Raw genomic sequence first — 250,218 nt, forward strand, 5'->3', positions numbered from 1 at the left:
AGTTTCGTTTACAATAAGTTATGTGACGACATAAGATGTGACCGCGAACTCTGCTGATCTGAACTGTGCTGATAACTTCAGTCTCCTGTCAACGAAGCAGACGGTGTTTTCCCTGTCTGAATTTCCTCCACGCGTTCCAGCATGGAAAGCGGCTCAGAGTTGAACGACGATTCAGTTGTTGCCGTTTCATTTCACGCTTCCTTTAAACGAAAACCGTATGTCCCATTACGTTCTTGGTCCTCTAGCGAGCAGTGAAAATGGCATAGCACATAAGGCGCCGACTGCGTGGGGGCTTGGGGGCCTGAGCCCCCCTCCGGGAAGTCTACCCAGCTGGCACTCAAGATGAAAGTTTCGGGGGATATCTTAGGAATCGCATGTTTCATGCGAGCGACCAAGAAAATCCTGTGAAAATTTGCCTCACAACGTCACAACACTGAATTCCCGACGCCCTGCTCGACCTCTGTGTATGAAAAAAAAAAAGGGGGGTAGTACCCCGGCCCCCTCCGGCAGATTGAAAACTCCCCGCCTATGGCATAGCATATCCTATTAGTGGTCCATCACCAGCTAGGAACGAGGGAAGTCCATAGTGGGAATCGTGGACTGCTAAGTTTCGGATTCGTTCGCAAATTATACGAACACTGACTGAAAATCCAAGCAATCTAACGTAACTATGTCAACGCTAATCAAAGGCGCTACATTCTTGGTTGACGTTTATGACCTCCACTATGTCTTTTTTTAATGTGATTCCAAGAAGTCCGTCATAGATCGACTGGTTGCTAACGAAAAAAGGAGAAGGACTCCATTCTACGTCAAAGAGGTACAAACGAACATAGTGACTTCCTCCGACAGGATTTAGTGCAGCTGGCTTTCTTATCTTATCTTATATAATTGATTCTTCCAAAATTCTACGTCGAATGTTGACGAAGTTGACTTCTGCCAACTCAGTGAGATTAACATCCAAAGGCGATGCAGGCCACTTTAAAAGGTCTTTCATGTGTGTTTTTTTTTTTCTCTTCAGCTTCCTTTTTGTGGCGTAGCGCAGCCAGTGGAGGAATTGTTTTACTTGTACATAACTTTAACTTCATTCTCATCTCACATCTCATGTTTCGCGTGTAATGGGGTAGTGCACTGCTCTCCAGTGGTGAATCACTCCAGGTCATAGTCACGATTTATTTGTTGTTGTTGTTGTTCTAAAAGGTCCCTAGTGGTCCTTCATCCACCTCGTTGAGAGTTCAAAGTGTTGTATTGTTCCTATTTCTTCTGTTACTTTTGTCAGACAAGTACGATCCAAAGAATGACAGTTGATGAAAATGATGACATCCGTCTATGTTTCATTGCCTCACTTACTGCAACGTTACTTAAGCACGGTCTACTAGAGTAGTTCGAAACATTGTGTGAGCCATAATGCCCTGAGTGTTTCGAAGGAAACAGTTGGCATCGTGCCTAAGGCAAAGACGGAGAAGATCACATACACTACGAACAAACGACGAACAGGTTGCTTCTCGCCCCAAACCGCAGCGTCTCCACCTCTGAACCGGTAACTGCAGAAAACTCGCCCTAGGGGTTGAACAACTAACACTTATGTTAATGTTCAGGAAACGTCCACGGACTGCAACAGAAACCATGCTATTGGACGACGAGATCATTCGCCCAGTATAGGGGGCGTTGTGAAAACATCGAAGAAGGATTAGGCCCGGTTTCACCAACGCCGATTAACAATTGAACCCAGATCAATGGTCACTTATCTTAAATTTAGGGCTTAACACTGCTTCACTAAACGGAGTTATTGTCACAAAGTTAACCAGCGTTGGTGAAATCGGGCCTTAGTTTCTGTTATTCCGCTGATTTAATGGCTACCTGACGGGATTTCTGTGAAAGGCCCTCGATGAGGCAGTGCAGCGTTATCTTGAACCGGTGTATAAGAGTTATTTACTTCATTGCAACCCATCCTGACATCCATTTTCGACACCGCTCGGTATAGTACACCAAACGGCCTATACATTCTAAGAAAACAGGAGTAATCTTAGACATTTTGGGGATCTCATCTCATCGTCATTCATGTAGTAGTTGTTTTTGGGGGCTAGATGCATTGCTACAAGCATTAGTCTCTTTCTGGACTAACTAAACACGTGCCATCACACAGACACCGGCCTCGGTTGCTCAGTTGGTAGCGTGTTCACCTACTAATCCGAAGGTTACGGGTTCGAACCCGGCCGAGGACGCCAGTAACTTGGTGGCAGGGTACGAGTTGCTTTCACGCGCAGTCTTCCACGAGGGACGTCAAAACGGTGCGTCGTGCGCTGAGCTTTCGGCGCACGTTAGAGAACCCGCAGAAGGGAAAAATTAATCCAGAGACCGACCACTGTGGCGTCGCTAATGATCGCAGTTCTCTCGCGACGTAAAGTCACGATTATTATCGCCCAGGATAGCCGTATAAAGGGACTTGTTTTCTGCATGTGTCTTGCCGAATCCCTACTACGTGCCCATGGAGTCGTACGCACTGTGAGCTGCATACCTCTAACGACGCTGATTGTCGTGAAGCGTGGTTGCCAACATTCACTTTCGTGATGGTAATGTGATAAAGAAAAAAAAAAGGGGGATGTGAGTCGCGATTCACTTTCGTAATTTTATCCTAACGATATCTTAATGTGCTCACCAATTTCAAGTACTATTTCAAGTAAACATCTGGTTCGTTGCTTCAAAATTTGCACTGACAAAGAAAAAAAGGCACCAAGAGATGGAACATTATGTATACGTAAGGCACCCGTATGCAATGTAGATATATTCTCTCTCTGGTTGAGACATATGTGGCCTCCCGACAAAAAAAAAAAAAAAAAAGAACACCTTCAGAGGACACTTAAGATTCGAGATACGATAAACATCCTGTATTACGTCGTTTGTCAGGCCTCTTTTTGTCGGTCATTACGTCTCCGTCGGTGATTAGAAAGGAGAGGGAGAGAGTGTGGCGATCGTTAAGAAACTACTTGGAACGGCGTTGGAACAGCCTTTATTTTACTCCGGCGAAATGTACGTGAAAAAAAGTGCATTTGGGCAACATTTGGGGACGGCGGCATCGGCGTTTGTTTAGGGATTTAATGATGTTTCGAAACCACCACCTTCATTCTTTCCGCCGTCGTCTTGCCCGTTGAAATGACCGGGACCAGACGATGACGACTTCGCGAGAGGGGGCTTCGCAGAACGCCTGCGTGGGATGATTTCTGTGCTGCGTTCAAAAAAAAAAAAAAAAAAAGGAAACGTGATTGTTGTGCGTCAAGACTTGTGCAGATGATTAGAGGGCGAGCTACGTCGTCACCGGTGATGCTTTCTATCGCAACTATTTACGTCCTCCGTTTCACCTTGACCAAAGAACTGACCCTCTTGAGACCGTATTTGCGAACGACTTGCTCTTGAACTTAATTACTGGTAACGGTGAACGCGAGCGTAATTAAGGTGTGAGGCCAGTAGGGTGTTCGGCAATTACGGGGGAAGGCCAACTCTGCAACATGTAAGCTTCTAGTCCTGCCTTTGTGATGTGGTGTGATAGAAAAAGAAAACAATTGGGATTTAAGTCACGACAAAGTCAGACTGGCTACCCCAGACCAGCCTTCGTTTGCTTGCATTTCCACTCTTGTGATAAAGCTTTGACATAAAAGAAGGTTTCCTTCGGTTGAAATCTAACACAGGGCTCTGAAGCATTGTTTTCTGAACGGACGCGAACGTGGCTGGTGCAAAATCTTCAAACTTAAAGTGGCGACAGGACGCGAAAACAAATCTTGACGTCACCGAAGCACTGCACATATCTGAAAGACTGAATGAAACACTTATCACGTTAATAATGTTGATAAATTTTTGACTCGTAAAGCATTGAATGTTGCAGAGTTCACCCCCACTTTTAACGCACATCTTCTGCAATAGAAATGGTGCGGTATAGAGCTAACCACCCTAAGGTCACCCTTTGTCCACAGTCGTGCTTCTTGCGACCTAAAGACTGATGCTGTAGTTTTTAAAGATCATATGCATAACCCTCTTCTAGCCTATTACAACAAAGAAGCCATGTGCACCGCTTCTTATCACGTCGGGTGAAATAGTGTGGCGCAGTCCATCTTTGCAATCCGGAGCGAGTCAATGTATATACTCTTTATTTGAATAACAAAATGCATGGGGGCACCATCTGCGTCCGCCTCATTCCTCCTTAGATTTTGCCTTTAGGGGTTCCCCTTTCCTCTCATTCCACTGTCGATTCGGGGGATTGAGCCAAGTTGCCGGCTGCATTTCACTGCAAATTACGACTGCTTCAAAATGACTTCCGCGCCCATGTGCTCCCTCCTGAGTCCAGGTTGCCGTCAAAGCGATGAGTGATCAAGTTTTCCCACAGTGCAACACTGCGCACAGAATGCTTTGGGATGAGCGTGACATCTGAAACGCAACAAATAACACATATTAGACATATGTATATTTATTTTAGAATACCCTCAGGGCCCTATAAGTCATTAGAGAGGGTGATGGGCATTGACACAATTTTATTTCAGATGACAATGAACAATATTAACACACACTGGAAAATCACATGACGGAATTAACCCTTGTATACAATCACCAGTCATCCCTAGGATACAACCTTTACTGGTGCTATAACAACAACGAAATAAAGCTCCACAGTAAATAGACGACTTCAGAAAATCCCAGAGAGCTGGGCGCCGCTTTGAACTATGGGAACTTGCTGGCAACAAGGGAGGAGAAGGTCTCCAAGCTGTTTCGATTCCCTCTCCCTCGGCCAATTGTCCACGAGGAATCCAGAGTTTGCGAAACGTGAAGGACAGCTAATTCCAGTAATGTCCCAGGATGCAACGGGTGCGCAAGGAGCCTGAGATTTTCTGAAATCGCCTAACCGAAAACACACACACACACACAACAAACTTGTTTTCAAAGGTAGACAGCAATCGTAAATCATTTAATCATCATAAAAATAATTTTGTATGAACCAATACGGCTGTTTATGCGGTCCCAGTTGGAATCCGGTCGACTTCATGTTGGTGATTCCGTTGCCTTCTGTGTGCTGCAGTCGTATCATGCTTATGCCAGACAATCCAGCTTTAGGGTATTATAGGGAAACATCTCCGGTGCAGATGCTTCGATTCTATAGTTCTATGAGAGGATTCATTCCAAGCTTATGACTTCACGGTATTTCAGACACGTCTGCTCTGTGAGTCCGTCAGGCATTCTTTTCTTCTTTTCTCTGCGCGTTTTGTTTCGTAATTTCCGACTACGAAGTCAGAGTTCGTCAAAGATTTAAAGATTACTTCAAGGTATCGCTCGTAATGCTCGGCGGTGTGTCGCACAGTTTGTCTTTCTATGTTTTGTGCGCGCCAACTAGGTTTTTGGTTTTATCGATAGCCGTATAGGAACAGAACGGAGAGCGTAGCCATGATATAGCGCTTTGGTATTGCTAATAACACTGGTGGACGTCAACAGAGAAGGAACCGTGATCGAACCAAGCTTCGAAAATACAGATATGTTAGACTGCCTACATTCGAGACCTAATAAGACGAACGGGAATACTTCTCCAAAATCAGAAAGCTTGAATGATACGTACAGGCCCTGGGAAATAATCCCTAATAAAATGAACTATTCTTAATAGGGTGAAAATAACGAAAGACACGCAATCAGTACCCACTGCCAAAATAGTACTTAATACCTAAAAATATGATAATACAAGTTTGTTCTCAAAGTATTTCGGCGTCATATAATCGGGTCTTTCAGGGTCAGATCTGCAGGTGCAAGTCACAGAGCATTGCTTAGCAACCATCCGTGATTTCCAGAAATGTCGAAAAAACGTGCGTGCGTTCTCAACGGAGTTCTCTAGAAGAAATCTCATCTTTTACGTTCAACTGAGTGTAGCAGCAGAGTTCTTTGTCAAACCTGTGCATGGTGCGTGTTGTTCTGTTGCGCATGGAGGCCGCAGCATTAACATCGTTCAGCAGCGTTCAGGTGGTGGTGGTGCAGGTGGAACTGGTCGTCGAGGCCGGTTCGTTCAGCACGTCACGAGTCAGAAGCGCATGAACCCTGAGAAAGCCAAGTCCGCCAGTCCCAGCGTTTCTTCGTTCTTGCTTAAAGACACCGATGCTAACAACGTGACCGCTGCAGAGGCGTTCTTGGCTTTCCTCACTCTACCAAGCACAGGCTCATATCAGGAAGATTGTATATACTGTGCTCTTGTGTAAAGTAAAAAAAAAAAAAAAAAAATCACTACATCTTTTTACGAATGTACCTCTTTCCAATGTCCCTTTTTAATCCCTAATTTAGCTTTTAATTAGTGTATCTACTTAGCAAAGTCGTATTTATTGGCTAAATTAAAAGCCATCAAAGTAAAATACGCCCAAACATCACCGACCTCTCCAACGGAGAGAGTTCCGCTATTTTTTTTTTTTTTTTTTTTTGCCAAGTGATTTCTGTAGCACGCCCGTCTCTTATGTCCCGCTTTCCAGGAGCAGAAGTAAAGTTGCCCTATCGCTGGGCCTTGGTGGTGGTGGTGGTGACGGAACTGCTCGCCGTAGTAGCCAGTCCATATTATACCAGAGAACTTGCTGTCAGCGAATCTACACTCGCACGCTGCAATGGAGGAAACAGAAATAATAGAACCTTCACAGTCCCCCGAAGCAAATTTCGATGTCCTTATGTCCATCGTTTCGTAGATCGGCTTCGTCTGTTTCTGATGGAAGTCTGTACTGCAGTAATCCCGCAGAAGGGGAGGGTGTCTCCGCTAGGGAAGCGTCTGGTGTTAGATATATTTTCACAATGTGTTGTCTAGTTTCGTTTTCGTGTTCGTCTGACGTATGCTCACGTGTTTGTTCACTTTCATCTTGCGCACACTGCGTGACTCGCGTAACACGTTCTTCTTTTACTTTTTCCCTTTTCTCATCACGAGTAAAGTCGTTCCTTGTTCGACTCTTGCTGTGGCCTTTGTCTACTCATACCTGCGCAGCGCTAACAGGTTATGGGCCCAGGACGCAAATGAAGAGGACAGTCCAGGACGCAAGTGAAGACGACAGTTCAGGACGCAAGAGAAGACGACAGTTCATGACGCAAGTGAAGAGGACAGTCCAGGACGCAAGTGAAGATAGCGACCGAAGCCCGAAGCGACGTTAGCGAAGCGAGACGCCAGGAACACAGAAGTAGTGCCTGGGACAACAAAGCGATTGTGAGCGACGCATACCGAGACGGGGCGACAGTCAAACCAGAGACGATTCAGCAGTCATGCTTTCAGCGACGAATTCAAGATCACGAAACTGAATTCAGAGAACTACCATGCGTGGTCGATTAGGACGAAAGCTGCGCTCGTACAAAAAAGGTTGCTGGGAAGCAGTGGATCCTGGATACTCCGGCTCAGAAATGACAGACGAGGAGAGGAAACACAATAACAAGGCCCTCACTTTCCTGTTCCTTGTGGTAGAGGACAGTTATCTGGACGACATGGGCACTTGCACAACCGCGAAGGAAGCGTGGGAAATCCTTCGGGAAATTCACACGAAATACGGATTGCTGCACGTCCTACAACTCCTGCGAGATTTTGTGAATGTCCAGAAGAAAGACGATGAACCGATGAAGGAGTACCTGAGCCCCTTGATGGACCTACATCGCAAGTAGTAATGGTGGATCCGGATTGACTGATAAAGAGGTTGTGCTTGTCATGATGATGGGACTGTAGGAATCTTACGAAGCCCTCATCCTCAAGTTGGAGCAGGACGAAGCCACACTCACCGCTAAGGAAGTAAAGGCAAGACTCTTAGTCGAGGAAAAACGGAAGAAACGTCGAGATGAAGGGCAGACGACGGAGAGTGATGGTACAGCAAGAGCTTTGTTCACCAAACGGGAAGCTGAGATGATGTCCAACAAGTCAGTAGGCGACAACATGTACAACATGTCTGAAGGGAAACCGTCCTCTCGAGGCCGTGGAATGAAGAGTTTTTAAAAAGTAAGATACGATGTTGGAAGACGACGTGTGAGATGCTTCGCCTGCGGGAAACTGGGACACATCGCCAAACACTGTGAAGAGGTTGATGACGACGCCACACCGCAGAAATCAACAGGACGACGACAAGCGAAAAAGGTGACTCACGCATTGTTATCGGTGTCAGATACAAGATCTGGGAGTCATGCTGTTTGGTACATCGACAGCGGAGCTACAGACCATATGACATCAAACAGGACGAAATTCGTGGAGTTCCAGCCATATGAATCTACTGTACACACAGCGAATCAAAACGTAATGAAAGTCCTCGGACTTCGCGAGGTGAAATTCCAACTCCAAGAAGAGTACGGTGGGAATTTCTTAACTCTCAAGGATGTGCTGTATGTACCCGAGCTAGACATCCTATCTGTAGGGAAAATTGAGGAACTTAATTTCAAAGTAACATTCCACGATGGAAAAGCAGAAGTGCGACGGAGCAACGGTGAGACCATCTTATCGGCAACAAGGTCGAGATGATTATACACGGTAGAAGAGTTGTGCTCGTCATCGAGGCTATCGAAACGTGGTTGTACTGCAGATGCATCGTTGTGGCACCGTCGACTCGGCCATCTCCACCTGGATGCCGTATACCAGCTCTGTCCAGAAAGCTTCAGGAGCGATGAAGGAAGATGCTCGACGTGTGTGGAAGGCAAGCTCAGGAGAAGCAGTTTTCCGAGCAGTGACGTCACAGTGACAGCTACAGCGCCGTTAGAACTGATCCACTCAGACGTGGGGAGTGTGACACCAACTTCGAAAGGAGGTTCGAAGTATTTCGTAACTTTTATTGATGATTACTCCAGATACGCAGTCGTGTACCCCATGAAAAGGAAGAACGAAGCCCTTGAAACGTTTGATGAGTATAGACGGATGGTGGAAAATCTTCACAGCACTACCATCACGACCATTCGAAGCGACAGCGGTGGTGAATATGTTGGAGAAGACTTCAAACAATACCTGACGAAATACGGGATAACACGAGAGTTGACAGTGCCTGGGACACCGCAACAGAAAGGTATAGCTGAGAGATACAACCAAACGCTGATGGACATGACGAGATGTCTGTTGATTGAGTCCGGCGTGACTAAAACACTTTGGGCAGATGCGCTCGATACAGCAGCGCACATACGTAACAAGTGTCCGTCAAAAGCCGTCAACCATCAAGTGCCGGAAACACTATGGCTCAACCGAGAGGCCAAAATAGACTACCTCAGAGTCTATGGATGTCGAGCTTGGGCAGTACAGCGGAGACAACGTAGAAAGACGAAGTTGGATCCCAAAGCGGTCGAATGCGTCCTTGTAGGTTATCCTGAAGGTGTCAAAAGATACAAACTGTGAGACATGAAGAATGATGAATTCTTCTTGGGTCGTGATGTTGTTTTCGACGAAGGCGTATTTCCCTGCAAACCCAAGACTGTCTAAACAGTCATGGAGCCAGTGACTGCGGAGTCATGTAACGACGACGGAATCGTAGTCGTAAATCTTGAAGTCAACGACGAAGACGAGGCCCCAAAGGAGACTCCTATACGAGAACCCGAGGAACAAGAAGTGACATGCCAATGTGCAAACAGAGACGAAGAGCACTTGGATGAAGCAGGTCAAGTGGAGGACGAAGTAGAACCGCTACCAAGACGATCTCAACGACTAGCGAACAAACCACAGCCAAACTACTGTTACACGCTCAAACAAGCCGACGCTATCCCCGATCCTATCACTCTGTAAGAAGCACTGTCGATGCCTGATGGCAATTATTGGCAGGAGGCCATAGATGAAGAACTGGGAAATCTAGAGAGGAACGGTACGTGGGAAATTGTCCCAAGACCGCGCGATCAAGGAGTTGTCAAATGCAAGTGGATATTTCCAAAGAAATATGACGAGAACGGGAATCTACAACGGTACAAAGCACGACTTGTCGCTTGTGGCTATTCTCAAGTTCAAGGAATTGATTTCAACGGAACTTATCCACCCGTTATAAAGATGAAGTCAATACGGATACCCCTTGCGGTTGCAATTGAGAGAGATTGGAAAATACATCAGGTTGACGTTACAGCAGCATACCTGAACGGAATTCTAAAGGAAACCATATATATGGAGCAACCCACTATCTTGTGTAAAGAAGACCAGGACAACGTTTGCCTGTTAAAGAAAAGTCTTTATGGACTCCGTCAATCAGGGAGGGAGTGGAACGTAAGATTGGACGAACTCCTAAAGAACGAAGGCATGACAAGGTCAAAAGCAGATCCCTGCGTTTACTTTTGTGAAGACCTCATTATAGGTGTGTATGTGGACGACATACTCATCCTAGCGAAGACGGAAAGGAAAATTGAGGACTTTAAGCAGAAACTGCGAAGTGCATTCGAAGTAAAGGACATTGGTGAAGCGAGCCACATACTATCTATGAGAACCAGAAGAAATGAAGGCGGAAGCCTGATCCTGGACCAAACAAAGTATGCTGAGGAGCTCGTGGAAACCTTTGGCATGAAAGATGCGAGGGGTAGATCCAGGAATGAAGTACAAGAAAGCGTGTGATGACGACGAGGCAGCGAATGCATTGTCTCATCAGTACCGTCAAGCGATTGGAGGGCTACTTTATTTAGCTGGAGGGACGAGACCAGATTTGGCATTCGCAGCATCATATATGAGTCAGTTTAATGTGAAGCCTACCGAACAGCATTGGAGCGGATTGAAGCACGTGCTACGCTATCTCAAACAAACCAAAGACGTTGCGTTAACGTTTTCAAAGACTGGGAAGCAAATTCAAGCCTTCTGCGACGCAGACTGGGCGACTGATTGTGTTCACAGACGTTCTTTCAGTGGCTACGTTTTTACGCTAGCAGGTGCAGCGGTATCCTGGAGTAGCAAAAAGCAGACGTCAACCGCACTGTCAACAGTCGAAGCGGAGTATATCGCAATGTGCCACGCAACTAAAGAGGTCTTGTGGTTGCAACATTTTACGAAGGAAGTGGGAGCGAGTGAATTCATCGGTGAGCCACATACCCTCTTCGTTGACAATCAGGATGGTATCCGAACGCAACAAGCATATAGAGTTGCCACACTTCTTTCTCCGTGAGAAGATCGAGACCGGACAATTGAAACTCCAGTACATCAGAACATCGGAAAATTACGCGGACATCATGACCAAGGCTCTGAATGGGAAAAGGACACGCCGGCATTGTGAGAGTCTGGGTCTTCATGAACGTCAGACTCCGATACCATCGACAAGGATTTTTGCGACGACACATTGAGGGAGGGTGTTAGATATATTTTCACAATGTGTTGTCTAGTTTCGTTTTCGTGTTCGTCTGACGTATGCTCACGTGTTTGTTCACTTTCATCTTGCGCATACTGCGTGACTCGCGTAACACGTTCTTCTTTTACTTTTTCCCTTTTCTCTTCGCGAGTAAAGTCGTTCCTTGTCGACTCTTGCTGTGGCCTTTGTCTACTCATACCTGCGCAGCGCTAACATCTGGTCCATACCGTGCTATTACATCCAACGAGCTGTTACATCCATCGTGCCAGTACGTCCATCAATTGATGTAACGACACGATGGATGTAACAGCTCGTTGGATGAAATGGCCCCGTACCGATCAGATTGCTGGACTGCGGCTATTGTTTCATGCTACCACGGGGGTTTGTCCTTGGATACTGCGGTTCTTTAAATGATAAATCTCACCAAACCCAGCCCGGTTTTAACGTCCCTCGAGGAAGACTATGCACTTGAGACATTCGTAGCACAGAACTCTGTAATCTGCGATCAGGAGTGAAATCCGCAACCCTGAACAGTATGCTAATCTGCTAACTGCAGACCTGCCAAAGATGCATCCCTAGAGAGGGAGAGGAACAGAAGAAAAGAAAAAATGGAGTCGTTGGTCGCAGTGCAGCTATAGCCGCTCCAAAAACACTTGGTGGATGTTAAACCAGGATGCCAGGCCGCAGCAACCATGACTTTTAGAGAGCGCACTAGGGCGTGAAGTGCGGGTTGTCTTTACTGATCAGACCAGTCCCGGTACCTTCTCCACGTTCAGTAGTTGATGGTCATGGCACTCGTCAGAGACGGTTAGACGTGCTAGACGACGCAGTCGGCTAGACGTGCAGCATTTACAGTGCAGCATTTTGTGCTTCGAGTCCTCTGGTGTTCCACAAACTGGACAATTCAGCGTTCCACAAACTCCTGTCTTGTACAGGAATGCTGCTGCCAGCGGAACACTGGGCGATTCACTAAGCATGGTCCATTAAGGCACGTTTCGTAAAATTAAGAATACACTAGTTGTCACTCGTTAAAATCTTAAATTGATGATTATGAAGCTTGTTGTATCCTACATCTCAGAAAGGCATAAAAGCAAAAGAGAAAAAGAAAAAGTGAATATATAATCCACGTGACTCTCAAGCACTTATCAAGCACATGGGGGGATAAGCCTCAAATTGCGATCCGTAGATATTTCAGCTGCTTTCGGCGGATATCGGCTGGCTACCAAATTCACAATCCCCCCCCCCTTTTTTTTTTGCCTGATCCGGATCTCTTGGTTCATCTATCGTGGTTCGGCTTTTCGACTATCAGGCACGTACTTGTGAACTTATAAAAAAAAAAAAAACTCTTTTTTTCACCAGTTATGTAGTCTCTTGCTGCAGTATCATTATAAACATGTGATCTAAAACCTTGAACATTCCATGTACTATTTCTTTACTTTATCTTCCATATTGCTTCTTGTCGTAGAGTTCTTTTGTTGCTTTCTATCCCCTGGGCATCCTGTAAATGCATCATTTCGAAATACTCATGGGAAATGATTGACCAGCCGACCCCGTATTTGTGTTCATGTTAGTCGTGGACACTTTGCTACCGCGCTGTTCTACAATTGGAGTCACTCCACATTTGCAACTTGTTGAGGATATCACTTTTCCAAGGTTCCAAGGTTGACTGGCTTCACCAGGCAGCGCCACCGTTTCGGTCTACATGTAATCGATGCACGAGGCATCTGCGCGACAGCAGTGACGTTTCCTCTTAATCATACCCAAAGTGGCATACAAAGGACAAAAGTAGATCACGTATCTATGTAAACCATCGGGATAGTCGTGTTCCAACCACGCGCCTTCCCTCCCCAGATAGGAACAGTAGGGGTTTCGGCCCTGTTTTTTTTTTTTTTTTCTTTTTTTTCGTTCATGCTAGGGTTTGTGGGAGGGAGATCACCTGGGGTCGGCATTTTTCGCGGACGATTTTCTAGCCTTGACCCGTTCTGCGCCATCTGTGGGAGAACGCATTGTGGCCCACCGCCAGCCACGCTGCCGCCTTTGTAATCCCGATTTCCTCGAATACGCGCGCCTATGTCAAAATAGACTCGCGGAGGAGGTTGAAAAGCGGCGGGGAAACCGGTCGGCCGTCAAATAGGACGATCGCTTCCCTATGCTGCGAGATGGTGGCGAATATATGTCGAGAGCGCCCGGTGCCGTTGTTTGGAACGCGTTTACACTGGCGTCGGGATTGGTTGCACGACAATGTTCCATTTATTCTTTCACAACTTTTTCCCTTCTTTAGCCCAAATTCAATGGACGGCTGAAAGGGCAGTCCTCGTTAAGAGTGCCCCGTGTTTCAGCGGAACGGTTGTGCAGGAAAGAAGGGTGGTAGCCGTGGTGGAGAGGGCCTGCATCTACAGTTTATGGATTTTACGTTCACGGCATAAAAATACGTTTCTATTTTTGTTTGCTTCCTGTCGGTTGTAAGCAATGGGCTGAGCTATTGCGCGTGCCGAGAGAAACCGTAGTGATGGCAGAGGTGCCGGCAGTGGGATGTTGTGCATGCTATACTGCGCGAAAGTAAGTATGTACTGCGTGTATTCCTTCTATCTTTGACAGTGCTCTCTTAAAAATTGGTGCGCATTTGTAGCAGGGCGAACCCGCTAAAAAGTTTATTAGGAGGTGTCCCGGGAATCTCGATGATAAAAAATAGCCTGAGCGCGGGCGACAAGTAAATTAGACGACGCGGAGACAGCTGTCTTCGCGCACTCTGATTTACTTGTGGCATTTTCTTCATTACGAAGTTTCTCTGCAAGATCGGCTGCGTGGACGCTATTTTACGTGTCGTAAATAGGAGCCTGAAATTTTGAGCATGCTTACCTATCTTCTGCTTTAAATTCAGGTCATACGTTCGAGAAGTTCCTGCCTTTCGTTTCTAATATGCGTTTTGGCGAAAGTACCAATGATGTCGATCGGGGAGTAGAGGCTAGCTGGTGAACGAACTCCATAATGAAGGTGTCTGGGCAATGGGGAGAAGACAAAGAAAACACAACACGAAGCGATTTTGACCTCTTCGTGTTGTGTTTTCTCTGTCGTCTGCCCATTGCTCAGGCACCTTCATTACGGGAGAGTAGACGGTTTTACCCATACTTTCGCATACCCCATGGTTGATATTTTGTGTAAAACGAACTTGACAAATTGCCAAACAACGTGGATTGGTGACTATAGACGATGTGTGCGAATTTGTGATGATTCATAATTAAAATTAAAAGTGGTAAGAACGTTCGGTGCAATATTTAAAACCAGAAGTAGACGCAGGAATAAGTGTGTGCTCGCGCGTGCCTCTTTCTGCGTCTAATGTGCCACCATACCAGGCATGCAAACAGCTCGGAAGTAACACCACCACCACCGCCTGTGAGCAGAGCTTGAGAGAGGGTGAGAGAGAGTGAGAGAGGACTAACGTGAAGCAGTGGATCATGATGGCGATAAGGGTCCATGGAGGAGGAAGGTTCAAGGACTATTCATCAGACCTATTTGTCCCGCTTTTAAGGACGTTGAGGAAATTTCTCAGTGGTGTCCTCAGTAGCTTCGATAGTGCTTCGGGCACACACTACTATTTTCTACAGTCTACACTGTTCGTTCGCAGAGCACAGTCAACGCTACATAGGAGGGCACTGAAGAATTTCCTCAACGTTCGTGCAATCGGGCCCTTGACTACATAAGACTGGAGCCCAGGTAGAGCTGCTGGATTCCTTGCATAATTCTTCTTCGATGCGTCACGTCGTAAGCATGCATAAGAGTTGTTATGTCTGGTATGGCAGCCGACTGGGCTTTTAATTGTCGTTGTTCTTTCCTTTAACGGGGTTGTCTGTTCCCCTGCTTGTGAAAATAGGGGAACTTTAATATCAGTTTAACTATATAACCGTTACGGCATTGGTACGTTCGGTACCGAATCTTGATCTGTCCAAATGTTTACTCCCCAGTTAGGACTGCACGTCATCTGAGTGTCCTCCGTGCTTTCCGTTAAGAAATAACTGGCTCGCCCCATGTACACATGTTACATCTACAGTCAGGATGACGATGATATGACTATCCCAGTTGTGTGCGCACTCTACGACAAGTCACGTTGGAAACTTAACAAGTGTAAATTTTCCATTCTTTTCTTTTTTAACACCGACGGTTCTGAACACAAGTGTCTTGAGCATTCTTATCATTTTACCACGTGTAACGAATTTATAAGCGTCTTGACTCGTGAGGGTTTTCTGAAAAAAAAAAAATCTCGTTCGATCTTGATACACCGTTTGTCCGTATTTTCTATAATATGTCATAAATGCAGGCAAGCTGACGGAGGAACTCCATACTCAAAAGGCCTAAGTTAGGGCACAGTGAAAAACGACGACAGGACACAAAAGGACTCATGTTCGACTCACTATTTCGTCCAAGACGCGACGCTCATGACACAGTCCACTATATTTTCGCGAGTACAAGAGTTGGCAAAGGGGCGTGAGGCTTAGCAGTACAGGTGAACGATGGGGCAATTTGGCGGGATGCGGCGTAAACACTTTTTGACGTTTCAAAAAGGGGCGCACGGTAGCACGGTGCATATGAAGCACACTGCGACGTGGCAGTGATGGAAAATCCGCAGGTCTTCTCTTTGGAGATGTCGTGATGTATCGCGTTAGCACCGAGCAACCTGCAATCAATCACTATCGATCACACATCCTATTTTAGGTTCCAGTATCGGGCACCTGACCAAACAACCACATCAGCCCCCGAATATCCATATATAAAGGCTTAAACACGTTGCTGCAACGGTGCGCTATGAATTTCGATACCTTTAGGATGAAGAGGTGGTGAAGTGTTGGGGACGACACGGGCTCTATGGATGTTCTGCAATGTTTTGCGGTTATGCGGGGAGGGTGTTTCAATACAGCACCAGACGATCAATTCTCATACATATATTCCTAAAAGTATTAGCACATAATTTTCGCGCAAATTATTTTTTGTTTTACCGGATATACATGATAGATCTGTAAACATTTGTCTTTGTACCACTCTTGCTATGTACAAAGATGTCTTTCTGTGAAGAAAGTGTCGAGTTTCCGTAAAAAGCTTCGAAAGCTTCCGCTGCAAGGTACTGGTGCATCCAGTTCGGTATACAGCCAGTTTAAAGCTGTCTCCCGTAGCAGTATCGTGGAGAAAGTTACCACACTGTGTGCGCGTCTGTGTTTCTGAATGTCTCATTAAAAACACTGTCCCTATACACTGTAAATCGTTTTACACCTTAAAGGGTGTAAATCAAAATGTTCATGACGCACACTTTTTAAGGTGTATTTCAACACCCTCATGGCAATTGGGGTGTAAAGGGTATAACGCTGAATAAAACTGCTGGGTTCGTGGCAATATGCTGGTAACTGTGTGTTCACAATTACCAGCATATTGCATATAATCACATTGAGGTCCATATATGTATGCACATCAAGGTGATTAAATGTGTGTAAATGTAAACACAGCCGACAAACAGACAATCATGTATGGCATGGCAGCTGTTCATGGCAATGAAGCATGACAGCTGTCTATAGCCTTTCGTGAAATTGTAGACCTTCTCATGAGCAGGCACCTCCCCCATGTGCATGTTAATTACTTAGAACGTTGCATTTATTCGTTTCTTCAAGGATTTGCAGTGTGGTACCCACAAATATCTAACCCCTGTAAAATGCATTACATTGTTCATTAACCGCGACTCATCAGGATGTTTGGTCCTCTCCTAGCTCTATGGTGTATACGTTCCGAAGGGAAACACTAGCATTTTAAAAATGTTGCTAGAAAAACTCGAAATTTTAAGAACGTAACCCTTTCATTAGCAAGAAGACATACATTTTATCAAATGTATGTGTAGTCGCAACCCTTCATCAGAAATGCCACATCTACTGATGGTTCCAAGGCGATACTACTTGAACATGCCCCAGAAGCAATTCAGAGTTACATTCATGACCGTGGTATTCACGCAGAATCAATAGTCTATGTGAACGGTGCAGTTGGTAATGATAACGCATTTGCTGTTGGCTGTGTTGTTGCAAAAGAACCTTCCGAGGAGGGCTTACCCGTGTTCGTTGAGATTGCAGGCATATATGTTATTAACTCTCATACAAACATTAACTGCAGTTGAGTATGATGAGCACTCTCATGTATTTGTTCGGTCTTGCAATGAGGAGCAACGTGTTTTAAGAAATTTAAGCACTATATCTGAACAGATCTTCTAAATCTGCATGTATATTATCTGATGGTTGACGTGTTGTAAATCCACGTCATGCACTTTTGTAATGTAATTTCCCGTTCCCTGTTGTTGTATATATTTACTTTTGTTCGTGTGAACGAAAATAAACATACTCCCTTTATACACCCGGGCGACACACTTATGACCATATTTCACCTGAGCGGGTAGTACACCATCGTTACACCCTCAGAAACTTCCAAAACAAAGTTGTAGGGTGTGAAAGGGGTGTGATCTTTGTTAATACACCTATTTTACACCTTTAAAGGTGTGAAACGATTTAGAGTGTACCCTCAACTCGGGAGCAAGGTGATGGAAGCACTTACCATAATTCAGTAATGATGGTAAGTGCATAGTATTATTTTACCATTCAGTGCGCAAAAGAAGTGTTTGTGTAAATAAATATGCTCTTTTATTCCACAGGCTTAACTGAAATGTGTAATGACAGTGTTGAAAAAGGTGCTTACAAAACACTCAGATGAAACAATGTTTTAAATGGAATAGGCCACCTGGAAATGGTGATTTTTGTATAATAGCCCGTTCAGAAGAATGTTTTAACAAAACACCCTGATGAAATGTACTTATACCATCAAAAGGCAAGGCGGTACACTGGCTAATCTGTATTCAATGACGATTGAGACGAATCGATGACAATCCATTTACATGAACTGCTATAGTTAGGGGCTCAGTTCAGAAAATAAAGAGTAAATTTTTGCACCTGAGGTGTAAATGTCTGGTCCATTGGCACACACCTTTGTAGTGCAAATTTTACACCATACAGAAGGGTGTTCTGCAAACACCTTCTTCGACACTGTTATCACACCATTCAGAGGAGCCTGTGGAATTAAAAAGGGTGGCTATTTACAAAAATACCCCTTTTGCACGCTGGAATGTGTGGAAAAAATGTACTATGCATAGTACATTTTTTTTCACATACATGTATGTATGTGACATGTATGTATGCGGATACAGGTATGTGACGCTACATACATGTATGTAGCGTCCGAGATGCCACTGTGGCGTTCCGTCCAAGCTTTAAAGAGATGCGCTATACCAGAGCAATGGGTGGGCTGGTTGCGTTGAGCGGGGACAGTTCTGAAAGTCTAAAGCAGTTGAATGAATGACACTACGCTCTTATCTGTTAACAATGCCTCAAGTTCATCGTTATCCGCAGATCAAAGTCTCAACCTTACGTGCTGATCGGTACCCCACACAAAACCTCACTGCGAGGCCTTGCACTTGCAAGCAACCTCTAATAATGCGTTTCACTGCGTTTCATGCATAATATGGACACAATGCGTACAAATGCAGTCTTAAGTGCAGGTATAGCAACGTACATATTTTTAGGACGGTTGGGGAAACAATAACGTGCGGTGTGTTCGTTATGCAGGAATTATTTCAGTTTCTAACAAGCTACCAGAGACGACACATGTGTCTGCGTGCCTTTCCTCCAACAACAACCACCCTCCATGCTTTCTAAAAGTATATCTTGTATCTTGTATAGGCATTTCCACTGTTTTCCCTTTATACGTCGTAACTCCATATCTTGATTCTCAGAGTCTTGACAGCCAGTACTGGTGGTGAAAGGAATACATATCAAAGTGAGAAACACTCCATCAAAATAATGAAGTAAGCTCTGCAACGTTCTGCGCAGCTACTGCTCAAAAAAGGGGAAAAGAATTAACTGCTTTTGAAGCGCTGCTATCCGTAATATTTTTATTGGTCGGGATCGGAGACATAGGCACTCTGCAAGTGAAGAAGGTGTCGGTGGAGAAACCGCATATGCGCTCCCGTAAACTTGCGTCTCGAATCAATCAGTACTGTGTAAAATTTTAAACGCACCATGGGAGGAGCGAGAAAATTAGAAAGGTGAGACTGAAAGAAGGAGAGCGCCATTTGCAAAAGAGAAGAAGTCGCCGAAATTGCTTTCCATTAAAGCAGGACCAGAAGTAAAAGGATCAAAGAAAGAAAAGGGAGGAAAAAAGGCGTCGCACGTTGCTTGCTCACTGCTCCTGCGTGGATCGATAAATTTCTCGGGCGAAATTTCCCGAAGAAATGGGAAGGTAAAAAATACAAAAAAGGTGAAGTAAGGGAAGAAGCGGCCTCATTAACAGCGGGCTGTTTCGCCCGGCAGCCAATCGGGAGCCACGGCAATTTCTCTCTCGCCTTATCCTTTCCTTCCCATTATTCGATGCAAGATTAGGAATAATTGGCTCCGCCCCTGTGCCCTTTCTCCTCATCGTCTTCCCCTTCCTCAATTACCTTCGCTGGCGGGCACGGGGTGCAGTGTTGTAATTGCAGGGACTCATTACGTGGCGACAAGAAGGGCGCACACGTGGCGACGAAGCGCACCGTTGACAGCCGGAGCATTGTTGGCCACAATGACCGCACAGATGCATTGCATTCGACAAGCGAACTGCTGCATCTTATGTTGAAGGCGAAATTTAAAAAAAAGGTGGATTGAGCTGACCCTTACATTTCTTTCGACGTATCATGGTATACAAGAAAGTACGCTCAATGCTTATACATAATGTGTGTGTTTACCTATTAGCTATGTCGGTATCCCAGGTGCAGACGACAGAGTCGTCTTATTTGGGTTTCTTCAGTACATCGATACGTTTTGTCTGTTCCCCATTCATTAGTGCTGAATATGCTGCGTCCCTCTCCGTGAGCTCCAATCTCTCGGAACCTTCAGCGAGTGCCAGTAGCCGGATTCGAATTCGCACCTCCTCGATTATCAGTCGGATGCGCCGTGTAGCTCATTACCATTCGGGAACGTCGCTCGTGTGGACTTGGATCCTTACCCTCTTTTACCCTTGACACATTTCTCCCTTACATTTTTTTCGGACACTCTCTCACGAACACCAAAGAACAACCAGAGGCAGTAACGCAAATTGCAGAGGCAGATTGATAGATGAAGTTGGGCACTTTTAGGATAGCACAACACTAAGTCTCATCAACTCCCAAACAACGATTAGTTCGGAGAATCCCGTATGACTTCGAGTGCAGCTTGCGAGTATATAGGGCGTGAATTCGAGTACGATTCGGAATATGTCACTGAATGTTTCTTTGACCCCAGATACGTTTGCTTTATCCGCTGTCTCATCTTCAGTGTCGTCATCTCAATATGTCGAGGAATCCGCACAGATTCGGAATCCACACAGATCGCACATGCAGGTACGGAAGCTGTCGTTCACCGACCGGTTAACATTGCCGCCCTGCTGCAGTGGGTTTCCACCATTGACAGGCCATAGTGCTTCAGCACTGAATTTATATACAGATGCATTTTAGTGGCATCCACCAGGCACAGTGGTCTGTATACGAGGGAGCTCAAGGGTGTTGTGAAGTTTGGAACTGGTAGGTAAATTACACCATTGTACCACATGTGCTGTATGTACTGCACAACATGTACTGTGGGCTTTGTACTAAAACCTAGAACAATAAGTAAAAAGAAGTACTCTTTACATGACGAAGGTAGCCAGATACACGCTCTTGATCACACGTCACGAGAGACATCATCAAGCGAGCGCGAGCCTCACTCATCCTATTGATTCACAGGAGCATGTGAATTTTCCCAAGGTCGCAGCCCGCGGGAGATTCACCTGCGAAGCGGGCTGCTGTGATGTCACAAGAGCATGAATTTAGGTAATTTTCCAGTTTAACTTGGTGCGGCCGTCACAACATGTTTAAGTGTCCATGCAGGGTCGGTGTGAAGAGATAGGACGATAGGGTGTTTATGTGTGTGTTCTCGGTACATTAAAAAAAAAGTTCATTGGACTCTGTTGCACACTTTGGAAATGACTCCCATGTCCTACGGGCAAGCAATACACGACCATGTACCGAATCACTCATCTATTCAGGTCCAAAAGGACATATTTGATGTTCCTGAACCCCCAGTGATATGCCGTAGACTGTTTACTCTTGCATCGGATCCTCACCTGAGATATTTTACGTGGACATTGAATAGCTGCAAACTGATGTTTCCTCCCAAGAACTGATGAGAAGACACCCTTGTCGTGCTATGGCCTCAAAGTTCCTGCTGCCAAAGTTTTGATTTTGTTTTTCGACTGGGTAGGGGCAGAGACGACTTTTTGCGGCGGCCGATATGCCGATGCCCTGCCTCATTAACCAAGGGAGCGCCACGTCCAATGCATTTTCAAGACATCTGCCTTCCAAGAGTCTACGTTCACATGTCTGTCGTCAGCGTACGTACGAATGCGCATCTTGTTGGGCAACAGCTGTGCATGGTACACTCAAAACCACACACAAAAGGGATCCTTCACCTGTGACACTGTGTTTGATAGACAATAATGGTCTCAACAACAATAGCAACAAATAAATCGTGACTATGACCTGGCGTGATTCACCATTGGAGAGCAGTACACTACTCCATTACACGCGAAACATTAGATATGAGACATGAGAATGAAGTTAAAGTTACATGCAAGTACAACAATGAGCTCTCCTCCACTGGCTGCGCTACGCCACAAAAAGGAAGGCGAAGAAGAAAAAAAAAACATGAAAGAAGAACCAATTGTCATTGAGATACAGAGTATGACTCTACAGCGTCTGGAGCAAACTGGTAGACAAGAGGAACTCCAACAACATCAGAAGACATCGACGGTGTTGCACGTGGCTCAGACATGGGTCAAGAATGGCAGCCAGGTTGAACGTCTGTCGGCTAGCAGTACTCAACTGAGCACAGAGTTGCCGCCTCTCCGTTTCGTAGAGCTCACATTCTGTTAGGACGTGCTCAATGGTCGCTACGACGCCACATTTGGAGCATAGGCTGCTGCCACAGTATCCGATCCGGTACTTGAATTGGGAAGTGAAGACTAAATTGAGACGAAGCCTGTGCAGGAATAATGTTCACCGTCTCCGTCATGTCTAAGCATGTACATCGATCTTCCCCGAAAACAGTCCGCGATTAAGCGCATTCCTCCTTCTTTGATCCCTCCATGTAGCCTACCGTACCATACTCCACTTTCATATCTGAACGGGCTGCTACGGTAATCCGAGCTTTATTGGTACAATCGTCTCCCAAGAGGGACCCTAAGCCCAACACACCATCCACACTGCACGTGGCCTTCTGGAACAAAGACATTGTCTCACCTGTGTGTCTCTAAGGCCCATGCCCCTCGACTCCATTTCTACCTTTACTTTTGCATATAGATGTTCCTGCATTGAGACTGTGATCTTTCAGATGTGAAGCTTTTCGTTTTTGCTGCTCTCGGTAGACTACTTGGCCCCACTGAGCACGCTGAGGTCACAACTGCGCTGCTACGGTTCCTTCGGGACGCTGGACACTTGGGCATTTTGTGATGTCTCCCTGCAGTGCCAGCCTGAACAGCGACTAGTGCAGCAGCAGTCTTCCTTTTTTTTTTCTTTTTTGAATAGCAAGCCCCTTCTATGACTAACCTTCTCATTTTTTTCCTCTTTTTTACCATTAAAACATATCCCCCCCCACCCCCATGATCTGATGCCATTCTGAAAGCTAAGGCTCCATTTTTGTGAATGTTATGGAGGAAATCTTCTTCTCAGTTCCTGTTAAGTACATTCTTCTTTGGGAATTGTGCTGGGATTAAGGTGACGGAACAGCGGTCGGGAGTTGTGCACTGAAGACCACGTGAGTGGCTGCAGGCCGATTCCCTATTGTATGAAGCCATTTGGAATGGTGCAGAGCCATCGTCGATGTCCACCACTGTCGCTTCAGAATCCCCCAGTTGCTCGCAGTTGTTCCCTCTTTATTTCACAATTTCTCTGAACGGTACTTGGGATTTTTGTGGAGGGGACTGGACGCCTACGGCACATGAGCGTTCCTCTCGGATGTTTTTTGGTCTATTGACTCGGTCGGTGGCGTATGTCATATTCTGATATGCCACTGGCCGTTAATTGTTTTAGCAAAACAATCTCGCTTGGCCCCTAGGAGCAGGAGCTATGTCAACCCCGACCTGTGGATCTTGTCTTTCGTATCATATACTTAGCCCTATACGGACGCACTCTGGACGCAAGTCCACTTGGCGCGAGCACTTTGTTATTCCTCTAAATTTGTATTTTTGGTCATCTGTATTGGATTTATCCGTACACAAGACGTTTAGCCCACGTTATTCCCTCTTGTCTCTTGACATGATGAGGAGTACTCTGTTGAATAGTATTTGAAGTTTTCAGTTTATGGCAGTGAATATCTTTCTGATGCCCTTTCTTGATCTCGGGTAACCTGCGCCGGTACATTTTACAGGGGGGTTGTGGTCTTGCGACACCAACTAACCGCACGATTCCACTATACTCCAGTATTTGCAGTTGAAATATAAGGTACATAACGTCTTATTAGTTTTCCCTAGCACAACAAACATACCGAGCTGTAGAGAGAGATGATACTGCTTTTTTTTTTCGTTTGTGTGACAGCACATGAGGATATCAAGCATGCATGTACAGACACCCAGGCGCAGTTCTACTTACCTCATTCTCTAGTATGTAGCAGTATAATTAATCGTTCAAGGATCATTGCGCCGAAAATAATGAACACTCGAATTGATGATGTGATAACCATATATTCCAGGTATCTAGAGGATTACTCCATCGAGCGTTAGTGCGGAATTGCCGAAAGACTGAATTCTGCTTTAAGCACCTAACAAGCATTTTCAATTTGACATTACCGTGAATTCCAGTGTTGTCGTGTCGTTACCGTCAATTCCATTACATGATGTCCGTGTCATGTAACACAATGACAATTTGAAAGGTCATTGCCGTTATTACGGAGGCAGCAGCTTACGCCTTGGCAGCAGCGACGAACTCGAATTTATACGGCCACTCTAGTGCATGTGAGTATGTGTCCATTCGTGATGACGTCTTTCTGGACGTCAGCGAGTATGACAACGAACCTCTCAGTTCTGGAACGAAGCACCGTCACCGCTATTCGCGTCATCTGACGGTCGCATTACTTGGTGCGACGCCCTCCGCCCCTTATCACAGCTTTCTTTCGTAATAAATGGCTACAAGCAGATGGGTGTAAATAATATCGAAAATAATGATTTCATTATTTCTGTGAGATAGGGGTATGAAGGCAATTAGTCGCAAACGTCCCCCCCCCCCCCCCCCCAAAAAAAAAGAAAAAATCTTGCAACTGTGCCTGTAAAGGATGCTTCTTTGCAGTTTAAACCCTACGGCGGGGAAGCCCACTTCAGTTACAGAGTTTACCTTGCTCAAGCACGCACTTTTTCGGCGGGTTATATTACTCTGCAATATAAACATGCGTGCTGATGACTGTATCTGATACCATTATTCCTCATTAATAATGCTAATGATTAATCATAATATTATTACACCACTGAAAAACATAGTATCGTAAAGCTGTTGGATTATACTTTGGCCGTTTTATGATGACCTTATCACATTTGAGTATGCGTTAGATATCAGCAGAATACTATTTACTGGGGAGCTGCGGTATAGTGAGGTGCTTATCGTTCTCACCATTCTATAACCTTTTCTATACTCGTGTCCACATTGACAATGTGGGGTCACGCGTGAAGAAGTGTGACACGCTGTACGAGCCATGAAAGAGATTTGGTGCAGAGTGTGTCGGAAGTGAGTGCATTTCGTGAAATACATTGAAAAGCGCATGACCTCGTACTCAAATTAACAACACCGATGTCTAGTGGAATGACATACAGGTGTCAGCAACGGTGTATAGCGTAGGTCATTACAATACACCACGAACAGAAACACAGATAAAATGCTTGCATTCTCCATCGTAATATTATGTATGTGCAGTCTTCGTTTAGCCCCCAATGGCATGGTACGAATAAAACAACATCGTAGTAGGGATCCGCTGGAACTTACTGGCATACTTCCTCGGCGCCATAGCTAAAAGCTTGCTGTAAAGAACTACGTGGCGCAGAATCCCGCTGGTCCCCTCAGAAGAAGCCAGTATGGGAAATGCGGCACGCGCCGGCATTTGCTTGGGAAAACGCGTAAGCATCCGCGCGGGGACGCCACCGGCGTCCAGAGCGCGAGGCGCCCTCCGTGTTCGCCAAAGAAATCGACGCGTTATGGCGTCTTTCCCTTCTTAGCGCAGCTCTAGTGACGCCAAACAAAAAAACAAAAGTAAGAAGACGCCTCGTCCACCATCTTGAATCGTCGTCCAGCGCTTCTTCCTAGCAGGCACTTTGCGACGCTTTTATGAAATTACGTTTTAATTTGGGAGAGGGTGCAGTAGTGGAGGGATCCTCCGGCGATTTCGGCACGCCATCGATTTGTCTCGCCCTGCGTCCGCCATGTTCGTCGTTCCGAGAGCAAACGTAAGTCGGCGTTCATTTTCTTCGTGGCAGCGGGCTGATGAGTGGGGCGCGCTCTGGCGCCCGGGGACGTGGCGATGTTAATTGGAGAGCCTCGGCCGAGGAACCCCTTCCTCCCACGTCCTTATCTCTCCTCTCTCCGTCGGGGCTGATGATAATTTATGCGTTCCTTCTCTCATTATTATGTGACTCCGCCCCGATTTCGGGCGTGTTAAGACAAGTGCTATTTCGCGCCTTAATGAATGAATCTTCGCCAGCCGCCAGAGTTCATTGCGTATGCTCTTTCACTCTCTCTGCTAATAGTGGATAAGATCGGAGCTACATGGTGAACGAGAGCTGTGCAGAGTGGAAGTCATTTTGTTGCTTACTTGCTTTCAGCTCCCGCTTTGTTTCATTGTTTACACAGTTATTTCAGAAGGGAAAAAAAGAAAGAAAAACAGCAATAGCCCTCGCATGGTTGAACACGCAGTAGTTTTATTTCATTCAGTAGAAGTTAACATGATACTGTACGTGTACGGATGTCACTATTATCCAAATGTGTACTATACGGCACATGATATGAGTCTGTGCTTTTAAGGTTACCGCTCTTATGGACGGATTAGAAGCTTTTAAGGGCTTACATACACAGAAACTTTAGGCTCCATAGCGCGTTCCTTCGTGCGATATAGAAGTGATTTAATGAAAATGGATTCTTTGGCGTCTTTGTTTTTCGTATGTACCCCGCTTACTCATTTCAGTGTGTTGCAACCGCACTCTGTGTTTCAGGGATCTGCCAGTACTTAAGATCTTACAATCAGATTAAGACGAAATGAATCCACAGGTTTCTCCCGCTCGCTAATGCACTCTGATTCCACAGACAATAATGCACGTGCGTACTATGTCTGGCTAGTCGTTGCCCACCCGATAGGAAGTACCGTTAGATATGTACTTGGAGTGAATTAACCACAAGCAACTACAAATATCAATTGTTATTTGTGGCATATTACTTGTATTTGGACATGGAAATGCACAGGTAGCAGAAAGAAAGAAAAGGAAGACATACTCTGTAACTCCTAACTGTATAGTCGACTGGCTGTATAGTTGCGTGTCGAAACGATGCCACTGGTTCTGTACCCCGCAAAAAAATGCTTGGTCGAAACGTCGCTTTTTATGTTTCTCGATAAATGTGTAAATGGCAATACACTACACGCGTTTGAGAATGACGAGCCAACGGTGGTTGACCAGATTTTCGTTCATCTCGAGGACCATACTTTACAAGCCTTTGAGCCAAAGAATATCAATCAAAGGTGTGCCTTTTCTGTCTGGTTAGGTTAGGATAGGTTAGGTCGGGTCAGGTCAGGTCAGGTCAGGTTAGGATCTCATAGGAGTAAGTAGCTCGTGAGTCTCATTCCCCATTTCACTTGCTCGCATTTTGGAGGTTGCGGTTCACTGTGAGCGAAAGTGCTTCTTTTTTGGCTCAAGAAGGAAAAAACAAAAATGAGCCAACATCATCGGAGAAGCGAGGGGAGGGGACACAGAAAAGAAACGAGACCGACAATCCTGCACTATACAGCCAGATTTTAAGATCGGGTCGCCTTTTTCTTGGCTCAAAAGTTGGCAAAAAATGAAGTTACTGATATGGTGCCGATACGACAGTTCTTTCCACCGTTGTAACATGTATTCTCGTGGTTGAAGGTGCCAATTTGATTTGCCCATTTTCTGCCACATTATCACTCCTGTTCGCGACCCACGTAGTAATATTCACTAGCAAAGAGAACAAAGTAACAGCTGCAGCGAAAATCTATATGTTCTAGCCTTTTTCTGAAAGCCTAGCAGCAATAGCGATACCTTTCAAGAAAACAATGTGCGTCTCTTGTGGACATGAAACACAGGACGAGAGCGCCCGTGGCACCATTTGTCAACGAGGTCTCAACGCCACTGAGAAATAGCACCAGAGAATGTGTGAGCTGTATACCTATGCATCATAGCAATCACGGCGGGGTTTGTTTAATATAAACGGCATTCAGTCTCAATAAATGGCTAATTAAAGCTGGCGCTTCGGGTCCTTTCCGCTTGAACACCTGCGCTCTACATCAGGATTGCCGACACGCCGTGTATGTTCATGGCGCATGCCTCTTGCTGCCAGCCTCCATTAAACATCGCTTCGACACTCGCCAAGAGATAAATGCGAATGTAGTTTCTGGACCGGACCTGCTCATTGCGTTTTTTTTTTCTTTTGCCGTTGTGAGAAAGTGATGCTTTGGTACATCGTACTTTGCATGTAGATACGAGTACGCATATGAATAACGAAAGTGATAATAGTTCGATAGCTGACCTGCTATCACATAAGACCGGTTTGTTCGCCGATGTATTAAGCACCTCAATTACTGCTGAAACCGTGCTCCACACATTTTTCGTCCAGCAGCATATATTTGTATTTCTGCAATGCACGTATTGAACTATAGCGGGGTACTAAGACGATGCTGTATAGCTGCCGTTCGATAGTAACTTTGTAACACCTCCAGCTAAAACTTAGAAGTACGCGTCTCTATTGATTCATACGCAACATACCCGTACGGTTTATTAAGATACGCTTACTTGAACGGGAAAGGAAAATATTTGCAACCGGAAGCCGTCAGTGACAGCACAGATGTGATAATTACGGGATATGCCATTCGCATGTACATGAGCAAGTGCTACATGAGTATAGCAAGCGTTCCGTCACAACTTCCCTTACGTGTGAGTCACTAGGAAACGTATATATACAATGCAACTGCCCGGTTTTATCTACTAAAGCCTGATGCATATTAAGACCACTGTGTCACGGCAACGAAAGCCACGAAAAAGCAATTCGCTTCTCTTAATAATACGTTACAAAGAAGTTCATGAAACTAGATCCTGTAGTAAGACTCAGTTTTCAAAAGTTTTTGCCGCAAACTTAAACAATTTTTTTCCGTCGCTTTACTCATTAATTATCACTTTACTTCGTCTCGAATTGAACTGGAGCAGCCGGCCCTCTTACGTCCCTCGACTGTTCTTACGACGTCGAGAGATAATAATAGGGAAATAATAGGAACGCTAACACAACCGGTATCTCCGGTTATCGATGCATTCTCACGATGTGCAACTGAACGACTCTCAAAAACTTTACGTCGCGCACCTCGACTGGCGCGCGAAGCACTCCCTGAATCCGCTTCCTCTTGTGTATCGAAGCATTCTTCATGGTAATACGAAGTACACTAAACCGATCAACAACCACACCGTTTGGAACCAATGTGGGAAGCATTTATCAGGCGGCTCTCCGTAGCCATACTAGGGCGTCTTACAGGGAAGGGTGGATCAAAGTTTCTCCGAGTCTTCGCTTCGACGGCACTCAATATGTTCTTTTCCGTTTCGACCGACTGTAGAGAGAGCGGGTCTTCTTTTCATTATTGTTCTGTTGCAGGCGTTTTTGCTCTAGATGCGTCAAAGACTGCATTCTTGTGTTTTCTCGCAGAGGGGCATCTCAGCTTGCAATGTTGGTAAGGTCATAGTGTATTTATTGGGTTGGATTGGATTGGATTGGATGGGAGAACGAGTGTGTTGTCTTTGTTTGATGGTTATCATTAATGCATGATGGTTTCGCGTACTAGCTACGTGTGGTACACATTTTATGCCTCACGTGCATGTCTTTTTCAACTGCAGGTTCATGTTCCGAGGCCTTGGCCCGCGCTTTGAATACGGTGTATCGAGCAAAGTAAACTTCAACGAAATGTTCCCTCAAAACATTGGGCTGTACCTCAACCTGTTTCTAAAGCACGAATGCAAAAAAAAAAAAAAAAATCGTTTATTTTTCGTTTGCCTTTAGAATGTTAGTAAGTGTAGAAAGTCGGACAAATTGGTCGGAGTTCATCTTTGCAACGAGCACGCAAAACGATGACAAACAACGTTGTTGTCCAAACATGATGACGTAACCTGACGACGTGTAGCTGAATACATACATTCAACACAGAAATAACAGTGATTTGTTTTCGGTTGAACAGTAGCGACCGCTGTTTTTTCTTTCTTTCTCCACATTTATTATTTATTCTAAAAACATTCTTTGTAGGCCAGTTGCGCAGACGTAGGTATTCATTTCCATGTAAAGTGAGCTAACGGCGCATCATGTAGGAATAGTCTCCTAATATGGTCCGCATGCGAATGGGAGTTCATTTGAGCAACGGAAAGAATATGTCGCTTACACAGATGATAACTTTAAATGTAACTAGAATACTACCATGAGAGGCGCCTGAACCGGTTGAGAAGATCTCATCAGAGTAACAGCAGTCTAGGGCACCGAAACTGCCGTCGCGGTGTTGAAGACTATAAATAGCGCGCATGAGTTTCAACGAAATGCGTCGAATACCGTACCAGTGACGCTTTTTGAAACGTACATCAACAATGTAACAAATCAAAAGGCCATGTGTGTTTTATAAATAACCCTAGTGCCATTAGTCTTTCCTTACAGGCGTATTGAATGTATGCTATTTGTGTTACCGTTGTGATTATCGTTTTTCTCTAAACTCCGATTGCGAATCATTAAGAAGAGATCGTCCGAAGCAGAAACAGAGAGCTAGAAGATAGACTTTGTGCTTTTTTTTTTGTCTACGCCTTTAATAACATTGACTGTATTGATATGTTGGAAGAAGTTTCTTAAAGTGCCTCGGTACCCACATTTTGTGTTTGGCTATTGCATTTTAGCCATTTGCATGTCATTGGGAAAGTTGCCAGTCCCCAAAACTAAATTAAATTAAATGTATTTGTTCGGACGGGTGAGATAATGTCTAACATAAATTTTACGATAGAAGTTGTAGTTCGCCTTTGTCACGAAAGGAAATATTTTGGCAAATTTGCTAATACAGTGTACATTTTTTTGCCATTTGTTGGCAGGAAGACAACAAAAACGAACGAACAAACAAACGCTGGTGCTATGCGCCGTGTCTACTACCATTTTGTCAGTCAACATCAGACAAAGCAATGCCATCAACAGCCATCATCTCAACAACATTTTTCTCGCTGGATTACGAAGATGCCAAGCCAATGCCATGCCAATTTTTGCCAATCTTGTTCTTGAAACTGTTCTTGAAGAGAGTTAGAAAATACAAATTTTAACTAACAGTTTTTCTCTCTCGCCATATAGCCTATATAGTATATAAATCATTAAGGTGCCTTTTTGAAGTTGCTCAGGTCAGTGCGCTTTCTGTTTTTATATAATCTTTAGTATAATTTGTTCCGGACAATGATCATATGCATAGTTCTTATACCATACATGGTTCCACGGTCATGCAATATTCGCGCTCTCCTGCTGATTCTGACGTGCCTGCTTAGAGTTTTTTTTTTTTTTTTTTGTGATAGTGATTACAACTTCAATTTTCAACTTCAACTTCATTTATTTGAATGCATCACGCTAATAGAGCCGCGAGGCAAAACTCTGCACGAAAACACTTTATAAGCTCTGCCAACCACTCTTTCCTGGAAAATATCGTCTCATCACATTACTAACAGGTCCTTGCGAGTGTGTTGATATGAGTAATGGGGTTTGTGAGAAGCGACGATTTATGTATTGTTGTAATGTGGTTGTTTAGCAGGCTTCCTGGGTGAAAATACAACAACAACAATAAATGAAGGAGAAGTGATGATGACATGGGTGAAAATGAAATGCCAGTAAATATGGTAATGTCTGCAGCTGGCAACAAATGACAATATAATTCGTGCTGAAAGCATGAAGGGACATGCGTGTTAAACCCAAGATGGCAGGAGTAAACCCTTTCGAATGAAATAGACTTTGAAGCGCTGCCTGAGTTGAGAATTTCGCAAATCAATCAACGTTGCAATAGCCGTTTAATAGCGGTCAAGAGCGGCCCTGTTAGTGCTTAAAAATCCTTATAGCCTAAAAAGCCTAAAAATACTTATCGCACACATAGGAAAAATCTTTTCATGCTGCATGTTGTCAGAGGGCGGTCGACAGGCAACAGAACAAGAAAGAACACATGTTTTTTCAGTTCATACTGATTTCGTAACCGCTACTGCAACAAGTAAATTCATTAACCAACTCACAATGCCTATAGATGCTTTAACATGAATCGCAACACCGCGTTTGGCTCTTCTGTGACGGAATACACGATAACAGATCGCGATCGCTCGCCTCGGTGAGCGCAATGCTGTCGAGCTTTCCGTTACGTTGGCTAAAACGAATTTCTGGACTGACGAATCTAGCTCTCCCTATTTTTATTATCCAATCCAATCCTACAATACCTTGAGTTGCAAACTTTTACGAGCCCCCTATACCGTCACTCATCAGGTTTACCAGCCGTAATGTCGTTACACAGGTGATGAAAACTGCAACACAAACCAGGGAAGTCGACGGACGAGCGCACGGAAGCGGTGTCCAATGCCTTCAAACAATGAGCACGGAGCAGTGTTTTCTGCGTGCAATCTTTTCTTGCACTCTAGCATTACAGCTAGCTATAGACATTACCCAGGACTTGATTGCGTACGAGGATTAAAGGCGACATTCTGAGTTGGCTCAAGTCGGGTGGTTGAACCCTATAACGCGTTAATTTCAACTCGTCGCGGACCCCTACTTTTGATTAGCCCGTTTAAAATATAGTATATGGCTGTCGTTCGCGCAAGAGACCATTTGTCACTGCATTACAAATTTCACTCTTCGGAGCCTTTCCAGTTCACGAAGTATTTCGAACTCCGGGCTACATATTGGAATTTATATGTTCGGTGCTAAGGAGAAAATGGTACAAGCGTAATCCAAATGACACAAATAGGGTGCGTCCAGGTATGTGCACACATCAACGTCCTCATCCTAAAATTAATAAATCACCAACAAGTAGGGCTCATGAGGGGCAATCTGTAGTGGCCCACTACAGATTGCCTTTAGTTACGACATCACTACGCTGTACACATTGAGTTCGCAATGACAAAGGAAAACGCTCTTGGATTTACAGAGTCCTCCGCATCCCGTTCATGGCAACTTTATCCACAGGAATATTTAACAATTTGTATAGCATATATAATAGCACATATACGTAAAAAAATAATAGTAATATGTTACTTCATAAGCTTTAGACAACGTACGCAAAATAGAGTTTAAATAGATCGAGGAAAAAAGGTTACCTGGATTTACTTTCGCAGCCTAACGCGTGGAGGATCCGAGCCTGACTGCAGACGAACTGTACTTTTTTCAAGCCATGTGGGGCCGTCTACCTTCGGAAGGTCGTTCAGAGTACACTGACTCTCAGTGGTTCTGTATACCCGACCGGAGCACGGCGTCACGACCCCGCACTTCCGGTGCGCCCACTTCCCCAGCTCGTGCGGTCGAAGACACCCATGCTCGCGTAACGGTCGGACCCCCCGCTTGAAGATTCACTTCTTCCGCAAAAGGAATAATAAGGAACCTCCCGGACGGTTTTAATGCACAAATTCGTGCTGGCAGATTCCCAGGTAGGTTGCATCCGCACCTTGATGGGGGCTACGGTGCCGTACACAAAGGCCATGCATGGGGGGGTTACAACATAGGCACGCATGAAATACTTGAAGCAGAAGCAGTCGATGAAGCCCATATACGGCAGAGGCGTGCTTCTAAGTTGGCCAGAAATGGATGTAAAGATGTTCGGTTATGCGGAAGCGGAGTATGTTTGCTCAGAGGAGGGGAATCAACTGACGGCTGACCCAGGGGAAGAGAGAGCCGTGCCTCTTATTCATTCAGGAGAACGGGAAATATCGCATAAAGAAGAGAATAGGTAGGATTTATTCCTAACGTGCGCAAACGCAAAGTTGACTTCTCGACCCCTTGCCAGTCTGGGTTATGGCGCTTTTAATAGAGCAGGATATCCGTTTACCCAGTTCTGCTGCTTTGAACAAATTGTCGCGTAGTACACTTTCATATGACTCTATGAGATGCGACATTCAGATAATGTCATACATTGGGTTAAAAAAGTTCAAGTGAGAGCCTTATAGGGACCCTCCAACGTCGACAGCCGTGTTGGTCCAACCGTATCAGCTTTATAGGACACGTGACCAAAAATTCACCGCCGACCATGGCTGCAGCATTTCAACGTGTTCGGCACAATGCAGCCAATTTTATTTCCTTACGTCGCGACAGACAGTAACAAGTGACCCACTACGCAATTAAGGTTGCGAATATTTACTGTTCACAGGTAAATTTAGCGTATGTACGATATTGCTACAATTTCTGCCTACTTTTGCTCCCCTCGGGGAATGTACATATTTATAAGCTTCTATAGATTTGCAGTGGCATTCTGACCACCACTCACTATGTTCTCCCGCAACATAACACACCTTCAGGTCCACCTTAATATTTCTGCAGTTAGTTCCCGTTTCCTGAGAGCACATCCATCCAAAGTGCGCCTTTGTAAGCAGCAGACGCCCATCGCATTCGCGTTACGACCGTCGCTACGAGGCCCATATGCGAGCGAAGCACGTAACCTGCGTACGGTCTTCCGAAACAAAAAACTGCGTACAGAGGCTGTGTCATCAGGCGCATACAGTATCTTTGAGGAGAACAATAAAAAATAAAAGAGACCTTAGGACGCTAGTTGTAGGCCCGGAAACCTGCATGCTAAAGATGCGCTACCCCTGCATTCTATTTGCAATCGTGTTTATGGGGTGTCATTAGCCCATCGTGTTACATGCCACTCCCCTGTGAGATGCTTTGTGAACGTGCCTCAACTTCCAACGAGAGGGGTGATAATAGCCAGTCGCAAGATCACTTAAAAGGGAGGCCCTTCTGAATACCTTGCGAGCATTTGCTCTTAGCGCGGTCTTCGCATACACGACAGCCCGGAGTTGATATGCCGTGCGCCGTGTTTATTTGAAGGCTTGGTGGTCAGATAAAGAAAAGACGCTGCTTGCTTTTTTTTAACCGCGCTACTCGTATCTCCAATAAAGTGTAGCCTTTATTTCAGTTCTTCTCAAATAGGCGTATAGGCCTTTACACATTCATAGTTCCGATTCGAAAGCTACGTGGCGCTGCCTACCGTACGCCATTACTTGCCTCCTGTGCGCGACCATATACCAAGCCAATTCTTGTGCTGTCGCGGCTCGTATACACTCGATTTGCGCATGCAGTTGCGCGGCATGCATGTCTAAAGAGGGGTTCATAAGGACTGACGAAACATCTGCGGCGCTGGCAAATTGCGAAACCTCGACGGCAGCGTCACGTTGACGAAAAAAAAAAAAAAAAAAAGAAGGGAAGCAAACTTGCCTGCTTTTTGGATCAGCCACTGTTGCGCGAAGGCTTCTCCTACTTGCGGCTACCCACTGAGATACAAAGGGGAGAGAACATGGTTTTGTCGAGCTTACTGAAATGCGCAGTTAGGCCTGATCATTCGTAGCCACAAAGACACCGTGTACAATCTTAGAACAGAACATCACCGCATAGCACGCTGTGCGCCAACCATTAATGATAGGGTTATCGCTTCTGATTCGAAGATAGAGGGGGGCGTACACCTTTTTGTGGGAATTTGAATATATAATTAGAGAGCGTATTTTTTAGGCATTAACAGGTAGTGCTCTTCGTCGCATAAATCGTTCTAGGCCAACCAACCTTCAGAATCGTATAGTTTTATCTTCCAATTGGAAAGAAAGTTGATCAAATAAAAAACATGTGCGCCCCCTTTCTCAGCTTATCGGGAGAAAGAGCGATATCATCCGCGATGATGATTGGCATACTGCGTGTTTTACGATCAAGAGCGCCCCCTGTTAGTGCCTAAAAATCCGCTCTCTAATGATAATGCTTCTCGACGTATCAGAAGCGATAACCATATTATTCGTGGCAGTGGACGCGTCGCCATACTACAGGCAGACAAACCTTACGTGTAACATCACGGCACCATTATTTTTTGGCGCACAGTTCTGTTCTTAGAGTGTAACCAATAGAGCACTGCACGGGCCCGGGCTTGGCGTTTTTTAGGCGAGCCTGGGCCGGGCTCGGGCTTCAGCCACCGGGCCCGGGCCGGGTACGGGCTTGACAACGCCAGAAATGGTCGGGCATGTACGCGAACATATTTCACTTCACGAGACTGGACAGCTGAATTTTCACGTTACTTTTTTTCCCCATTGGGCATGGGATATCAGGTATTCTCATCTGAGAACTATCAATTTTTTACATGTGATCATGCTTATTTCGTGAATGGGTCTGGATTTCACGCATGCACTCACACACATTTGGGGACGATTGGTGTGGGGTCCTGCACGAGCGTCAGTTAGGTTAGGTGTTGGGTCATATTTCGTTCTCGTGAGGGTCTGGCACGAGGGTCAGTGAGGTTAAGTGTTCTGACATATTTCGTTTTTATGAGAGTCCGGCAAGAGGGTCGGTTAGGTTAGGTGTTCTGACATATATTTCGTTCGCGTGAGAGTTCGAGAAACAGGAACTAAGACCGGAGCATGTGCAATAGAGCGGCGATGAGTCTCTCTTGAACCGCAATGTACATACGCCCACGCGCCGCTGCGCGCCGCGTTCCGAAGCAAGCAACCACCAAGCACAGAGCGGCTTGCCGGCAGAGAAACATAGCCGCTGCTGCGTTCGAGTGTACCTCCTGACTCTCCACCAATTAGCTGCGTCCTTTTCCTTGCTGCGTTGTGCTCTTTAGTAAATCTAAATACGCCTCCGAACCTCGAGAACAAATAGAGCAGAGGCGGGCTTGGACCGGCCCTGAGCATGGAAACAGTCGGGTACGGGCTTGGCCCGGGCCAGTGGAGTCGGGCTCGGACCGGGCCCGGGCTGGAAATATATAGAAGACGTCGGGTACGGGCCGGGTACGGGCCGCAGCAGCCGGGCCTGGGCCGGGCACGGGCCTGAAAATTAGGCCCGTGCAGTGCTCTAGTAACCAACAACAACAACAACAATTTTATTTAATATTATGAATGGGGAGTAACCAACGAGCATCTTACAGTGGCATTCCTGTGAAACTTTCAAAGGAAACACGCGGGAATGCTATGCCAGAGTTGGCTGTGAAATGAGACCGCACTGCACTCTGAAACCAGAACTTCGCCGCACAACGCGCTCCTAACCATCATCCCAAATGATACCGTTCTATCTCTCCCCTGAACAGGAGGCCTACGCCTTTGTGTGATACTATGTGCAGTTATGTGACTTGTCGTAAGGGGGTAATTGTCATAAAAAGGCTCAGGCTCACGCCTGAGCGTGGCCGACTACGGCAAGCAGCTCCATCACCATCGCCATCTTCATTGAGGGTACAGGAAGAACTACACTATGAAAACAGAACTTCATCACATAACACGCTCAGAATCAAGCCAGAATGACATCGCTCTCGTTCCTGATTTGTTAAAAAGATGATCTGTACGCATTTTTTCTATTCATTTTGATATACAGGGTGTCCCACAAAACTTGTCATTGAATTATAATACTAAAGGAAAGAAGAAGAAAAAAAAAAAAAAACACGCCACCAAAATCATGCGGTCAACGGCATTTATTTTTACGAGGTTTTTGGCACTTTGCGAATGTCACCTAACTGTGAGTGTCATCTAAATTGAGTTTTATTATGTCAATTTTTACGAACTGAACTCGAAAATTTGCCAAGTAAAGGTCGCTCTCTTACCCCACCATGTGAAGCGCGTGCCGAATTTACTGAAGTGCAGGATAATTGACACGGATATTCAGGAGATATCCCATCAGAAAAAATGGCCGAACATCATGCTTTTCGGAGCGCTCACAGCTGGACGAGTTTTTGCGCGTCTTCGTTGTCAGCCCGACGAAAGGAGGTTGCTAAACTTAGCCCACACCGAGATAGTGGAAAGAGATAAGATAAACATGGCTTATCACATTCGGCTCCTGCTGTAATCATGCTTTCCCTCTCCCACTTTTAAGGACTCTCACTATTTCTACGATCCCTCTGTGGGCTAGGTTTAGCAACCTCCTTTAGTCTGACTGCACGAAGGCGCTCAAACAGTCGTCGAGCGGTATGCTCTGGAGGCTCCGGAAAGCATGGTGTTCGGCTATTTTTTTCGATGGGATAGCTCCTCAATATCCCTGTTAATTATCATGAATTTGAGTAAATTCAGCACGCTCTTCACATTGGTGGAGTAAAAAAGTGACATTTACTTGGCAAATCTCCGAGTTCAGTTCTCAAAAATTTACTTAATTAAACTTGCGTTACACGACATTCACATCAGGAAGTGGTTAAAAACCTAGTAAGAACAAATGCCGTTGACCGCATGATTCTAGGTGGTGTATTTTTTAATTATAATTCAATGACACGTTTTCTGGGACACCCTGTATGTGGATGTGCTGGAATTCGTTCGATTTAAATGGCATACCGTACTGGAAGATCGTTATGGAGTGCACGCCATTCTGGGATACCGTACAGCTCCCACCAGAGTTATCTTGAACGTCATTCCGAACTGAGGAACCCGGTTGTGCTTAGTAGAAATAACGGCGGAGTGTGTTTTGGTCATCTATTTACAGTTAGAGGGGTGACCCTCGTTACCAAGGCGTTGTTTTCTGCTAGGCGCTGTCAGGGTGGTTCTCCTCCCGCTTAGCAGGCTGGAGCGGTGTTCAAGGTAACATTGACGCGAGCCGTACTTGTACAGGCGCTACAGAATTTACTCTCGCTTTGAGACACGTACGAATTCTGTTTTCTTATTATTCCGTGTTAGCGCCGCGGAACAACTGTGGCTATATGAGTGGCGTACAGATGTGGACAGATGGAGAGAGGACAGCAGGAAGGAGTGGGGGAAGGGGGGTTAGTATACGTCCTCAGGGGGAACTGTGCCAACATTTGTCTGGAAAGTCTTCGGAAAACCCAGGGAAAACTTCAGACAGCACAACCGGTGGTAGGATTCGAACTCACCACCTCCCAGTCTCGAGCACGACCTTGGCTACCACCAACGAGCGGGACTCCTTAACCCGCTCGGCCATGCCGCTGGTAATATACTAACTGTAGTACATAAATAAATATATATAGCAAACCTAATAAAGCATCAGTTGAACTTACAGCACTCTTCCCGATTTGCATAGCGCGTACACGATGATGGTGTGGAGGCGACTAGCTGTTCCCTGTCCGGCACCATATATACAGATATGCTTTACCGCCTGTCTAAAAACTGGCAGTACACCAACGCTAACGGTACTTCCTTGACGTACGGCCTCAGACGGATGGCACCGAATTCTCCAGCGTACACAAACAAATATTCCCACCATACGCCTAGCTTATCTATCATTAAGTGTTATTCTAAAACATCGCTCATTCCACGTTGTCCGAAAGTTCTGTCACATGTAGAGAATTCAGAAGGCATTCAAAAGACGTCAGACAAGTTGCATTATCAATATCGTAGAACAAACAAAAGAGCCAAGTAATAAAAGGGCATTTATGCCGAGTAGTGACACAAGATTCATGAGTAAAGTATGCAATAGCTACTTGGCCTTGAGGTCGTCGATATCTTCTCGTACACACTCAACATCTGCCGCTGCTGGAAACTTGCTAATGAAGCATACCGAAGCATGGCTTACGATGCTGGTACCTGTTTTGCTTTGGTTCTCGCCCCATCGTGCCTTCGATCACCCGCCGTAATGTGAGAATGCGGAAATTACCACCAATTACGACTGTTCTCTAAATTACCTCCTTATTCTTCTGCAAATGCCCCACCTAGGAGCCCCAACTATATTACCCTCCCCCTTCACAATTTAATACTCTAAGCAGGGCTGGCACATGCGTGCTCGAGGTGCCTTGCCGGTGCGTGGTGCAAGCAAAAAGGAACGCCAGAGCACTCCCAAGAAAATGGCCGTTCGTCGGCGAATTAGAAGGGTAATTATTATTTCTCTCGCAGTCGGGAAGTTATGAATCGATTGTTTGAACCCTCAAGTTCATGGTCACCGAACAGGCTAGCTGTAATTAGTGCGGCAGAAACTCGCCTTACCAAGGCTCGATGAACGAGGTCTTTGCTGAGCAGGGTGGAATGAACAACCCGGGATTTATTCAATAAAGATGCTGCGTGAAATCAGAGATGCTTGGCAATTCATCTGGGAACTTGAGCGCGGCAGATCATTAGTCCCTGTACCTACACAGCTCGAATTTCAATAAGATACCGTCGTGTAATCCCACGTAAGAGCATTTCCCCCAAAGAGCGTACATAAAACCTGCTTCTTGTGAACTTATAAAATAATGCCGATGTATTTGATAGCCGAGCTGTGTTGCAGATTGCTTTTAATGAGGCGAAGGGCAGTGATTCTCCCAATGTAGTATTGTTAATACGTTTAAAACGTACTCAAATTCCTATTTCCTGTTCGCCCTGAATGTTTCGTCCACCCTAATGCGTGGTTGCACGCTCAATATTCCATTGTATGCAAACTATACTTTCTGCTGTGATGTGCACTGTCGCTGCTATTCTTGAAGGGGCATTAAAGTAAAAACCACGTTGTATTAAATTTTCCTCAAATGTCAGTAAAAAAAATTCTGCTCGCGGAATGAAAGGTACCGTTCCCTTCACACCAACACACAAGGAGTCTGTTATGAAAGGAGTGTGCGTTACGAAAGATCCCGTTACCTTGAGACCAACACAAAAGGAGTGCGTGTTATGAAAGATCCCAACACAAAAGTAGTGTGTGTTATGAAAGGAGTGTGTGACATTAGACAGAGACATGACGTTGTCCCGGCACGTGAAAACAATAGCCACAAAGACAAGTGGTTTTATAAATGCTCTACGCTGCATTGCTGGATCGTCGTGGAGGATCCCAACACAAAAGGAGTGTGTTATGAAAGTCCCGTTACCTTGACACCAACAAAAGGAGTGTCATGAAAGATCCCAACACAAAAGGAGTGTGTATTATCAAAGATACCGTTACCTTGGCACCAACACAAAAGGAGTGTGTGTTATGAAACATCCCACTACAAATGGAGTGTGTGTTATGAAAGATCCCAACACAAAAGTAGTGTGTCATGAAAGGAGTGTGTGTGACATTAGACAGACATGACGTGGTCCCTGCACGTGAAAACAATAGCCATCAAGACAAGCGGTTTTGTAAATGCTCTACGCTATATTGCTGGATCGTTGTGGAGCCCTTATTCTTTTGTTTATGTATTTTCAGAATAGCAAGCCGACATACCGTTTGGCTGACCTTTCCTCCTTTTTTCCCCTCTGTTCTAATAAACATATCCCCCAACACAAAAGGAGTGTGTTATAAAAGATCCAGTTACCTTGACAACAACACAAAGGGTGTATGTTATGAAAGATCCCGTTACCTTGACACCAGCACAAAATGAGTGTGGGATATGAAAGGAGTTTGTGTTATGAAAGATCCCAACACCAAACGAGCGTGCTTATGAAAGATCCCAACACAAAAGGAGCGTGTGTTGTAAAAGACCCCGTTACCTTGACACCAACTCAAAAGGAATGTGTGTTATGAAAGATCCCAACACAAAAGGAGTGTGTGTTATGAAAAATCCCGTTACCTTGACACCGACACAAAAGGAGAGTGTGTTATGAAAGATCCCGTTGCCTTGACACCAACAAAAGGAGTGTGTTATGAAAGGAGTGCGTGTTATGAAAGATCCCGTTACCTTGACACGAACACAAAAGGAATGTGTGTTATGAAAGATCCCAACACAAAAGGAGTGTGTTATGAAAGGATTGTTTGTTATGAAAGATCCCGTTACCTTGACACGAACACAAAAGGAATGTGTGTTATGAAAGGAGTGTTATGAAAGATCCCGTGACCTTGACACCAACACAAAAGGAGAGTGTGTTAGGAAAGATCCCAACACAAAAGGAATGTGTGTTATGGAAGGAGTGTGTTATGAAAGATACCGTTACCTTGACACCAACACAAAAGGAACGGGGTTCATCGGTTGCATCGTTCCTGATCTATAAGCAAAAGGAACCGCATTTTACGCTTTTCCACTTCCTCTCCTACATTCTTAAAAAAAGGGTGTACTTTAACTCCTTTTCCTTGCCACATATATCACTCTCTTTTGGAGAGAACAAGTACTCTCAAAAAGGGGTCTCCTTCCTCCCTGAAGGGATTGAAGGGAGTGAGGAGACCCTTTAACTCCCTACTGAAGACTAATTGTACACTCCAAAGGGAGTGATATATGTGGCAAGGAAAAGGAGTTAAAGTACACCCTTTTTTAAGAGTGTAGTCAAGAAGCGCGACAATGCCGAGAAGCCTTAGATTGGTCTCCTCAAACGATCTCCCGCAATGATTGGACAAATCGTTTGTAATGTAACGTAATGTGTTTGTAATGTTTGTAAGGTAATGTAATGTGAGCGTGCATGGAAGAAAATGTAATGAAAGCGGTCCTGACTGAATGCAGAGGTGTGGGGTTCATGTCCCACCACAGTCATCACTCGCTGACTTTTCCTCAACTGCCGTTTTTTAGAGCATTGCTTGGGTGGTGATGAGGCTTAAATGTTGTGTTCGTCTTAATTTCAGCCTATGCAGTTAACATTACCGTTCGTCCGCTCACCAACGTCTCTTGTATATTGATTATCTGTATAATATGACTCTACTTGTAATTAAAAAGTGGGTGTTCAGTTTCCCGGTTTAGTAGGTGGGATATTAGCCTCGTAGTTTCAGACTTCGAAGCTGGCGTGGCAGCTTCTTCGTGTTATTTTTGTGGAAGCGAATTACAATCGAATCGAAATGGAATAAAGTATCTTCAAAGTTTATACATTATTTGTCTCGTTTGCTCTTAATCGCGAGTGAGGAGCTACGTCTAAGACATAGTGGCATAATGAGTGACCAGTTTAGGCAAACAATTTTTTCTGCAGGATGAATGACACCATGAAAGGCTCACAGTGCATCAAGTGACCACTTTTGCTTCGTCTGGGACTTGTTTTCCTTTCATGCAGTTTAATGCTAAAAGCTACGGAGAACAAAGAAGATTTGTTGCTCAATTTTTCAACTATCAAAATAGCTCTCTGGGTACATTTTACCTTTTGCAAAGGTCAACTCTGACAGCTGGTTTAAATATGTTGCAACACCTAACATGCTTCGCTCCCTATCTGACAAGAATTCACGTACAATTTGTACTGTTAGAAGGTGTTGATACTGAGTATTCACGTGCTCATTTCATTCTTCTCTCCACTGTTGCTGCGCAGTTCTTTTCGAAAATTTTACTCTGGGCAATTTCTGTCGCCGTTACTCATGAAGGCGTCCCAAAAAAAGAAAAAAAAGGAAAAACTCATCTCGCGTGGTATGCTATCACCCTACATGCACTGTTTTCCTTTGGATGTCCATTACATTAAAAATATAATAAAGAACATTACCCTGTTCTGTAGCCAGGACAAAATGAATTTTCCTAAAGTTTAATTTACACGAGGCTATTAAAAGAGATGGGAGGTTCAAATAGCGTGGAAAAAAAGCCCCTTTGGTTCTCTTCTCTCGCAAAATAATATTCTGTGTTGAGCCTCGCGGCACAGGTGGTGTTTCTTTTCATTATCGTCGGGATTTTCGTGGAATATTTGTTGCAGAAAGTCTCCTTTTTTTAAGTATGATTATCTTTACTTGAGGAGATCCAGCGGGGCCTCTTGAGTGCGTCGTTAGGGGGAATGAATCCACGCCCGCCTTTATGCTAATAATAAATAATACTAACAATAAAAGTAGGGATGAGGATACTCGTAGGAGCCCTCCGCGGCCGCCAGTTTTAATTGGATATATGGCGGCAGCCTCCGAAAAAAATGTTTGTTTTAGCTGTCCTTCTCGTGTTACGTTGCGTACACATATTTCATCTATTTTGTGCTTTCGCGTCCTCATAAAAACAGACATAACGCTGACGTTTTTTACCCCTTCTTTTCTTTCCCCTTCCCTTGTCTCGGGTTTCATTATAACAAAGCTTCGTTTTAGTTTAACGTTGTTATTATTTTGTACCTATCACTCTAAGAAAAAAAGGTAGAATTTTCGACCCATGTCGGTAGAGCTCTATTGCAACCACATTTCTACTCAAACCAATTTTACCTTGTGGGTATAACCGCAGAGTAGAAAGAAACCACAGAGTAGAAACTAGCGTTCTACTAGCTTGGGTAGGAAATTCTACCCTTTTTCTCTTCGAGCGAATATGAGGGAGAGGAGCAAGGGAAAGGCACGCCGCCGCTTCTACCCGCGGAGGAGAAGGTGCGCGTGGATTGGCCCGGAATGGTAGAAGTACTGACGTTCTACCGACTTGGGTAGGAAATTCTACCTTTTCTGCTTAGAGTGTACTTTAATTCGTGCGCGGCGCAACTTTCAAGCATCTCAGACTTAGTTTCGTGAGGAAGAAGGTTTTCTCTACCTTTTGGGCTATTTCCTGTAACGGATATCGTGAAAATAGTGAGTTTTAGTGGATCGTACGCTATCACGAGTGCTCGCGATTTTCCAAAAACGGCGTCGCACGGGGAATGAAAGAGCATATATAGATGTTTCTGATTTGAATGTCTTCCTTGTACTCACTTGTACCTCTGTCGCTGTCGTGTACGGTTCATTCGTAAGATTGTTTTGTGTGTCACATCGGGTAGGTATATGCAGGATGCTTCTCCGGACCTGTAAAAAATGAGTAAGCAATAACATATTTGGCTCGTAAATATTCATTAAGCGAATTTTATTGTTAACGCAGTAGGAAGGGCCTTTCACATAATTTTGCAGAACGAAGAAACTGTGAAATTCGTGTCAAGTGCCGTCGGCAAACTAAAATAAGAAGGCACACGCTCAGAAAAAAGGGTAGAGACGTTACACCTTTTGGGGGTAACTGGCCTGCTACGTATGTTGTGCCTAAAAGGTTGTAAAGTTACACCCCCATGCAAGGGTGGAACCTTGCCACATGCATCAGGTAACTATCGAAGGGTGTAATAATAATAATAATAATTCGAGGCCTTAAGTCGCGAGACAACTGCGATCATGAGCGATGCCACAGTGGTCGGGTCTGTGGATTAATTTTGCCCGCCTGAGGGTTCTTTAAACGTGCGCCGAAAGCTAGACACACGGTACACCACATTTAACGTCCCTCGCGGAAGACGGCGTGTCTGAGCAACTTGTACCCCTCCACCAAGTTGCCACCGTCCTCGGCCGGATTTCAACCCGCGATCTTGGGATCAGCAGTTGGACACGCCACCGGACACGCCACCGAGCCACCGAGGGCGACTGAAGCGACGCAACATTTGTGTTAAATGCACACAGTCACAAGACTTGCAAGATTTTATCACCCTATACCATGAAGGTGGTAACGAGGGCAGTTACACCACTTGCGGTCTCGAGCAAAGAGGTAACGTACGCATAAAGTGGTAACTCGTGGAGTTACCTTCTTTTTACACCTTTTTTCTGAGAGTGCACCACTGAAGCTTGTATCTCAATAAATGTAAGTAGCTTCAGTAGTGTTTTCTTATTTACATAATTTTGCACAAAAAAATGAGAATTCGCGAAAACTTTTAAACAAACCCAACAACCACAACAAAATATAAATGAAATATAGATAGATAGCTTGCGCATCGATTACCCGATTCGACCGCAAGACATTTTATTTTAATGAAGTATGTGGATAAAGAGATCACGTGAAAGACATCGTTTTCACCGCTTGGTCAGATACACGCACAACAAATCTCTCGTAGAAGTATTGCACTTGTCTGAACAAAATCTCGTTCCGTCTGCAGGAAAAAGAAAGCATTCAGCCATACTCAGAGATTCTGGTGATAATGCGGGGTACTACGTCTACGGGGGTAACTATCCCCCATAGAGACGCCGTCATTCTTGTGATTGATTTTGCCCCACGTGAGATTTCCGTAAATTAGAAGACAGACAGGTTATGTTGACAGCATAGTTTAACCGCTTCTTGCTTGCAAACCCACCTATACATGCGACAAGGAAAGCGAAATATTTTGAATTCGCTAGTGAAATTGCGGTAAAACGACTCGGGGCGACGTCTGGTGGGATATAATCCCCAAGTTGTCAGGCAACAGTGATCTATGTTCCCGACTGGTTTGCTGCTCCTGACGGCTACGTAGCTGACTCTTTTAGACACAGTGTTATGTGCATGCAATGTAGTTTTTCCGCCGTACTTGACGAGCAATGCGCAGGTGGTGACCACTTCGACACAGTGTTGCCCGCAATTTTCATTTTCTGAAAAAACTATGAGCGCAATTCGGACAAAAATTGTGACGTCAGGGTACTGAGAGCTCAGGCTATCGAATAGATCAATGTTCTGAGATTGCAGCTCTACTGCTTTACAGTACCTTTAACCGGTGCTGAAATCGCAGCAAATGCTTATCTGACATTGCTGGCCGTACCTCTTGCTCTTCTCTGCATGTGATCTGCACCATTTGCTCTAGCTTTATATTTCATTGGCAGGTACGTACTGCTTTTTATGAGGCTCGCCATCCATGTATAAGAAGGTATAATTAATGTGCGTCGTAGATCACTGCACTTCAGTTTCTCTCAACTCTCGGTGACGTTTTAGGAAACCGATAGCTACCAACACGATGTTACCAGGCGTGCTATGTGTGAAATAGGCGTAGCACAATTGAGATGCCTGTATTGAGAGATAGTTTCGCACCAAACTGGATTGACTGAGTGAACAAAAAAAGAAAGAAAGGAAGAGAGAGCGAAAAAGAATTTTTTGAAAACGTTAATTGCGATCTGGTCGGCATTGCCTATACCCAGTGCTCGCACACAAAAGGGGAAAAAATATGCATACTCTACACTACAGTACCTGCAAAGAGAGAGAGGGTGGGAGAGGCGAAAGACGACGATGAGGTAAACGATAAAACAAACAGCGATTGTCTACACGCGTACCAAATAATGCAAACGACAACTGGGACTCAGCGTTTGACGCCGATGTATTGCTTTTTCTAAACTTGACGCATGTCCCACTTTTCTACGATGAAATCTGCCCGCAGTCTCTCAACGAGAAGCCCTTGCAAGGCCTTGCTCGAAACACTTGTACAAAAACCCCTGCAGAGCTTGCAACGAGCTGTCCGACGAGCTCAAGGGTTCAAAATCTCGAAACTTTATAATTTGGCTGTGTAGTTTGGACCGCACTGCTGTGTTTTACGAGAAGGGGGAAGGAGATGGCATTTTCCTAGCACAAGAGGCGCGACATATAAAAAGTGACATGGCCTTTCTTGTCCGTGATCGTCTCAGAAAAGAAGAGTGACTTCTTATCCGTCCTCCCCATCCACTTCAGCTGAGTGCGACCAATGAGGAACCAGGGAGGAGCTGCCACGTTAATGAACGAGCCACATTTCTGCTCCTCTTCCTCGTCCTCCTCCTTCTGGTGCGCCTCTTCATTTCCGTGCCTTCAAAGTGAATAAAGGCAGGCACCTTGCGAGAACAAAATTTTAGCTGAGGTGAGCAGTTTTAAAAATGTCAGCTCTCCACAGTAGACAAGAGCGCGCGCCAACCGCCCAGGAGAGAGAGAGAGAGAGAGAGAGAGAGAGGGGAAAAAAGTGCCGCGTATTTGCTTTTATAGCCTCCTTCCCGTCGATATTATTTGCAGCTTTTATTATTTTTGTGTCTGAAATGGAGTATCCATCGGTTCTTGTTAGCGTGTGCTAGCGACTGGGGAATTGCAGGAAAGACACTAGAAAGGGGAGCTTGCATCTAATGGAAATGTATGGCGGCTGCACGTCTACGCGCTGCATTTTTCACCTTTATTTCAGTCCAGAAATTATCATCACTGACTGGCGCCTAAACTACGGCGACCCCTCTTACGTGTATAGCTTCACTTATAATATGCGCCACTTCGAAATGAGTTTCTTCTCTATCGGGGCCCGCAAAAATATGCTTCGCCGAATTCAGTGCGTAATTTTCCTGTCTCCGCATTTTTTCTTAACTTGGAAAGTTTGTGACACAGACGTTCATTAAAAGTAGCAAAGTAATTTGTGCACGAGGCATAACGAGTGTACTGTTCGTAGGTATAAAATGTAAGGCGTCACCCAGGTATATTAAATATAAGGTCACCCTAGTACACCCAGTACACTACAGGGCAGGCGCGGATCTAGAGGGGGGGGGGGTTCAGGGGTCCGGACCCCCCCCTCAATTTCAGACTTGAACATAGGGTTCAGTGGACCAATCCCAGCATGCACGTGGCACTTGTCCACAGCGGACCCCCCCTCGGGAAAATCCTAGATCCGCCCCTGCTACAGGGTGACCCCTTGATAGGGCTAAAGCTATAGAAATGGGAACAAGAACACTTCAAGAATGCCAGTATTTGATGTTAACGGGATAGCTGTACGAGCAAGGAAAATAACCATCCTCCCATGGGTCCATTGGGTACAAGTTACAACGATTGCCGTATTGCTTAATTCCGTTATGCGAATTCTCCTATGAGGTGTAGGTAAGTCCACGAAGTACGATTGTCAGATGTTCCGCGAATGCTCGTTGAATCCACCTGCTCCACTTGTAGTTTTGAAACATGACCTATAGTAGCTGTGCACCGCGCAATTTGAGACCAATTTCGGTTTGACTAGCGCGAGAAAAGAACAAAGAGGGATAGCTGTTGTCATTCTTGCCGTATATATCTACGTTCCCAGCAGAGAGAAATACCAGGGTCGTTGCAGTAAAGGTGCCCGTACGTATAGCGAGGCGAAGGAACCGGCCTAATGTAGAGGCAGAAATATCCCTAACGAAGCTGAAAGAGAAGGATCTACCTCCCCCGCCATTTGTGTAATAGGTGCCCCCGAGCACATGGCAGTGAACACGCAGCTCTTAGGAGGAGGATGCTCACTTCTAAAGCCAAGGTATTCCAAAGGTGATACGTGTTGTTTAAACACCTATTGAATTATCTCTGAACTATCTTCGCCGGTAATACTTCCGCTTTGCAATGCTGTTTGTTCATTGATCGAAATAAATTAAAAGTCAATAGAAGTCATAGGAAGACTTCTACAAGAATTCAGATTTCGTCTGCCATGTTCAACTGAGGAGATGGCAATAATTAGTTGTGCATTCCTGCGCGGAGAGGTACTATACACTCTAAGAAAAAAGGGTGTGAAAAGGTGGTAACTTCGATAGTTACCACCTAGATCAACATAGCGTCTGATAAAGGGTGTAAAAGGGTGGTAAAAGCAATTACCATATATCTAAATTGCTATAAAAAGCCCCCTCGCTCACCGAATCAGAAGCGGTAATCCTATCATTCGTGGCAGAGAGTGAGGTAGAAGGTAGAACTTTGCAACCTTTTAGGTACAACATATGCGACAAACATTACCACCTGAAAGGTATAACTGCTAACCCTTTTTTCTGATGGCTAGATCTATATCAATGTCTATTGCTTATGTTTTCAATACTTGTTCAAATACTACAGCAACGTCGACAAACTACTTGCGGCTACCCATTAAAAGGCAGGAAAAATAACACGTGTACTGAATGTTCTTATGCAGATCAACCAATTTAAAAATAAATTCACAATCATGATAACAACAGTACTCACTGTAATGACAGTTTCCAAACGAGTTGTAATATAGTGAACATGACAGAAAGAGTTACAAGTTTGTTTGCAAACGTTTGGTTGCATTTGGTTGGATGACTTCGTCTGTGAATGTCACCGTTGCGATTTCGCTTAATTAAATTGGCGTAAGCAAAATAGCTTTCCATTTGTAGAAACAAATGAGTTACGTGTTGAACCTTTTCTTGATGATTCCTCACTTGGTGATTCATCTTCCAAAGAAATGATCGAAAGTGTGATCACAATCTCAAAACAGAACCTCATCATCACATAGCACGGTGAAGGACAACCATTGCACAGAATGATACTGTTATCACTCCTGATTTGTAGAAAAGCGCTTGGCGTACGCGTTTTGTGACAATTAACATAACTGCATAGGCGTCACAAGGTGGGGGTGGTGGTGATGATGAAAGGGCTCGCCGTTGTCACAAAAAGGCGTATGCCTCCCGTTTTTAACCAATCAGGGGGCAGAACGATGTCATTCGGGATGGTGGTTAGTTAAGAGCGTGCTATGCGGTGAAGTACACTCTAAAACCGGGCTCGCCGCACGGCACGCTCCTAGCCAACCATCATCCCCAATGACAGCGTTCTCTGCTTTCGTGTGATGAAAACGGGGGGCGTACGACATTTTTATGGCAAGTATGAACTGCATAATGCCACAAAGGTGGGGTACGCCACCCGTTTTCAGCTGATCAGGGGAAAGAACTACGTCACTCGAAATAACGGTTGACTAGGACCGTGCTATGTGGCGAAGTTCATTTTTAAGGGTGTAGTGCCTCCAGCGTACCTCCATTCCACAGTGCATTTGGTCTCAGCGGTTTCATTCATCCTGTACATACCTCAACTTCACGGCTTCACCTTTTGTTTTCTTTGCTATAATCGTGACGATGCCCACTCACGTGTGGTCAACAACGCCATTATTTAGGCCTATTTCGACAAGGGCCTATTTCGACATTCTCCCCCCCCCCCCCGTGCAGTTAATTAATGATGATCCGCTGATTAACTTTTCCATTAACACAGCTACTGAAAGGTGACAATAACAACTACTGAACTGATCAGTTGAAAACTGGCAGTCACCGAAAAAAAGCCGACAGCGGCGGGATTTGAACCACGCATCTCTCGAATCCATCATGTACTGAAGTGATGTTTCCCCCAGTTCTTCTTTATCCACGTCCAGTTTTGCGCCGCGTATAGTGAAAATCTACACCCTATTGAGCCACCTCTCTGTACTTGAATTTTTCACCGCACTGTGCCACCTCCAGTACTGTTAACAATTCAGTTCAACGCGTTTTCTATTTCCAAATCAACTCAAGCTTCAGTATGAGAGCAAAGCATTTGCGTAAGGTAACTACCACGCGAGAACAAAAAACGCAAGAATAAAATACACCACTCGTGTTAAGTCTGGACACTAGAAGAACGTTTGTCTTTATTTCTTCGTCGAGTACAAACATTTCTGCCGTAAACCAACTCCGCCGTTGCACTGCATATCGCTGCACATCGACTCCAATGTTTCTCAGTGCCAGGTCGCTCATTTAGAATTCTCCGCGGCGCACAATAATTACGGAACGGAGTGCGCAAGCGCGCTGAAGCATATTGAGGATGGAAAGAAGAATATAAAATAAAACGCACGAGGCAAGAAGCGGAGCAAAGAATTTCGACGCGTCGAGAGCCAGGTTTAATTGGAGGAGCGCAGCAAGTGAGTGAGGGCGGAGGTGAAAGACTTGCCGCATAATCTGGCTCTACCGTGATGGCATCGATCTCCCGCCTCCTCGCTCTCATTTGATCTCACTAATGGCGAAATATTCTACACGGAATATTCTATACGAAATAAAAGTACTGTCCCTTTCTCCTGAGCTCGTATTTGTCTCTCCAGACATTCGCCACTCTCTCCCCGTTTTCTTCCCCTTTGCGAAATATTTTTTTTTTCTTCTTATAGTTTACTCCGTCGTCTCTCTCTACTACAGGAATACTCCATTCTATAAGATTTCCTTCCTGCGCTTTACCATAGAAGCGTAGTGGACTATGCCTGCATTGGCGGATTAGATGTTGGAAAACAGCGTCTTTATGCCGACGTGCCCGCATAAAGATGCCGTGCGATGCTTAGCGAGTGCAGCTTGCTTTTTTTTGTGAGTGCGTGTGTTCCGAGAGTGCAGGGCAAAGCGGCGCTATCCAGAGATGAGAACTGAGGTTCATTTCTGGTCGTTGTGACCCCGACCTTTCATCGGTGGGAATATATGTGGCATTTTTATGCGGGCTCTCCTCGTAATTCAGGTTCCTACATGCTTTTACATAAAAATGTTTCTGCTGGCTTGTGTACTGCTCAGTAACCTCCCCTGAAGCGACACAGGAGGGAGAAAAAAGCAGAGTATAGGTTTTTTTTTTCTTTTCATTATTTCGTGTTAGCGCCGCGAAGCAACTGTGGCTATGAGCGGCGTACAAGACGTGGATAGATGGAGAGAGGACAGCAGGAAGGAGTGTGGGGGACAGGGGGGTTAGTATGCGTCCTGGGGCCGACTTCAGGGGGAACTGTGCCGACATTCGTCTGGAAAGTCTTCGGAAGACCAAGGGAAAACCTCAGACAGCACAGCCGGTGACAGGATTCGAACCCGTGTCACCTCACAGTCTCGGCGTGGAAAGCGATCATCCTAACCACTATGCCACGGGAGCTGTCCAGAGTATAGGTGTCGAAGGGGCTTTATCCAGTTGGCCTTTAAAATCTCGACCGGTATAGTAGTATCGACCTGCGCGTGGTTCTACTAAAACAATTAAAATACCGCATATATCGACAACAGGTTTATTTCGATGATGATGATGATGATGATGATGATGATGATGATGATGATGATTAGGATCTTTCACAGGCGATACTCTCCCCATTAATATAATGTTAGATACGTTAGAACAGGAAGTGTGGCATTTCACTGCAGAAGCTTTCACAACTTCAACTACGAGCGATGTTCAAGTCAAACCGGGACTTTCCATTTTTCGCAAAAGTAAACTGAACTTACAGGCGAGAAATTAGTTTTATTTTTCAACGTAATCTCCAGCTGCACTAATGCACTTGTCCCAGCGTTTCACGAGGGCTTGGATGCCAGCAGCGTAGAAATCTTTACCGGCACGTAGCAGCCATGATCGGACCGCATTCTTGACCTCGTCGTCGCAGCTGAAGCGGCGGCCCCCAAGGAACGCCTTCAGTGGCCTGAAGAGATGGAAATTGCTGGGGGTGAGGTCTGGACTGTAAGGGGGATGTGGCAGCAATTCCCAGCCAAGTTCCTGGAAGGTGCGTGTCGTGAGATGCGCGGAACGCGGGCGGGCATTGTCCTGTAGGAGGAGGCCCTATTGAAAAAAGCACTAGAATCATGCTGGTGTTTTTGGTGGCTGTGATTTGGGACATTCCTGGTGTTTTCTTCTCTGATGTTAGCATCAGAATTCCCTGGTGTGCCTAGTATCTGTTCTCTGATGTTCCACACCAGGACCTCTGATGTGTGTGCTCTGGTGTTGCACACTGGAATGATGAACATTAAGATGTCTCATGCATTCAATCCCGTGATGTACTTGGTCCGTCAGGAACCTCACAATGCACTAAAAGCTGTGCATAGCTGTAGACGTGTGTGTGTGAGACAGAGAGAAAGCAGGACAGTGCAAGCGCGGCACCATAGCACGAACACGGTGTTAGTGCTGTCCTGTTTGTTTTTCTCTAAGCGTTCACAACTGTGCACAGCTTTCAGGGCCTCATAAGGGAGCTGAGGAGCCAAGTACCTCACGGGATCGAATGCGAGAAACAGCATAATGTTCAATAGTCGAGCATCATACTCATACGTCACGTCATACGTTCTGGAATCTTTCTTCCCCCGCAGCAGCAAAGATTGGAATGACCTTCCCAAAGCCTTGGCCGTCAGCGATAACACAGACACATTTCGAAATCATCTACGTACATTTATGTTCTCCTGATGTTTGCTGTGCATCACTTCAGTTTTTCCGTATGCCAACTATATACCCTCATGTAATGCCCGCAAGGGCCCTTGAGGTATTATTAATAAATAATAAATAAATCAACAAATAAATCATAAAACACCACGAAGGGATCCTGCCATGCATATATGAATGTGCAACATTCAACAAACACGGTCTGCTCGTTATTCCGGTACTAAAGCAGCTTGGGATGTACTCATTAATGTTAGCGACTCATCAAACCAGTCAACAATACAACAAGATATCAAAGGTTTCTTTCTACTGCAAAGGTGTCCCAGCTGTTAGCAGGCTACTAATTGTTTGCATATAGTATACTGACAATCAGAAATAGGAACAGAAAAGCACGTGTAACAAAACTGTCTATATTACTGCTAGCATTGATGATACACATTTAGGAGAAGTATGCACACCACAGTATAAAATTACAAAAAGGAGCAATATTATTTCGTCTGCAAGTGTGAATACATCACATGCGGCACAGTTATAATTTAGAAAAGCATACTTGATCAACTCTTCAGTCATTTTCCGTCCTCTATTTCTTGCAGTCCATATCTCATGAATAACACATGATGCCGGACGAAACGCACATTCAAAGAAGTCACACCAACGACCAGTCGTCACATCTGCCCCGAATGTATCTCTTGTATTTTCTCATACTCCCACTTGTGCACAGGTTGGAAAGCAAACTACGATATATAATGCAGATCTTCAGAAACACATATTCAAGGTTATTCACATTCGTGCGCAGTTTTTACCTTCAAAACCAGGACGGAACGCTACGTCAACCACCACGGCCAGCTCGTTGAGTTCAAAACAGGCACTAATGCCGATGGCGCTGTCGCTGTCTTATGTGACAATGAGAGCGTAAAGTTTCGTTTTCAAACTCGAGTGAAAGCCGCAATGCGTGTCAATTTCGACACTCGAGGGAATTATTTGCGATGCGAATTATCATTCCTTTGGAAAATAAGTTGCGCTAAGGAACTCATAATCATTGTAAATAGCGGTTTTCATGGTAACAACGCGTAGCGCTCATACTCTGGCGCCTGTAGGTCTGGTGTCTGTGAACCACACCAGACCGCTCTAACGATCACATTAAAACAATACGTCTGTCTAGTGCGCACACCAAGCATTCTATAAGGCACCAGAATCATTCTGGTGTCGTACTAGGCCACTCTGGTGTTGACATCAGGAGAACTCGACAGCACCAGAATCACCCTGGTGTCACGCCAGACATTTTTGATGTGCACATTACAAACATCAAAAGAGTCTAGTGTTAACGCCAGGAACATCAGGAAACACCAGAATAATTCTGGTGATTTTTTCAATCGGGGGACTCCTTTGGTGATCAGGCCCGGCTTTCTGAAACTGGAGGTGTTCATGAATGATAGTGTTCAACGTTCCCAAAGAAAGGTCCGTCTTTCGAGCCAGTTCGAGACATGTTATCCGTCGGTCCTTGAGGATCAGGCGCTCCACACGTTGGATGTTCTCAGGAAATTTGACACTGGGCTCTGAGCCGACCCGGCCGGGATCGTCCTGCACTGATGTACGCCCGTCTCGGAACCGTTTGCACCACTCAAACGCTTTGCTGCGGCTACGTGTATCGTGGCCATACAGAGCCTGAAGTTTTCTCGTGAATTTTAGATGACTTTACGCCTTCATTCACGAGAAACTTCATGACAATTCGCTGATCGATGTGCGCGCTCACCTCGTTGTCGGCCATCTTGTCCAGCACGTGTCTTCTGTTTTGCACAAACTTTGGACCACTACGTGGTGAACGCGGAGGCCTGTCGCGTGTGAAAATGACGAAAAAGAAGTAGCGCGAGCCATTTGTACACTCAGGAGACATAAAGTCCCGGTTTGACTTGAACGCCCCCCGTATATTAATATTGTTAAGCAAGAAACACGACAATAGGAGTGAGATGTAGCAAGAGGTACTTTGATGGGAAAATTGGTAGTGATGATGACGACCGTAATGATGAGGGTGCTGATTCTGTCTCTCTATATTTATCGGTACAACGTTATCTGCTGTCGGTATCTGTTATCTATGAAAGTGTAATATAACTGAGTGAATATTTATGAAAAACAGTGTCGTTCTTCTAAGTTATCAGCGATAATTTCAGGCGAAAAAAACGTATTTTACTTAAAAAGATTTTCTCGAGAATTAATCAAAACTGGCAGCATTTTTTCTTTCTTTGTCTGACTTCACACTTTGTCTGATATTGAAATAAAGGCAGTAAATGATTTGCGCATCTATGGGTTTCTATATTCCTCTTGATCTTTGACCGCACCTTTATGGCGGAACCTATATACTATGCTCTGTAGATACGGCAGTTGGTCATCTGTAACCACAGAAAATTTGAGGGGCTTGGCTCAAACAAAAGCATATAACGTGTAATTTGCGAAAACTATTCGTACTACAGGAGAAATACTGTGGTATTTATGCAAACTATAATCCCCACCCTTTCACGTTCACGAGGAGCGTCATCCCCTACTGGGATAATGCATGTGTGGGCATCGCGCATTGGCGCTTCTATAAACACTTCGTCCTTCAAGTTGCCTTTTATTTGTGCATTACTTCTTCTTTCTTCACGATCTGAGGCCGGAACAGGCTTCTTTGCCTTACAAAAGAAAACTAATAAGAACTTAATTGCAGTTGAGCACAGCAAAAATCCCTCGAGGGAGGCATGGGCCGGCGAGAAAGCGAACTGTATTTGACGCTGAGAACTTTAGATACGTTTAATTACATGTTTTCTCAATGTGCTTCAGCAGACGTCGAAAACTATCGACTGAGAAAATAAGAACATGGCGTTGACCTGCCCTCTCTTATGCCTTTCTGCCGTAGGGGCATTTGTTTTGTAACTCTTATAAGTAGTTTGAATTATCAAGGTTGCCTAAGTGTTTGTGTGTGTGTGTGCTCAGTATCTGTCAACGTGAATGTTGATTAATTTGCTGTTTAATGTTGATGTAATGTTGATTAATTCACGTTGGCAACGTAAGCCGAGCCGTAAGCAACTAAAAAATACCCTACTCTACCTTTCAAAGCAAACCTAAAAAAAATTAAATTATCCTATACCTATATATAGTGACCAGAGTTTTGTCATAATTCACAGCAAATCCTCCATAGGCTACAGTCTGTCCCTGTGTTAAGGTCCACCTTTGTGGAAGTAGCATGCTATCATTGACCTGTAGCAACAGAGGCGTCAAACAAGACTATGTCGCATTTTCGGTTTTGCTAACACCACATGCTTTATGGCGTCCATTTATGGTTGACTCCAAGCGAGTGTTATTCATTATGGAATTTTAGCAACAATGCAACAGTGTAACACTTATCAATGAAGTCGTTTTGAAGATCGTTGAGGCAGAACGTAAAAAGAAGAGAAATGACAACACGGGTCTAGCATTTCAGGAGATGCGGTCGCACGAAACAAAGAAGAAGAAAAAAAAAACAGTTGAAGTTAACACAACATCGCTCGACCAAATCAGAGGGGCACGCAAACACCGGTCAGGCATTGATGCAACCAATATGCCGTACAGAAGGTCATCATCTTTCCAATCAAGCTGCCCGATTCGATCACACGTAAGGCAACGGTTGACACAGCAACATTTAGAAGCCTAACTGTGCCATAATTACAGCTATTGGACCGACGCGTCTCCAATGAAGTGATCGGTCTCCCCGGGTGACACTGTCCAATCTAATCAAGACCATGACAATATATACCAGTGGAAAAGAAACCTTGCAAGTTATTGTACTCGGATTCGACAGAGAGGGCGAGGTTCCTTCCCGCGCGGTGGCGCCCCTCCGTCTCCCAGTCATCCAGTTTAATGAAACTGGATGACTCGAATTCCGAGTTCTTTTCTGACACCGATTTCTACTTCGTTTTTTTTTTTTTAATGATCTGTTTACTTCCTAAACCCCACATCGACGCATTCACGCATAAAAGCCCAGTTCTATTGCTTTTCTCGAAGCGAGTGAAAAACAACAAAAAGCGACGTGTCGCTAAACTGTTACCGACGAAAACACTCTCTGCAAGAATGACTAGTTCGCGAACGGTATGAATGGAGCGCGAAAGGGAAAAGACAAAATCGGAATTGCAAGGTGAACTGTGTGTGACCTGCTGGGTCGGACTTCAATAAAAATCGAATAAATGCTCGCTAGCAATTCAACCAATAAATCCGTTAAAACAAGTTGCGCCGAACAAAAGAATATATGCAGTCAATAGAAGTCATGCACAAAATCAGGCATCACATATTAAGATGGAACGAGACTGTAATTCCCATTACTGTATAATTTATATTTGTTTCTGTACTGCATGTGCTTTTGTACTGTGCTCGTGTCGACGTACGGCGTTCTACCCCTCTGAGGAGGTCCTAAACAAGTTCGAGTCGGTACTTTTCCCCCCCAAGATGTAGTTTTTTTTATGATTTCGTGCTAGCGCCGCGAAGCAACTGTGGCTATGGGCGGAGTACAGACGTCGACAGATGGAGAGAGGACAGCAGGAAGGAGTGGAGGACAGGGGAGTTATTCTGCGTCCTGGGCCGGCTTGAGGGGGCACTGTACCGACATCCGTCCTGGAAAGCCTGCCAGAAAACTCAGAAAAAAGCTCAGACAGCACAGCCGGTGGTATAGGATTGGAACCCACCACCTCCCAGTCTTTAGCACGACCCATGTTGCGTAATGCTTGCTCCCCTATTTTTGAAAAAAAAAAAAAAAAAAAGAGGTTAAAAATAGATTTGATCCCTATTGCCTTACTATGTAACATTGACATAGGGTATTTCACGTTTCACTCGTTTTTCCTAAGCATGATGTCACAAAAATGTAATATAAGAAAATATAATAAGCTTTAATCTAGGAAAATCCGACATAGCGCGGAATCGAGTTAAATCTCGTTTGCGGCCCAGTTATGTTTTGTTTTGCACTAAAGCCGAAATCACTTCGTTAGGGTTGTTCCAGGTGCACCAGTGCTTTAGTGACGGTCAGCTTGCCCTCGCAAATGTGCTGCGTAGCTTCTGCGTCTAGCTTTTTTTTTTTTTCAGTTTTCTTGAAAGAGACCTTGGAAAAGTATGCTCCTCCTTTCGCCCTAATAATCTCATTATTAACGGCCCTGCGAAGATGCAGAATCCACGGCATCGTAAGAGAGGCAGCATTATCCGCTTACCTTTCTTGTGGTGACGTTGGAAGCAGACGGAAAATATCGCCCTAAACATTGATCGATGCGCCGCGTTTGAGAGATGGCTGCCATTGATAAGAGTCCTTGTTCGTACCACGCTGTGTTGTTGGCTGCTGTACGCGATTGGTGCGCGGAGCAAGTTGACTGTGCAGTCTGGTGCTCCAATGCTGTGTATCCAAAAGACGAATGGGTATCCTATAAACTTTAATGTCGTGTTCTAGGTTGCACGAATATACCGCAGAGTGCGATCCCACTGCTACTTGTGGTTGTACCGGCCCCGCTAGGTGCGCGTAGTACAAATGTTGACCAAGCATCCTCTAGCGCCATGTACTTGAGGGATTTTGTGTCACCTGTTGATGTTCTTATATTAGAGCCATTCTTGAACGTTGACCGAAGCTTTCTGAAGAAGCCTTGAAGAAAGTTCTTTTTCTTTTCTTTTTTTTTCTGCATCGCATCTTTACATATACATGGTGTAGGGGGATGTCGACGTATGGGAGCATAAGCCTCCGCTGTCTATACCAACTGCAGATAGTAGGCATATGCACCAAGAGTCGGGCCTTCATGAACGTGTAGGAAAAGAGTGTGTGGTACCTGCATATTCCCTACGCCTTCCGGACCCCCTCCTCTGGGTAATTTTGTTGTCAGCTACTTATCAGTGTGGGGCGACCACAATGATGCCCTCGTCAAGCGACAGCATCAATTAGAAGCGAGCAGCAACAAAGCACACAAGAATTGCCGCACGAGCAAAGGAGGGGTTCCATCCATTTTTGTGTACCCCTGCACGAGTCTCACCCTCGGAAAGAAAAATATACGTTTAAGGGAACAACATGTAGAGTGTACACCCAAGACGACATCGCCTGCGATGAGTCATGCACATCAAGTCATGTGCGTTTGAACGTCCCCGTCTCCGCAAACATAGCAGGTGGTTCGGGAATCAAGGTGGCGAAGGACTGTCCTTGAGTGTTTGTATATTTTTTCGTTTTTGTGGTTACGCTTCTATCCCGGTTCTTTTTCAACAAACTGCCTTTGTTTCGTTGGTTAACATTTGCCGCTATTCTCGCAACTTGTTCTGCACTCCTAAAACACAACTTCACGGCATAATACGCTCCTAACCAGCCATCATCCCGAATGACATCCTTCTCTCCTGTGATTCGTTGAACACGGGAGGCGTACGCCTTTTTGTGACACTTATGCGGTTATGTTAATTATCACAAAAAGGCGTAAACCTCTGTGCAATGGTTGGTCTTCTGCGTGTTATGCGGTGAAGTTTCGTTTTAAGAGCGTGAGAATCACAGCGGAGATTCCATCGATCATATTCGTACTTTGCGATATCTTTAAAATTAATGTGTGAAAAGAGCACGAGGAGTTTCACATATACGACAATTTACCGAACGAACTTATAACGTTGTCATCAGCCCGCTATAAAAACAAGGGGCAGCGAAAAATTATTTTTAAATTTCTTTAATAGGGTCAGTCTTTGGAGAGCTGCGTGTTGGTAAAGGTTCTTGTACGTTTAGAAATAAAAGGAACAGAACCGCACAAGCATCTCATAACGGACCCACATATGTAGTGCCTTCATGCAGTAGTCGTCGTGCCAGTCATGAAGCCGTTTGATTTAACGAGTCTCCTTTCAGAGAGTAAAGGTTTAGGTCAGGTGTTACGTTTCAGTAAATATAGGGTTAGAGAACCGCGCAAAATGCCAGAAACGCGGCCTCGTTTTCGATTTTGACGCGCTCGTGAAGCGGAACGGCTAATGCGCTGAACTTTTTCATATAATTTGCACAATATATGTACTTCTTCGCTTTGCCACGATACACACATAGATCGCGTTTCAGAAAGTAGATGGCTAAGCTTCGACCTTTGCTCTAAAAAGCGGTTTTCGAAAATAAGGCTAGCTAAAACGCAGAGAAACCTATGTCTGCCCTTCACTTCCGGCTGATTCGCCTAAATATTAGACGCTTGTCCTAAAAAAAGAAGAAAAAAAAATACGCAACGTCTCTTCTGCGCAAATTTAAAACGCAGAGGCAAAAGCAGATGACTTAGATTCTTTTTCGGTATTTCTAATCCCAAGCGGTTTCGTGTGAAATGGGAAATTTCACATGGATATCCCCTCTAAGCGAGGGAACGAAACACAACTACTGTTAAGAAAGAAAACTGTGCAATGTTTTCTTATACATTTTTGCTTCATGGAGAATCCCAATTATTATGCCGAGTTTGAGAATGAACGCCGTATAGAACACTGAATTAGGTTTCCTCGGAACGGTTGCTAGTGGAGTACGACTCCTCACTTGATTTGCATGCGCTGAAGAAGGGTTCGCAGAACAGGGGGTAGAGATGCGGATATATAGATAGCTTTTTTTTTCCTTTCTGTGCCTATGTACTTTAAAACTAACGGTGTATCACTCGGTTTTTGGAGGTTCTCCCCAACACGCAATTTGATCAAGCGCACTAATCCGCGCAGAAACGGCTCTTCGTAATCCACACTTACCTCCTTCCTTTTACCCCTCCGACTTTTTCTTTCCAATTTTGCATATTCCCTGGCGTTAAGCTACGATGAGGGATGGGAATATGGTCGCCAGGGAGGGAGACCACCGAGGCTGTGTTACTCACCTACGGCGACTTTTGCAACCGCGTCCTGCGAAACCGCGCTGTGTATCACATGTAAAACCACCTTTTCCTCGTATTGCGCTGTACGCACATTCTTCTACATTCTGATCTATATATCATAGAAATGCGCAATGATGATAAGTCCGTTGGATAGAAAAGTGAAAATTCTGCGAATTCCACGTTAAAAATGTCTGCCGCCAGTCTGTTGTGTTCCTTTTTTATTTCTCCTTTTTTCATTTGCATCGCGCTGCGCAAAAGCACACTTCGCTACTTGCATTCTGCTTCCTCACCTATAGTCTCTTCGTTGTTCAGCAGTACCACGTTTACGAAGCACGCAGGTTTGTGGACAGGTTTTGATATACATTTTAGAACATGTTACGCTCCCAGGATAAAATACTGCGTACTGTATTGTAAAATACACTGCAAATTTTATATCCAGATTGCATACGTATATCTCGTGTGATAAAATCATAAACGTACCACGTTTCCAAAATAGAACGACATCGCACGATTTCTTGCGTCACGTTCTACCCGTGAATATTATCCAACAGACAAATAGCTATAACGGTGTTTCTTGTTAGCCCCCACCTCAACCGACTGAGAAAGCCAGCCGCGAACGATCGATGTTGTCGGTTTAAAATTGTTTGGAAGATGCAGTGGATAAAATCGAGACTGCAGTGCGGGCAGCGTCGACGAAAGCCGGATCAAGTTTCGCACTCTACATCCGCAAGGTTGCTCACATACATATCTCCATGCTACCCGGATCACTTCATCCGCACAAGTAGCGGTGTCCCCCAAAAGCAAATGACAGAAGGCACAGATGATGTGTTAGAATGCAGCTCTGCACGTGCACATTACAATGACGCGATCTTAATTTGCATACCTGCACTTATATTTGCATTCCTCGTGTGGCAAATTTCCCCATTCATCATCATTAATTTATCTGTTGTTGCATTGCTAGGAGCTTGAGTTGAGTTTGAGTTTGATTATAGAAAAAAAAAACGAAAGATATTGAATTCGTCATCTGACGAATTCTGCTACTCTCACAAAGATGCTCTAAATGAAAGGAAAAAGAAAAATGAAAAGATGAAAATAGAAAAACATCACCCCCTCCCAGTCGCCGAACTGTACGTGCACATGCGGAGCTACATCACCTAGAAGTGAAATGCTAGGAACTTCGTTTATCACATGCGCGTACATAACAGGGATTTACAAACATTCCGAATACAGGAACACATTCTTCGGTTGTGTATGCTCAACACTCATTTTTGCTGTACAGAAAGAGATACCAAGGTCGCGGGGTCGAACCCGTCCGGGGACGAGAGTAGCTATTGTTGTAGGAAAATAGCTTCATGTCGACGCGCAGTTCGATCGTGGCTGGTTGGACTTTTGCGCAATCTATCCGCATTCGGGATCGGCGATATATCCGCTATGTCGACACCGCAACCGATACGCATCCGCTCCAGCGTTGTACGCATCCAATCCGCATACCGAAACGATTAATCATGCTTATCCCAATCCAGAAGTATTCTGCAGACATCCGCTCACATCCGCTAATAATGCAAGGGCACCGATAAATTTTGCATTGATTAACCTTTACTGGACGATGATAGCGATGTCACCGCTGCATGATACTAATATTCAGCAGCTCTGAACGAGTATCGGTAGCGCTTCGATACGCGTACGCTGCCTTTCGAACGGGAAGAAGCAGCTGTAGTTTTTCACGGATAAACAGAAAAATACAACCAGGAGATCTCATCAAACAAAACAAAACAAAACAAAAAAAGCTCTGGTCCCGCATTGAAACGCAGATGCTTGTGCAATAGTTTTTTGTTGTTGTTTTTTTTTTTCGTAGAAAAGGAGCTGCATCGATTATCGCTATCCAATCATCATTTGTCGGTGTAGTATGGAGCGACAGTGCCGCGATAGACTTTCGTTTCGTCTTAGATATACGGGATATTCAAGTGGCTCAAGGCAGCTAAGTGAGCAATATACCCATACTACACAGTACCATATGGTACCTATGCCTTTATATCCTCATGAGGTGCATGATGATCCTAAAAGGAAGAGGGTGGGAGGCATAAGCACCGTCCATTTTCCTTTAGCTCGAAGAAAGGGAAAGACAAGACCGAATTGAAGAGACAAAAAAGAAAGAAAGAAAAGAAGCTACTTCCGCTCCGCTCATTGCGAATTGTTAACGCGAGTCTGCCAGGTTGTCAACAGTCACCAATATGCACATACAGACTTTCGCAAAGCGTTCACTATCAAATTACTTCATGTTGGGAGCATACTCCAACACCAACTATCATTACGGGAACCACTTTCCCTGAAGCCCTGTGAGGCCATATCAGAGAACGACAACCCAGTATATTAAAGTGCTCCACTTTTTATACAAACACTTATAGTGAGCAGTAATGTAACGAACTTTTCGTGAATCTCAGGTTCGTGAGGTTCGACGAACTCGGAGTCGCACAGATCATCAAGCAAAGGGTCGTAAACTTGGCATTTCTAATGAAAGTTAAAAAATGCTGTACATCATATATTTTTTAAAATTGAAGTCGTCTGCTTGCATCTGTTCCGGGATAGCTTGAAATCGAATGTTGTGAATATGCATGACGCGGAGGAAAACACAAACGTCGCATGTGCGGCGGCGTCTCTTCGTCGCGCTAGTAGAGCTCGCTGGACGGCTTCACATTATAGTTTTTTTTCTTAATGGCTTTCCAATCTTGCTAGCACAAGCTGAAATAAGTATGAGTCAACAGGTATACAGGGTGTTTCATTTAAGTTGAACCCGACCTTTAAAACAAAACGGCGCATCGCATTGGAACGAGACCGTCTGCATAATGTTACCAGCCTTGCAAGATATTCAGCATATTTTTTGTTTCCCAATTAATTAATTAATTAAAATTAATTCTTTAACTTTAATTGTTAGGATTAGATAAAAGTGGTCAATAGTGACATGAGGTGGCCAATGCCAATGGGTAAAATTCTCAACCTGTTACGCGTTATTTTTCCCGTGTCCAAAAAATGTGCGCGGACTTCCAAAAATACCCCGTGACCTTTCTCCGTCGCGCGAAAGGTGCGTCTGATCGAAGCGGTCTCTGGCGCCCACTTCACGAAATAACAAGCCAAGAAGCATCGGCTATCATGCTACCAGATGTCAAGGCTGTTCGTGAAGGAGGAAAGGGCGTGTGGCAATATCTGTTGAGGGATAAGCAGGGCACAAAGTTCGGGCCACTTTTTTTTATTCGTCAATGGCAGAACTTACCTCAGTTGGGCAAGGTAGGGTTTTATTTGAGATTAGCCTTTACCCTCTCAAAAGATACTCGAAGAGGTCTCCTTCAGCGGCTACACAGCACTGGCATCTCGTAATCACATTTTCTGTTGCTTTCCTTAATACAGCTTCAGGTGTCGCACGGCACACTTCTGGGATTTTTTCACTGAGTGCGTCTGTTCCCACGCACACACACACACACACAAAAAGAAAGAAAGAAAAGGTGTCAGTCCCAAACCTTCAAATGTACTGGTTCCAGAGGAGATGCTATCGAGGTATGCACGAGTTTGGCGTGAGCTTTGGGCAGGAGCGCCGTCGCGTTGGAACCATACTTGGCGAAATCTTGCCAGCGGAAGACCGGCACAGAAGTTATCTATCATGGCCTGAAGAATATCGCGCATATATCGATCTGCAGACAACATCTCGTCAAGGAAGACGGGACCCAATGAGACTTCCATCGCAAATACCACACCATACGTTCAAAGACCATTTGTGTAGATGACGCGACTCGCGAAGCCACTGCGGATTAGTATAGGACTCCAAGAATGAGCATTATGCATATTTACCTGCGCGTCCCAGGAGAACTTTGCCTCGTCGGTCCAAATGACAGTTCTGAGAAAGGCCGGTTTTTCATCGACGTTTAGCAAAAGCCAGTAAGCGAAATCCAATCTGCTTTGGAGATCACTTTGTTCTAACTGTTGGTGCAGTTGTACATGGTATGGATGAAGGCTGGCGTCCTTTAGCAGTCTATAACAGTTGATAATGGTATTCTGGTCTCCCTGGTCGCCTCACACACGCTAGCGTGTGGGTGTGCAGCAATAAATGCCAGTATGTCGGTACGAACATCTTACAGTGTCGCTGACCTGTGGCGTTTCTTCGTGAGCTTTCCGATTTCTTTCAAGTTCTGATAGTGCTGCAATATTGTCGCAGGGTTTGGTCTCGTACATGGATGCCAGCTTTGAAATATCTTCATCGCTTTTTTTACTGCCCTGTGCTGCACCTATGGCCGGTACCATATCATTTCTCTGTTGATTGGAGTATGGCATTATTTGCTCTATTCAGCTACATCGCCTGTTCGACAAGTAACAGTTGTATCGAAATGGAAGTCAATAGTGAGTTTCAGTATAACGTACGCTGTCGCCTTTGCGTACGCAAGGGATAGCGTGGTGGTTCTGAGCAATGCGCAAAGCTCTTCTTGTGTCTTGCGCGTGCGCAGAACCACCAACGCTATCCCTTACGTACGCAAAGGCGATAGCGTACCTTATACTAAAACTCACTAATAAAAGCGACACACGACAGCAGGATGCTCAACGCACAAGCTGCGCTGTTAAGCGATAATAGTGAGTTTTAGTGCATCGTACGTTATCGCACAATAGAGAGTTTTAGTACATCGTACGTTATCGCCTTTGCGTACGTAAGGGATAGTGTTGATTGTTCTGCGCACGCCCAGAACAGAAATGGAGCTTCGCGCATTGCGCATAACCACCAACGCTATCCCTAACGTACGCAATGGCGATAACGTACGATGTGATAAAACTCTCCAATAGGAACAATCCGGGGTAGTTGGTATAGGTTCATGATGGCGAATAGCAGCAAGAAGACAAGGACATAGGTAGAAGTAGACAGGACAACTGCAGTTGAGATACCTCTGTTGAGCGTCTGCAGTTGTCCTGTCTACTTCTGCCTACGTCATTGTCTTCTTGCTGCTATTCGCCATCATGATCGTACGCTATCGCCTTTGCGTACGTAAGCGATAGTGTTAGTGGTTCTGCGCACGCGCAAACAATAAGGAGAGCTTCGCGCATTGCGCAGAACCACTACGCTATACTTTAAAAGCGATAGCGGGCGATGCACTAAAACTCACAAATTTTGCAGTTTCCCTTATGTTCTTCTCTTTTTCATTGAAAAATAAAATAAACAATGGAAAGGTCGTACCGTCATTCCTGTCGAGCTTATCGTTCAGCAGATATCAGACGTGCGATTCTGATATCTTAAAAGCAGTTGGCGGAGTGGTGCTGAGATCACTTGTCCGTGAAGTGGGCGCCAGAGACCGCTTCGATCAGACGCACCTTTCGCGCGACAGAGAAAGGTCACGTGGTATTTTTGGAAGTCCGCGCGGGACACGGGAAAAAACTAACGCGTAACAGGTAGAGAATTGTACCCATTGGCATTCGTCACCTCATGTCAGCGTCCACAACTTCACTATTGAACACTCTTTTAATTTTATTTAATTGATTAATTAAGAAACAAAATATGCTGCATATCTTGCAAGGCTGGTGACAACGGTCTCGTTCCAGTGCGATGCGCCGTTTGTTTTTCAAGGTGGGGTACAATTTAAATGAACACTCTGTAGAGCGTCATTCTCCAAACATATATGTGGCGTCTTTTCGGGTCGTAGAACATGTGCTTCCTCTTCTGGGGACGATAGAGCCGCGCATGCGCAGTAAAAGTGGAACCTCGGCGAACTTTTTCGAATTTATCGAATAAAAGCCCGGATTTCGCGAACTTCTCGAACCTCAACAGCCCAGTCTTGAAGGTTTGAGGTAGAGTTGGGGCCTGCTTGGAGCTGCAACCTAGTAGATGAGTCTGTTACACTCGATAAAAATAATGTATGCAGTGAACTTCATCTCTCTAATGAGGTGTGTTGAAGCGATACAAACCTGTACAATGCACTGTAGAACAGTTCAAAGCCAAAATCACTACAGAAGGAATGCGCGCTCATGGTGTATATTGGAGAGCGCCCTTTTAAAGGGGGCGGCGTGATGTTGGGGGCCTCGTACTACATCGGTGGGTTTGCAAGGGGGCTATACACCCAAAGAATCTGATCAAAACCCAGCTTCCGGTACACCTGGTCTCCCGCACACATGCGGTAATAACCCCATGACATATCCTCTCCAACTTTGTAACACAATTTATTTCCATCAGAGAGCGCGATGACGAACTAATTTCTCTCTCGTCTGCTCGCGCCACTGTACAGACTCTGGAAACATTATCCCCTCATTTTTTACCCCTTTTTCGAGCTGGATTGGTTAATCGAGGAATTCGCGGTCTGTGTTCACGTTTTTTTTCCTACTGATTTCCCCCGTTTATTTGGACATTTTTGATTTTAAATCGCGTATCTCGCAGATTTCCATTTAATAATCACGGTTAGAGTTCAGAGAGCCGTGGGGTATTTCCCAACCTTATCAGCGGTCATTCCTTTCCGTGGTTGTATGTTCTGCATGCTAAATAATCCCGAAGATTTTGAGCCGTGCAGTGGTTTAACTACGATGAAACCAGGCAAATTGAGGCTTTGTATGTATTTGTCCCTTCTATGTTGTTCCAGCCTCAGAACATCAGTTCTTCCATGTTCATCAGTTACCGCCTGCGTCGATCCCGTCGTATGAATGTGTGTGTGAGTGAGCAAAAATGTAAGAGTGAAAGGAGGATGAGTGAGAGAGAGTGGCTGGTTTGTCCCTTCAGATGACGCACCCTGGAAGTCGCCGAGAAGGCGTGTTAGCTTAGCTCGATTGGTAGAGCCCTGGACAATCCAGAAGATGTGGGTTCGAGTCTACAGCCGGCTAACCTTTTCAGTGACTTTCATCTTTCATCGTTAATTTCTTAGGCAAATTGAGGCTTTGTATGTATTTGTCCCTTCTATGTTGTTCCAGCCTCAGAACATCTGTTCTTTCATGTCTCCTCACGCTGCATGGATCCGCTTTCACTAATTTCTTCCCTGTAATCCTGTCCTAATTTCTGTAGTAACGATCGCAACGACTTGTCTCGGCTTCCAACGACGTTATCACAACAGCGTGCTCTCCGTCGTTTCTTTTTTTTTTTTCTGTCTCTCTTCTTCTTCTTTTTCTTTTTTACACAGGCGGCTTCGGAGAAAACTCCACCATGATGCCATGATGCTCGGCCGCGAAAAAGCCACCCAAGCCACACACACGCACAATGCACAGGTGGCGCTACAATAAGGTCGTCTCCTACAGATATCGATATATGTTAAGGGCAGAGTGCGGACATGGAGTGTGCTTTCGAAATGGGTAAGATTGTTCAGTGAGCCACTAGTTATAAAACTCGACCGGTAGTTGATGGTGGTAGCTCGAAGGTCATGCTGAAGACTGGAGGTGGTGCGTTCGAATCCTACCGCCGGCAATAATATTTGAGGTTTTTCCTGGGTTGCCTTGCAGCAGACTTTGCAGACCGACATCAGCACAGTTGTCCCTGAAGTTGTGCCAGAACGTGCACGCAGAAGTCCTCACCCTGTATGGACTTCAGGAAACATACGGCACTGTAGCAGCGAGCATTTATTATTGTGCATCTGTGGGAGACCACTGAAGAAGGTGCACCTACATATATTTGTACCTTCAACCTGAGCATCCTTGTAGACCAGTGTTTCACAAAGTTTTCCAGTACGTGACCCCTTTGTGTAGTACCAAACCTACCATGACCCCCCACCTTTATAAGCCTTCCGAAAATTTACTTTTTTCAACGGCGCAGATACATTTGCATCGTAATTTAATTAAAATACATTAACCACAGAGACAGCTATCAAAAATGCTTATTAATAATTTTTAACAAGGATTGATCCAATCATGTATTTTAATAAGAAGGGTGTATTTGCTTTCTTAATACAAGAAAATCAATACGTTGGTCTGTGTGGCTCAAGGCATATCGCATGTCTACTTGGACCCTCCATGACTCCCAGAATAAGGCTCATGACCCATTTGGGGTCTTGACCCGCAGTTTGAGAAACACTGTTGTAGACAGTTTATTTTTCGTTTGGAGCCAGTTAAGTTTTGACGCTGCCGTTCACACAGTGATCATAGAAGCCCAGTGAGCAAAGTGGCATTTTCAGAAAAGTATCCCGCCCTCGTCACCAAGTGTGATAACTGGAGGACGATCCCACGCGCAAACCAAGATGACAGTCTCTCCTGAAAATACAGAACACACAAGCGCGAGCGATTGTATACCTCCAGACCCTGGTCTCCCTCGACGGACTGACTTACAATTATCCAATCGAATATATGACTCTTTTTATTCTGTCTTAGCTCCGCGAGGCAACTGTGGCTATGAACGACGTACAAGCGTGAACAGATGGAGAGAGGACAGCAGGAAGGGGTGGTGAACAGGGGGATTAACATGCGTCCTGGGCCGGCTTCAGGGGGAACTGTGCCGACATTCGTCTGAAAAGCCTGCCGCCCAGGGAAAACCACAGACAGCACAGTCGGTGGTAGGATTCGAACCCACCACCTCCCAGTCCTCAGCACAACCTTGGAGCCGCCACGAGCTGACGCTTTTGTCCGGTCGGCCATGCCGCTGGTGTATATGACAATTATTAATTACAGTGAACCCTCGTTATTATGACCATGGTCATCCCCGAAAATTTTGGTCATAATGCGGAATTGTCATATTAACGGGGGGGATTTGCAGAGGTTTCACTGCATTGTTCCCCAGGAGTATTGTCGTAAAGCGCGTATGTCAGATTATCGAGGGTCATATTAACGATTGTTCACTGTATTACAATTATTAACAGTGTCTAGGAGTAATATTAATTATTGCAATTAATATTACTTATTAATTATTAATAATTATGACAATTATTAACAGTGCCGCCGAAAAATTCCAAGCACGTCGTTGGGGGTTGCGCTACGGCAACGATGAATAAATTTCCATAGTGTACCTCGTCCACTCAAAGGTAGCGCGTGACCTCAGCTGCGCGGCTTACCTTATCTGTAGTACAAAGTCACACATACAAAGAGGAAGTTGTTGCAATGAGCAAAGGACGTATAGTATAGTCATAATTATAAGATTAGAGCAGGTATCTGCACGAAACTTTAGAGTACACAGATGCGTAGTGAGTTACGTGACCAGGGGGGGGGGGGGGGGTGCTCCTTAAAGACAGAAGGTACGCTTTAATAAAGGACAGCTACCGGCAAAATTGTGTGCGTAGATCTAATATCCTAAATGGTACGTAGTAAACTCTCATTACCTGTTATGATAAGGTAAACCGGTTCAATTGAAAACAGTCTGGAACTAGCACTTTGACTGCTGTACCCTCTATCAGGAAGCAGGGAGCAGGTCAGTGATGTATCGAGACCCCCCCCCCCCCCCCCCCCCCAACACACACCAGGGTTCTGATTATTTCAGCTTTAGACTCAATGATATGTAAAGCTGCTAAAAGGTAACTGTAATTATGGCCCCCATTTTTTACACCCCCCCCCCGTGCTTGCGATGAGTAAACCGAGGACTGTACATGTAGACAATTTCGAAGCTCTACTCTTTGTACGTGTACGACAAACGTTGACCTGCTTGCAAAAAAATAGGCAAACAGAAGAAGTGCAGTTCGTGAAGGACAGCTAACGTCGTCTTCACACGCGTAATTTACTGTTTTACACCCTCGGCAATATATGTTCTATTTGTCTTCCTTTGTGCAAGTGCGGTGCTTTATAGCGTTGGCACTCATATTTGCAGAGGGCCTGAAAGGGCTTTGTTCTGAATGATGGCTGTAATGACAGAAATATATCAGATCGATCGTAAAGAAAAGGAGTAATGTTCAGAAAACGCATATGTGGTCGAGAGCACTAGGCACGTGTTCACGTACAATGCGGGGTGGCTTCAACCATCAGATCACTTTTTATTTTGCGTCGTACAGAGAAGAAATTAAATTCCCTCAGAGGGTGGATGGGTAACAGTAAGTGCTCGCTGCAAGGGCCCGTCAATAGGGTCATTGGAAGACGAATTCCCGGAGACCCGTTTTTCCAAATTCTGTCTCATTCTACACCATTTCTCCCGTCTTTTTCTCCCATTTGTTTTGTTTCAGTATAGAGGAAATGCCTACGCGTTCTTTTCTTTTTTTTTTAGTGTCGCTAGTGGGAGCGAAAGCAAATGGATGCGATCTCCTCGATGGCTTCTTCTTCGAGTTAGTTGAAGCTGGTGCACAGAGTTGCATTCAGATCAAAGGAACCACTTCATGATGTCGTCCTTTTTCTTGGCCTCTTTTCAAAGTTTTGTGAGAACTCGTAGTCGGCTCTGTCTCTGTTGTTGGAAATCGGGTTCTTTTCTTCGGCGCCGTTGGAGACTTTGGCAATGGTGGAACGAGAGGGAGAATTCTAATCATATGCCCCCAGCTTGATCGGCATATTTTCGAAGCGGAGGATCTGCGTTGAATGCCTGCACTAGGCTGTGTTCGGACCCGCCGTATGACGCTGTCAAATAAGTGGTGTTTTTGTTTGACCCCTCTCTGGCGCGTTCGTTTGCGTGATGGTGCTTTCAGACTAATATTGCCAGCCACCACATAATTGTAATGCGAGTCGAAATCGAGTGCGAAAACTGTTAGCAATTGATATTCACGTATGAACTTTGCTCACTATTCAGCGTATTCATAATTACTGATTTTGGAGTGCGAGTACACGAGTTCGCGGCATTACTACTCAGGATTCGCCATTGAAAACAACACCCGTTTCTTTACTGATATGGTCTGAACGGGGGTATTTCGATATTTGTAGAATCTTTATTTCAGTCGTTTGTCAGAGAAAGACACACGCAACCACTCACAATGATAAGATGAGGTAATGGTATTCCACACAGTTGTTGATGTGATATCCGATGAAGTTCTCTTCTTAGGCAGCGTTCACACCGGGCAACTTTTCCCAGCAACTCGAAGTAACTTGAACCAATGTCGTATGAGCAATTTGGAGAACACGTTCACGCGTAGCAACTCGGTAGCTCCACCCACAAGCCACCTTACGGCAACCGGAGAATGTGAGTTCGAATCACACTGATGGTGTCTTTCCTTTCGCTGCTGTTTATCAAGTCTTAGTCTGTTTTTTTTATACCAAAAGATCATCATTATCTTCAAAAAATGGCTATTGATATGTTTGTGTGGCGTTAGTAACAAAAAAAAAGTTATTTATCAGGCGCATCTGCAGACTTTGAACCCATGAACCTACGAACGAAATCGCATCACGCCATCGGAAGTCACGTGGCAATGCTCCCCTCGCTGATTGGCCGGTGCGCGAGCAACTTCTCAAGTTATCGGTCGCGGTACCCGGGTTCGAATCCCGGTGTCGGCTGTGCTGTCTAGGGTTTTTCCTGGGTTTTCCTGAGACGCTTTCAGACATATGTCGGCACAGTTCCCTTAGAAGTCTGCCCAGGACGCACATTCCCCCAGGGCGTCAGTCGTGACGTTGCCCACCTCTGTGAGGCCGACAACGGCGAGCCCTTTCACCATCACCATCACCATCACCACCACCACCACCACCACCACCACCTTATCGGTCGGGGAGCAATTCCGAGCTACTCGAGTTGCTGGAGGATGCCGGTGTCGGCCGACTGTCAGCATCTCGAACATTGCTCATAGTTGCTGGAAAAAATTGTCCCGTGTGAACGCTGCCTTCGTGTGTTGTTGTGGTTTTTGTTGAACATGTTTAGTTACACTTAGCGCGCGCCTTGCCTCTTATATTTGTGCAGCTAATGGCACATTTGTGATGTCACTATACGTCGTTATTCACACATTGTGCGGTGCTGGTATTGTTATACGCGGTTGTGTTGTATTAGGGTGGAAGTGGGTAGCTGTGCCAAGAAGATCGCAGGTTTCGCGATATAGCAGAAGATGAGAACCGTGGCACCGCTAGAAGGATCGCAGTTTTGCAGTCGGCGATTCGGAGCCACGTCGTAGGTCGGCACCTCAAAAGGGTACGACAACCCTCTGCAACGCACGAGCAAAATAATGGCCATCTTGTTCTTGTTTCCTGACTATAGTATAGTGTATAGGCTTTTCGGCACCTTTGTTGCTTCACGCAGCAACACTATATTCAACGGATATGTGTTTCACAGCTTATCTGGACGTCGCAAGAAAACTCATGAATAATAAAAAAACAAGAAACTCATGAAAGGGACAGTGTGGATATGTTGACGGGTTTTGAGATTACAGATGTATTTATTTATTTAGTTGTTTCAGGGGTAGAAAGTTTGGGTTAGTTTGTACAGGAAGGGGTGCCATAGTTAATGCTAATATACGGCTGGAAGTTACGTGTAGATGCCAAATGCCAAATAGTTCATCCAGCAGCAGCGAGATTAATAAGACAAACGAACGGCATGTTCCCATCCAGCTTCGGTCATGGTTCGATCGGCTCCTGTGCCATTCATCATCATTAAAATAAAGTTGTTGGCTTCGGTCTCACAGTGACGTGACCATTAGCTACCACACCTTGGCGGGAAGGGAATTTTCGGGGAGACAGGCTGAAGTGAGAAAAGTTTTCAGAGAAAAGATTGGGGTGAGGAGAAACCTTTGGTGGAAGAATAGGAAGACGCCTATTAGATATTGAAAGCTGTCAACTTTTTAATACAAATAAGCTGAACCCGCAATGGAAAAAAATGAAATGGGCATGGGGTATTCAGAATTATGGTCACATGACATCGAGAAAGATTATCTTTGAATCTTCTCGCACTTGACGGTTTTTGTAAAGACAAGGTGTTGTTGTTATCCCTGGCGGTATGCTTTATTTCTGCAAGTATCTCCCGCAAGTACCGAGTGCATCTTTGTTAATTAAGGAATGAACTGCCAATTTATTTCGTGACGTGCCTCCTGCACCCTTAAAAGGGCACCGTATGACACGCTCCTAGCCAACATTAATCCCGAATAACATCGTTATCTCCCCTGATTTGTTAAAAGCGGGACGCGTGCGCCTTTTTGTGAAAATTTTGAAAAAAAGGAAAATTGAAACATCGTTAACTGCATGCCCTGGCTGGCTAAAATGGCTTGAAACTGGAAGATTCGTTTTTTTTCGTCACGTCCGATCGGTGATTGTTGAATCTGATTCTGAATGCGGTTTTTGTCTGGCCAACGTACTGTGCTTGGCATGTGTTACAATGCAGGAGATAGATGACGTTAAACGAGTTACAGTCTAGGTTTGCTGTAATCGTCACTCTGAAGTGAGAACTAGTACTTTCGGCTATGGTGGTATTTTGCATTGATTTGAATATATATGTATATATATTTCCGTCACATATGTCGATGTGGCCGATCTTCCCGCAAGCATGGCAATATTCTGTGCGTTATCAATTATTGTACACAGTTCCTGAGAGTGATCGGGTCATAGTGTTATGACGAGGCTTCATGTACTCATCTGTTCCATTGATACGACGCAACCGCGTTTATTATTCATCCGTAGAGAGCAAGCGGTTACACACAGTTCTGTATTTTCTGCCATTGCTTGCCATTAATCAGATCACGGCAAGCCGTCCTAATTTGTTGAGTCATCTACGAAGACTCCAACTCGGCACTGCAGTGCGTGATCATTATAGGAGTCAGCGTTTCACGGGGTCATTTGGTTCCAGGTATGCACCAACACTTTTAAACAGAAGCGCTCGCCGTTGTCGGCCTCACAGAAGTGGGCAACGTCACGACTAACGCTCTGGGGGAAATGTGCGTCTTGGGCCGACTGATAAGGGAACTGTGCCGACATAAACAGAAGTTCACCGCATAGCACGCTCCTAGCTAACATTAATCCCGAATAACATCGTTATCTCCCCTGATTTGTTAAAAGCGGGACGAGTGCGCCTTTTTGTGACACCTACGCGGCTATGCTAGTTGCCACAAAAACGTGTGCGCACCCCGCTTTCCACAAATCACGGTATTATTCTTTGTAGTAGTTGGCCCTCAGCGTATTACGTGGTGTTCTGTTTTCATCCTATACTTACATCACCTCCAGGAAGAACATTGAGGTGAGGTGAGGAAAACTTCCAACATAAAGACTGAGGTGAGATGATATAATTGTTCAGTAAAAAGATTGAGGTGAGGTGCGGTGAGATGGGGAGGAGAAACCTCTCCTGGCAAAAACTGAGGTGGGAGCAACGAACGTGAGGGCATTTGACTCACCTCTGCTCACAAGGGGTCCGACCGAGATAAAGGCGATTGAGGGCGCTTTCGTGATATCGTGCAACACAGTGCAAATTTTATCTGCCTGACAGAACGGAAACCGGAAGTTACTAACAGTGACGTCACGACAGCGCAAGCGCAGGCTAAAAAGTTCAAGTATAAATAATTGGCTGGGAATTGAGTTGGCTGGGAATATTGATCAACAACTCGCTTACACTCCGAGGAAACCAGCGGCAGACATGGCTGAGCGGGTTAAGGCATCCCACTCGTTGGCGCTAGCCAAGGTCGTGCTGAAGACTGGGAGGTGGTGGGTTCAAATCCTACCATCGGATATGCTGTCTGAGGTTTTCCCTGGGTTTCCTGAGACTTTCCAGACGAATGTCGGCGCCCTGAAGTCTGCCCAGGACGCATACTAACCCCCCTGTCCCCCAGTACTTCCTGCTGTCCCCTTTCCATCTGTCCACATCTGTACGCCGCTCATAACCACAGTTGCTTCGCGGCGCTAACACAGAATAAAAAAAACACTCTGAATGAAAAAAGGAGTAGGTTTGGGAGTAATTAGCTTCTAGTCCCCTAGGTTGTAATTATTCCTCGTTGTAGTCTCCTGACCAGGAAATTTATTCCTCAACAATGCAAGTAGTTCCTAAATTCCGCAAATGGTCCTCTGAATGTAACAGCCTTACGTAAACGTGCGCTCTGAGGGAATATGATAGAACAACGGAATATAATTGAGGAATTCTCTGCCTACACAGTAAGAAATAGTTAGGGCTTCCTTCTTGGCAAATTGTGCCCTATGCATGGCACAAGATTACTCCACATATCGCGGTTTAATTCATTTAATTAGCTAAACAACCCGCTGTACAGCATGCCCTTTGTTACGCTAAGCATACGAGACAGGGTATTTCAGGGCTCCTTCAACTTTCTGAAAATCAATTTACGTAAACATCTTACCATAAACACGGCGGCGGCCGATCCTTCAACTGCTGAAGTGTGGCAACGTCGAAAGCGAGCGCACATCAAAAGGTGTCGCTCAGCATTTACGAGAGCCCCGTGGTTACCCGCTCGTGGCCGAGGACCTTTCATGACATCGCCGATGGAGGTGGAAGAATATACCTCGCGTTTTTTATTACGCATAACAGGACAGCACGTGCGTGTATACAGAGTTGCGACGGAAATGATGGATTGATGTCCTTTGCCCTTCCGGGCTTTTCCTGTTGCAGCTCTTCAGATGTCTCCCTCTTCTTAGCCTGCCGCCATTAAACAGCGCTCACTAAAGCGCGGCTCCGCACGTGCGCTCTTTATTCACGCGTGTCTTATGTCGCTACCACCTGATAACGTGAAATTCATTACCGTGTCGCGTTACCTATAAATGCAGTAGAAGACAACAGGTGTCAAGCACGCTTGCGGATTTTGTGTTGCCAACTCGCTGCTATAGCGGAAGTGGTAATTGCTCAAACCAGGGGGCGTTGCGGGCAACACACGCCGTGTTACGCCGCTATAGTTTTAGTAAATTTTAATTTTCTTTATTAACTAAGTACTTGTTCGAAGCGTATGGCGTGATCCTTATGGAGGTTCTGGCGTATGCACAACATAGTGTGCGTGGTACATTTGCAAAAGTACTCCAATATTTCACTCTTTAGTGTAACTCGCGTCGTCGGCACCTATAGTCTTGTTCAACCTCAGAATGGACCTCGGGTGCGGCACGAGAACTTTACAGTTTACCTTTTAACCATGAAAATAATTCTTGTAAGATGCCAGTGCACATTACCTGAAGGAAGAAAACTGAAGAAAATTACGTTCCATACAAAATTATGTGGTCACCTGGTAGCTAAATATCAGGAGAAAAAGATGCACCGCCAAAGGACCGTTCTTATAGGCTGAACACCACAATGGCAGGAGCTAACGGACCAAAACTCAATTAACAAATACTCATAATTATTATTGCCACTGCTACTATGCTACGAATAAATCAATATACGCATCAATTTCTTCATTAGGTGACGACGACAATCCACGAGACCTGAAAGATATACTCCAACAGACGAAATAGTTGCCTCCCAATCATTGCGATAGAAATTAAAATTCACAAAAAAAACGAAAAAAAAACTGTCTGTATCGCTGCAGTATCCACTCCATTTTCCTGTAAGCTCTCTTACGAGTTCATCTCGCATTCAGACTTCTCCTTACCTGCAGGGCGTACAGTCGTAAATTGACGCGTATATCTTCGTGCCATAGCAAGGAGGTCCCACATGAGAGCGCTGTTTTCACGTTGATTAGTCTGATTTTGCCAGTCTGCATCTGATTATGAAACGAAATATTTCGCATGATTTCCAACTTCTTCGTCATTTGCATAAAGAAAGCTCGCAGAAAATTGGACGTTCTACCCAAGGAGACGAGAAAAGAAGCTGAATGGCAGAAAGCTGGCGACGGTGCCGGGCGAAAGACTGGAGCACGTATTAGGGCTCATCTGCATTGATCTATTCATATAAAATCTAAAATTCATATGTATAGCTCTCTGCGTGCCTAGCTGCGCTGTGTAATAAGCAGCTCCGAACCCATTGCAGATCCTCGAGTCACGACAGAGATTAATGGAAGCAGATTTCGCGACATTGCGAACATCCTGCACTCCGCTCAAATTTTACTTCGTATTTGTCTCGACAGTTTTGAGACTAGGATATACGTGTACTCTGTAAATTTTGTACTAGCAATAGGTGCACATAATGTAGTGTGCCTGCAAATTACACGGTGGATAAGCGCAAAGTGCACAAGTAAGTAAGTCGCTCTTTCTCGTGCTCTTTGCCCTTTTTCGACGTTTTCTTGGCCTCGGGAGCCGGTGATATTTTGGCCGTCAACATTGCTGCGAGATTTGTATCGCTAGGTTAGCGAAAAAAGGCACGTGACCCTGTTGCAGACTTGTACCGTACTCTTTGTACTGTATCTTAAATACTTTTGCCGGTATGGTAGTATCTTACTCAGTACATCAAGTGAGGTATTTGTATTCTATGTTGAATACCTTTTTTTCGGATATTTTCTATTCAATACTATAATTGTTTTTGTTTGTATGTGTGTTTTTAAATAATGGTCCGTTTCACAACTTCTTTCCGCGGCTTTTCCACTCCGCTTGACCTCTCCTGTGGCAGCTCTGTCTTCTGGTACTGAATTGTTACCTCAAACTTTACTTTTGAGGGGTTTATTCCCCGGATAATTCGGGGTCCGTCACCTGAGGAAATTCTGTGGCTCAAATTACGTAATTAGGGCTGCCCACCTTGACAAGTGAGTAGCGCTATAGCTCTGTTTCTCACTTCGTCTTCGGGAGAGAAAGGTGGATGGCCTCTGTAGCACCCACAGTCGGCTTAGTTCTTCCACATAATGGCGTCGAGCCGCCGACTAGAACTTGCCAATGAGGTACCCTTTCTTCCATGGCCGTTTCCTTATTGAATACAAGTGACCACTTGAAAACTTGTCGGTGAAGAGCAAGCTCGTCTGCCCAAGAAGGTTATACCCCTGTCACACGGGCATTTTCGATCCTGCTCGACCGAACCTGCTTGAACCCAATGCAGATCGGATGGTGCTACACGGCCGCTTCCAAGCAGGATCGAACTTTGATCCTGCTTGACTCAAGACAGTTCCCATAACAGGATTGAGAATTTCAAGAGGGCTCGACGGCCGCCATTTGCATCCCCGACCCCGGTGAACTGTCATAACTTAAGACGGACATGCGCGCGAAGCTACAAATGATGCTTACATCGGTATACGATAAAACCACTAATATCGCTGTTATATAGGAAACGCGAAATTAATGAGTTCCGTTTATTCATTTGCCTATATTCTCGACACTGTCAACCATTCAATGCGCATTGAAAGTGGCCGTGTAGCAGCGTCAAAACTCGAGCGTGCTCGGGAAGTTCGATGCAGATCGGATTCGAGAAGGATCGAAATGCCCGTGTGACAGGGGTATTATACTTATCAAAGAAAGACAGGAATGGTGACTGAAATATTGAAACGCAACTCTAAAGTCACAAAGGCTTCTAAATATTAATAAAAAAAGGACAGTAAACAGCTTAACGACCGGTGTGCCAACATCTTAAATGTTCTTTAAATACTTTTTAAATTATTTACTACTCTACCCTAATTACTTTGATTTTCAATTATTACGTTATCGTCATCAATTTGTTGTTCTTGTTGTTCTGCCTCGAGTATTTAGATATTATAATATGTTATTTTATTATTATTTATTTTATATATTATATTTATTGTTATATTATTCTGATTATTTTAAATATGTTTTTACCGCATCTTGTACATGGCTGCTTTGTGGATACGGTACTGCTTCTCAAGTGAAAGATAGTCCTCGATGTGAGACGATTCTGATCAGCTGAAAATCAGTTAACTGTCGTGCTCATTATCAAAAAAGATTCGTAAAGTATACAAACAAATATACATATATACATAAAACAAATGCCGCATAGCTAGTTTGGTTCTCCATTGGAATACGGGCTTACAATGTTTGCACAATCAGAAGCCACGACTCCGAATTTCACCAGCACCTTGCGATGAAAGGCGGAATCTTAGCCGAAATCTCGTCAATGCCTACGTTTATTTATTGATGGTACGTCACCCATATGCATTTTATGAAAAACGTTCTCCTTCACAAACAACGCTACCTAGTGAAATTGTAGCAGCTAGAATAAATGTGCGAAAATGCGCACTTGGAGAAGCGCAATTTACCGAGCTGTCAAGAAGCGACGCGAGAGGGACATGGACCTGCCCTTTCAGTTTCCTCTTCAATACTTCTGCTGATAACGGCAACAAGGTTACATACAACGCCACAGTTATCTAAAACAACAGTGAGAAGGAAACAGGGAAAGGCGGGTCACCATTTTCTTCCGCCGCTTCTTGAGGAGAACTAAGCGCGGCCCGGCAATCGCGCTCCTCAAGCAACCATTTTTGTTATTTTTTGTTTCGTTATTTGCTTTCAAATTTGTTCCGTTAAGCACAGAAAGATTAAGAACCATTTGCTCCTATACAACTTCAATGTCCTGTTACGCCATACGCTTTCGGGAAATCACTGTCGCTTGATAACTCTATAATGCATATTTACTACTGGTGACACAGCAAAACTGCACGTTGTGCTTTAAAACTGTAAAATTGCACCAAAAGAAATAACGAAGTTTGAGATGCCACAGTGTTCATTTACACTTCAAATCCAGTACAAGGTACAGGGGAATAACTCCGTGTGTTACGCAAGACACTGATGCTGCCAAGAACCATGTATGTATGGGCGTAATTAGGGATTACTAATCCGAAATAATCCAGATTAATCCGAAGAAATCCTAAAGTATACGCTGGTAAAATTTTTATATATTTGAATTTAATCGCAAAACTCCGAATTTGGTGGCTCATGCAACCAAGGATTCGGCAAGAAAAGCCACGCCGCCATGACTTGTTGAAGAGGTTCGTTTCCTCTTGTGGCGAGATAACCTCGCGTCGTGGATTTGCAGTTCATGGTCATACAACGTGCATTTCCGAAAATCGGAAAAACGCATGCGTGTGCTATGCTCGCATATTGCTTCGTACATGCATAAGCTTTACAAAGACTTGCAGTGGGTGCAGTTGGTTGGTCTCCAAGTTGGTGGACACAGTGTGACTGACAGTGTGTGTGAACAGTGTGTGTGAGTGACTGACAGAGTGTCTTTGTCACTCATTGCTCTTATTGTAGTAGTTAGCCATTTTGTACTTTCTAAGTGATCTGGAGTAGCCGGCTCTCGTAATGAGTGCCTATTTCTCCATTTTTTTCTTATCAACACTACTCAACTCAATTCAAGAATTGCAGTGCATCGCCAGAACCCTGCGGACTACACTTCAAAGACCCATCTCCTTGGCAATGTATTAGAAGATAGGATGAAACTGAACTCCTTTAAACACGTTCATGACTTCGCAGTGGATTTGTCGGCGCGATTGAAGTCATTTCGTGAGCTCCATCGCAATGACAGAATTTTCAAGTATGGATGTTGACTCTTTTTCCAGACCACGGGCATGAAGGTCAAGACACTCTCAAGAGTGTGTCTTTCGAAATGATTCTCCTTTTACGAAGAACTTACGGATATACTGAAGTATTGGAGGGCTATTACAACATTTCTATGCAGCTGCGTCGATGCCGGAAAGAAGTAGGGCAAGGTAAAATTGAAGACACAAAGTTCGCAAGCCTCACTCTTTTCTTTTCGGATAATAGGCCAACGATATAAAATAACCAACGGAAAACTTTTACGAAACTTTTAGAAAATACACTCCGAAAAACACCCTCCGAACTTGCTAAAAATAAACTCCGAAAACCCTGGACCCTAATTATAAGGAATCTCTTGCTCATCCGCATCGTCATTTATTTGCAATGGACCAGGGTGTCGGAGCGAACCGAAAACCGGAACCGAAAACCGAAAAAAAACCCCGCTATTTTGGTGCGAACCGGAACGGAATCGAAACCGTATGCGTTTTTTTCGCTCAGGAGGGAAACCGAAAAATATATTTAACGGTTTTCGGCACAAGAAAAAACTTCGCTGGTTTGAACTACGGATAGGCGAATGAAACAGACGTCGTGTGCTCTGAAGTCATGTCATGAATACTATACGAGGGTTACGGGTGCGGTGGAATGTACGTCGGTATACTATGACCCTTAGGCTCCCTTTGTAATGGTTTATCGTTCGCGCACGCACACAGACTTAGAGGTACATGAGACTCTCTAGCAATGTGCCGTAGTGTTCGTTTTAATATGATCCCCCCAAACTCTCCTCAACTAAACAGCGACCCAAGGGGGCTGCATAACGGCTTCTTTATCGGCAATGTCGCGCAACGCGTCCCTTGTTTGAGAGCAGCTAAGTTGAATACATTTACGTATACGCGAGGGCAAGCCCGTGCGAAGTGGCAACTCTTTTGTGGACAGGACACGAAGAAAATAAAACGGAGCTGTCGGGCGCGTTTGTGAGTGAAGGTGTTCCTTGATTTGCGTCGAACTCGTGCGGTGGTGCTTGCTGGCTAGACAGTAGCAACAGACGGATGGGACGCGATCGCTCCAACCCAGCAAGAAAGTACTTTACGTATGACATCACGACAAACAAATCCGTTTGTAGCATGCGCTTCAAGAAAGGAGAAAGCCCATTTGAACAGACAGTAACCTACAGGAACCAGGAGCTACCAATTTCACAGCTGTCTATCAATATTAAATACCATGTATGCGGAATAAACGGGTTTACATTTTGTAACATTGATTTTTTGTTGGAGGGATGAATATTCCCAGCAGAAGCGGAACCGGTTAAAAACCAGTATGAACCGTTATTTTTTTGCTCCGGAGCAGAACCGGTACCGGATCGTTTATGATATAACCGGAACGACAACCGGAACGAAAAACGTTTCGGTTCGACACCCTGCAATGGACGTCATCAAACTGAGAACAGGTGCCATAAATACTTTTTTCTGCGGCGTTTCTGCTAGGGAGTGGAATAGAATTAGACAGACAGACATTCGTAATTTTCGGTCCCTGTACTTTAGTTATAGCAAAAATTTAATAGGCATCTAGAAGACATGTGATGGCAGATGACTCTCACTTAGTAAGGATGGGCAGAGGTCGTACGTGTTGTTCAACGATCGAAGGTTTTCGCTTTCAACATTATGAAATGCAATTTCATCTGTAACGTTGTGCACGACAAATTGTTGTTTCTCAATTTTTTCTTGTCCTCCAGCTCAGATGTCTTCACAAGGAGCTAGTAGTACTCTAAAATAAACAAATAAAATTAACCATTGAGATTCTTCTTAACATCTCTGAGCTATACAGGAATGTATGGGTCGATATACGTCAAGCCGAAATATATACTCGTAGGTCTACTCTCGGCTTAAAAATCTATGAAAGCAAACGAAAAGAGTTTCTATGCCCCCAAAACAGGCAAATTTGCATTGATAATAAATTTGATCTCGAGTACGGCAAAATGGAGAGCAAAGCAACACGACACTGGACAAGCACACGGGAAAATAATCAAGATGATGGCCTCTGTCACTCATTATTGCGAGACTCCTAGGTTTTCTGCCATTGATAGGGATTTAAGTCTGGAGTCGACATTTTTCGAAAACAATAATCGAGCTATATTCCAGGTTACACCATAATGACGAAACGTTCATAAGGAACGCTGCAATAAAAATTAAAAAAAAAGTCGTTTGTATTCACACTTGTCGGCTGTTATGTCTCGCACAAGCGTTATGCACACAAGTGCTTTCTTCGTCTTCTTCCTCAGATCTTTATGTTCGATTGCGTTCTATTTTACAGCAGGCGAAAAACACAAAGAGTACGTTCCAGCCTGAATAGGTGGGGATGGAATTGGCATCCCAACGGACATCGTCCTTTCTTGCGGTCTTACACATGCGATGGGGAAGTACATATAGCATTGTTCGAATCCTGCCTGGGCCGGAAAAAACGCCGAAAACAAACCTAGCGCTCGGAATATTGTCTGCGATATTGAACATGCGTGCCGTCCAATCACGAGATTCAATTATAAGAGGGCGAGCTCTTCTCGACTTTCATGTATTTTCCCCCGGCGTGACCCGCATATAGTGCAAATGGAGGATGTTTTTCTATGTGAATGCACCTCTCCAACATGATTAGAACGTCGGAGAGAGCGCGCTATCGGTCTTTATATATCCGGTGCCTTTGACAGTTCAAGCGTGATCGTCACACAAAAGCATCAGATAAGGTAGAGGTAAGAAGCGAATAAAAACAGCAATTGCTATTCAATGTTTGTTTTCCAACATTTCACAATCTGTGTGAAGGGTGTACGGTAGTTGTTGTATTTGTACTTAAATGTTGACTTTGTTATGTGACTATAGTCGTGTTCAACTTAAGAAGGAAAAGAAATCTAGTCCGTCAACTACATACGCCGTTAGAGGTAAGGAGACGCAATAGCGCGGCAGGACAAACACTGCAGCGCCACCATGCGCCATCAGTAGGGGAGCACACTTTCTGCCGTAGCGTAGTGTCATGCGGGGGAGGGGGGGATATGTTTATTGAAAAAAAAAAAAAAAACGAGGAAAGGTTAGTCAGGCATAGACCGACTTGCGGCCAGTCGTAACAGCCAATACGGAAGCAGAGTGAGTATGATGGATTACATTATCGCGCGCAGGAGGGAGCGTGACCTCTGTGTGTCCAGCCATCCTATCTGCGGCGCAGTAATATTTTTCCTTCTTAAGTTGAACACGACTATAGTGGACTTCACGTGTGGCCAAGACAGTAGAGCCCATCGAGTAGAGATATTCACTTGAGGGATGAGTTTAAATTCTGCTGTGACGCTCACACCACCTGACTGCTGTCATGTAATGATTCATGTAAAGTATACGCCCTACGCTAAGTTCTATGCACTGGTGCTACTCCGCGAAAACTCTAGGGTGGGCCAGCAGAATGCCTTTTCTCTCCAGGGAGGCAGATCTATGTAGAATGGCTCGTCGGCGTTCGCATGCTGTCATGAGGACACATTAATGAAATTGTACAATTTCTCTGTGAAGGATTACCAATGCTAACATATTTAGAATGTTGTACCTGTTCATTAAATGGTGAAGCAGCAAGAAGAAAATGACTGAAAACGAGCGCAGAGTGAAGCGAACTTCCTGAGAGCGAGCTACCGTAGCAGAAGGAAGTCAGGCCGTCCTTTCATGGTCAGCAGTCGCTTCGATGCCATTCTCACTGTGTTGTGCAGCAGAGAGCATTGAAGTATTCGGACAGCATCGGTATGAAATTCCAAGAGGCAAGCCTGTTCACCGTTAGGACAGCCCAGTTGAGCTATGTAGCACACGCATCCTGCTCCCTATAGCACGAGTACATCCACCGTCTGCACATAATTATATTTATATACAGATTAATACACAACAATAAGACCATCCCCAAAGATATTCTCAAATGTGGTTTCTTCGGGAACCCTTGTTGTGAATATTTAAAAAATGAGAGAATTGGAGATGATTGGTGTACAAAATAGAAGTACTCAGAGGACACTCTCATTTACGGCTTTAAGTAACGGAAATACGTGAAACATTCTCATACGTTGCGCTTCGGCAGAACGAGGCTTACGTATTCCATCATCGGAAAGGAAGAAAAAAACAAAACAAATCTGATATGATGAATAATTGCTATTTCGCTTTCATTTCGAAGAAACCTTCTTGAGAGCAGATCGCTGTCAGTTCAGCAGCGCAAAATCAATTTGGAGCCTTTTTGTTGATGAGGGAGCTATCTCACATCTGCTTGGAAGGGGAGGCAATTGAAAACAACATGGAGTCGAGGAGGAGAGCGCCTTAAAACGCATCAACATTAGGACGAAATGGCGCCGCCCTGTTGGGAAGCGTATATACGTCTCATGGGCATAAAAGCAGATACTACGTATCTCACGATCGTTTTCATTTATGATGCGCAAAACGAAAGAAAAAGGCCGCCAAGAAAGAAAACATGACGTTTATCCCGACGCCTTTCTTTCTTATCGTTTTCTGTCTTTAGGGTTTTGACGCCGCGTCTCCTTTTGGCCTTCACCCACCCTCGATAATCTGCCATCCTCCCGACGGCGTCCCCCTGTATAAATGTATATATATATATATATATATATATAATCGTTCTCTATAACAAAAAATAATAATAATAAAGATAAAAAGAACACTGTAACAAAAAGTACACGACCACTTCTCGGTAGCTCCGGATTCATATGTAATTCTCCCCTTTTCTTTTCCGTCAGTTTCCTTTTTTCGCCTACAGAGCCCATTTCACCCAAATCTCTTCGCAGTGTACTTATCGAAGCCAAAAATGCGGAACATCGAAAATTGCGGGCGGGCGGCTCGAGCACACGTGCCGTTATAAAATAAACAAGAGGAAAGATCCTCCTAGAGTGTAAAGACAAAACGATTGGTTGAATATCTCGCGAGCTTCTGAATTTCGCCTTTAAACTATCTTCCCCTTGTAGATGAAATATTTTATATATATACATATATATCTTAGACAAGCGTATCCCTGCGCATGTAGGCACGGATGGATGGTTATATATCTAGGGACGTAATGCCCCCCTCCCTTCATTCGATGAGTACCCCACCATGGGCCATCATTTTTGCGTTGGTGTTAGGTGTGCCGAAATAATGCTCTCTTTGGCAAGTCAAAAAAAAAAAAAAAGAGGGGGAGAGAGAAAAGCACGGGCGAGCGAAAGTGTGACAGATTGTCGCTTGTAAGAGTCAAAGAGTTGATCTCACGGAGAACGAAAGAGAAAAAAAAAAATGTTCCCGTTAGGCGCCGAGCGCGGGTGATTTTCAGCACGTGCGACACCAGCCCTATAATTTTCGGCTACAGGTCACCTTCATTACTTGTACTCAACTTTCCTATCCGGCTTACCTCTGAAAAGAAAAGAAAGGAAAAGTGTAGAACGAAAAGAACCCCTATAGTGATTATCGATACCATTTGACAGTAGCCGATTTGCTCGAAAGGCTATGTATGTCAAGATAAATTTCCGTATAATATCTATTATGTAAAGGGTTTGGATTCGGCTCCCCTTATATGTATTTGGAGATGCCATTCATCTTCCACGAAATGAATCAGGCAGATCATTAGTTTGTGAAGCGGACATTTCTATCCCGGAAATCATACTTCACACTTTGCCCTTTACAATGTTTGGCGAACAATGGCGCAACGGGCTTCCGTAAGATCTTCGGTATGACTACAGATAATTTTCAGTTACAGGCGCTATAGATAAAATAAGAAAGGTGAATCACGGCTCGACCTAGCGCGCGTGACAACGTTTTTCGTTATTTATTTATTTATTTATTTTAATTTTCCAGAAGGTGGTTGGAAATCCAAGGTAGATTTAGCCAGGTAGCGAAGGCGGGGAAAAAAAACAAATCTGACCCGGCAACACTGTCATATCCGTGACTCGAGCGATCCTGCAGGTGTTGGTACAGTCCATGTCTAGTTTAGGTCCGCCACTCGATTTGAACCTTGAAATCTAGATACCTGGATGTAATTATGCAAGGTGCATCGTAATCTGCAATTAATATGCGGCGCTCGGTTCCACAAATTCCTCTGGAGACCCGTGATTCACGGAAAGTTTCGGCAGCGGCGACCATGTCATCTCCACGCGCCCATTGTTTACCTATGACAGCTTACGCACACCTCGCACTCTTCCCAGCATGCCTTTCGCCTGTTCCCTCTTGCTCGTTGCCAAGAATGCACAATGAAAGCGCTAGATCTCGACGGGTATCATTTGTGGTACTCCTACGCATCAGCCATAGAGCATCTCGAAGCTGTAGACCAAGATTAACACGTGTGAACAGATGAGTGCCATGCATCCCGTGTTGCTGGACCCACGAAAAAAGGTTTCGTCATGGCAAGACCGGCCATGATAGCGTGAGTGTTAGCGAATCAGCAGTGCACCAACGATGCCATGTTTTTTGCAAAGGACCCATTATGACCACTCATTGAAGAAATACAAACGGCTAATCACTACGTGTACGTTTAGGTCTAAGTGAGGAATGGGTATTAAGTGAAACTTCCTGTTTATTTGTGGCCCACGCGTACCCTTTGTCAAAACCTGTGATAACTCTATGTATTTCGAATTGATATGTGCCATTAAACCTGATAGGATTTAATTTTTCTCTGTTCTCGTCTGGTATTGCTGCCCTGGGTGGATAGTATGGTTCGGTCAGGAAAAGGGAAACGGAATACAACGCAAACGAAGTACGCGAATGCAAACGCGCCATGGCTAATTATGCACTACTTATTATTCATGCTGCTGACGTCATATCTGACGTCATTTATTTACAAAAGAAGTAGTCCGCGCAACGGATGGATGGCGCTGAAAGTCTCTATCATGGCGTCATCTTAAGACGCAGGGCCCTACGGGAGTTTCGCTACCTGTCTATATATACATTGGGAAATCCTCGATGTTGGAGCCCCCAGCTGGAAACCATGCATGGCTTGTTTTTGCGACAGGAACTTTTTCACAGTAGGAAGGGCGCTCGAGAACTGTAGTGTTTGTTTGTGCTGCAGTTCCCCCACATTTCTTCAAATTACAAGTTGGTTAGACACGCAGTCTTCCGTAAGGACGTGAAATACGGTGTGTCGTGTGCTGAGATTTCTGTGCATCATTAGATAACCCTGGTAAAAATAAATCCAGAGGCCGACTACTGTGGGGTTGCCCATGATCATGGTTGTCTCGCGGCGTAAAACCACGATTTATCATTCATGCGTGTGTCATCTAGGCCTACATGAACTACTACATGCCTGAAAGCTCCCAAGGTTCACACACAAGGGACACACTTAGTTCGCTTACATGCCATATTAGCATTGTCTGCATGGGACAAAAACCTGCTAAGCAGACCGCGATCCACTATACGAGAAACGGTTATACTGTACTATACTGCATGTACTGTACTTAGTCCACGCTGGCAATTACGTGCTGCGACTTCCCCCCAATGTGGTTTGAAGCGTTGCGTGCATCATTGATGTATAATTTGTTACAGCTGTCGTCGAGTAAACGTTATTCCGTCGAATTTCCAAGTAGAATACGAATTTGGAGTAATTAAAGTAGTAATTAAGTAGTAGTAAAGTAGTAATTTGGAGTAAAGCTGCTTCATAGTGCAAGAAAACCTTGAGCTTGAGGAACGTAAAAGACGACGCACACACAAGAAGGCTTTTTGAAGGCGAATGTCTTTTACATTCCTCAAGCTCAAGGTTTTCTTGCAGTAGGAATCTTCACCAGCTAGCCGCCATCCTCTGAGATATCTCAGATTTAAAAGCTGGACGTAAAAGCAGATAATCATAGCAGGCGATGCTAAACACGGTTAGCGTCGTCTGCTATGATCATCTGCTTTTACGTCCAGCCTTTTCCACCAGTCATCCAGCCATCACACCTTTTCCATAGCGCATGTGAAAGTTATGTTCATGAGAAGAGATTGCTCGAATTTAAATTTTCTTCAAATCACATCGTCACATTTGACACTTAGCGTTATCCAACGACATTGTCACTATTCAGGGCCATCAGGCGAGCGCTTTTGCGGTAAGTATGGTGAGCTCAAGTAGTTCTAGCTCACCATAAAGTAAGTAAGCTAAGTATTTTTTTATTATTATTTAGTTATACGTCAAAGGCCCGTGAGGGCACTACATAACGGAGGGGGCACAAGCAAAGTACACATAATAGAATATGCAACTATTGACTGCATCAAGGTTGCCAACCAAAGCACTGTGGTGGGCTAGTACACAGAACACTCTTAGTGCATACGAGTATACTAATAAGGAACAGCTAATAAATATCGTGTAACCAATAACAAAATGCAAAAGAAAAGGAAAAAGCAAATCGGCCTACTGCATGCTGTTGGGACCGTCAAGTACAAATACTGAAGAAGGAATGAAGATTACTGCTGACAAAGGGCTTAATTAGTCACAGCAGCTTTGAATTGTACCAGATCTTGCAGTAAGACTACAGGCTGGGGAAGAGTAGAAGTGGGGAAGAGAAGAAGTATGTTTGGTACTAGCCTTCAATGGAAGAATCGCGTAGCTTTTAGGCACTAGCGGTATATGACCGAGTGTGTAAAAGCACCCGCTCGTTGGTGGTAGCCAAGGTCGTGCTGAAAACTGGGAGGTGGTGGGTTCGAATCCTACCACCCGCTGTGCTCCCTGACGTCTTCCCTGGGTTTTCCGGCAGACTTTCCAGACGAATGACGGCACAATTCCCCCTGAAGTCGACCCAGGACGCATACTAACCCCCCTGTCCCCTACTCCTTCCTGCTGTCCTCTCTCCATCTGTCCACGTCTGTGCGCCGCTCATAGCCACAGTTGCTTCGCGGCATTAACGCGGAATTTTGAGAAAAGGCATTTATTAATATATGGAGGCCTCGTTGTCACATACATGTATCCTACAGGCAACTGTCCAAGATTGCCATCAGGAAATTTTACTGGTTGGTGTTCCAGTAATTGAATCAAATTGATGAATTTGTGCAAATCTAGATTCTGTAAAATTAGAACATGTGACGATTGCGTTCACGGTGCCCATTTTAATGATGGAACGCAGCCGCAACGGACTGTGAGCAACCACGACGGCAGCTGCTACAGCAGTTCGCAAGAAGCTTCGCCATCCAACTCGCTCTATGGGGCGCTCTCGTGCTCGTTACTGCAATTGCTATTAATATCGCCTGGTGTTCGCAACGGAGGTAATTTCTCTGCGCTATGGAGGTTGTTGCCTCTGCCATTACGAGAAGCCTCAGCGTGATCGCAATTAGTGAAGGTTTGTGCCAGCCAACCTCCTCCAACGCGGAGGAATACAAAGCGAGCCTGCAATTACAGCCCAATTTCTTGTACAGGGGTTAAAACTAAGATCGTTCGCGCTCAAGCTCGTGAACGCAGCATCCGGGAGTCTTTCTTTATGCATGTGGTTATTGGAAGGCTTCTTCCAATCACTTTGGGAAGCCTCATCCGTCTACTTTATATCCTATACGGCATTTTGAACAGCCGAATTCGGTGATCGGCGAAGGAGATAGGTTCACGCTACGTATAGAAGCTTCACTACTCGTCGTCATTAAGAAAGGCTTGGAAATATTCCATGTAGCAGATCATTAACATTTGACTGAGACATCAAGTACGCATATACGTTCGATGTTTCGTATTCCGTGTACACTACTAGCCTGCCCTTGAAAGCACCCACGTCCCCCACCCCCGTGAAAGCAAAACAAAAGCACAGTACAAAGCACGGAGGATTGCCGGGAAAAACGTCGGCAAACGAAAATAGAAATAGGTGGACCTTTCTTTCCAGCTGTATCATGCATCTATTTTTCACCTCTTAAAATTGAAACTCATCAGAAATTGCGGGTCACTTGCACACTTCAAACAACTCACAAGATGAATCACGTGGGAGATAAAAGTAGTAATAAAGTTATATAAGAAAACTTTGGCCGAGGAGCTTTTTAAAATAGGTTTTTTTTCTGTTCATATTAACGGAGTTTTTCTGCTTAATTAATTACCGAAATCTTCAAACTGATGTTTATTTCGGCAGACACCAAGTGAAACACCTCATCGCATCGTGGTTCATGTAGCAGTTGTTGTTGTTGTTGTTGTTGTTGGCAGACACCAAGAGGCATGTTAACGTAAGGAGTATGGAAAGGTTGGGGATATTGTAGTATCTAGCCAAAACCTGATACTACAAAGAAAATGATGCAGAAAGTCCCTTAATAAAATTGTCTTCGAACTCTCATGGGATCGGTGAAGCGCAATTAGGCGTCGTGGGGAAGCCTGTGTGCCACGGCCGCTAAGTCCCCTTTCCGTTAATGGACGAAAAAATTTTGCTCAAAATTTAATATCAATTAACCAGATTAGGTTAGCTAATACGTATACAAACTGAACTGGTTGTAGAAAAGCATAATCGAAGGTGTTTTATTCAACTGGCTCATCATTATGCAATTTTTAAGAAAGGAAGCCGTGCTGTGTCACCAGTGCGATGTGTAAAGTTCAGTGATGGGCGTAAGAAGGGTGCCTTATACATTCATCGCTCCGTCTGTACGCAGCATTAGTCTGAAAAAATGCCACACATTTTACGAGACTTGCCTTCAACCTCGCGACATTGCTAAACCTGGCAAATTCCGCACGTCGTCAAAATTACGTTGATGCGAATTATGCGATGAAACTGCCCACTCATCATCATTTCAATAAAGTTGTTGTTGTTTACAACAGTATTACTGATATGTTGACAACGTACCCAATTTGTCGATTTCCGTACGTGTTAATGCGTGCAAATTATCCATTCCGCTCGTGCGTGCATTTATAGTCAGCGACTCAGGTATACTTTCATTTCATTCGTGTGAGGATAATTCTACCAGTGAATTTCGTTACGGTCTCGCAACGTCATGACACGGTGTAGGTTGTCTCTCTGCATCGAACTGCCACTCGAACAGCTTCGAAGAATAAATCATTTCATGGGTAACACCTGATGACGCAGGAACTACTGAACTATCGATGTCTCTTCGGCAGGGCGTCTAACCGAAACGTTTTCCTTTCCGGTTTCCGAACCGGTTCGAGAAAAATGGTTCAGCGATGGAATAAAAGATAACGGCTTCCACCGTTTCGAACTGGTACTACCTCTGACGCCAACACGGGCGCCGTCTATGATGTTCTTTGTGAAGCACTTTCGGATCGGGAGTGTGGAAGGCTCCTCTGAACTCCTGGGACGTTTTTGTCTTTTTAGTAAGCAAGGTTTACTACCAAAAAGTTTAAGAGAAACACCACGCAGATTTGTGAATGACTGATTTTTGCTTCTTAGCTATGTGCTACTAATAAGATTTTCTGATGAATTACTTCGGGTCCTGAACAAAAGGCTGCGCGGAGTTTGGATCATTTCTCAAACAAGAAATAGGAAGCGAAAGCCTAAGAGAAGTAAGATGCGCTTAGCCATTCAATGTGGCAGACTCAAGAAAGGCTCCATGGAGGAGCTCCATCTGGAATTGGAAATACGCTAGAAGGTTCTTATGTGGGCTCGTTGTTAGTAGTCCACCTTAAAGATCAGGAAAAAGCAAACTGCCATCTCTGAAACGCCGAAGGACAGCACAGACATATGCGCACTGACGGCGTGTGAATGTAAGCCCGGTTTCAAGATGACACGTCACACTACTTTTCGGTACGTACCTTCGAGTTCCAGATCCCCCAACCTTCCACTTGAACCGAAAATCAGTAAGACTACTTTTCGGGTCTTCTCCGGAACGAAACACAAGTTAAGGTACTCGTTGAATTCATCTCCGGTTTCCTTAGAACAGCGTTGTTTGTTTCTTTTCGGTTCAGCTCGACGCCCTTCTGTTCAATCTCTATTTATGCTCACGTGAACGAGTCGTCAGAGCTTCCTTCCATTGTTACAGTTTTGCAGTTGTATTTCAAATGATACCCATGCTATAATACCGAAAAAATAAAAACAATCAAAAATATACTAATGCAAAGAAAGCTTGTTTGTAAAGGTAAGCAGAAAATGACTTCACATTGATCAGCGCAGCTAACAAGACAGACAAAGACAGCATGTATCAATTGTTGCCGTGTTGTGAGCTGCGCTGAGCACTCTGTTGAAGGTACAATATGTGCGAACCTGATGTAAATTTTACTTTAGAATGTGGATTACCTGCTTTCTGGTGATTTTACTGTTGCTCTCTTTCACATGGTACTACCAATCCTACTTATGACACTAGGCCAGTAGTATGTCTAAAATACATAAATAAAATGAACACATTGTTTATGAATGCGAAATATTATGCAGGAATGGATGTGGTTTTATACGCCACATGTCGGTCAGATGAGTAGGTGCTGTGTATAATACCAATTTAATGACTAGTAAATTTAAGCCAAATAATAAATTTAAAATAAATAACTTTGACTCAACAAACAACTTAAACTAAAGAATAAGTTTAAAATCCATATTTGAAGTTTTAATCGACTTAAAATCGAATGAGTAAAGTTAAAATAGTTCCTTTTGGTATAAACTCAAGGAAGTGCTTTCGAGAAAGAAAAAAAAAATTGCAGTATGCTGTCTGATAACTGATATGTTTTCATTGGTTTCCTTTGCATATCTTTCGTGAGGTGGGAAGCTCAGAGTGCGGGTCGAAAAACGATGTAAAAGTACACCGTTCGAACTACAGCCTAGATAACATTGGCGAGTCAATAAATAACCTGGAACAAAGTCCCACAGAACCAATCTACCATACCCAATACCTTTCAATTTCCACTGAAACAGTACCAGGACCTAAGGTCGGTTCGCCCCTGTTACGCCTAACACATTATATTCTTTTCCGTCTTAAAAATGTATTCCCAAGGACAACCTTTTGTATTCAACAACGCGTGCATATTCATTTCAAAGTACAAAACTACCATGTCAGATAATTTGCTGTCCGATACTCCCTGTAATAGAGGAGCCCACGAAAACAGAAAAGAAAAAACAAGAACCTCTTTCAACAGTTGCAAAAAGAATCGTTTCTTTTTTTTTTTTTCAGTGCACAAGGATACATTCGTAATGGGGTTTTTAATAGCATCGTATTTCCTCAATAAGCGTACTCGTCGTCAGGTTCAAAGCGATGCAGTAGAAACGAAAGACGTCCGTACAAGGGTCATGTAACCATTCAGAAAAAAAAAATATATATATATATATATATATTAATTTGAATAGAACAATCGTGAGCGTGGCATTTAAAATTGATTTCCGTGCCCCCGCCACGGCATTTAGAGCCCGACTCATCTTTCACACTTGCCTTGTGGACCGCCAGGGATCGACAAACACCCTAACGCATAAGTTATGCGCATTAACCCTTTCCTCGTCCGGCATCGCCTTTCATAATATTGACTTAGCGCACCCTGCTCCAATCAGTGCTGGCTGCAACCACAGGCGGAGCGGAAGAGCCCTGGGTCCTCTGGCATTATCATCCCCCGAGACTGGCGGGTATTAGCCAGGAGGGAAAAGGGTGGAGCCATGCAGGAGTAATTAATTGATATGCTCTACAGCCTGACGTTAATTGCAACATTCCAGCGAAGGGGTTGCCCAAAGCAATTCGGTCCCTGATAGGATTCCCTTTAATGCCCGTGTGGTTGACCAGTGGTCGAATGGGAGGATGTTGTCTTTGGGTCCCCGGGGGCCACCCTTCATTGCGCGGCTGTCTGTGTTCTCGACTTGACCACTGACCGCTCTACTCACCGTTGAGCTTCGATTGGGTTGGGACGTGAGTGGGGGAAGATGCCTGCACTATTAATCCGGGCCGCTTCTTGCTCTGCCAATGTCAGCCTATTTGCCCGGGCAACCGATGTAACCTGGCTCTGCCGTGCGTCGCTGATTCTCATTCTGTTATAGCGATGCAAGAGCATATGCATTCGGAATTATTTGTGGCCACTATAGCAATGACAAGTCTGGGGTTTTCTTCAGCTACTCGTCTCTTATTGGCATTTGTTAGACGAAAGAAAATACGTATTTTCTTTCGTCTTTGTTCCCTCGTTAGAAGAAACGTTGGGTCATCAAAGGATACGCTTTGTCATGACCATTGCGCTATTGCTCTGTACACCGCACGATCCAGACCCCCCCCCCCCCATACAGTTAGTTATAGACTACAGACGTCCACAATAATACAGTTTTGTGGAGACGTGCACGATAATGATCAGGACCGCATCGTTTGCACGATTTCAGTGTATGGCGCCCGAAACACGCTTTAAAAAGTGGTTTACTTCGTTTGCAGAGTAGGTACGTACCCTCTAATGAGAGAAAAAAAAAGTGAATTAGGGGGGAATTACAGCTTCTAGTCACCTAGATTGCTATTACTCCCCCTTTTGCCCCGTGACCCTGAAATTTACTCCCCATCACTGCCTTTCCTGAACTTCGCATGAACTTCCGTGCATTTAACGCATTTAATCCCGAAAGGGACGAATCGTTGTCGCAAAGCATCTAGTCGCCAGAAGGAAAAAATATTACTTCTTATGAGTGTAGCTGCAGTATACAGCACACAGTCCTAATGCGCAGTAAACTGATGTCCAAATGCCCATTAACACTTCTCAGCGTGCTGCATAACAACACACTAAGGCACAACGAACGCCGGAAGCACGTTAAATCCATTACAAAATACAGTCGAGTTGTTCTCCAGCAGCGTCGTTTGCAACAACCGTATCACGCTCTTTTTTCCAAAGCGTCCTATAAGGAGCATATTTATACATACACGGAGAAGGGAAAAGGCGGCGGAAGCGATGGCAACAACCGTGCGCCATCTTTCTCGGCTCGAAACTGACGTCGCTCGAAGATGGCTGCCGCCAAACGAGCGTGGCTGCTTGCCGTTGCGCCCTCCTCGCGTCATTTTTGCTTCATCTTCACCTGAATGCAGTGATCGAAAAATGCAGACAGCAATGCCGGTGAGGGGGAGACGGCCACTCTCTGTTTTAAATGTGGCGCTCCCCGACCGACGGCTAAATTTGTTGAGAGTCAGTCGTTCCTTTTGTGTTGCCTTCATACAGCCTCCTTGTTTTCCTCCGCGTGTTCGAGATGACTAACTCTCCCGTACGTATCGATTTACAATGGTACCACAATAAAATTTCGTCTCCCTGCTCCCCCGCGCCTCATTTCTCGCGAGTTCTTTATTTTTTTGCGCGGGAGATGTTTTACTTTGAAAGATGCTCATTCTGGGCTCCCCGTAACGTTTTATCGTTGTTGGCCCGAAGAATTGAACGCCCGGACACTCGCTGAGTTGGAAGCCAACTGGGGAATACCGAAGAAATACGACGCAGCATAGTGTCTATCGCCTGCTTTTTCACGCTTTTTGCCGCCCATTGTAATTTGTGACTGCTGCGTCCTGTTTTGAATTGGCCAGCGTTGCGCTTCTAAGTATGGTCTTATTGTTTCCGTTGCTCAAGGTAAATTTCCTTTAATTAAACGGACGGGTATTCTCGCTGTCTAGCTGTTTATTGGTCGAATTCTGTGCCGAACTGTGACAGCGGCGAAGATCAGTAATAGCCAATGTAAGCTTCAGTTCTTTTGGCAGCGCCGTGGACTGACGCTATGGGCTGAGAATCTCCCCAGAACGGCCTCGCAGGGTGCTTCATCATTGCTGAACATCACTTATCTGGTGGAACAAAAACTTCTCTACATTTGGTCAGTTAGACTACCGGTACCACAACACAATTCGCTATTTCTAATTTACGAATATGTTCGTCGGGTACATCTTCCAAGAAACTTCGCGCAGCTATTGCGACTGCGAATGATGGTGTAACTGTTTGCTCAAGTCAACAACATAATTTCTCCTATAGCGTGTCTGTCTACTAATCTGGTTGTGCACTAACATTATTCAGGAGTGCATGGCAGCAGACTCAAACGACGCGACGTCATTTTGCTTTTCGTCTCGCGTTTCATTGAAATCCACCCTACCTGCGTTATACTGGAACATACAGCTAAACGTGAACAACAGTTTCATTAACTCTCTGCATACGTTATAAACGGAAGAACTTTTTAATTCCTAAGACCAGCAGCACCAGAAATACAGGTGTTTTCATACGTTGATCGATTCAGGAGAAAAACAAAGAGAAAAGGCAGTACGGAATTGAATTGTAAGGAAGAGAAAGAAGCGGAAGCAACGTTGTGCTTGTAGATATTGTACAAATTGAGTAGAATGTGGCATAATTTTAGTACAGTTTTCTACAATTAGAGGTTTCGTGTAACTAGCTGCAATCTGTTGATGCTTTGTCGCAGCTCCGAATGCATGCCTCTTTCTCGGACATATTCTTTGTCTTTGTTATGTCGGATTCTTTTACATTGTTTTCCAAGCAGCCCTTGTAGAACACTACCATGATGAACCACGGATAATACTTGCACTTCTGCATACGTAGACACGCGCGGAGTAAAAATTGTCAGCATCACCTTATGGAGCTCACCACTCTTCATGTATTCTAAGAGGTACAGAGCTGCCGTTTTATTCGAAGGATCATGCACTCAATGGGTATCGCACGCATTGCATATTATATTGCACAATATGCCCCCGCGTGTGCACAATAAGTTGTGGTCACTTCGCTAATCCAGTGTGTCGAGCGAATCGCAGATTATTTGGGCCCGATAAGCCTTCGTGGTGGCATTTCTTCCTTCTCTTCCTCCATCTTGGCGCCGAGTTAGGCAAGACGAAAAGCGGTGCCCGCCATTAAAGTCCTTTCTGGGAGCAAATGAGAAGGAGAGACAGGAATCGAGGGAATACGATGGACTGCGCACGCGCCGACTCCGTAATTACTGGAGAGAATTATTAAAGAGCGGTGCGCGCGTGCGCTCTTATTTGCACGCAGGCCAGGCGAGGGGGGAGAGAATGGATGACACCGGATTATTTTCGCTAAGATGATGACTAAAAGAAGAGTAGAAAAGAGCGAGTGTCGCTTCGATTACCCGGAATCCCTCTTCCCTGTGTTACTTTATAAATTGAACGCGGGACATTATCATTAGGAGCCCAAAGGGAAGCGGGGAATTTCGGGGTGGGGTTTTCACACTCTCAGCCATGTACCTCGTCTGTTCTCGTCGCTATTTCTTCTGCCCATGCGTCGAGCAAAATGGTTGAACAATTATAATTAGGGACTTCCGATTCGCCGAGCGAAGATTCGAAGGATGGGTCACTCAATTAACGCCTACCACCCAAGGGTGGAGCTATTTTGCATGTGCGCCGAGGCTCAAAGAGGATCTTTTTCTTTCTTTGTTTCATCAATAGTGGGCCCGGCCGCTGTTGTGCGCAGACATGTCATTATAGCGACTGCGCTGAGGATGTTGGAGAAACAAAGAGCTGCGAAGGTCGGTAGCGTATACGCATGAGCTTGCGGATGCTATCGCACAATTGCAGGTCGTATGTTTCGATACAGTATTATGGGGTCATTGCGATATCGTGTAGAAGTCCTTTTTGTTTTATACGTGGGATTATTTTGTTGCGGTTTCGCCTGCCCACCAAAGTCGCGAATTTAATTTTCTGCGAACATGGAACCGCGACAACTGTTTTCGATTTACTATCGATGCTATAGTAGTACGTTGTCCAGAATCCACTGTAAATAACGTGATTAAATTGATGAACAAAGTACGAGGAGGCAGGCGAGCTGGTGTGAAATCGACGAAGGCAGCATCCTTGAGTTTGAGGGACGAAGGGACACGGGAGACGGGTTGTCTCCCGTGTCGCTTCGTCCCTCAAGCTCAAGGATGCTGCCTTCGTCGACAATTGAATAACACAATCGCTCATTCACTATCTCCCTCAGCTGATCAGACTTTCGTCTGGTGACCTGGTCGCCTGATTAGATGGTGGTGGGAGCTTAGATCTGGTGATCGACCTGTGAAATCACATGGGCTTAAAATCGGACAACGCTTCCAACCTCTTTCGCGAACCTTATTACCTGCGAATCGCTTCTGCCCCCCCCCCCCCCCAGGCAGTTCTGTCCCTAACACAAAAATATCTCTCGCACTCGCACACACACAAAAAGAATGGAAAAGGCCCATAGTGTTTTGCGGTGCTGGGTATTATATTGCCAAACTACAGGGTCGCCCAAAAATCCTGCAAATATAGGTTGTGTTGTCACAAGTTGCCGAGAATGGAACAATCAATGGTAAAGCCTCTTGATCATCTTGGGGTTGGTTTTTCTACTTTCTTTTCTATTCACGTGCTCTGGAGTAGCCTGACCCTTTGTCGGGTCTCACATCTCCATATTTTTTTTTATTTTGCAATCAATCAATCAACCAATCAATCAGTAGAAAACGTGTTATTCTAAAGGAACTAAAACAGGAAAAAGTCGAAGAAACTAACAAAGGCGAGCGAGTCAACATGCTCGTTAACTGACACCCAGAAAACTGAAAATCTCGAAAAATGTTGCAAGCTGAAGTTACTAGTCAAAGTAGAAACTCATTACTTTTTTTTCGGTAACAAGTGCCGAGACGAATAAAGAAATGCTGCATTTTACAGCTATAGTGGCTAGTCATAAAGTGTTCCATCGCCACAAGATAAATATTGATTCCAATTTTATCCCATATACTTGCTCTACGATTTTGGTTTGTTTATTCAATTTCAATAACAAACGTTAGTAAGCAAATAGCCTCCTTTGCGAGTCAAAAGGATGTGCTGCATGCTTTCGTGACTACTATGCAAATTGAAGCCACCATCCAAATTCATAACAGCCTTCGTGATTTTATGCTATTGTGCACCACAGATTCACAAATACGCCTCGCGCTACTCTGCGCGCTACGGAACGCAAAAACGAACAAAATAAGTAATAGAAATAAACAACAACAGCGCAATGGCTTGTCCGACACGAACTGAACGTTACTGCTGAAAAGGGTGTAGCTGTATTGCCGAAAGGCCCGGTAAGTGGAATTAAAATGCAAAACCTAGAAACACAAAACGCTTAAAAGAATATCGTTCACTGCTTGATAATACTCGATAATCCTAGGTCGTGCAAAATCGCCGATTCGCTGTGGATCTGAACTGTAGAAAAGAAAATGAAACTTCGAAAGTCATGCTGGGTAAAGCGGAAGCGCATCGTTGAGATAACTGAAGTGTGCAATGAAAGGGTATATTCACTCTCAAGATGTACTGCCGCACCAAAATTGGTCATTCACATCCATATCCTGGGCCATCACCTCCGCGGGCACAAAACAGTACCAATGGCAACATCCTTTGTAGCATACCATATAGGACAGAGCCAATGGTAGGAAACTTGATCACTTGCCACGCAACACTTGGCGTAGAAAGCATTTAACCCGATACCACAAATCAAGGCACTGGTTTCTAGATTGCCAGGGCAACACTCAACGCGGGAAAGCGGAATGACAAATAGAGAAAAAGCACCCAGGGAAGTAGAAAGGAGAGTAGGGAATAGAGTACTCAAAGGGGAGACATGATGAATGAAGGCCGACGTGTTCTGGGTCAAGGTCGCTTACGGGAGCAGGGGAGAGCTGCGGATGAACGGGGTGAAGTTCCCCGTTCAACCCTTTGAACCTTTTATTTTGTTCCTCTCCCCGCATGTATTACTCCTGTCCTTCCTACAATAGGGTACTGGGACAGAAATGGAGAGACGTCGAAGCCTCGGGCTTATCAGAATGTTTAGAATGCCTTAGCAGGTACCCTGCTCCTGCGTGTGTGTCTGTCTGCCTTTGCCCCTCTCTGACTCGAGTGAGATAGATGGATCGAACTATTATGGATGGTAGTGCGGGGTTTCCTGTGGTAGAAAGCGCCACAAAAGGGAAGGCTTTGATGCACTGCCGTTGCTCGGTCACTTACATTTATGTAACCCATGAATGTGGTTAGCCTGAAGAAATGGTTGTCGGCGGCCATAGACGATGTTTTTTTTCTTTTTTGTCAAGCATGTGCTGCCGAGATTAGGCCTCTTCACATAGTACAGATGTTGAAAGGACGCGAAAGTGGGCGACCCCCTTCATTTTTTTGTGTGTGTGTTTGTATGGGCGAGAAAGTTATAGCAAAACGAATATATAACCCCACCCCTTCTCTCAGAAAGAGTCGTTAGAAGAAAAAAAGATTTTGAAAATGTCACTTGTACCCGAATATACCATACGTGGTTATAGGCTACGTAGACTCTACGGATTGGGGTACCCATTTTACGGCATATTTTAGAAGATGGCGCGTGGAGTCTGTATCTCACTCAGTTAAAAAGAAATCACAGCAGATAATTTCTCACCAGGAATTCAAGGAAATTGCTTTCATTGCCATCCTACTGCACGTGACTGTGGTATTCTTAGAAGCTCCAATGCGATAGTGACTTAAAATAGCTAAAACCCCCCGTTGCAGGGACAAAAACGAGACACACAACACAGAGGCACTACCAAGTTTTGACTGACAAAACTTGGTTGTCAGTTCAGTAACTGTGTGTTGTGTCGTCCTTTTCCGCTCGCACTGGGGTTTTTCGCGATTTAGTTTCGCGAAATTAGTATGTTACATCACACAGCCCAATTGTTAACCTTATTTCCCATCGTAAAGAAAAGATGCAAATAACGTTAAGACAGGGATGAAAATGGGCATAACTCGCGCGTAACTCCTGTAACACCACCTATATCTTTTGGCGACGATTGCAAAATTACTGGACTGGCTGGTACTACTACTGACTTTCTGGGTTTTCCTTTCCTTTCTTTGTTATGTGTGTGTGTCTGGCTTACCACCACCACTGTTCTTCCTGTTAAAACTTGACATGCCTGTTACGATGTTGCCGTGGATGAGTTTCGAAAATGCTCGATTGTTGTTAGTTTCGATACGGGTTCGCACAAACGATAGAAAGCTATCTTCTATCAAGGACTGCCGAAGACCACAGTATCTTTCATGTATTGCCAAGTGTCACGTCAACTGATTCTGTGACAGAGTCTTCGCCTCCACCGGATGAGACGAAGCCGGATCTCCACACACTTGACGCCACTGCATTACGACAGCTGAACGACATCAGTTTCGCCAACGCGGCCCCCGACAGTCGTATCGATGACTAGGTCGTGGCACTTGCTAGCACATGCCAGGTCCGGACAACATCGCATTGCATGTTTCAGGACCAGACGGTTGAATCCACATACACACCACACCTACGTGACCGCCCTTCCCTGGAAGGACAGCGTCTTACGTTGGAAGACACACTCGCGCGCTTCTGGGACAATTCGAACATCTCCAGAAGGAGTCTAGGCGTTTTACCGGTGAAACCAAACCTGGCGAAGTTCAACGGGGAATGAAGAATTTATGTCCTCTTGGTAATCATTCTCCGTACTGTACACTGGATCAGGTCGCCAAAGATAAAGCCAATGGCCACGGAATTAAATTGGTTTATTTTTTGTACGAACCTGGCAACTTTTCTGTTCGCAGATTGGATTGCGAAATACACCTCTATTTCGGTGTTCTCGAGGTGTGTATCTAAGCAAACCCAAAGGACACGCTTCGTTGTCATCACACTTCATTACATTAGCGCAGCAGCGTTACGTCTGTTCAGTAAGAGAACCGAAGAGAGACAGATTGTGTGGTTGCTTCTCCTGCATACTCTTCGCCGGTGCACTGAGAGCACGCTTCACAGGAGACCGCCCCAGAAGAACGGACAGGCTAGCGCTTTGTCTGACTTCACTCCCTATTCATAGAAAACATTCTGCAGTAAAAAGCTCTGCACGAAAGCACCACGAAGATTCAAGCAACTGGAAAGTGTTTGGTTTCTTCTCTTAGAGATCAGATCAGTTGGGACATCTGGTTCACGGGGAATGTAACATTACTGGTTTACGATAAAATAAATAAATATGGATGCGTGGGTGTGATTGCTATTACATAGCAGCAGCAGGTCCTCTTCTGAAACGGTCAACCTCGCCTTCTTTTCACCTTAAACACCATCCACCTATTCATTAACCCCAGTCTTATTCAGAAAACATCTGCCATGCGAGATCTAATTTGCATTGCATGTTGCGGCTTTGAGACCACAAAGTCGTAGGGAATAACTCTAGGGAGTAGGTAGCGTAATAATAATGATAAACACTGAACGAAAAATTTTCTTTTGCGATGCCTGGGAATTTATCGCCTGTTTAAAAAGAAGGAGAAAAAAAAAAAACCTTTACTTCCATGCAACAAGCATGAACCTAGTGAACTCACTATATCAGAACAATTTTCAAAAAGGGTAAAGGTTTTCCATGCGACATTTAGCGTCACATACTTCACAAAAATAGAAAAGGAAAAACCATAGGTGTGTCTGTGAACGATAGATTACTAAAGAGATAATCGGTAATGCAAGTACGGCGGGTGGTGTTTAAAGAATAAAATCATGATAATTTATAGCTGCAACAATATTTGGATCCGAGAAAATAATGTATATAATGTGCAATAACACGCGTAGGATGCTTCCGCATGTGAATGTAATCGAAACAGAGCGGTAGTTATATGGCAGCACATAATGGTTACAACATAGTCGTGTTACTGCAGTTATGCAATCAAATTCGAGTTTGAGTATGTAATACCCCTGTCACACGGCAAATTGAATGGCATTCCCAGCGAATGACATTCGCATCGAATGTCATTCGTTTGTATTGCACCTTGCTACACGAAGAAAAAGAATGTCATTCGCAAATGATGTCACTGTCGATGATTGAGACACCAAGGCCGAACATACAGGGTGTCCCAGAAAACGTGTCATTGAATTATAATAAAAAAACTACGCCACCTAGAATCATGCGGTCAACGGCATTTGTTCTTACTAGGTTTTTGCCACCTCCTGATGTGAATGCCATGTATCGTAAGTTTAATTATGTAAATATTTGCGAACTGAACTCGGAAACTTAAAAGTAAATGTCACTTTTTTACCCCACCAATATGAAGAGCGTGCCAAATTCACTCAAATTCATGATAATTGACAGTGATATTCACGAGCTATCCCATCGGAAAAAAATAGCCGAACATCATGTTTTTCGGAGCACCGCCCGCAGCCCACAGACTGATAGTAGAAAAGGTACGTTCGATTAGGCCTGCATTGCCTGAACCAGTTCCGGTGGTGCTGCACTCGCCCGTTCGTTTCGCCAGTGCAGCCGAGCGCCCCTGCACCGTCTCGTTCGTTTCAAACCAGTGCACGCAAAGTGTAGCCCTAGTGTAAGGAAACTCTGCACTCCCGCAGGGGTCAGTTCAACGGTAGTGCAGAGTAATGGCGGCAATGGCAGCAGACGACACAAGGCAAATAATAGTTAATGTAAATTCTCGAACGTATCCCGAGAGAGCCGGAAGAGACGTTTGAATTCGAAGTCGAAATAACGATTCGCTACAGTTTCGGTGTACATTGGTAAACGGTTCCTGTCAGTTCGCAGAAGATTCAACGCTATCACGGTTACCAGGTCGTCGAATTCTTCGTCCTCGTTGTCAGAATCCACAAGTTCAATGGCTGTTTGCACAATTGTTGAACAGTTCATTGTGTTCGAAATTAAAAAGCACCAATGCACATGTGATTGAAATGTCACACGCGTTCTTACAATCCGTAGCGGTGTTAAGACTCGCGGAGAGCAGAAGGCCTGCACTAGCGCTGCACTTCGATATTCGTTTCGCGGCGGCACTAGTGTTGCACCGTTGAACTGGAGCTGGCTAGTTCTGCGCTAGTTTAGAACTGGCCCTGCACCGCCCGGAACTGGTTCAGGGAGTGCAAGTCTAATCGAACAGACCTAAAAAGTGACAGTTCCTGAAATTGGGAAAGGGAAAGCATGATCCCAGCAAAAGCCGGACGCGATAAGCCATGCCTGTGTTACCTCTTTCTGTGATGCCGGTGTGGGCTGGGTTTCTGACCTCCTTTCGTCGGACTGACAACGATTGCGCTGAAAAATTCCTCGCGCGCTATCCTCTAGGAGATCCGTAGAGCATGATGTTTAGCTATTTTTTCTGATGGGATAGCTCCTGAATATCCCTGTCAATTATCATTAATTTGAGTAAATTAGACACGCTCCTCACATTGGTGGGGTAAAAAAGTGGCCTTTACTTGGCAAATTTCCGACTTCAGTTCTCAAAAATTTACATAATTAAACTTACGTCACACGACATATACATCAGGAGGTGGCAAAAACCTAGTAAGAACAAATGCCGTTGACCACATGATTCTAGATGGTGTAGTTTTTTTATTATAATTCAGTGACAAGTTTTCTGGGACACCCTGTATGAAGCTCCATGCAGGTACAGCTCCGGTCAACCTTAATAATAACACTGGAAAAAATTCGATCTCATTTCCCAGCGCGATAACAGCCACCCTTGGAGCATTGGGGGAATGTTAAGTGAACAAAATCATTGCGTTAAACTAACAGAATAATTTTGTTCAATCAAGATTTCCTCATCGCCCCAAGGGTAGCTGTAATTGCGCTCGGGAACGAGACCACATTTTTTCCAGTGTTAATTTTAAGGTTGACCGGAGCTGTCATGCGATATATTTGTACCCCTTTTTCTCGAAACTAGCGAAACATTAGATTATTTCACAAAATCGTTCAGTTTTGGACGACGCTCAGTTTGCCAAGTATCACAAGCCAAGACAATTAAGAAGACTATCTGGACCACACTTGGCAACATGGCGACGATGATCGAGGGTAGTTCTCTGAAAAAGAGTGTTAAGCCTTTCTTGCTTGATGTCAAAAGTGATTAAATTCGTGATAGCATGTTGCAGTGCAATTAATTAGTGTTTAATTTCTCCCAACGGTTTATCGCTATTATTTTTGCTACCTCTCTACTGCCGAGGGTACGCAGTCGGTGCGAAAGGGAAGAGCCAATGAGGTACTCGAACTCATTCGCTGGGCGAATGCCATTCGCATGTATTGCCACTTGGTTTCACTGTGTGACACGGAACGAATGTCATTCGCTGGTAATGACATTCAGTTTGCCGTGTGACAGGGTAACTCGAGTATGTTAAAAAAATCGAATTGTCTTTTAAACGAAGTGCCTATAAAACGTTTGTGTCAACAAAGTGTGATCTCCACATGTACTTTATTTTGGATTCTGTACAACCGATTCTGACTTTTGGGATGTCTAATATATATTAAGAAAATTTATTATATAGTCCACATAATGTAATTGTCTACGCTCAAGGCATATTGACAATACACTGGCGTTCTCTGTTCCGTCCACTGTTTAATTGGTCTTTGTTACAAAAAAAAAAAAAAAAAGAAAAAAGAAAAGAAAAAGAAAAATCTGTTCCTCGAATAAAAACAATGCTGTTTTCAGTTTAAACGAGACAAGCCAATGAAAAACAAAAACGAGAGCGATGAAACCTGGCCATGAAACTCCCCACTCATCATTCAAATAAAGTTGTTGTTGTTGTTGTTGTTTCACTTGAAATTTGCGTGCACGAAATGTACAGGACACCACACCCGATCGCGGTCAATGAATAGATAAGTACACTGTCGTAAATATCGTAGCGGGTTACTTCATTCCCTTCGTGCGATTATGGTGTTTTGAACGCAGCGTGAAGTTTGCGAAAATGCTGCAGGTATAAGAGGAGAGATCTTACCCATCCGAGTCCGTGCGAACAATATCCCAACGGAACGCAGGTGCGTCAGCTGGGCAACCCAGCGTATTAATCTATAGGTGACACGACCTTGGGTGTTAGGGCGCGATTCGTGGCCAACACGAGGCACGCATAGTTCCCCGCGGTATAATTACAGGATCGATGCCTGCCTAATTATTAGCAACGGCGGCAACTCCCACGCAGAGTTTGTCCGCTCTGTTTATTTTTTAATGTCTAATCTGGACTGGCATTCAATACAAGCACTTCCATCTAAGCATCCACCCACGCCGCAGAGTTGGCTTAACTGCCAGGGATGAATAACTTGGAGCTGATAAAACTACAGCGAGGCGCCCCGCCTGATGATTCATGCAATGCTTTATTAATGAGACTCAGGAATGGCATTGCGAAGCGGAGGTTATGCTCAGGAGGGGTGACGTCGCAGCTGTGGTCCTTTTACAACCCTCGCTCATAAGATGCCTCTCTTTAACGGCGTTTATGGAAAACCGCCGCTTCATTTTTTTCAGCCCTACCTTTCTCATATGTATTTGTACTTAAAGGTTTCAAATGATAAATAATGCGTCGTAAGGGCAAAATGAATGGCAAGCCCATTCCAGAGACGCACAGGCGTCGCTAAAAAAACACACACACACACACACACACAAAAAAAAAAAAAAAAAAAAAGAAGAGTTAAGCGCCTGTCGCCGCCTAAGATGTTATGTATAATAAGAATCTTGATCGTTTTCTTCAGAACTTAATCACGATGTTGTTGTGACGATCTACCACCTTTCCATGCGTTTCGAGCAAGCTCTCGTTCTCCGAGAACCAGTCTTTTCCTTTCTGTTTCAGGTGATTTATCATGCAGAGCAGTAATATGTTGCTATCAAATACCGCAACATGCAAATTATACATTGCCAACTTGCTGCCCTTGAAGTCGGAACTATTCAGCGGAAAGCCGCTGAGTGTTGAAGAATACACGACGAGTATTACGATTACAATTTTGGATGTTTGGATTTCGATGTTTAGAAATTTTGGTGTTTGTTGCTTGCAGATGACACACTTTACCATACCATTTCACCCATCAAATAAGAGACAGTGATGACAATGGAGCAGAATAAAAATTCGACCCAACTGACCTTTTCACTCCGTTCCGAGTGACCCTCTGGTTTCTTAATTTCCTGTCACTTGCAACTCTCTTCCAAACAAATAACTTCTCGCAGACACTGTTTTCTTTCATCGCGTTCTCTTGCCCGAGATCCAGGGCTCTCTTCGTTTATGCTGTTCAACGACGCCCTAGATATCTGGCAAAATAGAGTGCGGCTGGTAAGGGTGCGTGACTGAGGGTAAGGGTGACTCCTGCGTCGGTGGATTCTTTTCTTGTTTAAGGGAGGGCAGCGTTGTTTTTATTTTATGAACTATTTTGTTGTAAGTAGCATCACCTTAGTTGTTACAAAAACGCGGTATTGTCTAGACTAAGGGGTGTTGTATGAGAACTTGTGACAAATAGCATGTGACTAACCAGGGGTATACAGTTCTCGTTTCTAAGACGAATGACGATTGACGTACGAATTTGTCACAGGTGTCGGTTGGGACAATATGGGGCACTAACCTACGCCTTATACATTGTAGGCGCTACAATATAAGATCACCGGAATGCACTGAATAGTCTAAACGCTCGACGTTCGGTGTAGAAAATGTTTTGTGAGCGACAAGACAATTTGGGCTGTGTCGCCTCTGACCATCTTGATTAGTGAGAGGATGATTAGTGTTTGGAATTATTAATAAGGGATTCTGTTGTTGCCGATTGTACGCGTGCCAGATATATGTACATAGAGGGTGTTAAACGTAATATGTTAAAAAATTGTATTGAAATGTCTACTTGTCCGAAATCATAGGGTCAACGCTAGTTACCTATGGGGAGTTTTTGTCATGACTTCCATGCACTTTTATCAATTTTCAGTCGCGAGAAATTGAATTTTCTGAATTGAACTCCTAAATTTGCCAAGCCAACCTCGCGTTTCGCATGTCGTATTTACCCCCATTCCATTGCAAACTACATTCCCTACTACGACGGTAGTAGGAGCTGAAAAAAAAAAAAAAAAAAAAGAAGCGAAAACCATCGTTCCAAGGCCCGCAATTGTCGGCCGCGTTCCGAAAGAAGCGATGCGAGGAGGACATTGAAATGTCCTTTTCCTTTCCCACGCTTCTGCTGATAACAGCAGCGTGGTTACAACGCAAAGTTGCCTGAAACAACAGTGAGAAGGAAACAGGAAGAGGTGGGTCACCATTTTCTTCCGTCGCGTCTTGCATTAACTTGACGCAGAACCGAGCTCGGCCGACAATTTGCGCGCCTCGAAACGACGGTTTTCGCTTTTTTTTTTCTCTGAGCGATTATAATTGTAACAAGGAATGTATATTTGGAAACGGAATGGGGATAAATCTGACAAGCGCTTACAGTTTCTGAAAAAAATAAAAAACAAAAGTGAGGTTGAGTCGGCAAATTTCGGAGTCCGATCCAGAAAATTCGATTTCTCGTGACTTAAAATTGATAAAAGTGCTCCGAAGTCATGACAAAAGCTCCCGAAACATATAGCGTTGGCCCCATAATTTTCAGAGAATTTTTAATACGATTTTTCAACAAGTTAGGTGAAACATCCTGTACTTTTCTTCTCTTCTACATGATACGTGTATACGGGTATTTTAAAAACCGATTAGGGCTGGTTTCATAGCGAGATTTTGTGAAAATTGTCATAAAAACAGACAGTCCGGAATGGTGGAAAGAAAGCTTTTCCGTGCGTGTAGTACGATGCTTCTTGCGATATAGCGCCCCCAAACTTGGATTGTCCCTTCAACCCAAGCTCCACGCATACAATTTACAATTCCGTGGTGTAATTACGCGGGGAACCTTAGTGTGTCCAAGAATTGCGAGTCCGGCGGTTGTCCAATGGCCGTACTTGCGCGCCATCTGCAACGGCGCCGCAGTTGTATGACGTCACTTAGTGCATGTGGTTGACTATACTTATCCTCCCCATCTACACATTCTGTGGGCTCGCATGCGCCCACACAGATGAACGCACAAAATTTTCATTTTCCTCACAAAAAGGAAAAGAGAAACGAGGGTCCCCTCGGAAAGAAACTGCTCAGTGTGGAATGAAAGCTGGGAGAGAATCTAATTATTTGGTTCGAGCGAGCGCCGTCTCGGTCCTTAATTCTTTTCTTCCGCGCAGGCACCCAAGGCTCTCACACGCGCCGTTTTGCTTCTTTTCCCTGTTTTCTATTATCATTATTCCTCGCGTTATTTCTCTCCGTCACTCCTCCTCTCGTCGCCCGAGGAGAGCAGCTGAAGAAATCACGCAAAAAAAGTACGAAAGAAAGCTTCGGTTATTAAATGTGTGTGGTTGCCATTGACAACTTTGACGTGTTCGTCTTCGGCGCGTATTACGATTATATTATTACTTGAGATTTCTCGGTTGCTATGGCGACCGGCCTAAGAGGCAGGGTGGGAGAAAGTGTGAGCCCTTCCAAAAGGGCCTCCGGGTGGGGAAGGCACACTCATGTGTGTATTATTTCTGCCTATATGCGTCCGAGGGTTTTGTTTCCTGTTTTTTGTTTCCTTCCTTTTTGCGTCGTTAGGCTGGACACTGAATAGCGTCGGCCGGTAACGCTTTTCAGTCGTATTCTCTTTTTGACCGTCGGATCTGTCTTCTATGCGAGTTGGAGGTGAGAGTCGGATTATTTGTTTCCTAGGTAGTTATTTTCGCTTTGGAAGCGCGTTCACGCCATTGATTATTTTGCGCGCAACCTTCGAGAAATTATAGATTGCAGGAGAGTTGAATATGTCGCCGCCAATATGTATCACCGCCCTTAACTTCCTTTTTGCTTTTGCGACTACAACTATATATATATATATAAATATTCGCAATGAAAACGTGTTGTGGGCCGTATTTTGGTAAGCGTGGGCTCGGATTTGTTTTGTTGCCTATGAAGAGAGCCCAGATGTTGGCACTTCACGGCAGCGATAAACTGAATAGGAAACGGAAGGAATTGAACGGGTGAAATGGGAACTTGCTGAACGTAAATACTACGTAATCATCCTACTCCGTAATATTGATCAAAATGCGTCCCAGTTGTTGTCGATGTTATACTTTTCCCCTTTTCGAATTTGTCGGCTATTGTGTATTTGATGTTCAGCTCGAATCAATCACTGTCTGATGCAAGTACCCAACTGATAAGCCCCTGCTACGGTACACTACGATGTACTAAAATTTATTTGGTTTAATTGAACCGTGTAGTTTGGTTAGCTTGGTTGGAGGGTGCATCAACTTCATGTAATAATGAGCCAATTTAGTAGATGGAATCAGGAAATGCAATGTATTGTAAATGAGATAATAATTCCAACACCGTGGCCTTCAAGTGGTATTGCCCATAGGAATAACTGTCGTCCCAGACACATTACGAGGCAGCCATTCCACCCCAGAATTGAAGTACTAAAATCAAGGCAGCAATTACGTCTCTTTTCAAAAACCCTTGCGAAATGCGTCAAGGTTGCGGGGAGTAAGCAGAAACAACTGTAAAGTTTATGTCTGCACGCCCTGTACATGAAAGCGTAACAACGAACGCAGTGTCATGCATGAAGTCATACGGCATATCAGCTATATTTATTGGCAGTGCTCTTCTTGCTTACAGACAAACGGAGCATACCCGTAAAGCTCCCTTTGCCGTAGGTCTCCCCTACAAAAGGGGAAGCACGCTTTAGAGACGGAGCTTTTGTCATGCTGCGCTCTAGTGCTATATATTGTTACGAACGACAGTAGTACAGGTATTAGGACAAAGCTATGCCATAGAGCACAAAGCTGGAGCTCAATCGCTGCAGACATCGCTGCTATTTGCTTATGAAGCGATTCACTATCTCTGCTGAAGACGGTCGTTTCCTTCTCATTGAGAGTGCATCAACGCAGCACAGCAACGCGACATTCGCTGGTGGGCCGCGTACCCCATGTGGGGGATCATTGCTCCGCAGCAGTGACAATACTGGTAGAGGTGTCTGGACATTGCGGCGGGTGTTTGCTTATGAAGCATGTTACTATCGCCGCTGGGAGACGCCTACTTCGTCCCTTATTGACTCATTCGTTGGGGAAGGACATTGAAAATTAACATTATGCGATATTCGTCGCGTTCTGAAGAGTGATGCTGAGCAGACGCATGAACATGACAGAACAGAAGACAAAGACACAGTACGTACCAGCAAGAGCCCATAGTTCCAATAATAATACATAACTCCAATTGTAATTTGATCCCCCTGATATTTTAGTACATTATACTGAGTTTTAGATTTGATTGTTTGTATTGTATTGGACACTGTGCACCACTTGTGTGTGTGCACATGTTAAATAAAATAAGATAATAATAGCAATAATAATAATAATAGCGCTTCCTCGTACGTGTCCATTCGTCTGCTTCGTCCTATTTGCGTGTTTACATATCAGGGCCTTTAATAGCCTGCCAAGTAGGCATTGTGTTCCGTTAACATAGCTTACGTGGTTCTCTTATTCTTAAATGGGTTTCTTTCTTCTTTTCAGGCTGTTCCAATGAAGCTGTCTAGTGGAGACGCTCGACCATCATCCATGTCATACATGCGGCAGCATAGCAACACTTTATTGCTCCTATAAAATTCATATATAATTATGCCTGCGTCAACTGTATTGCAGACATGAATACGTTATTGCGAGGAGCTTGTCGGATCAGACACACAAAAAATCTTTATACCGGTTTCTGTCAAATGTTGGACGGAACTGTGTTCTGGGGTTATGAACACTTCACGACACATTTTATTGATTGGCAGATTCCACAAGCATGAATGTTGCAGTCAACGGATGCAGTCACTTCCCAAAAAAATACATCCTCGAATATCTGACGTCGCCCCAGTCTCTCGAAACAGGACTTCACCGCATAACACGCTCTTAGCTAACCATCATCCCGAATGACATCGTTCTCTCCCATGATTTCTTGAAAACGAGAGGCGTACGTCCTTTTGAAACACGCGCTTTCCACAAATCAGGAGGGATAACAAGTATCATTCTCTGAAATGGTTGGCAGTTGTGGCCCAGCGTCTTATGTGGTGAAGTACTGTTTGGAGGGTGCACTACGAGATTTAACTCTATAAGCTAGGAGATTAAAACTACGATTATGAGAAATTAACACGCTAATCACGGAAGCCTAGAAACCACGCGCAAATGAGCTGAAGGCGTGCCATTGCGATGGAACCGATAGAAAGGGCAAAGGATTGGATCGTAACCCTCCCGTACATAAAATGACAGGGTGAGAAAGCGCGCCAATTAAAAGAGCGGCGATATATAAGTGCTCCCCCGGTTGAACGTGAAGATCGATCTACATTAAGGCAACGGTAGCCGCGGTCGATGAGTCCCTCCTACCCCTTTCTGTCATGTCCACCTTCCCATCCTTCCTTTTAATTCTGCCCGGCGAACACTAATGAATTCCGCGTTCCTATTCGTCCATCGCCAGCTCCTGTGCGCCGGAAAGAAAACGGCGTGAACGTTTCTGATTGGCTCAGCGTTCATCGCAACTTAATCGAATGGAGCCTAGTTCGTTAGGGCGGTGAAACACCCGATAGAAATGTGCAGCGCAAAAATTAAATGAGGGCGCGGAAGAGGGGGAAAAAAAAGCGAGCAAAAATAGAACAAAAACGAAGCCCCTTCTTTCTACAAACCCTTTCCTCCAGCTTCCTTCCTCTTTCCTGCAATTGCCTCGCGACTAGGAAGGTTGGGAGGAAATGGGAAAAGAAACAGATGGGAGCTGTGGTGGACACAGGGGGTTTCCTCCCTAACGGGCATCGCCCCTCAACAATAGCCTTCATCAGTGGGCCAAACCCCTTTTCGGCAACAGGGCTGGTGGCGGGGTGACGGGCCAGAAGGGTCAATACTGAGTGTCCCTTGATTCGCTGTAAGAGATAGGTTCCAGCACTCATCCCCGGATTCGTTGGCACATCGTTCCTGCCTTGCACTGATTCGTTCGAAAGGGTAGCTTTAATGGAGGTGTCTACCGAATTAGGGAGTGGTTTAGGACCAGGGCCTGCATCGCTGTTGCAGGATGATGTCTCGAGATTCGCACTCGCTTTTATTCCCTTTCATACATGACTGTCCTGTGAGCAGTTCATCTTTAGCATACATCATCTCCTACAATTTATTTTTTGCATTTACGAAGATAAGCCGTAATAAACCGTTGGATGATAAATCAAACGAACAATTTATGAAGAAATTGAACTATCTCCACTTTAGGCACGTGGACAGTCACAACTTACGCGATTAAAGGCTATCTCACAATGGACATAAGGAATAAGGTCAGTAAGCTGACTGCAATCCATTGAACTGACGAGAGGCAGTGCAAAATGCGTTTCACGGTTCTCAATGTCAATAAATTTCAGAAACATTTCCATAGTAACCAAACACTGTCTGCAAGGACGTTGCCGTAGCAGCATGCCTCCGTTTCTGTTGTTCCTAATTTAGTAGCAATTTCAGCGCATTAAAATAATAATTGAGTTCTCGATAGGGAGAACGTCGATCCCACGACGAATGCGCAGTAATCAATGATTCCAAGACCAATCTTTCGACGTCTGCGATGCCATCTTTATTAAACTGAAACCCTGGCGTTTAGTATTAATGAGCTCTGCTGTTTGGCAGCACCTACAAGAGAAAGAGAGATCCCTGCCGAGGTAATAATAAAGTAAAACGATGGGCACCTTCAGATGAATCTATTGAACCTGTTTTTGTTGCTCTCCCTGGGAGCGTCTATTTTGTGCTCGCTTTTATTACGTCTCCTTGCCCTGTCTTCATTGCAGAATAGCGTTCGTAGCGAACAAAAGCGCCGTACAAACACATGCGCGAGATCGATACGAAGAAGATAATGTACACGCTGCTTTCAATTTGGTTCTTAATATTTAATCGCCCGCAGAGAGCTAGGATCAGTCATTCATTTATTCCCAGGTCGCTCCTCTTCTCATTTCACCCTCCCTCTCATTACTTCCGCCCGCAAACAAAGAAAATGCATTAGTTTCCTTGGAGCGATCAGCCTCAATCGATCAAAGAGGACTAATCACTTTTATTTAGATCACTTCCGGCGATTCTTTTGGTCGTCCATATTCTTTTGTCGTGTATCCTGTCCGCGCATGCGAGCTCTTTGTAGGATTTTTCTTTGGCGTTCCTGTGACAAGCAACCCCAACCCCCAAATAGGACGAATACTGCTGAATTGCTTCTTTAGCAACCCTTGGAATGCCGTATACACTCTAAAAACAGAACTTCAGCGCATAGCACTTTGTGCGTCAGCCATTGGCACGGATGATAGGGTTAATGGCTAATGACTCGAAAAGAGAGGGGGCGTACACCTTTTTGTGGAAATTTTGGATAAATCCCACTAAAAGGAGTGTGCCCCACTCTCTCTTCGAAACAGAAGCGATAACCCATCATTCGTGGCAATGGTTGGCGCACAGCACGCTATGCGGTGAAGTTCTGTTTTTAGGATGTATAGTAGTCGTAACACTGTACTTCTATGACCGAAGGACAGACAGGAATCGATAGGTGAAAAATATTGTTTTTTAAATATTTAGAATACTTCTTGCGTCTTACAACGCCATAGAAGGAGGGGCAAATACAATGCGCAGTACCAAAACGCTGTCTGCAAAATTCAAGTACAATGCGCTTCAATGCAGTCAACAAATGAAGACAGCGTGTCGCATACAACAGCTTGTTGTGGGAGACTATTCCAACTTCGGATTGCCGCCGGGAAGAAAGAATCCCTTAAACAGATCCTAATAGCAGTTAGTGCGTCGCGTGTACGGAACAAATGGCAGATTGTAATGCTGTCACAGTGTAAACGTAATGTCACATCAATGCACGCTATAAGGCGCGGAGAATATTTTGCCACGTTTCACTTCCATGTCATTTCCATACATGGCCCTCGCAAAATTATTCAGCATTTCCACATCTTCGTCTAGTGCGCCCACCTAGTTTCAAAATAATTACGCTTGCTTCACAATGTTACGACTCATCAAAGCAGCACGCGTGCATGTATCTTCTAAGAGCACCATTAACGTGTGCGTGGGCGCAATCTTATGCCGTCTTCCTTTTATGAAACCTTCTTTGCAGCGATCGATTTTTAACACAAAGAATGTGGCAAACAGAAGGCTTCGTAGGAGAAAAAACAAAACAGAAAAACAAAACAAGGTCTCTAAAAATATATATGTCCTCTAATGAAACCGGCATCATTACTTCGGAGCTTTTTTTTTTTTTTTATGGCGGTGATGTCATTGCTTCGACCAGCCTCTCGTCGCAGCGTGCCTCCATTTGTGAAAGCTTCTCTATCTGCGTCTCAGAGGACACTCTGAAAGACTTCCTAATCCTCTTCGCCTGTTCCGAATTTACTCGCCGCATTGTGGTTTATAGTTCTGAGCACGTCGAAAAAAGCAGGAGGAGGACATTCCCAAATTAGCGCGACAGCGAAAGACCAGTTGGATTGGACTTTAAAAGGCTACGCGAAGAGAAAGAAGCCAAGATTAACGCGGCCACCAAGACGTTAATTGACGTGGACCAATGGGAGGCGAGGCCCCACCCGAGCGCTGATCATTAGAAGCGCTGTCGTTACGTCGCTTTGATAATCTCCCTTCAGCGAAGAGATGGGCCAGATAGGAGCCGCCCGAGAAAAAAGATGGAGGGACACGATGAAATGAAAGGCAAGCGAGGAAGAAAGACCTCTGTAGTGGCAGAAGGCGGCAGGAGCAGAAGTGTTACCTGTTTTGCTCTTATTATATAACGCTAAGTTTGCGCGTATGTCTTGGATAGTCCAGCGCCCGTTCTATCACACGTGTGCGCTGTTGAACAAATGATAATATGTGACATTTGTTCTCTACTAAATTATGAAGCAGTTCTTAGCAGACAAGGGCCAGGAAATGCAGATTTGGGACTAACGTATATTCCATTTCAAATAGGGCATATACACATCAAACACGTTCGCTTTTTCTGTCATTTTGTTCGTGTACGTATTTTTAATGTGAGAATTAGCATCACGATGCAGTTATATAGAATATATAATATAGAAAATAATAAATATAAGAATATATAGAAAATTTTCATGCAGACACGCCGCTCCAACATATTTTACAGATGATCTGTACAAACCATCAGGATGGTACCCTGCTAGGTTTACGTTATGTTACGCGAAGGTGTAAACACGGCAGGGAGGCCTGCCAACGACTGCTTGATTGAGATATGTCGTCACATGTACTGCAGGGCTTGCGAGTTTACTACGCAAGCCAAAGGCCAGCGGGATAAACCTCACCCTCCTGTAAAGGGTGCTTTGCCACATGCAGAATCTTGGTGCGGGGAAGAAACCCTTGCGTTTTGCTCCGCATGGCTGAAAGCACAAGTTGAAGAGAACTGCTTGGCGGCGGAGTTTATTTCTATCCATCGAGCTCATGACGTAACTACAACAAGAACAAAGAAACAGTGACAACCACCTGAGAACTGTTGAAAAGAGACAGAACGCGCTTCAGAAGCGCGTGGTACTTAATTCTGCGCATAATCTTTTGATGCACTGTGGAGATTTTGCGCTCCGAGGGGCTTGTGTTATCTAGAACGCTGGCGTACTTTATTAGAGGCAGGATTGAAACATCGAGAAAAACAACACCGGTCATGAAAAACCAGAACATCCAAGAAGAACTCTCAAGTAGTCGACGCCTCGCTACGGCTTCACACTTCTACAATCTGTTGCGAAATCTCACACAAACTGATATGTAAATATAATTTACGCTTTGTATATCTTACGGCACATAATGCATAGCCATAACCTAGATAACAAATTATTTCAATAATTTGTGACGCAAATCATAATCCAAATCAGGCAGCAAATATAGGCGGGTAGACAGAGGCGGCACGTTTCAACGTTATCAAGCCCGCCGGTACCATGATGTCCAGAAATTAACAAACAAAATTCTGACCAAATCAAAAATTTGACCAAATTTGACCAAATCAAAACCATCAAACGTAGATCGTGTTTTAACGCTGTAATGCTAGTGCTCACTGAGAATTTGTCACACGTACAGACTTACTGTGTGTACGGGTGGGGTCATGGATGACCTGAACTTTTTCTCGTAGCTTAGCATGTCCTTTACCGATTGTGGCGACGATTGTAAAGATCACAACTATGCACTTCTCACTCATGCCAGCAGTGTATTCGTACACTTTATTCATGCACGGTGCATTACAGGAAGAAAAGCGCCTATATAGATGTCGTTCAGTATGGAGACGGGTATTCTTAAATTCTAAATGGGAACGTGACATCACTAACTTTCGCGTGTATGGCAAGTACAGTATGGTGATAAAACGAAGTCAAATAAAGCGGGTAGACGATTGATGCAACAAGTTTTTCCATGACCGAGACGGAGTAGCAAATGGACCGCATCAACATGTGTCGGCTTTCGCTGTGAGCCGAGTAACCATCGATCGTGTGCAACAGGCTGTTCTGGAAAACAGGAGGGTAAGATTACATCGCAGATATCAGGACAGACATAGTGAGCATCCTCCGTCCACTGCAATTCCCTAAACTGTTTTGGAGTACCGAATTGTGCAACGTAAATATCGAGACGGTGCTACACATTTAAGGCAGAACTGTACCGCATAACACCTCCCGGAACAAACCGCCATACAGAACGATATCGTTCTGTTTCCTGATGGAAGTGTCCGCCTCTTTTGGACACATTATGAAAAATGCCCCCAAAAAGGCAAATTCATCCCATTTTCAGCCAGTCAGAAGGGAGAACGCTGTCATTCGGAATGATGTTGACTAGGAGCGTATAATGTGGTGAAGTTCTGTTTTAACAGTGCATGGTCAACGCAAGTTGATGATAATGAAAGGAACCAAAGGAGCGCTGAGTGCTGAACCGAACATGACGTCACGGTGCAAGCATGAAAACCACACGTGACGACTCCCAGAGGAGGCATTTCACAGCTATACTGCTCCAGCCACAGGACACGAAAGACGCCCACGAATGAGTTCAATCTATCCGATACTCCATACGGCTGTCCATACGTGTGCAATGCCTAGGTGCAAAATTTTGCAACACAGTTCATTGCTCACTGTGGTGCGCAACCCAGAGGGACGACGCACCACACATACCAGGCGTGAGGCCTGAGAACGCCGCAACCAATCGACAAGCTTCTCCTTTTTTCATGCCGGAATCTGGTATGGAGTACGCTGTCCATCTGCCTCACCTAGCTTCGGCCACAGCAGCTCAATTGTACTGCAGTCTCAACGCCGTCTGTCGTCACAATACTATCCAGAGACTTTTGGATTATCTTCAGCGATTCCTGAAGTGGTCTCAGAGCCCTCTGTAAAGGGTACGAAGAACGGCATTGCGCGTAGATATTCTTGCTGCTTTAATTTATATCGACGGGCTAAAACAAAGAGAAATACAATATATTACACCAGTCTTTGCACAATTCTTATTCAGTTTAAGTGTCGTAATAAGATTAAGGAGGGCTAGAAGGCTCGTCGACACTGCTGGCAATTTATAAAGTGTTATTATTGTAGGAAACCTCGGTAGTGGTAAAGGCGTATAACGTGTGGGTACGAAACCGAAACTTCCATGGTTTCTTGCCTTTATGCTGCAACGTGCATTTGAAACTTCCAAATGCCCCATCTCTCTATACCTGTGTTCAGCCTAAGAACGGCACGAAGTGTAGCCCATCAACCCTGTAACAGAGTTACTCCGCCGGAGAAATTGCACTGCAGCGCCACAAGGTGCCGCATATAAGGCTCCTGTGGTTTCGGTGTCGGTGCGCTACTTGTCACGACGTAGAGTGATGCGGCTACCTATAGCAGCCAATAGAAACAGGCGTATAGGCCGAGGCTTAAACGTGCCGTACTTGGGTTGAACACGACGATACTTTCAGGCAATCACATACACGAAGTGTAACGTCCTCTGCTACGTTATTACTTAGCGCAATAGGGCGGCATTTGCTTTGCAAACGGCTTTTTCGCGATGTTTCATTTGATACTTGACAACACGCCTACATCTTGACGTGGTTTCGTTCCGTTGCTAACACCGGACGACTTGCAGTCCCTTTCCAGTCCACCCTTCCTCCCACTCCCATCGCTACATCTACATGGGTGCTGCCTAAACAATACGGAGATTCATTATATTATACCCTGGTGTGTTGCGCTATCGTCACTTTCGCGACACGACAAACTGCGAGATTATCTCACCTGTGTTTTTCTTCCCCATGATCGAACGGGCGGGGTTGCTTTGCACGCCTAGTTGGCAAAACGAGTTGGTGTGTGGGCTCTCGGGAGCAAATAGCGCCATCACACGGGGAAAGCGCTGACTATTCTACGCACGAGCACAGCACAAGGCCCCGCTGCAATGTAACAGACCAGGATCTTGATGATAAAAGTGTCGTTCAAGGGAGGGGCCTTTCAGAGCAGTGCTATTCATGGACTGGTAGCAGCGGAAGTAGTAAAAATAAACAACATATTTTGTTTTCTACTGTTTCTAAGGCCGTTGCTGACCTGCAGCTGTCGCTGAGAGGCAGATAGCCTGAAAAAGGCAAATACGAGTTTTGTCGTCACTAGAGCGCGGATTTTCATGCAAATGCATGTTTTTTTTTGCGACATGGTTTCGTATCTGGACGATGAACAAACCACTTTTGGTCGCAGTTTGGGTCCGAGTAGAAGGGTTCTATGATGCATATAAATGCGTGTTCAGCACGTTGTGGCATATTTCGCACAAAAGTGGGTGAACAGTGCATATTTTGCATTATTTTCAGGCGCGAGAGCTTACTCCTTTTTTATGGATTGTTTTTCTGGTTTCGGGACGCCGTTGGGTCGTCTTTCGCGAAAATTCTGGTCAGAATGGGATATTCTCCATGCTTCTGTTAATGGGTGAGGTGCGGTGTTAAGCCCCGTACCATGGCTGCTTCATCCTCCACTGTGTGCATGGCCGATGAGCCGTACTTCACCTTCGCCACTTTACCGTTATGAAGATGGGCGGCGTTCGCATTTTAATCGGCATGGTGCTGTGCCGAACGTAAATACATTACGAAATATGCCGGAGCACGGCAACACGAAAAACACGAACATACACAACGAACAAAGTTGAGTTTCGTTACGCATGTTCGTGTTTTTCGTGTTGCCCATGCTCAGGCTTGTTTCGTCATGGGTTTCGTCCATCAGCAAAGCATGCGTTTACGCTATTTTATCAATCACGAGCGCAAAGCCTGCAGCTCCGTGATTTATATCGGTGGCGCAAGTATTCCTTGTTGTGTGCTGCAGAACGAGGCCGGTTCATTTGACTGTGTGATTCCTGACAAAATACTCACTTTTATATAGGCATTCGGTGCATTGCATTCGTGCCAAGACAATGAAAAACACTGCATCTATTGAGGATTTCTACTGCATATTTAGAAGATTTTCAGTGCATGGTTGCATGCATATTTCGGGAGTTTTTATTTGTTTGTTTGTTTAGTGCATATTTATCCGCACCCTAGCGTCACACCTTCTGAGGGTACCTCGGTGGGCATATAGTGAAACTGTATTCCAAGTGTAAGGCTCGTGTATTTATGGGTCAAGCAAGAAACAACACAGAACCAAAGGACGCAGCGCAACCGATATTCTACTACACAGGCGTCCAGGGTGAGACACAAAACCAGCCTTCTTCAAACCAGCTTCTCAGGCACAGTGAGTGAGTGAATAAAAATTAAAAAAGAAAAAAAGAAAGACATGGGGAAATTGGCACCACCAACGTGGAAGCCGGCTACTCTATACCACGTGAGCAACTCTGAGCACACGAACGCACATGGACACTTGGTGTGCGGACACTCAGGAACGAAGAGTCACAGAGTCACAAAACTATCAGAGACAGATACAAAAAAGGGAAAAGACAGACCAAGAAATAGAGAAACAACAGAAACAGAGGCACAAAAGTCAAAACTTATCGTCAGCGCCAAATTCACACAGGAACAACAACTACATGAATGGCGATGAGATGAGGTGTTTCACCGCAACAAATGCGGTACCATACCTCAGTGCATGTGAGATAATATATGAGTGGGATGACGATAAAAAAACAGACAAACGATGACACAGGAATGAGGCCAGACGCAGGGCAAACCGGCTGTGATGCGGGGCTCGCGCACCCAAAACCGTAGGTAAACCAAAAGGGCGACTGTCTAGGCCCGCGAGCGAGCGCTGAAGTTTAGATCGGGCATCAGGGAAGTGTCAAGATGTGGACGTTCATTGAGTGAACTAATATGTGCGACGCAACAGGTAGACACACTCACGTCGGACGTGGCCACAACGTCCGCACTTATGCGGTTCATAATTGTCACAAAAAAAAGGCGTACGCCTCCCGTTTTCAACAAATCAAGACAAACAACGATATCATTCGAGATTATGGTTGGCTATGAGCGTGCTATGCGGTGAAGTTCATTTTTAAGAGTGTAGAGCAAAGCACGGAGATATGTGTGCAGATACGTACGATGCTGAAATTGTTGTTAACGCTGCATGAAACCCCATTCAATAGGAGCACGTCGTGGAAAGCCACGACAGCCGACATAGATATGTAAGCAGTAGAGAGGGCATAACAGCATGCAATAGGGAATGCACGGCGAGAGGCAACCACTGACGCACATAGCCGAGCATTCACAACTGCACCGTCTACGTCCCAACAGCCACTGGTGCCAACATGTGCCGGTGCCCGTAGCAAGACAATGTCGTGTCCCTTCGGACTCGAATATTTTTACTCTTAGAGAAGATGTGAGACTGGATTAGCAGTCGAACCGGCTGAGAATTTTGGTGAATGGTAGCCTGCACACTATATGCAGTGTTGCGCATGTTTCCTTTCAACACGGGGGCAGGGAGCGAAACCTCTGGTACGGGTGATATGTCCAATGAGGAGTGACGGAGGTTTTTGGCTTGAAGCAAGCACAGGAACGTGGGGCTTCAGCGGCCGCTATGGAAACACGTGTTTTATTGCGCTGTCGCCTGTTCAGTATGGGGACAGTTTATGGTGGGCGGTACGTAAAAGCCATGTAAGCAAGATCTTTTGCAGAGTTTGGAATTTTCCAACAAACTTGTCCAATTTGGTTAAACGAGTCGAACTTCCAGACGAGCCACTTATGCTCTACGTATGTCATCTCCGACGACTGTTCTCGCAACATGATCAGTGTACATGCAACAGTTCGAAGCATGTGGGCGCACTACGTTGTGAATCGGAGGCGTTATGCGCCCGTCTAAGCCAATCCCATATATCTTTAGATTTGTGGGCGGAGTTGCTGTAGGAGCTACCTTGTCCTGAAGTGCAACCGAATTATTAGTCCCGATTAATTAATATTTCACGTAACCTATATTTCACGCAAACTATCATTTTATACTGATATGACGTACATTATATCGAGTTGTATGTTGTGATTATGTGAGTTTGTTCTTTAAGAAAAGTTCTAATTAAACCACAATGATTTTAAAGGTTTGCAAACAAACGGTTCAAAATATGGCAAATGGAAAGTGCAAAGTTGAAAGCGCGACATACTCGTATAATAGGTTTTAGCTCCTGCATCTATCGCTTAAGAAATCGAAATTGCGGACCCACCCAATATTTCGGTCGGGCAGTAGCGACAGAAAGAAGTTTCCGCCTGACGATGCAGTCCTTTTTAAGCAAACAAGCGGCAAGGAAATACTTCAGTGCCCCCCGTTCCATCGCTATAGCATCAGTGCCAGCATGATTGCAGCGAGAGATGCACTTTGGGGATTGAATCATCAACGAGGGAGGGGGGGGGGGGGGAACGTTGCGTGGCTCTCTCCTTCTGCCGTCTTCACGTACCCAAAGCAGAATAAAAATTAACGAAGGCATAAACTAAGCAAACTTGAGTTCCTTTGCGTACACGAAAACAGTTTCAGAGCGTTGATAGCTCGGCTCCCTCTATCTGTCTTTAGATATGTTTCGCTCGTATGTCATACTGATGCAACGCTATACGCCATGGCCCTCATTACTATGGGGAGGCTTCAGAGCTCCGAATGAGAGCTCATCTTCAAGTTGGCCGTTGGGGGTCTGCTAATTTGTGTGTGCGGTCGTAGGTAGGTAATAATCTCGTTCGTGTTTTTCATCTGTAACGGCCCTTGTTTTTAGAGCTATTTGATGTGCATTCTTGGCAATGTGCAAGTTCACGACAAGGAAGCCCACAAAAGTAACGCTGCAAGAGAGCGTACTCGACGTTGTTGCTGGGTTTGCGACTATTTAGTTATTCGTTGCGCTTCAGAAATAAATTATATTTAAACGATTACTGTTTTGACGATACTTGTTGACTGGTGTCGTAGTATGCGATGATATGTGGTTATTTCGCGGTGAAATGAGTGCAATGCACAACATTAGTATGGTAATTATGACAGTACAATATGAAAATTTGACAAACTTCATTATACTTAGGGTTCCGCATTTTCGCCATTTGCCGAAAAATGCCGAAAAACACTCGCCGAATTTTTAATATGTTCCGAAAATGCCGGTACTTGATCTCACTTTTCTTCCTCGGGGGCATCACATTTTCCTTTCTAATTCACCTCGTTTCCAGGTGGAGAATACAGCCCTGCTGAGCTGCTAGCCTTAGTTAAGGGAAAATCCTTCCCCTGTAACACTTTGATATGTGAGTCAAGACGGTTCAAGTACACGTGGAACCCTCCGAAAAAGGAAAGGAAATTATTTGTGTTCTCTATGTCCTCCTAGCAAGCAGCTCTCTCCTTCAATAGTCCTTCTCCCTTGTGATTACAGCTGCCAATTTTTCGGAGTCTATTTTTTGCATGAGAGTTTTAAAATCCCGAAAATATCCGAATTTGTCAAAACATATAAATGCCAGAAAACAGCCGCCGAATCTCCCGAGGAATAAATGCCGAAAACACGGAACTTTATTTTATACTGTACCGCTACCTCATATTTCCATGTTAATAGTGCAATTACATTCTAGAAACGCAGATGAATAGATAAGACACAGAACAGGCAAGAAAGAAAGAGAGAACATGATAATACAAGGTACAAGACAGAAAAGACACAAGTAATTACAGCAGTAGATCACTGAAATATTACCGGGTTAAAGGGGGTGGGGGGATACGTTTAATGATAAAAAAGAAAAGAAAGGCAAACGTTAGCCGTATAAGGCTTGCTATGCCCCTAAAAAGGGAAGACTGCTCCTGCACTATAGTCACTGTTCAGCAGTAATTGGCAAAGTACTGTATTTACTGTACACTGTATTGGCAAAAAAACTGTATTTAAAGTAAAGTACAAAGTACTTGCCATCAGTGGTACTTCAAGTGCAGTACAAAGTATACCATACTGTAAATGTACTTAAAGTAAAGTACAAAGTACTGGGAAAAGTACCTTAAAGTACTCAAGTACATTGCAACGTTTGCATAGCGCCACATGCCACCGTCGGGTGGTGATAAAATTTGCTAACGTGGTGCGCCTGAATTGGCTAAATGCCAATGGAAGAATTGTTTGGATATGCTAGTTCTGAAGCCTTGCAGTTAGTGCTTAATACCTATGAATATGAAGTGCAACAGGAGCCATAATCTCCATTTACGTCTGCACGGGGGTGGGGGGCATATGTTTACTAAGAAAAAAAAAGAAGAAAGGAAAGGTTAGCATCTGCACGGGCAACCAGCTGTGCCAGTGGAAAGTATTTTTATTTCCTGATCTATGAGGGGGCCGGGGGGGGGGGAGGGGTCATCCGTGTATCTCTTGGTATACTGTGAGAAACGATAGCAATCCATTTGTTCAAAAGTACCGTGTCTAGGCACCAAACTTGCGTGATGTTTTCCATTTTTGTTTGTCTTTGCATGTCCAGTTGAGTGCTTGAATACTTGAGGGCAAAGTACTAGAGAGAAGCACCTAGCGTACAGTACAAGGTACACAATTGGAAATGGACTTAAAGTAAAGTACAAATACTCAGAAATGTACTTAAAGGGACTATCGCATCCGGGCACGTATGCATGAGACCGATGTTCGTCGTCGCTTCACAGACAATTTGGCCAAGTTGATCTTCCGAAAACAGCTTACATATTAAATAAACGAGTTTGAAGGATTCGCACTCCCTCTGTAGCTAACACAATGATGACGTAAGCCAGGCACATGAAGGAGAGCGCAGCGCAGGCGATTGTCTCCGAGGTAGTCTGCTCGGCGTTCCCATCGTAATATACTAAGTGAAAAGTCCTCGGTAAGTACTCCGACTTTCACTTGCCAGTGTGAGTTGTGACGTGACCATGTTGCGTGACACACGGTGTTACGCTCCTGGCTGTACGAACACGTCAGACGATAAGCAGAAACAACATTCCACAAGCCCATCACAGACTCTCCGCGGCCAGCTGACGTCGTCCCCTCGTATACCCTTGCCCGCCCGCATGTCGGTCGGTCGGTTGCCAGGGCTACGAAGGTCCCTCCAGCCGCTCCCTGATTGTTCTTGTCCGCGCCAAAGGCGCTCACTGATTGGCCTTGTCCGGGTGACGTTTCCAGAGAGGGAATTCCGAAATACTCTCAATATGCGTCGTCTGCTCTTGCCATGTGTTACATGAAACTGCACAGGAACAACGCCACCAATTCGCGTCGGACTTTTGGCGTTATTGTCAGTGATGAACGCGGAGTGAAACGGCACTATAGTTTTGGAATCGACCGGGACGGATGTCCCTTCAAAGCAGTACTTGAGTACTTGGCACTACAAGTACTGCCCATCACTGCTGTTCAGGCACGCACTGTAGGGAGACATCACAAAATGCGCAAAAGTCCAGAGTCCCGAAGGAACCGTAGCAGCGCAGTTGTGACCTTAGCGTGCTCAGTAAGGCCAAGTAGCACCGAGAGGGAAGCTCTATAGGTAGCCCAGATGGGCGAGACGGCGCCGGGTACCGGACCGGTGTCCTTCATACCGCCAGTCGAGTCGAGGAGGATGTGTCGCACGTCCGTTCCTACATGACAGTGGGGCAAAGAGGAGAAGGCAGTTGGCTCATATTAAACAGGAGAAGTGGAGTTCGTGCCACATTCGATGAAGCAGCGTCTCCTCGCTACGCGGCCATGCACAACATGGTCCATTAGCAGGTCAGTGGATCGCAGGAAGGTGTTGGTGCGGACAGCTTCTTGCTGAAAGAGCTGGGCGCAGTTGGCAATGAAGCGGCGTATTTTCAGATGGCACATAGAGAGCGTAAGGGGAAGGACAGTTGATTGCTCAGTATTGCGGGCACGCCGAGCCAGAGCATCAGCACGGTCACTTCCAGAAAGTCCGACATGGCTCGGGATCCACTGGAATCACACGCAGTGACCCAGGGATACAGGTTCGGAGTACAAGGCGATGATCATGATGTCGGTGTCACTGATGACTGTAGCGGAGTAAGAGGTCAGCATACCCCAACGCAAACCAAAAGAACGACAACGCTTCAGAAAGAAATATTGACGTACTTGGTCGAAATGATTGATTTTCTTTATACGTCCTATAACCATATTACGTTAAAATACTATTATGTTTTTGCTATTCATACAATTATCCAGTCAGATTGTCGGAGAATGTCACCCGGTAGGCGTCTCAACACCGTGGGATTAATGTGGCAGTAGCCTGCATCTCCCCCATCGTTTTGTCAGTTTTCTCCCCCCAAGGAAGTCAAAAGAATGGTGGCAAATATTTAACAATCTGCTATAGTTTTCTATTCCATGCTCCATGTTGTTTTCTTTCATTTTAATACGCATTCTTGATTGGAGCACGAGTCACGAACGTTGTATGGTTTTCATTTCCAGCATGGCGTGCAAGTACTATAAGCCAGAGACCTTTGTCATTCACATGTAATAGCCTTTGTACAGAGTAGAGGCCCAGTTAATGCATAAGAATAATTCCCTCCCTCTAGAACAGTCCAATCGTCAGCACTCATTACGTATGCTACGTAGGCAACAGCACTCGTTACGTATGCTAGGTATGCTTGCCTGTAGTGTGAAAACGACATAAGGCTCTGACGTTGAGGTACAGACTTTATTTTCTTCTTGTTGCACTTGTTGAGAAATGATAGTTATCCTGTATTGTTCGCTACACGAATACATGTTTCGCTACACTTACACGACCAGGTTATGCGGGGTGTTCTTTTTTTATTCGCAAAATATTTTTTTAAAGCTATGAGAGCAGCATGGATGCCGTGTTTCCACTTTACAGTCGAGTTATACGGCCAGGCGGAGACCCTGTCGAAGAGAGTACGTTACTACATAATGAAGCAAGCCTGCGCTATGGGCGAAGACGCAAAAACAGACACGACACAATACAACACAACCGCTCAAATATTTCTTTGCTCATTATGAAGTTCATCCACCAGCTCGCCTGCATCTATGCTATATTATCACGTAACTGCTAGATGGCTAATTGCGTAGAATTAATTAACTCGTCAATAAGGGGCTTTTCGGGCAAAAGTGAGATAGCAGCATGGGAGGAAATCCTCGTTGAAAGCCATTCTATCTTTAAAAAAGTCATTTTTATTTTTGACCAGTTTATTCTTCTGAAGGTTCTCTCTCCTACCTCCTGTACCCTGCGTGACGTCACCGGTAGTCTCGTGTAGGCCAGCGGCTGTTTTTCGAGCACGCGCTTTGTAACTTCTTCGCGCCACATGGATGACAAGTCATCTGCTTCCTCGATTTCGTTCTAAAATATTCGCCAGGGTCAAAGCGAAACCTACAGAAAGCCGTACACGAGGAATACCGGTGAGGTGAAGCCCAGTGTTGCTGGAGTAGTTTTCCATGGAGGAGCGCCTAATGACTCAAAGGAAAATATTCATTTTCTAATTATCTGTCTACTTGGGGGTAAGAAATTGTATTCACTGAAATATTATACCGTACGGATTGATGTCGTACTGTTACTTCAACACGTTCTTGGTGCGGAGTCTCCCTTTAAGGGAAAGAAGCACCGCGTGGCTACTCTCCAGTACCGTCGTTCACCTCTAATGGTTTAGATGCTAAAATATTCGCTGGATCTCCGAGAAATGTGTTCTTACAGAAAACCCTAGTCACCTAACCAAACTGCTACTTATACTGCTCTGCAACTATAGTCTTTCCCGCCTATCTTGTACCAAGTATAAGATATACAGGGTGCGTCACGTAAGGCTGACCAGATTTTTTATAAAAAAACCTATGAGAGCAGCATAGATGTTGCTTTTGCAGTTGAGTTCTACGGCCAAGCGGACATCCTCTCGAAGAAAGTGTGCAACTACAAGATGACTGATTACCTGAAATTCGTTAATTAACTTTTTAATTATGGGATTTCGTTCAAAAGCGAGATGGAAGATTGAGAGACTAACCTAGTTGCAAGCCATTTCACGCTTGACAAATCCTGAAACCCGCATGTGCATTAAAATATCCAGCCCCGAATTTTGATACGCACAGCCGAAACCGAAACCGCGTCGACTGGGAACGCGGGGAGTACAGCTCTCATTTCACGTCAGAGGGCCCCGTGATTTGGAGCGGTGGAGATAATTGGAGTAGGTGCCGCTCAGCTGGCCAGATAAACCGCTTTCCGGCCCAGATAAGCCTCCGTCGGCGTGGGTGATGCGCTCCTCAGGCGCGCTTTTTCGGTTTCGGCTCATTTGTGTACCAAAATTCCTGGATATATATTTTTGCGCACGTGCGTGTTTCAGCATTTTTTAAACGTGGAATGGTGTTCAACGAGGATAGTCTCTCAATCTGCTATCTCGCTTTTGCCCGAAATTCCCTAATTAAAAATTTAATTAACGAATTTCAGGTAATTAGTTATCTGGTAGTTACATACTCTCTTTCAGAGGATGTCCGCCTGGCCGCAGAATTCAACTGCAAAAACAACGTCTATGCTGCTCTCATAGTTTGTTTTTATAAACGTTCTGGTCAGTCTTCCGTGACGCATCCTGTATATTGCATTATATAATTGTATTACCCATGTACCAGCGTTGAAACAAGATTATTGCAGAAATTATAGCGCTTAAACAGGAATGTTCCACGGCATGAAACAACGGCTCTGGCACGAAGTATACATCATAAGTTCAGTAGCCCTACAATACTGCGACATTTAATTCGTTCTGTAACTATTAGCTTCAACACGTCATATAACAATTATTTGCTCTGCATATGTAAAACGAGTACACGTACTTGGATGGAGTAGGCCTTTTAAGTTCCCGCATTTTATTCTGCTTAGCCTAATGGGGCCGTCTCTCTGCCTCTCGCTAAACGCATCAATCATTACGCTCCGTCGATATATTGATGTGCATTCGCTTTCTTCCATTATAAACGCTGCTTTCTAGGCGCCACACTGAATATTATTGCCTTTCTGTTTTGGTGCGATGCGAAGGCCTTATTTGAAATTATGCGAGGGGGGGAGGGATATGTTTATTAAGAAAAAAAGAAAAGAAAGGTTAGCCAGGCAAAGAGCCGGCTTGTTATGCGAGGGCTTTTGCAATGAAGTAATGGCGAACTTTTGAGTGGCCAAAGTTTGAAAGCAGGAAATTAATCCCTCACCCTCGTCATTTTTATAATGCACATCAGCATCCATTTTATGTTCACCATAAATAATGGAGTTTGCGATGACGTAAGCGGATAATACTTGTGTACCTTTTTGCGCTTCATTGAACTTCGATCTACCATGCTGAGCTGCTGCAAAACCGCCCAATGTATTTCCAAGCTTCATATATTTATATATATATATATATATAGTATGTTTGTAAGTCAAACGTCGCCATATATATATATATATATATATATATATATATATATATATAAAGAGAGGGAAAAAGCCATTAAAAAATAAGAAAAATGACGCTAGATGTGTTTGAAATTCAAACTTACAGATTAAGATGGCTTCTATGGCTGCACGTAGAAAAACAGATACTCATGGAACGATGCGACAGCACCAGAGGACAGAGGACAGAGGATATATATATATATATATATATATATATAATACGAGACATGTTCAGAAACTTTAACATCGCTGTAGTTTGTTGCGTGGCTCACCTGTAACCCCCTCGTTCCTTTCCGCATCACGTTTGCGCTGCGGCCCTGTTTTTGTGCCCCCCCCCCCCCCCCCCGTACGTATATTTAGGTTTCTAAATCTCCACCATCGTTGTGTGGTATTTCAACAGGAATTACAAATTTGGAACAAAATAAAAAATAAAATGAAAGTAATCATGTCGTGATAGCATAAATGAAACACAATTATGTTCCTTTTTGCCCAAAACGGACGTGCCAGCTGGGACGGATCCACCGGTGCACTGTCGTAGTGCATAGGGGATGAGAGTTCTTTCCGTGCAGCCCAGGTTTTTTTTCCACCACACCCGTCAAACGTCGTAATGGCGTCTCGACAAAGGTTCTACTCGTCTTACAAATTAGGACAGAAAAGTACGATTTGACAACTGTGTGCATGGGTGTGAAATAATTCTATCTGTAAGGGTACGCACCAGTGTTAAGAACAACGTAGTGAGACGTAGGGAGCGAACAACACAGTACGTCACTCCTCTATAGGTATGGCGCATCAGCGACGTTCCCCTCAAGCTGAATTCTTTATGTTTCAGTTTAATCAACTACTTAGATGATGCATTCAGTCTTCCTTGGAAGGGAATGAATCGCTGTTTTCAAATCTAACGATAATACGCATAGAATAGTGGTGAGCAAGGTGAGCTAGCGATTTTTGTAACAAAAGTGCATGCGTCCTTTCAGAAACCTAACCACACCTCTAATGTTCTATCAAAAAGTAATTAACATTCCTACTCCAACTAAGAAGCCCCCCAGTCTGAAACTTGATCATTACGCACATTCAACAGCATATAGGATATACGCGTCTGTATCGGGAAAGTTCTTCCTCACCACTGGGCAGGACTGAGCAGGAACCAAAAATGCAGCCTCGTTTTCCTTCCCTGGTCATTTATCTTCGTGCGCTCTGTCAAATGTTCGGTACGCAACCCACGTGAAAAAGCATTTGGGCGCGCCATATCATTGCTGCACTTTCCAATCCCGCACATTTCACATTCGTACACGCCAACTTGGTCAACGAGGGCCTCCTAACAACAAGTTTTAGATGCTGTTCATAACCCACCACATTCGATAGACACCACATCGCGTGTTGAACCTGCTCCGAACAAATGGACCAGGAGGGGAGACCATGTCGTGCAGGGGAACAAGGAAACGTATGTATCACTGCGCACGTGGGTTGCGTCTTGTACTGCTCACCAGATGGGCCCATGCATCTAAATCGCGTGATGATTTTCTATTTGTGTTTACGAGGCTATCTCAGAGTTTGTGGTCGCTGTAACTATGAACACACAGTTCGCTGCTATGATATTATAGCCGTTTATTTTTCCTCCGTTATTCCTTTCGAGAGCATTTAACGTCCCGAAACCCCCGTGACGTATTTCTGTGCGCTCTAATATGTGGGTTTCGAGGGTGAATCTTTATGTGTGGGAAAATTATATGCCGGAACACCGCTCTACTATCGCTCATGTGGTCACACCACACTTCGAGAGTCTGTAATTTTCAGTTCCAACACAATGCTAGACAATGCAGTGCCATTTCATATCGTTTGCGTGATAAACAGGTACGGTGAGAGCACACCAGAACGGAAAGTTCGAAATTCTTCACCCTTTGTTGTGCATGAGCGGCCATCAATTATACTCTAGCGACACCGCTGCACGCTATCAGATGGCTTTGTCTTACATTCTTAAATGGTTTAGGGCACATGTATTAATAGTAAGACGTAAGGCCTCCTTTGGCTAATACAGCACCAGCGCGCTTCGGAAGCTAACCGGGAAGGAAAATGTTAAGGGAAGATCCTCGGGACACGAACTGCCGAGAACGTGGGTGCCCAAGGACAGATATCCTCATGTTCAATGTACTGCGGCACGTTGTAGTCCGTAAACAAAGTCATGCTCACAAGCCGCAGAAGGATGCTGTCACGGGGTACGGGGCCACTACATCCAACGAGCTGTTACATCCATCGTGTCGTTACATCCATCGGTGGACGTAATGGCACGATGGATGTAACAGCTCGTTGGATGTTGTAGCACGGTATGGATGTAACGACGCGTTGGACGTAACAGCATGATGGATGTATTGACACGATGGATGTAACGACACGATGGACGTAACGGCCAAAAACTCTGGGTCGCCATGGGGGCAATGGGAGGTAAGAAGGTCGACGGGAGGAGAAGCCCGGATTAGGAATAGCAGGAGTGAACCGGCGACCTGCATGTGTTCAAGACGACTACAACCCGCAGGTGGTTGCTGGTTAGTGGCAATATACATTCATCCACAATGCATAGTGTATGAACATCCATCAATAACGCGTTTCGGTACCTGACCAATAGTATTAGTTCCGCACATCCTTTCTTTTCTCCCTGTCTCGCTGGCATGGGACGCGGGACCGCGACATCCTGTCACGGTACAGCTGGCCTGTTACCTTACCTTAGTTGAAAATGGGGAGGGGTATACGTGAGACCATGATGATGCTGGCCAAGACCATCACACCACCAGCTTCATACAGGTCGCGTTCGAGGGTACTGGAGGAGCTGGACCTGCTGTGCCTCCAGACAGGAACATGCCGGGAGTTGCATTCCGTGCAGAACATTACATGGCACTTTTACGGTTGCGCCCATGCCGCATGTCCTTTGCTGCCTCCATTGCCATCATTGTTTTCGGTGGGCCATAGTCAATGGGCTGCACACTGCATGGGCCTCTGCACAAAGACTATGTCTGTAGGTACACGATGTACCTCGGCACAAGTGTCCCCCTAGCCGTTACCAGGGCCCTGGATATACTTGCCGTGGATATAATCTGCGTGTTCCGTGTGGCGCTTAGTTCGAGAAATCAGATGCTCTATATATAGAGAGAGAGGGGGAGGGGGGATACTCGTGGCATGGACGTCCATGCTTGCCTTTGGGCATGGACCTCCATGGCCAGAGACGTCGACGGGTATCCTCGGTATTGGAAAAACCTCCACAATGCTCATCGGAATGCTTAGCGTTTTTGATACTTCCAGTTATGACAGGCCTGCCTCTAAACACCCAATAATTCTCGTTGTGTCATGGAGATGGACACGCTGCGCCATCGATGACTGTAGGTTAGCATTTGACCTAACACGGGAATCACAGCACAATTTGTGAAACACATTTTCAAATACACGTATGGCCTGCACAGTGATATTTATTCAATCGTTTACTTCTGTTTGGCACAGCGGTGATGCTACCTTTATGTTTTGTTGTGAAACTATGTCAATGGAAGTACAGCACATATTTACAATGTTTGGTGACGGGCGCCTGGAAAGCCACAAACCCTCCAGAAACCCTCCACTTTTAGTATTAGTAAACCGCCTTGTGATTTCTTGCAAGCTCTTAGACTGCTTCTCAGTCCAACATTTCCAGTTCAAGAATCGAATTAAAAATTAATAAAAGCTGAAATTGCAGGCTTCTCTCATGAAACGGCATAAATACACCGCAGAGGTACCCAGACACTTCACCCCAGCACGTCAAATAGCCTTTTTTTTTCAGACGAACCAAGTGAAACACTCCCTAAAATAGTGAATAATCCCTCAAACCTGAATCAACACTGAGAAAGCGTCTCACGCGTCAGTGACGTACGACGACACAAAGCAAGCTGCCGTCATTGCCTTTCCAATCCGTCTTTGTCAGCCACGAGAAAGACGGAATCACGGTCCTCATCCCTCAGACCACGACCCCGCTACTTGAAAGAGGCTCTATTATGATTAGTTAACAATCACTTAGGGCACCTGCGCCCTCCAGGCTTCCTGTCGAATTGAGCTCAAAGGGTTCCCTAATAAATTCAGTGCTGACTTTTTAAGCGCTTCTTTAAAATACCAAGTTACCCCGACCGCCGCGGGGGGAGCGCAAGAATGTGCTGCAGGGAAGTGAAAACCACCTGTGGCGATCCCCAACCTCTTCGTCCCGGTCGCATGACAGCTTTTTGCCTCAAAGCAATTAATGTACCGTCATGCTATTTGGTGCACGCATCACACCACATCCAGTGTCAAAATTCTTCGCATTCTGGCATCCAACTATTAGGTCGCGTCTAGACAAAGAGTCTCTTGCCGTTTAATTAGTACATATTTTGTTCCCCGATCCGTTTGTCAAATAGTTCAGGCAGCGAAATTTGACAGTGCGTCACATTGTATTTGTACATTTATGGATCGGACAAAAATGTATCGGGCACTAAACTGCGATTTTTCCTTGTGTGCTGTACCATTGCAACACAAAGCAGAAACGTATGCACAAAGACTGCGTCGTATTTGGTACGAACTGCAATGACGTTCTAACCGACGGAATCATAGAAGCCCTACCCGCCGCGCTAAAAAAAATCTCCCTCGTCTTTGCGTTTTCGTAGTGCTCCGCAAGGGGGCTAGCGCCGCGCTGAAGATGCTTCGGTCATAGCGCATATAGGGCTGTTGCGCTAAAGTTTGAGGAGGGCGATTGGAGCGCTACTCTGACCCCTACCGTCGGAATGCTACGACACGCGGCCGCTCTCGCCCTGTATGCATACCTGATAGGAACGGGTAGGACGCGTCAAAGAGTGCGCCGTTATTTTTTTTTTTTTGAAATCGAACTCTACTCGAATGGAATCGAACTCTACTAAAAATCGCAAACTGCTGTTGTGTCGTACGCATAGCAGCAAGAAGATGGCTACGACAAAAACTTGCCCGCCCAAGAAAAGTTCTCGGAAAAGATGTCCCCGAAAGAAATGTCCCCGACTGGCATCGCTATTCCGGCTGCCGGCGATATGCAGGCGGCTGTATTATCTTTTGTACTCCAGAACTAGCTAACTCTTAAAATATGAAGCCCTGAAATAATTATTCCTGACTGCTGCCGCCGTTTACCGTTTTCAGACATAGGCTTACATTGCGGCTAAGTAATATCGAGGTATAATTATTGCAGTAGACAAATATCGGCATCCGTTCTAATGAAATAGAACACAAATAACTTTGATTAGATATACTTTTTGTTTTCTTGTATTTGCTTTGCAGTTTTCTGCTTTTTATATTAAAAGTCGACTGTGCAGCCGATGCTTCGGATAATTGTCGCTGTGTGACAATAAGATCTCGAGTCTAGGGACGACGAAAACAGACACACACAGACAGAGTTTGGAGACATCTGTATGTGTCTGTTTTCGTCGTCCCTAGTCTCCGGGTCTTACTGTCATGAATTACACTCACCAGCTGACTTGCTTTTATCAATTCTTTCACTGGGTCGTCGTCACCAGAAACTCCATATATACATATACAAGGAAAAAAGATAGCCGGAGCTCTTACAAACATATACATATACAATATATAGCCTCGTGTATATGTGCACAACCTTTGTTTCCATACAAACAAAAGGAGTTACCCCTACCTCGTACTACAGCAACTGACTATGGATTTCATCGGCACCGCATATGACGGGTTCTGCACGGTCTTCACGGATGGCTCCTCAACGAAAACTTCGTCATCCTCATCTTTTGTGGTACCCTCGATACCGCTCACCCGGGGTTGCCGGTTGTCCCATCGCACCTCTTCGACCTCAGCCGAGCTGTACGGAATCCTGCTGTTTTTACAATATGCGGCCACCTGCGATCCACTGCGATGGGTAGTCTGTACGGACTCCAAGTCAGCTCTTCGATGCCTGAAAACCTCAGGTCTCCGCGGCTCACTGGCCACACTTGTGATAAACATTCTACGCCGACTGAAGTCCATAACTGCCCACGGCCACACCATCTCTTTTCAATGGATTCCGGGTCATTGCGGGATCTCTGGCAACCACGTTGCCGACGCTGCCGCAGCGGCCGCTCACCACCAGGGCAAGTGTGTTCCGATTGTTCTCCCAAGGGGCGACAGACGGTCCCTTCTTCGTGACTGGGCTGCCTCCTCATCCGTTGAACAATGGCGTCGGGATGTCCCGGCCAGTACCATACTGGGAATTGTAGACCCAACATTCTCGTGTCGCTTACCGACATCTTTACCGCGCGTCATTAAGTCCCTCCTACATCGCTTACGGCTGAATGTTGCCTTTTCGCCGTACTACCGTTACCAGATAGGGTGTACCAGTAGTCCCTTGTGCCCGGAGTGTGGTGTGCCAGCGACCGCGGACCATGTGATCATCGCATGACCCACTTATCGGAGGGAGTGTCACTTGTTGGCAAACGACTTTGGGCGGATTGACAGCCGACCCCTTGACCTCAGACTCATTTTGGGACCATGGGACACACGAAAGCAGATGTCCGTCTTGCGACCCTTCATCACATTTCTGCAAACTACCGGCCTGATCGACTCTCTCTAAAACCCTGTCAGCGTCGTCAGCATCATCCTGGTCACCATCCTCTCATTTTTCCCCAATAGCAATGGGGTAGCATTCTGCTCAATGAGCGGAAGTCATCCCCATATCATCGTCATCATGTATTTCTCTCTCTCTCTCTTGTTTCCATACGCATTAAGAAAAAGTTAGACGTCTGTTTGAACGAGGCGGACATATGATAGCTGATTCAAAATCTAAATAGTCGAGAAGTTCGCTCAGAGGACCTAGGAAAGAGCAACTATTTGGGTGTTGAACCACAAAACAGTTTGTGTTTCTTTTAGATGTCCCGTTAATATTGTTCAACTATCTTCAATTATAACGGCGAGCGTTTTGTTAAGTCCCCATTCAATTGGATGAGCACCCTGAGAACTAATCTTTGCCACGTTCTTGTTAAGCCTGATTTTTCTCAGAATGAAATTTATACTTTTACTGGTGCACCCCCAGTGCACCAGAGAAGCACACCCTAACAAACAGCGTCATTCGCGACATACACGCGTTCTGCATATGTACATCGTGCCGCGCGTTGTACACATGTTTCTGCGACTTTTTTTTAGAAAGAATTGGTCGATCCTTTTGACTTTTTGTCTATCCGGAAAACAGATGATAAACGACAACGCCACACCAAGTTAGCCAGCGTAGACTGAGTGTCGTCTGCTAGGGAGCGGCTGTGTGTTGAAAAGGTCGCCACTAGCGGCGCTGACACACAAGGTTTGCTGCGCCACCTGGCCCAGCGCAACAGGCCTATAGGATGCAAACAAAGACGCATCTAACCTGTAGTCTGTTTCCAGAGATTCAGTTGAGGTCTCCGATGGTCAGTGGTACTAGAAACGTTCCTTCGTGATGAGCATGGGTTCTGCGCCCTCAGGTCGGGTTGGGGCGAGGGCTTCATCACGTGTGTTATCCTTCGAGAGTCGTGATGTGCTAGAGACGACGTTGCTCATTCGCTCAGCCGGTGTCGAAGACGAATTCATTGGTCAGATCGTAGGTTTCCTTGTAAACTCCCTGTTGCTCGCTGTGCTGTCTTCATCGCAGAAAGCAAATGCAATCCTACCAACCGAGAGAGCTAGGTTCTTCCTTGTTTTGGGACTTGTAATCATCCATAAGTAAAACAAAATCCCGGATTGTACAATCATCCCACAGAACCACGAAGAGTCCCACGAATGTATAACGATAACCCACTCGGACATTGAGGAAAGTCCGAAGAGCACAACATGCTTGCGGTTAGATTGGAATATCGTTGTCTGCCTGGCTTGCAACAAATACGGGACGCACGCGTTTCTACGACATGCAGTGTCATCGAAGGCAGACGCATCGCCCGCTGCTCGCTGATAAGAAGAGATATCTGCTAATCAGCCAAGAGGGCGATGTGTCTGCCTCTTGTGACATGTGCATATTGTAGAAGGACGTACGCCCCGCAGTTGCACCAACCCAAGCAGCAAAATGTACTGAAAGTCGAGTGCAACGGGGGTGGACGGGTAGGTGGAAGGCCTTGAACAGACCCATGGAACTACAGGACATTGATAACACACATACCGTCCACCCCCATTGCACTCGACTTTCAGTACATTGTGCTGCCTGGGAAGTCAGGCACAGAGCGATGCCATATAGAACACAATCTGCAGAAGCGTGGAGTGAATGCAATTTAAATGACGCTTAAGTCGTTTCAGGAACATTAATAAACCCCTGAACTCAGCTTACAAGGCAAATCTCGAAGAATGACTAGTAATGTATGTACATCTATATACAATAGATTGAGACCGCTCTGGAGATATGGTTATATATAACCATATCTCCAGAGCGGTCTCAATCTGTGCAACAGATCTTCATAGGGGTTTTCAATGTCGTTCTCATTTCCGTGGTACGCCGTGACGGGAAAACCACCCTTCGTTCTAGAGACATGGGAGATTTATTGTACCCGAAAGCGGCGACAAACATGAACCGAGAGGCGCTGAAGTGCTTCAAGGGTATAGCGTTGCACTGTCTTGATGCGGCTCCCTTAACGACCTAAACTTCGGAAACCTTGGCATCTTTGTTACCTCGCAAACCCCTTCGCACCGTGCAAACAATGGCCAGCAATGAATTTCCATGTAGTATAATATATTCTGAACAAGGAAACGAAAAATATGTGGCAGTGTTATACATAGAGCACACGAAAAAACTGTCGTGTGCAGAGGCGGAGAGTTTTCATTTTCCCGGAGGGGGCAAGGGCGCACCGCGAAGTAAGTACCCTGGCGGGGGGGATATGTTTATTAAGAAAAAAAAAAAAGAAAGGAAAGGTAAGCCAGATGGATGTCGGCTTGTTGTTCCAAAACAAAAAGTGAAAGGGGAAGTCAAAAAAGGCAAAGAAAGTAAGAAAACAAAAAGAAGGAAAGAAAAGGAAAAGAAAAATGAAGAACACAAAACTAAAGCTGAAGAATCACACACTCTGGCGGGATCCTATGATGTATGCAGAACTGGTATAGAAATAAGAGGAAGGAAGAACAGAAAAAGCAAAACAAAAGAAAAAACAGAGAGAACGTAAACAGTGAACATGTGCACAACTGAAGGCATTACGCCTTTGAAAACTAAGTGCAAAAAGAACAAAAGGTATTGAATCCTCGGTGTTTGACTCGAAATGCGCGCAAATAATGAATATGGTCAATGAAATGGAGCAGCGGGAGTTGAACCCGCTCCCAACGAATATGCATTCCGAAGATCCTACCGTTACACCTCACTGGCAGCTGCTGGTACCTTTTCGACTGCTTCGTTTCATTGATCTGATTGCTTTGGGCGAAATTCAGGCTATGTGTTGTGTCATCCTCTGTTTCTTCGCCTCACCTTCTACAGTGATAATGAGTATGGTGGGCGGATACATATTTTACAAATTGAAAGGTGCATTTTTGGGTTGGTGCCTCTTCGCTCTTTTGACCCGGGCGCGCCGAGCCCCAAAGGTTGGTGTCAGTCTCTTAGCGGGACTTCCCGGGGGAGGCGGCGCCCCCCCCCTAGTTTATGTTCCAGGGGGGGGCAAGGCCCCCCCCCCCCCGCAGTCGGCGTCTATGGTCGTGTGAATCTCAACGTAACGCCAGGCAACGTGTTGTCCACCAAACTCACTTGATCCCACCACGCACGCTGGTTAAGCAACAGCAGACAAAGTAGCAAACGCAAGTTAACTTAGAACTCACCTTTAACAACTCATGTTGGGCTGAGAGGCACAGCGGGTCTCAAGACACTGATGGAAACAGGCACGTTCCCGGAGAACACACTCCAAGCACGTTCGAATTACAAACGGCGATGGCAAGTCGCTTTGCCATATTTATTCGCCAGGCTCCAATTTAAAAAAAAAAAACTGTTGGAACACCAAGTTTCGATCGAGAAAGTGCTGCACTGGAAAAGACACAGCAGTGATATCCGAAGCAGCCGAGTGTACAGAAAGTGTGAGTGCATAGGTGTCGACGTGCAGTTCAGGCTTTTCTTTTGTGCAGCTCCGGAAGTGATACAGTGCACTGATAAAGCGCCTGCCAGTCACCGCCGTTGTACTTGAACATCCAGTACGTTCCCAAGCAGAACAATGTACTGAAAGTCAAGTGCAATAGGGGTGGACGGGTAGGTGGAAGACCTTGAACGAACTGGTGAAACTGAAGAACATTGATAAGACACATACCGTCCACCCCTGCACTCGACGTTCGGTACATTGTGCTGCTTGGGATTGTATGCTTGGGATTGTAAGCCCGAGCGGCAACAATGAGATCATGTTTGAGCTCTCAATAACGCACACAAATTCCAAGATAACGTGGCAGGTAACAGAGAAGAAGGAGCCGTACTGAGTTTTACGAAAAAGCCTAGCTGGAGGTAAAGAAAAAAGATCTAGCAGAAATCCTATGAATCTTGAAGAAAAGCTAACACACACACATGTCTGCACATCATAAAGATTTATCCACAGCTTTACAAACAATCCGCGCGAAAGATTCTCGATGGAATGACTCCAGTTATCTTTATCTAGGACACAGACAAGTCGTTTCACATGTCATTTGGCAGACAGCAGGTGTGATTAAGTTCGGCAACTAATATGTGAAACAACGTGATTCTAGCGTTGGAATAACAGGCGACGGAAATGAGTTTTCACGTTTTACAATGACACATACGTTGGGAATCATTGAATAAACAAAAAGAACAGCAGCTTATTAGGGTGGTTTCACACAAGGAACCTCGTACTGGAATTCAAGGCCGCTCTGAGAACTAAGTTCGAATTCTGGTGATGCCTCCATTTTCATGTGTAGTGCGCAGTTTTGAGAGCAGCAGATGCAAGATAATAGTGACATAGATAATAGATCTTAGTATATCGTACGCTATCGCCTTTGTGTACGTAAGGGATAGCGTAGTGGTTCTGCGCAATGCGCGAAGCTCGCTTTATTGTTTGCGCGTGCGCAGATCTACAAATGCTATATCTTACGTACGCAAACGCGATAGCGTACGATGCACTAAAACTCCCTAATGACTACATTGTTCAATAGAAATAGAAAGAAAAAAAATGGAAATGTGGGTCGCACTGATGCGACCAGCTGTTCCAGGACGCTTGACGTGTGAAAGCACGTATGTCCTTGAGGTATAGGACATTGTTCAAGTTCGCACCCATGTCGAACGTGCCATTCAGTGCGTAAGAGCTTACAATCTCCTGAATGGAAAAATACCTGTAACTTTAATCTCACATGTGAATAGGACACCTCATGTCTGTTGTGTTCTAGCTAACTTACACTTCACATGTCACACAAATGTCTGTTGACTAACATATGATTTATTTTTCACAGAATTGCACATCAGTAAAAATTACAGAAAGGTTCTACACGGAGAAATTACAGCAGGCCCAGTGCGACCGACTGCCGGAGAACTAGGAAGTAGTTCGTGTCTCGGGCGCCCGTGGCGCATGTGTCGGAAAATCACAGCGCCGCCTGGTTAGTGCATACAGGCCTATAAAGAAATGATGGCGAGATGGGGCTGATGCCGGCCAGCAGACTGGGCGCTGCCCCAGTGCAAATTGTAGAGAATGGAAGATGATGGTCGAGACGGCAGTTCAGGTGAGCAAAGCATAGTGGAGAGGCCGGTTCATGACAGAAACTCCCAACAGTGACGGAGACCTTGATATATATGAGCGGGACTGGACTAGGGGTCCAGCACCTTGCCGGGGGTAAAAGGGTGAAAAGGGAAGAGAAGCCGAAAAACGTACTTAAAGGTAGAATAGAAATGTCCTGCAATAGCAGAACTGGGTAGGACATCAAGCTACCCACAGAAGATTTCAAGACATAGTATTTCGAGCACCATACTGAAGATATATATACTGCATTGAGATATATTGGGGGCAGGTATATTGGGGGATATATTGAACTGAGGGGAAAAAAGGAGGAAAGGTCAGCCAAACGGTACGTCGGCTTGCTATTCCGCAAAACAATAAAAATAAAAAGAAAAAGGAAAGAGAAGAATTAGGAACTAAAGGATAAACTAACAAAAGGAGAAAGAATGATGAGATAGATTAAAGAAACATAAGCTTTTTAAAAAAAGATGAGACTAATGTGTGTGAGGGTGGGGCACTGACGAATGAGATGACAATACTTGAGTCCACAGGCTGTGCATGAGACGTGTGTCGCTGAGGAACGTCAAAACTGCTTTGGTCAAAGACCGCTGTGTGGGGTGTCGTACTGGGTAGAGCAGAGTGGCCAGAGAAAAGTCTGTGCACCGCAGCTCGGGTAGGCGTCGTCTGAGCATGGGTCAAGGGGCGTCGAATCTGCGGTAGTTGAGGAGAAGATATGGAATATCAGCTTAAACATCGCAAGTAGAGCATTTGGGCGGGTGGAGAAGACGGGGAACTTAGTCACTCCAGTTGTTTCTCTTTTACATGTATCCCACTTACTGACACATGCAGAAGTGTTGCATGTGGTTTCACTACGGAGAAGGACAAACAGCTGAGGCTAATAACACCATCTGGGGCAAGAATTCAAGCCTTCAATGACCACGGATCACAGAAATAAATAGAGTTCACGAAAGAGCGTGCGTATGCGGGCGCCGGAAAACCAGCTCTGCGTTCCCCAGATTTCTGGTATGGTGTTCTAACGGACTGAGCTGTTAGTCTTTCGATGGAGAGGAACCATACGTCCTAAAAAAATGTGGTGGTCCTGCTCAACATCTGAGTTCAGTACCGTCGGTTGAACGCTTCCGCCTTATGTCAGGAGCGAGTTTTAGTACATGGGAAGAACTCCACACCAGCTCCCGTGGCATAGAGGTTAGGATGATCCCTTTCACGCCGAGACTGGGAGGTGACGCGGATTGGAATCCCCGCACCGGCTGTGCTGCCTGAGGTTTCCCTTGGATTTTCCGGCAGTCTTTCCAGATGACTGTCGGCACATTTTCCTCTGAAGTCGACCCAGGACGCATATTAACCCCCCCCCCCTCCGTCCTCCATTCCTTCCCGCTGTCCCCTCTCTCTTTGTCCACGTCTGTACGTCGCTCATAGCCACAGTTGCTTCTAGCGCAACACGAATTTTTTCTTTAAAAAAACGACCCCCCTCCCCCCGGGAAACGATGAGCTAAAGGAAGTTATCAAATTCAAGCTTAGCAATGTGATGTCATCCGCTTCACAGTGACAGGGCGTTTATCATGTTTTCGTAACTGTTATCGTGGACACCTTCCGATGTACTAAAATATTGGCTAGTGTCTTCCATCCCCAAGCTGTTCTGAATGCAATCGCCCTTAGAATTGAAGCAATTGGCCCTTCGACGTGCGCAAGTTGCTTAGACACGCCGTCTTCCGCGTGGGACGTTAAATATGGTGTGCCGTGTGCTGAGATTTCGGCGAACGTTAAAGAACCATCACGTGGACAAAATTAATCCGACCACTGTTAATTAATGGACCACTGTGGCGTCGCTCATGATCGTAGTTGTCTCACGACGCAAAGCCATGAATTATAATTCGATGCGCGGGAGGCGCTGTGGTATTGGCTGTCTTCGCATTTTTCCAAGGCATGTAAAATTATCTTAACGGTGTGGAAGCACAACGTTCTCAAAACATTTTTGCCTGTCACCACCACGCTGTAAGGAAATTTGGTAACACGGCAAACACATTACAGTTTTCCCTGGGTTGTCCGGCAGACTTTCCAAACGGATGTCGGCAGAGTTCCCTCTGAAGTCGGCCCAGGACGCGTACTAACCCTACTTTCTCTCTATCCGCTATCCATCAGTCCACGTCTAGACGCCGCTCATAGCCACAGTTGCTTCGCGGTGCTAACACCGAATAAAAACACTTTGCACGAAAGATTGCATAAAGAACATTGCGATAAAAGGCAACCGAGAAACATGCGAAACTGTCCCCGAAATATGCCGTCAAATGATAGACAGGTATCGTGTACGTAAAAACTACAAATAAGAAATCTTGACGGAACTGTTACGCTTAGAACACTTTGCCGCCTGATGTTGGGCGGGTATTTTTGAAGAACGGCATTGTATTAATAAATATTTATGCAGTGAGCATCTTGGGGTGCTGTGGTATTCCTGAGTCGCATTGTCGTGGTAGCCCCGGTGGTAATACTGAGCTGAGGCCTATATGGCTCCGCGTACTTGATGATCTTGATCACTTGTCTCGCACGGGGTTCGCTTGTCTCGCACGCTTGTTGTTTAGTTCAACAAAACGCAAAGTTCAGCTTATAGAGTGGTAGGTACCTTTACCACCAGAAGCGCATTTACTATAACGCAGAGAGTCAAGTGTTAGCTTTCACCGCACTGGTGTTCACATATCAGCTCAGGGGTAAGTATGAGAGAAGGCATAGCGTTGCTCGCCATGGTTACGCCAGATAGCATTTCGAGAGAGATGCGACTGTCGCATGGTCTGAGGGAGTGTTTTCTGATTTATAGGAGAGTGGGATAAGAAGCGAGGAAGATTTTCTGGGAGAGGGCGTTGAGACGAAGAGGTGGCGGCGTTACGCGGACGCAACGGCACAAATCCTAAAGAATGTCCGTGAGAAAAGAAAAAAAAAAACGTATTCTACGTTCATAACATTTTAGCCACAAAAACTAATTATAACTTTTAACATAACTTCTGCGAGCAACGGAGTAATAGTCTGCTTACACGGTTTCGATGTAGAGTTCATTTTCATTTCAACAGTTAATTTTTTTTCTCCATTCCCTGGTTTTTGAAGACTTGGTCGATTCCAGTGAAGGAATTTTGAGCCATTCAGGTTCAACACGGCCACTTGCGTGTCGGTTCGTCTATATATGACGATGCTCGTAGAACCATGGTCACGGGACGAGTAATACTGAGGGTTGCCAATTCTAATGCCACAGCATAGATAATGACGTACTTCAATTTGATAATTGTTGAAGTTCCGCAAAATATATTTATTTATATATGCATATATTTTTTTAAAGGCGTTTTCACTCTCTACTGCTGCGAGACTAGGAGCCCGATCTTCAACTTGTCGCTATCCCATAACGCGCGTTCATCACTTCGGCCCGTGATTCGCCACGAGCGCTTGGGCGAGCCTACCAAAGCGGCTTTGGAGCGCGCGAACTTTAAATATAACGATAAAGATCGCTATGTGAAAGTCCGAGATCGAGGCCCAGGACCCCGATCTTCAACTTTCAACTTTCCGCTTTGATAGGCTCGCGCGAGAGCTCGTGGCGAATCACGGGCCGAAGTGAAGCATTTAACGCGCGTTATGGGCTAACGACAAGTTGAAGATCGGGCCCCTGTACTGTGGTGGTGTGATGTTATAAGGAAGAGGAGTGAAGTCTGCCTGCTCAGACAAGGCGGCAAGTTTCACTCCGTTGTGAAAGGGGAAGGGGAGAAGGGGGAGTAAAAGAGAAAGGATAGAGGGTCAGAAATTAAAATAAGTGAGAAATTAGAGACATAGTCTATGCCGGGTTACAGAGCGCGCGGATGGCGTCGCCCTTTGTCTCTTCTGTATAGAGCAGCAGCAGCATCCTTAGTGCAATGAAGATGTTGGGTGGTTAGTTGTGTCCGATTGGGACTACGAACGCCGGGGTCTGCCGTCTGATTTGTATACGTATCGAAGTCGACGCAACAACAATTTTTGTGGCTTTCGAACCCAAGCATTCATTATCAGCGTCTGCGGTGCGACAGCAGGTGCATGACAACACGAAAGAGACACTGGTCTACTGGATAATCCACAGTGGGATCAGTGCCAAATATGGCCGCAGGTTACAGCCTGCGTTGAATCTTGACACGATGGCTTTTGAAGAGTGCTTCTCCAGTGATAGTTTAGGTTTCCTGACTCACCTAAGTGGAAGCATTCTGTCTTCCCACGCTTCATCGTAATCGTTCATGTTTAGGTGCGTCTCCGCATTGTAGGCTACACGGGTATCAAAAGCGATGATAATTTCCGCACTGGGATAAGTAGTGCATCCTCTCCCTCCGAATAGCGGTACTAAAACTTAATAGTTCACCATTACGCCCATCGGCAATAATGTTTCGCTATTAAAAACAGATGCCACTGACGTTGTCCTCTTTATCCAGGGAGTCATTCTATAGCTTTAGCTAAGTCAGTCAAGCAATAGCTTTTCTAGCGTTCCGCTGCACAACCAATTGAAAATGCTCTCAAGACAATCTTGACGCCATTTGCTGGAAAATAAGTTGATCGGGCATCGCAAGCTGTCAGCCCTAGTAAGCACGAATGAAACTTTAGATAAGTGCAAGGTTTACTGTACGGTACTTCATAGTCTGCAGCAAACAAATTAACGCATTTTGATTAAAAAACACTGTTGTCTTGAACTAAATTGTATTGGATTGGAAAACAAAAATAGTGAGAGACTGACTCGTCACACGAGGAATAATTCTACTCCTACTCCACACAACGTAAAGAAAAAGTTAGGAGGGTACTTTAAGGCACCCCCTCCCCCTTCCCCCAGATAAGACTACATCGAATCGCGACAGCGGGAACGCAAAGTTATGGATATGCTTAATGGTTGGGGAAAAAAAGGAAAGGGGAAGGTTAGCCATACACGAGGCTTGGTATTCCCAAAAAGAAAAAGAATAGGAAACACAAAAACGCAGGAAATGATACAGAAATATAGACGAAGACAGCTTTTACACTAGGCGCTGTACAGGCAGGCATCAGGGAGGTGTCATAGAGTGCCTAAGAGTCCAGCTTCCCGAAGGAAGCGTAGTTGTGACCTCAGCGTGGTCAGTAGGGCCAAGTACTAGTAGCACCGAGAGGGAAAGGTCTGGGTAGCCCAGATGAGCGAGGCGGCGCCGGAGACTGGGCCAATGGCCTTCGTACCGCTGGCAGGCGAGGAGGATGTGTTGAACGTTTGCTTCTACATGACACGTGGGGCAAAGAGGAGAAAGCAGTTGGCTCATCTTAAACAGGAGGAGTGGAGTTCGTGCCACATTCAGCCGCAGCCGATGAAGCAATGTCTCCTCGCTACGCGGGATGCGGCCATGCACAACATGGGCCATTAGAGGGTCAATGGATCGCAGAAAGGTATTGGTGCGGATAGCTTCTTGCTGAAAGAGCTGCGTGCAGTTGGCAATGAAACGGCGGATTTTCAACTGGCACATAGAGACCGTAAGGGGAAGAACAGTTGGCCACTCAGTGTCGTGGGCACGCCGAGCCAGAGCGTCAGCACGATCATTGCCAGAAGGTCCGACATGGCTCGGAATCCACTGGAACCTCTCACGCAGTGTCCCAGGGATACAAGCTCGGAGTACAAGGCGATGATCATGGTGCAGGTGTCAGTGATAGTTTCAGCGGAATAAGAGGCTAGCGCCTCCAGAGCCACTTTACTGTCAAGATCGTCCAAACCCTGGGCGCCAACGAGGAAACGTGTCTCAATGCGACCAGTATTGCAAATGCCTCGGCCTCCGCGGAGGACATCAGAGGGAGCTTAACTCCGTGATCAATTCCGTCCTCTGGGATACAAAAGGCAGCAGACGACCCACCTCCATAGACCGGCGTCGCAGCGCTCCAGGAATGAATGGGCTTTCCTATCACGCACTCAAAAACATAGCAGATGGAGCTAGGTCCCGGCTCCTCAGCTACTTAAATGAAATCTAAGAATCCGGCAACATTCCCACTTCCTACAAACAGGCGGCTGTCGTGCCCATCCTCAAGCATGAGAAACCAAGACTTCAGGTATCCTCGTCCCGCCCTGTTTCCCTCACGTCCGCTGTGGCTAAGCTGACGGAACGTCTAGTGCAAGCCAGGCTACAGAGGTTCCTCGAATCAGACAATTTGCTGCCGAGCTGTATGACGGGCTTCAGAAGGGGCCTCAGCGCCGCTGACAGCTGCTGGAATTCTCATAAGCGGCGTAAAGTGCAAAGAAGCGGAGGCTAGCGATGCTGAGCGTCTTTTTGGACGTGAAACAGGTCTTTGGTAACATCAGCCTGGCGATCGCTGTTAGCTGTCTACTCAGCACTGGTGTCAGCACTGGTGTCCTTTCTGGCTGGCTTTTCCTGTCAAAATAAATAGAGCCCCCCTCACTGGAGGGCACTCCGCTTCGTGGCAAACCTACTCACTGGCAGAACGGCACAGATGCGTCTGGGAAGCGTCCTTAGTGCTCCTTGCGAGGTTGGGGGCTTGCCACAAGGCAGTGTCTTGAGCCATATGGTTTTGAACATTGTAATGACAGCCTGTCGAGTTCTTTTCCAAAAGCTAGGCCACCAGTCTCCATCTCCATGTACGCCGACGACATTGCCCTGTGGTGCATCGGCTGCAAGATGGGCATGATAAGGAAAAGTATGGAAGCCGCATTAGAAGCCATAGCTGACTACCTCGAGGGCGTAGGCCTTTCCATCTCGACCGAAAAGTCCAGTGTCATGATCATCAACAGAAAGCAGGACAGTGAGAATCAAGCTTCGAGGACACAGCATTCTTCTAGTCAAGACGGAACGCTTCCTGGGGATCACAGTGGGCGAGAAGCTTAGCTAGAGCCCCCAGGTTGCAGTTATCAAGTCATCCATTGGGTCTTTCCAGAACGCTCTAACGCGCCTCCGAGGCACTGACTGGGGGTACTCATCCAGAGCGCTAACCACGCTACACAACTCACTTTTGCTCTCCCGTATTCTGTACTCGTTGCCGTACGCGTTGCCACCCTAAACAAGGCAAACTCAGTTGGAAGCAGCCCATCGAATAGGCCTGAGGAAATCACTGTGTCTCCCTCAACAGTCAACAAGCGTGCTGGTCTATGAAGAAGCGGGATCAATGTCCCTTCGCTTTCTCGCTACCGAACGCCTCAAAAGGCAATACGACGGGCTACACTGGTCCCCTACCGGACAGCAAATCATCCGCCGAATCCGGGGCCACCGTGGATAACGGTTTAGAGAACTGAGAAAAAATATCTACAGGATGCTAGTCTGCAAAAGGCCAATCATCCGCCCGGATGATCCTCCCTTTCTGCTTCAGTGTCCTGACTGCGCTTGCGATATACGTGAGCTACGACAGAAATCTCAAGTGCTAAACATAGTGGCCAAGGCACTCACCGAAGAAGCCATCGTCGAGAAGCATTGAAAAGTATTGCAGATATACACCGATGGGTCCACCAACCCTGTTTCCGGAAGCAGCACTGCAGCATTCTGGTGTCCTGCAGTGGCGCTCTCCTAGGGTGGCCACATCGACAATCAAGTTTCCTCGACACTGGCTGAACTCGTCGGCATCCAGCGAGTCTTGGAGTCTATGTCCGGCCTCACGGCACAGCATGCTGACTGACTCGAAATGCGCACTGCAACGGATAAGAAATTCTCGGGTCGACGACCCGATTTCACGATAAATCCTGAATCCTGGAGGCAGCTTCAGTGCGATGGTTTTGCTGTGGGCTTCCAGTGGATTCTTTCACACGTGGAATCTCGGGCAACGAGGAAGCGGACCGCATCGCCAACAAGTGTCATATTCTTTTTCCGGAGGTCCCTACACCCCACGATCCCGAACACAACAGGAAACAGTTTTTTTTAGAGTTCCTTCGTGAAATCCGTCTTGCTGCATTTCCAGAATTGCATCATTTCTCACAACCCTGCCCCGTCAAGGACCTCAGCCGCAACCAGGCTACCCTGCTTCACAAACTGAGATGCAAGGCTGTGCTAACACCTGCCTTACGTTACAAAATTGGCCTCGCTCTATTCCCCCTCTGCGAGCCATGTTTCACCCACGGCGACCTGTCGCACATCGTCATGGACTGCACTGAGCACCTGGTCGCACGAGAAGTAAGGATGGCGCAGTTGGAAGCTCTTCCAATCCCCTCTGTCACGTTGGAAGACATCCTGTACGAGCAAGGTCCTACTCACAGGCGTCGGAGAGCGCGAGATGCGTTGCTGGCCTCGTCCGTAGGACTTCCTTAACTTATTTTCCTTTCTTCCTTCTTTTTTTTTTTTCAGGAGTTAGACTTGCCACCTTGGCTGAGCAGACACACCTGACTTCTTTATTATTATTATTATTGAACGTCATCCCCCCCCCCCCCATCGGTGTATACTTGAGTTCGATGCAGGTGGTGTGTTGAGTTACTGTCGTTCTAGATCGTCGAAACCCTGGTATCCAACGAGGAGATGTGTCTCAAAGCGACCAGTATTGCAAATGCGTCCGCGTCCGCGGAGGACACGAGAGGGAGCTTAACTCCAACCTCAATTCCGTCCTCTGGGATACAAAAGGCAGCAGACGACCCACCTCCATAGACTGAAGCATCACTGTATGCTTGAGTTCGATGCCGGTGGTGGGTATGGATGTGGTGCAGGGTCAGTTGACAGGCCACAACCATTGGCACAGTGTTCTTTTTCAGGGCCGAAGTTGAGGGGATGCCGCCCCGCGAACGAAATGCAGACGCAGGATAACGTTGCGCAATGTCACGGAGGCGATGCGCCGGATGGCGGACGAGATAACGCGTGGAGGGCGACTTTATCGCGAAGGATAGACACCGATAGTTTCCGCGCCTCCACCCAAACAGAAAACGTTTCCGCAGTCTTCGGCACTCCCAAGCAAAGGCAAAGGCTTCTGGCCTCAATATTGAGCAGCTGCCGCTCGCGAGTGCTGGGGATCCCATACAGGAATGCAAAGAGCCAAATACAATACGTAGCACACAACACACATTTTTCATATCACCGCTCACTATAGAGTGCAGAAGTGCTGAGGACGAAGCGTCCCTCTGCTTAGGTTCGCAAATGCCCAGCACCTTTACAATATCGAAATTTCTGTCGTCCATCAGACGGTCGAGTGAAGATTTCAACATATTCATTTCGTGGTGTGAATGTGGTGGAGTGCAGTTCTATGTTTTGCACAAATTCGCCTGTTGTTAGCGGATAAACGAAGTAGACGACGCAATATTAACGGACAAACAGTATTTTTTTTAGAAGTGAACACTTAAAAACATAAAATAAATTCAAACGGCTTGAATTTTATTCTGACTACCTCCTTTTTTTAATTCCGTGTTAGCGCCGCGAAGCAACTGTGGCTATGACCGGCGTACAGACGTGAACAGATGGAGAGAGTACAGCAGGAAGGAGTGGGGGACAGGGGGGTTAGTATGCGTTCTGGGCCGACTTCAGGTGGAACAGTGCCGACATTCGTCTGGAAAGTCTTCGGAAAACCCAGGGAAAACCTCAGACAGCACAGGCGGTGACAGGATTCGAACCCGTGTCACCTCCCAGGCTCGGCGTGGAAATCGATCATCCTAACCACTATGCCACGGGAGCTGGTACTACTACCGCCTTCGTGGACTTGACGACGTTTTTATATTGTGTCTATTTACTTAAAAATATGTGCTGAATTCGCCCCAAAAGGCCGTCCAAAAATGCCGTATCTCATCGGTACGTATAGCAGATCCATCCTGCGCGCTTACCCGTCAAAGCAATACCTTTTCTTGAAAAGCATAAATGGCTTCCTGGTTACTCAGTAAATGCATTATCATTATCACTATCATCATCTGTAGTTACTTGCTCTCGCACTGGCATTTTTTGATTGAGTTCCTCAGTAACAACGCTTCTTCTACACCATTTCTGTAGCTGTTCATATTTTCGTTGTCCCTGCACATATCGCAGCCAAAGAAATCTCTCGAAAGCAGCTTCTATGTGCGCCCTTTTCTCAGTGTTTGAAAAAGGAAAAAAGAAAAAGCTCAGAAAAAGAAAAAAAAAAGGCAAATATGGACACGGTAGATCGAGGGTGTTGACAAGAACATTTGACTCCACAAGCTTCAAGGTGGCAATTGGCTCCTAAAATCAAGGTGGTCTGTGTGTTAAGCTCTCGAAAGGTAGGTAAACACGTTTGAAGAACAGTAATATAGAGGTATATGTGAAGCGTGTTGGCGACTATGGGGCTTTAATGTAGAAATTTCTTCCTCTTTCCTATACGTGCCGTTGGCTGGTGTACTTTGTCCGTGAAAGAACAACTATAATATTTTCTTCTTCTTCTTCTTCTTTTTTTCCTTTTTCCTTTTTGCCCCCGCTCTGCCAACTTGCTTGTACATGCGAAAGACACAGGAAACTTGAATGGATGCTATTGTAGATGCTTGACGAAAGATGGTCCATTTGAAACTGGCTGAATTCTACGATGCAGAATGTAATAACGAATCGTTCCATCTCCCCCCCCCCTTTTTTTTTTTCTTGTTCTCATCATCATCATTATCATGATTCGTTTTGGAATGCTCACAAGCAATAACAAAAGGTAACGAAAAGGACGGTTAACGATTGGAAGAACAATGAATGATTACAATTTCTTTCTTGTTTTGATTCCATGTTAGCGCCGCGAAGCAAATGTGGCTATGAGCGGCGTACAGACGTAGACAGATGGAGAGAGGACAGCAGGAAGGAGTGGGGGACAGGGGGGTTAGTGTGCGTCCTGGGTAGACTTCAAGGGGAACTGTGTCGACATTCGTCTCGAAAGTCTGCCGGGAAATCAATTCCTTCGTTAACAACAATTAATGACACGTAACTAAGCTACATCGATACGAACTATGCTACGTTATGCGAACATCGCTTATGTGCATTTTGAATGAAACAAGTATCATTTCCTACAATTGATCATAGTCTTACGGGCCATTTCTTATTAAAAGACGTTCGCAATTTGCAAGTGAAGTACATACAGCGCACATAGATTGTACGTACATATCTTGACTCTACACGCGCTGGCCTTCCCATCGTCATGCATGTAGCTGTCATTGTCGTTGTACACGCGCCGGTCTTCGCCAAAAGGAGCTATACAACAGGCACGTGTACTTCCATCCCAAATATGCCGCGAAGCAAAAAGTGTCTAATGGATAAGTATACAACGCAGTTTTCTGCGCATACTATATACGGAATGCTGCTTATGAGTAGCTGAAGAATAGAGACCTATGTAGGTAACATGAAACCGTGCTCGATTGCGCGCCAGGCCGAGTTTGGGAAGGGCACCCGCTTCTCAGTCGTTCCTCCGAGAGGACATCAATTAGATGCTTTTTCTTCTCCGACAACTATTCTCGCCTGCTGTAACAAATTGGACAAATTCTTCCATCTCCATCAACTCCGTGTATAGACACACGATATAAGAACACGGCTGGCAATAATGATAATAATAATAATAAAAAGAGGCAAGGTAGTGGGGGAGGAGCTGTTTGTCAATTACGAAGAGCCGTGCGGTGTGTCCCTGCTCTTTTCTCGTTATTTCTTGCTCTGGGTGGCTGCGTGTGCTCCCCTTTTTGCTTTCTTTTGCATCTTTTGCGCCTGTATTTCGGAGCACTCGCCTTATCTAGGTGCAACACACAGGTCCTCTCCCTGCTGCGCCAATTCTTTGGGCAGCAAAATAATGGAGGTATCAATAAAGGCTCTGATGAGCTTTAAATGCCTTCGTAATACGTCGCATTACCCAGGACGCTATCTGCCGCCTCCATTCTTCGAGGGCCAATACAGATGGAGCCCACCTCTTCACTCCCTTTCGTCACTACTTCGTCTTAACTAAACGGAAAATAGGAATGTCGACGGTGTTTGGGTCTCACGTCTCCACTTCCAGGGTAGAAGAAGGAGCAAATATAATAATCAGCTCACGCATAAAATAGTGTACCCTTTGGTTAACGTGCATGGTACCTATAGTTACTGGCAGAGTTCTCCTCACTGCGTTGTTGCGTCCTTGAAATGGCAGCTGCCTTCACATTCGCAAAAGCTCAGGTAAGAAGGCGGATGTTACCTCAGAGACACGGCATTCACGGAAAATCGATGCATCGGTGTACTTCGGTCTTTGGAACCGTACTTTCCCAGATGGTTTCCCTCGCTTTTTAAAATGGGTGTTTGCATCTACACGGTTTTATTGAGCTGCGCATTCATTAGTACCCACGGGCTTTACCCCCGACGTAGGGTGCGCGGCTACAAATCGGGATTCTCAAAGCACACCGAATGCGGTATTAGAATATCCTCACGACACATCACACCTCCATTGCACGGTTCTGCACATGATCGCATTGGCATCGTACCGGCGCTTCTTTCGCCCATTGTTCTCGCTCGCTAACACGGACGCCTTAATGCAGGCATGCTGATTAGTATTGCGCTGTTGGGCGATTATGTGTTCAGCCAAAAATCTCTGTTGGAAGCGGCCTGGAAGCGGCTTGGAAAAAGCACGAAGGAAACAAGAATGAACAGAAATGTACAGAAATATTGGTCATGTCCTCAAGAACACGATTTCGGCTAAAAGATCGCAGATGCGATACAACCACGAGCGGATGGAACGTGGATGGTGATCCCGCTCATCTCTAGACGTCTAACCCTTGTCACACGGGCAGCGCTAACCACGGTTAAGGCCGCAGTCACACGGCCGACCGAGCGGAGGTTACGCCGCTAACCGCGGTTATGGGAAACCGAGCTTGGCAACCTTGGTTTCACGAGGTAACTGAGGAAAATGGCGGCGCCCGACACATTCGGATCTGCCGAAACAAACTCTCGAAAACGCAAAATCATGTGCGCATCGTGCATTTAATTGTTGTTAAGCTTTTGAATCACCATTATGCCATTTTCTTTTCATGATATACAGCGTAATCAAAATATACCTGGCGCTCGTGTCACAACCACGTAGCCACTGCTGACCTGTCACAAACTGCCATGTGACAACAACAAACCGTGGTTCACGATAACCGCGGTTTGGTCGGTTAACTGCTGTTAAGCGTAACCGCGGTTAAGACTGCCCGTGTGACAAAGGCGTTTGACTCCAGAATAATTTCCCCAGAAATCGGCCCCCGGGGGAGGGTGGGGGGCTATGTGTTTATGGGCACATATGCATTGGTGGCCGAGCTGTATTGGGCAAATCTCAGAAATTTCACGGGGGGGGGGGGGGTTGCAAAAATACAGGGAGGTGTACTATCCCACCCGGAAGGGGATGTAGCGAGATCCCTGCTTGACTCTGTGAAAGCGTCAACAACCGAAACAGTTTTGTGGTTGTCCGTTAATTCCGAGAATGAGCACCGTCGCGCCTGCGGATGCAGCGCCAACAATGCAGCTTTCCCTCGCCTCCCCTTTCCACTGTTCCTTTTCGTTGTTTTTTAACGCCACCGAAGAAGATCCTGCGTGTGCAAAGATGGCAGCACAGATCAAAGCAGCAGCTCTAGAAGATTTTTTTTTTTTTTTTACTTATTGATCGATGAATTTAGGAGAGGAGAACTTACGCGCATGCCCAGGTTGTATGAGAACGAAGGCGCATGCATGGATTTGTATGCGCGAAATCTGCGGTAGTGCCTTCTCTTCACGTTTAGGAAGAGTGGAGTGCGAGTAGAGAAGGTTGAAAAAAAAGAAAAAGAAAGTAAAGGGTGAGGGAAATGCGCATGCGCTGTGACTTAAGAGAAACTGCTTGCATAGCGCAGAAGATGCTAAGCTTATTTCCTGCGTTCGTGTTATTGACGACGCATGCCGATAATGAGAAGCAGATAATTCTGTGCTTTGTCCTCCAGGCTACGACAACTTCAAAGGAGCCTGTCGTTCAATATCCTTGTCTGATGTGATACGGAAGAAAAGAGATTCCAGTGCGGATGAAAGCTATAAGGAATGTTATTCATTATTGTAGCGCAGACAAACTAGACTCAATCTTGTAAGACGCTGGTAAAGAAATTCTACGTCGGTCGCTAATATTACACGAGGCTACTGTGCTTCGAACCCGGAATGATTCGCAACGTATGAATTTAAGACAGATGCCTTTTGCTTCTGTCGTTAAAAGTGTGATCTGTGTTAAGACAGCCAATATTGTGATATATTAGGTGAACTGCGGATAATACTTCCCTCTTTTCGTTTTTTTTTTTTTTCCTTTTTTTATCGGCTGTGTGCACTTCCTCCGTTGTTAATCTGTAGGAAGTGGGAATGTTTTCCGAGTGGCACGCGCACAGTGCGTGAAATTTTTGGGAGTAACACATAACACGTAAACACATCATTTAGAAATATTTCAGACAATCAACAATTCTACGTAACCTCCTCGACTATTGAGGAAATACATCCCAATGCCCCCCTTCCGTGGCGTAGTAGTTCATTGTAATTGGCATATGCGATGTCATCCCCATGTCAGGACGCTCTTTTTCCATTCTCTTCTCTTTCTTTCTTTTTTTTTTTCTTCGGCACGTTCGAATGTAGTTTTCGCAATTTTAACTCCCGTATTGTTCATTACTAATTGGCCTTTTAAATAAATGAATAGCCAGTTCACGCAGATTGCAAACAGTAACAGGTTAAACACGGAAAGAGAGCCCAGCTGAACAAGCACTGGCACATTGAGTTGAGTATCGGCCCGCTGGATACGCCCAACAAGCGACAAATGACATCCCAGCAATGCCGCCAGTTTTATTCCGCAGCTTCCGCGTTTGGAGCTTTCTTTTTCGGTTCTCTCCATCGGCTCCTGTTCGTTCGCTCCGAGGTCGGGAAAAGCCCTTCCTGACTGGTTGCGTCACAACAACGTCACGTGGAGCCGACTTACTGTAGCCTATAGACACAGATAGACGTGGAACTTTGTCTGAAAGACGCCGCAGCTGCAGTAGCAGCAGAAATAGCAGCCCCACAACACGATCAAGAAAAGGACCTTCGGAAGGAGAGAGCGAAGGAAGACCCAAAAAATATAGAGATAGCCAGGAAAAAGTTCTCGGGGAAAACCCGAAGGTTTTCAACCCCGGCATGAGCAGAAGAAAAACATACACGTCTGTAGTAGGCTTTCCCTCTTTTCGCTGCTTATATAGCTCTATATATCTCTGTGTGTGTGCGCGTTGGTCTACTGTAGGCAAAGAAAAAAACGGGGTGACCAATGGCTCTTTGGAAGTGGGTGAAGGTCAAGGCCGCTGTGAACGACCTTTTCCCGATATATATATATACATAGAAGGCGGTATCGTCAGAACGCTTCTATTTGTACGCGAGACGGGATGTTACACAGCTGCAAAAAAAAAGAAAAAGAAATGAAGTGCATCATGTTGTATGTGAAACGCGGGAAAAAAAGCGAGAAATTCGTCTCGGGTTCGGCTGTGTTGTGTGGCGCTATTTAACACAAGCAACGCGTCAGGTATCACGACTTCCTCTACACGGATTACGTGTCATTGCTTAAGTTACCGACATGTGCGTGAAAGCTCACATAAAATATGTTATACTCCCCTGTCCGCATTCTGGGAGTAGACAGACAGACATTTCAGAGGGGGAGGACTAGACATTAAATCAGGATTGCACTTACTGCTTTTATAATGATTAGTGTCTTATTTAGTGTCATCATCACTTCTTCATTTATTGTTGTTGTTGTTAAGTGGTATAGTATAGTTTTTCTTTTCGTACTTTCGATATGAACATCGCGCGTGTGCAAGTTGAAGTGCGGAGGGTAGACAGATTTAGAAAGATGAACCAATTCACGCAAGTAAAAACACAGAAGAGCGAAATATGACATCGTGTGCATATTATGGCCTTTGTTTTATGCTTTCTCGTGTCGCTTGCATCTACTTTTACACGAACGTCCTGTCATTGCATCTGAAATGGCGGCCATGTTAAACACTCGATCCGATTTCGTTATTTCTGCCTCTATTTCTCTTTTAAAAAATGTTGGAATGCTGAAGGTCATGCGATTTCGGTGAGAAAAAATAAACATGAACGTGTTGACACTGCCGCGTAAAAGGTCACCAGTATTTACAGTTAGAGCGTAATCAGCAGTAAATTCAAACGTTCATTCTTGCACTTCGATACCAAAACTGGCGAATGAGACGAACCCTCAACCTATGACGTTCAATAAATCAATCAATCAATTCAATTTTATTTCATCCTTAGGACGTTGCTCTATCTATTTCTTCATTTGTTTTTGTGTACTCATGGTGTTCATGGGTATGGCGGGGGTACATTATGCGAAACGCGAAAATACTTATCAGTCAATTAAGAGTAAACTGCAGACTTAAATTACTCTATATGCAACCACCTAAAGAGAAAGGCGTGGCAATTACACACATAAAGATGCTACAATTCTCTCTTTTTTTTTCAACTATCATCATCATCGTCATCATCATCAATATGCTGCAGCGGTTGTCACTCATAATTCAACAGAATAAAACCTTAATGTAATTAATAGAAAATAATAATAACAATAATGAACCAGTAAAAATATTACTATGACAAAGAAGTGATCACCTTGAGTTTGAGTTTGAATATTACAAAAGTGATCACCTTGATCTCTACCAGCGTTATGTTCTAGAGAGCCGCCAGACGTCCTGTCCCGTCTCTGTTATTCTAACCTTTTGTCTTCGTCTTCTGTGCTGCAGGAAAGTCGATTTGATCTATGTTCTCTGATCTAGAACATAACACTGGTGTGATTAATCGCAGACATCATGGCAGGAATGCTGCCAGAAAATTTTACGGGAAACGCGTGAAGACATTAGGTTTGACGACGTTGTTCTAAACAAACAAGGTTCATTTCAGAGTGACATATTTGATTGGGCTCGGTCTTTGGGCACACATATAACGTCTGAGGATGGTGCACTATATCACCATACATAAACCGGTCCTCTTCAAAAAATGGTCGCTATAGTTAAGAAAAGTGCTAGATAAAGGTGTACTCCCCGTTCTAAAGCTCGAAAAGAAAGTCGACGGCGTCCGAAATAAAACTTAGTATTACGAACTCAAACGCACTGAACGCCCGAAGCGGAGAATTATTATTATAAAAATAAAAAATAATTATTCATGGAACGCAACTGACGAATAATTCTCTCGGCACAAATTCTTGCAGAACTCGCATCAACTGTATCTGGTACGTTGCCTTACCGAAGAAGCCAAAGCCGTCAGTAGCCCAACATGTCCCTCTTCGTGGTGGTGGCGGTGATGGAACTGCTTGCCGTAGACGGCCACGCTCAGGCGGCCAACATGACGACGATCGCAAGGGGAAGGGTGCATCATGCGTCCTCGACCGACTTCACAGGGAATTGTGCCGGAGTTTATCTTAAAGCGTCTGAGGAAAACCTAGGGAAAACACCCAGACAGCACAGCCGACGCCCGGATTCGTACCAGGGTCACCTCCCGCCTCCCTGTTCGAATCCTGCAAGAGGTGACCTAACAGCAGGAGACCCGGACGTTAACCCAGCAGGTTCAAATAACCACAGAGGCTCAAAAATGCATCCGCTGTTTTAAGCCAGTTTTAAGCCAAGAGTACATTACTATCAGTTCCCTTTTTTTTTTTTCATTACGCTGAGTGTGCAATAGCAGGTGGGACAAGTCTTTTGCTACATCATACGGTTGATGATTTGATACATCGTACTGTAATGCACGCCCAAGAATTGATGCCACGCATACATTGTGTTTTGTATGTATATGTGCGCGCGTGCTTGGGCGCAAATAATCTTATGTTGTGACCGGATAGACATGTAATTCGTTTGCCGCACTGTCCTTGCTGCCTTCCAGAAGACTGTCCGGAGCATACAGTTCAATCGTGACCCATTTATACTCATATTTTCTTTCTCTCTCTGTGTGTCTAACTTTTGTTGTTGTTGTAATAGCGCGACACGCTGCGCTAATTGTGCTTTGAATTTGCACCTGAGTAATGGGAGTAGATTTATGGGTAAGGTGCGTCTGTCTATTTATTTGCAGCTGGGGTTACGGGCGCCCACACAGATACTCTACTTCATACACACTGATCCGAATGCGTCCGATACCAAGAGCGCAAGAGCATCCACCAGTGTTGCAGCGCCATCTCTTCTCGAGCAGACGCAGCGCCTACCGCCTGATCCCGCATCCAATATGGCCGCCTCCGTGTCTGATTCTCGATGGAGGCTCCGACGCGTACTCCCTTTTCTGATGCTCAGTTTTCTTTCGCAGTGCTGCGTTTGCCAACATTCTATCGCGCGCTAAATCCGAATGCTTTCTGGGGCACAGTTCCTCAGTGCAGTTGGGGGCTACAGGCACATCATTACGTAAATTCACGGAACCTGAAATTGGGTTGCAGAGGTGGATTCTGTGCCGTAGAGATGGTTTCTACTGGACTGACCTTCCGTTATTTGAGTGAAATAAAGATTACATTCAAGTGGAATGAATATTGAGACAAGGCATACAACTGAATGAGGCTGTCCACAATGCTCGCACGGCAAGAAAGTTTATTAACTCGGGCTAAACACATGCCTATATAAATATGCACTGACTGTGTTTCAGTCTACGCACGTGGGCGGACGTATAACTAACGGTCGTCTAACATTTATTTTCTTTTTGACCCACATCATCTTTTCACGTTACACATTGTAGGGTTTACGTCGAATGATCGCACTGTCTCTCGGCGCCACGACTACCAAAATCACCGATATGTTCCGCGGTTAACCTGACATTGAGGAGGTTCAGACTATAAATTTTCAATACTGTCAAAGTTTGAAATTCCTATCTGTGAAAGACACTGCTCATAGCGCCGAGAGACACGCGAAACGTTTTTTTTTTTTTTGTTTTGTTTTTTTTTTTACATAAGGATGAAGGTTTCGTCCCTGCAGATGTTGAGATGACGACGTTTTTTGGCTGTGAGGGACAGCAAAGCATCGTTAACGACGCTAGTACATCAAAATTCGTTGTAAGGATTTTGAAGGAAGTGTCACAGGAGCACTCGCAGAACAGCCTTGTGGTATCATCGAATCTTTTGACCAGTATAGATTCGCCTGGTTTTATGGCATCTATTGGCAGAAGCCGAAGATTAAATAATGTGATCATTCATTTAATTTCATTTATTGATAACCCAAAGGCCCTAAAAGGGCATTACATGGGTGAGTAGGTGAGGCAACAATACAACGATAGTAAAACATTGAAAGAATAATACATGTTATATTATAACAAATACATGGTGACGTAAATACGGCATGATCACTTTAGTAGTCGTGAATTATCTAACAATTCAACAATTAAGAAGGATGGTCGAGAAGGTGGAAGCGAAAAACCCTGTTTCGAATGATTATGAGATGGCCTGATCTAGAGCGTCGTGGAAGCAAGTGGGTGAAATGAGGGACACTATGTCGTAGTTATTCCATTGTAGAGGTTATTCCAAGCAACTGAGGTGCGCGGGAAGAATGAGCCGGTGAACCTTTTACAGGCGAAACGTGTCACTTTGTATTGATGATCAATGCGAGAAGAGATGAAATGAGCTGGGACAATGTATGGTCGTACAGCGAAAGGAGAACGGAACATCTTGTGGAAAAGACAGAGGCTGGCAGAGAGGCCCTTCGTCGACGTAGTAGTGGAAGGTCAAGGGATTGTTTTAGTTCAGAGATGCTAGTGCCACGGTGATAGTTATTTGTAATGAATCGTACAGCCCTGTTTTGAATCTTCTCAATCTCGTTAGATAAAAACAGGGCCGAGGATCCCAAACGGCGGAAACATATTCCAGCTGGGGGCGGACAAGGGTTAGATAGGAAAGGCGCTAGATGTCAGCTGAAGCTAAATGGAGGTTACGTCGCAGGTATCCTAAAGTACGAGTAGCCTTTGCAGTGACGTTAGCGATATGGAGGTTCCACGACAGATTAGATTGTAAAGTGACGCCTAAGTATTTGTAAGATGTATTAGAAGGGATAATAGCAGTGTCGAATCGGTACGTATGAGGAACTTTCGGTTTGTTCCTGCGAAATGGGACGTGACAGCATTTATTGTTTCGTGGCATAAGCCACTTGTGATGTGATGTGATGTGAATAAAGAAAAAAATGGGGATGTTAGTTGCGACGAAGTCAAACTGGCAACCCCAGTGCACTTAATACAGAAAGCACCACTCATGTATTATTAAAATATCTTGTTGGAGGTTAGTGAGGTCATTACTGGTGGTTATGCGTCTATAAACTACACAACCGTCAGCCAAACAACCTTATATTTGAGGTGATGTGAGACGGGAGGTCGTTAATGTAGATCATAAAGAGTAGTGGACCAAGAACAGTACCTTACGGAATGCCTGACGCAACGTTGACGAATCCGGCAGTGTGGTTATTAGCTGCGACTGACTGTGAGCGCGTAGTGAGAAATTTAGAGATCCAGGTTAGGGGGGAGGAGGGATGGACGGGTCAATGGACATGCATTGGAGTGTTAGTAGCAGCCGATTGTGAGGAACACGGTCGAAGGCGCGAGAAAAATCTAAAAAGATAGCGTCAGACTGATAGCCTTCGTTAAGGTTGTCATGTAGGTCATGTACAAACTGCGCAAGTTGTGTTTCGCATGAATGACACTTACGGAAACCATGTTGGTGCTGATAAATTATGTTTAAGCTGTCTACGTGATTGATGACGTGAGAGTAGATTATGTGTTCTAAGATCTTGCATGGCACACTTGTAAGTGAAATGGGTCGATAGTTATCTGGGGAGCACTTATTTCCTTTCTTGTGGACGGGGATGACTTTACCTAATCGCCAGTCTAATGGTACCTGACCTGTGCTGACGGATTGTGAAAACATGACTGATAGGTAGATGGCGGAAGTCTCTTTAGCGCCTTTCACAAGAACCAATACTGTCAAAACCTGCTGAGGACGTGAGCTTTAAAGAGCCAATTATTTTGATAATACCGGGTACCGTAATGACTAACGGTTTCATGGGAGGGTATGGAGATGGTGGAGGTAAGGGAAAGGCCAAGGGGCCTTCGACCGTGAAGACGCTGGCGAAGGTACGACTAAAAACGTTGCAACATTCAGATGGTTCAACCACCAGGCCGTTCTCGTTAGTAAGTTGGATGTCCGAACTGTAGCGCGGGTTGATTATATTCCAAAACTTGCGGGGGTTAGTACGGAGGATAGAATGAAGGTCAATCTGAAAGTATTTGTGCTTCGCTAACCTCAGCGATCGCCTGTATTGTGATAGGCACGAACGATATCTGCTCCAGGCGCTATCTTGTTTCTTCTTGTTGGACAATGATTTTAGCGTATGGGTAAACAATGGTGCAGAGGAACAAGAAGGAATAGGTGATGGTAGACCCAATGTCGACAAGAACCATATGATAGCTTTCGTGCACCAGAGGAGCACAGTTTCGCTTGGTGTTAGAAAGGGCAGAAAGTAACATGCTTTGTCTATTTGTTTTTCCTGTTCACTTTCCGTAAGTGTGCCGTAGTTAGCGGACTTAAGACAGTCCACGTGTAGAAACTTGTACCATTTTCACGAGGTATTTGCCAGGAAACGCCTAAGGTTGTCTTGCTGTGGTTTGTGAACAAGCTATTCCGGTCGCAACCTTGCCTGCATGGAAACCCACGAATCATCTTGCTTGGCAGCGGGCGTTAAGCCGATCACAGAAGGTACTTGACATTCATGTACTTTTACAGAAAAGATTCAGCCAGCAACTGCCGTGCAACACTAAGTTCATAGTCAACAGACACTTCATACACAGACTATACAGACAGTTCATACTCAGCATCAAAGTAATCTAATCTAGCACATCCTGCGTTAGTCCTGACGTTGCCCGCTATAAGCGTGGCCGACCACGGCGAGCAGTTTCACAACCAGCAGCAGCAGCAGCGCCAAAGTAAGTCAAAATAGGACACCTGTATTCTTTCGTCTTTCTCGTACAGTCGTAGAAAATACGCGTATATTAACAGTGCGAATGCACTACTTCGCTTCATATTTGTTAAAATCCTCACCCTCTGAAATCCGTTGTCTTTCAAGTTTGTGTAGTCAAGAGTTAAAAAAACGAGAGAAAAAAGTGTAACAGTGGTTATGTTGCTTTGTCTGCAGGAAACGAGTGTTCTGAAGGCACTTTTAGCAAATCTTGAATTTTTTTCCTGTTTCTATTTCTATGATTTAAACAGCAACCGATGTTGTGCCTTAAATCCTGATTCTGGCTGAGGGTGGCCACTTTATGCTAAGTACTCTCAAATATAGCGAGAATCATCGTAATATCAAGCATCCACACGAGGTTAGCATGTTCCAATATGGGGACCAATAATGTTATATCTGTAGCAGTTTTCACTTTTGGGGGCAGCATGTTTCAAAAGTCGCTTTTTTTTTTCGTGTTAGCGCCGCGAAGCAACAGTGGCTATGAACGCCGTACAGACGTGGACGGATGGAGAGAGGATAGCAGGAAGGAGAGGGGGACACCGTGGGTAAATATGCGTCCTGGGCAGACTTCAAAGGGAACTGTGCCGACATTCGTCTGGAAAGTCTTCGGAAAACCCAGAGAAAGCCTCAGACAGCACAGCCGGTGACAGGATTCGAACCCGTGTCACCTCCCAGTCTCAGCGTGGAAAGCGATCATCTTAACCACTATGCCACGGGAGCTGGTTTTTTTTTTTTTTTTTTTTTTTTTTTCACCGTTTATTATGGTTCATGGGAGCTGGTAACAGACGCTTCTATAAAGTAGAGGCGTTGCAAAGCTTTCCTACGACATGACCAGCATGATCCGTGGTTTTTGAAAACGTAATATTAGGGTATCTGTAACACGCTACTGCAGCAGTTTTATCCCCGGCTACGTCGTACTCGTATCGAGGTAGAGACACACGTAGATGTGAGATATAAAACTGCTTTGCCTAACACCTACTCGTGACGTAGTAGTTTAAACATAGAATGACGAACACAACATAAGCCTGAAAACATCCAGTTGCAAACCTCAATTGAACAATGGCAGTTGAAGAAAAGGCATCGGAGGGGTATGGGTTCGAATCCCAATGCTGGTGCCTTTTCTTCAACTGCCATTATTGAAAATCACTGTGAAATCCACTGATGTTTGGACTGCATGCACCGACACTGTACTGGAGTTGACTGGAGGCAGTAGTTGATGACCTATTGTTCCGGGGGTGTTAATGTTGTCGTAAATTACCATATGCTTCGCAAAATGCCTCACTTTTTATATTTTCTCTGCGTAGGTCGCCAATACCATTGTTATATGTGAGAAACAGCAATAAACATAAGATGAATGGTAAGAAACTCACGGGGGACGCTGATGAGCCATAAAAAGGATACGAACAAGAGCTTGGACAAACCCTTCAGGGTACATGTTAAATACTCGTCAAAACCACATGATAATTTGTGTTTCCTAGAATGGACTTAGGTTTCACACAACTTCGGATGCGGTACTCTATCAAATGATTTGGGTACATCCACAATTATATCTATTTGAACAGAATCATCTATCTTTTGGAAAGATTGTATCATAATTCCTATCCGTGCTGTAGGTCACTCAGAAAGTTATTTTCTTCAATGTATGGCATGACCGGCAAAAAATGTTCTATGCTTCAAGACGAATTGCTGAAGCGAGCGGCTCCCATAACAGAAATAGGGACCGTCAAGGTTCGAATAGAGGAGACATCGATTCATGGACAATTTCATAAATACATTGGTAAATTTCACGCTTCAACAGGACATTTCAATACTGTTAGGACAATACCACTACTGGCAGTCTGGAGGAAGTGATGGTTGCATCATTCGAAAGTGATTTGATATAACGCTTAGATTAAAGATTAAATAAAGCTCACACAGTCAGTACGGCCGTGTCGTTTTCCATTTTCCGTTTTCATCCTCGATTTATGACACCTGTATGTGCACAGGTGTCGAAACCTCCAGTTCTAAAGTCGTTTATGCTACGTGAAGCCAGAGTGTTTCACAAATACGGAAACATGCTTTTTGTCTTCTCAAGTCTTCATCTTCAGCTTCATCAAGTTATCACTTTCGTTATGTAACTTATGTTCAACAAGAACAGACAAATCAGTATTTCCAGGTAACACTTCACAATACAATTTCTGGAAACCAGAAATAATAACATTATGTATCGTAATATTACTGTACTCGTTCTTTCATCTGCTAACAAATTAGCAGCACACAAACATCTCTACAAAATTACGAGCTCTGGTGACGTAATTGCTGCGGACTGCATGAACGTGAAGCCGCAGCAACTGTGAGCAGCGCTAAAGTCAAAAGGAAAGCTCCGACTGACCGCAGAAATGTAGACGAACGTTGGGGTATGGAGATAACCGGCCGGGCTTCACAAAAGAAGCCCGGCCAGGGGAAACGTGGTATATGCGGGAAGGAAGATGCAGCCAACGGAAAAAGAACTAAAAAGAAAAAGGAGCCTTCCTGCATTTCGCCGGGCAGAGCAGGGAATCAGTCATGCATGGAATGGCCAAGTCATCAGTCAACGCGAGGCTGCTTACTCAGAAGGCTTCGTCTTTTATTCTCATTTATGGATTTCTATTATGAATATACACATACTTCCCTCAGACCCTCGTTATCAACGGCATTGTGCCGTGATAATACTCGGTGACGAACCAAAAACAGTGCACCGCTTAACGCATGGATACTTTGGTAACACGCATGTGTGTGACCTGCAATATGTGCAACTGAATTGGATATACAGGGTGTTCGTTCTTTTATATATATATTCATATTATTATTATAATTCACTGGCTTGCACTGTGGCATTGAGTGCTCAGTCACCCTCCCAGGTGTATATCGCTCGCTGAGCGACCCCTGGTTTGCCAATTCCGAACGATGCGCAGCTACCCAGAGCTGACGAGCCGCAAACACGGCGAAACACGTGTCCTCTGGTGCTGTCGCATCGTTCCATGAGTATCTGTTTCTTTGCGTGCAGCCATAGAAGCCATCTTAATCTGTAATTTTGAATTTCAAACACGTCTAGTGTCATTTACTTGTTTCTTTAATGGCTTTTTTCCCCTCATTATATATATATAGCTGCGACATATTTAAAAAAAAGCTACGAGAGCAGCATAGATGTCATTTTCGCAGTTGTGTTATACGGCCAAGCGGCTCACTATATAGCTATTGGCTGACTAATTACCTGCTCAAAGTTCATTAATGAACTTTTTAATTAGGGTCTGTAGGCTAAAAGTGAGACAAGTGAAAGGGAGATATTCCTCGCTGAAAGCCATTCTATTTTTATTTTATTTTTTAACCCTGAAACGATGACGTACTTTGAACTTTGCTACGTATCTAAGCGAAAACAACACCGCGCGCCTCAGGGGCGCATGATCTTCGCCATCGGAGGGGGAGGGGGATATATTTATTAGAACAAAGGAAAAAAAAAGGGAGGAAAGGTCAGCCAAATGGTATGTCAGCTTGCTCGCCCGCAAATGAAAAAGAAAGAAAGAAAAGGAAAAAATAAATGAATAGAAATAAAATAAATCAAAAGAAAAGAACTAGGGAATAAAGGATAAAATAACAAAAGGTGAAAGAAGGACAAGGTCGATTAAAGACGAAGATGATGTAGATGATGAAGAAAAAAAAGAGGGTAATGCGTATGAGGGTGAGAGGTGAGGATGGGGCACTGAAGAATGAGATGACACGTCTTGAGTTCACAGGCTGTTCATGAGACCTGTGTCGCTCAGGAACGTCAAAACTGATTTGGTCACAGACCGTTGTGTGGAATGTCATACTGTGCCGAGCAGAGTGACCAGAGAAAAGTCTGTGCACCGCTACTCGAGTAGGCGTCGTCTGAGCGTGGCTCGAGGGGTGTCGAATCTGCGAAAGTCGAGGAGAAGATGGGGTATATCAGCTTCAACAGCGCAAGTGGAGCATTTGGTCGAGTGGGGAAGACTCATTTTATAGGGAAGCAGAGGTGTCCTGGCGACATTAAGTCGTAGTTGGTGCAGAATGGACGCTTTTCAACACGAGCAGTGGTGTGTGGCGAAGAAATCCATCGGGGGGGGGGGGGGTCGATGGACCAGAGATGATCGTTTAATTGGACAGCGCCCTCTTGAAACTGCCGAGTGCCGCTGTGGCGGATTCGGCGTGTCTGTAATCGACATGCTGAGGCTGAAAGTGGTAGTGAACAGTTATTGAAGGTGACTTCCCATTGTGCCCGACGTGCCACGGCGTCTGCGCGGGTGTTTCCGTGCAGGCCGGTGTCACTGAGTAACCATTGGAAACACAGGCTATGACCCGAGGATAGAAGTCTGTTGCATGTTGCGACTATCTTGATGTCTAGGCCGCTGATTGTTCTGGTACAATAATTTGCCAGAACCTCTAGCGCCGCCTTACTGTCCGTGAACACAGTCCACGCGCCAGGTGCTGATCCCTCCATGTGGTGTGCGTGCCATCGGATGCTTATCTGGGCCGCAAAGCGGTTGGCCTGGCCAGCAGATCAGCACCTACTCCAATCATTTCCATCGCTCCAAAGCACCTGGCCCTCTGGCGTGGAACGAGCGCTGCCCGCCCTGCACTCCTGATCCGTGCGGTTTCGGTTTCGGCTCATTTGCATAGCAAAATTCCGCGATGGAAATGATGGATTTCAACGCATGGGCTTGTTCCAGGATTAAAAAAAAAAATTGCAATGGTTTTAACGAGGGTTGTCTCCCATTCGGCTACCTCAGTTTTACCTGAAAGCCCCCAATGAAAGAGCTAATTAATGAAATTTAGGTAATTAGTCATCTAGAGGTTGCATACTTTCTTCGAGAGGGTGCCCACCTGGCCCACTCCACTACAAAAGCGGCATCTATGCTGCTCTCATAGCTCTTACTTACAAAATACCTGGTGTAGCTAAAAATATCATGCTACATGACAATATATACTGCGTCAAATGCTGTAGTTATGCTTATAAAGTGTAGGGTGCCGGCAAGGACAGAGAAAAGGGGGAAGAGAACAGGTGTGTGGGTGACCGCTCGGGGGGGGGGGGGGATCTGTTTATTATATTTAAAATACGGAGGGAAAGGTTAGCCTGCGCTACGGCGGCTTGCTATTCCCAGCAAAGAAAGAAAATAGAGAGAAAAGAAAAAAAGAAACCGCTCGGCTTATTAGATAAAGTACTTAAAATCATTAAACGATGGCGAAGAAGGCCAGCAACACGGTGGATACGTTTGTCATAGGCACATGTAGCTCAAGAAGTGGATACAGAAGCGAGGGAGACGACGACGGTCGCTTGAAGCAAGCTTCAAGCAATTGCTTGAAGCAATTATATCCATCTTCGCATATCGATTTTCCTAGTTAATAAGTACTGCATTTCGATGTCAGTAGAGTTGTATGCGTCAGTGTTCTAGCAATCTCACTATTCGAAGTTTTAGGCCTGTAGTGAACGTCACGGGGAAATTGTAGTGCTTCTCTGAGCTCGAACAACGTTTCCGTGCAAAATAAATAAGTAGGATAAATTTGAGTGGACGCTCTACAGTTTGCTTGAGTAGCCTAAGCGGAAGCAGTTTGAGACATGCATTTGGCTTCGCACTCTTTAGAAATTATAGTTTTGAAATGACACATTATCACTGCAGCGAAGAGCAGCGAGAGCATCAATACACGGAAATACTATCGGCAATACTGCCATAGTATCTATACTTTATTTTAGAAAACGTTATATTTCTCATCCGCACAAAAAGAAAGTATCACGCTTTGTGGGAACTTTGTTTGAAATACAAGCTATGAACTTTTTTTTTCTCCCCAGTACATCTATTGCACGACAGGCTGTTCCATGCGGCCCTTAATCGCTTGGACGCGAGAAACCGAAATTGTAGTAGTTGCCCCTTGGCCTGTCCTCTCGCAAAGAAACACAAAAGGTTTCACAAAAGCCGTGTATCGGGTATTGCGCTCCAAAGATGTGAGTGCCATAAAACTCCAATTTGCAAATGAAGTAGGGAGCACTAACATCTGAGGGGTACATTCGCTAGAAAGTCAAACAACCATGGTGTGTTTAGAATAAAAGCAAAACGGGGGCCTCCCAACATTGGTTCGCGTTATCCCTGGTGCTGCGGGTCACGATTTCCAGTTGGGAGTCAAAATTACCCTTTCTCTTCCTCGTCAACTCCACCAGGGGTAATAAAAGCGAGCGTACGACCGAAGGGCAACTTATAGATGGAACAACCGGGGGCTTTCTCTCCGCATTTCCTTGAGAGTGTGGAGTCGAGTTAACGAGAAAGCCTATCTCCGATGCCTTCATCACTGATTGCAGGGACACGTAAAAATCGGATGGTATACCGGCACAAGTGAAAAATGGGGGAAAGATAGCAAAGCACGTGCCCCCCGAAACAAGGGAAACAAGCGAAAGCATTCAAAACTGTGAGCGTCGAGTGGCTGAGGCGAAGGAAAGCGCTCGTGAGCGCCAGATACATCGTATCCTTCTTCCCCCGAACACGAAATACATGCGCTCGAACCCGAGCACCCAGCCCTGATTTTGTGTAAATTCGTCATCCAGTCTTGCTCGTATCTCCGGTTCCCCATCGCTCCATAGAGTAACAGAATAAATAAGTAAGCTTGCAAATGTAGTTATCTTCAGCGGGACCCCAGTTGGGCGCGGTATTGCTTTTTACAGTGCATTCCCCTTCGTCCTTTCATCACAACCCACGGCGGGACCCCATGTACGTCGTAAGGTGAGATGTAGCTAAGTTAATATTCTTCCACTTAGGTTATGCTGGAGGTGCATTTGTCCAGAAAATAAATGTAGAATAGGGGCTACGCTGAAGAGGTATTCTGTGAAATGTAATTGTAGAAGAAACGTGTTCATTTGTTATAAATCTGCACATTCGTAGAATACGGAACGTTTTAACATAACATCTTTTCCCAGTGTTTGTAACTGAAAAAATGCCGACGTCTTTTTGTCATCTCGCGAACGCAGAATGCATTCTACTATACTGTATGTGCGAGTCGGCCGCAAAGGACAAAGTCAACGTGCGTGAGATTAAAATTGTTTATTTTTGGGACTGTCACGGTAACTTTACTCTGAGCTGACGGAAAGGCGATGTACCCTTGAGTTTGGGCGGCAGTTGGCACCACCGGAACGTCTTGACATTCGTTTGCTGCCCTGCGACGTGCGCTTCGGGGTATTTGAAATGGTGACGTAAAGCATGGGCTTGGGATGGCTGAAATAAGTGATGTACTGTACAAAGCTAAGTCCTCGGCCTCCTCGTTTAGTCGCTGCCGTCTTGCTCACTCTTATTCGGCAATGCATTACTGTTTTCCCGAGGTGTGCATGTAAACAAACCCGAAGAGTCCACCTCGATATCATCACACTCCATTACAATAGCGAAGCGACGCTACGGCTGCTCGCTAAGATAGCCAGATACAGACATATTGCATGGTGGTTTCTCCTGCGTAAACTTAGCCAGTGCAGCGAAAGCACGCTTTAGAGGAGATGCAACGAGAACACGGAACGACGCACTGTACCAGGGAGTCTGTCCCTGTCATGCAGTTAAATGCCTGTGACGGGCACTTGGAGTCACTGTAGATAGAGCAGTGAGTGATCAGGTGCCATATGTATCTGCCACAGGTACGGCGTGTAGTTCGGAAGCTATAGCTGACGTGGTGGACAGCAGTCAGGGCAACAGTGTCACATATGTATACAAGAGAATACCCTTTTGTCGTTCAAGATCCAGCACAATCTGTTTTTAAGCTGTTGTGAATAACTATACACGCGGCTATACGAAAATATATGGGAATGTCCGGAACACGAATATGGGGAGGCGAACATAGACTGAACATCTGACAATAGAGCAGCATGTTGCGTTCTTTTTACATTTATCCCAATGATGTGGCTTCATCAGTGTGACACAAACGCGTGATGAGTACCGATATAAAATGTTATTGCTGCGCGCCTAACTGTACTACACCATCGCAACTCTAACTACATTGGGGGACCTAAGATGCGTGTCCACGTGTTTACCGCCGTCGCTGCACTAAGAACGATGTGGTCGAGAGCTGTGTTACGTGAACACCTTGTTCTAACGAAGTACACTGTGATAAAAATACTGCTTTTTAATTTGAGAGCAGAACGTAATCAAAGACCTCATCTCTTTGTTTGCTAACGAGCGTAGCTAGCGATCCTAATGAAGTTGTACCTTGTGCCAGTTCTTTCTCTTGTGCTGTAACAGTTATTTTTTATCTTTCTGTTTCAGCTCTGCGAAGAACACTGTGTCCCAAGCGACATAGTGACCTTCATGACTGGGATGGAGCGATTGGGAGAGTGATCGGCGTCCCCGTTAAGATAATACGAATAAAACATGCTGCTATTCCAGGTGTCTTTTCGACTGTCTACCTGCAGCTCTGCTTACAACTCTCGTCTCTAATTGGTGTACCGTGAAGCCCTCGAAGAAAAACGCTCTCCTGGAGATCTGATGCTGCTCCTGAAGAGCAGGATAAGTAGTACGGCATAACTACATTCAAGGATCTTTTGACCGCTCTCCACAGATTGCACGTTGCTAATACATATATGGACGACAGTGATCACCCAAAAGAGTCATTGCAGTGGTACTGGGCGGCTTCGTCAACCGCAAGACTTTTTTCTCCAGATGTCCTGAAGATAAGCTTTGTTTATCGGTACCCTTTCCGGAAGCCACCTGGAGCCTGTAGACGCTTCTAGGCCATCGATTTTTTAAAATTTTTTTTTGTGTGTGCTGGATAATAGAGAGTGTTAGTAGATCGGTTATAACGTGCCCTACGAAGTTCCCTATGTAACGCACTCAATCAACGGTTAAGATTCCGAGTCACGCACGCTTTCATTGCTTCCTGTAGGCACTTCACGGTGATGTTACCAACGCTTAACTAGAACTGCGTAATGTTCACGTGCTGAAGTGCTTCCGAAACAACTGGTTAAGTCAACTCAATGACAGCCGGAGCATGTTCTTTCCTTGTTTGCGCATATTTCTTTCTGTGCAAGGTATCAACGCCTTTTGTGATCATGGAGAGAGAGAGAGAGAGATGTAGAAAGAAAAATAGAGAGGTAGGGCGCGCCGGTGCCACCAGCTGCCACCAGCTGCTGTGATCATCCATCTGTACTGACAGCACCATTCACCACATTGTTCATGCTTCGTTAGCAAGAAAATAAAAGCTGTTTTACGGATTTAGAGTAGCAAAACATTAAGCTCTCCTACAAGGTCTTCAACCAACACCGTCACTGCTATACAAGATGGGCCAACTGAACTCCTCAGCATGCGCAACGTGCAGGGTGAAAGCAGACACAGCACATCTACTACTGCACTGCAGACGTTACTACACTGCACGCGACACCCTCAAAGGACGCCTGACTGCTCTGGGACACACACACACATAGACCTTCCTGTATTACTTGGCCCTGTCCGACACTCCCCTTAGTGGTGCGTCACTCGAGCTTTCCTCGACTTTCTCCACACGACAGACTTCATGAACAAATTATGAGTTGACCTTTCATGTCATCTACACATCACGCCACCCTCATCATCTTATATTTGTTTTTACTTCATCTTTGTGCTATATTTTGATTTAGGAATAGCAAGCCGACCTTCGGTCAGGAGACCTTTCCGAAATAAACGTATGCCCCCCCCCCCCCCTCGTCAACCATTAAACGGTTCCTAATCAGAACCAAAGTAGCATAAAATTCAGTTAACCGCACCGTAAAAGCAGCGGTGTAAAGGCAGTGCTGAATTTATCAACACCGACTTGACCTGGTGGCAGATATTGAATGGGCAGACAGCCAGACACAGAACGAAAGCCCACATTTTCAAGGCATACTCCAAGAATCCACAAGGCGTTTTCAGCAAGACAGTTTCAAATAAGATTGTCGACTGGTTGGATCACTGGAACTGCCCCATTCATAATGCTTGACAACTGATTTGTGACACACACTAAATTAACCCCTACTTCTTATGCACCTCTTGAAGTCGGAAGTTCCTCCCTCTAAGAACTTGGCTATTTTTGTGTGTTGCTCGGTAAATTTCAGATACACTGCCTTGAAAACAACTTCTACAGATAGGTGCAGTTTTATACACCATACAGAGAAATCTCTACACGGCGGATCTGCATTTATGAGTACAAGGTGAGATTAAAAATGGTTCGTGAGCTGCTAAACCTGTGTATCGTTGATCATTGTGCTTCCACTGCAGACTTTCATTTTGTTCTGCAGAATTTTGATGCGTAGCGAAAGACCTGACTTCACAGAAACGGGATCCACGATCCCGGCTATTAGTTACGTAGCCGGATCCTGTGCGCATGCCGCCTTAAGGAAACTAATTTAAATTGTTTAATAGTATACGTTGTTGGGCTAGTTGGTTCATATCTAAGAAAAAGTGGCGACGGCGCTAGTTAAGACGGATTACATAGAACCAGACAGGACAGGAACCAGTAGCCTTGTCTGGTTCTATGTGTTCCGTCTTCACTCAGCGCCGTCGCCAGTTCTTCTTAATTTAGGTGGAGCCAACCAGACAACAATATACAGCTGAAGTTGCCACACTCGTTTCGCACCGCGATAACGATGGAACTCCTCACCACTCTCACGCGGCCCAGTGCCCAATTAATTTCCAGTCCACAAACGGCGACATTACGGTAATGAATCAAAACAACGGAACTTCCGCTAGAACCCGGTCATCAAAACAGTACACGACAGGACCTGTACTACAGAGGAGGTGGTATCCCTATTCTACCCTCAGGCATAAACCAGGGATAACAACAATAAAAAAAAAAAAAAAAACGCATCTTAACCACCGAAGGTAAGCGAGGACACCAGAACAGACTTGCGCCACCGATAACGTGTAGAAATGCGGCACTATTCATCGACAGGTCACAGCTTGAAGCATAGGCAGGTGGCAGACTAAGATGCTGCAGAAGTCTTCTGGCACTTTGGGAGATAGGTCCGAGAGCTGCAGCGAGGTTTCACACGTTGCCAAGGCGTTGCCAAAGTAAAGGCCTACTGTGTTGCTACCAGCGCTCGTCAGATTCCAGGCACAGAGTGAGACCGAGAGAGCTATAATGAGTACAATGGCGCCGGCTACAGAATACTAACGTAGTGTGCAGGAAGGTGCACGTACATTTGTAGGTTCTATGGTTGGAGCGGCTCGGGCCATATAGGACAGGCAAGGCGACGACACCGACGCCAGTACGACAGCTTGATTGAGTGTCGGAAGAGAAGCGTCCTGGAGGACTGCCGTGGAGTGCGATGGGGCATCACGCACAAGTCGCGACCACTGCGTGCGGCGACCTCCAGGAGACGGGAGAGGAGATAAAGTCAACTCCGCACTCTCTGCATGAGTTCTGATCAGCGGTGACGGGATATCCTCGAGGACGGGATGTGCTGGGGAACTTCTCAACCCATGGCCTCCGTCCTAATCAATGCTGATTAAGCAAAACTATTGATCACGGCGCAGCCGTGGAGGCTCTCAATGGAGGCTCTCTCTTGTCGTCGACAAGCCATCGCTCTACCAAGACCTGCAGACCATGTCCCCGTGTGCAGTATCATACTAACGGGCGTGCGATGCATCCTAGTCCTCATGAAAATTCGTTCTTGCCGATAACAAATCGCTGCCTACGAGAATCTGTTGAAGATCACTTTAAAGTCCACGTGTAGAACGGACGGATGCTATGAAAATGTTTCTTGAATACCGGTGTGAATGTGACTCCTGTAGGCACTTCACGGTGATGTTACCAACGCTTAACTAGAACTGCGTAATGTTCACGTGCTGAAGTGCTTCCGAAACAGCTGGTTAAGTCAACTCAATGACGGCAGGAGCATGTTCTTTCCTTGTTCGTGCATATTTCTTTCTGTGTGAGTGTCGGTGTGAGCCTCATCCCATGAAGAGCCTTGGGAGACGCGATGTAAAGCTCAGTGGCGGAGAGGGAACAACAGCATGCAACAGCGAATGCGCGGTGATATCATGTAGCCGGTGAGAAGAGATTTTGCCAGCAGCCAGTGTCGGGACCAGAGGTGGGAGATCTCCTCTTTACAATATGACGAGCATCAATCCCGCACAGTCAAGTGTCCCGTCCTGCACGGTCTGTCGCCTCGTTGCCACTCATGCCAACATGCCTTGAACTCTTGAAACAGAATGTCACCACATAACATGAAGGCCAACCATTACACAGAAAAATTCCGTGTTAGCAGGCGAAGCAACTGTGGATATGAGTGGCGTCATTGCATAGAAAGATACCGTTATATCACTCCTGCTTTGTGGAAAGCGCTGGGCGTACGCCTTTCTGTGACAATTAACGTAACTGCATAGGTGTCACAAAAAGGCGTACGCCTCCAGTTTTCAACAAATCATGGGACAGAACGATGTGATTCGGGATTATTTTTTGCTAGGAGCGTGCTATGCGGTGAACTTCTGTTTATGTCGACACAGTTCCCTTATAAGTCGGCCCAAGACGCACATTTCCCCCAGAGCGTTAATCGTGACGTTGCCCACTTCTGTGAGGCCGACAACGGCGAGCGCTTCTGTTTAAAAGTGTTGGTGCATACCTGGAACCAAATGACCCCGTGAAACGCTGACTCCTATAATGATCACGCACTGCAGTGCCGAGTTGGAGTCTTCGTAGATGACTCAACAGTGAGGACGGCTTGCCGTGATCTGATTAATGGCATAATGGCAAAATACCACCATAGCCGAAAGTACTAGTTCTCACTTCAGAGTAACAATTAGAGCAAACCTAGACTAACTCGTCTAACGTTATCTATCTCCTGCAATGTAACGCATGCCAAGCACAGTACGTTGGCCAGACAAAAACCGCACTCAGAATCAGATTCAACAATCACCGATCGGACGTGACGAAAAAAACGAATCTTCCAGTTTCCAGCCATTTTAGCCAGCCAAGGCATGCAATTAATGATGTTTCAATTTTCCTTCTTCAAACAAACTTCAGTTCCGACCGGTGCCGAGAACAGGGCGAATCTTACCTTATCTACAAATTCCAATCTACCATAAACGAGGACCCTGGTGTACTGTCAACAATAAGAAACTTATCTGTATAGATAGTGTACTGCTGCTTGTTCCCCCCCCCCTTTTTTTTTTGCCGAACAACAGTTCACAGCCCTTGCATTCCATCCCACCTCCCGGACGATGACCTCTCCACCGGACATGACTCAACCACTTCCTTGTACTTAACCTGCTGACGGCCGCCAGGTGGCGGGACCCCCCGATTGTGACGTCATTGTAGCATTCTATAAAACTCTAAATGTCATTTGTCATTCTTCAGTCCTGACGAAGGCGGAGCTTCCGCCGCAACGTTGACTTCCCCCTTAACTTTCCACTAGTAAATAAATAACTCCCTCTTTTCCTACTTCCTACTTCTTCGTTGTCTGCCTCTGATTTTGTTAGTACCTATATATATATATATATATATATATATATATATATATATATATTCAAATTCCAACTCAAACAACTTCATTTCGATCACTGTGAGGGGTGTGTTTTATTGCGACGGACTTGCAAAGTTTAAGGGCGCCGTCCTTGTTTACTAGATGCGACACTTCTGGGTGAACGTACGGAACAAACTCGACAAACAACTTCCCTGGACATAACGACTGACAAACGCCACGTGGCGCGAATCCTAGAGTGTGACTTTTTTAAATACAACAACAACAATAAATGAAGGAGAAGTGATGATGACATGGGATGTTTCCTCGTGGTAGCCACAGGACCCAACCCCACTTCACAAATGTTAATACGAGAGGATGAATTATGGTAAACGCGAAGTGACGACAGGTCGGAGTTCTGTTTAGAGCTCTTCGAAGAGTCCAGTGGCTTGCATGAAAGCGAAAAGGGAGCGAAGAGCCGGGCACTGATGCGCAAGGGAGCTCCATGAGCCGAGTACTTTGGACAAGCTGAATGGTCTATGGTCAAGGAGCTCAAGTTGGCGTCGAAACACCCGGCGTTCACACGTGTACCGGTCACAGTCCTCGACGATATGGAGGATCGTAGCTGGTGTGTGGCAAGCTGGGCAAAGCGCCGTGTTACTGTAACCCAGCTTAACCCGGAACACAGGGGTGAAGGCGACGTTGAATCGTAAACGTCGCAGAAGTGACGTAAAGCTGCGAGGGAAGCCACCTGGCATCTTAAATGATAATGACGGGTCCACTGCATGGAGGAGTGACCATTGAGTGACGTCATGGAGCCATTGCTGGCGGGCCAAGGGTGACACCAACGCAGACAAGTAGACGGGTCTATCTCCGTTGGAGAGGATAATGGGCACGGCTCTGGAGATACAGTGGGCCGCAGCAACCGCTAAATCTGCCTCCTCGTTGCCCTGAATGCCAGTGTGGCCGGGGACCCACTGTAGGGTGAACCGGTGTCCCTGTTCCCCAAGAACCTTGAGCGCCGTCAGGGCACTCACGACCACCGGGGCCAAAAAGCCGCAGATGGCCATTCTTCCTACACATTGCAGGGCTGATTATGAGTCAGTGTATATCACCCAGGAGCGAGGAGGGTAGTTCGAGACAGTCTTTAGAGATAGCAACATGGCATATAGCTCCGCAGAGGTCGACTAAGTGCGATGTGCCAGGCGAAACCCACATGATATTGACTCTCACCATTTTTAATAACGCTGTATAAAAGCTCAAAAAATATTTGTTAACTCAGTCCTGGCGGAGCCTCAGCCGTAATGTAGACAGCCCCTTCAACTACATGTAAATAAATACCTCTTTTTTTCTTACTTCCCGTACCTTCGCAGTCCGTGTCTCATTTTTCATTTTACCTATAGGTGATACCGTCGTCCCAATGGACGTGCCGGGTAGGTTTGGTAGACAGGGCTGGAGACTGTGCTGCGAGGGTGGAAATGGAGGTGGGAAAGGCAGGAGGATCGAGCTCAAGATATGGTGGCATCAGGCGATCGATGCTTGGGGTGTCATCTTTGACTTTTGTAGTATATATACAGGGCGTCCACGCTAAGTGTGAACAGATTTTTTAAAAATATATCAATCACTTTTTCCGAGATGAAATCAATTGCAATATAGCATATGCTGAAGGGCACTCCCTAGGGGGGCATTAACAGACTCCTAAGGCAATGTCTTAATTAACTTTCAATAATTAACTTTTTAATTATAAAAGCTACGAAGTTGCTCCAATGAGAACATCTGATCTCTTCGGTCACCAGATACCAAAGCCGTTTCCAGAACAAAAGTCCGTTCGATAGATCGTCCACAAAAAATTCGTGAAGGAACGCCGTTTTTTTCTTTATTTTATTCATTGCGCATCTTTATTGCTATTCAATTTCTATTCTTGCGTTCGAGGAATTGCAGTCTAGGTCTGCAATGATCTTGGCGGTAAAATTAGAGTTTGTACTTTTGACTTCCTGCGTGGTCTGCATTAGTTTGCAAATAGCAAATAGTTTGCAAACTAATGCAGACCACGCAGGAAGTCAAAAGTACAAACTCTAATTTTACCGCCAAGATCACTGCAGACCTAGACTGCAATTCCTCGAACGTCATCTATGCAATCCAATGTAACGCATGTCAAGCACAATATGTGGGTCAGACAAAAACTTCTTTCAGAGTCAGATTCAACAACCATCGATCGGATGTCACCAAAAAACCTAATCTTCCAGTTTCCCGCCATTTCAAGCCGCCAGGTCATTCTATTAACGATGTATCAATCTTTATTCTCCAGTCAAACTTCAACTCTGACCGCTCCCGAGAGCAACGCGAATCCTACCTAATCTACAAATTCCAATCGACCATTAACGAAGACCCCGGCATGCTATCAACAATAAGAAGTCTAACCTCGTAGATAAGACACTTTTCTCCAATTCCTTTTCAGCTGGATGGGTGGCGCAACCTGGACAAAGCCACTCCCCCAAGGACGATGACATCACACTTGAACCTGACAAGTCAACATTCTCGAACGTGACCCATTGACAACCGCCAGGTGGCGGGGTTTTCCCTTTCCCGATGACGTCACTATGCGAGCCTTTATAAGCTCTGTGTATCACTGACATATTTTTGTCCTGACGAAGGCGGAGCTTCCGCCGTAACGTAGACAACCCTTTTAGCATTCCAAGTATATTAAATGTAAATAAATTATCCCTTTTTTCTTACTTCCCGTACCTTCGTAGTCTGTGTTTCAATTTTCATTTCAGCTATATATATATATATATATATATATATATATATATTATAATTATATATTGTAATATATAATATATATAACATATATATATTTTGTAGTTTTCGCGAGCCTGAAGGACCTAGAATGGGCAGGTGTACGGTGGTTTAAGGAACTTGCGCGCTGCGTCCATGCGCATGAATATGTGGGTTGCGTTACGTAGCTCTTTGGGAACGTAAAGCAGACGGCTTCAGGATTCCTGCGTTGGAAGAGGACCAGACCTGGACAGACACACTTGGAGGCGATTGAGGAAGTCCTGCAGAGACTCTGGTGGGTGTGGTGGACGTACCACGAACTGCGTCGAAAAACGGTGGTAGGATCCATATACCATTCCTGCTGCAGATGTGCTGGAGGTCTCCCTAACGGCCTAACTGCGCAGTGTATGCCCAATAGTATGAGGGAGGTGATCGTACCAGTGATTCGGACCTTCGTAGGCCATGATCGCTGTCTTTAGTTGCTGGTGGAAACGTTCGACCAGACCGTTCCAAGCCGGGTGGTAGACTGTCGTAGGTGCCGCACCCACGTGGCACCGACCGTGCTCAGCATAGCAGTGAAAACAGACGATCGATTCGAACTGTCGGCCCCTGTCTGTGACGAGCTCACCGGGGACACCGAAACGCGCAACCCAAGAAGACTGGAAGTAACTGTTTCGCCTGTGCTGTCTGTCATTGGTGTGGCTTCTGGCAACCAGGTATATCTGTTTACCCGCCTGAGCATGGTCAGCTAGCAGTTCCATCACCACCACCACCGCCACCTGTCTCCACAGGCAAGGATGTAGCGGGGGTTGGGAGATGAAGGGATGTCAACGTGAATCTTTCACCAGGTGGGATGAAGCTGCACACTGGAGCATGCTTGTGTCGGCTTATTTTTGCAACTCGGCATGCATAACCTCCCAGTTGACCAAATTCAGTCATGTACTCAGTGTCCTCTCCCAGAAAGTGGCAACAGACCATCCTTCTGATTTCTCAATCAACTGCAGCGGAGAAATCCGGAGAAATCCCAGAAATCGTGGTAGAAGTTGCACTACCAGAGGATGGCGAGATTGGACCTTGCGGTTGACTTGCGATTGCGCTATGGAATCACGTTCGTGTCACCAGTTGTAGCGGGTCTCTACTACCGGAAGGAAATTGCTCATATTATTATTCCACATAAAACAGAACAGACAACCGATAAAGGTTGCAAGTTTTCCTAGCACCTCGTCGTCGTCCTGTAGCCATGCTACACTCCTATTCGGCAACAACCACGTTTAGAGAAGAATGTATCCATCATGTCGACATTTTGTGGACGCTTCACTTTCACAGGCTGATCCTCTTGTGAGAATGCCCAAGCGGTCGGCTGCCACTTGGTTTCCAGATCGAATGATAAATCCCAGTTCCGTCCCCGGTTACGATGTCGTAAACCCGACGAGAGTTCTCGTCGTCGAATTTGTCCAGCATTTCGTCGCATCACTCAACGCGTTTCTGAACCTCTGCGAGATCCAGCCGGCAGCGCCTATCCTCGTAACACGGCAACGGCTATGTCGTGGTGGTCGTGGTATTGGTGTGAAGCGTTTGCCGTTGTTGGTCTGTTCACAGTTCAGCATCACTTCTGCAGCTAGAAGGTGAGATGAAATGGTGAGGGTAGGGGTGAATAAGACCGATGGATCAATGTCCCTTCAACTCTAATTCCAAGCTAGTTCAAGTTAAGAGAGATCCAAAAACCTGGCCTAGCACCACATTAAGGTCTCCAAGCTAGCTCCTTTTCAAGAAAGTGACCATGTAAAATGACGAAAACACTTGGCTATGGCCGCTAGGGCCTGCCTCGATGTCCTTAAATGCGGAACTTTCTCCAATAATTTCTCCGTCCCTTTCGTTGCTTCCGGCTGTAGCCGCAGTCCATACGCTTAACCTTGTCTCATCCTGTTTCAGTGTCAGAACTGGTCGAATCGCCTAACGTCTCTCGTACGATGAGGAGCATTGTCTATGAAACCTTCTTGCAAATGTTCAACACATTGGTTTTTCGTTTAACCGGATGGTATAGAAAATAATCTCTCGAAAGTGGCCGTCCTCCAGATCCATTGCTATATTTTATTTATTTATTTAAAATTCTAGTGCCCACCAACGAAGAAAATCCTTAATATCACTGATATATAAACGCGCAGACAGATGCTTCTACACCTGCTACCAGAAACCAAGATAGGTGGCGTGGACAACCTGTCCTTGATACACGTGCGTAATACAATGGTGCCAAGCGACAGATCTAGCCTCGACCTGGAAGACCTGTTCGGCCTGTTCACCTTCGCGTTTCCCGGCGAATACAAGGTATACACAAGCACTTTTCTTTACAGGAGTTCAGTGGAACTGTTTAAGTTCCTGCCGCTAACAATTAAATCATAAATCAATCGTAGTAACCCAACTCTAACGGACCCAGCTGATTGTATGTCTTGTTTCGTACTCTTTTCAGCAATGTTGACCCAGTCTATCCTTCCGCTTCATTCTCCAACTTCTTCACTTTACGTCATGCCGTTGTCCACGTAGCACATTGACACGGGCCTACAACCTTACAGCCTAATCGACTTCGTCTTCATGTAGCACATGTTCTAAATTGGGACCGTGGTAACCAACTTCTCCTATTGAATGAAATGGAACCTGACATTGTCTCCTTCAACACCGTACAATATTGAAACAGAAAATTCGCCTTTTGACACACCGCGTAGCGTGCAAAATACGTTCAATGGCAATATTAATCGAAACCAGTAAGAAACGCGAGAAATACTTTTCGAAACCCTCTCAGGAGGAGCCCACGGAGTAACCGTGATCGCCAGAGGATGCAATAATAACTTCCCCACGAGCCTTCGTCCATTTCTTGGTCCTTGCGCCAAAAAGCAGACATTGTGAAGGGAAAAGAGAGGAAAATGTATCCCTGACATCTCTGAAAGGAGGAGGATGGATGTCCACCCCCATTTCCTCCAGCGCAGCAACAACGCCGATGAGTTATTTTCTTTATAATGCGGATAGCTATCTGGATATCTATACGGCCGACTGCGGCGCCTCCTCCTTCCGAGCGACGACAGATAGACGGAGGAAAAGAGGGCCAGCGAAAGATCCAAACTAAAATGAAATATGATTTTAATTTTGCCGAGAATTTATATATCTGCGGCCGTGTGGCTGGTTTGGACTGGATGGTGTCTTTCGTCGTTGACTGCTGGTCCGTTTGGCCCGTCGAAGAAAAATGTACCGTCGGTTTCATCAAAGGGGCCCAGGTTGCTGGCTTCGGTTCTCTTTTTCTGCTGCCGAGCGTGAGGGAAGGAATCATCCGCGCAGCACAGCTGCTATTATTGCGCGCACAAACGATTTTTAATTTCTTGCCGTGATCGATAAGGGAGACAGCGGGAGAAGAAGAAGAAAACTTTTCCTTCCCAAGTCTTTTGAAATGAGCGAATTTTGGTGCATGCACAACATAAAATGATAACCTCTTGCAATTTTGCTGCGCTACAAATTCGCAACTGCAGGATGACATTTGCGTAGATCACGAAGTCATTCCAATTACCAGATTATCGAAACAACTAACAGATTCTTACTGCTCACATGGGTCAGGTGTCAATCTGCAAGATAATGCACTTACTAACGTCCTAGGATAATGATACGCTCTCCGGAACATGGGTAAATATGCATCCATCTTTTTTTTTTTTTTTTTAGTTTATTGCTACCAGATTCTTACTACTCACATTGGTCAAGCGTCAATCTGCAAGATAATGCACTTACTAATGTCCTAGGATAATGATACGCTCTCCGAAACATAATTAAATATGCATCCATCTTTTTTTTTATTATTTAGTTTATTGCGTACAGGTTGCGTTGTCTGAGAGACCCAGCAGAAGCCTAGATTTAGGGACTCCCCGACAGTAGCGTATCCAGAAAATATTTCGGGAGTGGTTCTACGGGAACTTTACATGGGGGAGAGGGTGTCACCCTCACTTTCCCTCTCGCAAATGCACTACCAAAGGTACGATTTTGGGGCGTTTGAACCCCCGAACCCCCCCCCCCCCTGCCTACGCCACTGTCTCCCGATACAATCAATACATGCAGACATGGCAATAATAATATATAGAAAACATAAACACTTCTTTTACATATAAAAAGCCTCCCGCGCATGCACTTTCGCACGACGTGTACGCTCTGTCGCTAATAAGTTTTCGAAAGGAGAAGAAATAGAAGTCGACCCTTGAGGGTGCCAACCCGTAAACGTGGAATAGCAAAGACTATGATTTGAAGGATTACTCGTCTTCATCTCGATAATTCTTGGTACCTTTTTTTTTTTACTTTCCCTTCTCGTTTATCTCGCTTACGTATGCTGAAAGCCCATGAAAGCGATTCCAAAACGTGTTAGGGACAAATCCATAGGCATCCTTACCCTCAGAAAATTTCCCCCCTTATCTGTTTCTACGATGTCATTCAAGTGCACGGTACTAACAATTCCGCACGAAGGCGACGGCACGAAAAAATGGTACGTCCACAGGGACTAGAAGCCGCAGAACGCCCGAAAATACGCACGGCTCTAAACTGTAGTGAGGCGTTGGCAGGAGCAAGCAGTTAGCAACGGTACGCGAGCTCGCTCGCAATTCCTGAATCTTGCGCATCCCGCATAGAAGAAAGAGAGGGAGAGAAGAAAAAAAAATCCCCGAGCGCGCAACATCCATATTCCGAGCATCCATTTTCTTTCCGTCTTCCTCGGTTTGCTAAGATTTTGTGAGTGCGCGCGCTTCTCCAAGGAGGGAGATAAATTGAGTTTCTCTCCTTTCTTGGTGCGCTGGATTGTCTTATTGATTTATTTTGCTATTTTAATGAGATGCAGATAGAGACGCTCGGAGCGGCATTGTCGGTCGTTACTAGCGCCGCCCTCTGCGTGTACTTCATTCTCCAATCAGGCGACAGCAGAAAACGAAGCAACCCTTTCCTCTCGGCTCTCGCTCCCCATGCAGGTAGCTTCGCCAAAGAGAAATCATCGAAATGGCGGCGGTAGGGAAATACGGGATCCCGTCCCTGACAATATGCCGCCCCTTCATGGCCGCAAATGAGCTACCAAGACGCATTATCTTGAGAAGGAGCTAAACTCTCGTGGGGGGTTTTGTAATGGCGACGCAATCTCTTCCAAATTCCCATTGCTCCCAGAGATCGTCAGAGGCGGCGCTCCTCGGCTGGGGAGCGACAAAGGGCGAAAATTAAAGCAAAAATTAGAAGACGCTCGCGCACGCGCGCGTGATTTTATGCGCGCGGCAGCTCCGCCTTCCCTCTTATTTCACTTCGTAATGATTGGAGCACGAGGTGACTTCAAAACCGAGAAAGGGGTCGTTAATCGAGCAAGAAGTCGACTGGAGCGCGCCACTCCTGGCACGCGCCCGTACGTTAACGAGATTTGCGTTCTTTGGCCGGCGTCACCGTTGCAGTACATTCTTAAGACGAATCTTCACCACATATCACCCGCAGGGTCAATTGTCATTCAAGATGACGTCTTCTGAGTTGTTGGAAGTGGGAGGTATACGCCTTTTTGTGACACGTGCAGGCTGGCAGGCAATAATGCTCCACCAACCAACGAATTTGTGATAGCCTATGAAGCTTTGCGCATATGTTATCAGTAAAAGGGCACGCTCGTCAAACTATAGAAATGATAACGGTATCATTTCGCAGTCTTTGAATCTGAGGTGGTTATGCGTCGAAGAATCATTCTTCCGGTAGAAATGTTGAGAATGAGAAAACGGACGAGCCTAACGTTGATTATTAAATTACTAAAATTAAAAATGATTTATCTACAGTTCTACAAAGGAAACCAAGATTAGCAAGTATGTAGTTTTTTCTTGACTGGCGACTATAGTGCAGATCACTTTCACGAATCAGCCCCATTATGTGCTCCGCTGGCTTCCGCGGCTCCACCAGTGGCTCATACCAAACCAACTCATACCACACTAACTCACACCAGGACAACTTATACCGGGACGACCCATACTAGGACAACTCCTTCTAGTGTTAACTCACTCTAGTGCAACTCATATACCATGAAAGATCATTCCCAGGACAATTGTTACGGGATGGGACTTACATTAAAGAACATCCACAAAGCTCAAAAATAACATTTTACTGAAGCACATTAAAGGATTGTTAAAAGGCACTGCAAATACTGTGAAATATACACTCCAGATACGTGTATAAATATTTGGATACGTCTAGTAGAACAGCACCTAATACCTACACACTGAGGCTGCAACGTCGCTGGTTGCGTACTCACTTATAATATGCAATCGTTCGTCGGGATATTTGTATTCTTCCTGAAATACACGTCCACGGCGAGATTTAGCTTTACGGCCTGTGAGCTTGATCGCATCTCATCTCGGAGGAGCGCTTCCAGAAGCTGTAGCATGTGGTGGAACCAATGGATTACCGTTTTGCGATTCCAGTTGAGCTGAAGAGACATACAACAAGAAGCGCAGCTCATGACATAGCTGGTTTACACAAGAGCAAACCAGCTTGAAAACTTTTGGTGATGCTGATCTGTCATTTTCGCACTTCCATCCGACGATTTCACTTCTTGAGCAAAGACTTCAAAAGCATGCCATTGGACAGAAACAAAGACCTCTGATGAAGTCGTCAGGTGCCTTTGGTAGAGGTAGTTTCTACCAGTTAGTACATCACTGCCCTATAGTACGAAAAGCAAAATCTAGGACGAATAAGAGACGTTTTTATACTTTTAGGCAAAGTGATTAGGCATCGCAATCTGTGACAGGAACAACACAGTGCTATATCATTGTGAAACAGGCCTTTGAGGGTGCTGATGGCAGCCAAGCTTCTTGAATATGCATTTAGCAATATTCATAGCAAAGAGTCCTTAAAGTGACTATCGCATCCGGAAACGTGTGTATAAGACCGATCTGGTAATGTTCGGCTCCTACTTCTAGTTGACCAAGTCTACTTGACCAAGTTTCTCTGCCATAAACAGCTTACGTATTAAATAAACGAATTTCAAAGATTCGCATTCCCTCCGCAGTTAAGGAAAACCCAGCGATAGTAACATCATGATGGGGTAAGCCATGCACACGAATGGGAGCGCAGTGCAGACTATTGACTCCAAGATCGTCTGCTTCGCGTTCGCACTGCAATATACTAAGTGAAAAGTCCTCGGTAAATACGGCGACTTTCGCTTACCAGTGTGAGGTCTGACGCGACCATGTCGCGTTGAACACGGTGTTACGCTCCTGGCTGTACGAATACGTACGACCCTAACCAGAAACAACACTCCACAAGCCGATCACAGACTTTCCGCGACCTGTAGACGCCGTCTCTCCCGCCCGCCAGTTGGTCGCTAAAGGCCCTCCAGCCGCTCCCTGATTAGACTTGTCCACGCCAAACGACGCTCCCTGATTGGCCTTGTCCGAGTGACGTTTTCTCCGATTTCCAGAGAGGGAATTCCGGCATACTCTCAACATCCGTCCTCTGCTCTTGCCATGCATTACATCAAATTGCACAGAAACTACTCCACTGATTCGCGTCGCGCTTTCGGCGTTATTGTCGCTGATAGACAAGGAGTAAAACGGTACTATAGTTTCAAAACCGACCGCGACGGATGCGACAGTCCTTTTAACAGATCAGTACACGGCTTCTCGACTGGGCAAGTCGGGTATTTCCCAGGGCCATCAAAAGGATTCACAGTAACCTTGCCCCAACGAATGTTCACGAGTTCGTTCCGTCTGACGGCGAGCATGACGCATGCAGCTCATTGAGAAGTATTGACACGTTCAATTCTGCACATACGCTGTGGCTCTTCGACAATACCTTGAAGCGCAAAGGTCACCGCCCGTATTCCAAAGAAGGTCGGAAGAACGCCGTTCTATAGCTGCAGCAGCATTTATGGCACTTAAGGTATCCGATGGCACTACTTTATGGTAGGGACTACGCATGCTACTTGTGAAGTCGTCGTAGACAACTTTGTCGATTTCCCTGAGGCTAATACAACACCTAGAGCTGCGACCGCAGATGTTTCAAGCAATGCCCTGTGCGTGTGCCCTGTTCAACGGCAAGTATTTTTGCTTGCCCTGGAGCGTAACCCAAATGGCCTTTTGCCGCTGCCTCTCAAGATCACGTCAAGTTTCGCACTAGAATTCAACGCCCAGTGCTTTCGCTAACAATGGACGTTACCCTCGGTGTCCAGTTCTATTCCCAACGGAACACCGTCAACGAGCACTTGTGCCCGAAACGAATCGATGCACCCCCGACATATTCCATAAGTTGCACATCTGACGAGGCAGGAGCATGCTTCTGCCTCGTCCGTAGAAGTATCGTCGACTTCACGGACAGTCATCTTTTACTCGGACGTTTTTCGGGGAACCCTTTGAGCTTTCTGGGGAGATTCTTTTTTTTCTTTTTTTTCAAACTTGCGTGAGATGCCACTTCGTCTCGCAACTATGGCAAAGTGTGTTACAATATCGACAAACAGTGTGTTACAGCACCTCGTGTTTACCTCCAAAAGCCTTCGGAGATCGCTCATTAGTCATAACACATACGTGTTGCGAACGACCCTTCACGTGTGCTTCACGTTCGTCCGTGTGCTGTCCGTTCTTTGAAAGGTACCGTATAAAACAGCAGTCAGGCTGTTTATGTTGACGTGGGCGTAGTGTAACAGCTTGTTGCTTGTAAGCCCAGCACAACGAGCTATAAATGTGACAGAGAACGCTTAATATTTATAATTTGCAAGCAAAAATGAAATGAAACGGCTCGCGGCGACGTCTGGTGGCAAGTAATCCCCTATTCGTCAAGCAACAGTGATCCATGTTCCCGACTGACTTGCTGGTAGTGATGGCTACGTAGCCGACACGTAGTCAACTTCTTTCGTTTTAGACCCAGTGTCGTCCGCGTGCAATGTAGTTTGCCGCCGTACATGACGAGCAATGCGCAGTTGGTGACCACTTCGACGCAGTGTTGCCCATAATTTTAATTTTCTAAAACCTATGAATGCAATTGGTACGATAACAGTGACGTATAAGAGTACTGAGGGCTCAGGCTATCGAATAGAACCTTCTGAGATTTCACCTCTACTGCTTTACGGTAACTTTAACGTACAGCGCACGAACCCATGGAAGTCTATGGTGCTGTCACACATTCATTATTTTGTATGTACCGTGTGTCCGTCCCGAGAAACTCACCGCATGGACCGTTCTTGAGGAAAGGAAACGCAGGTGCGCGGGTGCAAGCGGAGTGTACACGGATGCTAATTCACACGAATATGAACGTTTTATTGTCCGTTTTTTCATGGACGCAAAAACCGTCATATTCGTGCGAATGAGTCTAAAACGTGCCGTATTCACCGTTTTCGGAGAAGGCAATAGACCTATCCGTGTTTAGAAACAAATGACGTCAGATGCTACAACAGCGCCGCCAACTTGGTGGACTGGAACTAATAGTGTAAAAAAATTAACAAGTAACAAGATGATGACAATAAAGTATAGCATTTCCTGTGTGAAGAATTTGATGTAGTTCCTTACATATTATTAGTTGTATGGCTTTGTTCTGCTCCATTCTCTAGCCCCATCTTTTTTTCGACACTTTTTCTAAAGATGGCTGCCGGACTCTTTCACGTTTGTGACCCCGAGGAATACGCGTATCTCTCAGAGTGCACGTGGTGTTTCTCCACAAAGCTTGCGCGAACTAGGTCGTATTAAGAAACCACATTCCGCACAGGATTACGACATTCAATTTCGAGACCATGCAGCCCTTGGGTGGGAGTCTTCTTTTCTTTCCTTGGTGGACTCGGAACGCGGAGCATGCTCATAAAGACACCAAAGTGACTGGTGGTGATGATGACGGAACTGCTTGCCGTAGTCGGCCACGCCTACGCGGGCAACGTTACGACTATCGCAGTGGGGATCGTGCGTCCTGGGCCGACTTCACAGGGAACTGTGCCGACATTTGTCTCAAAGCGTCTGAGGAAAACCCAGGGAAAACACTCAAAATGGCTAAAAAAGGAACGTTTATGTGTACCTGTTATAAAGAAACAACCCGTGAACCACGTGAAGGAACTCGGCTTAGTGAAACGGCGACGTTCTCGGTGCGGTTTGTTTCGGTTTCGCTATGTCTACCAACGTCATGATTACGTTACGGTAACGTTTTTTGAGTAGAGGTCTATTATTGGGGGCCTCAAAGTATACTTGCGGATCCTTGAAGGGCTTCGACGGTAAACGTGTATCAAAGGTATTCAATATGGCGGAAAGTTCCTGACTGGTGCAAGCAGACTATGATAGTCGTCGATATCCAGCCGAAAAAAAAAATTACCTGAGACCTAGCAAATATGGAGCCCGCAGATTAGTTGCAGGAAACATCATCGCCGCGTTCCAAGAAAAGTGTCCTTGTTACTTCATCCGCTACGAACCACAAGATATGTCGAGAATATTATAGGATTATGTTACCTTAGAGAACTGACTCGAGCTCGATGGTGTTGATCAAACTGATTCATGGCGTGAGGAAGACACTGAAGACAGGATGCATTAAGGTGTTTGTGTAAAGCGTCCTGTCTTCAGAGTTGTTTTCTTCACACCGAGAATCAGTATGACGCTGATAAAAAGGAACTGTTCCGAGGCTGAAATACAAATATACGAACACAACACAAGCCTCAATGTGTCTAAGAACGTGAAAGATGGAAATATGGCAGTCGTCGGAGGCATGTAGGAGTGAATGTGAAGAGGATGAGTGTGTGCCCTCTCCGTTGAATGAGGCTCTTTGGCAAATCATCGGGAAGCCGTTACGGCATAGCGTAGTGGTTAGCGCAGTCGGCCGGCAATTGAGAGTTGCGTGGCTCGATTCCCTCCGCTATCTGGCTTTTCCGACGATTATCATCTTTCAATCTCCCAGTAGGACGTTATCTTGCACGCGCTGGCTTTAGCACTGGTTTATTTAAATATCCTCAAGGTTACACATTACAGAAGGTAGTGGGAAGTAAGAATTCAGTCAGAAAAACGAAAGGTATAATAAAAAGAAACTATCAAAGGACAGAAGGTCCCTACACTAAAATATGAAATAAACAAAATTGGTAGCTTAAAGGGACGGTCACATCCGTTCCAGTCGATTTCGAAACTATATAGCGTCACTTTATTCCTCGTGGACCACTGACCGTGGTACCGAAAATCACACGCGAAAGAGCGGCGTAGTTTGACGGTTATTCGATGGAATACATGACAAGAGCAGATGCCGGATCTTGAGAGTATGCCGGAATTCCCTCTCTGGAAAAACGAGAAAACGTCACTCCCTAAGAACCAATGAGGGCGCAACTTTCAGAAAAGGAATGCCGCGGCCATTAGGGCGTCTCAGAGTTTTACGGGGCGTCTGGGCGGCGCCTTTCTCCTCTGAGCGTCGCTGTCTGACTTCTCCGCTTAGGGAGTGACGTCATGCCGCCGGAACCTCTGCAGCTGCGGAAACGGCGCTCCTCTCAAATTCGTTCATTTGGTATTTAAGCGGTTTCAGGACGAAAAAATTAGCCAAGTGGATTGTCGGCCGATGCCGAACATAATGGTATCGGTTTCGTAGATAGGTTTCCGGATCCGACCGTCATTTTAAGGCCCAACCGCGTGCGCGGTTTTCGAGCGGCAGACCGCCGAGCTTCTCTCAGCGGCACGCGATGCTGTTGCGAGACGCCCAGAGGTAACTGCATGCAGCGTTTCCACAACGGCAGGTGGATGACGTCCCAAGCGAGCGTTTCCTTACTCTGTCAAGGAAATAAGCTCCAAATGACTTGATAAACACTTTTATTACACTCGAAAAAGTCTCAAACACAGTTGCTTCTGACTGATATATTATAACGAACAAGATACTGCAGCAATGCGTCAGGAAGCCATTTGTTGTGAATGCCGTTCCACTGTTCAACTTCAGGAGGTACCCAAACACACGAAACGGACGCACAATTCCGGTTGACATCTTCATCAATCTGTTGCACACTTTGTGGTTTGCATACTAAATTGCGGACGCTCACACAGGGATTACGTTTTTAACATCCGCAACAATATTATGATCTCCCGATTCCGAGGGTCTATCTATATAGGGTATCCTAAGAACCGACGCGTCCGACCGGGTGCTAACCTGAGGCTGATCTCTGATTCACCACTTGTGCACGCCACTTCCACTGCTTGCCGTCGAGATCTGCTTGCTTCAGACTTCGAGGATGGCGTCGCCTCTCTATTGTTCTCCGCCGCTGTGGCTTGCACACGACTAACGCTGCGGCGCACCGCGAAGAAAACGCCTCATGCGGTTGGACCTTTAGTCTGCCACTAAAATGACTTGCACATACAATGCCACAACTTGATTATATGAGGACATTACCACTGAATGATGTCAAGGTAGTAAATTAATCAACGAGCATATTCGCCATCGGTGGAGGTACAAAAGTTTATATGTATGCAGTTCACTCCCATTAAAGTGTAATGCTAAGAGCAGACAAGTTCGTGGTTTAGCGAAGAGTTAGGAAAGTATACCAGGGGTTGGACCTCATATCCACCAAATGCCCATGACCTCAAACTACCCATAACTACCAAATGCTCATATGCACCGAAAAAAAATGGTGGTTTTGAGCATGTGGTAATAATGGGCAGGAGGGGAGAACGTGCTCACAACCACCAACTACCCATACCCACCGAAAGACTGAAAAGTACAAAAGACGTGCTTGCTTGCTACCTGTTAGGAGCGATGTCTTAAAGGGAGAGGGGGTGCAAGAGGACCCGTTTACGGTGCACACCATGTCGCTACATTCGAACCCACTTAACGCGGGGTAACACTTTCTAGGAGGCGCCACGAAATAAAGTCCTGTTGTGCGTCACCCAAGCACTTTGAATTCGCACATCACAAGCGTCATCGTTAATGTTTAATTGAATGCGACCACTGCAAGATGTTTCTGGCGGATCACGGAGGAATAACGTACAAAACACACGATATGGAATACGTTCTGACTTTATTTGATGAAGATGGTTGGGTGTTTCATCGCCAGCGGCGATACCCCATACCGCATTGGGCGCGGTAATTTAGTGAAATTATAAGGATGAGTCTTCAGTATTGCATTGTCCAGAGCGTTGGTGGGCTGGATTTAACCATGGACCAAGTCATTTTATCATAGTGAGAAGGCGACAGTTTAGTCTTCCTAATCACGTATAATACTGTTGCAGACTGTTTCTTTTCTTTCTTTCTTTCTTTCTTTCTTTCTTCTTCCGTACGTTATGTACAGCGTTCCGAGCAATCTACGATTTTGAACGATCGACAGTACTCAGAGTAACACAGCCACTCCTGTCAAGTCTTCGCTCCTGTGTGACATTTTGCTTGATTTGATCATTGCTATCGTAAGTATTAGTAGCGTTTTTTTGTCGCCTTTCTACCTTCCTTGCCTGGTCCTACAAGAAACCATTAAAACATGCAACTGACTTGTTTCACCTTGCACAGGTAAAACAAACTGAACCACTACACCCTCCGTGCCCCTGATAAGTTTTCTGAACCGTTCTGCAGGACAAACTACGGGAGTCAAACATTACTAGCAGCAGTACCACGCTTTTTCAATCAGCTACATCGTCTTGAAATTGATTTGTTCATCATATCATTTAAAGAGCATAAGCAATTTATGTCAGGGAACTCTTTTTCGTTATTTTAACCGATCGCTTTGTTCGTCCATTTGACCACTCCGTATATAGTACGTGAACCCTGGTAAATGATGTCTTGGTGATTTATGTGTGTGATTTAGTGTTGTTGTTTTTTTTTGTGATGTTTAGCGAAATCTTGTTGTAAATTTTTTGTTATTGTTGTAGCTAACACACCCACCGTTTAAATTTCTCTTCCGTTTACCTGTGTATTGAATGATGTATGATTGTACTCTCGGTTGAAAGCAGCAGTTGCTGCAATTTGTAGGGGTGACGAGGCGTCGTTCAAGCAGTTTCTGCTTTTGGCCTCGACATCCCCCATCAATTATGATGGAAATGAATTAAATCACATCAAAATCAATCAAATCCTTCAAGGCTAATGCTGGTGAAACATGCAATGCCTGAACTGCATGAACGACTTAGTTGACAGCGCTATTTTATTGTCATATATATTTATTTAACTATTCGTTTTCTAAACAGTGTTATTTTGTCGTGAACAACGCCAAAGTATATATAGCTCAATCTCATTTTCGCTCGATCAAACGCGAGGTTGGCATGCATATTTCCAAATGAAAAAAGTATTCGAGCCGCGCCTATCTGTGCGCCCCCCTTGTCATGGTCTCACACTTGACGTGTATGTGGGTATTTTTCACAGATCTCAACCCTGTACTTGCCACAATCTGACGTCGTGGGCAAAGGCGTTGCAGCTATGAGACATCAACGTATATAACAAAATGTCGAATTGAATTTGTTTTCCTTTAGCGTGTTGACTGCACAGATGGCTCTCGAGGCGCCCTCTTCTAACCACACCGAACAGTTCGCTCACGTGAGAAATAGCTACTTACGGCGTGCATCATATCTTTTTGAAAATAACTAACAAAGTGGTTGACTTTTATCTGGTCACCTCTGTCATCTTAATCGCCACGCGTCCTTTCACTGGCACGTCTCCTTGATAAGGTTAATGTCCACGAGTATGAGTGAAATCCGAGTCGGTTATTTTCAGTAACAAAAGCTTGTGTCTTGTGTTTCAAATGCTTAAAGGAAGGAATAGAAAATGAAACGACAAGAAAATGAAAATTTTGAGAAAGAAGCAAAAATTGTTTCAAAGGCATCGCTAGTGCTTTATATTCAAGCGTGTGAGCAGTCTCCGGAACCAGCAGATATTCCTCCTCTCCCCTTCAGGCCTTGTTCCAAAAGCAGGACCAGAAGATACTTTTTTTTTTATACTTTCTAGTCTTTCGGTGGGCTTTCGGTGGTTATGGGTAGTCGGTGGTTATGAGCACCTTCTCGATCCCCTCCTACCCATCAGCACGAAATCTGATTTGTAGAGTAATGAATTGGTTTCGGTTTGCATATTTCTTGCGCTGAGCAGCGTACCAATGCGCTCTTTCGCTCAGCTATACGCCAATTACGTGTTCATCCGCCTTGTTCACACGCGTCACGCGTGGGTGATGGAAGATAAGAAACAGCCGGAAGAGATGCCTTCTCCTTCTCTGCCCGACTAGTACACAGCGCTCGCGGTGCATTCGTCCATAGATTGAGAAGTTACCCGTCAAAAAGAACTCGTTACGAGTTAAGTTACCGTGTGAAAAATGTAACTAAGTTAATAACGAAGTTCGTCAGATTGAAATGTAACTCGCAGTTACTGAGTTACCTAAAAAAAAAAGAACGAGTTACTTCCAAGTTACCTCGGACACAAAATTGCATTACGCAGGTGCAGCGCGCGTGAGCAGTTGAGTTTGACCTTGAGCTACCTGCGGAGGAATGCAACACGCTTAGATCGTCTTCGCTTATATCCAACAATAGACCTCTCCCTGTTTGTGAACAAATGACGTCATAGTGTTCGATAGCGCCACAAATTTGGTAGAGTTGAACTACGCTCGAAGATAGAGGTGAACAGGGTCGCGCCCGAAAGCCACGGTGTTGAGGGGATTACGATGGTCCCTCAAAGGGACGCGACCTTCGGTCCTACTTTTCTTTGAATAGGAGGCAGCGAACAAGTGCCCATTCGTGGAGCCCAGTCCTCTCCTTCCGATTTGTTTCGATTTCAGTGTGTCTACCAACGTCATGATGACGTTTCTCTCTATTCGAACGCTTTGCATCTTACTCCCAGTGGGCGCACAATGGTTCAGCTTTATTTCAATGGCAGCGGTTCTTACTTCCTGAATAAAATACTGTCATTGATTGAATATCACGTTTTATGGCAAGAAATGCCATGAAGGAACCGGAGAGAAAGCGAGAAAATATGTGCACGTGAGTGAAAAGCGAATTAAAAGTAACTTGGAACTCCACTTAACTTACTTTGGCAAAGTTACCTGAAAAAGGAACGAGTTCCTCTGAAAGTTACCATGGCGCAAAAGTACCGAGTTAAGTCAGAAGTTACCAAAAAAAGGAACTTAGTTATAGTAACGAGTTACCTCGAACTCTGCATTCGTCATCATCACGATAACCATACGATAACCCAACGACAGCACAGCAAGCGCTGCGTACCAATCAGGTAGAGAAGGGGGACAGGGAATACCGAAGCGTCTCCTCCGGCTGTACTTTATCTTCTGTCACCCCCGTGGGTGAACCAGGCGGATGAACACGTAATTGGTAGTCGGATAGCTGAGCGAAAGAGTGCATTGGTACGCCGTTCTGCGCAAGCAATATGTAAACCGAAACCAATTAATTACTCTACAGATCACTAAGTGTCGACGATTTTTTTTTTTTTTTTTTTGAGGGGGGGGGGCATTTTTCGCCGATGGTTCCGGTCGGTAAAACAGAGGTCCGAAAATATCCGAAGTAAAATTTAAAAGTTAGGAGTTTTATTTAAGTAATGAGCATATGCAAATGAGCCGCTCACTGCTTAGTTCTTGGCCGATGCCTCAGATATGCTCACTGAAAAGGAAGAGTCTCGATAGCGCCACCTGTTGTTTACGAATTATTCAGCCGGTGGACCTTCGTGAAACATCCGGTATACCTTCAGGAAAGGCATAGGGTATGCTGGGGCAAGATGAGACATTTTTTGCTCGACGCCGCCTGTCTCGGAGACGCGGTGCTCCATGCGCTTGAAACTTTACTCATAGGTGGCTCTGCATGTCCGCTTTATTGAACGTGAGAATTGTCCGGATTGGTGTTTGCGTTGAAGAGAAAAAAAAAATCGGTTACTTCTGCCTGGAATGTAAAGACCCGCAAGAAAGGCGCAATTTTCTGTAGTCCTTTCTTTTCTTTTTTTTGTCAGCTGTGCGGCAGCGTGTCGCAGGCTTATTCTGTCAATGTAAGTCCACATACTATTTCTTTATTCATTCATCTAGATATATGCAAAATATGGGCACTCTATGTTATCCGGTGTTTAACCAAAAAATTAATGCATCCGATGATATGCACGGGGCAAGACGCGACAACTTAATATATATTAAATTTAATGCATTTGAAATTTAATGTAATTTAGAAACTGGTAAGTCAACTATCAGGTGCTTTTATGCTTGTTCCTCAGAGCTTCCTTTTTTTGTTTTTTTGCATATTGCCTTGGATTTTCCAGTAAATTTTCCCGTGTCTTAGGATATTTCCAGCAAAGCAGAAGCGCACTCAAAAGCGAGCGAACAGCGACACACCAGACTGGCGATGCCTTGTTTGCAAAGGATGGTGCAGGGAAATAGTACCGGGTTCTGTGTGGCTTTATTGCACATCATGTGCGCGGTGGGCTCAAGGGGGCTGTGTAGATGCTTGGATTGCAAAAACTAATTTGTACAGTTCATTACCACGGCGTGTCTCATCTTGCCCCACGCGATGTCTCGTCTTGCCCCGAGGGTTGGGGCAAGACAAGACAATCTGCATTTTTTAATTTCTTGTTCTTTGTTTATTTTAGAACCGGCTACGTCCGTTCTGATTTACAGATCAGAAGCTCTAGACCTATGTGAATGGGCCTATGGCTAGTTTTCTTGAAAACCACGAAAAAATTCCATATTCAATTGCAAATTTCTGTCTCATCTTGCCCCACCTTCCCCTAAGTGGTTTATAGCTTAGAGGAGGTTTAGAATTTATACCTCAGTGTATAAACTATACCTCTGGGATCGTATATCAGCGTGCTATCTTTGCAAACCAGTTTGCAACAAATTTAAAAAACAGGAACTATAAAAATATGTGTTTTAATAACAATCACCACGAATGGGAACAAGAGGAAAAAATATTTTGACACACACACAAAATGCTCATTCACAAAGCATGGGTGTCAATCGGAATGGAAAGCTCGTGCACATGACTCGGTAAAAAGAAACGTGGGAGAGTTTACGGGAAAAATCTGTCGAGGAGCACTACTGCTTACAATACTGTTCCACGACCGTTAGGCCGTATTCCAATGGAGAGTTTGGTACACACAAACATATGTATGTGTGTATGGGGGGGGGGGGGGTCTTACTCGGCTCGCCGTTGTTGGCCACACAGGAGTGGGCATCGTCACGACTATAGCAAAAAAAAAGAAGAAAAAAAAACGGATGAAGGATGAAGGGTGGAGATGCGCAAGAGGTCCGTTGGGGAGTGCAAAGGGCTAGAGGGGTCGTTGGGCCAGACCCGCCTCCTGCAGAAAAAGAACGAAGTTCCTTGCTTTAGCGGACCGTTCGGCATAACCCTTATGAAAATGATTTTCTAGTTTCTATACAAGACCTATAGAGAATCTATCTATCGTGTCTAGTGTCAATCTCGTGCATAGGAAATAGATAGAAGCTGTATAGGGTTTGTAACTGGTAAACTCTATACAGTTTCTATACAGGATTCAGACTCTAGAATGTATACATTTTCTATACAGTCTCTATAGAGCTAGTACTATAGCTGCCCCGAAAGATCTTATTTATGAACATGTGCTACTTGTTTTTTGCTGTACATTTGAAGAACAACTAATACATGCGATGTGTGCATGTATGAACATGGATATAAATGCTAATAGAAATATTGTGACTTATCACTTCAGACAACGTGAACATTTGCCGTTTATTACTTTTTAATGTTGCACTTGAAGAACTGCTGCTTCTACACTGTCAGGGGAAAAGGTATAAAAAGCGTATGTATAAAAAAGGTAAACGAGGGCGGAAGTACCATTTTTGTACCTATTTTAACTTTCTATACAATCGTTTAAACCACGTGTAACTCACTGATCGCAGTAGTTAATCGTATAGTACGGGGCTGGCTCCATGCATGCGCAATGTGCAGCACCACATAAATTTGGTGTGGAGATTGTGCTGGTCTAGTTCGAGTAATTTGAATAATAAACACAGTCCTTAATGCAGTAATATATTAACAATTGGAGGAAATGCTTTTAGTGACTGTAATTCGCTACTAAAATAACAATCTATGCGTGCTCCCCTCGGGTGGTGACCGAAATAAACCGTCCAAAATAAATCGTTCCGAAATAAATCGTGCCGAAACAAACCGTGTCAATTTAAATCCTAGTAATACTCCCACGGTGTTCAAAATCCCGCTACCGGCGAGAAAACCACCGCCAGCTATCCCGACACCGAGTGCCGGTCGCCCATAGCCACAGGAGCGGTGATGGCCCGCACCCTGAGCCGACGGGAAAAGCAGCCGGCACGCAGGCAATAAGAATGATTTTCTAGTTTCTATACAGGACCTATACATAATCTATTTATCGTATCTAGTGTCAATTTTGTGCATAGGAAATAGATAAAAGCTGTATAGGGTTTTTAACTGCTAAACTCTATACACATTCTATAGAGGATTCAGGAACTAGAATGTATACATTTTCTATACAGTCTCTATAGAGCTAATACTAGGCATCGAAAGGTCTTATTTACGGACATGTGTTACTTGTTTTTGCTGTACATTTGAAGAACAACTAATACACGTGATTTATGCATGTATGGGCATAGATACAAATGCTAATAGCAATATTGTGACTTATCACTTCAGGCAACATTTACCGTTTATTACTTTTTAATGTTGCACTTGACGAACTGCTGCTTCTACACTGTCAGAGGAAAAGGCATAAAAAGTGTATGTGTAAACCAGGGCGGAAGTGCCATTTTTGTACCTATTTCAACTGTCTATACCATCGTTTAAACCAAGTGTGACTCACTGATAGCATGTAGCTAATCGTATAGTACGGGGCTGGCTCCATGCATGCGCAACGTGCAGCATCACATTAATTTGGTGCGGAGATTGTGCTGGGTTAGTTCGAGTAATTTGAGTAATAAACACAGTCCTTAATTCAGTAATATACTAACCAGTTGGAGGAAATATTTTTAGTGGTTGTTATTCGCTACCGAAATAACAATCTATGCGTGCTCTCCTCACCCGTGTGGTTGCATCTTGGACCCCGGTGTCGGCTGCGCTGTCTGGGGTTTTTCCTGGGTTTTTCTCAGACGTTGTCAGACAGATGTCGGCACAGTTCCCTTAGAAGTCGGTCCAGGACGCACATTCCCCCAGAGCGTTAGCCGTGACGTTGCCCACCTCTGTGAGGCCGACAACGGCGAGCTCTTTCAGCAGTACCACCACCACCACCGTCACCCCTAGAGCCGATCTTGAATAGTTGAGAGTTGGTGAAAGCAGATCCAGTGCGTTGCCTGTGGAGCATGGTCTGTATGCCTCGAAGGAGGTCTTTCATGGGAAGAAACAGGCGATGACAGTGCATGATGTCCCGTATCCCAGGGTGGCGCAGTTCAACCAGCGGCTGAACAGCCATTTGCCTGTCGGTGTCGTCCGGAGTTGGTAAGCAAGGGCTGCAACTCAGGTGTGCTGAGGACGCTAGCTGATCTGCCCCTTCGTTGTCGCCGATACCGACATGGGACGGGATCCATTGGAACGCGATATCTCCTCCGGTTAGTTGATGCTGAGCGCACGATCTTCTGATGATTCGCGCTAAGATGTTTTCACACATGGGGATCATCATATTCCATAGGGCGCTTCTCGAATCTGTGAGTGGGAGTGCGCTGGCGAACCCTCGCGCCTGGACCGCAGGAGTGTAGAAGGGCCTGGAGTTCAGCAGTCGTAGGGGACATCGGGTAACGCGATTATCTCCTTTGCCAGGCCACGTTCACCGATGGGATGTAGAACGCACAAGTAGCACTTCTGGTACGGTCGTCAATAGAGTCATCTGTAAATACTAGAGTATGCGAGTGGTAGACATCACATATAAGGTTTCCAGCCGCCACTCTAGCCGTCCAGGGGGCTACACTCTCCCTTTTACGAATGCCTGGGATGTGGAGCGTTGAAGCAGGTACAAACTTCCGCCATGGCGCCGAAGGTAGGCCATCAGGATGTTGAGGCGATCTCACTGTGGGCCAGGGATCTAGTGGCGTATACGCTTGCCAAGCGGCCGAGGGACGTATGTGGCGTTCTTACGATGGCAGAGAAAAGGGGGTGCTGGCTTCCGGACATGGCCAAGTTGTCTAAGTACCGGAGCCCCCTGAGCTCAGACTGGAAAACTGATATGATACACCACGGCTTCGCAAATGGTGGAGCCGCCTTCACCCGAGAAGCGACTTTGCTTATCTCAGGTACATATAATAGGGTGCTATAAATCACTAACGCTGTTGATTAAGATGCTACTGTATTGACGTATGTGTTTATTAATTAAATCGCTGTTTAACAGAGATGATACCGTCTATACAAAAAAAAATTAATGTAGTGCAACACGTTGCGCAAGTTAAGGTATACAAAACGCTGAAGGAAACATAACACAGACGTCGCTTACTATACCCTCAGCTACCATGGGAGGTATAACCTCGGTGATCTATGCCTTATACATGGCATAAACGGGATATAGACGGTGCGATGACGTATAAACACGTTGTTTCAGCCCTGATCTATACCTCTTTTATACCTTTCTGCGTGGGTATGAGTCGACACTTCGCATCTTTTCTATACCCTCCAAAGGTATAGATTTTGAGCAGAAAGGTACAATAGCCCACTATTGTAGCTTACTTATACTTTCTTTTCTAACAGTGAACCGTATACGATACCGTTACCACGTACTCGAGTCGTGGAAGGGTACACAACTATAAGGAGAAAAACGAAAAAAAAAAAAAAAAAAGAACGTTCCCACAAGGAAGGTGTCAATCTCCATCAGGAACAGGCTTGACGCTTATATTTGCTTTCGAGCATTCGCTTATTTCTAGCATTCTGCGGAACAAAAACTAAAGAACACAGATTTAAGAACATGTTGCTATTGCAGTATAAACAACCGACTACTTCATTTATTGAATACAATCTGGAAATATCCATTTAGATTATAACTGTCAGACTGGTCAATTCAGACTGGTAATATCAGACTGGTCAATTCAGACTGCGAATTCAATTTCTTCCCTTTCTTTTTTTTTTTTTTTTTTTGTAACATTTAAACTCAACTCAACTCAACTTCAGACTGTTGCAACCGAAAATCTAGCGGAAGCATGATGTAAATGTCCCAAACGTTTTATTATTTTTTAATCAATCCAAAATCATAACAGCGAAAAGAATCGCGTTGTCTTCGAATCAGAGCCAAATCAACGGCTAGTTTTACTCGTTGCGTTCGTGCATTAGTGAGTTTTAGTGGATCGTACGCTATCGCCTTTGCGTACGTAAGGAATAGCGTCGGTGGTTAGGCGCACGCGCAAAACATAGAGAGAGCTTCGCGCACTGCGCAGAACCACTACGCTATCCCTTACGTACGCAAAGGCGATAGCGTACGATACACTAAAACTCTCTATTAGTGAGTTTTAGTATACCGTTGATAAGGTTATCGTGCCTATCGGAACCAATCGCAGTTGTGCGTGACTCAGAATCTTATTCACTGATTGGTTCCGGTTGATACGGTTCGACGCAAGTCACGTTATCAACGGTCTGCTAAAACTCTCTAATATCTAAATTCGCCGATCTTTTTGGGCAATATCTGAACAAAAAAGTGCTGATAGCAGAAAGGCGCAACAAAGGCCAAATGAAGTTGCGCGTATAAGAGGTACGGTTTTATACGGTACACCACACACTGTACCTTATAAAACGACCATGTACCTTATACATTTCCTTGTATACCTTATAGAGGGCAGTAGACCTTGTTGAGACCTGTACCTTATAATGAAGTGGGGGAAATTCACTGGTGGGTGTACAGCTTGATATAAGGTACGTTATATGAGATAACTGCCACCCGTTTTATTGTGCTTCCTCAAACTCTGCTTTGAACAGATGCCTTTTTCACCTCAGCATAAGCATTTATACAATTAATTGCATTTTTCTCCTTTTTTTTTTTTTGTTACATTCAAACTTAAACTCGATTCACGACCAATACAATACATGCTTGTACGAAATGCAGAGTTTGTTTCTTTTCTCTTTTTTCTGCGAAAACTACCTTTAGTTGTGTTTCTGCCAGTGACTAGTGTCCATGTAACCATTCACCTCCAGAGCTGTATCTGTACGTGCGCATTTGTAACAGTTCCTACTAGGGTCCCAAGGGCACTGCAGTATTGCATAAATAAACAAATAAACCACGCAAAGAAATATCGTCTCAGAGGACCAGTAGAACGCAAATATATCGCGAAAGCACGGCAAAAAATATGCTCACGTGCATAGGACCTTTGGAGGTTATGCGACAGCATTCCCCCCGCACACTTCCCTCGTGCGCAAAACATAATCAACGTGGGACTTGACCATCGTACTTCTGTTTCGCGAACTAGGAAAGAAAGCCATTTCATAACCACGCAGCACCACGACCTGAAGTTGTGGAATACGTAGCAAAACAGGAAAGAAGGGAAGCAGTGTTGCAGTGCAAGCACGCTTTGCTTATTTCTCGTTTTCTTTTGTTTTTTGTTTTTCAAGTGGTATTATTTTGCTGTTGTTGCGTTTCTTTTTCCTTTTTCATAAAAGTGTCAAGCCGCATCGTAGCCACGTTATACGTTTCCTCCTGTGTAGCAGTTAATGCAACCGCGTAGCTCTGCAGAGTAGCAATTTATCAAAACCGTAGGAAACATCATCAGGTCTCAAATGCTCTGGGCATGTTGGGACGCTCGCGGCTGAATTTCTCAATGCAAAAACAGAGACTAAAGAAACGCTGATATAGTGATCATAATGTTTTTCTGTTTACTGGACTCTTGCAACAGGTACGCGAGTTGCGCGAAAGGTGAAATTATGTCACCGCGAACTTTACTGGTCGTTATAAAAGAGAAGCCTTTTAGAATATAAGAAGGTAATGTTCAAAGTGCGCCCCCTAGAAAATAGCTCATTTTTCATCGCCATAAGAAAGTAGCGGAATTGATTAATTTGTTGGTATAAAGAATTATTTTTTTAAAAACCTGCAGAGGTGTACGTTACAAGATTCACAATATCGATCCTCGAAACAAGAAAATTGTGTGACGCAGATCAACAAGTATTTGCTCTATTTGGCAAATTAATCTTACAAAATCAATTCAAATTGCTCCTTGTAAGGACGGTTCATTCGTTGTTACGTTGTTACATTACAGCACGCTCAGTTAGGTTGTCCCGATGATGACGACATGAGCAGCACGACTGGGCTGAGCGGCAAAGCTCAACAGCAGCCCTCCTTTGAGTACAGCCTGTCGATGCCTTAAAAAGAGTAAAAGAGTCGGCAGGAAATGTCATAGAAGTGCCTCCCCAGAAAACCCTTCTTCCCCCGGCGGAATTCTCTGCTCACCGAAAGACTGTAACAGCAATGTGTTACAATAATCGGTGTGTGCAGTAAGACTGCCTGGCGCATCCAACTCATGCACCGGTCGTGTTGTAATAACAATAATCATGACCCCTGTGCAGGAGAGGTATGGTGTCGTCGAACATTTCCCTCCTGTTCTTTCCCTCCTCCTACGTTTTCCTCCTGTCCTTTCCTTCTCTCACCGCCTGTGTCGTTTTGATTACGCGTCTGTGGCGGAAGCCGAATACGCAACAGCGAGAAAAAATAAAAATATGCCACTTTTCTTGCCGTTCCTCGCTTCTTCCTTGGCGGGAGCCTCGCACCGTGGTCTGCATACAAACGTGTCAGTAATAGGGCTAGCGGGAATGCGCGACTGGTAGGGCTACTCTCGTAATAAGACGGACAATGGTAGCTATGGAGAACTGTTTCTCGTGTCACAGACAAAACGGCGGGGAACCAGGCGAGAAACATCTATACTTAAAGCCTGAGATTGGGGAACAGAGATGAGACGACAGAGTTTATGTTTCTCTGTCTTGGCTTGTGTGTGCAAACCTAGGTGGCAGAATCTGGTACGAGCGAAGCATGCTTTCGATTACCGTAATTTCTGGGATATGGCTTACAAGGCTTCGGAATGTCATTATATTACACGAATTACTTCGCGAAATGGTTCGGAATCCGGAAGACAGGGTCGAGTAATAAGCAATAGTGTACGTGTTTTAGTGCATCGCACGCTATCGCCTTTGCGTACGTAAAGGATTGTGTGGTGGTTCTGAGCACTGCGCGAAGCTCTCTTTGTTTTGCGCGTGCGCAGAACCACCAACGCTATCCGTTACGTACGCAAAGGCGATAGCATACGATGCACTATAACCCTAATGTCTGGGCCGTTACACACGTTTACGATTAGAACACAGCTATCTACAGGGTTAGTCTAGCAAATGTTACACATTTCGATCGCATCGTAGAAATAGAAGACGGGGTGTAGCCCACCCCAAACCCCGCAGACATAGCCATTTGTCTGAAGTTTTATTGATTTTTTTTTTTTTTTTTTTGCAAGCGCTATGGGCATGTAGAAAGAAAATTGAAAATCAAGCAAAATCTCGCCCCATGCATTTTCAATGGCCTATCTCGCACAAACACCGCCATCTTTTCTTGTGTCTGCTTCTTCACATTCACATCACATCACCTCACACAGGCGGCGCTGCCTACATCGATGTGACATGCCCATGCTGACGTTATGCACTAATCCTCTCCTTTTGTATGTTGGCGCCACCTGTATGTGATGAAATGAAAATGAAGCGCACATAGGTGAAAATGGCGGTTTTTGAATGAAATGGGCCATGGAAAATGCATTGAGTGAGATTTTGCATGATTTCAAATTTTTCTTCTACAGGACCATAACTCGCACAGAAAATTCCAACAAAACTTCAAACACTGGCTACCAATCTGCAAAGCTTGAAGTTAGCTAAACCCAGTCTTCTATTTTTACGATCCGATCGAAATGTGTAACGTTTACTAGACTAACCCTGTATATCATGAGTACAATTTCCGGTGTTTACCGAAATGCCCCAATAAACGTACGTCGATTTCTGGTGAGAGAAATAACCATCGATTTTTCCCAGCGAATTTCTTAAAAAATTCAACACCTGAAACTGGAAACCCTAGTCATGAGGTGAGCATCCTTCCCCAGCCTCCGAAGGGTCAGCATAAAGAAAGGTCCGAAAGGTTCATTACGGTAACAGCGCTTCGCGCGCGCTGTGTTTGTAATAAACCTTGGTCTAGGGCATATCTCATGGCAATGAGCGTTGACGTGCGAGACTCCTATCGACATCCTCATGCGGGAAACACCCCCAACACAATGCTGAACTCCTGCTTAACATTTGGAATATTTCAGAGGCAACGTCTTCAGGGTTCTCGGTCCCCGAAAAAGAGGAGGACAACGAAAGAAATCCGAGAAAATATACCGAAATACGCGAATAAACAATTACTGTAGTTGAGCGTCTTATATAAGACATTATACTATTTCAGTAACGTCGTTAGAACGCATTATGGGCAAAAAGAAGAAGAGCAGCGGAGGAATCTGTGTTCATTTTTGTTCCCTCCACGCAAAAAAAAATAGTAATAGCAATAAATAAGATGACAGAGCAAAGAAGAACCTATTCAAATCAAAGGCATCCTGTAACCTTCGAAAAAAAAAAAATGTTGACAACTTCCAGTCCCATTTTTGCAACGTAATATGAGAAGGTTATCAGAACAGATCCGGCGTCTTTCGTAGGCATAAAATGACTGTTTGCGAGAACTCGAAATGAGAAATCTTTTCGGAACCTCTCCTGGATCGCGAAGTCCACACGCACAAATACCAGGGAAGAAAAATAGGTGAAAGAAACGCATTGCTCCGGGATAGAAGGGCAGAAGCAAGTAAACAAAAATGAATAAATTAGAAATTGGCATGGAAAGATGCAAGCCAAAAGGCGTGTCCGAGGGGGTGGCAGGAAATACAGAAACGACTATATATGTATGTATATCTAGACAGAGGCACGTATATATTTGCTGCAGCGTAGCGGAGGAGCGAACTTCAGGAATGAGATTAGAACGAGATGGACAAAGTTTGTATATGTGTGTATTTGCGCGCAACGCGTGTGTCTGATGCGGAGGGGGAAAAGAACGAAAAAAAAAGAGGAGCAAGGATGAATGAGAGAGGAAAATGAAAACGCAATGTCTGTCTGTACGCCCTGGGGCTCCGCTTATGAAGCAGGGAAGGAAATGCCAATTCGAAGGACGTGCATCCCCCGCTTGTCTTTCGAGCCACCGTTCTTTTCTTTTGAAATACGGGGAAATGTAAACTTCATAAGTATTTATACCTTACGTGGAAATGTAAGATGGAGTTGTTATTTCTTATCAAACGGGACCGGTGGACGGTCAGCCATCCGATAAGGGAAGCGGAAAAAAGCGTACTCCAGTTTTCTTTTTTTAATTTTCCGGCCCACTTGCCGCATGCTTGCTTGCTTGTCTTACGGCAGGATGCGCATGCGTTGGGAGGGGAGCTTTTATTTCCGTCGATAGAACCTGACCTTTCTTTCTCGGGCTCTTTTCTTTCTTCTTCTTTTTTTAACTTGAAAGGTTGGACCCACTTTAATTTCGTCGGTACATCTCAGCAGACACGACTGCCGATTGCTTGTTTTAGTTTCTGCTCCCCGCTGGCGCCTTCAATTTTTACATCGTGACTTAGCTTAAGGGCTCGATGCGCAATCAGCCTTTTTGCTGGTGCTCCTCACACAGTTCAGAATGTCTTTCGATGTGTTGTCCTTTGATGAGTCTTTCTTTCGGTTGCGACAGAGTCCGAAGCGATGTGAGACGCAGCTTTTGGGATCTGCTGGATATCGAGCACGTCCAGTGCCGATAAGATTTTCCGGAAGCTAGCACGCGCAATTGATTGTCTTTCTCTGCCTGGTTACGGTGTTCCCGACACAAGGGAAGGTGAAACACACGACCCACGCTATCTTGCACGTCGCCGAATCGAAATAGTTTTAAAGTAATAGCGTCTGCGGATGGTTTCAGGAAAAGGGTCAACCTTACGAAACCTATTCTGCCATAGGTGCACGGAGGTGCCCGAAATAATTATTTAAAAGCATATAAACTTATTTGTATTAAGGTACATCATGATATTTGCTACGTCCGTAGGGTCCGCATGGAACGCAAGGACACAAAAAAGACAATAGTGCGTTTTAGTATAACGTATGCCGTCGCCTTCGCGTACGTAACGGATGGCGTCGTGTTTTCTGCGCAATGCGCAAAGCTCTGTTTGACACAGACGATATCGTACGATATACTAAAACTCACTAATCTGCCTTCAAACATGGATGGCGTGTTTTAGTAGACCGGAAGGTGTTTACGGTTGGTGGTGGTGCTAATGAAACAGCTCGCCGTTGTCGGCCTCACGGAGGTGTGCAACATCACGACTAACGCTCTGGGGAATGTGCGTCCTGGACCGACTTCTAAGAGAACTGTGCCGACATATGTCTGACAGCGTCTGAGGAAAGCACAGCCAGCACCGGGATTCGAACCCGGGTACTTCCCAGTCTCGATGTGACATGGCGAGCACGCTAACCAGTGAGATACGCGGGCTGCTAAGGTGTTTGCGATAACGGTTTACGATAAGCCAATCGCCTTATTCCTTTCAAATAGCTGAGACCGCATTGCTGATCTTCGATTTGACACCTTCCTTTATCGTATGGTTTTCGTAGAACGCTTGCGCTCTACTAAAACTCACTCCTGACGTGGCCTAGCGATATCGACCAGGGAAATTTGGTTCGAAAATTATGGTCACGAATTCAAGGTTCCTGATCGTAGTCTTGTACCCAACACTGCAGTACCTTCTGCTCGATATCACCTCCTTTCGTGACAATAAACACGTAGCAAAAATTCTTAGCGAGACACAATAAATGATAAAAGGGTACATCGTTCGTCAGCTCGATGCCACTTGGGACGTCACCGCGACGTTGCTCCGTCCAAAGGTTCGTTCTGCAAACTACACCTGTTTCTCGTACCTACTGCATCAATATTCTGGTCGGCTTCATCCCCACGAAATTTTGTGGCGCTTCCGAGCAGTTTCTCTATTGGACGCCACTGCTACGCGGAGGACCGTTTTCTTTTGCGCCGTCATTTTCTCCTTCCAAGATGGAGACACTCTTCCGCCATTGCTTCCCAGTATGCTAATGATGCGCATTAGGATTTGTCTTTTTTTTCTTCTTCTTACAGAAGAACTCGAGCAGGAGGCAGGGAAGAAGAGAGAGGCGGCCGTAACGGGATGCACCTGCTAATGGATCAACCAATGAGAGTGCGGAGCAGCCCCAGCATCGTCGTCATCATCGTCGCCCTCATCTCCTTAGGCACGCGACAAAGATGGCGTCTCCGCCGCTTCTTCTTTAACGAAAGGTGGAGAGGAGAGTCTAAAATATTCGACGCTTTCCGGAAGATGGCGGGTTAAAGATGGCGTCTCAACTGTTCGGGTAGTCTAAAGAAATCTACTGGACGAGCATTCGTATAGCGCCCCGAGTAATAACGCGCAACACTGAAGGGAAAAAGCGGGTTGCCGTGTTGCTGTTTTTGTTTACGTTTTCCTATATGTATATTGTTAAACGCGTTTGCGTTGCTCGGCTGTTACCGGTTCGAGAGCTTATATGAAAAATGAACGCATTAGGCGCGTCAGTCTTGGCTTCGATTTTGCGCCGACACTACGAGACCTCCGCGTGTGTTTGCCAGCCGAGCATATATGCGTCACTGTTTGAGTCTTGAGAAAATGAAATTGCCAACTGTTGTTCATTTTCTTCCTCGCGCTTTGCTCTCCAAGAAGCAAATATATTGCGTCTTAGGAAGGCAACCTTTGAATTAAATTTCTTTCTTCCTTTTTTGAAGAAGTTGTTTGTCTTCTTTAAATCCTCTTAACGTTTTTGTCTTTTCGAGAAACGGAGCGATATCGGCAGTTCGCAGCGGCCTCTATCTGGTGCGAAAATGAAGCCCGAGAGATAGGAAGAGGTGCTCAAATGAAAGGCATCTTTCCAATTCCCCGCTACCTAGCTGTCAATGCATCGCATTTGCTAGGTGGGGAGCTAAGAATCTATTCTGAGCGCAAAAGGCGTTCGTCCGTACGGTGTCCATGCTTTTATTCGCCACCGTATTTCGTATAGCTCGGTTTATGTGATTCCCCGACGTTTCGCCCGACGACCGTTCTAAAAAAAAGAACGCGTTGATATGTAGGACCATTTAATGGGCTTACTTCGCCAATGACTTCCGCTCTTCGATCCCTTTTCTAATCAGTTCATCTCGAAAGAGCTAACCAACGTGTTCTTTCTTCTTCTCTATTCCAGTTTATACGTACAGATTGCGCATAAAAGTGCGCTTCTGCCCATCGATTTTCTCCTCTTGCTCGCTCTAGTTGGACTTCTTGACGTGCACAATAAAGGTCAGCCTAATTCTGTCCATGCTATGGTGGATTGTGTGACAATTGATGCTTCGCATGAATGCTGAAAGGTATACGTAGATATTGAGCGGAACAAACGTTTAGATCCGTATAGATAATCCTCATAGAGTCGCTGCAATTTAGGATTATCGTGGCCACAATCTCTGCCCGCCCTCGGCAACATTTGAAGACTCAATCGAGTGGTGTTGCATTTTATCTGGTGCCTGCCCATCCTATGTTCGTTGGGTCCCGATGCTTATCTAATTTGCTCGAGCAGAACGATCGGCATCTGCTAGCGGTAGGAGGCACTTGTGTGGAAGATAGTTGTTTTCCTAAAATATTTAATGATAAATTGGTAATCATATCGCTCGATGCCATATATCACATTGAAATTTAATTTGCTGCGCATTTGTAGTCAGAAAGATAAGGGCTGTGATGCGCGAGTTCCTTTATTTTATTTCCTGAGTTTCATTCGTCCAATACGGGACGGATGTTTCTGTAACAGAAGCAAAATGCTGAACGTGCGCTCCCATTGAGATAATTATGGTAGCGGATTTGCAGTGGTACTCGTTAACTGCGACGGAGTCCCCTATATATAGGGGGGTAACCTTTTTTTTATCTAGCCAAGAAAGTTTCCTATTTTTCAAATGTTTAAATGGAACGCACACACTAAACACCATCGACAACATTCAGTGGTCCATGTGAAATTGCTGTTTTTCACGAGGTATCGTTAGTGTTTCTAACCCTCCTTTACAAGTACCATACCTAACCAATACATGAATTATGACTACTTCGTTAGGTATTGAGTTGAGGCTAATGGAACTTTCCTATTTTGATTTGACCGTGATTGATCCTGTGTGACAGTTTCGGACAACCAGGATTTTTCTTGTTCGGAAAGCCGTCAACTTTTTATTTTCTTTCTTTTTTTTTTAAATCTCCCCATGACTATCATTCACAAACATGCCTGCTTATTGTGAACGCAAATGCGTAATGGATTTTGTTTTTTGTTTTTCTTTTTTTCATTTCTCGCCCTGGTGGCTTTCGATAGCTGCGAGATTATCCATCTCGAGCCAGCGCCAACCGCGCCTGCAGGCGGGAGGGGTGCTTCCCCGCATCACGGGTGTATGCGCGGCGAAGCACCCTTCGAAGGGGGCTTCTTCATCGGTGGCCCAAGGATTTCTAAACGACATCTCCGATGCACAACAAAAACAACCATTGGCCAAAATGGAGGGGATGGACGACGACAACAGACACAAAAATAGAGTGCAATTGTGAAATGCACGGGAGCCGCGAAGAGGACGTCTTTTATAGTTCATATTTTGCGTTCATATGGATGAAAACTCCTCGGCGTTTTCTGTTTCAGTTAAGCTCTCAAGTTCGCTGCCGTTGTTGGAGATCTCTATATTTATGGAGAGTAAATATGTCTCTCGGAGAGCGTATCTCATTTCCTGCTCGATTTTCCTGATATGAAGAAAAACGGAGCGGTATTCGCTTGCATTACTCCAGCGGAGTTATTATTTAGAGACGGCAGCTAGTAATCACAGTTATTGCTCATCTCTGTACCCAGAAAAGCAAGAGATGCTTTCTTCCACACGGGCTATCAAATAACGCGCTACGTTGATACACAACTCTGCTCTGCAATATCTTTTCACGCAGCTCTATAAAAAATCTCTTTGTGAGGGTAACTCCGCCTGGAAACTAGTGGGCACGATTTTCGTTATGGAAGTACCTTTCAACGGACGGTTTCACTGCATGCTGAACATGGGAAGCCACGCTTATTTAGAAGAAATCAAATCAAGAACCGCGTGTACCAGAGCATGAATCCCCCGCATGTTTATCGATTGACGCATCCTAGAGGCAACCTCATCAAGCGCGTAATGATCAGCACCTAATTATGCATCCCGCCCATTATGAAGGCGTTTCTCGCGCATCGGTTGTCTCACTGCTGCATTTGGGTAATGAGCGCAGCTCGACTCCACCCCTTCAGCTCGTTTCATCCCTTCAAGACGCGATCGACCAATGATAAGACGTGTTTCCGTCGCGTTCCGAGCTTACATAAATATATAAACACTAATGAAACACAAAAGGCGAAGAATACTGTGACGCACGCCGAAATTTAAGGCAGAAACAAATTTAATAAATCAAGGAGTAAAAAAGAAGAGGGGAAACTCCGCCTCCGCCGCAAAATAAAGGAGAGCCAAAGAATAATGGCGAAGAAGAAAGCGACGGATAAAGAAAATGGGGCAAAATCTTTAAAAGCAAAGTGGAGTATGCCCCTTTCCATCGCCATCCCTCGCTCTCTTCTTTAAAGATTTCTCTTCGTTAAGAAGGCGCGCCGCCATTTCCCAACAGGTCTCTAAGCGCACGTTTGCCCTTCCCTCTATATTTTAGAGGAACCCTCCTTCCGACACCTTGTTAGGGGACCCTGCTCTGCATTGCCGCCGCAGCGTGCACACGTGACCTCCAAGTGCCGACGAATAGGACGCATCAACGATGCACCTGCAGTATAGCACATCGTGGGGAAGAGCACTTCCTCCTCTTTTCTCATTATAAAGAATGGAGGATGGAAAGCGCCGTTACGCTCCTGCAACAGACACGAGAAGGAAACTTGATATTCGCAGCGAAATCTTAAATGGGCTCGATGGAGAGGGAAAAAGACATGCGTGCTGCATCTTATTGTTGCGCAAGAGTGAACCTTCCTATTACGTCTATTATTATTGCGTTATTATAGCGAGCTCCCTTTGTATCGTCCTGGATATTTGCGCCTGCGTGAATATTTATAATGAAGCCTCTCTTTTGGACATTCTCTTCGTTACGCCCCACTGGATCACGCCTGCTTAGCGGTGCCTTTTCAGTTGCATCGGAAAACGGCCTACGATCGATGCACGCCGCCGAATATTACCGACCCAGAGACGATGACAAAAGATTGTGCGCTGCTGCCACATGCTTAACAGGAATTCGGCCTCGAAAGAAAACGGGGCTCCGGAGCAATGGCGGCTCTCTAATTTTAGATTTCTAGTCAAAGGTTCCAGACATCTTATATAGTAAATGTGTGACCGATCACATAATTTCTAATTAATCCTTCTGGATCTTTTCGATAGTTTCTCATAGATGATTGACCCCATTTCCTTGCGTGTGACTTTCTCAGTCCTCACTGTTTTCGATTTTTGCTAACTTCGTCGAATGCACGAAATGTGTCACATTACATTACTGTATATTTATATATACATTATTATATCGAAATATGGACGAAATAACGATATTACTCATTGACGTAGTCAACATGTGTCTGGAATGGAGCTGAAACCATCGTCCCTTTTCGCCTGCCTGATCCACATCCTGTTCGTGTCCTTTTACACGTTCTGCCGGCAGTGAATACCGAACGTGCAGAAGTACAAATATACAGATATAGTAAATCTATATATCCATTTAATGACGAAATAGTCTTACATATAGAACGCATTAAGTGACAAATAATTGCAAACTGGTTCGCTAGCGCAACCACTGTGATACTGTCTGAGAGGACATCGAGAGGGAGACAGAGCAGCTTAAGGACGCCTGAAAGATGAAGCATTGGGAGTCGATGACGACGTAAAATGAGTACACACGCGGTTCCCGTTGCAGTGCATCGCAGGGCACCCCACACGAACGGTTGATGACACGCATTTTGTAGGTCATCGAAGAATCTCCGCACGTAGGTTCGCAATGACAAACGGCGTACGGCGATGTGGATATGCCAGACGAGAGCGCAAGAACGAGGCGGTATTAAGCGAGATTTAGCTATGATTGGTAAATATCCTCTTTTTCGTTTCCTCATATGTTTCTTTTGTGGGGATTGGGGAAGTTAGGTTTCTTCTTCTTATTTTCTTTTTGCCTCTTGTCGTGAATTCGCAAGCCTTGCGGTGGAAAGAAAAAGGCCTTCCTCCCCCCCCCCCCCCCCCCCCGCCCGCCCGAGAGCTCAGGGCGGCCCACCAGGGCCGCATATAGCCAGTTGTAAGCAACTACAGCGCAAGTGGGAGACCTGCCCTGATTGTGGCATCAAACGACAGTGAGAGTCCATTTGCCTTGTAGTCTGCACGGCCATTCATGCAAACTATACAGTGTAGTCACTACTGGTGTGCGCGCGCGTTGGAGTGGTACTTCAATTTATCGGAGAATGTCTCTGACGCAAAGGGGGTTTCACGAACCCCCACAGCGTAGCCCATTAGAGCGGTAATTACCCCCTCCGAGGAGTACATTTACTCCCCATGTGAGACAGCCGATATGTCCTTTGGTGGTGAACAGCCGCAACTAAATAACAATAATATAAACTAATAATATTAATGTTGCACTTATTCTCCGCTGAAATGCTCACGCACCTTCAAGCAAGATTGAAGGAACAATATTGCAGGTACAAAATCTCAAGCCTTGAAGAGACAATGTTGGGATAACATTTTAGTCTACTAAAAATAACTCTTCCCGTTATCCATCTTTTTCTCTCTCTTTCTCTCTATCAGAGCAGTGAATAGAGAATTTTAGCAAACCGTTGACAACGTGGTCTTGGAAGAACGGTATCTACCGCATCCAATTAACAGATAAGGCTCTGAGTCACATGTGCTGCGATTGGTTCCACTAGGTAGGATACCGTCACGTTGGCGTTATGCCAACGGTTTGCTAAAACTGCCTAATGTCACGCAGTGGGTCAAAGTCGAGACTGCTGTCTTAATGACAAAAAGTATGAACTATGCACTCCTTTGTACTACATATGATACGCCTCGCGATGGGATGCTTGTTGAAACAGTCACGAATATTTATGCAACGAAGTAACACCATTTCAAATTGCTGGACCTCATCCTTGTGATGCTCACATTGGAAAATGTTAGCTGACTCGCGGTCCTTCGTTTAACAGCCTCCACGCAAACTCCCTTCCTCATGTACCTTCCTGACCAATTGAAGGATGCAAGCTGTTTTTTTCCTTCTTTTTTTTTTTTTGCGTATTTTTCGATTAGAGAAGCGAACGCAGAAAGCACGTTTCTCCCCCGCGCCCATAAAACCTTCCTCCGATCTGACGACTCAGCGGAACGACGCGACATTTGAACTAGCTCTCGCGGCCCACCGTATCATTTTTCTCGCGCATCTTTTTTTCTGCTCTGTGCATTCGATAAAGACAAAGAAAAGCCGTCGGGAGGGTAACGAATGAATATATTCTACACGGTCATTAGAATAAGCACTCGTGCTTTCATAAATGGGCGCCAATGCCAGTTCGTAGCAGCACTCCCGGATTTCGAGTGCCTCCAAACGCAGGCGCCAAGTAACATCAATCCTCGAACATTTTTCACCAGCTGGGAATGCATTTTTATTGAAGCCGGGAGGATCCCTTAAGACCCGCTCGCCGCATTTGTGTACATGGGGGGGAGGGGGATCCTCTGATTTTCTTCTCTTTTTTTTTTTAAATTGCGCGACTGCTAGAGGTGATACTTCACAATACAGCCTCCGCGCATCTATCTACCTGCGTAGACTATAGCACGCTCTGGGCTGCGAGGATATATGCGTTCGGGAAGTGCAAAGCATAACTGATGTTGACGGTGAAGTCTACGGGAGGAAACAGAGCCGAGACCGTGGATGCTTCTCCGTAGATTACCTCTTCGGAGAAGGACTCCCCCCCCCCCCCCCCCCCCCCTTGCTTTTACTGAACCTCGTGTTCCGGCTTACCGTTTGAGAATAACTTGGGCGAAGTTGCTGATGTGTAGCTGCAGCAACGGATGCTTATGAAAAAGGATGTGGCAACGGCATGTCGATGGATGCAGGAAACAGAAGGTGTGGTCGAACCAGCTCGTCGCTATCTGCGTGAAAACAGATTATTGCATCTAACACTGCGTTACAACACCATTTCGACAACATGCTTTTATTCTCTCTCTTCACATGCTCTTTGCTTGTTCGATTTTGTTTTCGTCTTCGGTTGTAGCAACAAGCTTTCAAAAGGCAACAGAAAGAAGTGCGAGTTTCTAAAATACTGTACGCTGCGCAGAATAGGAAGTTTCGCATACGGTCATCGTTATATTTAGATATTCACCTACTCTAATGAGAAAGGGCGACCAAACCTCAGGAGTGAGGCCCTTCTTCTACCCTATAGGCCTCAAATACACGCGCCACCATAGAAATGAACTGTGTTATGCACGTTAACTTTAATGTCAGTTTGAAATTTCGCAATAAGCTACCGCCGGTATAGATATACAAAAAGTGTTCGACCTGCAAATAAAAGCATCGGGTATCGCACAGTGCTTGATTTTTTTTTTTTTTTTTGAGGGGGGGGGGGGGTAATGGCAGGATAAGCTGAATTTTGGAATAAGCAAGGGATAACCCTGGCTACCATTCACGAGCGCACAAAAAATGTGTGCGGGGGAAAATGCATCTTCGTACGCTACTTTAAACTCGGCGAACGTCCTACGGATGGTACACATTCACGAAGCTTCAGTGACGTCCAAGCAGGACACCCGGCTTTACTTGCATCAATCCACAGTAGTAGCGTTGTCTATCTACACAACTAAAGTTGAAGCGAATGTAGCTTTTTTTTTTTCATGTATCCATGATAGGAGATATCCCACGGCACGCATGCGAACAATCACATAGCAGGGTTCCCTTCCGGAAAGTTTTGCGAGTTGCCGGCCTGCTAGAGTACAAGTTGTCAGCTACAGTGGAGACTACAAGATAGATGGGTTGAAATTCAAAATGTTCGACCATCGCGCTCTTTCGTCAAACACTAGGTCACAACAACAACAAATAAATGCTGACTATGACATGGGGTGATTCACCACTGGAGAGCAGTACATTACCCCATTACACGCGGAACGTTAGATGTGGGATATGAGAATGAAGTTAAAGTTATGTGCAAGTACGACAATTGAGCTGTCCTCCACTGGCTGAGCTACTTCACAAAAAGGAAGATGAAGGGAAAAAAACACACATAAAAGAAGCACCAATGGTCATTGAGATACAGAGTATGACTCTACAGCGTCTGGAGCAAACCGGTAGACAAGAGGAACTCCAAGAACATCAGAAGACACCGACGGTGTTGCACGTGGCACTGATATGGGCCAAGAATTGCAGCTAGGTTGAATGTCTGTCGGCTAGCAGTACTCAACTGAGCACAGAGTTGCCGCCTCTCCGTTTCGTAGAGCACACATTCTGTTAGGACGTGCTCAATGTTCGCTACGACGCCACATTTGGAGCATAGGCTGCTACCACAGTATCCGATCCGGTATTGAATTGGGGAGTGAAGGCTACGTTGAGACGAAGCCTGTGCAGGAGGGACGTAAAATAGCGTGGTAAACTGTCTGAAACTGAGAAAGACAAATTTGGATTCACCGAATACATGAGAGACCTATCAGTATGTCCCGACTCCACTGCTGGCGAGCTAATGGCTGGATGAGCCGGTCAGAAGTGATCTCCTGTCTCCTGCCGACAATACTATTGGTACAACCGTCCGAGCCTGTTGGGCAGCCGTTGCCGCTCTGTCGGCCTCTTCGTTTCCGCTCAAACCAGTGACCCGGGACCCACTGCAGGGATATATGATGACCGTGATCGCTTAGATGCTGAACTTGATGGAGCATATCAGTGACGTCTGGGGCGAGCGATCCACGTATCCCCATGTTGACTATACGTTTTAGAGCGGCCTTTGAATTTGAGTAAACGACCCAGGTCCGCGGAGCATCACACGATGTCTCACGCAGAAACAACACGATAGCATATAGCTCAGCCGACGTTGGTGATGTGCGGTGTAAGAGACGGTACCCATGCGATACATCGTCCGTTGGGATAACAAACGCAGACGATGCACATTCATGACTGGCGAATCCGTCAATGAAAACTGCATGCAGTGTGGTCAGTATATCGACTATGCATCATATCCGCTGCTAGCTGTTTGAGAACTGATGTAGGCTTTTGGTTTCTTTTGACGTTAAGACCAGGAATTGACAGTGAGATCGATGGTAATGGAAGCCACCATGGAGGCGTCGTGGACACCGCTGATTTTGCAGAAACGGAGAAACCTTAGGTTTCACTTCCATCAAATATTTGTATGCATTACTTTGCTTCCGGCGACAAACTTTTGCTATTAGTGGATGGCGGCGGTGGTGAGCTCTGAGGCGCAAGCAATGGCGAATGGTCTCCCTCTGCCGTAAGACTTCGATATGTATTTCACGGGCTTCTGCTATCACCATCCGCGTTTCCGAAGCTCTCGGGACGCCGAGCGCACCCTTAAGCTCCGTGCAAAAATACACCGCAGTCGTCGTTCTTGCGTCTGTGAAATCTCGTGCAAGAAAGGCAGGCTATATAGCACAGTCCCTCAGACTAGAGCTTTGTGGATGGTCAGACCAGACTTCTCATTCATGCTCCACTTGGACCCAGCAAAGTGAAGAATGACAGAGATCCACCGGTGTGCCCTTGTGTCCAGGTGATCGATATGTTTCTTCCAGGACAAATTGGAGTCTAGGATGACACCCAGGAATCTATGATGTGTTACTTTCCTAAGAGGCGTATTGGCAAGGAAGAGGTGATACCGATGCATATACTTACGAGTAAAAGCCAAGGCTGCCGTTTTCTCCGTTGGTATGCCCATGCCTGCCTCTGTTAGGTACCGCAAAATGTTATGCAGGGAATGCTGAAGACGACGCAAGATTGCTGGTCTCGATTTTGCAATAGTCCAAATGCAGACGTCATCGGCTTCGGCTTAGATAGATATATTGACTTTAGGGGCGATACAGGACTTCAGGCCTGCCATTAGAAGGTTAAAAAGGATAGGACTTAAAACGCTGCCTTGTGGTACGCCATGAGTCAAGACAACTTTCGACGCGACCCCTTCTTGCGTGCGAATTGATTGATTGATTGATTGATTTTATATTTATCTGGAGCGAGGATAACACATTCTTGCGTGCGAACAGAAAGTGTCCTGTGACGCAAAAAATCAGCCAGCCACAAGAAAATTCTGTCGGGAACACCTGCTTGCAACAATAGATGCAGAACGTTGGCATGACTGACGGTGTCGTAGGCCCTCTAGACGTCCAGGAATGCTGCCATGACTATTTTCACAAACTTTCTATCCAATACCACTTCTCCGAACACTCTATTTTCATCCCACCCCCCTAAAAAAGGACGACGCAACAGGAATATAATGGACCACTGCCATCAAATCAAATTTCTACCAAAGGACGCTGCTACGGCGGAAAAGCTATTGCTTACCCAAAGTACGGTTAACTAACAGACGTGTATCAATGAACTTTTTAACTTTTTGGAGATGAACAGGACGCATCATGTCACCTTTATTCCCTGTGTCTACATTGAAGGCTAATATGTTCTAATTAATCGCAGTTAAGCCAATGGTTTCCTCTCATCGTCAGAACAAACTTTTCACGAGAGAAGTTTTTTTTTCTTTCTATCTGTTTTCACTGTACGATTTATGCGGTGTACTCTTTCCGGGGTGCACCGCATATATATATATACAGTCCACTTTCTTTAACCCCATTAACTACGTCCACTCCACCTGGTACAGTAGGTGACGAGTTGCTCTTTTGACCCGCCCGCGGTTACCGCATAACGTGGACAGCATGAGAAGCTGCACGATATCTCGACGAAAACAGCACATCGCATTAGTCGTGCATATGTCCCCCCTCGAGCGCAGACAAATGGTCACCTGAGCGGGAGCAGGCGTGCCCCTTTGTGTATGCGGTCATCCAAGCTGTCCCTCGGAGCGACGGTGAGCTCTCCAAGTGGATCGTAATCGGCACCGGAGATGGCACGATTTACGACAGTAGGAAGGGACGTGCTAATGACGTCACCCTTCCTGCAGCTGGGTGCCAGATCATGGCCCCTGATTTATTCGTGACAGGCAACAATTTCCGCACCCCTCGCACGCCCGACGAAACAAATTTCTTATTGTATTTATTTGTTCAAACGCTCGGATATAAATTCTTTAAATATTGCGTCTTGGCTCCCTCTTGTTTCAACTCGCTACTCTGGTGCTCCCCTTTACGGTAGAGACGCGCAAACACGAAAGTAGGGGAAAATAGCGCGCATTAGCAGGGACAAGTTTTGTGCTCGCTTGATGTGGAACAGAAAAGTGCGTTTCTAACAGATCACTCTCCATTACCTCCCCCATTTGCATCCCGATCAGATGCATTTGAACTCCCTAGTGCCACTCCGCATTCATTGTTCGCATTTGATGCAGGATGTGTGTATGTGTGTTATACTGTTGGTGTGTAGGCTGTGAAAAAGTGGGGCCATTACCGTAGCAGCATTGCAGTTATTAGAATGTGTGTTGGCACGCTGGACTTTACTTCAACTGCCATTCACGAGCTACATTTTGAGCAGTTGTATGGTTACTTGAATTATCTCGCGAACAGCAATCTGTACTACTGGAAAGCTTTAGGGTATATATTACAATGCACACGACGACGACCCTGCAGTTTGTCACTGTCGTCAGAGGAAACAAAATTGAAGCTGTCGATATATAGTTGCTGACTTGCCATCTGACCACAGCCTCGTCGCAGTATAGCGGTGTCTCACACGCAGAAGCCATTGCTTTGTAAAAAAAGAAAGGAAGAGAAAAAAGAGATGTTAGTCGCAAGGCACTCGGGACTGGCTACTCTAGGACGAGTTATTCAGTGCTCGTTATGTGCAAAACAAACGAAGGGAAAGGAGGGCGGGGAAAAAAGAAGAAAGGTAATGCATACACTTTGAAATGGAATAGATGAAGACATCACCACAGAACTTGGCACAAAGGGCAACAGTGCAGGAGAGTTCAAGTGCGAAAATCTCAATGCACAAAAACAAAGAGCGTCACAGAGTGTCGAAGAGGTTCGTCGAGACGAGGAATTGCACAAGGGCGCGCATGGCAGGTATGAGCTGATTTCCAGGCCAGCACCCAAGAACCTTTTCAGTGGAGTATGGGCGATTATCCAGGGGGACCAGCGATGACACAAGGGTACGACGGTGTACCTCGCACAGTCTTGGAGTATGTGCTCCACGTCTTCAAGTACACCACACAGACCGCAGTTGGGGGACGAAACCTTGCCGAGCTTAAACAATAGTCGGCCGCTGTATGGTACGTTGAGGCGGAGCCTGTATAGGTGAGCGACGTGATGAGTCGAGGAAGCGCTGACGGCATATAAAAACGGAACGCAGAAGTCATCACATCTGCAATTCTCAAATGAAGCCCAAAACGAAAACGAATGACTTACCGTAATTCAAAAACTAAACACAGCGGAACATAGGAAATGTTTTTCGCTTCTGGAACAAAAGGCCTCGGCTGCGCTTTCGAGGAGTCACAGCAAAGTAGGAGGTCACATCCAGGAATCGGAATGTCCGTGAACTTCAGAGATGAGTGGCCCCGCTTACGCAAGCGCTGTAGCTCGTGGTCATCGGCTTGGGCGATGGCAAGGGCCTCGGGAGACAGTGGCAAGGCGGCTACAGCTTCCCTGCGGCTGAGAGCGTTGGCAGGACCGTTCTCGGTGCCGTTGACATGCTGCACGTCGGTGGAAAACTCGGGAAGAAACGATAGGTGACGTATCTCTCGAGGAGAGTAGCGTGTGCTGGCCGCGGTGAACGCGGTGCTGGCGAGGTGATCTGAAGGAACGCGGCGTGAGCTTCAGGGTTCCACGGTAGCACCGACGAAGCCGCCTTATTCCCACGGAGGAGTTCTTCGAGAGGGGGAAGGGTTTCGGCGCAGTGAGGGATAAAGCGCCGATAAAAATTAACAAGGCCGAGGAAATGGCGCAGTTGACGCAGAGATTGAGGCTGGGGATAGTTGGTAACTGCGTCCACTATGGTGGCGAGTGGAGCTATACCTTCGGCCGTGACCTGATGTCCGAGGAACTCGGTGGCGGAAACTCCAAATTCGCACTTTTGCACGTTAACCACGATACCGTGGGCTGCGAGGCGCTGGAAGAGGAGGCGCAGGTGAAGGGCTGGCAACAAGTAGGTCGTCTATGTAGGCGAAGACGAATGGGAGTCCGCGAACGACCGAGTCAATGAACCGCTGGAATGTCTGAGCCGCATTGCGCAGCCCAAAAGGCATGCGCGGGAACTCAAACAAACCGAACGGGGTGGTGATGGCGGTTTTCTTGACATCCTCAGGGGCGACCGGAATCTGATGGCATGCTTTCATGAGGTCTATCTTGCTGAAGATGGTGGCGCCGTGCAGGTTGACATTGAAATCCTGAAGACGGGGGAGAGGGTACCGGTCGGGGACTGTGACGAGGTTCAAGGTGCGGTAGTCGCCGCATGGGGCGCCCCGTCTTATTCGGCACCATATGCAATGCAGATGACCAGTCGCTGGAGGAAGGCCGCGCGACGCCCATCGCGAGCATGTGATCGAATTCGTTACGTGCGATCTTGAGCTTTTCTGGGGCCAGCCGACGAGGGCGGGCGAAAACAGGGGCTCCCGTCGTGTTGATGTAATGCACGACGTCGTGGGCCACAGGTTGCGACCAGTCGGGTGGCTGTGTAAGGGAAGGGAATTGCTTCAATATCGCTGCATATGGAGAGAGCAGGGAGGAGATGGTTGTGCCTACGGGAGAGGGGGAGGGCGAGGCGTCAGTAACCATGAATGCCTGGACGGACAGCTGGGTGCAAGAGTCGACTAGGCGCTTGCGGGCTACGTCAACCAGGAGACGAAAATGCCGCAAGAAGTCGGCTCCCAAGATAGGTCTGTCCACGGCGGCGACTAAAAACAGCCAGGGAAACGATCGGCGAAGCCCGAAGTCGATGGTAAGGGACTGTTGTCGAAAGACGGGGATGCCGGTATTATTCACAGCGGTTAGATGGAACATGGCTGTACGGCGGCGATCGGCAGCCGCGGCTGGTAGGATACTGACTTCTGCGCCGGTATCTACAAGAAAGCGGGTCCCGGATGCCTTGTCCGTTACGAAGTAGAGCCGGCTGCTGTCAGGAGTGGAGGCGGACGCAGCCGTTACCGGCCTCCGGGAAGGTTTCCCTGCCAGCTGCATGGAAGAATACAGTGCTGCGCTTGAACGCCATACCGCCTGTGGTAGCGACAAAAACCTGTACATTCTCCTGGAGGTGCCTCGCGAGAACGCTGAGGGGAGCGCCGTAGGCTGAGTGGACAACGTCGAGATGGATCGCGACGTCGGGGTCGGGGATTTCGAGGGGCGAGTGCTGACGCCACCATGGTGGACAGACGCTCAAAGCCTTCAAGGATTTGCCCAAGAGTGTTGGGAGCAGGAATCTGCGGAAGAGGGGCGGTGCAGACGGGAAGGACAGGAGGCGGGGTCATGGTAGGAATCGCGGAAACGACGGGAGTAGGTGACGATACCTCCATAATTTTGTCTGCGTGCGCTGCTAAATCTTGGAGCTGTAGAATGGCAGCCGTGGCGAAGATCATTTGCACGCTGGAGGGTAACCGTTGTAGGAATAATTCCTTAAGGAGAGCAGGGTCGAACGTAGAGGCCCGCTCGCCAAGAAGATTCTGCATGTCACGCAGCAGCTGGCTAGGGCGCCTGTCTCACAACTCTTCTGCAGTAAGCTGCTGCTGCAGTCTTCGGCGCTCCGACGCGGTTGTCCGTTCAAGAATGGCCTTCTTGACAGTATCGTACGGGTTGCTCGCCGGCGGAGCGGAAAGCACGTCGATTATCTGGGACGCGATGTCGTGAGGCAGAACGCTGACAACGTGGCGGAACTCAGTCAGCTGGTTGGTGATGCCTGCCAGGGCAAACTGGCACTCCACCTGGAGGAACCAGACCGATGGGTTCTTAGGCCAGAAGGCAGGGAGACGAAGGGCGTAGTGCTGGACGGTTCCGGCTTGTGGAGCCCCGGTGGTTGCATGCGGATTCAAGACGGACGCTGTGGGGGCGAATTTTTGTAGGAAAAAGAGATACGCCTGTTAGTTGATGAAAAATATTAACTTTTTAATTAATACAACTAAGCTAACCACGCAATATAAAAAATGAATAGCCATGATGCACTCGAAATTATGGTTAGAGGACATCGAGCAAGATTATTTTTAAATCACTAATTTTTCTTGCGCTTGACGGCTTTTCTAAAGACCAGCTGTTCTTGTTTTACCGGGCGGTGTGCTTTATTTCCGCAAATGAGACTAGCAGCTTGTCTATTTTAATTACAAAAGTTAATTTCGTGTATCTTTGTTAATTTAGATATTAACAGCCAATTGCTGTCGCAACGTGCCCCGTACACTCTTAAAACAGATGGTGGTGGTGGTGGTGGTGGTGGTGGTGGTGGTAGTAGTAGTAGTAGTGCTGAAAGAGCTCGCCGTTGTCGGAATCACAGAGGTGTGCAACGTCACGACTAACGCTCTGGAGGAATGTGCGTCCTGGGCCGACTTATGTCTGACAGCGTCTGAGGAAAACCCGGGAAAACGCACAGACAGCACAGCCGCAGACATAATTTTACCACATGACGCGCTCCTGGTCAACCATAATCCCGAATGACATCGTTCTCCCCCTGATCTGTCGAAGGCGGGAGGCGAACGCCTTTTTGTGACACCTACGAGACTATGTTAGTTGTCATAAAAACGTGCGCGCCCTGCGCCTTTGACAAGTCTTTTTATCTTTTCATTTTTCTTTTTTCTTTCTGTGGGGTCCATCCACTTAGGGGTTCTTTATGGGAGTAGCAGAATTCGTCAGGTGACGAATTCAATTTCTTCCCCCCCCTTTTTTTTACATTCAAACTCAAATTCAAAAACGAGCGATAGAGGTGTTATTCTGTGCAATGTTTGCTCCCACGTATTTATATATAGGACTAGGGGAGAAAAAAGATGAAGGCGAAGAAAAATTCCAGGAAGAACATTTGTTGAGGTGAATTTTCAGAAAAAATATTGAGGTGAGATGAGTTGAGGAAATTTTTCAGTAAAACGGTTCAAGTCAGGTGAGGAAAACTTACAGAAAACTTGCGGTGAGGAAAAGTTTTCAGACTGAGGTAAGTTGAGGAGAGGAGAAACCTCTTGTGGCAAAAACTGAGGTGAGAGCAAATATCATGTGGGGCATTCGTTCACCTCTGGTGGTGGCACCCTGGTCGGCAGCCACCGCAAGTCAAGTAAAGAATGAAACAAAGCGTTCAGTCCAGCGGAACGAAGTATTAAACAGGCAAAAGTACAGCGAATGAAGCGTCTCAATGAATTTTAATGAGTGCAGACTCTGCAAGAAAGCTCCTTAGTCCTTACTCATTAAAAGTTATTGAGACGCTTCATTCACTGTAGAGTGAAAAATCCAGCGATCCGGTGCAAGGGAAATCCAAGCAAAAGCCTCAGGTCGGCGACTCCCGACTTGATACTTTTGTCTTTGCCTTGGCGATCCGCTACCGTTGTAGTTTTGTTCGAGGATGGAATAAAATATAACACCCCCAACGCTGTTTTTCGCATTAGCTGAAACACGTACTGGCCTACCTACATACGTACCTACGTCTACCTACATACACATATAATGCTTATTGGTAAAAAACGCACAGCGGCACTACGTTTCGGGAACAGTACTGGTCCCATCATCAAAAACAAGTGTCTTGGCTGAACTGCTTACTTATCTGTTAACGGTAGGTAGCAGTCCGGAAGAGGGCCTTGGTGTTTGTTGGCAGAATTGCTTATCTTTTTGATGAACCAAGGTTCGAGTTGTTTACGTACCCTCATCCTATTACGTATCTCCCACGTGAGCCATCCAAAGGACAAGACAACCCTTGACGACGAACGCGGAGGTGTTTACCAGATATCTTGCGAAGAATGCCCAGCTTGGTGAAACAGGACGAAAAACATGCATAAGAATGAAGGAACATCGAAGAGATATCACTGACCAAATCGACAAAAAATCGGACAGAACTATGTGACCACGTGTGACTAACCGGACACAAAGTTAACCTAGATAACCCTGACATTTTAGCACGTGAAGAACGATGGGGAGTATGTAAACAACTCGAACCTTGGTTCATCAAAAACATAAGCAATTCTTTCAACAACCACCCAGGCCCTCTTCCGGTCTGCTACCTACCGTTAATAGATAAGTAAGCAGTTCAGCCAAGACACTTGTTTCTGATGATGGGACCAGTACTGTTCCCGAAACGTCAAGGTTTTAGTTTTTTTTATGTTGTAGTGCCGGTGGGCGTTCTTTACCAATAAACATGACACCCCCCGACCTTTGGACTATATTCAATATACTGGAAACGGGGTCCTAACCTTGTAAATGGAAGAAAAACAGCTTCTGTGCAGCATTTCTGTAGGTCCAGTAAATCTATTCCCGCTCAGAAGTTTATTTATAGACAGTGGTAACATCGGGCCTTTCCCTAATCGCGTTCGTTTTAGTATAGCCTATTGCCTTTTGCAGAATGCCTCATGCAAAGTTTTTGGAAGCTGACCACAAATTAGAGACTAGATTTTATAACTATATGAACCTCAATGCTGGTTCGCCGCAGTCAGTGATGGCAAGTATTTGAAGTACCAAGTAGTACTTTAAGTACATTTGAAATCGCGTACTTTGTACTGGTCAGGATGTTGTTTATTACTCATGTAGATACTACAAGGTAGACATGACTACATTAAGACACACACAATCGGATAAACCTAGGGAAACCAGTAAACATGCACGAGCACGTGACCGTTCCTCAGAGAAATATAACGGGTAGACCAGCGGCGCAAGAACTCGACTTCACCTAGCACTACCAATTGTGCCTCTAAGTGTACCACAATATACTTGTGTATACTGTGTAACTTTGTACTGCACTTAAAGTACTTTTTTCCCGGTACTTTCCCATCAAGTACTCATGTACCCAAACTTGGAAAAAAATCACAAAAGAAGTACAGAAAATGTTTTTTGTGCTTTTAAAGAGCATATTTGAAGGACAAAATCCATTGTTGAGAGGCTTGAAATGTTCACAAAGATGCTTCTATGTTTGTTGTTAAATAAATGGAGTGACACGCACACATAATGACACTGCAAATGGGCACCACGATGGCTTGGTCTTGTCATTTCAGTTCTCCCTTCATTTCCTTCATTTTGTTTCCTTCGTTGGCAATTAATAATCATTCTATATCACAATGAGTGATTGGATGAACTAAAGTACAGTCTGAAAGACACACATGCTTTAATTTTTCATTGTACGTTTTTTAATTGGTCACGTGGATTACATTACTGCAGATCACTGTCATATAAAAATGAATGTTTACATTGTGCTTCATTCTTGTTTTTTCTTCATATTCTTTTTTTTAAACACGTTGTATTTCAGAAAGCAGCAACGAATGCTCACGAATCTGTAACATACATATGTTGCCTTGTGCTCTTTTGCCCCTGGTATTTCCTTGCGCGTTATACCCGAAGATTAGTCTTATTGCCAACTGTAGGGGGGGGGGGGATATATTTATTAGACGAAAGGAAAAAAAAAACGGGGGTAAGGTCAGCAAACGGGATGTCGGCTTGCTATTCCGCAACAAAAAGAAAATTAATGAAGATGAAGAAAGAAGAATGAAATAAATAAAAAAGAAAAGAAGAAGAATGAAGATGAGGAAGAATAAAATAAATAAATAAAACAGAAAAGGGGGGAAAAAGGACCAACTGTAGGATGGGACAGTAGGATTAGTACCGGAACACCCCACTCTGCGCGTGATCAGGGTATATTTTGCACAATCACAGCACAGCTGATTGCCTCTGTACATGTAACTGCAAATTATGTTATCTAATTCAGTTCACATTCACGGGTGAGCATTCCAGTAGGGCTTATAGCTTCATAGCACTTGCAAAGAATACCGACTAAAATTTTGCTAAAAAAGCAAGACATAGCTACCAAACAGTGAAATGCAAAGTGATACAAATTAAATTGGCAGTGTACTCGATGAGCACATAAAGTACTTTGCACAGTACTTTGTACTTTACTTGAAGTACATTTGCAATGGGGTATTTTGTACTATACTTGAAGTACTAAATACTACTAATGATGCCATGTACTTTACATTAAGTACAATTTTGATGTACTTTGCCCACCACTGGCCGCAGTATAGCTAGTGTTCCGTGAATATTTCTCACGACTAGAGCGAGGGAAAAACAAAGACGCGAAATCGAGCGCGAAAACACGAGTGCGGTCATGTTTGGATGACCGCTCGTCGCTGTATAGCTGCTGTGAATCCTTGTCAATATGTACACAACAGGCAGTAATCCTCTCTCCTTGCCCGTATCGCCAAAACTGGAGCAGCTATACGTAGCGCAAACTAAACTTAAAACGTAATAATACTTTACGAACAATGCTATAGGCGATTAAATTGTTTTGAGCACCTTTTATTTTTTTTAAACGGCGTAATACCGTTGTATGTTTGTCTCCCCTTTGCATGGCGGGGTATGTCGGTGTCAGCAAGTCCGCTTAGCGCGAGGGTGCCATCTCTCACGCGATCACGTCATCAGCCCCCCCGACCCGTGATTACGGGCTTGGCGTCATCCTGAACGACTCGATATAGTTTGAATAAAGACAGCGCAGAACACGATTATCCCACTCGCTCTTAAATGTCGACGCGTGTCTTTGCTTCATAAAGCAAAATACTCCGTAGACTGCCCTGCAATCCAGCCGACATCGTGTTTCGAGGCATTTAGATGACTGCCGTGCAAGCGGCAGATATTAGGTTCCTTTTTCCTCTTAACTCATACACATTTTATGTGCGGGTTCTCGCACGAAAGGGCGCTCGGGACCACAAAGGTAATGACTCTGAAACGTGTTCGAGAAATATTATTCCAGTTTTGTAAACGGTAGTAGAAGACCGCGATCATGATAATTTGACGGCCTATTGCGTTCACTGCACACAGCCTACTGTTACATTGTATGACCACTGTGGAAAACTTGTGGAAAAAGTGCGGTCCCTTAATTTTTGTGTGTTTTATTCCACCACGACATGTGCGCCATATTGGTGCACATGAACCATGTCAAAAGCAAGATAAAGAGTACACTCCGAGAAAAAAAAAACGCAGATCGATGAGCAATTACAGCTTCTGGTCCTCTAGATTGCAATACTGCAATTACCTCCATGTTAGTCCCCTGACCCTAAAACTCGCACTGTGAATAATCCCTCAACTTCGCATAAACATGCAAGCATTTAGCCCGTAACCAGCGGCATGGCTGAGCGGGTTAAAGGAGCACTGAAGTGACCATCAAAATTCTGTTCGTTTTTTGGTGCAGTGTGTCCTCCAACGAATAAAATGAGTTCTTGCAAAAGAACGATGAGCGTAACTGATCTACAGAGCGAGCGCGAGGGCCCTGTTCCTCACACCTTTGAAAAATCCTTCTCCTCGTGAAAAGAGCGCATCACAGAACGAGAGGACGTCGTGACGTATGCTACTCCTCTCACGTGACCAGTGACGTACAGCGGCATAGCTCAAGCATGTATAAGCGGCGCTTGAGCTGCGAAGAAAAAACAAAGAAACAATGCACGGAGCCTTCACCACGTCACGAGAGCATCGTGTCGGCCGTCCGCGGCTGCTTTCTCAGACTGGTTATTGTGCATTCGACTGCACAGCTGTAACGCACCGCAGAGCGAAAATATTTTGCATGGTGACTCCTGGTGGACAGCTTGACAGACGAGTCAGGATTTCGAGCATTGTTATATGTCACCTCATTGCTCCTTTAAGGCGTCCCGCTCGTTGGTGGTAGCCAAGGTCGTGCTGAAGACTGGGTAGCGGTGGGTTCCAATCCTACCACCGGCTGTGCTGTCTGAGGTTTTCCCTGGGTCACTTTGTCGGCCCAGGACTCATACTAACCCCCTGTCCCCCACTCCTTCCTGCTGTCCTCTCTCCATCTGCGCACACCTGAACTCTGCTCATAGACACAGTTGCTTCGCGGCGCTAACACGGAATAAAAAAAATTGCCCAAAAGGGACTAACGGCTGTGGTAATGCATCTGATCCCCAAAAGGACTCCTTTTGTGCACAGTGTATTACTGCTTCATTTGTGATTCTTGATTCCCCGCTAGCACCGCGAAGCAACTGTGGTTATGATAGGCGTACAGACATCTGGAGAGAGGACAGATTGAAGGAGTGAGAAACAAGGTGGGTTAGTATGCTTCCTGGGCCGACTTCAGGGGAACTGTGCCGACATCCTTCAGCAAAGCCTGCCGGAGAACCCAGGGAAACCCTGAGATAGCACAGCGGTGGAAGGATTCGAAACCACCAGTGTTGAGCTTGACCTTGGAGGTACCACCAACAGCGAATGCTGTATGCCACTGTCTCTATACTTACGCCGTTTGGGATAACCCCCCCCCCCCCCTTCATGAATCATAATCATTACTAAAGCGCGGATAAATGTGCAGTATAACTCCCGAAATATTCTTGCAACTATGCATAAAAAATGTTGGAAATACGCACTATAAACCCTGAATATAGGCAATGTTTCTCTTTGTTCTTGGTATGAAAGCAAAGCACCTAATGCATATTTGACAAAAGTTGAGTATTTTATTAGGGATCACACGGCAAAATAAAGCCGCCTTTGTTCAGGAGCCCACAACAAAAATTACATGAGCAACAGACAGAAATCGTGCAATTGAAGGCTTTGCTTTCGGCAGAGCCATGCAGTGCAAATTAAAATGATTGAAAAACTTACCTTGAGCCAGAGGAAGAACGAAGGACAAGCAAAAACAGACAAGGACACCGCTCATCCAGCAGCAAAGCGAAATTTAATGGGCCACATTAGGAAGTAAGCCTTTATCAGTCTCTGGCTGGAAAGGGGGAGGAAAGGGAAAGAGTCACAGAAGGGGTGACTAATAACAATGTGGAACCGTGGTGATAGCTGCGGCTTCCACGAGTACACGAGTTGAATCATCCAATATTTTGAAAAGGTATTGAGTACCATGACAACGTGGAACACAACTATCACAAGTCTGTACGGTTGGATAGCTAGAGGTCACTGATATATTTTCTACTAAGTTGGAATGCTCACGTAATCTTTCATTAATACATCCTTTCGTTTATCAAATATAAACCGCGCCACAGGAGACAGGAATGCAATATACGAAATTGAAACCACATGCCACAAACTGTTTTGTTTTGTTCTGTTCAACTCCGCCTTGGACTCTCGCTCTACGACCCATTTTCTTTCGTTCCCAGCCTGAACAGAAAGTGCGATGTTGCTGCAGGTGTGTCCAAAGCGCTCAACTTGGGTATGATGACCGACCACTACGCCGATTTCACTCCTGTTTTTACGGACGGCTCCTCCACCAAAACGGGCTACGCATGGGTTTATATTATTCCCTCCGAAGACATTGCTGGTAGTTACCGTCTCTCGCATCCGACGTCTTCGACGTGTGCTAAACTGCATGCTTTGCTTTTTGCGATGTGCAAGATTAAACAGTGTTCGGTTCGACCATGGGTCTTCTACAGAGACTCTAAGGCAGCTCTCCAGTGTCTGGCGACAATGGGCATCCGTGGGCCTCTAGAGTCCATTGTTGCTGACCAGGCTGCTCTACGGGGTCAGCAGCTTACATCAGCCCACTCCATCATCTTGCCCAAAGGCGACCGTCGGGCCCTTCTCCGTGCTATCTTTGCAGACAAGACGAGATCTCAGTGGACGCACGACATACTCTCTGCTCCACGCCGTGGATTCGTCTCTTTCACTGTCGCCTGTCACTTCCTCCTGGCCTTCCGCGACACTACGCATCCCTTCTTCACCGCATGCGGCTGAACGTTGCGTTTACCCCAGTTATGTGGCAGCGCCTTGGCCGCGCGCCATCAGACGTACCACATGCACTGTGCGCGCTCTCCTACACCATCTACTTATGGACTGCCCCGTCTACCAGCGGGAACGCAAGGTCTTGCAGCACTGGATGCATGCAATCAACCACCGCCCTTTTATTCTCGGCAAGGTGCTGGACCCATGGTCCCGTCCCGCTCATATGTATCAAGGTCTACGTCACCAACCGGCCTCTCCACCATGCTTTGATCACCTGAACTGCCATCTCCACCATCATCTTTCATTATCTACAATTGGCACTGGGGCAGCGCCCAGCCTGCTGACCGTCATCAGCCCATCTCATCATCATTTCTTTATGTACGAGGGTTGTTCAAGTCAAACCGGGACTTTCTGTCTCCTGAGTGTACAAATGGCTCGCGCTACTTCTTTTTCGTCATTTTCACACGCGACAGGCCTCCGCGTTCACTACGTGGTGGTCCAAAGTTTGTGCAAAACAGAAGACACGTGCTGCATAAGATGGCAGACAACGAGGTGAGCGCGCACATCGAACAGCGAATTGTCATGAAGTTTCACGTGAATGAAGGCGTAAAGTCATCTGAAATTCACAGAAGACTTCAGGCTCAATATGGCCACGATACACTTAGCCGCAGCAAAGCGTTTGAGTGGTGCAAACGGTTCCGAGAGGGCCGTACATCAGTGCAGGACGATCCCGGCCGGGGCGGCTCAGAGCCCGGTGTCGGAGTTCCTGAGAACATCCAACTCGTGGAGCGCCTGATCCTCAAGGACCGACGGATAACATGTCTCGAACTGGCTCGAAAGACGGACCTTTCTGTGGGAACGTTGAACACTATCATTCATGAACACCGTTTTGATGTTTTATTGCGGTTTGATGAGAACAGGTCACCATGTGACAACATGATTTCATAAGGGGCAACGTTAACGTTGTTGTTACGTCATTGACGCACAATTATCATGGTCTGCTGACAGAAAACAACTTCAGGAGCGGTCTGAGGCACGGGTCAACGTCCTTCGTCGTCTCTCCGGCCTCCGTTTGGGTAATGTCAACAAAGTCCCTACTTACGGTACATCGGGCTTTTATTCGGCAAATGGTGGCTCACCATCTACCTGTACTGTATGGGATAAGCAACACAGCAGAGAGGACACTACAGAGAATTCTAACAAGAGGTCTGAAAATCTGCCTCGGGGTACCTCGAGCCACCTCCAATGTTTTGGCAACAATAGAAGCTAGAGAACTGCCTGTAGCGGTGCTGAGAACGCAAGAAATACTGCACCACTATCTACGCCTGAATCTGCGCCATGACAAACACCCCCTGGCACGGAAATTGAGATGCCGAAATTCTGACTTCTACAAAGCCATTGCTCCTTATCAGCGCAACTTGCCAAAAACACAACCTCTAACAGCGGCTCAGCATCCCCCTTGGAGTCTAGAGCTACCGCGGATTTGCATCTCCGTGCCTGGGGTACACCACCTCAAGTCCACTTTGCCCACTGCAGTGCTGAGACAGCATTGTCTATCTATGATGGAGCGTCACTGTAGCAGAACTGCTATTTTCACTGACGGATCGACGACGGTCAGGTTCAGCATCTGCTTTTGTGGCTCCATTGCACAGGAAAGACGGAATGGCACGACTGTCGCACAATATCATCTTCATATCATCTGAACATATGTGAACAAATCATCTTCATCTTCATCAACATATCATCTGAACATATCATCTTCTACAACAGCAGAATTGGTAGTCATCCAGCTGGCAATACAGTACGTAGTAGCACAACAGTCACCTGCCGAGTGGGTTGTATACAGCGATTCAAAAGCTGGACTCCAAGCCATGCTTTCATTCTTGGGAAATGGCTCTATGACACCAACAGTTCGCCAAATTCTCCATGAATACAACAAATGTAGAGTCGCCGGCCACAAAGTAACTCTGCAGTGTATTCCTGGACATGTGGGTAGAGGAGGGAATCAAGCTGCAGACGAACTAGCGGATATAGCACACCTATCTTCAACACTGCATCCGGTGATATACTCAACGTCAGATGTTACATCTTCATTAAAGTCATTGTCGCAGGAACTGTGCAGACGGCGATGGGTACAATTGCAGAGTGATTCGTCGCTGCTGCATCGCATAGATCACGAGCTGAAGTTCTGTGTTCCGTCTACGCTATTGCGCTCTGTTCAGACGTTTTTACACCGGTGTCGGTTGAATGTGCCTTATTGCCGTCTTTTTCTTCATAAGGTTGGAAGAGCCGACTCATCGAATTGTTCGGTTTGTGCAATGGCGGAGGATAGTGAACATATTATAATGCACTGCACTAGGTATGCATCTCAAAGAGCTACTCTGAAAGCTACACTTGCTCGACTAGACAGCAGGGTCTTCAATATAGTGAAGGTGTTGGGACTTTGGGCACCGAACACGAGGGATGCTGCCTTGGCGGCACTTGTGAAATTTGTTCAGAGCTGTGGGATGAACACAACCTTTTAGGATTCTCTGTGCATGATCTTGGGATAATTGTGAATAGTGGACTTGTAGTGAACATATGAATAGTGGACTTTTGAATAGCGAACTTGCGAGTAGCGTACGTGAGAAGTATTTTGGGGGGGTTGGGGGGGGTGAGAATTTATGTTAGGAGTAGCAGAACAAGTCGGGAGACGAGTGCAATTTCTCCTCTTTTTTTCCCCCTTACAAACAAACAAACAAACAAACAAACGACCCCCTTGTTTTTCCTTCGTTCTCGCTTCAGATTAAGATGCCTCCTGTCTTCGTAGAAGTAAAGAGAGTGGCCAAGGAGAGGTACATGCACTCCGACGCAAGGCGAGGGCACGAGGCTTGAGCGCCGCTGTAAGAAAAGATCTCGAACATTTGCGAGTATCTTGTGCTTGGTACTGCTTTCATGCTGAATCTTCGTATTTTGCGCAGTGGAGTAACCAGGGTGGAAAATGAGGACCCCGACCCCACCGAAATATCGAAAATATTAGATTCGGACCAAAATTTTCGAGAAAGAGGACCCGGTGACTTCCCAAAACTAGCAAAACCTTTCACGAAAACGAGAGAGAGAGAGAGAGAGAGAGAGAGAGAGAGGGAAAGTGAGAGGAGGATGAGGCTCTCGCACCTAGCCATCTGAAAAATATGGCAACACACACACACAAAGAGACGATAATGACAAAAAATATGGCAAAATATGCACTACGCATGCATTTTCATGCGAAATATGCCATAACGTGCAAAATATGCATTTATATCCACCATAGAACCCTTCTAAGCTATCCGAAACCAAGACCAAAAGCGTTTTTCATCATCATCATCTTCTAGGCCAAACCATTTCACGAAAAAAAAAAAAGAAAACATGCTTTGCACGAAACCCCGCACTCTATTCATTACATAGCTAACCAAAGTTCCTGGGTATATTTAAAAGAAAGCCGATTTCTTGAGGAGCCGCAAGCCGGGAATAGCAAGCCGCCGTAGCGGGCTAACCTTTCCCTCCTCTTTTTTTTTATAAAATAAACATATCGCCCCCCTCCCCCTCCAATTCCTTTTCCTTCTTTTTGTTTTCCGTTTTTCTTTTTCTATTGTTTGGAATAGCAAGCCGGCTCTTTGCCTGGCTAACCTTTCCTTTCTTTTTTTTCTTCTTAATAAACATATTAAGTACTGAATCTCTGCATAGTGCTGCCTAGTGTCAGTGCGGCCCCCGGATGTCCTCAAGCTACTTTGTTGTAGCTTTTTTTCCGGGGCCACCGCCATCTTTCCTTACGTGGAAACGGAAACAACAATGAATAAAAATAAAAAATATACCCCCCCCCCCCTCCCCGATTCTCGACGGTGGTAACAGAAGTCTGATCTCGGTGTACCACTTGCTAACGCGCCCGATGATTAGAATGGTTTCGCCGCGTAAACTCCCGATTTATAGAACTAATAGTCGAATGAATATAAATGTTACTTGTTGTACTCTTCAATATCGGTACATCTGAAAGCGAGTACCAGTAGTGCTATCACAGGGTTATTAGCGAGTTATCGTTACCGAAAACCAGTAGCTATCGTGCGCATATTAATTAACTGCTCCAGATACAGTGTCCAACGTAATGACATCAGAGCCGCCTTGGAAAGACTGGACCACCGTCCTCTTGACTTAGTAAAGCTCCTCGGAGAATTGCCGAGAGATCTTCGACAGCGTGCGACAGCTGCTTTAAAGACATTTCTTGTGGACATTGCAGCGCCTCTAACTTTTTAGACTTACTGGTTTTTATTTTCAAGTGTTTTGGAGTAGCCGGCTCCTGTGTTTTGTAGGAGCCACCATCTCCATATTTTTCTTTCCTAACTCCAACTCCAGTACTCACAGTACAGTACAGATTAGTGATTGTAACCGTCACAAGCATGTGGGGCATCAGCAGGTGAGAGTTAGTATACCACCACTGCGAACCTTAAGGGTGCAGTGAGATGACATATATGATTGCTCTAAACATTGATTAATTAATGGAGTACTCTTCGAGGATCGACCATGCAAAATATTTTCCCTGAACGATGAATTATCACTTCGCACCAGCGGCATGGCCGCGAGGGGGTTGAGCTCGTTGGTGGTAGCCAAGATTGTGCTGAAGACCGGGAGGTGGTGCGTAATAATCCTGCCACCGGCTGTGCTGTCTGAGGTTTTCCCTGGGTTTTCCGAAGACTTTCCAGACTTTCCACAGTTCCCCGTGAAGTCGGCCCAGGACGCATTCTAACCTCCCTGTACCCCACTCCTTCCAGCTGTCCTCACACCATCTGTCCACATCTGTACGCCTCTCATAGCCACAGTTGTTTCGCGGTGCCAACACGGAATTTAAAAATATCACTTTGCAATTAAATCTACAAAAGGGACGTGAAAAGTCAGCCATCTGTCGAGCGGCGTGACCTTGGTGCGGGGCACGATCTTCTCACTGTGACGTAGCGAGCCTCCTGATCGGCACTCTCAAATGGTCCTGCTGCGTAACGGAAGAAGGGCGGTGATTCTTAGGGTATGTAGCAGTGTTGCCAAGTTCGACGCTTTTCCTCCAGATCTGAAGGTTTAGTGTCACAACCTAGCGGGAAGAATCTCGATTTAGAAGCTGAGGGAAATCTGTTGGTTTTCGCTTTTCTTTTGCAATATTTATAGCAGCGTGCTTTGTTGATATGTGTTACTAGTCAAAATATGTTACTGAAATAATCGTACCATAGAACGAACAGGTGTCAGATGATGAGAGTCATTACAAAGCCACCCCAAACTACTTCCGCAGGATTTTTCATGGTATTGCTGCTGTAGTTGAACTGCTGAAAAACGTGCTGGGCTCCGTTGGAGCCATGGCAGCGCACGGTTCCACTGACAAGCACTTCGCCAGATCAAGAAAACGACATCCCAGACGATATCATGCATTGTATTCTGCCACATGTCGACGTGTCCACACGACACGTCGACGCCATGCAGTGGAGGACATCCAGATCAGGACGTCCTGTCTTCATTTATTACTGTCGTCTTAGTTGCATATTTTTCTTGTTTCAGTGACCTGTTCTGTTTGGAGATAAATGTATGCGCCTCGTCTTTCTAACAGAGGTGCCCAATGGGTGCTTCCATGAAGCCGTTGTGACGAAAGTATGCGCGTCGATATCTGATTAAACAGTTACCATGACAGCGTAGTTTCCGATGAAAATTCAACACACGGAGGTTTTTGTTCGAATTATGGACGTTTTTCTGGGTCCATTCGGAGGGAGTGCTGGACCAGGCTTGGCAACGCTGGCTGAGCAAAGTAAAGACCCCTTGCGCGTGCGCGCTACAGATCAGCTAGGATCATAACGTGCCCTCACCGAACGTCACTGCGGGGGGTTTGTGGCACCCTCATAGACGGATTCGTGATTTTATGGTTTTTGCGAGTTTCAAACGTACGAATCAACAGCACGCGACACCCTAAGGCCGGAGTCACACTGGTTATACACTATACATTATACACGAACATCCCGTCATACATGTATGACGAACGTGTATAACAAACATCCCTTAAACATGTATGATCATACAGTGCTGGTCACACTGCTTATACACCGGCAAAACATGTTTTAAAACACGTGTGTATAACCAGTGTGACCGTGCCGTCATACAAGCAAGCGCTCTGACTATGTTTGACAACACGTTGTCAAACACAGGACAATGTATTTGGGCACTGCCGAAAAACGGTGATGGACAAGTTGGATAAACGGGCGTATTCGCCATGACAGTTTTCGTTCGCACGGGTCAGTGTCAACAACATCGTGATGCGCGTGAGTTATTTCACACGAGTAAGTTGTAAGTCAGTGTTCGCGACATTGTGTTGCACACTGGTTATACACACGTGTTTTAAAACACGTTTTGCCGGTGTATAAGCAGTGTGACCAGCACTGTATGATCATACACGTTTAAGGGATGTTTGTTATACACGTTCGTCATACATGTATGACGGCATGTTCGTGTATAATGTATAATGTATAACCACTGTGACTCCGGCCTAACGTTTCGATTTAGTGACAAATCTTACTTGCCTGCATTGGGTATTTACAGAGGAGCATACGTAACTCTCGTTTGATCAGGCGCAATCAGATGGGACACAACTGTATACCTGGAAAAGATATGGCCCGCAACTGGGTAGTCGAGCTAGATTTACAAAGTGTTTGACCAGCAAACTTCAGTCTGGCATAATAATACGTGGCGTGCGTACGGGTCATACTGCCAAAAGGAAGCGAGACATGCGCTGTCGCAGCAGCGTGAGGTAGCTTTCTTTCTCTCTTCCTTTTTCTTTTTTTTTTCACGCTCACTTTGCACCCCAAAGGGCAGAGACCGCGCGTTGTTGAGAGCTTCATATCACCAGTTCAGCTGCTTACATTCGTTTCGAAGACTTGCTCTCCTTCGAGCTGTACCAGCAACAGCTGTTGGGAATTATCTTTCTATGACGTACTGACGTACGGCTTCATCAACTGCAGAACTCACTACCACTGCAGAAGCTGCTTGAGGAAAGAAATTTTCGTCCTTTTCGTTTCCCTCTTTGGGTTGGTGCCAAGAAGCTTGAACCTGTACGTTTCCATCGCTTCCTTGGCATGGACATGGACTCGGACCTGCGCTGAGCTCACCAGATTAAGCCTCTTGAAACCAAAGTGCAGCGATGGCTCCCTGCAATTCAACATCTTTCTGACTCATGATGGAGCTGTGATCAGCGCTCCCTTCTAGCAGTTCACACGGCTTTGGTGAGGGCGACTGTACAGCCTTGCAATCCTGCACAGGATTTCCACAACATCATTGAATACCCTTCGGACCCCGTTTGCTCGAAGCCTTCGTAGCTGCCTTGGAGTTCCAAGAATGGCTGAAACACGGCAAGTCTGGTGAACTCCCGGTTGAGGATCTCCGTGAACGTGAAACGGCTTGGCACTTCCTCCGTTTACGTGCGCACATTCCCCGTCACCCGCTCCTCAGGAAAATTCGATACCGCCTTGAAAGCGACTTCTATCGAGTAGCGCAGAGGACACGCCCGAGTCTCAGAGGCTTCGTAGCTAAGGATGTAACACCGCCGGAAGCCCCTTGGTGTTTGCCGGTACTATCCACCTCCGTAAGTCTTCCGAACCTTCTGGAATGAAGAAATCAGGTTCCCCTCAAGTCCTCCGAGCCCATTTTTATGCCACGGTAGAAGAGAAATTTTGCACTTCTGCAGCAGTATACACGGATGGCGCTTCCAGAAATGACAAGTCTGCCTCGGCATTTGTAATACCATCAGAAGGCGTAGTGCAAGGACGACGCCTTTCGCATCCAACTTCATCAACATCTGCGGAACTCTATGCCATCCTTTTGTTTCTGCAGCACATCGTTGATTTTACCACGCGGGAATGGGTGTTGTTCACTGACTCAAAACTGGCAAAAATCTGCACTGCAAGCTATTGAAAATTCTGGCATACGAGGTTCACCCGCACCCATAGTCACGGATGTGTTAATGGCTTACCACCATGTGTACGAACCAGGCCACAGGCTGGTTCTCCAGTGGGTTCCAGCCCATTGTGGTGTGGTGGGGTGGGGAATGAGCAGGCGGACAGCGCCACAGAAGCAGCTCTTTCGTGTCGGAAGCGGACCAGTATTGCACTGCTGCGAGGAGACCGTCGTTCCATTCTTCGACGCCCCGTGACACCCCTGACTTCCCGCCAATGGACAACTGACATTCTCCGAATGTATGCCGAGAAGAGTTGATCCAACGCTCGCTTTCCGCATGCCACAAAACACCTCTCGTCAAGATGCTGCATTAATTCATCGAATGCGACTCGATGTGGCTTTTACAGCTCAGTGGCGTTACCGCTTGAGACAAGTTGACTCTCCCAGATGCTGTCACTGCGGTGCTCTAGAAGACCTAGAGCACATTCTTCTTCATTGCCCACACTACCAAACCGCGAATCTTGTTTCCTTACCTTCCCGAACCGCGCTCTCCGGGTCTCTTAACCAGCTGGACTCTCGCGCCTTCTCTCTCTCAAAATTGCTTGGTCCCTGGCCAAATCCAGCCCACCAACGCTGTGCCCTCAAAGTTGTTTTGACATTTTTGGTCACCATATGTAGGACTTCGAACCTTATTGTGAAGGGGCTCATTATTTCATTCCCCACATCACCATCAGCAATGGGGTAGAGTATCGCCCCTGGCGATGATATTCCCCACTCATCATCTTAAAAATAAAGTTGTTATTTCGTCCTTTTCACGAGATCCCTCTACGAGCCTACAGATCGATGTCCAGGAGACACAGACTATCATCCATTGCTGTGCTGTGAGGAACAATGCTCTCCGATCACGGTGGGATATCCTATCAAGGAAAAGCTTCTTTACGACCGGCCGCACTGTGCATGCTGTAAGATATCGTGCATCATGTCATGAGGGCGTGGTGTACGACACCTGTAAGCTCTTCTAAGTCATACATGTTTCTGGAAAGAGGCATGTTCCTACGACAGACCAAGTCGTTCTGCCCAAACAGTTAAACCCGCGACGTTTGCAAACTCGCAGATATTGGCTTCTTGGATCTAACCACCTGCCCGCCCACGTAATAGTAGGGTTCCGGTTCACGCACTTTGAAAGCTCTGTACAGCTCTTTATTGTGGGTCTGTAGTCCATACCGAAGGGTCACGGGCGAAGAGCTCTCTCACAGCAATGGTATCCTTCGACGTTAAAATAGCTATGATACCACCAACCACAGCCATATCCTGTATGCACTTTGCATATAGGATATACACACTATAAACAAAACATATAGACAAAATATAAACAACAACAATAAATGATGGAAATGTGATAATGACATGGGATGTTTTCCAAAACAAACAACAAAACATAAAAGTGGTGGCAATGCTGTGCTAAAAGCCGCAAAATCAAATGCATCTGAGATCCTTGCTGAGCGAACATGCACAGCTAGCACGCATGCACCCATCCGGTGCTTGCAGGTAGTGCAGATATTCAATAAGCTCTGTGGTCTCCAAGCACATGAATACATGTGTCATAACGTGCTCGTATGCTGGAAACCGGATTGCCCAGCAACTCTTGGGGGTAGTCAATCCCACCAGTGTACCAACGTACTGTGCAACTTCTGGACACTCCTTGCAAATGGTTTACGTTGTGGCACACGTCGTACGAGAGAGCGGCCCACACCTGTACCATCGAATTCCGGTCCGTGGAACGTGCGAGACAATCCAAGCGACCGATTTCTCATGCGCATGGCACACTCTAAGGTTGGAGTAAATTCAGAGTAACTACGACTTTTGTCCTCTTTTTAGTCGTTGCTGTTCGTCTATACCCTGATCACCCTGCCTTACTCTTCCGATACACTCTTTACCCTGCCCTGGTTCCCGTTACACATCAAAGAGCGTAAAGACACAGAGACGCGAACTGTTACTTCATGTTACACCTTTCTTGTCGGATATACGAGGGGTGTTCAAGTCAAACCGGGAGTTTTCATTTTTCACAAAAGTAAAATGAACTTACAGGCGAGAAACTAGTTTTATTTTTCAACGTAATCTCCAGCTGGCACTAATGGACTTGTCCTAGCGTTTCACGAGGGCTTGGATGCCAGCAGCGTGGAAATCCTTACTGGCGCGTAGCAGCCACGATCGGACCGCATTCTTGACCTCGTCGTCGCAGCTGAAGTGGCGGCCCCCAAGGAACGCCTTCAGTGGCTCGGAAAGATGGAAATCGCTGGGGGCGAGGTCTGGACTGTAGGGCGGATGTGGCAGCAACTCCCAGCCAAGTTTCTGTAAGGTGGGTGTCGTGAGATCCGCGGTATGCGGGCGTGCATTGTCCTGTAGGAGGAGGACTCCTTTGGTGGTGAGGCCCGGCTTTCCGAAACTGGAGGAGTTCATGAATGATAGTGTTCAACGTTCCCAAAGAAAGGTCCGTCTTTCGAGCCAGTTCGAGGCATGTTATCCGTCGGTCCTTGAGGATCAGGCGCTCCACAAGTTGGATGTTCTCAGGAACTCTGACACTGGGCTCTGAGCCGCCCCGGCCGGGATCGTCCTGCACTGATGTACGGCCGTCTCGGAACCGTTTGCACCACTCAAACGCTTTGCTGCGGCTAAGTGTATCGTGGCCATACTGAGCCGGAAGTCTTCTGTGAATTTCCGATGACTTTACGCCTTCATTCACGAGAAACTTCATGACAATTCGCTGTTCGATGTGCGCGCTCACCTCGTTGTCGGCCATCTTGTCCAGCACGTGTCTTCTTTTGCACAAACTTTGGACCACCACGTAGTGAACGCGGAGGCCTGTCGCGTGTGAAAATGACGAAAAAGAAGTAGCGCGAGCCATTTGTACACTCAGGAGACAGAAAGTCCCGGTTTGACTTGAACGCACCTCGTACTATTCTCTTATGCTGGTTGCCTTAGCTCAGTCGTCCGAGATGCCCTCTCTTCCTTAGTCTGCGATGCCAAAATATTTTTCAGGCTGTGCATTGCATTGTACGAAATATAACTGTCAACTAGCAGCAAACATGGTTGTTTCAGTAGAAAACATAATCAAAAACGCAAAGCGCAGTAAAATCCCGAGCTTGAGGGAAACACGAAGAACGACACGACACGAAGGCTCGTGATTCGAAGTCTCGTTGAGCCTTCCTGTCGTGTCGTTCTTCGTTTTTCATTCAAGTTCGCGGTTTTACTGCGCTATGGATCTCCACGAGCTAGCCGCGATTCTTTCCGTTCAGTTAGAAACGCAACATCATTTCTTTTAAAGTCCGACTTTTAAATAGCGACTTGTGAGTGGAACACACGAGCACATACCAACTCGTACCTCCGGACCGCTCAAGCACGTGCGTAGTTACCAGCCGCCCTATTTGACACTTCAAGTGGTACTACGCCTCAGTGGGGGTGTGCTCAGGACGATGTCAGGCAGAGGGCCTGAACACTACATGTGGCACTCGTCATAAGCGAAAAAGCAAAGGCAATACCAACATGACTTCCGGAAAACACAGCAAAAATAACTTTACCCCCCCCCCCCCCCACACACACACACAGTAATTTTTACATCCTTGAAGAGTTCCTTAAAGTTACACTCCTAGACGCAGTGGGACATTTACGCTTCTTTAAAGAAAAGTGAACGTTACGCCATAGTATAAGCGTAATTTCAGTGACAAATATTTTACACTTGCTAGATAGATGTGCCCACTACAGTATTTTTCTTATGATGTACTGCTCCACGACGCAGACAGTGTGTGGTCAGGCGTGTACCGAATGTACCGAAAGTCAGGACAGAAAAAGTTCTATAGAAGTTGTTCAAAAAAAGCTGTCACTGTACCGCAGGCCCGTTACTGTACCTTATTCAAAGACGAGGATGAGCGTACGCGACCCTAACATGATACCGACCCGCATTATCGCACTGCCAACTCTACAGCTACTTCAAACCACCTTCGGTGGATTTCTGGATGTTCCACTCTTCGTCTATAGCGGTTGTGTTCGATTATATCGCAGGGACTCTACCCGTTGCGAGGTTCCCTCCAGATATTAGAACGTTGGAAGTCGAATTCCACGCTTAACATTGACTACAAAAAAGGCATTACACGGTACCATAGCATCTTCGCTATACCGAGTATTTTCTGCACGGCTCCAAACGTTGTCTCCGGAGGGCCACGGCGAAGAGGGTGCATCGCATGGGACTCCGCACGTGCAGGCCATACTCGTTCAAACGTCTCTGTGCTGTGTTCCTCGATACACGTGTATGCTCCTGTTCATGTCCATCGACATGTCTCCCACTGTATCCATTCTGCTCTACCTGGAGTTCAGTTCGAGAAGTTGGTCCTTCCGGGGCGTGGATACACGTTGCTGTCCATGTCCACAGTACTGACAGACATCCTCTTCTTCTTGGAGACTTCTCCAGAGCTTAGAAACAGTGCTAGTTACAACGTTTAGCGTCTACGAAGCCTCCAGTTGTGATTGGACCACCTGGAGACAATTCTAACTTTGCCTCTAGTTAGGCGAGCCCTTTCACCACCACCACCACCACCACCACAACTACCGCCTCTAGTTAGGCCATCGGGATTCACACCTCGCGTCATGGACACAGCACGATGTGTCAAGCACATTTTCCAAGACAGGCGTGACCTCCTCACGGACGTCAGTGACATCTTTTTCATTGTAGTGATGCTGCACCATCATGTTTTGCCTTCATATTTTGGCAGTACAAGGTTTTGAACGCCAGTTCGGTGAAAAACTGCCTGGAAAGCTGCAAGCCGTTAAATCACTTACACTTCAGCGATAACGGATATAGCTACGGAGCAGACCTGTAAAAATTACGTTTCCAAAGTAATTGAATTACGATTACAATTACATGTTCACAAAAGTAATTAAATTACAGTTACAATTACTCATTTTCTATTGTAATCCAATTACGATTACAATTACTGAAAAAAGTAATTGGATTACACTGAATTACATTGACAAAGTTGACTGCAACGGGCAAACGACGTGCAAACTGCAAGATTTGATGTACACAATTATTGCGCATGTTCTGAAAGATGGTGGTAGTTGTGCTCGTGGTAGAAAAACAAGTTAGAGAAGTCTTACACAGGGACAAGTCTCTCGCCATGTTAAAGAAACACCGAACATCACAATCAAAAGGGTTTCTTTCTTCAGGTATGTGAACAAAGTGCAGATCATGAGTGCCGCTTGTAACGTCCATTGGCTTTCAAGAGTAAGGTATTCTCAAAGTCTGTAAGGCTGCCACGTCTCTTTGTCATAACAAGACAACCAACCGAAAGCAGACGCTCCACTGGTGCACTGCTGAGCAGCCCAACATTGTACATCATGAACACCTCGAGCACACAAGGAAGATCTTTCAAGCACTCTAACGACTCTGAAGTGCGTGTCGATACCCACAATTCGTACTCCTTTTCCCATGGCACAAGAGTTTTTCTCCTTCCACATTCAAATGTAAAAAAAAAACTGTACCGAAAAATGTACCGATCTGAATCGAGTGTTTGGGTAATCACTGTGAAAAAAAAACGAAAAAAAAGAAACGGTGTGGAACTGACCCAAACTTTAAACATTTGGCCTTCCCGGATAGCGTTCAAAGTAATTCCAAAAGTAATTCAAAATGCGTTATGCGTTACTTGTAAAAGTAATTCAATTACAGTTACAATTACATAAAACCTAATGTAATTCCAGAAGTAATTAATTACAGTAATTGAATTACTTGTAATTAATTACTTTACAGGTCTGCTACGGAGCTTATCGAGTCGCACTCACTAGCCTGCCGGACCAAGTCTAATGACTCGAAAGCTAGACTTGCAGCCCTAAAGGTAAATACATAAAATGGCACCGTGGCAGCCTGTCACACTATAATATCGCGCACCAACAGGCGGTTGTCACCAAGTTCAGAAAGGTTGTGGCCAAGGTTGTGTCACCAAGGTCGTGGCCAAGTTCAGGAACGTACTCAAGTCAAGTATGGGGGTGACACCATCGCCCCTAGGTTTAGAAGATTTCTATGTCTTGTGGATTCCATGGAGTGGGATGTGACCATGCACCACCTAAAAAAGGAAACAAAATAAGGTATTGTAAGGATCTGTGTACTGTGATCAAGTATTGTGATTTCCGATCATTGATAGTACACCTCGTTCTTAGTTTATATCTGCATGAAACATGTGCACTAGGAATGGTTCACTTGCTCTCGGCTCCTTTTCACCTTCTACGTTTAAGTACTTCCTGCCTTTGCACTGCAGTCTCCACAGGTGTTGCAAGCACTGTGGAAAACTGATGTCTCGACGAGGCACCCTTTATCTCGAGCCAACAACCTAAGTCAAGCCCAGTGCGCCTTGCTTCTCACACCGCCTTAAAAACATTTCCACAAGCATTCCGACATCAGCAGGACATCGACGAGCATTCCGACCTGAAACACGACCTCGTTTCTCGGAACTCCTAGTCTATGTTTGCTTAATGTCATTATAACTTTCACGTGCGGCTGGCAGATGACACGTCACGTTAACGCGCGGCAAGCCGTCTTCCTGTTCTCGGTAAGGACACCACAACGTGTAACACAGAGTGAAGCCTTTCTGTGGTCGCATTTGTGGTTACTTTTACGTGTATTAGTGTTAATATAGTGTATTGTTTTATGTGCCGAACAAACCTCGAATGCACTGGGATGGTAGAACTTTTGAACTCGAGGAAATTCATGAACTAAATTATCAGAAACCAAATTGGCTGTTGTATGTTTCAGATTTTTCTCCGGGACACGGTCTCCTCTCTACCCTATGATGTGCCTGCGTACCTGTGTGCTGTGTGTATCTGTTTTTGTGTGTTGTGTTTTTACTTAGCGTTCTGTTGATGTCTCACTGATTCCATTGACTATCGACCCCTATTCAGCGTCGTTCATCACCTCATAATCAGGACACATCTCATCCTTAACCCCATTGTGCCTTGGGGTAGTAGGCCGCACCTCATGTGGCGAATTTACCCATTCATCATCATTAATTTATCTGTTGTTGTTGTTGTTAGTACGAAATATTTCAGTTACTGCAGCCCTCTCGCTTGATCATTGGGACTTTACATGTGCCATCGTATGGTTCATGTCGTGTTGAACAGGGGTATATCTTTTGTGCGAAAGTCATCTCATAACTTGTGGACCTGACCCAGAAGGAGGTGGCCAGGGACATGCAAGTCAGATGGGACGAGATCTGTCGCGTATGGTGGATGATTGACCACACAGAAGCCATAGTGGATGGCAGCCACCCCCACAACAGCACGGTGTGGGGGAGAATTGTCAAGATGGAACAGGACCCCCTTCCGGAGCATACCGCGTCGTTCGGCCACGTTGACCTCCCGCAAGCGATGAATCACGGTCGCGTAGTAGTCCCCGGTGATGGTCTGCACCCAGATTTCATCCACAGTCACAAACCGGGGTTTCTGTCCGCGCGGTCTGCCCTTAACAGCTGGAGATTGTCCCTGGATGTGGTGCAGCGCGTGCATTTTTGATCAAGCATGGGCAATTTTCGGACCCATCTGGCAGGGATCTTGCGCATGACAAGATATCAGGACAAAATGTTCTGAACTGTACTTTTGGATATGAGCGATGGTCCGGATGTCGACTCGGCGATCTGCCATGACTTCATCGTGCACACAGTGGGTGTCTTCTTGAGCAGTCACTTCCGCAGGCCTGCCACAACGGGGTTGTCTGCGAAGCTGACTCGCCGTCGCTTGAATTCCGTGAACCAATTCTTCACCGTGTTGTGGGATGGGACATCACCCCCTAGCTTCCCAACCATGCCCTGATGGGTGCCTGCCGCAGATTCGATGACCGTACTGCCTTCACTTTCTCCATTTTAGCTCAGCTGCGCAGGCGGCCACTTGCCAGCGATAGTCAAAGAAAAACAGTGCGGCCTGCGGCTCTCATTTTTGCTGCGTCAATCCTGAAGAGTGCCTACATGTCGTATGATAAACTTTCGTTTCTGTGCGCGCACTCCTTCTGTGTCAGGTTGAGAACATATAAGGTAGCTCACACAAATGGAAGAGAAAAAGAAGGACTGTTGTTGTTAGCGACCAGTGCACATTTTAAAGTATTAATAGTATACTATTAAGCATAGTCTAGTACATACACCTTTGAAGTACAGTCGTGTACAGTCGAAGTAAGTCTTCTACATGTAAAATTCATGTAAAATATTGGAATATTTGGTGAGGATCTAAGGATTTCTTAAGACCGCAGAAAGCTCAAGGACAAGGAAGAACGGGCTTCTGTTCCGTCTTGTTCTTCCTCGTAATTATGTCTCTCGAAATGTTGCCCAGTTTTTGTGTATGTCCTGCCGCGATGATGATACAAAGCTTGGCGCATTGAGACAAGCAAGAACCGACAAGACGGAGGACGCATGGGCGCCGCCAGGATTTTTTCCGGGGAGGGGGGGGGGCGGAAAGAATGTTTGAGGTGGTGGTTTTCACGGTACGGGATCTACATCTAATTCTGTGCCTCGCCTGCGCCCGCAACTACGTTGTCTTGGCTCAGAAACCCTACGTTTCTGGAACGTGGAGAAAATAAAAAGAATCCTAATTTGTGATTGTGTTGCAACGGCAATGCTTACTTGCGGAAGCCAGAGGGCGGTAGAGTCAAGGGCGGCGACCCTTGGGAGAGGTGTCGTTATTGCCGAGTTGTTTGCCTGTCACATATGGCGGCATGCTCTTTGGGTTATTGCGGGTCCTGGGCCGACTTCACAGGGCGCTCTGCTGACATTAGCCTCAAGGCTCCCGAGGAAAATCCGGGGAAAACGCCCAGGAAGTCAGTGCGAGGATTCAAATCCGGGCCACCTCAATTTCGTCGTGGACAACAAGTCCATGCTGATAAAGCGTGAGCGTAGGGCCGCAGAGGCCACGGCACAACACAAGGCGCGATCGTACAACGTGATTGAGAAGGAACATGACGAGTTTGCTCTCTCATTCTTTTTCCTTAGACTGTTACCTTCTCTTGCAGCACACCTTTTTTCCCTCTCTCTCTTTTGTCTTCTTTTCTTTTTCTTTTTTTTTTTGTTACCGTGGTACGGGGAGCATCCCAATATAGGCCACTGAGGGGTGCTCACATGTTTTCGGTGGTGGGTCGTTCTGTAGGACGACCCAAATCCAAGAGCAAGAGGGATTGCACACCCCTCCCTCTCCTATCACCATCGTCTTTTCCCTGCCTATTTCATCCCACTTTTTCCCCTCCCTTGGTGCACCAAGCCGCCATCCCAGAACAGGCTAACCGCGCCTTTCCCCAAACATCACACCCCCCTTGTAGCATACATACACGTTCACGACGTGGTCTCTCCAAGGTGCCACCACTATAGTGGCTCGGAAAATCTGGATCACATCCTCCTCCATGCGCGTACTACCAACCTTTCAGGACTACGCCTACATTGTCTTTAGGTAAGCTAGACTATCGCCCTGCCAATATGACAAAATTGCTTGGTCCATGGCAACTGATTCTGCTATGCTGAATCTCAAGCGCAGAAGAGAAATTCTATCAACCGTGAATACCGGGCGAACGAGTATAAACCACATGGTGGTTCGCTTCCCTAATGAAAGAGGGTTAGCCACTGAAAAGTTTAGCCAGCTGTAGGACTCGAACCCACATCTTCTGGATTGCCGGTCTAGGGCTCTACCAATTGAGCTAAGCTAATGGTGTCTTCGACTGGTCGTCCCAATACCCCGAGCTGGAGCGGGTGAGACCGCATCTCACACCGGCTCCGAGCCTGAGAAATCGTGCAGAAGTCGAACGCGGCAGGTTCAAGCAGAGGAGCGGAGAGATAATGTTAACCCACGTGACTTCCGGTGTTGACCTCGTAGTCAAAACGACGACGACGCAAAATGCAGAACATGGCAGGCATGGCGGTCCAGAAACTACCATCATACAGAAACACTACTGAGCGGAAGCCGGCGCAGTCACGTGACCGGAACCCAACCAGATTTCGCAACCATTCCGACGGCGTTGATCAGAGCACACTAGAGCGCTCCGAGTTGGGGGAAAGAGCTCCAAATGAATCCCGTCGAATGCAGTGAGAGTGCTCTGTTTCGGCCAGTCGAAGATGAAACGTCGCTCCAGAGCGCTCTAGAGCGATCGGAAGCAACCAGTCGAAGACGCCATTGGCCACCAGTCGAAGACGCGTATGTCTAGATACCAACTACCCCAACTTCGTACACTTGTGCCATTACACACCTCCCCAACGACTGGACCTGCAATCCAGAGCCCCAATCCAGAGCCCTGGACCGGCAATCCAGAAGATGTGGGTTCGATTCCTACAACTGGCTGACCTTTTCAGTGACTTCCTTCTTTCACTGTTCTTAGGCAGTTGAGGCTTGTGTGTTGTGTTGTCCTTTCTTCTGTGTTCCAGCTTCAGAAC

General features: G+C 45.5%; 1 protein-coding gene across 1 annotated transcript; it reads right to left on the reverse strand.

Annotated features, from left to right (window-relative positions):
- Positions 1 to 4,122: 4,122 nt before the first annotated feature.
- Positions 4,123 to 231,028, reverse strand: LOC135386057 (uncharacterized). The gene is made up of 5 exons (XM_064615809.1): positions 230,926 to 231,028; positions 230,780 to 230,829; positions 215,910 to 216,040; positions 44,218 to 44,307; positions 4,123 to 4,416 (listed from the first exon to the last, which is right to left on the reverse strand). The coding sequence occupies exons 1-5, from the start codon at positions 231,026 to 231,028 to the stop codon at positions 4,344 to 4,346; spliced, it is 447 nt and encodes a 148-aa protein (XP_064471879.1). The 3' UTR covers positions 4,123 to 4,343.
- Positions 231,029 to 250,218: the final 19,190 nt, after the last annotated feature.

Source organism: Ornithodoros turicata, chromosome 1 (genome assembly GCF_037126465.1).
Source record: "Ornithodoros turicata isolate Travis chromosome 1, ASM3712646v1, whole genome shotgun sequence".
NCBI lineage: Eukaryota > Metazoa > Arthropoda > Arachnida > Ixodida > Argasidae > Ornithodoros > Ornithodoros turicata.

Bases quoted from the DNA above. Each gene is read 5' to 3' on its own strand.
- LOC135386057 (XM_064615809.1), bottom strand. From the start codon at position 231,028: ATGGTACTCAATACCTTTTCAAAATATTGGATGATTCAACTCGTGTAC. The intron at 216,041-230,779 runs GTAAGTTTTTCA...GTTTTCACGCAG, and splicing joins CGTTCTTCCTCTGGCTCAAG to ATAGCGACGAGCTGGTTCGA. The intron at 44,308-215,909 runs GTAAGCCGGAAC...CATTTTTTACAG, and splicing joins GCCCAAGTTATTCTCAAACG to GTCCGGAGAAGCATCCTGCA.